The sequence below is a fragment of the Eumetopias jubatus genome, unplaced genomic scaffold (assembly GCF_037043125.1).
Source record: "Eumetopias jubatus isolate StellerSeaLion01/CBP00866 unplaced genomic scaffold, mEumJub1_p1.0 scaffold_8, whole genome shotgun sequence".
NCBI classification, from domain to species: Eukaryota; Metazoa; Chordata; class Mammalia; order Carnivora; family Otariidae; genus Eumetopias; species Eumetopias jubatus.
In genome coordinates this window covers 74,792,764-75,081,121 of record NW_028274814.1, presented here as the reverse complement: position 1 = coordinate 75,081,121, position 288,358 = coordinate 74,792,764, and the positions used below count along the sequence as shown (strand labels likewise).

The following is a 288,358-nucleotide window of genomic DNA, read 5'->3' as shown; positions in this document are numbered from 1 at the left end:
ATTATTTTAAATTTATTTTATTATTTATTTTATGTTTATTTAATACACTTAACCAATTTAATAGCAATTCATTTTATGTATTAAATATATTTAATGTTTAGAATTGGTTTACTAATACTTAGGATTTTTGAATCTACATGCATAGGTAAAGTAGGAGTATAATTTCCTTTTGGTATTCTCCTTACTGTCTCCCTTTTTAACTGTTACCATTTTTTTGTACTCACTTTCTCTCAACAAAGATACTTCCCCATCTTCCTGCTTCCTCAAGTCTAGAAGTCTCCCCTTTTGAAATTTTGGTGCAAACAGAAAATTTTTGTTAGTTTTTATGGTGAGCAATTTAGTTTCCTTGGCCTCAATAGTCTCATTCCAGGATAAACTCATTGTGTTGTCATTCATAGTCAAAATCCCATTAATGTGTTTCCCTGGGTTTCTTTTTTAAGCTCTACAAAGAACCAGCAGAAGCTTTGAAATAACAGTTTTTCTTTAATACTTCAAAATTCAAGATTACATTTTAGAAAGGGCTCAGGTCAGAGAACCTTTGCTTCTTGACCCAACCTATAGTCTCTGTAAATGGAAGGGAGCACCAGAGTTTTTGTCCATTTCCAGAGCAAGTCCTTGGAGGTATGCCCCCACCATTATATCACAAAGTAGTTAATCATTCAAGTGGAAAGGGGGTATAGATGAAAGCACTCAAAGGGCTGAGTTGAAGGTTTCATGTTTCCATTTCTTTAAAAGAAAAAACAAAAATACTAGTTTTTCTATTCCATGAAACTGGGAGTGCATTAATCCATTTTTCCATTCAGGAAATAGTTTAGGGCCTACTGTGTGTCTGCACTTTTCTAAGGGCTGAGGATATAAGGCTAAAAAGCAATGAACAAAATGATAAAGAAGCTGGCTTCATGGAGCTTATCTTGTAGTGAAAGAGACAGGCCCAAACACATAAACATATAATTTACTATCAGGTAAAGAAACAAAACAAAAAAAAATGGCATGGGATGCTATTATGAATTAGTCTAGAAAGAAAGGACTCTCTGAGGTTTCTTTTTCTGGGCTTATTCTGTTCTTTATTCTACATCTTTCCTTCATCTCTGAGGGGCTGACATTTGAGCAGAGACCTGAATGCAGCGAGGTAGCCAGCCATGCAGACTTCTGATTGAAGAGTCTTGCAGGCAGAAGGAAGGACAAATATCCTGATGCAAGTATATGCTTGGCTTGTGTGAGGAACAGCAATGTGGCAAGCATGGTGGAACCATGTGAGAGAGGAGAGAATGCAGGCTGATCGGGTCTGAAACACAGGCTGGGGCCAGATGGTGTAGGACCTTGCAGGCTGTGGTAAGAAGTTTCTGGAGTGCCTATTTTCCCTGAAATGCCATAAGGGAATTATTCTTGGACACACACACACGAACACAGTCAAATGTAGCTTCCAGTAGAATTTTTGGGTGGACATTGTTGTTTTTGGTGTGTGTGTGTGTGTGTGTGTGTGTGTGTGTGTGTGTGTGTGTGTTTTATTGTGAAAAGGACTCCTTTGCACTGGTATAAGGGGAAATTACGTGAGCTGGGTGAGTGCAGGAATCCATTGCTAGGCTAGCTCTGCAAATACCACAGGGAGGCTGATGAAGGCTGGGTCAATGGAAGGCCTGCTTCAGGGGGATTTAGATGAATATCACATGCCTTAGTTCTGGGTGCAGTAGTAATAATGGGGTCACTCCGGCTTTAAAAAAAACATTTTTTTTCCGTCCAGATTACTACTGGCTTCCCTCTTCTAGCAAAAGAGACATCTGCTTCTATGTATAGAATAGGCTTCAGGCCCTGAATTATAGTGTGGTAATTCATGCTTAACTGTTCAAATGGCTGCATAGCCCTCAGCCCTGCATCTCCTAATGCACAAGATACTAATTATTAGACTATAATTCACACTGTGTGAGTTCTTATTGCTTAGCTTTCTTGTAGGATACAGATAGCTAGGAACATATAGTGCCTGTGAATGACCAGTATGCTCACTCAAATAACATTAGGCAAGCAATTCTGCATAACACCGAAGAAGGTAGGAGTGTAAAGAGAAATAACAAAAGGGCCTTTGAGAGACAGGGATTGTTTTTCACAAAGTGCATTGACGAATTGCCAGTGGTACCAATGGCTCGCAGCCTGCTCATCTGAAAACTTTCTATCAAACCTTCGTCTCCCTTGTAAGACAAAGGTTCTATAAACTAAACATGCAGCCTTTTAAAGAGATTATAAAAAACACTGACACTTGCCTGTGCATTCACCTATAGGTCTGACGAACCCTTTGTGATGGATTTGGGAAACCTATTATTCTGTCATAGCTTAAGGAAAAAGCTGTGGTATCATTTGATGGTTCAAGAACTAGAACTTGTGAAACCATGGGAAAAATATAAATTGGTACAAAACAATAACATTCTCACAGCTGGACCATCTGGCGGGTTATTGAGACACAACTGTGTCTATCACTAAATGGCTGCCGTCAAACACCAGATGAAGATGAGAGCTGGCATCTACTTCTAATTTCCCAAGACTTAAATTGCCTTTAGTTCCTTAAGTTCTGGAAGTGAGGACTTGATTTGCAATGGTATCGGCATCTTCCAAAATGTGATCTTTTGAAACAAATTATGATGCTACTCGGTGGTAGGACAAAAAAATTATATTTTCATGGCCAGTTCTGGGCTAGCAACGCGTGTACCTCAAATAATTGTCATGGGCTCTACTAGACCCTGTCTGGTGTAAAGAATATCTTCGGCTTATTTCACTTATTTTTGAAAGCTCTCCTTTCTTTAGCATAGCAGAGTGGGTAGAAGAACAACTTTGATGCCACATTGCCGTCGTGGGAATCCTGGTGCCACGGACTGGCCATGTGTCAGGTTATGCATTTTTGGCCTCAGCTTCCTCAACTTAAAATTGGGACAATAATAACACTTAACCCATATGCTTGTTGAGAGGAATAAATGGGTGAAACGCTTAGAACACTCACATAAAAAGCATGATACAAATGTTAGTCATCATTGCAACAGTAGTAATAATCATTGTTTTCATTGCTAAGCTGAATTAGATAGTTTTACCCTCTGGTTCTTTCTTTTTTTTTTTAAGATTTTTATTTATTGAGAGAGAGAATGATAGCATGAGATGGGGGAGAGTCAGAGGGAGAAGCAGACTCCCTGCTGAGAAGGGAGCCCAATGTGGGACTCGATCCTGTGACTCCAGGATCATGACCTGAGCCGAAGGCAGTCGCTTAACCAACTGAGCCACCCAGGCAACCCCTCTGGTTCTTTCTTAATGGCCTATAAAATGGTTTATACATAAAGAGGTCTCAATAATTGTTAATTAATAAATCCACACCATAGTATATAAATATGAACAACTTAGCAATACTTAATGAAACAACTCATTTATTTTGCTATTATGTAGCAGGCACTGTTGTAGATGCTTTACATAGTCCAGAAATGTTAAGTGTCTCCAATGACTAAGATATTGGTGATGCAGCAGTGAACCAAAGAGACATGGCTCTGATCCTATTAAGTAAGCATTATTAGCATTATTTTGTAGGTGAAAAAAAAATGGAAGCTCTGTGTATTTTAAATAGCTTGCTTACTGCCACACTGTTAGTAAATGGCAACTTCCTGAAGAGCCATGTAACTTGAAAGCCCATGTTCCGCCCACTACATTTTGCTTTCTCCCTTGGTATAACACTAGAGTCTTTGAGATTCAATAATACAAGCCAAATTTGGGACATTTTGAGCGCCATAAAGCATAATATTTGTAATGGGTTGCAACACATTGAATTAAAATCAAAATCCATGAGTCATAAAGGGGGGGTGGGATGGAAGAAAAAGAAACTCCTCTTTAAAGGAGAATGCCAATTAATATGTAGATGAAATTAGAAAATCACCATTTCGCAACTCCTAATTTAATAATTAAAGCGAGATCCTATAGATAGAAAGATCCTAATAGATCCTAAAACCACTGGGTAAAAGTTTATTGGGGATCTGGTTATTCATACACTCTCAAAGTACCACCCCACAGACTACTTACTAGTTAAAAAGAGAAAAGATACCTTTACAATGGATCAAATTTAGCATCTCCAGTAATAAAATAAGCTTATCTTATGCAATGCAATGAAGAATATAAAGTATTAACAAAAAATATAGAGCATTGTTGGTAATATTTTTGCAATATTCTGACTAATCATGAGGAAACAACTAGAGAAATTCAGAATGTAGAATAGACAACCTACAAGACAACTAGCTTGGACTCTAAAAAAAAAAAAAGTCATGAAAAACAAAAATAAGAAGGCAGGTTATTCTATGTTAAAACAAACTAAAGAGACATAACAGCCAAATACGATGCTAAAACTTTGATTGGATTCTGGACCAGAAATTAAAAAACAGTTTTAAAAGACATTTTCACATCGAATGGGAAAATTTGAATATGGACTGCATATTAGATGATAACAAATCAAGTTTCTTGGTTGTGATAATTTTACCATGGGGTTATAAAGAAGAATACTCTTAAGATAAATATGCTGAAGTATTTAGGGATAATGTGCCATTATTGTGATATCTACAATTTAATTTCAAATGTTTCAGCTCAAAATGTGAGTATACATGCATGTATATATGCAGACATATATAACATACATATATATGTATGTATGGAGAGAGAAAGATTAAGCAAAGTGGCAAAACATTAATAATCCAGGGAAAGGGTATATAGGTGTTTGTTGTGTTATTGTTTTCAACTTTTTGTGTGTCTAAAATTTTTCACAATTAAAAATTGAGAGAAAAAATACAAACACTGAAGTTCTTTACAGTCTAAATAAAGCTCTTCACATAATGCCTCTAGGAGCAGAGCTAAGCAAAGATGAAACCCCTTCCTCTGGTTCTAGGAGGAAGGGACCTACCCCATAGATTCCAAGTTTATATGTCCTTGCTTCTATTGATAAACAGAGTTTCATTAGTGTCTCTAAGTGGTTCCAGTTCAAGTTAGTTCTGGATTAATCATGGGTAACCAAGGTGTTTGGAACTAACACAAATGTGTTGTGGAGCCTGTCCCTGTGAGTGGAGCGGCAACTGAAGGTACCTGCTGGCCAGAGTCCTTGGAAGGGATCCTCTATGACAGAGGGTGGCTCCTGAGCTACACAGACATAAAGGATGAATAGGAGTTTGCCAGGAAAAAAAGTGTGGCGAGGTTTCTGGAGGGGAGGAGGGTGGGGGGATGGGTTAGCCTGGTGATGCGTATTGAGGAGGGCACGTTCTGCATGGAGCACTGGGTGTTATGAACAAACAATGAATCATGGAACAGTACACCAAAACAAATTATGTAATATATGGTGATTAACATAACAATAAAAAAATTTAAAAAAAAAGTGTGGCGAGTAGCACACTCAGGTAGGACTAGACTCTGCTCAGGTATTATTCTCCAAGGCAGTAGTAGTCTGCATTAAAAAACAAACTCCGATATTTATGTATTAATAAATTTCACAATATTCTATTTCACTAATATTTTACACTATACATCCACATCCACAAAGATAGAAATTAACATATATGAGATAATATTAAATATAAATAGAAGTTTATATGGTTTTTTTTTCTCATTCCAATGTTTTATGGACTCCAATTTGCAATTTAATATTGGGTCTTGGGGCACTTGGGTGGCTCAGTCGGTTAAGCATCTGACTCTGGTTTTGGCTCAGGTCATGATCTCAGGGTCCTGAGATGGAGCCCTCATCGGGCTCCGTGCTCAGCGCAGAGTCTGCTTGTCTCTCTCCCTCAGCTCCCCCCTTATTTCTCTCTCTCTTGAATAAATAAATAAAATCTTTAAAAAAAATAATATTGGGACTCATTATGGGCAGCCATACATATATTTATTTATCAATACCTCAAGGTACTTTTAATTCAATTTTATAAACCAAAAAGAACAAAATATTTGAAATCTTAAATTCATGTACTTTAGAATAAATTATATATCATTTATATATTTTTATATAAATTATTATATAATATTTATAATTACTATAAATAATGTTTATCTTCCTTTGTCAATATCTTAAGCTTATCAACGTCTTTGTCTTTCCTCAAAATAAACACCTTAGTTTGTATTCCTTCCCATTAGTCTCCATTTCTATCTCCCACCTCCCCTCCATTTTGGTATACACTATAGTTTTCATTATGCACTTTTATGGATATACTATTCAGTCATTATTTAGACTCGTGAGCTACAAACTTTTTTTTTTAAAGATTTTATTTATTTATTTGACAGAGAGAGAGACACAGCAAGAAAGGGAACAGAAGCAGTGGGAGTAGGAGAGAGAGAAGCAGGCTTCCCGCTGAGCAGGGAACCCGATGTGGGGCTCGATCCCAGGACACTGGGATCATGACCTGAGCTGAAGGCAGACGCTTAACGACTGAGCCACCCAGGCGCCCCGTGATCTGCAAACTTTTTTGATCATGTGTCTGTATTAGTAAAAAAAAAAAAAAAAAAAAAAAAAAAAATGAAGCATATATACTTAATTTTAAATTATATGACATATACTATATTAATAGATATGCACATTATAAAAGTTTCACTATGATAATTTTTTTTAGAAAAGAGATTTAAAAATAAATATAAGTAGATGTTTTAATATCTTTCTGTAGCACATCACCTATATTAGTCAAAGTTTTCTAGAGAAACAGAGAGACAGAGAAAAAGAGATTTTTAAAGAATCGGTGTACGTAATTGTGGAGGCTGGCAGATCCACAGTCTGCAGGGAGGCTGATAGGCTGGAGACTCAGGGAAGAGTTCATTTTCCAGTGCAAGTACAAAGGAGTATTCCAGCACAATTTCTTCTTCCTCAGGGGAAGTCAGTCTTTTTCTTAAGGCCTTCAACTGATTAGATGAGTCCACCCCCATTATGGAGGGTAATCTGCTTTACTCTGTCTCCTTATGTAGATTTTAATATCACCTAAAAAAAATACCTTCACAGCAACATTCAGATACATTTGACTAAATATCTGGGTTCTATGGCCTGGCCAAGTTGACACATAACCATCACACCACCACCACCTCTTACATTGACCTGGTTTCATTTGTTGAACTTTGGAGTCCACTGGTTTAACAAACAATAATGTTTAAATTATCAATGCTATTTCTTGCCCTCTCTTGATGCTTGGCTTTGTTTTCTGAATTTATTTGTTTCTTATTGGATTATTTCTCCTAAGGGTGCTCTCAAAGGGGGTCTTCATGTGGTAAACTTCTTGATTATACTTGAGAATATAATTATTGTGCTCTCCCATTCAAACAAAATTAGCTAGATAATCCTAGCTTCAATAAATGTTTTCCAACATAATTCCCTTATCTTCCAATGTTGAATGTTGTTTTTGAAAAGTCTGATACCAATCTGATTCTGTTTGTATGCAAATGATTTGCTCTTCTCACTGGGAGGTCTTTCAAATGTTCCCTTTGTCTTTGATCTTCTCAAATTTCACTGGAATGAATTTAGTTGTAAGTTTCTTCTTCAGTTTTCTATGAGTCCAATTCTTTGTGAGTCCTTTATATTGAGGTCCTACATCTTTCTTCCATTCTTGGTCAATATTTCTTCCAGTATTTCCTGCCCTGCCCTCCTACCCCAATCTACTTCTATGCCCTTTTAGAGCTTCTATTATATAGATCTTGACATTTTTACTACTTTCCTCCATATCTTTTAAATTCATTTTTTATGCTTTCTCTCTTTAGCCCTTTCTGATATTTTCAACCTGGCTTTTCAGCTCACCAATTTGTTCTTTGGATCTGTTTATTCTGCCATTAGTTAATTGATTGAGTTGTTTATTTTAACAATATTTTTTATGTGCAGTGTCTCCAATTCGCTTTCCTTCCAGTTGCTTTTTCTGCTTCATGTTTTCTAAAGTTCTCCCTTGTATCTCTAAGGATTTTTATTTTATATATTTTAAGTTCTTGTTCAGTCTGACCAATTAATTCTGCTTTCTCTTATATAACTTGTTTAATTTGTTGTTTTTCTTTTACAGTGCTTGTGCTCCTCAGGTGTCTTATTTTATCCTTCTGGGCATTCATGTTCACTGTGGCCTACCAGATGGCTCAGCTGGTAACTATGTACATGGGGGAATGGACCCACAGAAAGTACAAGCCTTAGCTTGTGTCCACCTAAATGAATGAGGGAAGGGTATGAATTAGGATGTAAACCTCTGGTATTGTAGTCATTCCCTTTTATCTTCCCCTACACACACACACACACACACACACACACACCTGAGGCCCTACCCCTCAGGGAACCTCTCAGTAAAATCCTGTCTATGCTCTGTCCCAAGGCTACCTCCCTGTGTTGTAATTACCTGGTTTATAGTGGGGTGGGGAGAGAAGCTGCTCATGGGCCAGTTAGCCCACTTACACCTATTAACATCTACTTCTCATCCCAAGCAAGGTTCTAATACTGTCCTGACCTTACTCCATCCTCTGGCTTGGTATTGCTGTTTGTCTCTCTCATAGGGCCATAGGACAGGCCAAGGAAAATGTGGACCATATAAAAAAAAAAAGCACAAATAGAAAATGCTACTTCCAAACTATTCCTATTCCTGCTACCTGGCTCTATGTGCTAGGCTGTCATTTCCTTACCAAATTGGGATTCCACTATGTCTGTCTCCCCAAATATTCCTCACTGTCTGGAGACCCATTAACCAGTCTCTTGCTTTTGTGGGACATATCCAGAGTTGGGGGTCAGAGGGCGGAACCACTGCTTTTCTGCCATCTTGCTTCAGTGGCAGTCAATCATAAACAATCTACGTTTATAAGCGTGGCATAGGCCAGAAATACTATGGGCATGTCAATCTTGATGCCACTCAGATTCTTTTCCTTCTACTTTGCCCTGGCTCTGCCTCATTTTCTTCCTCCTATATTGTGCTGGCTGTTTGGCATTCCATGCTGGTCTACTCAAGGCTGATCACTTCCTTTCACAGTGAGCATTATCAGTCTCTGTAGCCACTGTTGTTCAAAATCTAGTCCTTAACTGGGAGCATTCATCAACTGTATTCACATTTGTCTGGTTTAAGGGTTTCTTTTGTAAGATTTATTTATTTATTTGACACGGGGCAGGGGAGAGGGAGAGGGAGAAGGAGAGAAAGAACCTCAAGCAGACTCCTTGCTGAGTGTGGAGCCCACCATGGGGCTTTATCCCATGACCTCAAGATTAGGACCTGGACTGAAACCAAGAGTTGGCTCCTCAACCAACTGAGCCACCCAGGTGCTCAGTTTAAGAATTTTTATACTGCTTTCTGGTTGGCCCATGAATCTCCTAAAGTTGTAGGTAAAATTTGTGACTATGTTGAGAGGATTTGTAGCTTTCATCAGATATTGAAAGGCATTTATATTTTGTGAAAAGGTAAGAGTTAATACTCCAATTATTTCCACTCTTATTTTGTAACTCACAAATGTATTAACTAAAATTCCTGGAGGCATGTATTTTCTCTATAAAATATGGGGACAGATTAGCCCTGGGAGTAGGCAAAGGAGAGGAAGGCAATGAACAGAGGGGCAGATAACCTAGTGATGAAGAGCATGAACTTGGGCACTAGCTTCTCTGGCTTTTGAACCCTGACTTGGCCGTTAATTAACTGTATAATCTTTGACCAATTACTTAACCTCAGTTTTGGTAAAATGGGAATTATAATGGTAATCCTTTATACATCATAGGGTTGTCTGAAAAATTAAAGACAATTTTAAAATAAAAAGCATATAGAATGATAGCTGGTAACAGTTCTATAATTGCAGTTATTTTTATTATTATTAAATCTCCAAGGTTTCTAACATAAGGGGATGGGTAATAATGATGCCATGAATATTCACCTTTAAATCCTGTTTAGGCCTACCCCAGCGCCTTGCATATCAGAGAAATTTCGTAAAGATTTGTTGAGTGTGATATAACTGAATCTCCATGTTGAAGTTCTGAAAGTCTGTTCCTATCCTCTGATTCAATTTGCCTACCCACTTCTGGTTCACTCTTTCTACTTTAGGGCACTTCACTGGATCTGGAAGAAACCAGAAAGTTTGGGCACCAAGCTGGTGCATTCTAGGAGAGGAGGAGAAAAACTGGGGATGTCCATGTCTATGCATTAGCAAAACCGCTTTTTTAGAAAACACCTATGGGGTGGGAGGGGAGTAGAAGTATTTATATGCAACAGTTAAGTCATGAAAGTCTCACGTAGTCTAAGAGAAAATGTATTTATTTGTAATATTTATAAAACACAAGCCTATGAACAAGCATTGTGAATACTTCTTGTGTTCAGAAATTGCTATGGGAACAAAGGATTAAAGCAGAGAATCTCAAAGACGTTCAGAATGTGGTTTCTGCCGTAGGAGGCAGGGCTTTCCAGAGAAATAGGACCAATAGGATCTGTTTATAATAGGACCAATACAGAGAGATTTATTTTAAGGAATTCACTCATGTGATTATAGAGGCTGGCAAGTCCAAAATCTGTGGGGCAGAGAAAGGCCAGTACTGTGGTTCAAGTCAAAAGGTCATCAGGCTGACCATAGGGTCAGTGTTACAGGAAAGTATTTTATACAGGAAAGTGTTAAAGGAAAAAGTCAGTGTTACAGTTCAAGTTCAATTCCCCCTTAATCAGAGGAAGTCCATCTTTTATTCTATTCAGGCTTTCAGCTGATTGGATGTGGCCCACATTATGGAGGGCAATTGGCTTTACTCAGAGTTCACTGATTTAAATATTGATCTCATCCAAAAACACTTACAGAAACATCCAGAATGGTATTTGACCACTATCTGGGTACCGCAGTCCAGTGAAGTTACACATAAAATTAACCATCACACTATTTTAAAGTGTATGAAGAGGAAACTTGGGGACACACACTAAGCAATAAAGAAGAGTGAACAAGGGCAGGTTTTAGATTCAGAAGACCTGAGTTCAAATTCTGCCTCTATCCGTTGGTAACTGTGTGGGGCCCTTGGGGAAAATACCACAGATACTCAAATTAGGCAAACCTGGAAATAAGGTGAGGTTTTACTTTTATAGTCAGAGGACCTCAAAAATATGTTTTTAGTAACTTAAATATGTAAACAGAAGAAAAAAGATTCAGTTGTAAGATATAATTTGTAATATTTATACATTTAGTTACATGCACATATCTAAAATTCTATAATATATGGAATAACTTATTAGTTTACAAGTATTGCTTTTTTTCAGTCTTATACTTCATGAAACACTTAGATTTTTCGAACTCTTCCCAAGCCCCTTTGACATCAGTGTCTGTTGTTTTTCAGCAGCTTTCTGAGTTGCTGCACACAATTTTTTGGGTTATACCTTCACATCCATCCAAATTACACAAGAATCCAAACTTTCTGAATCTGTTTCTTGATGTCACTGGAAATTTTATCCCACTCTACAAGTACACATTTGTATAACATTAGGAAAGGGGATTTTAAAATTCATTAGGTGAACAATCATTAGGTTTACAACATATTCTTAGAGTGATTTAAAAAGACTTGAGTCAGGAGCTTTATTAGTTGCCCCCAGGAGTAACAAGTCCTACCAACTTACTTTCAAAACTAGCACAAATTATGATCAGGTAAATATGTCTTCACATTAATATGTCTTTCTTATACTACCCTGATGTTAAAAATTTAGTAACTAAAACAATGTCTTTTAATATGAGAGGCATTGTTATAGAATTGCACATGAAGCAACTTTTTTCTGATGGATAATTTTGGGAAAAAATACAATGAACATATGTAGTATTTATTTTTCCTTTAGGAAGATAATGGCAGTAATTACCTCATTGGGTTGTAATGAAGATTAAATGGGATGATTTAAGTAAATCCATTTGGTACAATGCCAGTACATTGTAAGGGCTTTTAAAAGGTTAATAGCAATCAGATTATTATTATTGTTTTGTTGTTAGTGTTATTATTAAGCAACGTGAGAGTATGTTGTAGATGTGCCCTTCTTACTCCATAGTAAGTGAGAAACAAGAGAAAATGGGCTTGGAATTTCTTTTCTCCTTTCTCCAGTTGTGGATTAGATGCCTGGCTTGTTTTGACTCTGCGACCTTCCTCAAAACTGTCAGAAGATTTCACTGGGGTCCATAATGCATCGTGGATGTGACCACCAGTTGCATCCTTCTGCTTCTATCCCACTAAGACACTATAAAAACTGGTTATGTCCTTCCTTATTTTGCCATATTCAGGCAGCTATATTTCCTAAGCAACAGCTGCTGCTTGTAGGCAATTTAGTCTTCTCACATAATCCAACATCAGGATCCTGTGTGTATGATTACTTACCGTGAAATAGTCTTGCCTCCTTCTGAAAGAGTGTAGACTTCTTTCTTTCATTCAATTTAGCCCCTTAGGCAAAATTGAGCTAGATAACAACTTCAGAAGTCACTTTTGTTAAAACTTTCAAAACACAGAGAGAAAAAAACAGCCCTCAAACCTCCTTGGTAATAACAATAGTAGCAGAGTCATTATTTTAGCGCCTCTGTGGTCTGCATTTCAGGGGAGGGGGGAATATTTGTGTCACCCTATTGGTCTCCCTATTTTTATCCTGAGACCATGAAGAGACTGGCCAATTATAAGAATAACACCAAACTTGGAATTTTCCCCTTAACTGTTATCTTCTTCATCCCATAAATTTAAAGATCAATCTGAGAACAACTAGTGTTGCAGTGTGAATCAAGTAAGTGCAATTATGAGGGTGAATCAGGAGAACCTGACAATGTGATTTCTTGTCCCATTAGAAGAACTATCCTTATGGTTCATAGAATGAAGGGTACTTTAAGGCAATTTGGCTCAAGTTCAGAGAATATTTCACTATGAGAATGGAATTTAGTTTGACATGGACAGCAGGCAGACAGATGTGTATTAAATAGCATTTGCAGCATATGAAAATTAATTTTTCACAACCAGTAAGATATAAATATGGTAATGTTTCTCATTTTAAAGTGTCATTTACATCAACCATAAATGTGATACATTAGGGAAAAAATTCACAGTCTATAAATAGTACTGCCTTGGAGTTCTCATCTGTGGGTAGATGGACAAGGGTGGTAGGGATTCCTTTCTTTGGATGTGAGCTTCAATCCAACAGTCCATGCAACATTTACATTTGCTTGTCTCAAAGTCACATTTTACTCATCATTCTCCTTCTCAAACTTGGTCCTCTTCCTGGATTTCCCCTCTTTGTACATGACGCCATCATCCATTTAATTGAAAAAAGCATAAACCCAGAAATCATCCTAGACACCTCCCTCTTCTTCACCCCCTTGTGCAATCCATTTTGTTTCTTCTATAACTATCTGTTTTTCTTTCTCTCCACTGAGACCATCCTAGTCTAAACCACCATCAGAAGTCATGTGGCTTACCACCCTGGCCTTGTGTTTTAAAATGTACCTAGGATTTGTTTTAATCAGGTGTGGTAAGACCTGCAGACACAGAAATGACTATCATGAATGAAGAAGTTTATAGTCATAGATTTCAAGGAACAGGAGGCCTGGCATGCCACTGAAGGGCCCCACATGGAGAAGCCCTAGGATTGATCAGGAGACAGAGGGAGCAAGGGGACGATGGAGGCAAGAGCCTTTATTGTGGTTTCCATGGAAGGAAATGGCTGAAGCAGTGTAAGCAGACTTAGGATTGGCTAGTTGGAAAAATTTCTGTGGGCTTTGGGGCATATGGGCTGTCTTTATTGTCTGGTACTTGGTCATGGGGTGGTTAGGTCAGATGGATAGTGACCTGGAGTATAAGAGCTCAATAAAGGAAGTGGTTGGTTGCTTGGCCTTTGGATGGGTTGGTTTGCATGTGACAGGAACATTTACAGGCAAGTGCTTTTTCATCTCTAAAAATTGGCTACTTCTGGGAGGGGCAGCCTCTCCAGAATCAGCAAGGCTCCAAGTGTCAAAACATCAGAAACACATGGTTAATACTCCTATAACCGGTCTCTTTGAATCCACTCCCCACTACCAAAGTGAAAGATCCTTTAAAAAGACAAATATGAGATGTCCTCAGTTCAAATCCATCAATAGCTTCCCCTTGCTCCTCCTAGAAGGCTCTGAGTGATCTGGTCATTACCTACCTTTTGGGCCTGCCTCATTTTGCACCCTCTTCCCTTTATGAACTTCAGCCACATTAGCTTGCTTTTACCTTTTTAAATTGTCATGTTCCCTCCTTAGACCTTTACTTGTGTGGTTCTCTTGGACTGGAACCTTCCTCCCCACTCCTTCCCTGTGTTGGTACCACTGCATTGGAGCTATTAGCAACAGCAACGCTTCCTCAGGGAAGACTTCCCCTCTTTCCCTAGACCAGGTCATATTCCACTTTAGACTCCCATAGCATTTCATGATTCTCTAGTGTACTTACCAGAATTTGTGGTTATATGTTTATTTGTGTGATTAATTTCTGCTGCCTAGGATCCATAAAGGCAGGACTATGTCCTTTTGACTCACATTATGTTTTTAATTCCTAGCAGAGTGCCTCAATAAATATGGAGGGCTTTAATAACTGTGTTGAATAAGTGAATAAATGCCAGTCTTGGTTTAGAATAGAGACAATATTTTCAACTTAAAGACTGAGTTGGAAAAACAGAAATGGTTTTCCTGAGACTGCCTTTTAAAAAAAATCTGTTGGGGCTGATGCATAATTGCTCTGAGTGATATGTTATCAGAAGTGATGGGAGCCATACCAAACTGTCTCTACTGGGCATTGTGTGTCATGGCAATAAGACATCTGACATGATTTGAAACATGAAGGAAATAGATTGTGAAAAGTCGTAAATATATGGAAGTTTTTTCCCTTCTCATGAGGATCATCTGAAAATTGCTCTTAGTGGCCAATGGCAATTTTATGACTATCTTTTCAGAGAAGATGAGCAAAGGTGGTCTTCAGGAAAATCTTTTTAGATTATATATAGAAAGGGAAACTGATTTGTTTTTCTTTTAATCACTCTTTTAAAAAATGTAATTATAAAAACATGACACAATATTAAACATTCCCCAGATGTTTAATATGGGAAAAGAATCCTGAAAAACCAGGCATCTATTTGTTAAAATTAGACTTGAGCTCTGGGTACTCTGGAAAGAGTGATCAGATTTCAAATTTTTGAAAAGGTAGAGGATGTCAAATGAGTACCCTAACATAAGTGAAGTGCCACAGAACAGAGCAGACAATTCCCTGTCAAGAAGACGCTACTGTCCTAACAGGAAATGCCAAAGCTCTTTTCTTTATATAATTTCTGAAGGTATAGTGGATTTTAAAAACCTTTTTTCTAGTACAGCTCTCTACTTCCCCACTTCTCCACTTCTTCCTCTTGAGGGCTTATCTTCTCTATGCATAGAGGGAGCAATACAAAAATTTGATCAGTTGAAGCAGAGAATTGATGTAAAAAACTAGATCAGATGTTGCAACGGAATGGTCATGGTGACTATGGCATATATTTGATCAACAGAACACTTTTGTTTGTCTTGCAAAGGGATTAAAGTTTTATGAGTAGTTTGTAACTCTTAAAATTAAAGGACTGTACATTAATAACCTTATCTTTAATTGAAAAATGGGACACCCTGGGAGTCCTGAGCCTACATACCTCCATGGCCCTATTGCTCTTGCTGAGCAGAGCCCTTAAACAGAGCACGTGCTCTCCAGTGTACCAGCATCCCTACATGGCCCTTGTCACATTTTTATATTACCTGCCTGGGCCTGGCAGACATTTGACTTTGATTCTTAAAATATAAGATACAAGCAATTACATTGATTTCTCCGTTTGCTCCAACTATAAAGAGGGTATTTTTATAGTCCAGTCGACATAAAGAGCTCCTTTCTGGAATCCAGAAGTCTAGCACCATTTACAGTGAGCAGATTCTGACAACATATCTTGTGGATGACCTCTCTGTGAAGACTTAAATACGTAATTCCCTTAGACCTTATTTTCTCAAGGATTTAAAGAACTTCCTACAAAATTATCAGGTGTTTCTCTTCATTTTTTTGCCACAAGAAAAAAGGTTACTGAGCTATTTAATTCCTAATACCTAAAAGATGGTATGAAATGGCTATTTATAAATGTCAATGGGCCATTGCCCTTTTTTCTTTGAATACCCTAAATACCTTAGCTTAATACCCTAAGGTTGTCATAGGAAAAATCATAAATGGGCATGATGTTTACCTAGAACCTGGTTTGTTACTGTAGGCTTTACCTTTCACTTCAAGATATATGCTCAAATACTGGTATAAAATTAGAATAATTAGGCAACCTAGAACAACAAAGAAATGGAACCAAAATATGGATTAGGGAAAAAAATTATATAAATCAATCAAGAAACACACCATATCTATAGCATGGATTCTATGGGACAAAACTTTTCTCATGTTATTGTGTTCTTATTTATTTACATGGTGGTGAAAAGTTGAATTCACAAAATTGGAAATTAGATTGTTTTCCATTGTATCTTTAGCATGGAATATAGAAACTAGCACATAACAAGTACTCAACAGAGTAGAAAAATAAATTAAAAATGACTTTTTAGACACACAAATGTACAAAAATGAATTACAGTCAATTTTTTTTGAAGGACAGATCAAGGTTATACATATTTTAACAATGAGGTAACTTAGAATACTTTAAAACAGGGCGCCTGGGTGGCTCAGTTGGTTGACCGTTTGCCTTCGGCTTGGGTCATGATCCTGGGATCCTGGGATTGAGTCCCACATCGGGCTCCTTGCTCAGCGAGGAGCCTGCTTCTCCCTCTGCCTCTGCACCTGCTTGTGCTCTCTCTGTCTGTCTCTATCTTTCTCTCAAATAAATAAATAAATCTTAAAAAAAAAGAATACTTAAAAACAAAACAAAACAAAACCTCTGAATTTAATGATAGTGTAAATTGGCTTGGTTTGTGTCCCAAACTCTTAGGCTCCCCAAATGTGCATTTCTCTGCCTTCATCCATCGACCCATGACTCTATGGAAAACCAAAATATCTTTACTTTTTACCTTAGAACATTGCTCCACATTCAGTAGTATCTTTTATCTCAGTACCTATTGACTGGCAAACTGTTCCCAGCCTATTCCTATAGTACTGTCACCAAAAACAAAACAAAACAAAGCTTGCATTGGAAGGGCTACCGACTTGGTTGGGTTCTGCACAATGCAGCCACAAATGCCACAAGAGCATTTGAAATCTAGTATCTCAGTGGTTACAGAGAGCCTTACCATCAAATCCATCCCAACTGACCAACTTCCTCTACTCCTATTGTTATTTTTCTTGCACATTGACTAGCCTGGCTGCCTCAGTCTATTTCTATAACTTATTTGCTCAAGTCTCTACCATGGACTTGAACTTTCTTCTGTGTTTCTTGGTCAAGAACAGAAAAAAAGACTTCTGGTTTCTGGTTCCCCATATGAGGAGCTTGGAAATCACGACTCTTTTCTAATAACAAGTACAAAGCTTAATAGATTGAAAAATCAACAACTCTTCTAGAGTCTATAAAAAAGAGAGGACACAGGGAAAACTGCTGCTTCCAAGTTTGGAGATACAGACAGGTGAATGTCAGGAGATATGGCATCCTGGAGTAGAGACTCACAAGCAGAAACTGCCAGAGGAACCAGTGTTGGGGTAGGAAAACTTGAACAGTAATAGATAGATATTAATCTAACTATATCAATGATCACTTTGAACATCAGTGCTCTAAATGCATCAGTTAAAAGACAGTGACTGTCAGAGTGCATAAAAAAAAGATCTAACTATGTGTTATCTATAAGAAACTACCTTTAAATATAAAGACACATAAAGATTAAAAGTAAATTAATAGACAGATATGCCATGATAACACTAATTAAAAGGAAGCAAGAGTAGCTATATTAATTTCAAATAGCAGACTTTAGAGCAAGGAATGTTATCAGGGATAAAGGAGTTAGTTCTCTAAGAAGACATAATAATCCTTAACATGTATGCGCCTAATAACAGGATATCAAACTACATGAGAAAAAAACTGCTATTAACTTCCTTCTAATTACTGCTTTCACTACATCCTACAAATTTTAATAAGTTATTTTTTTATTTTCATTTTGCCCAATATATTTTTAAATTTCTCTTGAGATTTCTTCCTTTACTTGTGTGTTATTTAGAAGTGTGTTGTTTAATCTCTGCTTCTTTGGGGTTCTCCAGTTATCTTTCTAGGTTAATTCCATTGTAATCTGAGAGAAGACATTGCATAACTTTTATTCTTTTAAAATTTTTAAGGTGTATTTTATCTCCCAGAATGTGGTCTATCCTGGTGAAATGTTCCATGTGAGTTGAGAATAATATGTAGAATAATGTGCTGTTGGATGAAATAGTCTATAAATATCCAGTTGATTGATGGTATGGTTAAGTTCAACTATGTCCTCACTGATTTTCTGTCTGCTGTATCCATTCATTTCTAATATAGAAGTGTTGAAGACTCCAACTATGATAGTGGATTCATCTATTTCTCCTTGCAGTTCTATCATCTAAGTTTCCACTTTAGGAAACTAGAAAAAGACAAATAAATCCAAAAATAAGCAGAAGAAAGGAAATAATAATAATCCGAGGAGAAATCAAGGAAATTGAAAACAGGAAATCAATAGAGAAAATTGATACATATTGGGAAAGAGAAAGTAAAACTGTCTTTGCAGATGACATGGTTATCTATGCAGAAAATCTGAAAGAATCACCATAAAAACTCCTAGAACTACGAAGTGATTATCACAAGGCCTCAAGATATAAGATTACTATACAAAAGTTAATCACTTTTCTATATACCAACAATGAACAGGTGGAATTAGAAATTAAAAACACAACACAATCTACATTAGCACTAAAAATTGAAATACTTAGTTATAAATCTAAGAAAATATGTACAAAATTTATATGAGGCAAACTATAAAATTCTGATGAATAAAATTAAAAACTAGAAAAATGAAGAGATAGTCCATGTTCATGGATAGGAAGACTCAATATTGTCAAGATATGTTCTTCCCAACCTGATCTAAGATTCAATGTAGTCCAAATCAAAATCCCAGAAAGTTATTTTGTGGGTATCAACAAACTGATCCTAAAGTTTATATAGAAAGGCAAAGACCCAGAATAGTAACAACATAATTTTGAAGGAGAAAAATGAAGCTGGAGGAATGACATTACCCAACTTCAAGGATTACTATAAAGCTACAGTCATTAAGACAATGTGGTATTGGCAAAGGAATAGATAAATAGATCAATGGAACATAATAAAGATTCCAGGAATAGACCTACATACATATAGTCAACTGATTCTTTAACAAAGGAACAAGGCAATTCAATGGGGGGAAAGATAGTCTTTACAACAAATGGTAGTGGATAACTGGACATCCACATGTAAAAAGAAAAAAACTGACAACATTCCAGAGTTCCAGGGAAGATGGCAGAGTAGGAGGATCCCAGGCTCTTGTTGTCCCATGGCTATACCTAGATAACACTCATATCAGTGTAAGTAACCCAGAAAATGACCCAAAGTCTGGCAGAACAGATTCTTCACAGCTAAATGTAGAGAAGAGCCCATATTAAAGATGGTAAAAAGGGTGGAGATGCTGTCAGGAGGAACACTGACCTATGGGACCATCTCTAGGAGGGAGGAACACCATGGGCATGGAGAGGGGGGAGAAACCCCACATGAGGCACCCCAGACATGGGGGACCTGCATAGGGAAGATGAATTCCCATAAAATTTGCCTTTGAAAACCAGAGGGGCTTAACACCTGAAACTTTAAAAATCAGTGGGGTCAGCTCTGGGAGAGCCTAAGGACAATAGGAACTGGAGTCCCTCCTTAAAGAGATAGCATAACAAATAGCCACGCTGAAATACAGCATAGAAGCAACAGTTTGAAAAATGCCTTGGGTATACAGGAGGGAGATTTATTTACTAATCTCAGAGTGTGTGCTGGAGAGGCAGGATCTTTGGAGACTTCTCCAAGAACAAAAGAGCTGGCAGGAGTCATTTCCCTCCCCTGCCCCTCAGGCTAAATACGCAGACACCTGCGGGAACCAGCCCAGCAGGTGACTCTCCACCTAGCTTGGTAATAGCACACTCTGCTTGGTAATAGCACACCCTGCTCCCACACTCTTCTGTGGACCTGTTTCCACCAACCTAAGCTCAGTAGGAGTTTTCCAGAGTGGCTCCAGGTCTCCTCTCACAGCAGATGGTACAAACCTTGCAAACACCATGCGCCCTGCCCTTGCATTCTCCTATAGATACCCCTCCCCTCCAACCAGTCTCAGCAGGAGTCCACTCAAAGAAGTGTCATAAGTGTGGTAGTGTGGTAGCCCTGACAGGGGTCAGCACCACCCCAAAGTGACTCATGCCGTGGGACAGAAAAAAGAAAACCACACACACTAGTTTGACTGTGGCTCCAGCAGTGGGCTGTGGACAGACATCTGGTCTGACTGCAGGTCCTGCCCACTAATGGAAGGTTCTCAAGGGACAAAACAAGGAGACCTCCTTGCAGTTCAGTGTTGCTGCAGCTCTGGCAATGCCTGATCTGACTCAACTCAAGCAAAAAGTGGCCCCAGACTGATCTTCTAACAACATAGGACCCAAACCCAGCTCATAACAGGCAAACAGAGCCATTGCAGATGATTGGATTGAAGGCAAGTGAGGCTCAGCCACAATAGTAGGGCACATGCAACACACATAGGAGACACTTTTGAAGTGCCAGGTTCTGGTGAACAGGGACATTGCACTGCAGGGCACTATAGGACCTCTTCTTCATAAAGCCACTACTTTCAAAAGCAGGAGAACTGACTTTCCTAACACATAGAAACAGACACAGAAAGTTAGACAAAATGAGGAGACAGAGAAATATGTCCCAAATACAAGACCATAATAAAATCACAGCAAGAGAGCTAAACAAAAAGGAGATAAGTAATATGCCTGACAGAGAATTTAAAGCAATGGTCATAAAGATATTCACTGGACTTGAGAAAAGAATGGAGGACCTCAGTGAGATCCTCAACAAAGAGATAGAAAACATAAAAAAGAACCATTCAGAGATGAAGAATTCAATAACTAAAATTAAAAATACACTAGAGGGAATAAATAGTAGACTAGAGGATGCAGAAAAATGGATTAGCAACCTGGAGGACAGAGTAAAGTAAAGCAGTCAAGCTGAACAGGAGAGAGAGGAGAAAAGATAATGAATGAAATAGATTAAGAAACTCAGCAACACCATCAAGTGTAATAACATTCACATTATAGAGATCAAGAAGAAGAGAAAAGGGGGCAGAAATTTTATATGAAGAAACAGGGTGAAAAATTTCTGAATCTGGAGAAGGTAAGAAAAATCCAGATCCAGGAGGCACAGAGAGCCCCCAATAAAATTAACCCAAGGAGGTCCACATCAAGACACAGAAATTAGAATAGCAAAAAGTAGTGATAAAGAGAGAATTTTTAAAGCAGCAGGACAAGAGAAAACAGTTATATACAAGGTAAATCTCATAAGGTTATGAACAGATTTTTCAGTAGAAACTTTGCAGACCAGGAGGCAGTAGCATGTTATATTCAAACTGCTGAAAACAAAACCAAACCAAACCCTGCAGCCAAGAATACGCTATCCAGAAAGGCTATCACTCAGAATAGGAGAGATAAAAAGTTCCCAGACAAACAAAAGTTAGAGAAATTCATCACCACTAAACTTATAAGAAATGTTAAAGGGGACTCTTTGAGTGGAAGGGAAAGACTATAAGCAGAAGTAAGGAAAGTAGGAAGCACAAAAGCAGTAAAATTCAGTATATCTATAAAAATCAGTTAAGGATTCATAAACCAAAAGGATGGAAAGTATGACAGTATATACCTAAAATGTTGGGGGGAGAGAAGTAAAACTTTAGTGCTTTTAGAATAGGTTCAAACTTAAGTGATCATCAATTTAACATAGACTGCTATATGTATAAGATGTTATATATAATCTAATGGTAAACACAAAAAGTAGTAACAGATATGCAAAAAATAAATAGAAAGGAATCCAAGTATATCACTAAAGAAAGCTAGCAAACTAAGAGAGAAGAGCGCAAGAGAGGAAAGGCATAGAGAAGAATTACAAAACAACTATAAAACAAGTAACAAAATGGCAAGTGCATACCTATCGATAATTTGAATGTAAATGGACTAAATGCTCCAATTAAAGACAGGGTGATGGAATGGGTACAAAATCAAAACCCATCTATATGCTGCCTACAAGAAACTCTTTTCAGTCCTAAAGAGACATGCTGATTGAAAGTGAAGGGATGGAAAAGCATGTATCATGCAAATGGAAGTGTAAAGATAGCAATACTTATAACGGACAAAATAGACTTTAAAACAAAGACTGTAACAAGAGACAAGGACACTGCATAATAATAAAGGGAACAATCCAACAGGAAGATAGAGCAATTATAAATATTTATGCACCCAATATGTGAGCACCCAAATACATAAAGGAGCTAATAACAAACATGAAGGAAATAATCAATAGTAATAAAATCAAAGTAGGGGACTTTAACACGCCATTTACATAAATGGATAGTTCATTTAAACAGAAAATCAAGAAGGAAACATGGCTTTGAATGACATATTAGACCAGATTGGTCTAACATATATTCAGAACATTCCATCCTAAAATAGTGGAATACACATTCTTTTCAAGTGCACATGGAACATTCTCCAGAATAGATCACATTTCAGGCCACCAAACAAGTCTCACCAAATTCAAAAAGATCAAAGTCATATCATGCATCTTTCCCAACCACAACACTATGAAACTATAAATCAAGCACAAGAAAAAATCTGAAAAGGACGTGGAGGTTATATAACATGCTAATAAAGAATGAAAGTGTCAACCAAGAAATCAAAGGGGAAGTAAAAAAATACATGGAGACAAATGAAGATGATAACACAACAGTCCAAAATCTTTGAGATGTAGAAAAGCTCTTCTAAGAGGGGGATTTATAGCAATACAGGCCTACCTTAAGAAACAAGAAAAATCTCAAACAACCTAACTTTACACCTAAAGGTGCTAGAAAAAGAACAAACAAAATCTGAAACCTGAAGAAGGAAGGAAAAATAAGTATTAGAGCAGAAATAAATGAAATAGAAACTAAAAAAGAAATAGAACAGATCAGTGAAACCAGGAGCTGGTTTTTTTTAAAAGATCAACAAAATTGATACATCATTGCCAAACTTATCAAAAAAAAGAAAAAGAAAAAGAGAAAGAGCACTCAAATAAACAGGTTCAGAAATTAAAGGGGAGAAAAAACAACCAACACTACAGAAATATGAAACATTATAAAAAATACTATAAAAAATTGTATGCCAACAAATTGAACAACCTAGAAGAAATGAATGAATTCCTAGAAACATATAACCTCCCAAAACTGAATCAGGAAGAAATAGAAAATTTGAACAGACCAATTACCAGCAATGAGATTGAAGCAGTAATAAAAATCTCCTAAAAAACAAGTCCAGGACCAGATGGCTTCACAGGTGAAGTCTACCAATCATTTAAAGAACAGTTAATACCTATTCTTCTCAAACTATTCCAAAAAACAGAAGAGGATAGAGAGCTTCCAAATTCATTCTATGAGGCCAGCATTATTCTGAAAGCAAAACCAATTAAAGACACTACAAAAAAAAAGAACTACTGGCTAATATAGCTGATGAACATGGATGCAAAAATCCCCAACAAAGTTTTAGTAATCTGAAGCCAACAATACATTAAAAAAATCATTCACCACAATCAAATGGATTTTATTCCTGGGATGCAAGCATGGTTCAGGTTAACAAATCAATCAACACAATACATCACATCAACAAGAGAAAGGTGAAAAACCTTATGATCATCTAATAGATGCAGAAAAAGCATTTGACAAAGTACTACATCCATTCATGATAAAAATCCTGAACAGGGTAGGTTTAGAGGGAACAAACCTCAACATACTAAGGGCCAAATATGAAAAGCCCACAGCTAACATCATACTCAATGGTGAAAAACTGAGAGCTTTTCCCCTAAGATCGGGAACAGGACAAGGATGTCCACTCTCACCACTTTTATTCAACATGGTACTGGAAGTCCTAAGTGAAGCAATCAGACAAGAAAAAGAAAAAAAAAGCATCCAAATGGTAAGGAAGAAGTAAAACTATTACTATTTGCAGATGACATGATAATATATATATATAAAGACTCCACCAAAAAACTACTAGCACTGGTAAATGAATTCAGTAAGGTCACAGGCTACAAAATCAATATACAGAAATCTGTTGCATTTCTATACACTAATAAAGAAGTAGCAGAAAGAGAAATTAAGAAAACAATCCCCTTTAAAACTGCACCCAAAATAATAAAATACCTATGAATAAATTTAACCAAGGAGGTAAAAGATTGTACTCTGAAAACCATAAAACACTGATAAAAGAAATAGAGGATGACACAAACAAATGGAAAGATACTCCATGCTCATGGATTGGGAGAACAAATATTTTATTTTTTTAAAGATTTAATTAATTTATTTATTTGAGGGGGGAGGTACTGAAGGGGGAGAGAGAGGGAGAGAGAATCTTGAGCAGACTCTGTGCTGAGCATGAAGCCCAATGCACAGCTCAATCTCATGACCCTTAGATCATGACCTGAGCTGAAATTAAGAGTTGGAAACTTAACTGACTGAGCCACTCACGTGCTCCGGGAAAACAAATATTTTAAAATGCCAAACTACCTAAAGCAATCTACAAATTCAATCCATTCTCTATCAAAATTCAGATTCAATGCATTATCTATCAAAAACTCAATAGCATTTTTCATAGAAGTAGAACAAATAATCCTAAAATTTGTATGGAAACACACACACAAAACCAAATAGGCAAAGCCATCTTTATAAAGAACAAACCTGGAGGTATCACAATCACACATTTTTTTTCTTTTTTTTTTAAGATATACTACAAAGGTGCAGTAATCAAAACAGTATGGTGCTGGCACAAAAATAGACATGTAGATCAATAGAACAGAATAGACAATCCAGAAACAAACCCACAATTATATGGTCAATTAATCTTTGACAAAGGAAGGAAGAATATGCAATGGAAAAAAGACAGTGTCTTCAACCAATGGTGTTGGGAAAACTGGAAATCTACATGTGAAAGAATGAAACTGGAACATTTTATTGCATTATACACAAAAACAAACTCAAAATGGATTAAAGATCTATATGTGAGACCTGAAACCATAAAAATCCTAGAAGATAACACAGGAAGTAATTTATCTGACATAGACCATAGCAACATTTTTCTAATCAAGTCAAAAATCAAAAAGGTTTTTAATGAGATGCAATAAAAAATGGAGGCTCCAACTTCTAGGATAAATGAGGCAGATGAGAGAATTAATGATATAGAAGACAAAATTATGGAGAATAAAGCTGAGAAAAAGAGAGATAAACAATTGCTCAATCATGAGGGGACAATTCAAGAGGCAAGTGATACTATAAAGTGAAACAATATTAGAATAATTGCGATCCCAGAAGAAAGGAAAGCTGGGGCAGAAGGTATATTGGAGCAAGTTATAGCAGAGAACTTTCTTAATCTGGGGAAGGAAACAGACATCCAGGTCCAGGAGGTACCAAGAACCCCCTCAAATCAATAAAAAAAGTCAACACCTCAACATATAATAGTGAAACTTGAAAATCTCAGAGATAAAGAGAAAATCCTGAAAGCAGCTCAGGACAAGAGGTCCATAACCTACAAGAGTAGAAACATTAGACCGGTAGCAGACCTATCCATAGAGACTTGGCAGGTTAGAAAGGACTGGCATGATATATTCAGGGTGCTAAATGAGAAAAATATGCAGCCAAGAATACTTTATCCAGCAAGGCTGTCATTCAAAATAGAAGGAGAGATAAAAAGTTTCCAGGACAAACAGAAACAAAGAATTTGTGATCACTAAACCGACCCTGCAAGAAATATTAAAGGAGATCCTTTAAGCGAAGAGAGAGCCCAAAAGTAATATAGACCAGAAAGGAACAGAGACAATATACAGAAACAGTGTCTTTACAGGTAATACAATGGCACTAAATTCATATCTTTCAATAGTTACTCTGAATGTAAATGGGCTAAATGCCCCAATCAAAAGACACGGGGTATCAGATTGGATAAAAAAAGCAAGACCCATTGATATGCTGTGTACAAGAGACTTATTTTAGACCCAAGTCACCTCCAGATTGAAAGGGAGGGGGTGGAAAACCATTTATCATGCTAATGGACATCAAAAGAAAGCTTGGGTGGAAATCCTTATATCAGACTAATTAGATTTTAAACCAAAGGTTATATTAAAGGTGAGGAAGCACACTATATCATAATTAAAGGGTCTATCCAACAAGAAGACCTAACAGTTGTCAGTATTTATGCCCCTAACATTGGAGCAGCCAATTAAAAGTCAACTAATAACAAAATTAAAGAATCACATTGATAATAATACAATAATAGTAGGGGACTTCAACACCCCACTCACTACAATGGACAGATCATCTAAGCAGAAAATCAACAAGGAAACCATGGCTTTGAATGACACGCTGTCCAGATGGACTTAACAGATACATTCAGAACATTTCATCCTAAAGCAGCAGAATACACATTCTTCTTGAGTGCACATGGGACAGTCTCCAGAATAGATCATATTCTAGGTCATAAATCAGGCCTTAACAACTACAAAATGACTGAGATCAGACCATGCATATTTTCTGACCACAATGCTATGAAACTTGAAGTCAACCACACACACACACACACACACAAAAATTGGAAAGACCACAAATACATGGAGGTTAATCAACATGCTAATAAAGAATGAATGGGTCAACCAAGAAATCAAAGAAGAAATTTAAAAAAAAATACATGGAAACAAATGAAAATGAGAACAATGACAGTCCAAAACTTTTGGAATGCAGCAAAAGGGGTCCTAAAGAAGTGTATAGCTATATGGGCCTACCTCAAGAAGCAAGAAAAGTCTCAAACAACCTAGCCTTATACCTAAAGGAGCTAGAAAATGAACAACAAATGAAGCCTAAAGCCAGAAGAAGGGAATAATAAAGATTAGAGCAGAAGTAAAGGATATAGAAACTAAAAAACAACCCACCAACAACAACAATGACAAAAAAAAAAAAAAGTAAAACAGATCAACAAAACTAGGAGCTGGTTCTTTGAAAGAATTAACAAAATTGATAAAACCCTAGCCAGACTTATCAAAAAGAAAAGAGAAAGGACCCAAATAAGTAAAATCATGAATTAAAGAGGAGAGATTACAACCAACACTGCAGAAATACAAACAATTATAAGATAATATTATGAGCAAATACATACTAACAAATTGGGCAATATGGAAGAAATGATTAATTCCTAGAAAACACACAAACTACCAAAACTGAAACAGGAAGAAATAGAAAATTTGAACAGACCCATAACCAGCAAAGAAATTGAATCAGTAATCAAAAATCTCCCAACAAACAAGAGTTCAGGACTGGATGGCTTCCCAGAGGAATTCTACCAAATATAAAAGAAGAATTAATACCCATTCTTCTCAAGCTGTTCCAAAAAATAGAAATGGAAAGAAAACTTCCAAACTCATTCTATGAGGCCAGCATTACCTTGATTCCAAAACCAGACAGAGACCCACTAAAAAGAAGAATTACAGACAAATATCCCTGATGAATATGGGTCCAAAAATTCTCAACAAGATACTAGCAAATCAAATCCAACAGTACATTAAGAGAATTATTCACCACAATCAAGTGGGATTTACTCCTGGGCTGCAGGGTTGGTTCAATAGCAAATCAATCAACATGATACACCACATTAACAAAGTAGGGATAGAGGGAACGTACCTCAACATCATAAAGTCCAAATACGAAAAACCCACAGCTAATATCATCCTCAGTGGGGAAAAATGGAGAGCTTTCCTCTATGGTCAGGAACTAGGCAGGGATGTCCACTCTTATCACTGTTATTTAACAGTACTGGAAGTCCTAGCCTCAGCAATAAGACAACAAAAAGAAATAAAAAGCATACAAATCAGCAAGAAAGAAGTCAATCTTTCACTATTTGCAGATGACATGATACTCTATATGGAAAACCCGAAAGATTCCACCAAAAAATTCCTAGAACTGATAAACGAATTCAGTAAAGTCACAGGATACAAACTCAACATACAGAAATCTTTTGCATTTCTATATACCAATAATGAAGCAGCAGAAAGAGAAAATAAGGAATCAATCCCATTTACAATTGCACTGAAAACCCAAGAAGATACCTAGGAATAAACTTAACCAAAGAGGTAAAAGTTCTATACTCTAAAAACTATAAAACACTGATGAAAGAAATTGAAGAGGACACAAAGAAATGGGAAAAGCTTCCATGCTCACCGATTAGAAGAATAAACACATTGTTAAAATGTCTATACTACCCAAAGCAATCTCCACATTTAATGCAATCCCTATCAAAATACTACCAGCATTTTTCACAGAGCTAAAGCAAACAATCCTAATATTTGTATGGAACCACAAAAGACCCCGAACAGCCAAAGCAAGCTGAAAAAGAAAAGCAAAGCTGGAAGCATCACAATTTTGGACTTCAAGACTTCAAGTTATATTACAAAGCTATAGTGATCAAGACAGTTTGGTACTGGCACAAAAACAGACACATCAATCAATGGAACAGAACAGAAAACCCAGAAATGAACCCACAACTATATGGTTGATTAATCTTTGAAAAAACAAGAAAGGATATCCAGTGGAAAAAAAAGATAGTCTCTTTAACAAATGGTGTTGGGAAAACTGGACAGCTACATGCAAAAGAATGAAGCTGGACCACTTTCTTACACCATACACAAAAATAAACTCAAAATGGATGAAAGACATATATGTGAGACAGGAAACTATCAAAATCCTGGAGGAGAACACAGGCAACAACCTCTTTGACATTGGCTGCAGCAACTTCTTGCTAGACACATCTCCAGAGGCAAGGGAAACAAAAGCAAAAATAAACTATAACGGACTTCATCAAAATAAAAACTTCTGCACAGTGAAGGAAACAATCAACAAAACTAAAAGGCAGCCTTTGGAATGGGAGAAGATATTTGCAAATGACATATCCAATAAAAGGTTGGTATCCAAAATATATAAAGAACTTATAAAACTGAACGCCCAAAACCAAGTAATCCAGTTTAAAAAATGGGTAGAAGAGGTGCACCTGGGTGTCTCAGTTTAAGCATCTGACTTCAGCTCAGGTCACGATCTCAGGGTCCTGGGATTGAGCTATGCTCAATCAGTCTCCTTGTCCCTCTCACTCTCCCTCTGCCAAACAAAGAAAAAAGAGACAAAAACCATACTCTTAACTATAGAGAAGGATGGTTACCAGAGGGGAGGTTGGTGGGGGATGGGTGAAATAGGTGAAGGGGATTAAGAGTATACTTATCATGATGAGAATTGTTGAATACTAATTTGTGCACTTGAAAGTAATATACCACTGTATATTAATTTTACTGGAATTAAAATTAGAAAAGTCCAGAAAAAACATCTAGACACAGACCTACACCTTTCATAAAATGTAACTGAAAAAGGATCATAGAAGATAATATAGAAGGAAACCTAGATGACCTTGAGAACAGCCCTGATTTTTTAAATGTAATACCAAAGGCATAATCTATGAAAGGAATAATTGATAAGCTCAGTTCCTTAAAAATGAAAACCTTCTACTTTGTGAAGGACCACATCAAAATGAAAGAGAAAAGACAGACTGGTAGAAGTTATTTGCAAAAGACATCTGATAGAGGACTATTATTCAAAAAATATAAAGAACTCTTAAAATTCAGCTATAAGGAAACAACCTAATTAAAAAATGGGCCAAAGACTTTGACTCCAAAGAAGATAAACAGATGGAAAATAATCATATGAAAAGATGCCCCACATTAGGGGAATACAAATTAAAACAATCAGATACCACTAAACACCTATTAGAATGACCAAAATTGGAACACTGACGATGCCAAATGCTGGAGAGGATATGGACCAACAAGAACTCTCATTCACTGCTGGTGTGAATGCAAAATCACACAGCCACTTTGGAAGTCATTTTGGCAGTTTCTTATAAAAATAAACATGCTCTTAGCATATGATCCATCGATCATGCTCCTTGCCATTTGCCCAAAGTATTTGAAAATTTATGTCCACACAAAAACCTGTAGATGGATGTTTATAGTAGCTTTATTCATAATTGCCAAAACTTGGAAGCAACCAAGATGTTCTTCATTAGGTGAATGGATAAATAAACTGTGGTACATCCAGACAGTGGAATATTATTCAATGCTAAAAAAGAAAGAACTATTAAACCATGAAAAGCCATGGAGGAGCCTTATATGCATGTTACTGAAATAAGCCAATCTGAAAAGACTACACACTCTATGATTCCAACTATAAGACATATTGGAAAATGCAAAGCTGTGAAGACATTAAAAGAACAGTGTTTGCCAGGAGTCAGGATAGGGAGAAGTATGAATAGGCAGAACAGAGAGGATTTTTTTAGGGCAAGCAAAATACTCTATATGATATTATAATAGTTAATACATGTCATTACATGCTTATCAAAACCCACAGAATGTACAACACCAAGAATGAACCCTAAACTATGGACTTTGATTATGATGTATCAATGTAGATGTATCAATTGCAACAAATATACCACTCTCGTGTGGGACATTGATAACGGGGAGGTTATGCATGTGTGGGGGCAAAAGGTATGTGGAAAATCTCTGTACCTTCTTTTCAATTTTGCTGTGAAACTAAAATTGCTCTAAAAAATAAAATACTTAAAACAACAATAAAACAGAACTAAGGGATCTACTCAGCTCAGATTTCTCTGTGAACCCCTCTTTCTTTAGGTCAAGTGTTCATTTCTTACTCAATGAATTGTGATGGGAAGTCATGGAGCCCACTGCCCATTCAGCAGGAATTATGTGTAAAACAGGATATCATGATGTCTTAGTTTGTTTGGGCTATAATAAAATACCATAAACTTGGTAGCTTATAAACAACAGAAATGTGCTTCTTACAGTTCTGGAGTCTGGAAGTTGAAGATCAACATGGTTTTTGGGTGAGAGCCCTCTTCCTGGTCACAGATTTGTGTTCTATCCTCACATGGTGGAAGGTAGTAGGGAGCTCTGTGGGGTCTCTTTTATAAGAGCATTAATCCCATTTATGAAGGTTCTGTCTCATGATTGAATCACCTCCCAAAGGCCCCATCACCTACTACTATCACCTTGGGGATTATGTTCTATATGAATTTTGGGGGGACATAAGCATTTAGACCATAGTAGATGGTGCGGGTGGAAATTTGAGCAAGGTGATCCCTCTGAGTCTAGCTGCAGCTAAAGGACATATGTTCCTCCATTGATACAGTTGTTGGAGAACTCCACTAATCTAGCCCTGTATGAAGCTTGTGGAACAATGGAAATTCAGGTATATAACTATCAAGGCTTGGGTGAGGCTTCCATTCACTAGTGCAGATGGAGCTATAATATTCAAGTAGCGTGGTGAATAATGGCAGCATCATGGCAAATTAGACCATTAACACCCAGAAGAGGTGAGAATCGTTATGCATAGAGGAAAGGCTCCTCTGCTGTAGCAAAGTAAATGGTGACTGAGGGGATGGAAATTTGAAGCTCAGCAATTCCGATGCTATTGTGATTTAAAGCAGGTTACTCAAAATGTGATTTGTGAGCTTGATGGAAATGTATTCTCAGACCTAAAGCTGGACTTAATGAATCAGAATCTCTGTGGTGGCAAGGTCCTAATTTTCCAGGTGATTTGGAGCACACTGAAGTTTGAGAAACACTGGCTTGAGAGTCTTCCCTACCTGACTGAAGACTGCATAGAGGAGCGGGGAAAGAACAATCACGGGAGAGGTGTGAGTGGCTTAGCTCTGGGGTTGAAGAGTTCGAGATCTTTGGGGAAAATGGCAGTTTAACGGTGGCATCCCAGGATTGATAAGGGGAAGACCATTTACTGGATGGATGCTGATGTAAATAAGGAGCTGAGCTTCTAGAAAATGAGAAACTTCTGGAAACAGCAACTCCTGCCTTATACATCTGGAAAAGTGAATTGACCCATAAGGTCACAGATAATGATGTCCCGTAGTTATGCCCACCTATGTGTGGAATCAAGAACATGACTCAGGGTTCATGGATACCACATTTAGGATACCACATTAGAATCTAGATAATATTCTAGACAGTCCCCAAGCAGAATTTGCCAGATGTAGCAAATCCTTGAGTTTCCTTTCCAACATGATGCTTCTGAAAGGTGTAAAAAGTAAGGCTACGTTTTCTTTTATAGTGGATGATTATCATGAAGACCTTTCTAATTATCTCTGAAGGTCTGGGAATATGTGGGTAAATAATTGTTTCATGACCAGAGTAAATTTTTTTTATCTGCACTGGTTTATCAAGTAGAGTGTAATGATGTCTATGAACCAGGCTGGGCACCTTCCCATGAATGTAGGCTACTCGACAGTAAAAGCTGCGGGTTACTGCTATTCTCTATTTATATTTCCTGATCTACCTTACTTTTTAAAATAGAGACAAAGGACACCAGATAATGTCCAGTTACCCTTAATACCATGGAAATAGACAAGATGACCCAAAGGCTTCCTACGTTGTATAATTACATGAAGATTAAACTCAATCAGAGCTTTGCCATTTATTTCTACCAGTTATGGTTATTATAAATACCTTCATCAGTTCTTCAATAACATTCTATCCTGGCCTGGCTAATAAAATTGAGGACTTTGACATGTGATATTCACACATGCAAAAAAATCCTGTTATTATATCCATAGTTATGATAAATTACTTTTGAAGACATATTTTGGGCAGATGCTCGATTAGACTGTACTATAATTCCAGGTCCAGATCTGCCTGCAGCACGGCCTGAGAAAATATTGATTTTAAATTAAATATGACATTTCATCTTTTCTATCAAAACAGAAGGCCGTATGAAAACAAAAAAGAAGATAGAGATTGGACTTAAGAAATGTAAAAAGATGTGACAATAGCTCCTAGATAAAACGGGCAATATTTAAAAGGTAACTCATTCATGAATTAGTGAATTTAGATGGCATATGTTTTAGAATATTAGCTTATAAATCTAACTTTTTAATTTTGTGAACAGCCTTAGTTGATGAGACAGGTTGTGGAGAAAATCAAATTACATTTATAATTTATCATTTGTATTTTATTGTTCTTAAATAATGTTGTATATAAAAGGACATAGAATTCCACTATTTTCTCTCCAACACTATTTTCTCTCCTGTGGGATATCAGCCAGACATGGCTGAAGGCTGCCAGTCGGTCACAGTTATCTCCTCAAATCTGCTTGATAGAAACCTGACACAATAAGTTATTTTACACAAATAAAATCATCAAGAACCATATTATACTTTTTTTAACCAAATAAAACTTTTATTATTTCAGTCAGACAGATCCACCCAACTTGCCTTTGGAAATAATGACTACTTTTTCAAGTCCTAACAGTGGGCTAGAAGTGACTTCATGGGGCGCCTGGGTGGCTCAGTTGGTTAAGCGTCTGCCTTCGGCTCAGGTCATGATCCCCGGGTCCTAGGATCGAGTCCCCCACATCGAGCTCCCTCCTCAGCATGGAATCTGCTTCTCCCTCTGCCTGCCGTTCTCTCTCTCTCTGACAAATAAACAAAATCCTTAAAAAAATACTAGAAGTGACCTTCATTAATACTTTGATCTTTTAATGAAGTCATCTGCAACATATTTGAGCTGGCATTGGCATGACCCTGGTGTATCGTGTTTTAGGCTGGAATCTTTTGTATCAGACTGAGAGCATCAGGAGCTGACCATTTTCTCTTTCCAGATAAAGGACACATGAATATGAGTCAGTGAACCATGGTACCAATCTCTAATGATCAATTCATCAGCATTTGCCAAAAAATCTACCTGCTTTATTGCCATGTTGGTTGTACTTACTTAATTAAATTTGACTAAAAAAATTATTGCAAGGCAATAATTAAGTATAAGGTGTTGTAGAGGAATCAGATGTGATAAAATACGTAATTCAATATGGTCATATATATGATATGATATCATATAGACAAGTTATAGTTAGGCTTCATTGTTTCTGGCACATTTATTATTTCATTTGACCTTCTCAGCAACACTTAGCCCTTTTGGTTGAGGAAACTGAGGCCAGAGGGATGGAATGATTTGCAGTGCTCATGGGTGACTGGTCTTTGGTGACAGAACACAGACAAGAACTAACTCCCACACCTGATAGGAGTTCTCCCCATCACTCTTATCTCTGCCCAACTTGCAACACGGCCATTGATTTGTTGCCATCCACTCTTTATTGATGAACACCATGTGGTGGAAAACATCACTGTACACAGGATTTCCTGGTTGCTGAGCCACTCTTCACCCTGGATGTGAAAGATGCTGCCTGCCAAGTGAATCTGACCGAGAAGGTGAGAGGTTCGCAGCTTTAACAGGTGCACATCAAGTCGTCATCAATCTTTGTAATGGTGCTGCTCTCATTCTTTTTAACCTTTCTCTGAAGTGTGATGCCTTTGTTAAGACTCAGTTTTGGATGGAAGAAAAAGAGTAGTTCTTTCCCGAACAGCATGCTTACTTTATCAAATGCATTTTAGGACAAGACAAAACCTACTCTTACCTTGACTTTGTGTGAAATCCCCTCGCTAGAGCAGACTGGAGATTCTTACCCAGTTCCATCAAATGTCACCATTCGGCTTCTTAGTAACATTTAACCCCAGACCTAGGAGAACTCCATGGTACTCTCCTTTCTTTTCCTCCCTTATCTAATTCATCAGTAAATACTTATGACTCTATTTCCAAAAGCTATTCCCTCTGTCCAAATTGTCTCCTCCTCTCCCCTGCTTCTCCCTGAATCCAAGCTACCAGTGCTCCTGCCTGCCTTCCTCTGCTAGGAGCTACAGCTCTAACAAGTCCATTTCCTTTCACTCTTGCCCCTGTTACTGTCCAGCCTCCACAAAGTGACCAGAGAAACACTTTTATTTTTTTAAAGATTTTATTTACTTATTTAAGAGGGAGAGAGCAAAGAGAGGGGCAGAGGGAGAGAGAGAATCCCAAGCAGACTCTGTGCTGAGCACAGAGCCGGACGTGGCGCTCAGTCTTACGACCCTGAGATCATGACCCGAGCCGAAATCAAGAGTCCAACGCTTAACAGACTGAGCCACCCAGGCACCCCGAGAAACGCTTTTAAAAAGGTAAGTTTTGTCACTCTCTGTTTAAAACCTTTCACTGGCTGCCCATTGACATTAAACTAAAACCTGAATCCCTTACCTGGGCCCACAGGCCCTGTCTACCTCACAATCTTCATGCTTCCCTTCCCGCCTTGGTGCATGCTGCTTCAGCCGCACACACCGTTAGGACATGCGAAGCTCCTCCCACTGTGGTAGGCTGCACATTGCCCACCCCCGCCCCGCCCAACCTACAAAATACATCCATGTCCTGATCCCTGGAACCTGTGGATGTTACCTTATATGGCGAAAAAAGGGATATGATTGATCGACTGATTGATTGCAGATGTGATTAAATTAAATGTCATGAGATGGGGAGATTGATTATCCTGGGAGATGGGCCCTAAATGCCATCACAGGTGTCCTTATAAAAAAGAGGCAGAGGGATATTAGACACTCACACAGGAGAAGCTTTGAAGATGCTGGCCTTGACGACTGGAACGATTCTGACAAAAACCAAGAAATCCTGCAGCCACCAGAAGCTGGGAGGGACAGGGAGTGGATTCTCTCCTAGCGGCCTCCAGAGGGAGCGTGGCCCTGTGAACACCTTGTTTTCAGACTTCTGGCCTCTGGAACTGTAAGAAAATAGATTTCTGCTGTAAACCACGAAGTTTGTGGTGGTTTGTTACAGCATCCAGAGGAAATTAATAGATCCTGGTTCCTATATTTATGGTTCCTTCTGCTTATAGCTTATTTTTATGAAACCTTCTTATGTCTGCCTCTTTCTTGTTCCTTATGAATCTATTGAAATAGTACCTCTTCCAGGGGACTTCCCTGACTGTTGGAGCTAAGATAGCCAGCTCCACTCAGACATTCTTTATCACAACACCCATTTTATTTTCTTCATCATTTAAAAATATTATTTCTATTTATTTTTTCTTTGACTTGCCTATTTTCTTATTCCAGCACAAAAACAGTATCTGGCATGTAGTCAATGCTTACTAAAATCTTTGTTGAAGAAAGGAAAAAAGGAAAGAGTATTATTAGTTGCCTAACAGTAAAGAAAAAGATTTAATACACATCCAGGCTTTTAAAAGATCTTTGGCTTCTATGGGGAATGTCCTCTACTATAGCGAGGGTTGCCTCTTCATAATCCTATAAATAAAATACAGGGCACCCAGTTAAATACGAATTTCAGGTAAACACAAATAATTTTTAGTAGAAGTGTGTCCCACAGAGTAAGTACATGCCATCAAATATTGCATAGGACATACTTATACTGAATATAGTATTTGTGATTCAAATTCAAATTTAGCTGGGCATCTTGTTTTATTTTGTCTTTACTAAATGTGGCAACCCTAATTGTAGAACACTACAATTCTCTGTTATAAACAGATTATTACTCTGTCAGGAGATGAGGGGGTAAACGAAAAAACAAAAAACCAAACCAAACAAAAAACCTTCCTCTGAAAATCTTTTCTCATGGAACTATTCTTCAAAATCTTAAAAATATACACATATCAGTAAGTTTACCCTTCTCTCCAAGGGAAAACTAAAGAAGTACTTGTTTACTCACATCACCCAGGGAAAGAAAAGCACCTGCTCTGCTAAAGGCAAGCCTGGATGGTATCACTTGTGAATCTGTGTGGATAATGCCAGAACTGGGCATATTCTATATATTGGAACTATTTATATGTGTAAAGGCAATATGAGTTTCTAGGATACGTTTTGATTCCCTGTGTAAAGTGCTTTTGGAGGGTTTGTGATGAGATTTTGTGCATGCATCCTTTTACTCACCTCCCCCTGCCCCTTATTCCCTAGGAGACTGGCTGATAAACAGACAAAGGATGGACTGACCCAGGGAATGAAATTATTTAATGAAATTACTAAGACTTTCTGGTCAGGGACAGCCTGGAGATCAGGGTTTCTCACCACCCATCCCAATGGAAGACAGCAGACCTTCAGAGCACACCCCCACTCTTCATGCCGAGAGACTATAGAGAGAAACCTGGTGACCTTGGCAGGGGCGGCCCTGGTAGTTGTGCCCATGGACCAGATGAGCACCCTTGGGCCCTAAGAGTGAGAGAGAGCACATGTGTCACATGTACCCTGGCTTGTAGCAGGCCACTGAGTAGAGAGCATGGCCCGACAACTGTCCAGTCTGATCAGGCAGACCTCTTCCCTTTGGGAAGAGAGTCAGGGGTAAGTAGAGGTGGATGCTGCTTCTCTAGCACTTCCTTTTCACAGAGACAGTGTTTGCAGATGTTCCCTTCTCTGTAGGTCAGCTCAGGGATATGACAAGAGGAACATAATTACTTCTTCCTAAAATGCTGCTTCAGGGTATTTGCAGGACAAGGTTGTTAGTACTATTGATAGATGTGACCAACCTTTAAGCCCGTTAACATGACAGATTCACTGTGAGAAGCAAAAGGTTTCCACTGGGCAGCAGAACTGTTTGAAGACCCGGTAAAGCATACTCTAATAGTTGTGTTTACCTTGAAGTCCCTTGGAAATCTAAAAATATGAAGTGCTATGTTGAAACGCTGCCTATAAGTACAGAGATGACATCATGCGTCCAAATGCAGAGCCCCGAACCCATGCCTCAGTTTACCCACAGCCATACAATGGGAGGCTCAATTCTGCTCATTTCTGCTCAATGAGCTTGCCCATCACAATATAGGAAACACTCTTCAAGAAGAAATTCAAATAATGACTAAATATTTAGACCCATCTCCAGGGCAATATAGTTTTGTTTTTATTTATTTTTTATTTTTTTAAAGATTTTATTTATTCATCTGAGACACAGAGATCCAGAGAGAGAGAGAGGGAGGAGAGAGCCTAAGCAGGTAGAGAGACAGAGGGAGAAGGAGAAGCAGGCTCCTCGCTGAGCCAGGAGCCTGATGTGGGGCTCGATCCCACGACCCTGGGATCATAACCTGAGCCAAAGGCAGACGCTTAACCATCTGAGCCACCCAGGTGCCCCAATATAGTTTTATTTTTAATATACAAACAAAAGGGCGCCTGGGTGGCTCAGTCATTAAGCATCTGCCTTCGGCTCAGGTCGTGATTCCAGGGTCCTGTGATCGAGCCCCACATCGGGCTCCCTGCTCAGCGGGAGGCCCGCTTCTCCCTCTCCCACTCCCCCTGCTTGTGTTCCCGCTCTCACTGTGTCTCTCTCTGTCAAATAAATAAATAAAATCTTTAAAAAAAATTTTTTTTTAAAGTCTGCTTCTAAAAAAAAAAAAAACTATACAAACAAAATTCCTCTCAATCATCTCAGGAGAAAGGGAAATAAAAGAAGTGTCTTAATGAGGACCCACCCCCATCTTTCAAAATTTCCCTGGAATTTTAAGACCAGAGACTATCAGAAAGATAGTCTCTTTTCTATTCAGTATTAATTTAAATTAACTTTTGTGATTATTTTGTTTTCCAAAATGCATTAATTTCACATTTTAAAGAAGACACTGAGCCCTAGTGGTTATGAATAGAATAAGCGTATTTTTCTAAGACTCAAAATTTAAGAACTGAATCTGAGGTAAATTTACTCTTCTAGATTATTGTTTAATAATTTCCAGTAGGTAACTTGCCCTGTATTATTCTGATGCCTTAAAGAAATATAAATATAATAGATGAGACCATGCAATTGGGTTATTTTATTTGTTTTAAAAGCCATAAGATGTGTATCAAGTTATATATAAGAAGATTCTCAAGTTTAGCTTCACAACATTTTTTACATGCTTCTCCTTCTATACATTTCTAGCAATATTTAATTAAGTCTCCCTAAAATTGTATACATTTGAAAAATATCTATAATGTATAACCAACTAATTAAAAGAATTAAATGTAAAAAGCAATCTTATACATTTTAATTTTTTGTTATTTTTTCCTAATTAAAAATATGTATGTTCACTGTAAAAATCTTAAAGTGTGTAAAGTAAAAAACAGTAATTTCCCTTCCTTTCACTCCAATTCTCCACTCCAGAGGAGAACAGGGTTAATAGTTTGATATATATCATTTAAATTTTGTTTTCCTATGCACATAGAAATGTATATGTAAATATATTTTAATTTACTTTATCTTTATTATGAAAAATTTAAAACTTGAAGAAATAGAGTATTATATTGAACGAATATTTACCTATCACTCAAGTGTTTTTAACTCATAGTCAGTCTTGTTTCATCCATACTCCCACCCACTTCCTTCATTTCCTTGCTGGATTATTTGTAAGCAAATCCAAGATATAGTATTTCATTAGTAAATACTTTAGTATTTATTTCTACAAGATAAGGACTTTTAAAAATTGTTACCACACTTAAGATTTTTATTTATTTATTTATTTGTCAGAGAGAGAGAGAGCACAAGCAGGGGAAGCAGCAGGCAGAGGGAGAGGAAGAAGCAGGCTCCTCGCTGAGCAGGGAGCCCGATGTGGGACTTGATCCCAGGACCCTGGGACCATGACCTGAACCAAAGGCAGATGCCCAACCAACTAAGCCACTCAGGCATCCCATCACTTAAAATTTTTTAAATAAATAACTCTTAAATAACATCAAATAACCTAATGTTCAAATTTTCCCAATTATACACATATAATTCTTTTTTTATAAGAGTAGAACTATACTAGACATGGTGCTATATAACTTACCGAAAAATTTAAAGGAAGATATTATCAAACAATGTTGTTGGGATGCAAAGGGACTCTTGAGCTTATATTTTATGCCACTCTTACTTATAAGATCCTACTCATCTAAGGCCAGGCTGAAGGCTCACTTCTTCCATAAATGGCTAGTCATGTCAAACATCTTTTCGGGTGATTATTTTCTATCCATATATCCATGGACAGTGAAATGTTTCTTCACGTCTTTTGCCCATTTTATAATTGGGTTTTTTTTTAAATAGTTTTGAGAATTCCTTCTACATTATATTGTAAATCCTTTGTCACCTATGTGGTTTGCAAATATTTTCTCCCATGTTCTCTCTCGTCTCTTCATCTTCTTAACACGTGTTACTCTTTCGCATGGCAAAAGTTTTTTATTTTGATAAAGTTCAATTTATTGGTTTTTTTTTTTCCTTTATGGGTCATGCTTTTGGTGTCATGTCTAAAAAATAATCACTAAGCTGTAGGTCCCAAAAGTTTCTCCTATGATATTTTCTAAAAGATTTATAGTTTGTATTTTAAATTTAAGTCTATGATTAATTTTGAGTTGATTTTTGCATAAGGTATGAGATGGGCTGAGGCTCATTCTCTTCCGTGCAATTCCATTTGTCCCGATACCATTGATTAAAAAGACTGTCCTCTGTTGAATTGCTTTTTCACCTTTGTCAAAAATTTGTTGGGTGTCCTTGTGTGGGTTATTTCTGTGTTCTCTATTGTTTCACTGATACATGAATCTATTGATTAATATAAATTTTATGTAATGTTTCAAAATATTTCCTACCATACCAGGTAGTCACCTGTCCACTATGGTTCGTTACTGTGCTCAGCCAGGACCTCTTAGTCATTATGTTCCTGAAATAAGTTTTTTATGGTCTGTCAAGGAGATACAGAGAATCTTGAATATTATTCTCTTCTAATGGTATTGTGTGAATTTCCTTGTGAAAACATCTAGCTTCTTTATTCTTAAAGAATAAGAAATATTGATTTCTTATTGATGCAGATGACAGACCATAAAATATTTCATCAATATTTCATAATAAGAAAACATCTAGCTTCTTTATTCTTCTTAAAAAATTTTTGAAATTATCAAGAACAAGAAAATTTCAAGTTTATGTCATTTATTATTTGAAGTTTATGTAATCCAAATGTTCCACATTTCATTTCCCTTTAATGTCCAACTTTCAGCAATCTGAATCCCCTTCCTTATGGAAATTCTATTTCTTTCTTTCAGGTGTCTCTGAGAACACTCTCTCATGCTTACATGTTCCACCCATGTATTGGTTGGCTGTCACTTTAGCTGGCCATCTGGCCCTGACCTCTGCTTAGCTCCTGTTCAGGACTTTCTCACTGCTTTGGGATAGGTTTTCTTCTAGGCACTGCTGAAGTTCCCTCTATGCTACTTTGTTTCAGGCATCCCTAAGTTCCCCATCATAGTAGCTTGGACCAGGCTACCTGTTTAACAAGATTTAATTGAAGCCTTGAGTACAATTAGGACTGCAGCCTAGACCACTTGAAATTGCATATGAAAATGCTTTCAGTGACCTGCCACGAGGACATGAATTTTTAGATCTTTGCTCATAACTGCCATTGTCAACATGCAGTAAATAGAAGTAGTAGCCACAGAGAGGAGAATAGAATGAGATAACTAAAGAACCAATTACAAAGTGGGAGTATTGAAAATTATTAAGGAATTCTTCCAGATTATAAAGCAAAAGGGTAGAGTATGAGAGAAAAATAGAGAGACATGGAACATAATTCCAGAAACTCCAAAAGCATTATGATAGATGGTGCAGAACAGCAGGAGTTGCAGAAGAGGAGAACACAAAGAATCAAGGAAAGGAAATAATCAAAAGAATAATGGAAGGAAATTCCTCAGACGTAAATCTTCAGATTTATAGTGCCCAGCAGAAGCGAAATAAATGAAAAAAAGACCTACAGAGATGCATCATAGTAAAATTTTGCATATCAAAGATAAAGAGAAAAATCAAAAACATTTTCAGTGAATAGTGAAAACAAAACAAAACAAAATAACTGAGGCTATCTACAAAGGAATAAGAACCAGGATTTCATGCTAAGGAAAACCATACCTCTTCCAGAGAACTAATTTTCCCCCCTTTCAGTAAAAGAGTGATGGGTATTGAAGAGGGCACATTCTGCATGGATCACTGGGTGTTATGCGCAAACAATGAATCATGGAGCACTGCATCAAAAACTAATGATGTAATGTATGGTGATTAACATAACATAATAATAAAAAAAATTATGAAAGCAATCACATTTCCCTTTTTGCTCCAAATAACAGGAAGCTATGATGATTAAGCACTGTAGCATGCTAATGAACATGCTAGAATATCTGAACTTTTGTTCTTTTATGCTCGGTTGTCAATTACTTTATTTTATTAACTTTCTATGTAACTTAAAATTTTTTAATTGTAGCAAAATACATATAAATAAAAGTTACTACCGTAACCATTTTTAAGTATACAGTAATGTCAAGTACATTCACATTTTTCTGCAGCCAATCTAAAGAAATCTTTTCATCTTAAAAAACCACAACTGTATACCCATAAAAAACAATTCCCTATTTCCTCTTCCCTCAGTCCCTGGTTACCCCATTCTATTTTCAGTCTCTATGATTTTGATTATTCTGGGTACATATAAATGGATTCATACGTATTTGTACTTTTCTGACTGGCTTATTTTTCTTATAATATCTTCAAGTTTCATGCATGTTGTACAAGGTGTAAGAATTTCCTCCCTTTTTAAGGCTGAATACTATTCCATTGTATGCATATACCATATTTTGTTTATCCATTTATCTACTGATGGAAACAGGTTGCTTCAGCCTTCGGCTATTGTGAATAATGCTGCTGTGAACATGAGGGTACAAATATCTCTCCAAGACCCTGCTTTTAATTCTTTTGGGTATATACGGAGAAGGTGGATCATATGGAAATCTCTTTTTAAATTTTTGAGGCATTGCCATGTTGTTTTCCAGAGTGCTAAGCCATTTTAGATTCCCACCAACAGTGTACAAGGGTTCCAAATATCTCTACATCCTTGCCAACACTATTTATTTTTTTGTTTGTCAGTAACCATCTAACGGGTGTGAGGTGGTATCTTGTTGTGGTTTTGATTGACATTTCTCTAACAATAAGTGATGTTGAGCATGTTTTCATATTCTTGGCCATTTGGAAATCTTTGGAGAAATGTCTTTTGCCTGCTTGGTAAGTTTATTCCTAAGTATTTTATTCTTTTTAGTGCCATCATAAATGGAATTGTTTTCTTAATTTCTTTTTAAATTGTTCATTGGTGCATAGAAATGCAACTGGTTTTTGCATGTTGATCTTGTATACTGTGACTTTGCTCAATTAGTTTATTAGTTCTATCAGGTTTTGTGTGTGTGAGAGTGTGTGCAATTTTTAGGGTTTCTGCATATAAAATTATGTTGTCTGTGAACAGAGATAATTTCACTTCTTCCTTTCCAATTTGGATGTCTTTCATTTCTTTTTCTTGAATGATTGCTCTGGCTGAGATTTTCAGTACCATGTTGAATGGAAGGATGAAAACAAGTCCCTTGTCTAGTTCGTGATCTTAGAGGGATAGCTCTCAGTCTTTCACCACTGATGTTAGCTGTGGGCCCTTTACATATGGCCTTTATTATGTTGAAGCCATCCCCTTCTATTCTTACTTTGTTGAGTGTTTATATCATGAAAATGTGTTAAATTTTGTCAAATGCTTTTTCTGCATTAATTGAGATGATCATGGTTTGGGGGCCTTGGCTTTTTGTTTGTTTGTTTTTTGCCCCTTCATTCTGTTAATATGTTGTATTACATTGTTTGATATTTGAATGCTGAACCATCCTTGAATTCCAGGAATATATCCCACTTAATCATGATGTATAATCCTTTAAGGGTTGTTGAATTCTGTCTGCCGGTATTTTCTTGAGCAGCAAGATTCATCAGGGATATTGGTCGGCAGTTTTCTTGTCTTGCATTGTATTTGTTGGAATTTGGTAGTGGTGTAATGCTGGCACCATAAAATGAGTTTGGAAGTATTCCCTCCTCTTCGATTTTTTGGAAGAGTTTGAGGAGAATTGTTGTTAATTCTTCCTTAAATATTTGATGGACTTCACAAGTGAAGTATTCTGGTCCTTCGCTTTTCTTTATTGGAAGGTTTTTGATTATTGATTCAATCTCCTAAAGTTTTATGTCTGTTCAGATTTTCTATTTCTTTATGATTTAGTCTTGGTACATTTCATGTTTCTAGGAATTTGTCCATTTCATGTGGGATTTTCTTGGTGTACAATTGTTCATAGTACTCTATTATAATACTTTTTATTTCTGTAAAATCTATTGTAATATCCCTCCTTCATTTACAATTTTAGTTATTTGAGCCTTCTCTTTTTTTCATAGTCAATCTAGCTAAAGGCTTGTCAAATTTGTTTACATTTTCAATGAACCAACTGTTGGTTTCACTGATCTTTTTCTATAGGTTTTCTATTCTCTATTTTGTTTATCTCTCCTTGAATCTTTATTATTTTCTTCCTTCTGCTCTCTTTGTGTTTGGTTTGTTCTTCTTTTTCAGTTCCTTAAGGTGTAAGGTTAAGTTGTTGATTTGAGATCTTTCTTCTTTCTTTTTAAATTAGCATTTACAGCTACAAATTTCCCACTTAGCACTGCTTTTGCTGAATCCCTAAGTTTGATATATTTTCATTTTCATTTGTCTCAGTTTTCTAAATTCTTTTGTGACTTCTACTATGACCCAATGGTTGTTTGAAAGTGTGTTGTTTGGGGGCACTAGAGTGGCTCAGTCAGTTAAGTGTCCAACTCTTGATTTCAGCTCAGGTCATGATCTCAGGGTCATGAGATCAAGCCCTGTGTTGGGCTCTGTGCCGAGGATGAAGCCTCCTTAAGATTCTTTCTCTCCCTAACCCTCTCCCATCCCTACTCATGCTCTCTCTCCCTCTCTCTCTCTAAAAAAAGTGTGTTGTTTAATTTCAAAATATTCTTGCATTTTCCAGTTTTCTATCCGTTATTAATATATATTTTCATTGCATTTTAATTGGAAATATCATTTATATAATCAACTTTTAAAATGTATTAAGACATTTTTGTGGCCTAATATATAGTCTAATCTGGAGACTGTTCCATGTGCACTTGAGAAAAATGTGTATCTTGCTGTTGGGTGAAGTGTTCTGTATATGCCTGTTAGGTCCAATTGGTCTATAATGTTGTTCAAGTTCTCTATTTCCTTACTGATCTTCTGTGTGGTTGTTCTATCTATTATTCATAATGTGTTATTGGTCTCCTATTATTATAGAGCTTTCTATTTCACCCTTCAATTTTGTCAATGTGTGTTTCATATATTTAGGAGCTCTAATGTTTGGTGCATATATTTGTATAACTTATTCCTTCTTGGTAAAAAGACACTTTCATCATTATATAATGTCCATCTTTGTGTCTTAGAACAGGTTTTGACTTAAAGTCTTTGTCTGATATTAGTACATCCACTCCTGCCCAATTTTTGTTACCATTTATGTGGAATATCTTTTTATATCCTTTTACTTTCAACCTATGCATGTCCTAAATTTAAAGTGAGTCTCTTGTAAACAGCATATAGTTGAATCCTATTTTTTTAATCCTTTTCCTAATCTATGTCTTTTGATTTGGGGAGTTAAATCCATTTACATTTAGATTATTACTGATCTGGAAAGACTATTGGCACTTTGTTATTTGTTTTCTGTATATGTCTTATCACTTTATGGCCCTCATTTCCTCCATAACTGCTCTCCTTTTTTTTCCTAAGTGATATTATTTTATTATCATGATTATTTTTCTTTTTTTAATTGAAATATACTTGACATGCAATATTACATTAATTTCAGGTGTACAACATAGTGATTTGACAAGTCTATACGTTATGCTATACTGGTATATACACAAGTCTATATACATTATGCTATAGTTACCATCTGTCACAGTGCTATTCGAATACCATTGGCTAGTTCTCTATGCTGTGCCTTTTATCCCTGTGACTTATTCCTTCCATAACTGGAAGCCTGTACCTCCCACTCCCCTTCATCCATTTGCCCATCTCTTACACACCTCCTCTCTGACAACGTCTTTGTATATATGGGTCTGTTTTTGCTTTTTGTTTGTTTGTTCACTTGTTTTTATTTTTTAGATTCCACATATAAGAGAAATAATGTAGTATTTGTCTTTCTCTGTCTGACTTACGTTCCCTTTTATTTTGTTGGTTTTTTGTAGTGACACATTTTGATTCTGTTCTCTTTGTGTGTGTGTGTGTGTGTGTGTGTGTGCGTGTGTGTGTGTTCTATAGATATTTTTTCTGGTTGCCAAGGGATTACATAAAACATCCTAAAATTATAATAATTTATTTTAAACTCTTACTAACTCAAGTTCAATTAAATGCAAAAACTCTACTCCTTTATATCTCTGCACTTGACTTTGTTTTTGACTGATGTCACCAATTACATCTTTATATATTGTGTGCCCATTAACATAGATTTATAATATATTTTATGCTTTTGCCTTTAAATCCTATAATAGAATAAAAGTGGAGCTGTGAATCAAAAATACAATATACATGATTTATATTTATCCATGTATTTTTAACATTTTTAAAAAGATTTTATTTATTTGAAAGAGGGAGGGGGAGAGAGAGAGAGAGAAAAAGAGTGGAGGAAGGGGCAGAGGGAGAGGAGAGAAAGAATCTCAGTCAGACTCCATGCTAAGCATGGAGCCTGATGTGGGGCTCAGTCTCAGGAAGCTGAAATCATGACCTGAGCCAAATCAAGAGTCAGATGCTCAACCAGCTGAGCCCCCCCAGGCACCCCATGTCCATGTATTTATTTTTATCAAAAAACTTTATATTTTTGTATGGCTCTGAATAACTGTCTAGTGTCCATTCATTTCAACCTGAAGGACTCCCTTTAGTATTTCTTGTAGGGCAGGTCTGGTGGTACTGAACTACTTCAGTTTTTGTTTATCTGGCAATGTCTTAATTTCTCCCTCATTTTCAAAGGACAGTATTCTCAGTCAATAGTTTTTTTCTCTTAGCAGTAAATATATCATCTTACTGCCTTCTGGCCCGCAAGGTTTCTGCTGAGATATCCACTGATAATGTTATTGAGGATCCTTTGTACGTGATGAGTTGTTTTTCTTTTGATACTTTCAAAACTGACTTTCAACAGTTTGATTATAATGAGCCTTGGTGTGGTCTCTGGATTTTCCTATTTGGAGTTTGTTGAACTTTTTGTATTTGTGTGTCTATGTTATTCCTCAAATTTGGGGACTTCCTAATCATTATTTCTTTAGATAAGCTTTTTCTCTTGTTGTTCTGACTACTGTCTTAGTGTAGGTCCACCTGACAGTGTCCTTAAGCCCCTAGACTCTCTTTACTTTTCTCATTCTTTTTTCTTCTCAGACTTGATCATTTCAAATGACTTGTCTTCACAGTTGCTTATTCTTTCTTCTGTCTTTCCAAGTCTTCTGTTCAAACTTTCTATTGAATTTTTCAATTCTGTTATGTGTTTCAGCTGTAGAATTTCTGTTTGGCTCTTTTCAATAATTTCTATCTCTTTGTTGATATTCTCATTTTGTTCCTTTATCATTTTCCTGATGTTGTTCATCTGTCATGTTTTCCTTTAGCTCACTGGGCATTTTTAAGACATTTATTTTAAAATTTTTGTGGAGTAAGTCTGAGGCCTATGATAATTTTCCATTTCTGGAGTATTACTTTTCTTTTGAGTTGGCCATGTTTCCCTGTTTCTTTGTATGCCTTGTGATCTTTTGTTGAAAATTGAAAATGGGGCATTTGAAAAGAACAGTCCCTAGGTTTTTGTGGATTGGGTCTGTGCAGGGGTAAATCTTCATTAATTAGTTTAGTGTGAAGCCTCAAGATCCACTCAAGCCTTTTCTGAGGATGTGTCATTCCTAGTCCTGTGTGTGTGTGTGTGTGTGTGTGTGCTTTCTCCCCAATCTCCCTGTATACATGTTTGCTTTTAGATGTCTTAATTTCCTATGAGTCTCACCCCTGCTCTTCTTCTCAAGGACTTAGATTTCTGTTGTATTCCTCTGCCCATAATCTCTTGACCCAGGGGGCCACAGTTCTATAGCCTTCCTGCAGCTCTCATGTGTCATGGTGCCCACCATTGCTTCTGGAGGCTTCCAAACTGATATCCCAAACTATGCCACCATCCCATCTGTGTCCTAGAAAGGTGAGACAGAAATTAGTCCCCCAGACATCCCCCATACAAGCCAGAATGTCACAAGCAAGTTCCACTTGTTTCTTTCTGTTCCAAGGGAGGAACCAGCAAATGGGCATTTGCCAACCTCAGCGCACTGGGGAGGAAATGGAGCAAGCATTGGCAGAAACACCCTGAAATTTCATACACTTTTGGGTGTGACTTTCTTTCTTTAGTCATTCACTTGTTTGCTACAACTTTTTAACTGAGTTCTAGAATTCTCACAAAGCTACTTTTGTCTGTAAGTTGTTGTATTTTTGGTGTTTCTGTGGGAGAGTAGGTGTAGACTTTACTAGTCTGCCATCTGGCTGAAGTCACTCTTCTGTATAAGTCTTCTGAAGTAAGTAACCTTATATCTTTTTGGAAATATGTCATAAAAAATTTGAGTAAAATGAATCCACATTATTTAAGAGAGAAAAAATTATAGAATATTAATATATTTGTGCTTCAGAGAAGTGAGTAGAAGAAACTAAGATTTTTGAGACATTAGTGCTCAGAGTAAGTGCAAAGAAGTTAATGGAGCCGTGAATGGCCGTAGTTTAAATAGCTATAGACCTGGGGGACCAAAAGTTTAAAAAGGACCTCCAAACAACCTTTAGTTGAACAGAAAGTAATAAGATAATATTTAGTGACTGAGTTCTAACATATGGAGATTAAAATACTTAATTGGTGCTTAAGAGTTTTTATTTTGCAAAATAGGTTTTTTGTCAGTTAAGAGTATGCTCATTTGCAAGACAAAGATTACTGTCTTTCCATGGTTTAATATATTTAGTTACTTTTTCTCATATAGGAAATCCAGAGGTAGAAAGATTCAGGCGGTGGTTCAGCAGTTCAGTAATGCCAGAATGTGTGTGGACATTCTTCTGGCCTTACCCTCATGGTTGCAAATTGGTTCCTTTTGCCCCATATTCAAAGCAGAAAGAAGAGGAAAGTTGGTTCCGATTATCAGACTCTTTTTTCAGGAAAGCCCTGGGAGACTTCAAGTTACAACTCACTGGCCACAGTATGGTCACATGGCCTTCTTTGTTACAGAGGAGACCAAGAAATTGAGTCTTTACATTTCTCAGCCTGTGTGTAGAAGGTGGCAAGAGAGAAGCAGGGTGGGAATGGCTGTTGAGTAAGCAGATCCAGCAGTGTTTCCCCAGGGGTATTCAATGAGGAAAATTCTACTTGGTTCTCTGGTAAGTAAGCAAGAAATTCTATGCCTTTGTTTCATCACAGACTTCCATAGTCTCCAGAGTAGTATTCTGATAGAGTGGTGCATGCACAAAGTGTATTTCTCAGTGTCTATTTTAAGATAAGATTTTGTATTTTGGAACAAAAGCATACATTGCTTTTTTTCCCCCTGTTAACCATTTTAATAATATTTGTCCTTTTTATTAACTCATTCAGACAACATTTATTAGGCATCATCTATGTGATAGTAATTATAGTAGATATTGATAATTCAGAGATGAGTAAGATCCTTAGCCTTAAGCAGTTCATAGTCCAGAAGGTAAACACTTTGTGGTAAACAATTATATATATACAATTATAATTTAGTTATTTAAAAAAAGCATTGATGTGCATATATGGTGATATGTACATCCAGCTCTGATGATGTACATATTCTTAGTCTGCAGACAATCTTTTGAGTTTACAGGTTTTGCTAGGAGATCCAGGGAAATCAGTTTAGAGACGACTTGCTGTTCATTAAGCAAATGCCACTATAATGATACTACATTTTTTTAACCTTTACATTGTCCCTGAAGTCACTGAAGCCTATGTCTTTTCTATGAGGCTAGTTTACCCAACCTGATGATAATACAGTGGTTTGAATTTAGGTACCAGTGTTATGCTTGAAAATTAAGAACGTCATTGACATTTGACTTTATGTCTAAAAAGAACTGGTGAGTGACTATGTATGGTTCACTTGATGTATCTGGGTCCTGAATAAGAATAAGAGTATGAATCGGAACTGTACCTGGCAGCCTGAGGCATTCCATTTTCGGGCCACTGAGATCTGCTGTTCCCAAGGAGACAAGATGGAATGATTCCCCTTCACTTCTGCTTCAGGAGCTCACAACTGCTTGGAATCAGGAGAAACTAATTCCTCTTCTTGGCTAGGGATCTTCTCCCCTTTTCCTCACTGGATTACATGAGACCAGGACATGGCATGAAAGCTTGCTTTTCTTTACCTCTACTTTGTGATTCCATGTCTCTGGGCAAAAGTCCCTCATTTAGAAATCCACAAACTCCAGTCTATAGGCCAAATACCGTAGCTGTAAAGTCTGTGACCTAAGAATGGATTTTACATTTTTAATTGGTTGAAAAACTCAAAAGGAGGACTTTTTTGTGACATGTGAAAATTACATGAAATTCAAAATTTAGTGTCCACAGATATACGCTTTTATTGAAACACAGTGATGTTCATTTGTTTACACACTCTCTGTGGCTCCTTTTGAGTTACAATGCCCGAGTTAGATAGTTGCCACAGAGACCGGATCATCTACAAAGCCTAAAGCATTTACCGTCTGGCCCTTTACAGAAAAATTTTGCCAACCTCAGATTTAGAAGAAAAATGTCCACCTCTGGATATAGAAAAGAAATCCATAATCACATTAATATACTGCACTAACCAGATTGGGATTGTCAATCCCCTGCCAATATACCGAGGTGTAGGGGCATTGGACCATGGCACAGCAGTGGTGCTCAGGCATTTTTAGCAGCAGAACTGTTTTTTCAAGTAATTTTTATTAGTTTATTTGTTGAATGTGAATATATATATACATAATATATATAATATATATTATATACATATAAATATATATTACATATATATACAAAAATAATATCTATACACATATTCTGGATTGGTCTCTGGATTCATCTCTAAAGTCCCTCCAGTGGTCTCTAAAGTTCTGTGGCTCTAGGTTTGCCTGAAGTCTCAGCATCTATGCTCTTAGTTAGAAGGACTCTGTCATTGCTAGGAGGAGCTCTACATGACCAGGGGTTTCACTGTTCCCACCTTTAGTGAATGGTGCTGATAAGCTCTACAAACCAAAAATCTGCATGTCAACTGTGACAACCTTTCCTCTCCTTTATCTCCACATTCAATTTACCACTGAGCTCCCTCAGTGCTAGCTCCTAAATACCTTGCCTAAGGATCCTTGTTTCGCTTTCTACCACCACCTCCCTACCCAACGTTACTAGCACTTGGACTCTGGGAAGAGCCATCCAGTGATGTCATTATTCACTCTTGCTCCCCTGAAATTACTCTCCATAAAGCAGAGTAGGCTTTTAAAAACATAGATCCGGTGAGAGATACCCTAGTTTTGAACCCTTCAGTGCCTGCCTATGGACTGCCTCCTCAGTCCCATCTCTTACATCTGTCTACCTAGAACCCAAACATACTGGTCTTTCAGTTCCTTCACTGAGTAGTGGTCTGTTCAACCTCAGAGCCTCCACACCTGCTATTCCTTACCCTCTTACTCCCTCTGCCCAACTATTCCTTTTTATTCTTTAGTTCTTGGTTTTTGTTTACAAAATGAAATGCTGAGTATTTATCATATTCCAGACACTATGTTAACTGCTCAGAATACAAATAATGAAAAGAAATAATCCTGTCCGACAGACCTTATAATCTAAGAAGGGATACTGGCATTAAACAAATAATCCTCAAATAATTACTATTGTGATCAATGATAAGCTGAAATGCAGGAAGATTTCAGGGAGTAAAACGGGGGTATTGATTTCATCTTGGAAACACAGGGAAAATATTGTGGGAAGAATATTTAAGCTGACCCCCATAGGATGAACAATTATTCTTTAAGTAAGAGAGATAAGAAAATTCTAAGCTAAGGAAAAAAGCATGTACAAAGGTCCTGAGGCTAGAATTGAAAGGGATCTGGTTCCAGAACATGAAGAGGAAGAGAGACATTGACTTAGAACAAGCTGAAAATAAAAGGATGGCCCAGATCATGTAGAGTCTTGCAGGCCCTGTTAAGCATTTTGGCCTTGAGGAATTTAGGTTTAAGTAGGTTTTCCTCCAGGAAGGCTTCCTTCATTCCCCAGCCTGGGTGAGGCAACCAGCCTCCACTCCGTGCTCTGACATCACACACATATTGTTCCATAGTCTCTCTTCTCTGCTGACCTTCTTTATTGCCTTGTCTGTTTTCCCCGCTAGCCCAAGAGCTCCATGAGGGTAAGAACTTTGTCTTCTTCATCGCTGTTCCTCTGTGCCTAGCACAGTGCTTGGAATACAGGAAGAGTTCAATATATGTATGTTAAATAAATGAATGCCCCTCCTTTTCTGCCACTAGCTAATCACGGGCTCTTCTAGTGCTTCCCAGAAGTGTGGAGGTCACCAGATATTCTCGCAATGGCCCTATTTATGGGTCATTTTCCTTGATCATTGGGATAGCCTCTCCCCTGCTCCCGTGACTTCCATTCCCTTGCTTCTCCACACCATCCTTCTCACTGCTGCCTCAAATACCGTCCTAAAGTAAAATTTGGATCATGTCTTTAAAAAAATGTTTTTTGACCCTCCCATGTCCTCCATCACTTCTCAGCGCCCACGGAATAAACTTTAAGCTCTTTTGTTGCCGTCCTAGATCGTCCGTGACTTGGCCCTGACCTATCTTCCTAGTCTTATCTATCTTTCAGTTCATGTATTCTGACCTCCACTCATAGCCGGCTTCCCCAGCATGTCAGGTGCTCAGATATGCCCCACTCTGATTGTGGCACCTCTCTTTCTTCCCTGCCTGTCAACGTTTGGCTCATCCTTTGCTATCCAGAAGAATCCCAGCATTCTGTTCTTTTTACTCCGTTTTCCATAGCCCAGCGGTTCCCAAAGTATGGTCCCTGACCAGCAGCAAACTTGTTCGATAGGAAAATTATCAGGTCTTACCACAGACTTACTGAAAACCTGGAATGCTGGGGCGGTGGGGGAAGGGGGGACAATCTGTGGTTGAACAAACCTTCTAGGTGATTGTCATGCACATTAATGTTTGCCCAGCACAGTGCTGTACTTCTAGTTTAGGATTTTAGAGGGCATTAAGTTCTGGCTAATTATTTACTTGTCAGTATCCCTTATTAGAATGTAAGTAGCCTGAAGACAAGAACGAGATCATACCTATTTTATCACCACCACAGTGGAGGAAATAAAATGGCAATGAAATACAGGGTAGTTATGGAGAGTTGATGCGGCTCCTTTTATTCCTCACGCAATTTATGGTTTCCTCTGCAAATAAATTTATTTGGAAAGGAAGATAAATTATATTGTTACGTTGTACATGATATAACATTACACTAGACTATATTTCATTACACACACATACATATATGTGTGTCTATATCTATCTGTATCATTATAGTAATTAATTCACCTGCAACATTCTCAATGAATCCTGGACTTGAGTATTAGGAACCTGATTAGAAGAAAGTTTTCTAAGGGGAGACTGATTTGTCTTGCCTAGTTAGGGTTTAGGATTTTTAGCCCCGCTTCTCAGACTTTGACATAAATATGAATCACCTCGGATCTTTTTAAACTGAAGTTTCCTGATTCAGTTGGTCTGTGGAGAGGCCCACGAGTCTGCCTTTCTCACAGGCTCCCAGGTGATGCTGCTGGTCTGAGTGGGCCCCAGAGGAAATTTTACAAATGACCTACCTTCGTGCAAACTAGCTACGGAGCTTTTTCTCGCACAAAGAGATTTGGCATGAGTACAACTTCTTTGAGGTATTTTTATTCATGTACGGGTCAAAGCCCCTAGCCAATGGTTCTCAACCCTGGCTACACTTTCGAATCACCTGGAGGTGCTTTTAAAAAATACCAGTGCCCAGGATCTACTCTCTGAGAGTCGAATTTAATGAACCACAGCCCTACGCAATGAAGTAAAACAGGTGCAGAAATTGCTGTTATGTTCTACACAGCAGATCTATGACAAGTCTGCCCTTGAGAAGTTTGTCATCTAAATGGTGAGATGGTACAATGCATATTAACAAGAACTTAACATTAAAATTATCAAAAGGAAAAACAAAAGGCAAACTTTGTTCATGATATAAAATATGACAGACCACCTACTTTGTAGGATGGAAACCAAACAGTAGGCCTGCTAATATGTGTATTTCTCTGGAAATACTCCTAAGGAAATTGTTATTTGGAAGAATAGGAATCTCGCCTACTTGCTTGGATGATGAGGTTAGACCATCATTATTTGTATATATGGCACATGTGAAGATGTGAAAGCTGAAGTATATTGGATTATGTTCCAATTCTTTATCTCATACCTTGTTATAGAATTATGAGACATCTGTGCTCTTGTTGTGTTGACTTTGCTCCCACAAGAGCAGGAACAGCATATTTTCTTGTCTCACTGATGTTGGGCTGGACCAATGGAATGTCACAATACAAAGACTTTAAATATTCTTGAGTGATTTTCCTTGGCTTCTTGTACTGCTGCCATTCCACAATAAGACCACACCAAGGGGTTCACCTGGATGGCTCAGTTGGGTAAAAGTCTGCCTTGGGCTCAGGTCAATGTCTCAGAGTCCTGGGATCGAGTCCCAGGTTGGGCTCCCTGCCCAGTGGGGAAGTTTGCTTCTCCCTCTGCCTCTGCCCCTCCAGCGAGGAGTCTGCTTCTCCCTCTTCTCTCTCTGTTGCTCCCTCCCTCAAATGAATAAATAAAATCTTAAAAAAAAAAAAAATCACACCTAGGATAGCAGAGGTTCTGACTCACCTCCAAAAGACTGGGGTGCAGCTCAGACATTTTTAAATATTAAACACAGGTAATTAACTGACTTCTCCGTTTAAGGGACTAGAAAGTTAAACAGATAATGTAGATGCATTTTGTCCAATACATTTAAGTTCTCTTAATCAATGACACATCTGAAATATACCTTATTGGATGATTTCTGTGATGGAATCATCACTGTCTGATTGTAAAATAAGCACACAGTGGCTAGTGTTTTATAAAGTCAGAGTATTCAGTTTGGATACTTCTTTATTTTGAGGATGTGGTATTATCTCTTTTTTGTTTAAATTGTTTCTTTTTTCAAATGACATGATAGTTGGTTAGCTATGTTTTTTTTTCTTACTTAGTTGGAAATTGAAAGTTAGAAATCTTATCTATGTTCCTAATTTTGGTGGAGTGCAGGAGTTAAGTACAGAAGTTTCATGGCATATGAATCCAAAAGCTAGGAAACCACCTTTATAATCCATTAACTTCACCCAAGGTAGATAAATCAAATTTAGAAGAAGATGAATATTAGCTGAGGATTCAATGAACCTGTGGTCAAAGGTCCTTCCCAGTGGCTGACAGGACAAGTAAAACATGGCCTACAAGAAACCCATACTAATTAGGTGTTATACCAGAGCACCATTATTTTGCCATCAGTGTTTGTTTTGCTTGTTTGTTTTGTGAACTTATCTTAAATTGGTGAGGCTTCTCTGCAGAAATCAAGGATGGATAAAATAGACTTTAGCTAAGCAAATGCAGTGTTTACAACAAACCACACCTAATCATATAAAAATGTCAAAATCACTCTTCCTAATAGTGTTATGAGGTGTTCTAAAATGATAAGCTGTTAATATCTCTTTCTGGGATTTCTAGCTGACTGTCAAAATAATGGTAATATCACCTGATATAGTTTCAATATTAAAAAAAGATTGGCAATATCTTTATAAATATGCAGTACTGCAGAATTGAGACAAATTGTACCAGTTGGCTATGAATAGACTCCCCTGATTATTGTTTGGAGGGGCATTAACTCCTTCAAATCCATGAGGCAGCCGTGACGGGGCAGAAACACAGGAACAGGCAAGACCTGGCCACCCATGGGACCTTGGACAAATCGTTCAATCTCTCTGAACCTCAGTTTGTTTATCTACAAAAGGAAGGATTTAGATTAGGTGTCTTTTAAGGACTCTGCCAGATATGAAATTCTATATTATTTATATTCATATAATTACATTTCCAAATGAAGAGAAAAAAATGAGGTTAGTCCGGCCAAGTTACTCCTCAATACTTTTTTAGTAAGGCAGTGTTTTTGCAAATGAGGAAACAGAGCCACAGAAGGGTTAATTAACTTACCAAAATCACACAAAAACTTTATACTTGGTCTTTTGAATCCAATTTAAAATACATGTAGATCTATTTTTCCAAAAGAGCAGCTTCAAAAAAATTCCTATTATCTACATTTTACTTTAGCAGATATTAAAATTATTTTTACCCTTTTAAGGTGGATTGTTAAATCCAGGGACATTTTCTGATTTACAATTAAAAATAAACTATCTCTTAATACTAAGTGCCCTGACTTTAAGGAATCTTCACATTTTCCCTTTAAAAGATAAACAAAAACCAGGGCACCTGGGTGGCTCAGTCGGTTAAGTGGCTGCCTTCAGCTCAGGTCATGATCTTGGGATCCTGGGATCAAGTCCCAGGACAGCTCCCTGCTCGGTGGGGAGCCTGTTTAATCCCTCTCCCTCTGCCCCTCCCCCTGCTTGTGCAGGCGCTCTCTTTCTCTCTCTGTCAAATAAATAAATAAATAAATAAATAAATAATAGCTTTTTGAAAAAATAAAAGATAAACAAAAACCAATTCAATAAGCTAAAAAACTACTTGTTTCTTCCAATTATTATATGTGCTTGTCTGTATGTGTCTGCCCGTGTGTGTATATATATGTCACAGGGAGGAAGAGGCTATGTAATTTTGTTTTCTCGCATCACTTCTTACTCCCATTCATTATAAGAATTATCTGATTATCTATAAAATGTTGCCCAGATGAAACCCAGCTATCCTCAGTTTTCATAAGGATATTGAAGCACAGAGGCATTAATTGACTTTCTCAAGGTCACACAGAACTTTGCAGTCAAGGCTGGGATTAGAATCTAAATTTCTTGACCCAGGTGATTTCCTCCCATTAGGCTGTTTTTTCACAGAGGGCTTAGATTACCCCCTCCTTTGCAGGCAGGATTTGGGGGACTCTCGTGAAATGCTTCATTAAAAATCACAGCATCTTTGGACATGGCTACAGGTGACATCCCTAGGTAACAGATGATGGGTTTTGAGCAGGAAATCAGGGGATTTAGAGCATACATTCACAGGAAAATAAACTCAGGTGTGAGGACAGGCTAGACTTGTATTAACAGTCAAGCTAAGGCTTTCACGCTGGGATTCCATTCCCCCCACACCCCCACCCCCGCGCTCATCACCCCACCTCCACTGAGCATTTGGTTTTAATCTGATGCTGTCCCTGGGACTAATATTCAACAGCCTAAAATCTTGTCTTTTCTATTTGGATTTTTTTTTTTGCCTACTAAAGCAGATATCAGTATTTTATAAGAACTCCATCGATGGTACTGCATAAAAAGTATTCAAACAAGTGTCCTCAACCCTAATTGGAATATTGTTTTATTACGCCACACATTTCCTAAATCTCACCCTAATTAAACGTATATTGTCCTTCATTATTACCCACGAATAACTAGCCGTACTCAAGATTTATGGCTGTGTACGGTGGTGGTTGATGACTGTGTCAGGATTTCAACTTCCAATGTGTTTCAGAGGTTTGGAGTTTATCGGGAAAATTAATTGCAGCTGAAAACCCGGCGCGGTCTGTGCTTACACTGACTGGCCTGGGGTGCTCCCGCTCCCGGCTCCCTTTTCTGGAACAGCTGCCAGGGGAGTGGAGTGAGGCGTGGAAGAGGAGAGTGGATGGCGGGAGAGCAGGGTGCCACTCTTCTAGACCTTTCCACCAATCGCTGGAGTCTGTCTGGAGGGGAAATGAAAACTATACTCTGCTTAATGGACACAGTAAGTGGACGGAAGTCTGAGTTCCCCGCTCTCCATTAGCAAGCCAGCCAGCCAGATGTTGGCCGTTTTCAACACTGGCTGCTTTTTCCCTTTGTTTACATACGCGAAGATTTCAGGGTTTTGTGGGTTTGTTTTGTTTTTGTTTTTGTTTTTTAGTTGATCTCAGCTATGGGGTTTCAAGATATAGATGTGTTTGTTGGCTTAGAAGCAGATAGACAACCCCTGAAGGCAATTGGACTTTTTCCTGACAGCTTGTCCCTCAACTTTTCCAAAGGCAGCGTAGGGAACAATAAACAACAGGTACTCTGGCTAGTGGCCTTGCAACCCACGTATTCAGCATTCTGCTTTGTGACTTTTTTTTTTTAAGATTTTATTTATTTATTTGACAGAGAGAGAGCACAAGTAGGCAGAGCGGCAGGGAGAGGGAGAAGCACGCTCTCCACCGAGCAGGGAGCCCGATGCGGGTCTTGATCCCAGGATCCTGGGATCATGACCTGAGCCGAAGGCAGACGCTTAACGACTGAGCCACCCAGGCACCCCTGCTTTGTGACTTTAACTGGACTCTGCCTAGCAGCATGAAAGAGCAGTTCTCCAAGGGAAAAAACAGGAGAGTTTTGTTTTTGTTTTTGTTTTTGTTTTAACTAATGTAGCAGGAAGGTCCCGGTAATAAACTAGGAACTTTTAATTTATCATGAGTGCTAAAAAGCAAAAAACCCCTGTTGAATTCAAAGGGCCATTTGGTTGCAAAGAACAGCAACCAGCCAACACCAGGTTAAATAAATGGATTGTAAGAACTGGAAGTATAGCCGAATATTATGAGAGGTTGGAATTATAAGCTGGGAAGTCTTCAGGAACTAAGATTGCCATTCTTGGTCATCTCTCTCTTGCCCATGCTTAGCTTCTCTTTCTTTCCAGAATATTTCATTTTTACTTCTTTTGAGACATCAGCTTTACCCTCTGCTTTTTACTGTGATCTGGTTCTCTGTGTGTGCTCATCCACACAGTTCCCAAACTCCCAGCCTTGAGGGTCTACATGACTCTCCAGTTCCAGTGACTACCACTACTTATTGCAGTTCTGCTATCTCAGTTTAAATTAAGAGGCAGGCTCTAATTGACTCCACTTGGGTCAGCTGTCCAGCCCATGCCTCATCAGTTTTGATGGGTGTGATGGCACCATGACCACTAAATACATTACTTACTTTTGCAGAGTCTATGGATGCAGCATTGCCAAGAAAGAGGGCGTTGGCTGGGCACCTGGTGACCCATCCTAACTGTGATAGAGTAGGATCGATATACACACACACACCGGAAATGGCTTGATGGTAAGCAAGTGGTACCATATGGGAAAAACAGCTCATAAAAAATCGTTTAATTCACTGGCTTCTAAGCATTAGAGGGCATACATACCCTTGGAATGCCTATTAAAAATGCAGATGCCACAGCTTCCTTCAGAGATGATTGTGTGGGGGTAGCAAGCAGGAATCAATACTTTTTAATAAGCCCTTCAGGTGAGTCCAGTGAGAGTGGTCCATATACCTCATTTTGAGAAGCCCTGGTTTCTCAGCTGATTCTTAACACATATTCAGGTGTAACTAGTGACTAGTGGTGAAGAATGTACAAAGACCCCTGACTTCCCCATAGTGACTGGACCAGGTTAGGGAGTGAGAATGAATTGTGTCCCGCATCTAAGCTCTGACTGTGATTTAGTGAGGGGGTGTATAAACAGTTTGGGAGCCTATTCAGAGAAACTCCAAGTGCCTTCATTTTACAAGGTGCAGTTCCTGTCTGAAAAATAAAAGTAAGTTAATTATGAAATAACCTGGTCGTATTAATGCCATAGCAGTCAGCACCACAGTGAAAGTTGCCAGCTTGGATGACATTAGCTTGCCTGGGAGGATTGATGCTAAACTGTCAGGAGTGACGTAGAAGAACTTCTAGTGCCATTATTCTTACCCCACAGGGGTATCTCGAGAGGATAATTTAATTTCTTTCCTCCTTGTTTCCAGGAAACGCTCATTTTAAAGTGCACAGTTTTAAAATGTTTCACCCCCCTAAGTTAAAAATGTACCGTACAGTTGCAAGCTTGTCATTTTGTGGGTGTTTGAGAATGGTTTCAGGTTAGCTGGTGGGCCAAATATCTACCTTCCAACACTCAGGGCTCAGCCTGTTTTACTGGATGGAAAAAAAAAAAAAAAAACAAAGCAGTGGAGGAAGAACAAAATTAAAAAGAAATTAAGATATGAGCTTTGTACAGCCAAGAACATCATCTTCTTTCCACACAAAGCACAGAGGGTGGTTTTTCCAGGCGCACACCGGAGCGTGGCACCTGTGTTCGTTTAACTGATTACACATTCAACAAAATTTGTGTGATGTGCAATCATTTGAATCACTCATTATACATTAAAATAAACTGACACAAATACAACTCGTTCTCTGCTGCTTTTGAGAAACTAAGTAAATTAAAGAACGAAACGAAGGTGATGCTAGGCTGAAGACTTGACATACAATAGAGGCAGAAAATTCAGAATTCATGGTTTTTGACCGTGATCCGATAACTTTCAGTGCTGGCGTGCGATTAGAAAAGCAACAAGAGGAAGAACAGTGTCTGTTCCTTGTCTTGGACCACCACCCCTATGGCCCCCAGACCACTTCTCACTGGGCTTGGGACCCTAGCTAAGAGGACCACATAGCACAAAGGGAAACAGCAGGAAAAACCATTTAAAAAAAAAAAGTGAAAGAATGTAGGCCTCTAGCAAAGTGCAGGTGTTTTGCCCAGCTTCCCCCATTATAATTGTTTGGCTCTTCCTTTTTATAGCTAATATGATTTTTACACCCAACTTGAACGGGCTGACATTATCAATCCACTGAAACTGTGTTTTCAAGGTTTATCACTTTGACAAATCCAAATTTCCTCCTTTCTTACCTTTCTTGACCTGTCAGCATTTGAAATGGATGACCCCTGCCTCCTACCTGAAACATCTTCTCTTGCCTTCCCTAATAACACACAGTTGTGGTTTTCCCTTCTCATGATAGTTCCTTCTGAGCCTTCCCCACCAACCCCTCCTCCTTCCCCTCCTTCATATTAAAATCTGAAACTTAAACGTGTTGAAAACAGAACTCTTAATTTTACACCTACCTCTCCTCAACAATATCATCTCTATCCACCTAGTTGCTCAGGCAAAAAATGAGTTATTCTTAACTCCTGTCTTTCCCTCTCTTCATCACATGTTCAATTCATTAGCAAGTCCATTCAAGAAGACACCCCAATGTTCCCAATCCATTGGGTTCCATTATCCTTCACCCTGATGACTATTATAGCTAACTGGTTTCTCTCCTTCTAGCAGTAGTGTTCTTTCCCTCCAATTTTATCCATCTTTACTGATATCACCCTTGTCAATCACCATCATATTTTTCCTGGCTACTGTAATTACCTTTTAAATGACCTCCTAGCTGTACAACCAAAGATGTCTTCTAAAAAATACAAGTAAAAAAAAAAAATAAAAAATACAAGTAAGTTTTGACATTTCCTATAATAGCTTCCTACTATATTTAGAATAAAATTTGGGCTCATCATAGCATACAAGGCCTTAAGTGATCTATTTCTGAATTCCATGACCATGTTTTTCTACAGTTCTTAATTTCACAGAATGTTCTTTTAAAAACTTAAATCAGATTTTGTCATTCCTCAGATTAAAAACCTTCAAAGTTTAGTAATCCTTACCACATTGTACAATGTTTTGTCTGTTAAGAATATTTTTGGCTCTAAGTAATGGAAAAACTAATTGTGTCTTAAACAAAAAAGGATTAATTTTTCTCAAAGCATAAGCAATCCTGAGTAGACGGTTGGTGGTATTGGTGCAGTTGTTTAATGATTTCATGAAGTAATCAGTTTCTTTCTTTTTTTCTCTCCCATCCTTAGTATGTTGGTGTTTGATCTTATACCTATCACCTCATGGTCCCAAGATGGTTTTTAAAGTTCCAGACATCACATCTATATCATCCACGTTCAAGGTAAGAAAAAGGTAGAAGAGATAGAAGTTATAACAATAAGCTCACCCCTGCCCCAGGGCCTTTGCACTTATTTCTCCAGCTAGAAAGAGTTTTCCCCAGATTTTCATATGGTTTGCTCCTTATAACTATTGAGGTCACAATACAAATACCCCAGAGAAGAGTTACTAATCCAAAGTAGCACCTCTCATTTTACTATAACTGTCTTGTTTTTCTTACTGAAATCTATATTCACTTTCTACGGCTGCTGTAACTAAGGATCAAAATCAGGTGGCTTAATATCTTCCTTCAGGCTGCTATAACAAAAATACCATAGACTGGATGGCATGCATTACTGAAATTTATTTCTCACAACTTTGGTGGCTGGAAAATCCAATATTAAGATGCCTACTGGTTTGATTCCTGGTGAGAACCCTCTTCCTGGTTTGCAGATAGACACCTTCTTGTTGTGTCCTCACATGGGAGGGAGAGAGAAAGGAAGCAAATTCTTTTGCATCTCTTCTCATAAGGGCACTAATACCACCACAGAGGCTTTACTCTTAGGACCTAATTATCTCCCAAAGACCCCATCTCCAAATGCTATCACATTAGGGACAAGGGTTTCAGTATACAAATTTGGGGGGGTACCTATTCAGTCCACAGCACTCAAACAATAGAAATTTATTGTCTCATAGTTCTGAAAGCTAGAAGTCCAAGGTCAAAGTGTCAGCAGGGTTGGCTCCTTCCAAGGGTTATGAAAGAAAGAGCTGCTCCAGGCCTCTCTCCTTGGCTTGTAGATGGCCATTTTATCCTGTGTCTTTACATTGTCTTCCCATTTTGTCTGTATCTACGTATCTTCTTCTTGTAAGGACACCAGTCATATTAGATTAGGGTCCACCCTAATGACATCATTTTAATTTGATTACCATTGTAAAAAAATACCTATCTCGAAGGTCATGTTCTGAGGGATGGGGGTTAATAATTCAACACATGAATTTGGGGAGAGGACACAATTCAATCCATAACAAACTCAATAAATATGTGCTAAATGAATGGATGGATTTGATTCATAGCCACCACTTACTAAGTGTTTACAGTGTGTCAAGTGCTACATGGAGCGCTTCATCCCATCTCCTTTAATTCTCACAGTAATCCAGTGAAGAAGGTTCTACATGTATTCTCTCTTAGAAATGGGAAAACTATAGCTGAAGATATAGTGAGTAAAAGGGCAATATAGGGGAGGCCAGGAAAACAATAAAGGCTGGGATGTCTGTAGCAAAATACTGAGGAAACTTCTTTTGAGACATCTTCATTATGTTTGATGGGCCACATTGGATCATAACTAGGCAAGAAGACTGAAATCGTGAGTTTAAACAGGGGTCAGCAAACTGTTTTCTGTGAAATACATATTTTAGGCTTCCAAGTCACATGGTTTCTGTCATAACTTCTCTGTCATTATAGTGTGAAGCAGCCATAGATAATACATAAACAAATGACTGTGGTTGTGTCCCAATAAAACTATTTATAAAAGCCAGTGGCTAGCCAGATTTGGCCTATGACCCATAGTTTGCTGAAGCCTTGGTTAAAGAAATTTTTGCTTTGATTTTCTGTCCTTTCGTTTTCCTAAAAGCAAATTAATTTTATGAATTTAGAAAGCTATGCTGACCTGCCTCTCTGAGATGCCCAGCATTTGCTTCCCTCTTTTAGAGAGAGTTGTACTACATCATTCAAACTCTGAGAGAATACTCAGAAAGTCCACAACTGTCCTCCAAAATGCTCTCTCCTCTGGAAAGTTTTTTGTCACGTCTTGTTACAATGTGAACTTATTTTCCCTCAGTGATGGCAGAGGAGAGCTGTGGGGACAGAGGAGAAGTCAAAGGGACAGAGATGCAAAAGCTAGCAATCCCGAGTTTCATTCCCGGCTGAGGGATGGACAAACAACTGGCTTCGGTACCTATTACTTCAATTGTCCATGAGTTGTTTTCTTGCCTGAAGAGATCAGAAAACAAACATTTATCTAAGGATGTAGTCCATATTAAACCTTGGAGGTGACCTGGAAATATACTTGATAAATAGGCAAGATAAGAGTAACCTGATTAAGGGGTGCTAAAGAATTCTCCCCTGTTGCCTGAATATTTATGTATTTTCAACTTGTGAGTCCCTGTGCCCCTTGTCAGGGTACTTTGATGAGTATCTTGTATTTTCTCCTGATTATAAACCTTAAGGACTCAGCCTGTTTGTTTGTTTTGTTTGTTTTTTCTTCTCACAACTGCCCTACAGGATATAAGTAGATTTTAATAGGTCTTTTTGCCAGTACAACACTGGTTACTGTACCTTTAAAATCAAGAAGTATGAAACCTCTTTGTTCTTTTTCAAGGTTGTTTTGGCTATTGTGGTCCCTTGGGATTCCATATAAATTTTAGGATGGATTTTCCTAATTCTGTAAAAAAAAAAAAAAAAGTCACTGGGATTTTGATAGAAATTACGTGGATTGTTTTGAGTAGTATTGGCATTTTACCAATATTAAGTTTTGAATCCATGAGCACAGTAATATCTGATTTTCAGTGTACAAGTCTTTTACCCCTTAGATAAGCTGATTCCCAAGTATGTTATTTGTTTTGATGCTATTGCAAATGGAATTTTCTTAATTACCATTTCAGATTTTTCACTGTTAATGCATAAAACAACTGATTTTTGTGTGTTGATTTTGTATCCTTTAACATTGGTAAATGCACATATTCTAATATTTTTGTGTGTGAAATCTTTAGGGCTTTCTACAAAATCATATTGTTTGTGAACAGACATAATTTTACTACTTTCTTTCTAATTTGGATGCTCTTAATTTCTATTTTTTGCCTAATTGCTCTGGCTAGGATTTCTAGTATTATGTTGAATGAAAGTAATGAAAATAGACACAATTGTCTAATTCCTGATCTTAAAGGGAAAGCATTCAGTCTTTCACCATTAAATGTGTTAGCTCAGTTAAGCTTTTCAGAATATGGTCTTTATTATGTTGAGGTAGTTAGTGACCTAATAGTGCTAGTTTGTTGAGTGTTTATATCGTGAAAAGGTATTAAATTTCATCAAATGCCTTTTCTGTATCACTTGAGAAAATCATAGGCTCCTCTCTCCCCCATTCTATTATTGTGGTATATTACATTGATTAATATTTGTTTGTTGAACCACGCTTGCATTCCAGGAATAAATCTCACTGCGTCATGGTATATGATCCTTTTAATGTGCTGTTAAACTCTGCTAGTATTTTTCTTGAGGATTTTAGCAGCAATATTCATCATGGGTATTGGTCTGCACTTTTCTTGTAGTAGTCTTTGTAGATTTGGTATTGGTGTAATGCATAGAATGAGTTTAGAAGTACTCCCTCCTCTTCAATTTTTTGGAAGAGTTTGAGGAGAACTATTAATTGTTTTGTGTGTTTCTAGGAATTTGTCCACTTTATCTGAGATATCGAATTTGATGTACAATTGTTCATAGTATTCTCTTATAATCTGTTTTATTTCTGTAAAATCTGTAATATCTCCTTTGTCATTTCTGATATAGGTTTTGAGGCTTTTCTATTTTTAAGTCACTCTAGCTAAAGTTTTTCAATTTTGTTGGTCTTTTTGAACAACCAATTCTTTGTTTCATTGGTTTTTCTCCATTAGTTTTTCCACTCTATATTTTATCTCTATTCTAATCTTTATTATTTCTTTCCTTCAGCCAGCTATTGGTTTGCTATCTTTTTCTTTTATTCCTTCCAGTATAATTAACATATTATATTAGTTTTAAGTGTATAATATAGCAATTCAACAATTCCCGACATTACTCAGTGCTCATCATGGTAAATATATTCTTGATCCTCTTCAACAATTTCACCCATTCCCTCACTTACCTCCCCTCTGATAACAACCGGCTTGTTCTCTATATTTAAGAGTCTTTTTTTTTGTCTTTGTTTTATTTCTTAAATTTCACATATGAGTGAAATCATATGGTACTTGTCTTACTTGTCTTTTTCTGACTTATTTCACTTAGGATTATAAACCTCTAGGTCCATCCATGTTGTTGCAAATGGCAAGATTTCATTCTTTATTATGGCTGAGTAATATTCTGTTGTGTGTGTGTGTGTGTGTGTACACATCTTTTTTTTTATTTTATTTTGTTAATCACCATACATTACATCATTAGTTTTTGATGTAGTGTTCCATGATTTATTGTTTGCGTATAACACCCAGGGCTCCATTCAATATGTGACCTCTCTAATACCCATCAGCAGGCTACCCCATCCCACTCACCCCCCTCCTCTCTAGAACCCTCAGTTTGTTTCTCAGAGTCCATAATCTCTCATGGTTCATCTCCCCCTCCAATTCCCCCCGCTTCATTTTTCCCTTCCTACTATCTTCTTCTTCTTCTTTTTTTTTTTTTTTAGCATATAATGTATTATTTGTTTCAGAGGTACAGGTCTATAATTCAACAGTCTTAAACAATTCACAGCACTCACCATAACACATACCCTCCCCAATGTCTATCACCCAGCCACCCCATCCCTCCCACCCCCCACCACTCCAGCAACCCTCAGTTTGTTTCCTGAGATTAAGAATTCCTCATATCAGTGAGGTCATATGATATATGTCTTTCTCTGATTGACTTATTTCGCTTAGCATAATACCCTCCAGTTCCATCTACGTCGTTACAAATGGCAAGATGTCATTCCTTTTGATGGCTGCATAATATTCCATTGTATATATATACATATATATACCACACCTTCTTTATCCATTCATCTGTGGATGGATATCTTGGCTCTTTCCATAGTTTAGCTATTGTGGACATTGCTGCTATAAACATTGGGGTGCATGTACCCCTTCGGATCCCTACATTTGTATCTTTGGGGTAAATAGCCAGTAGTGCAATTCCTGGGTCATAGCGTAGCTCTGTTTTCAACTTTTTGAGGAACCTCCATACTGTTTTCCAGAGTGGCTGCACCAGCTTGCATTCCCACCAAGAGTGTAGGAGGGTTCCCCTCTCTCTGCATCCCCACCAACATCTGTCATTTCCTGACTTGTTAATTTTAGCCATTCTGACTGGTGTGAGGTGGTATTTCATTGAGGTTTTGATTTGGATTTCGCTGGTGCAGAATGATGTTGAGCACTTTTTCATGTGTCTGTTGGCCATTTGGATGTCTTCTTTGGAAAAATGTCTGTTCATGTCTTCTGCCCAATTCTTGATTAGATTATTTGTTCTTTGGGTGTTGAGTTTAAGAAGTTCTTTATAGATTTTGGATACTAGCCCTTTATCTGATATGTCATGTGCCAATATCTTTTATCATTCTGTCAGCTGTCTTTTGGTTTTGTTGACTGTTTCCTTTGCTGTGCAAAAGCTTTTTATCTTGATGAAGTCCCAATAGTTCATCTTTGCCCTTGCTTCCCTTGCCTTTGGTGTTGTTTCTAGGAAGAAGTTGCTGCGGCTCAGGTCGAAGAGGTTGCTGCCTGTGTTCTCCTTTAGGGTTTTGATGGACTCCTGTCTCACATTTAGGTCTTTCAACCATTTGGAGTCTATTTTTGTGTGTGGTGTAAGGAAATGGTCCAGTTTCATTCTTCTGCATGTGGCTGTCCAATTTTCCCAACACCATTTGTTGAAGAGACTGTCTTTTTGCCATTGGACATTCTTTCCTGTTTTGTCAAAAATGAGTTGACCATAGAGTTGAGGGTCCATTTCTGGGCTCTCTATTCTGTTCCTTTGCTCTATGTGTCTGTTTTTGTGTCAGTACCATACTGTCTTGATGATGACAGCTTTGTAATAGAGCTTGATGTCCGGAATTGTGATGCCACCAGCTTTGCTTTTCTTTTTCAACATTCCTCTGGCTATTCAGGGTCTTTTCTGGTTCCATATAAATTTTAGGATTATTTGTTCCATTTCTTTGAAAAAAGTGGATAGTATTGTGATAGGGATTGCATTAAATGTGTAGATTGCTCTAGGTAGCATTGACATCTTCACAATATTTGTTCTTCTAATCCATGAGCATGGAACGTTTTTCCATTTCTTTGTGTCTTCCTCAATTTCTCTCATGAGTATTTTATAGTTTTCTGAGTACAGATTCTTTGCCTCTTTGGTTAGATTTATTCCTAAGTATCTTATGGTTTTGGGTGCAATTGTAAATGAGATCGACTCCTTAATTTCTCTTTCTTCTGTTTTGTTGTTGGTGTACAGGAATGCCACTGATTTCCGTGCATTGATTTTATATTCTGCCACTTTACTGAATTCCTGTATGAGTTTTAGCAGTTTTGGGGTGGAGTCTTTTGGGTTTTCCACATAAAGTATCATATCATCAGCAAAGAGTGAGAGTTTGACTTCTTCTTTGCCATTCGGATGGCTTTTATTTCTTTTTGTTTGACTGCTGTGGCTAGGACTTCTAGTACTATGTTGAATAGCAGTGGTAATGGTGGACATCCCTGCCGTGTTCCTGACCTTAGGGGGAAAGCTTTCAGTTTTTCCTCATTGAGAATGATATTTGCTGTGGGTTTTTCATAGATGGCTTTTATGATATTGAGGTATGTACCCTCTATCCCCACACTCTGAAGTTTTAATCAAGAAAGGATGCTGTACTTTGTCAAATGCTTTTTCTGCATCTATTGAGAGGATCATATGGTTCTTGTTCTTTCTTTTATGAATGTATTGTATCACATTGATTGATTTGCAGATGTTGAACTAACCTTGCAGCCAAGGAATAAATCCTACTTGGTTGTGGTGAATAATCCTTTTAATGTACTGTTGGATCGTATTGGCTAGTATTTTGGTGAGAATTTTTGCATCCATGTTCATCAGGGATATTGGTCTGTAATTCTCCTTTTTGATGGGGTCTTTGGTTTGGGGATCAAGGTAATGGTGGCCTCATAAAACGAGTTTGGAAGTTTTCCTTCCATTTCTATTTTTTTGGAACAGTTTCAGGAGAATAGGTATCAATTCTTCTTTAAATAGTTGGTTCAATTCCCCTGGGAAGCCATCTGGCCCTGGCCTCTTGTTGGGAGATTTTTGATTACTGCTTCAATTTCCTTAGTAGTTATAGGTCTGTTCAGGTTTTTTATTTCTTCCTGGTTCACTTTTGGTAGTTGATACATCTCTAGGAATGCATCCATTTCTTTCAGATTATCTAATTTGCTGGCATAGAGTTGCTTATAATATGTTCTTATAATTGTTTGTATTTCTTTGGTGTTGGTTGTGATCTCTCCTCCTTCATTCATAATTTTGTTGATTTGGGTCATTTCTCTTTTCTTTTTGATAAGTCTGGCCAGGGGTTTATCAATCTTATTAATTCTTTCAAAGAACCAGCTCCTAGTTTCGTTGATCTGTTCTACCATTCTTTTGGTTTCTATTTCATTGATTTCTGCTCTGATCTTTATTATTTCTCTTTTCCTGCTGGGTTTGGGCTTTATTTGTTCTTTCTCCAGCTCCTTTAGGTGTAGGGTTAGGTTGTGTATTTGGACCTTTCTTATTTCTTGAGAAAGGCTTGTATTGCTATATACTTTCCTCTTAGGACTGCCTTTCCTGCATCTCAAAGATTTTGAACAGTTGTGTTTTCATTTTCATTTGTTTCCACGAATTTTTTTAATTCTTCCTTAATTTCCTGGTTGAGCCATTCATTCTTTAGTAGGATGCACTTTAGCCTCCATGTATTTGAGTTCTTTCTGATTTTCCTCTTGTGACTGAGTTCTAGTTTCAAAGCATTGTAGTCCGAAAATACACAGGGAATGATCCCAGTCTTTTGGTACCAGTTGAGACCTGATTTGTGACCTAGGATGTGATGTATTCTGGAGAATGTTCCATGGGCACTGGAGGAGAATGTGTATTCCGTTGCTTTGGGATGGAATGTTCTGAATATGTCTGTGAAGTCCATTTGGTCCCGTGTGTCATTTAAAGTCTTTATTTCCTTATTGATCTTTTGCTTAGTTGATCTGTCCATTGTAGTGAGGGGGGTGTTAAAGTCCCCCACTATTATTGTATTGTTGTCAATGTGTTTCTTTGATTTTGTTATTAATTGGCTTATGTAAGTGGCTGCTCCCATGTTAGGGGCATAGATATTTACAATTGTTAGATCTTCTTGTTGGATAGACCCTTTAAGTAGGATATAGTGTCCTTCCTCATCTCTTATCACAGATCTGTACTTCTGAAACAAATAATGCAACATATTTTAAGAAAAAAGAAAAAGAAGAAGATAGCAGGAGAGGAAGAATGAAGGGGAGTAAGTCAGAGGGGGAGACGAACCAGGAGAGATGATGGACTCTGAAAAACAAACTGAGGGTTCTAGAGGGAAGGAGGATAGGGGGATGGGTTAGCCTGGTGATGGGTATTCAAGAGGGCACATTCTGCATGGAGCAGTGGGTGTTATGAACAAACAATAAATCATGGAACAGTACACCAAAACAAATGATGTAATATATGGTGATTAACATAACAATAAAAAATTTTTTTAAAAAATCTAATTTGTCTGATATAAGGATTGCCACCCCAGTTTTCTTTTGGTGTCCCTTAGCATGGTAAATAGTTTTCCACTCCCTCACTTTCAATCTGGGCGTGTCTTTGGGTCTAAAATGAGCCTCTTGCAGACAGCATATTGATGGGTCTTGTTTTTTTATCCAATCTGATAGCCTGTGTCTTTTGATTGGGGCATTTAGCTCATTTACATTCAGGGTAACTATTGAAAGATATGAATTTAGTGCCATTGTACTGCTTGTAAGGTGACTGTAACTGTATATTGTCTGTGTTCCTTTCTGGTCTGTGTTGCTTTTAGGCTCTCTCTTTGCTTAGAGGACCCCATTCAATATTTCCTGTAGGGCTGGTTTTGTGTTTGCAAATTCCTTTAGTTTTTGTTTGTCCTGGAGGCTTTTTCTCTCTCCTTCTCTTTTCAGTGGCAGCCTAGCTGGATATAGTATTCTTGGCTGCATATTTTTCTCATTTAGTGCTCTGAATATATCATGCCAGTCCTTTCTGGCCTGCCAGGTCTCTGTGGATAGGTCTGTTGCCAATCTAATGTTTCTACCATTGTAGGTTACACACCTCTTGTCCCAAGCTGCTTTCAGGATTTTCTCTTTGTCTCTGAGACTTGTAAGTTTTACTATTAGATGTCAGGGTGTTGACCTATTTTTATTGATTTTGAGAGGGGTTCTCTGTGCCTCTTGGATTTTCATGCCTGTTTTCTTTCCCAAATTAGGGAAGTTCTCTGCTATAATTTGCTCCAATATACCTCTGTCCCTCTCTCTCTTCTTCTTCTGGGATCCCAATTATTCTAATATTGGTTCATCTTATGGTATCACTCTTCTCTCAAATTCTGCCCTCATGATCCAGTAGTTGTTTATCTCTCTTTTTCTCAGCTTCTTTATTTTCCATCATTTGGTCTTCTATATCGCTAATTCTCTCTTCTGCTTCATTTATCCTAGCATTTAGAGCCTCCATTTTTGATTGCACTCATTAATAGCCTTTTGGATTTCAACTTGGTTAGATTTTAGTTCTTTTATTTCTCCAGAAAGGGTTTTTTTTTTTTTTTTTTTTTTGCAAGCCCAGCTAGTATCTGTATAATCGTCATTCTGAACTCTAGTTCCAACATCTTACTAATGTCCATATTGATTAGGTCCCTGGCAGGCAGTACTGCCTCTTGTTCTTTTTTTGAGGTGATTTTTTTCCGTCTTGTCATTTTGTCCAGAGGAGAACAGATGAATGAGAGAACGAAATGCTAACAGGGTAACAATGACCCCAGAAAAATATACACTAAACAAATCAGAGGAGACCTGAAACCGGGGGGAAAGAAAGGGAAAGAAAGAAAAAAGAAAAAAAAAGAAAAAGAAAAAGATAAAAAAAAAAGAATATGATCAAATATAATCATGCTGGTGAATAGATCAGTGCCACACACTAGATTTTGGGTGTATTTTGGTCTGTTAGAAGAAACTGCCTCCCAAAATTTTAAGGAAGGAAAAACTTATATATGTACAAAAATAAGGGTAAATATGATGAAGGGATGGAATATGACTGTAAAGATGAAAATTATAAAATATTTTATAAAAGGAATTGATAAGAAGTTGGTTGAAAAAAGAAGAGAAATTTAAAAAAAAAGGGAGAGAATGTGATCAGGCAGGAGACTAGAACAAAGTCATACACTAGAGATTTAGTGTATATTTTGGTCTGTTAGAAGAAACTGTATCCCAAAATTTTAAAGAGAGAACAACTTATATATATATATATATATATATATATATATATATATATATATATATACCAAAAATAAGGGTAACTACTATGAAGGTATAGAATATGACTCTAAAAATGAAAAATAAAAAATATTTTTTGAAAAAGGGATTAATAAGATGTTGGTTGAAAAAGGGAAAAAGAAAACTAATAATGTAATGTATGGTGATTAACATAACAATAAAAAATTTAAAGAAAAATTTTAAAAAGGGAAAAAGAAAAATAAAAAAAAAGTTAAAAAAATTAACTTTGAAAGACTAAAGAATCATGGGGGAAAAAGCCATGAATTCTATGTGCAGTATTCCCCTAGTGCTGGAGTTCTGCCATTCTCATTGAACGGTAAACTTGGTCTTGGCTGGCTGTTCTTGCTGATCTTCTGGGGGAGGGGCCTGTTGCTGTGGTTCCCAAATGTCTTTGCCGGGCGGGCTAAGTAATCTGCTCGGGTTTGCTCTCCGGAGCTTTTGTTCCCTGCAAGCTTTCCGTACAGCTTTGAGGACGAGAGTGTAAATGGCGGCCTCCCAATCTCTGCTCCCGAGGAGCCGAGAACTCGAGCCCCACTCCTCAGTGCACCCCCAGAGAAACGCAATCACTCCCATCTCCCAGATCTCCGGCAGCACTCCAAGCTAACCTGGCCAGTGACCGAGCATTTCTATCCCTAGCTCACGACCCCGTGTCAGTAATAACTAATTTGATTACTATAGCTTTATAGTCTTGAAATCTGTGATTGTGATACCTCTAGTTTTGTTCTTTACAAAGATTGCTTTTGTTATTCGGGATCTTTTGTGGTTTGATAACATTTAAAGTATTTGTTCTAGTTCTGTGAAAAATGTTATTGGTATTTTGATAGGGATTGCATCAAATCTGTAGATTTCTTTGAGTAATATGGACATGTTAACAAAATTTGTTGTCTCAATCCCTCAGCATGAAATATCTTTCCATTTGTGATGTCTTCAATTTCTTTCATCAGTGTTTTATAGTTTTCAGAATACAGTTCTTTCACCTTGCTGGTTAAGTTTATGCCTAGATATTTTATTATTTTTTGTTGCAATTGTAAATGGGATTGTTTTCTTAATTTCTCTTTCTGCTGCTTTATTATTAGTGTATAGAAATGCAACAGATTTCTGTATATTGATTTTGTGTCCTTCAACTTTACTGAATTCATCAATACTGGTATTTTTCTTTTTTTTTTTTGGTGGAGTCTTTAGGGTTTTCTATATAGAGTATCACATCATCTGCAAATAGTGGATGTTTTACTTCTTTTTTACTGATTTGGATGCCTTTTTTAAAATTTTTGTTGTCTGATTGCCATGGCTAGAATTACCATTACTTTGTTGAATAAAAATGTGTTGAGAGTGGACATCCTTGTCTTACTCCTGATCTTAGGGGAAAAGCTATTATTTTTTGTTTTTCTGTTTTATCATTTAGTATGATGTTGGCTACAGGTTTTTCATACAAGGTCTTCGTTAAGATATGTTCCCTCTAGATCTACTTTGCATAGAGTTTTTATCATGAATTGATGTTGTACTTTGTCAAATGCTTTTTCTGTATCTATTGAAATGATCATGTGGTTTTATCCTTTCTTTTATCAATATGACCTATCATTTTACTTGATTTCAGTATTGAACTACCTTACATCCCTGGAATAAATCTCATGTGATTGTGGGATTTGTTGAATTTGAGTTACTAATATTCTGTTGAGGGTTTTTTTCCTCTATATTCATGAGAGAGATTGGCCTGCAGTTCTCCTTTTTTGTGATGTCTTTATCTGGTTTTGAAATCAGTGTGATATTGGCCTCATAGAATGAATTTGGAATCTTTCCTTCCTCTTCTGTTTTTTGGAATAATTTGAGAAGAATGGGTATTAATTTTTCTTTAAATGTTTTGTAGAATTTTCCTGTGAAGCCATCGGGTACTGGACTTTTGTTTTTTCAGAGTTTTTTAATTACTGATTCTATTTCATTACTAGTGATTGGTTTGTTCAAATTTCTATTTCTTCCTGGTTTAGTTTTTGTAGTTTATGTTTCTGGGAATTTATCCATTTCTTCTAAGGTGTCCAGTTTTTTGGCATATAGTTTTTCATAGTTTTCTCTTATAATTGTTTGTATTTCTGTGGTGTTGATTGTTATTTCTCCTCTTTCATTAATAATTTTGTTTATTTAGGTCCTCTCTCTCTCTCTCTCTCTCTCTCTCTAATGAGTCTTCCTAGAGGTTTATCAATTTTCTTGATCTTTTAAAAAACCAGCTCCTGGTTTCATTGATCTGTTCTATTGGTTTTTTGTTTGTTTGTTTGTTTCATTTCTATATCATTTATTTCTGCTCTAATCTTTATATTTCCTTCTTTTTGCTGGGTTTGGGTTTTGTTTGTTGTTCTTTTTCTAGCTCCCTTAGGTGTAAGGTTAAGTTGTTTGAGGTTTTTCTTGCTTCTTGAGGTAGGCTTGTATTGCTATAAAGTTCCCTTCTTAGAACCACTTTTGTTGCATCCCAAAGATCTTGGACCATTGTGTTTTCATTTTCATTTGTTTTCATATAATTTTTTTATTTCTTCTTTGATATCTTGGTTGACCCATTCATTGTTTAATAGCATGTTGTTTAACCTCCATGTGTTTGTTTTCTTTCCAGATTTTTTCCTGTGGTTGATTTCTGGTTTCATAATGTTGTGGTGAAAAAAGATGCATGGTATGATTTTGATCTTTTGAATCTGTAAAGAAATGCTTTGTGGCCTAACATGATCTACTTTGGAAAATGTTCCATGTGTACTTGAAAAGAATGTGTATTCTGCTGTTTTAGGATGGAAGGTTCCAAATATGTCTTTTAAATCCATCTAGTCCAGTGTTTCATTCAAAGCCACTGATTCCTTGTTGATTTTCTGTTTGGATGATCTGTCCATCAGTGTAAGTGGGGTATTGAAGTCCCCTACTATTGTTGTAATACTGTCAATGATTTTATGTTTGTTATTACCTGTTTTATATATTTGGGTGCTCCCAAGTTGGGTGTATAAATATTTACAATTATTATATTCTCTTGTTGTATTATGCCCTTCATATAGTGTCCTTCTTTGTCTCTTATTAGTCTTTATTTCAAAGTCTATTGTCTGATGTAAATATTGCTACTCTGGCTTTTTGGCATCCATTTGCCTGATAAATGTTGTTTCTCCATCCCTTCTCTTTCAATCTGCAGGTATCTTTAGGTCTAAAATTAGTCCCTTATAGGCAGCATATAGATGGGTCTTGTTTTTTATCCATTCTATCACTCTATGTCTTTTGATTGGAGCATTTAGTCCATTTACTTTCAGAGTAATTACTCATGGATATGTATTTGTAGCCATTTTGTTATTTGTTTTGTGGTTGTTTCTATAGATTTTTCTCTGATCCTTTCTTCTCTTGTTCTCTTTCATGGTTTGTTGGCTTTCTTTAGTGATATACTTGGATTCCTTTCTTTTTACTCTTTGAATATTTATTGCTGGTTTTTGGTTTGTGGTTACCATTAGGTTTGTATACAATATCTTCTGCATATAGCAGTTTATATAAAGTTGATGGTCACTTAAGTTTAAATCCGTTCTTTATTCCTTTTCATCCTACATTTTAGATATAGAGTGTCATATTTTACATCCTTTTATGTTATGAATACCTTGACTGATTTTTACAGAAATATTTATTTTTATTGCTTTTGTATTTTTTACTTTTCATACTCACTTACTCTCTTTTTTCACTCAAAGAGTTCTCTTTAATATTTCTGGTAGGACTGGTTTACTGGTCATGAACTCCTTTAGTTTTTGTTTATGTGAGAAACTCTTTATCTCTCCTTCTATTCTGAATGATAGCCTTGCTGAATAGGGTATTCTTGGCTACAGATTTTTCTGTTTCAGCACTTTGACTATATCATCCCACTCTCTTCGGGCCTATAAGGTTTCTCCTGAAAAATATGCTTATAGCCTTATGGGGGTTTCCCTTGTATGTAACTGTCTTCTTTTCTCTTGATGCTTTAAAAGTTTTTTCTTGGGGCACCTGGGTGGCTCAGTCATTAAGCGTCTGCCTTCAGCTCAGGTCATGATCCCAGAGTCCTGGGATCGAGCCCCACATCGGGCTCCCTGCTTGGCAGGAAGCCTGTTTCTCCCTCTCCCACTGCCCCTGCTTGTGTTCCCTCTCTCGCTGTCTTTCTCTGTCAAATAAATAAAATCTTTAAAAGTTTTCTCTTCATCACTATTTTTTGCCATTTTAATTACTATGTGTCTTGTTGTGGAATTCTTTGAGTTGAATTTCTGGGGTGGGGGGGAGCTCTCTGTGCCTCCTGGATTTGGTTATCTGTTTTCTTCTCCAGATTACAGAAGTTTTCAGCTATTATTTCTTCAAATAAATATTCTGTCCCCTTATCACTCTTTTCTTCTCAGATCTCTATAATACAGACGTTACACTTGATGGAATCACTGAGTTCCCTAAAACTATTCTCAATTTGCCCAATTTTCTTTCCTCTCCTTTGCTCAGCTTGGTTACTTTCCAAGTTACTCTGTCTTCTAGGTCATTAATTTGTCCCTCTGCTTCATCTAGCCTGCCATTTATTCTATCAAGTATATTTTTAATTTCATTTATTGTGTTATTGATCTCTGGTACTTTTTTTTTTTAAATCTCTGTGTTAAGGGTCTAGCTGAGTTCCTCCACTCTTTTCTTAAATCCAGTGTGTATCTTTATCCAGTGAGTATAATTATTTTACATTCTCTATCATGCAGATTACTTATATTCACTTTGCTTTGGTCTCTTGCTGTGGTTTGGTCCTTTTATTTCATTTGGGACATATTCCTCTGTCTCCTCATTTTGTCTGAATTTCTGTGTCTGTTTCTGTGTGTTAGGAAAGTTAGCTATTTCTCTTGTTTTTAATTAGAATAGCTTTATGAAGTAGAGGTCCTGTAGTGCCCTACAGTGCAGTGTCCCCTGTTCCCATAGGCCTAGTGTTTCAGGCAGTATTTCTTATGTGTGTTGTGTATGCTCTGCTCTTGAGTCTTGGCCTCTTTCCTTCATTCCAGTTGTCTGCAGAGGCTCTCTTTGCCTATTGTGGTCAGCAAGGTGTGCAGTGGTGTGATGGTAAAACAAGACCTGCCCCTGCCACTGCTGGAACTGAGGTCCCTCAAAATATGGGGGTCTTGGCAGGGTTTGCTCAGGTCTTTGGGGGAGGGGCCCACAGCACCAGGACTGAGGCAAGCATGACTGGGAAGCATGGGCGGAGGGAGGTGCAAGCAAATTACGTAAGGAGTGTTGGAGCTGTGCTGGTTCCCACAGGTGGCCATTGTTTTTGCTGGGGAAATGGGGGAGGGAAATGGCACCTGCTAGCTCCTTTGTTCCTGGAGGGGTCTCCCCATGATCCCTGTCTCTCCGGGCCATGCTCTAAGATGAGCAAATCACTCTCCCTCACATCTGCCCCCAGAGTTTTTTCAAACTGCTAGTTCTGTGCTGTATGTGCACAGTTTGTCGTGCTGTTTCTTTAAGGGTGGGGACTCCACTTCCTAATACCTCAGGGCTCTTCCAGAGCTGAGCCCACTGATTTTTTAAATTTCAGCCTTTAAGTCCCACTGGTTTTGAGAATTCATGAAATTTGGCCCCTCTCACTTTCAAAGGAAAATATTATGGAGATTCCTCCTCCCGTTCATGGTCTCCCCACTGTAAAAGTTTGTTTTCTGCCTTTCTCTGTGCCACAGGTTCCCTTCCCACTGCAGATGGACTGTGGCCACGTCTTGAAGAAGGTAGGAAGGCCATATTTGCCCTTCCTACCTTCTTCAATGTGGCCTCTTCCCTTCCTTTAGTTGGGAAGCTTGTTCCATCAGTGTTCAGGTCATTTTCTGGGTTATTTATGCTGGAATGGATGTTATCTAGTTGTATTTGTGGGAGAATGTGAGCTTAGGCTCCTCCTACTCTGCTGTCTTCCCAGCTGACCTCTAGAAACATCTTTTTTTCCAGCTGTATTGAGATATAATTGACATATAACATTTTGTAAGTTTAATGTATACCCAACGTGGTGATTTGATATGCTAATATATTGCAAAACAATTACTACCATAGCATTTGCTAACACCTCCAGCATGTTAACATAATTACCACTTCTTTTTTGTAGTGAGAGCATTTAAGATCTATTTTCTTAACAACTCTCAAGTATATAACACAGTATTTTTAACTATAATCACCATGCTGTACATTAGATCTCTAGAACTTATTCATCTTGTGTGTACTCTTTGACCAACATCTCCCCGTATCCCCCATCCTCAGCCCCTAATAACCACCATTTTACTCTGTTTCTGAGTGGTTTTTCAGGTTCCATAGATAAGTGATGTTATATAGTATTTGTCTTTCTCTGTCTGAATTACTTCACTTAACATAATGTCCTCAAGGTTCATCCAAGTTGTCACAAAGGACAGGATTTCTTTTCTCATGACTGAGTAATATTCCATTATATTTAGATAGCACATTCTCTTTATCCATTCATCTGTAGACAAACAAAGGTTGTTTCCATATCTTGGCTATTGTGAATAATGCTGCAACAAACATGGCAATGCAGATAGCTCTTTGAGATCCTGTTTTAATATTTTTTTGTATGTATGTATATCCAGAAGTTGGGTTGTTGGACCATATTGTAGTTCTATTTTTAATTTTGGAGAAACTTCTATACTGTTTTCCACAGTGATTGCAAGAATTTACATTCACAACAATAGTGCACAGGGGCTCCCTTTTCTCCAGATCCTAATCAAGACTTGTTAGTTCTGGCCTTTTTGATGATGGCCCTTCTAACAGGTGTGAGTTGATATCTCCTTTGGTTTTATTTTGCATTTCTATGATGATTAGTGAGGTTGAGCCCTATTCACATACCTATTGGACATTTGTATGTCTTCTTTGCAAAAATGTTTATTAGGATACTCTGTCAATTGTTATTATTTTTGATTTTTTTTTAAGATTTTATTTATTTATTCATAAGAGACAGAGAGAGAGAGAGAGAGAGAGAGAGAGAGGCAGAGGGAGAAGCAGGCTCCCCGCTGAGCAGGGAGCCTGATGCAGGACTCGATCCCAGGACCCTGGGATCATGACCTGAGCCGAAGGCAGATGCTTAACCATCTGAGCCACCCAGGCACCCACTCTGTCAATTTTTAAATTGCATTGTTTGTTTTCTATTGAGTATTTTGGATATTAACACTTATCAGATATGATTTCAAATATTTCTTCCCATTCCATAGGTTGATTTTTTATTTTGTTAATGGTTTCTTTTGCTTGCAGAAACTTTGTAGTTTGATGTAGTCCCACTTACTAATTTTTTGCTTTGGTTGCTTGTGCTTTTGGTTTCATATTCAAAAAATTGTCAAGACCAATATCAAGGAGCTTCTTCCCTCTTGTCTTCTAGGAATTTTCCTGTTTCAGTTGTTATGTTTATTTCTTTAATTTATTTGGAGTTATTTTTGTGACTGGTATAAAACAGGGGTCTAGTTTCATTCTTCAGAGCATGGTTATCCAGTTTTCCCAGGATCATTCATGAAGAAACTATTCTTTCCCCATTGAGTGTCTTGGCTCCCTTGTCAAATATTAGTTGACTATATATGCAAGGGTTTATTTCTGGGCTAATTCTCTTCCATTGGTCTATGTGTCTATTTTTATTCCAGGACCAAACTGTTTTGATTACTGTAGCTTTGTAGTATAGTTTGAAATTAGGAAGTGTGATGTCCCAAACTTTGTTCTTCTTTTTCAAGATTACTTTGGCTATTTGAGGTCTTTTGTAATTCCATACAAATTCAAGGATTGGTTTTTCTACTTCTGTGAAAATGCCATTGAAATTTTGATAGGAATTGCCTTGAATCTATAGGTGGCTTTGGGTAGCTTTTTTTGGGTAGTGTTTCTTTTTCTTTTCCTGCCTTTTTTGTTTTTAATTTTATTATTTAAATATAGTTGATATACAATGTTATATTTCAGATGTACAACATAGTGATTTGATAATTCTATACATATGCAGTATTCACAACGATAAATGGATTTACCATCTGTCACACAACATCAGTATTAATTGACTATATTCCCTATACTGTGCTTTTAATACCTGTGACTTATTTATTTTATAACTAAGCTTTAACCTCTTAATTCCCTTCACCTATTTCACCCATTCCCCCTACTCCCCTCCCCTCTAACAATCACATTTGTTCTCTGTATTTGAGTCTGTTTCTGTTTTTGTCTGTTTTGTTTTGTTTTGTTTTAGATTCCACATATACATGAAATCATATGGTATTTGTCTTTCTCTGACTTCTTTCACTTAGCTTAATACCTTCTAGGTTTATCCATGTTGTGGAAAATGGCAAGATCTCATTCTTTTTTATGACTGAATAATATTCAATTGTATACATATATAGCACATCTTCTTTATTCATTAACCTATATACACTTAGGTTGCTTCCATATCTTGGCTATTGTAAATAATGCTACAAAGAACAAAGAAAGGAGTGTATCTTTTTGCATTAGTGTTTGTGTTTTCTTTGGGTAAATACCTAGTAGTGGTTGTACTGAATCATACGGTAATTCTATTTTTAATTTTTTGAGGACCCTCCATATCGTTTTCCACAGTGGTTGCACCAATTTACATTCCCACCAACAGTGCACAATGGTTCTGGTTTGTCACATCCCTTTGCCAACACTTGCTATTTCTTGTCTTTTTGATTCTAGCCATTCTAACTAATGTGAGATGATATCTCACTGTGGTTTTGATTTGCGTTTCCCTGATGGTTAGTGATGTTGATCATCTTTTCATGTGTTTGTTGACCATCTGAATGTCCTCTTTGGAAAAATGTCTGTTCAGATCCTCTGCCCTTTTCTTAATGGGATCATTTGTTCTATGGTGTTCAATTGTATACATTCTTTATATATTTTGGGTATTAGCCTCTTATCAGACATATTAGTTGCAAATATCTTCTCCCATTCAGTAGGTTGCCAGGTTGTTTTATTGATGTTTCCTTAGCTGTGCAAGAGCTTTTTATTTTAGTGAAGTACCAATAGTTTATCTAGAAAAATGTATCTCAAAAAATGTTACTAAGCCTGATGTCTGAGATTACTGTGCGTATTTTCCTTTAGGAATTTTATGGCTCCAGGTCTGTCTCACATTAAGTTTTAAATCTATTTTGAATTTGTTTTTGTGTATGGAGTAAGAAAGTGGTCTAGTTTCATTCTTTTGCATGTTGCTGTCCTGTTTTCCCAGCACCATTTGTTGAAGTGATGATCTTTTTCCCATTGGATATTCTTGCCTCTTTTGTCAAAGATTAATTGACCTTATAATCATGGGTTTATTTCTGGGCCTTGTATTCTGTTTCATTGACCTATATGTCTATTTTTGTGTCAGCATATGCTAATTTGATTACTGTAGCTTTGTAGTATATCTTGAAATCTGTGACTGTGATACCTCCAGTTTTATTCTTTACAAAGGTTGCTCTTGTTATTCGGGATCTTTTGTGGTTTGATAACATTTAAAGTATTATTCTAGTTCTGTGAAAAATGCTATTGGCATTTTGGTAGGGATTGCATCAAATCTGTAGATTCCTTTGAGTAATATGGACATGTTAACAATATTTGTTGTCTCAATCCTTCAGCATGGAATATCTTCCCATTTGTGATGTCTTCAATTTCTTTCATCAGCGTTTTATAGTTTTCAGAGTACAGTCTTTTACCTGGTTGGTTAAATTTATGCCTAGGTATTTTATTATTTTTGGTGCAATTGTAAATGGGATTGTTTTCTTAATTTCTCTTTCTGCTGCTGAGTATTAGTGTATAGAAATGCAACAGATTTTTGGATTTGATTTTGTGTCCTGCAAATTTACTGAATTCATTGCTACCATTAATTGTTTTTTTGGTGGAGTCCTTAGGGTTTTCCATGTATAGTATCATGTCATCTGCAAAAAAGTGAAAGTTTTACTTCTTCCTTACCAATTTGGATGCCTTTTCTTTCTTGTCTCATTGCTGTGGCTAAGACTTACAGTACTATCTTGAATAAAGGTGGTGAAAGTAAACAACCTTGTGTTGGTCCTGATCTCAAAGAGAAAGCTGTTTTTCACCATCGAATATGATATTAGCTGTGTTTTTTTTCATATACAGCCTTTATTATGTCGAGGTACATTTCCTCTAAACCCACTTTGTTGAGAGTTTTATCACGAATGGATATTGGATTTTGTCAAATGCTTTTCTGTATCTATTGAGATCATCATATGAGTTCTGTCTTTCATTTTTTAGTGTGATGTATCACAGTGATTGATTTGCAGATATTGAACCATCCTTTCATCCCCAGAATAAAATACACTTGATTGTGGTAAATGATCCTTTTAATGTATTATTGAATTTGGTTTGCTGATATTTTGTTGAGGACTTTTGCATTTGCGTTTATCAAGAATACTGGCTTGTAGTTTCCTTTTTCTTTTTCTTTTTTCTTTTTCCTTTTTTCTTTTTGGTTTTGGCACCTGGGTAATGCTGGCTTCATAGAATGAATTTGGAAGTTTTCCTTCTTCTGTTTTGGGGAATAATTTGAGAAGAATAAGTATTAACTCTTTTTAAAATATTTGGTAGAATTCACCTATGAAGCCATCTGGTCCTAGACTTTTGTTCATTGGGATGTTTTTGATTATCAATTAAATTTTTTCCTAGTAATCTGTTTGTTCATATTTTCCATTTCTTTCTGATTCAGTTTTGGAAGATGGAATGTTTCTAGGAATTTTTCCATCTTTGTCTAGGTTGCTCAATTTCTTGGCATATAATTTTTTGTGGTAATCTTTTATAATTCTTTATATTTGTGTGGTTTTGGTTGTTCTCTCTCATTTCTGATTTTATTTAGAGTCCTCTCTTTTTCTTGATGAGTCTGGCTAAAGGTTTATCAGTTTTATTTATGTTTTCAAAGAACCAGCTCTTGGTTTCATTGTTTTTTGTTTGTTTGTTTGTTTTAGTCTCCATTTATTTGCAATCTGACCTTTATAATTTTCTACTAACATTGGGCTTTAGTTCTTCTTTTTCTGGTTCCTTTAAGGGTCAGATTAGATTGTTATTATTTGGGATTTTTCTTGTTTCTTGAGTAAATAGTGGCTTTGAATGACACATTAGACCAGATGGACTTAACAGATATATAGAGGGCATTCCATCCAAAAACAGCAGAATGCACATTCTTTTTTGTTTTGTTTTGTTTTTTTGTTTTTTTTTTGCTTGCTTTTTTTAAAATTTTTTTATTGTTATGTTAATCACCATATATTACCTAATTTGTTTTGGTGTACTGTTCCATGATTCATTGTTTGTTCATAACACCCAGTGCTCCATGCAGAATGTGCCCTCCTCAATACCCATCACCAGGCGAACCCATCCCCTCACCCTCCTCCCCTCTAGAACCCTCAGTTTGTTTTTCAGAGTCCATCATCTCTCCTGGTTCGTCTCCCCCTCTGACTTACTCCCCTTCATTCTTCCTCTCCTGCTATCTTCTTCTTTTTCTTTTTTCTTAAAATATGTTGCGTCATTCCAGAATGCACATTCTTTTTAAGTGCACATAGAAGATTCTCCAGGATAGATCACATGTCAGGTCACAAAAAAGCTTCAATAAATTTAAGAAGACTGAAATCATATCAAGCATGTTTTCTGACCACAAAAATATGAAACTAGAAATCAATTACAAGAAAAAAAATTGGAAAAAAACACAAACAACTGCAGGCTAAACAACATGCTACTAAACAACCAATGGATTAACAGAGAAATCAAAGAGGAAATTAAAAAAAAAAACCTGGAGGCAAATGAAAATGGAATATGATCATCCAAACTCTTTGGGATGTAGCAAAGGGAGTTTTAAAAGGGCATGTATAGTGATATATTGGGTCTCACTTATTCTTCTGCTTGGTCAAGTCTGTTGTTCAAGCTCTCAAATTGAATTCCTAAGTTATTATATTCTACAGTTCCAATTTCTGTTTGGTTCTTTTTTATGTCTTTTTGTTGTTGTTGTTATCTCTGTTAAACTTCTCATCTTGTTCTTGAATTGTTTATTTGATATTGTTAATTATTTACCTGTATTCTCTTGTAATTTTGTGAGGATCTTTAGGACGATTATCTAGTATTCTTTGTTGGGCAATTCCTGGATTCCCATTTATTTGGGGCCAGTTGCTGGAGGTTAACTGTATTCTTTAGGTTGTGTCACCTTTTTTTTTTTCCTGATTCTTTGTAATTCCTATAGCTTTGCATAGGTGCCTGCACATCTGAAGAAGCAGTCATCTCTTCCAGACTTTATGGACTGATTTGGGTAAGGGAAGACTTTCACTTGCATGTGAGGACACACTGGAGTGTGCTGTGATCCCAGGTTTAGTGGTGCAGGGTGTGAAATTCAGGGGGGTGTGGTAGCACTGGGTCTAGGGAGGTTTGGTGTGTTTTTTGTCTCAAGCCATTGGAGTCCATAGTTTTGACAACTGTTTGGTCCTTGGCAACTACTGTTGGTGGTCCGCGGTGGCTGCAAGGGCTGTTGGAATCCTCAGTGAAGTGCCTTTGTGTCCATGGCTAGAGACCGGGGCAGGCAGCAGCTGTGGCTGAAGCCAGTGGTATACACATACTCAGCTGTGGGGACCAGCTGCAGGTGTCCATAAAGTGTCAGGGGTAGGTTGCAGATACAAACATAGTGGTGGGGGCCAGACCAGGCAACAAGGGTCGGGGCCAAGTAGCAGCTCACTGGCCGCTGTGCTGCCCTGGCCATGGGTGCTCTCCCATGACTGTGTGGCCTCTCCTGGGGCAGGTGCGTTGCAGGGGAGGCCAGTGATGTGCGCCAGGTCAGCAGCGCGCAAGCGTACAGCTGGAGGGGCTAGCCTCAGGCGTGCTCTTGGTGGTGGGAGTCAGCCAAGGGGTTCTAGGCTGGTGTTCGGCATTCTGGTAGCCTGGGGCAGCTGCCCGTTCTGTTCTAGGGCAGGGAAAAGGAACAGGGAGGGACTCAGTTGACTGGCATCCATGGATCCAAATACCTGTGGGGTAAAAACTGGTGAAATCTGCAGCAGGCCCACAGCAGAAATGCTAGCCATTGGTCCCTTCTTCTATGCTGAAAGCTTCTGGGTTTATCCATAAAGCAAGTCACTGTGAACTGTGATCACTCCCTTTGTGTTACTGGTGCTGCTTTTCTTTCTTGCTCCTAGCTGTCCCTTTATAGCCCATTCTATACCCCCATCTCTGTGGGGGTAAAACTGAAGTGGGACCTTCCTGTGGTGCCTCAAAAGCACCTTCTGCCTTTCTTAGTGAGGAAAGCTCTTTCTAGTTGTGAAATTCCCTGTTGGCATCACGTAATGCTGCCATGGGGATGGGATGATATAGACAAAATGACACTGTCTTCCTTTACTTTTTGTGCAGTTATTCTCAGGATTTTTGTTCCACTGTGTGACTGAAGTTACTTGAATGGATTCTAAAGCTCTCCCGGTGCTGGTTTTGTCCATGGATAGCTGTCTAATTATTGATCTTTGTTGGGGGGAAGGAGCCTGGGGTCTCCTACATCATCACCATTTTGGTGATGTCACTTCCCTGTTTCTTTGTGTGTGGTGGGATTTTTGTTGAAAATTGGGCATTTTGAAAAAGAGCTACTTCTTCCAGTCTTTGCTGACTAGATCCATGAAGGGGAAGATATCCCCTAATCAGGCCGGAGAAACTTATGGTCTTAAATACCAGTATTAAAAAATTAGTGAGCTAAGCAACACTACTTTGTCTCCAGTATGTAAAACAATGCCTGCCATACAACAGACACAACAGTTTGTTGAATGAATTGTCAAATGAATTGAACTTAAGAAATTTAGAGAAAAACAAAGACTAAGCCCAAAGAAAATCACAATAAAAATGATACACTGAATATAAAATTAAGACATAATAGTCAGCAAAGTCAACAGCTGGTCCTTTGAAAAGTCTAATTTCATGGACAAACCTATGTCAAATATGGCAGTAAAATCATACTTACTGTATGGTACTTTTTCCAGTTGGGCTGAATGAAAATGAGAGCCAGCATTTGCCTTTGAGAGTTTATTTAAAAGCCCAAATTCAAATGCTCACGTGCCCAGAAAACTCTCCTTTACCATTTTCCTATGGATAGGGAATAACAGGTTGCTAATTATCATGATAGCCTTGTTCAAGCCACTTTCTGTTTGGATCTGTCTCCAATTGGAGGGACCAAGTGGGAATCAATCATGAGAATCACACAGCAGATGAGTTCAGAAGTTAGCTCAAGGCAGCGTTTGTATATGGGGATTGATAGCTTCCCAGATCTACTTCACTGGTCTTTTACATTGGCCTCTGTATGTCCTGTAAAAAAATCTTTGGTGTCACCTCACCTCAGAAGGCAGCTGTAGTTCTGTATGGGACTGACACATTTCAGTGGTGGGCTGGTGGTTGGTGGCCAGCAGAGAGCTGGCAGGTGGCTGGAGAAGTAGCAACATCTATAGTAACAATATTTTCGCTCAGTTCACAATCAGGGCTTCTACCCACTCAGCCATTGTACGAAGCCACCATCCCTAGCTCTACCCATCTTGATTTAATAACTTGCACAGTCAACTGTCATTTCCACTTTCACCTTATTTTACTTTCCTGGATATGCTTTCTAAATCTCTTGGCTGGAAGAATCTGATCTCAGGGAAGGTTAACATATTCATTCACTTATTTATTCATTCAGTCAACTGTTTATTGAACATCTACTCTCTGCCAGGTCTGCTACAGATACAGTAATGAATAAATACACTGTCTTCTTCATTTGAAGGAAATATCTTTAATGAGATTGCTTCCTGCATCTGGTGTACAGGTTCATTTGTACACCATGTTTTTACAGTGGGCCTCTAAAGAGCATCAGGATTTGTAGCTCTGACTACTTTCTGCATGCTAGTTCACTAATATTAATGGTCCTATTTCCTCCCTTGAGACTCCAGAATTTCTAAGTAAGACAGCCTAGAATCCAACATATATACACAAATATATGCTCGATATGGCAGGATACACAAAAGAGACTGCAGCAGTCCCATCAAACTGTGCAGCCCAGGACAGACAGCTGGGAAATAAAGATGAGGGCTTTGTCTGAGCAGAAGCACAGATGCAGCCCTTGTGCTGGATCCTGAGCTTCAGTGAAGGTCATTAACATCGACCAGAAGATGGATTTCACATGCACTGAGAATGGAAAGTTTGCATTGGTCTTTCTCCCCTCTCACACTTGGAGTCGTACTGTCCAAGTTAAATGTGAATGCTGGGGTTGGCTCTTGTTCAAATTTTTACTGTTATAAGGCAATGATTCTTATACTTTTTGGCCACCAAACCCCTTCATACTCTTAAAACAGTATTGAGAACCCTAAAAAACTTTTGTTTGTTTGAATCATATCTAGTAATATTTAGTGTATTAGAAACTAAAACTGAGAAATTAAAAAATTTTCTTAATTTTAAAAAAACAATGAACCCACTGCATGTTTTAATGAAACATAACTGTATTTTTCAAAATAATGTGAGAAGAGGACATTGTTTTATATTTTTAATGTCTGACTTAATAGAAAGCAGCTGGATACTCATAACTGCTTCTGTGTTCAATCTGCGGCCATATCGAATGTTGTGTAGCTTCTGGAAACCCCACTGCACACTGAATGAGAGTGAGAAGGCAAATAATGTCTTCGTATTATTATGAAAGTTGTTTTGCCTTTGTAGACTCTTGAAAAGGTCTCAAACTGTCCCAAGGGAACATAGACCACACTTTGAGAACCACTGTTCTAGAATCTCAAGGCTGATAAGGTGCTTTTAACATATGTCAACATTTCTCAGACTTTTCCACCCAAGTTCCAATGAAGAGAGAAAAGGAAAGGCATAACCCAGGGGTTGAGATGAAGCAGCTCAACATAAGTAGGCAATTCCTTTGAATTTTGTTATTTTACATTAAAAAATTCATTTACATTTTATATTTACTTCCAAAATATATCTGTGTTTAAGATGCCTGTATTCATCCTGTGGTTTCTTATATTGCCTGGCACACTGAATTTAGTGTGAGACATTAAGAACTTCAAAGTGTCACTGCCTGGTAGGAACAAATAGCCCCATTTAATGGATCAGGAAGCTAGAGGCTACAGAGGTTAAATAACTTAGTGAAAATAAAGATCAACCAAATGAAAGCAAGCAAAATCTCTTTATTCAGAGCCTGCTGTAGTAAAGGAGTCAGCCACTGTCCATTGCAATTTGGCTGAGACTCAATGGTAGAAACAGGAGTGAGGAAGCTTTATAGTGGAAAAATGGGAAGATTCCAGGTGTGATCTAGTTGGAGACTACTGGTATGGGGAAGCTGGAGGCGGGCTAACTAGAAGCGAGACATCCTATGTGATTGGTTAAGGTGCATGTTTGGCTTTCCCTGTTTGACCCTAAGTTGGACATAGAGGTAAAAATTAGAGAAGCTGTCAGTTATTAAGTCCCTGCCATGCGGGGCTGATTGTTTTAGGTGTTATTGTTTGGCTTCCTGGACTGTCACTAGAGATAAAACAGTCTAACTTCCTACAAGTCTGGCTGGCTTTCTGGTCTGATTATTGCAGATAAGGCGTTGGTTTCCTGGGCTGGTTGCTGCAGGTTGTGGGTCAGAGTTCTATTTCTGTATATGGTCTGGCCATTTTCCACTCTATATTCAGTCTCCAAGTAACAAGGGGTAACAAGAGAGGACATGGCCTAAATGTCTTTGTGGAAGTTATCCTCTGAAGAGAAGAGCAGGAAAGAATTTGCACCTCCCCCACTTATGGCCTCTTGGCCACAGTAGGTCAGAAAACTGGAGTACTTAAAAAGGAAATGGAATAAGCTAAATTTATAATTGCTCTTTCAGATATTTTAAAGCATTTCATTAAGTTCGCAAGTGAAAACAGACATTCAAAATTCCCTTAAAAGTGATAAAATTGGCTAAGTTTATGAAAAGAATAGGATTTGGGTTGAACTTAAAAGTGTAAGGAAAGAAGTAGCTTTTTCTGATCTATAACTTCAATACACTAGATATAATTATTAAAACCACAGCAAATCTCTGAAGTCTCTTTTGGGCAAAAAGATGACCCTGATGGCCTCAACTCACACTTTCTGAGACCTCTGGAGTGGGCTGGGCTGGGTGAGAGAACGACTTAGTTTTCCCACACAGCCTCCATGTATAGCTTCGGATATTTCAACATTTTGTGTTTCTTTTATAATCATATACTTCCTTTAGTATCATTTTTTAAAAGCTACTTAAAATTTACCCACAATAAAATAAATGTTGGCAGTGAGATGATATGTGAATAAACACCTGGCACAATGTGCGGTAGCTATCTGACTCCCACCAATTACAGCTGACCCTTGAATAGTATAGGACTTAGGGGTGCCCCGCCCCTGCACAGTTGAAGATCCCTATAGAACTTTTGATTCACCAAAACAATTAACTACTACTACCCTGCTATTGATCAGAAACCCTACCAAAAGCATAAAAACAATTAACACATTTTTTAAATGAAGCATAATTGGCACGCAATGTTATATTCATTTCGGGTGCACTACATAGTGATTTGAGAAGTCTATACATTAAGCTACGCTCCCCACAAGTGTAGCTGCCATCTGTCAGCATACAACACTACCGCATTATCATTGACTACATCTCCTGTGCTATGCCCTTTTTTCCTGTGACTTCTTCATTCTGTAACTGGAAGCTTGTATTTCCTGCTCCCCTTACCCATTTTACCCATTCCCCACCCCTCTCCCCTGGCAACCACCAGGTCTCTATTTTTGTGGGTCTGTTTCTGGTTTTTTTTTTTTTTTTTGCTTTGTTTTCTATATTCCACATATACATGAAATCATATGGTATTTATCTTTCTCTGTCTGACTTATTTCACTTAACATAATACCCTCTAGGTCCATCCATGTTGCTGAAAATGCAAGATTTCATTCCTTTTTATGGCTAATATTCTATTGTATATACACCACATCTTCTTCATCCATTCATCTAATGATGGGCACTAAGATTGCTTCCAAATATTGGCTATTATAAATAAGGCTGTAATAATAAGCATAGGGGTATGTATATCTTTTTGAATTAGTGTTTTTATATACCTAGGATTGGAATTGTTGGATCATATGGTATTTCTATTTTTCATTTTTTGAGGAACCTCCATACTGTTTTCTACAGTGGTTACACCAATTTACATTCCTACCAACAGTGTTCCCTTTGTCTACATCTTCACCAACACTTGTTATTTCTTGTCTTTTTTAAAAATTTATTTTATTTTTTTTTAAAGATTTTATTTATTTATTTGACAGAGAGAGACACAGTGAGAGAGGGAACACAAGCAGGGGGAGTGGGAGACGGAGAAGCAGGCTTCCCACTGAGCAGAGAGCCTGATGTGGGGCTCAATCCCAGGACCCTAGGATCATGACCTGAGCAGAAGGCAGATGCTTAACAACCGAGACACCCAGGTGCGCCTCCTGTCTTTTTTTTTTTTTAAGATTCATTTATTTGAGAGAGAGAGAGCGCACGCACATGCATTCATGGGGGAGGGGCAAAGGGAAAGAATCTTCAAGCAGACTCCCTGCTGAGCGTGGAGCACCATGTGGGGCTGAATCCCACAACCCGTGAGATCATGACCTGAGCTGAAACTAAGAGTTGGATGCTCAACCAACTGAGCCACCCAGGTGCCTCTATTTCTTGTGTTTTTCATTCTAGCCACTTTGACAGGTAGAAGTTGCTATCTTATTGTGGTGTTGATTTGCATTTCCTTGATAATGAACATCTTTTCATGCGTCTGTTGACCACCTGTATGTTTTCTTTGGAAAAACGTCTGTTCAGATCCTCTGCCCATTTCTTAGTGGGATTATTTGTTTTCTTGGTGTTCAGTTATATACATTCTTTATATACTTTGGGTATTAGCACCTTATCAGATACATTATTTGCAAATATCTTTTCTCATCTAGTAGGTTGCCATGTCATTTTGTTGATAGTTTCCTTAGCTATGCAAGAGCTTTTTATTTTGGTGAAGTCCCAATAGTTTAGTTTTGCTTTTGTTTCCCTTGCCCTAAGAGACGTATCTAGAAAAATGTTGCTAAAGTTTATGTCCAAGATTACAGTGTATGTTTTCTTTTAGGAGTTTTATGGCTCCAGGCCTGTCTCACATTTAGGTTTTTAATCCACTTTGAATTTATTTTTGGGTATAGAGTAAGAAAGTGGTCCAGTTTCATTCTTTTGAATGTAGCTGTCCAGTTTTCTGAGCACCATTTGTGGAAGAGACTCTCTTCCCCATTGCACATTCTTGCCTCCTTTGTTGTAGATTAATTAACCATATAATCATGGGTTTATTTCTGAGCTCCCTATAGTGTACCATTAATCTATGTGTGTATTTTCATGCCAATACCATAACTTTTTTTTTTAAAGATTTTATTTATTCATCTGACAGAGACACAGCTAGAGAGGGAACACAAGCAGGGGGAGTGGGAGAGGGAGAAGCAGGCTTCCCGCGGAGCAGGGAGCCCAATGCAGGGCTCCATCCCAGAACCCTGGGATCATGACCTGAGCCAAAGGCAGACACTTAATGACTGAGCCACCCAGGGGCCCCCATAATGTTTTTATTACTATAACTTGGTAGTATGTCTTGAAATCTGGGATTGTAATACATTCAGGTTTCAGTCTTCTTTCTCAAGATTGCCATAGCTAATCAGAGTCTTTGTGGTTCCATACATATATTAGTATTATTTGTTGTAGTTCTGTGAAAAATTATATTGGTGTTTTGATAGGAATTATATTAAATCTGTAGATTATTTTCATTAGTGTGGACATTTTAACGATATTCTTCCCATATATGAGCATGGAATATCTTTGTGACATCTTCAATTTCTTTCATCATTGTTTTTTAAATTTTTTTTTTAATTCTAGTATACTTAACATCTAGTGTTATATTGATTTCAGGTGTACAATATAGTGATTTAAGAATTCTACATGTTACTCAGTGCTCATCATAAATGTACTCTTAATCCCCATCACCTATTTCAACCATCCCTCCACCCACCTCCCCTCTGATAGCCGTCAGTTTGTTCTCTATAGGCAAGAGTCTGTTTCTTGGTTTCTCTTTCCTTTTCCTTTGCTCATTGTTTTGTTTCTTAAATTCTACATATGAGTGAAACAATATGGTATCTGTCTTTCTCTGACTGACTTATTTCTCTTAACATTATACTCTCTAGCTCCATCCATGTTGTTGCAAGTGACAAGATTTCATGCCTTTTTATGGCTGAATATTATTCCATGGCTATATATACCACATCTTCTTTATTTATCTATTGATGAACACTTGGACTGCTTTTCATATTTTGGCTATTGTATATAATGCAATAAACATAGGGAGGCATGTATTGCTTTGAATTACTGTTTTTGTACTTTTGGGGTGAAATACCCAGTAGTGGGATTCCTTGTAGGGTAGTTCTCTTTTTTAACTTTTTGAGGAAACTCCATACTGTTTTCCACAATGGCTGCACCAATTTGTATTCCCACCAACAGTGCATGAGGTCTCACATTTGGTCTTTTTTTCCTCCACCTTCTTGCCAACACATGTTTTTTCTTATGTTGTTGATTTTAACCATTTTGACAGGTGTGAGATCTCTCATTATAGTTTTGATTTGTATTTCCCTAATGATGAGTGATGTTGAGCATCTTTTCATATGTCTGTTGGCCATCTATATATCTTCTTTGGAAAAATGTCTATTCATGTCTTCTGCCCATTTTTTAATTAGGTTATTCATTTTTTGGGTGTTGAGTTTTAGAAGTTCTTTATATGCTTTGGATACTAACTCTTTATCAGATGTGTCATTTGCAAATATCTTCTCCCATTCCATAGGTTGCCTTTTAGTTTCATTGATTCCTTCACTGTGCAGAAGCATTTTGTTTTGATGTAATCCCAATAGTTTATTTTTGCTTTTGTTTCCATTGCCTCAGGAGACTTATCTAGGAAAAAGTTGCTATGGACAATGCTAGAGAAATTATTGCCTCTGCTTTCTTCAAGGACTTTTATAGTTCCAGGTCTCACATTAGGTTTTTAATCCATTTTGAGTTTATTTTTGTGTATGGTAAAATAAAGTGGTCCAGTTTCATTCTTTTGCATGTAGGTGTCCAGTTTTCCCAAAACCATTTGTTGAAGAGACTTTTTCCCATTAGATATTTATTCCTCCTTTGTTGAAGATTAGTTGACCATATATAATTGTGGGTTTGTTTCTGGGTTTTGTGTTCTGTTCCATTGACCTATGTATCTGTTTTTGTGCCAGTACCATAACGTTTTGATTGCTACAACTTTGTAATATAATTTAAAGTTTGGAATTGTGATACCTCTAGTTTTGTTTTCTTTTCTAAATTTATTTATTTTTATTTATTAAGTCGAGACACAGAGATACGGGGAGAGAGAGAGCGAGCATGAGCAGGGGTAGAAGCAGAGGGAGGGGGAGAAGCAGGCTTCCCGCTGGAGCAGGGAGCTCGACGCAGGGCTCGATCCCAGGACCCTGGGATCATGACCTGAGCCGAAGGCAGACGCTTAACCATCTGAGCCACCCAGGTGCCCCTAGTTTTGTTTTCTTTTTCAAGATTGCTTTGGCTATTTAAGCTCTTCTGTGGTTCCATACAAATGCCAGGATTGTTTGTTTTATCTTTCATCAGTGTTTTGTAATTTTTGGAGTATAGGCCTTTCACCTCCTTGCTTAAGTTTATTCTGGGGTATTTTATTCTTTTTGGTGCAATTGTAAATGGGATTGTTTTCTTAATTTCTCTTTCTGCTATTTTGTATTAGTGTATAGAAATGCAACAGATTTCTGTGTATTAATTTTGTATCCTGCAACTTTACTGAATTCATTGGTTTACTGCTAATTGTTTTTTGGTGGATTCTTGAGAGTTTTATATGTATATATGCCACCTGCAAATTGTGACAGTTTTACTTCTCCCTTACCAATTTGGATGCCTTTTATTTCCTTTTCTTGTCTGATTGCTGTGGTGAGGACTTCCAGTACTATTTTGAATAAAAGCAGTGAGAGTGGACATCCTTGTTTTTTGTTCCTAATCTTAGAGCAAAAGCTCTGTTTTTCACCATTGAGTATGACGTTAGCTGTGGGTTTTTCATAGACAGCCTTAATTATGTTGAGGTATGTTTCCTCTAAACCCACTGTGTTGAGAGTTTTTATCATGAATGGATGTTAAACTTTGTCAAATGATTTTTCTGTATCTATTGAGATGATTATATGATTTTTATCCTTCATTTTGTTGATGTGGTGTATCACGTTGATTAATTGGTGAATATTGAACCATTTTTGCATCTCCAGAATAAATGCCACTTATTTATGATAAATAGTCCTTTTAATGTATTGCTTAGTTTGGTTTGCTAAAATTTGTTGAGGATTTTTGTATCTGTGTTCATCAGGGATATTGGCTTTTAGTTTTCTTTTTTTTGTAGTGTCATTTCTGGTTTTGGTATTAGGGTAATGCTGGCCTTGTATTTAGAAACTTTCCTTCTGTTTCTGTGTTTTGGAATAGATTGAGAAGAATAGATATTAACTCTTCCTGAAAAGTTTGGTAGAATGCAATTCTGAATTCATCTGGTCCTGGACTTTTGTTTTTTGGAAATTTGATTACTGATTCAATTTTGTTACTTGTAAGCTGTTTTAGATTTTCTGTTTCTTCTTGATTCACTTTTGGGAAATTGTATGTTTCCAGGAATTTATCCATTTCTTCTAGGTTGTCCAGTTTGTTGGCATAGAGTAGCTTCTTATAATCCTTTGTATTTCTGTGGTATCAATTGTTACTTCTCTTTCATTTCTGATTTTATTTATTTGGGTCCTCTGTCTTTTTTTGCTGCTGAGTATGGTTAAAGGTTCATAAATTTTATTATCTGTTTAAAGAAACTGCTCTAGGTTTCATTGATCTTTTCATTTCTTTTTCTGTCTCTCTCTTTTTCTGTCTCTCTGTCTCTCTCTCCCTCTCCCTCCCTCCCTCCCTCCCTCCCTCCCTCCCTCCCTCCCTCCCTCCCTTCCTTCCTTCCTTCCTCCCTCCCTCCCTTCCTTCCTTCCTTCCTTCCTTCATTTATTTCTACTCTAATCTTCATTATTTCCTTTCTTCTACTAAATTTGAGTTTTATTTTTATTTTTTCCCTAGTTCCTTTAGTTGTAAGGTTAGATTGACTATTTGAAAATTTTCTTTGTGTGTGTGTATGTGTTTTCTGTTTTTTGTTTTGCTTTGTTTGAGGTACGCCTGTATCACTATAACCTTTCCTTTTGGAACTGCTTTTGCTCTGTCCCAAAGATTTTGGACAATTGTGTTTCGTTTTCATTTGTCTCCATGTATTTTTTGATTTCCTCTTTGCTTTCTTCAATGACCAATTGGTTGTTTAGTAGCATGTTGTTTAACCTTGGTGTGGTTGTGTTTTCTTTTCTTTTTTTTTTTTGTAATTGATTTCTAGTTTCATACTGTTGTGGTAGGAAAAGATGCTTGATATGACTTTAATCTTAAATTTATTGAACCTTACTTTGTGGCCTAACGTGATCTATCCTGGAGAATGTTTTATGTGTACTTGAAAAGAATGTTTATTCTGTTGTTTTAGGGTGGAATGTTCTGTATATAAGTGTTAAGTCCATCTAGTCTAAATGTGTCATTCAAAAACACTCTTTCCTTATTGATTCCTTTTGCCTGGGTGATCTAGCCGTTGATGTACAATGCTGTTTCTTTTAAAATTCTGTCTTTGTCTTTAATCCTTGACATTTTAATTTTGTGGTGTGGACTTGCTTGGGTTCATCTTGTTTGGAATTCGCTGTATTTCCTAAATGTGGATGTCTGTTTTCTTCAACAGGTTAAGGATGTTTTCAACTGTTATTTCTTCAAATAAATTTTCTGCCCCTTTCTCTCTCTCTTCTCCTTCTGGGAACCCTATCATGCAAACGTTTGTTCACTTGATGTTGTCCAAGAGATACCTTATGTTTAAAACTTCTTTTTTCTTAAAAAAAAAAAAATTCTTTTTTTCTTCATGCTGTTCAGCTTGGACACTTTTCATTACCCTATCCTACAGATTACTAATCTGTTTTTATGCATCTGATTCCTTCTGTGTATTTTTTATTTCAGTTACTATATTCTTCGATATTAATATTTTCTTCAAATATTTATATTTTCTCTTTGCTGAAGTTCTCACTGAGTTCATCCACTCTTCTCTCTAGTCCAGTGAGCATCTTTATGACCATTATTTCGAACTCATTATCAGGCACATTGCTTATCTCCATTTCATTTAGGTTTTGTCTTATTCTTTCATTTGGAGCATATTCCTCTATCTCCCCATTTTGCTTGACTTTCTGTATTTATTTCTATAAATTAGGTGGAATAGCTACTTCTCCTAAACTAGAAGGAATGATCTTGTACATGGTCATCCCTGTGTAGACTGTGTGCCTGGTGACTTTGGTGGGTTGGTTGGCTGGAGCTGTGGCTGTTATGGCCTGGGGTTGGGGGCCACCCTGGTGGAATGGCCAGAGATAAAGTGGGCATGAGTCAGGGCAGTCCTGGGGCTCTTGGCAGAGGGCAACCTGGCCAGACAGCTGAAGTGGGTGCAAGCTGGGGTTTCCTGGGGCTCTCTGTACAGAGGGTGCCCCCACAGAACAGCTGAAGCTGAAGTTGGTGTAAGCCAGGGTGTTTTGGGATGCTGCATGGCAGGTGCTATGGCAGGGCAGCTAGAGCCAGGATGGGTGTGGGTCGGGGTGTCCTGGGGTACAGGGGCACTCCAGCAGTGTGGCTAAAGCATGGTTGTGGAGGGGAGGTCCCAGGGCACTCCACACAAAGGGAACCTTGGTAAATTGTCTGGAGCCAAAGTGAGAGCTGGGGGTGGCCTGGCAAGTCATCTAGAGTCAAAGTGGTGTGAACTGGGATTGTTCTGGGGTGCTTTGCACCTGTATCACCTTGGTGAGGTGGCTGGAGCTATAGTGAGTGCTGAGCAGGGGTGTCCTGGTGTGCTTCAAGCAGGGGGCCACTTTGGTGGGACAGCTGGGGCTGGTGTGGGCTTGGGGCTCACTGAGGTGGTAGGCTTGCTAGTGTGCCCAGACCCCGCTCCTGTCCACATTGTATTGTCAGGTGAAGGAGAAGGAATGTAACCCAGCTCCTCCAACCTGGAGAGAGTTTCAGCAGCTCTTCTGCCATTTGGCAGAATTCTAGGGCTGAATCCTTTATATTCTAGTTGTTTAAGCCATGGCTCTTTTTTCTGTTCCCTGGGGCATTTGAGGCTGGTGTGGGCTAGGGGTCCAAGCGTTGCTGAGGCTGGCTTTGACACTCTGACCCTGCTTTTGTCTTTGCTACCCAGGTAGAGGGTGAATGCAAACTATGGGGCTCACCAGCCCCTGTGACCTGGAGAGAGTTCCAGCAGCTCCCCTCCAATTTGACAGGGTTCTAGGACTGGTTCCTGTATATTCTGGTTGCCTTTGTATTGTAAACAGTGGCCTTTTTCTACATTCAAGGGCAGGTGAAATCTGCTTATGGTCCCTCTGAACTATCCCTCCTCACTGCAGTTTGCAATGGGTGTGGGGGTTTGTGTCTCTGTGTCTCTTTGTGGTCTTTTGTTGTGCAGAAGCTGTTCGGTCAGTCCTTAGTTCTTCAGGAGGAATTGATCTATAGGTGTTGATTTAGTGTGTCTGTGGAAGACATGAGTTCAGGGTCTTCCTACATTGCCATCTTGGACAGAAGCCAAAGTCCAATTAACACATATTTTGTATATTATATACTCTATTCTTACAATAAAGTAAGCCAGAGAAAATGTTAAAATCATAAGGAAGTGAAAATATTTATAGTACTGTATTTATTAAAATTTTATCATAAAAAATCTGTGGAGGCACCTGGGTGGCTCAGTTGGTTTAGCGAACAGCTCTTGATTACGGCTCTGGTCATGATCTCAGAGTCCTGATATCAAGCCCTGTGTCAGGCGCTGTGCTCAGCGGGGAGTCTGCTTGTGCTCTCTCCGCTCCTCCCCCTGCTAGCATGAGCTCTCTCAAATAAAATCTTAAAAAAAAAAAAAAATCTGTGTATAAGTGGACCTGTGACGTTCAAACAGGTGTTACTGTAGGGTCAACTCTATTTATGATCTCATCATTCCCTGCAAATGAGAGGAGGTACTTACCTTAAGAAATGAAATTCTGATCAGTCCTTTGCTGGACTTAAAAGGCTTGAAAGTAAGAATAACATTAGTACTGGCCCCAAGGGTATCACATAAGGATCAGAAAAGGCTTCTTGCCGTTGGTCCAGTTATGGATTATATTCGATTTAGAGTTTTCTTGGAAGCCTAATGAGACTTAAGCTGGCAAAAAATAAAACAGAAAAAAAAAAAAAAAAACCCAAAAAACCACCCCTCGCCCAAAATCCCCAAAACAAAACAAAACAAAACAAAGAGTTAAAATCTGGATATGTTGTCCAGGATAAAAAGGTTGATTTTTATGAGATTTTGCTTTACCTTCTTCTCCATAATTTCCCTTTTCTGTACTCAGCGCCACAGCAGGTTCAAACAGAGCCTTTCTGGGATTATTACTGGCTTGCCCTCTCTGGGTGGCTGTGTCCCCTGCAATCACGGTTTAGCATGCAGAAGCCAACTTTATGCTGTTGTAGAAAAGTGCCTCTCCCTCCTCGCTGATGCAGCCTGACTCTGGCTCAGCGGGTGTGGTGAGCAGAGGTGGGCTGGTTTTCAGCTCCCACCTGCTCTCCAGGCTTGGTGCCCTTGGCAGGGCTTAATCCCAACAACTGGTTTTTAGCAGCCCTGGCTGAAACCCCACACCGAGTTTTTCCCAGAAAAATCATGTTTCAAAGTAAGTATAGGCCATGAAAAATCTAATTTTAGAGATCATCTACACAAAAGCACACAATTTGTTATCTGAATGATACATAATTGATAAATAGCATATATATATATGCGCTCTCCTTAAAAACATGAAGACAAATAGAGTACACCAGTGTTGTTTTGAAAAGTGAATTTATTAAAATGCTCATAATTATAAAAGAATATTAAAATGCACAGAAATTCACAAAACATTACAAACTTTACATCTTATGCCACAGTGTATGAAAGCATCGTGAATATTTCCATTCTATTTTAGTTAAGCTGCTCATACATTTTAACTTTTCAAACATCTTATAATATGCACAATGAGAAAATGGTACAAGAAGTGTTTCAATAGCAGAGCTCATTCTGCCCCCCCATGGTGAACGAGTTTTCTGAAATTCCAGATGCACGCACGGGTAATTAAAAGGGAAGGCATTTGGTGACAGTTTACAAGATGGCCTTGTTTAGTTTTCAAACAAAAATGATGGCATTCCCTTTCTATTGACACATCTGAAATATCTGAGGGATAGTTAAAGAAAAATCTCCTGAGTATTTTGGTCTAATGCTTCAATCTGCTAAAATTCACAGGCATTACAAAAGGATATAAAACTCAAAGTTCTCTAGTGGTTAACACCGGGCAGGCGGAGGGCCAGATTCTCCTCTCATGGGGGCACCGCCACACCCACCCTTTTCCCTGGGGTGCTGCTTCTGCACATATCCCGATCCGGCCTGTGCCTGCCTGCACATGCAGCCCGGCGTTTTTCATCGCCGCCGCCAAGTCGGCACTGGAGTTACGTGAATGCTGTCTGTGTCACAGGGGGGCCTGGCTCCCCACTCCTTTGCTGTTTGGGGAATATTGGCAGTGTCATACATGTGATTTTCTGCTTTATAAATGTAGAGCTTTCCCCCCTCCTGGCCACAAAAGCACACTGTAAACTATGAAGATGATTTGTGAAAGATGATTTATGAAGATGTAAATGCACAATTCTTTTAAAGTTGTATCGTATATACGAGAAGATAAGGCAAGAACATTTCCTTTTCTGGGCTCCCATAAACAGTGAGTACTCGCCAAATCCAACATGAGGAGATAGTCCGAGGCTTCAGAGAAGAGCAGAGGTGAGAGGAAAGGAAGTGACACCACTGCTAGGGGCAGTGTCACAGCTGAGCAGGGAAAGGACCAGACACACGCGGTCTGTGCTGTGCAGACTGAGCAGCTGCAAGAAACTCCTTTCTTACTCCCTGTGCAGTCAGAGCTCATGTGGCTTGTTGGGAGCACTCTGTTCCCACTGTTCGTGGGACCAAGACAGTTGGTGAAATGTTGTCCCTGATCCCCTGGGACAATTCAGAAGTCCAGAATACTGCTTTGATGGATCCTATGTAAATACTATTTTCGTTGTTTTTTAAACATTCACGGCATGCATGCAGAACTGTGACCTTGAGTTAAGCTGCTCTCTTACAACAAGCCTCTGAATCTGCTCATGAAACAGCTTTCCTCTCCCTTTGCTGCTGGGATTATGAGTGGCTTGGCTTCTATGATACCTGGGCATTTAGCAGCACGGCCGTGGGTGGTGGCCCACCTAGCAAGAACCCAGTGCCAGACCCCCGGTCCTGCACCTAGCGCTGCCCTGGTACCAGTCAAGGGTGAGTGGTGAGAGCCCACCAGAGGGTCTTGTGCCTGAAAGGCAGTCAAGCACAGCAAAGACTGCAGAGCGGAACAAACTGAAGGCAAGATATGCGTGGCACAGGCATTCAGCAGGAAGTTATGTCCCGCCAACCATGGCTTTAGGGAGGCTGGAAGCTCAAACCAAAACCAGCCTCTTTTCTGAATTGGGAGTGATCTGGGTCTGCTCCTGTCTCCCTCCACTTCCCCCACCACTACTCCCACCCACCCTTTGGTGCATGCAAGTTACAAAGTTACTGGGCTGGGAAAAGGGAATGGAGGATGTAGGGAACCACCTTGACCATGGCAGATGCTTTGGTATGTTGATCACTTGGATATGCAGGACCCCTGCTGGAAAGGCACCCCCCACACAGCCTCACAATGAGAGCACTTGCTGTTCTCTTAAGCGCGCACAGCACCGTCCTGCCACGCTGGCTAGACAGTGAGCCATTCCCAGTGGTGCTTGTGGGCTCTAATGCTCTCCCTCCTGGATCTGAGGAATCACGGACAACTGGTGGGAAATGGATGGACTTATCTTTCCAGACCATTACACTGATACAAATGTAACTTTAATCCCTTGATTTCATTTTTTTCCCAAGAAACTACATATCTTTAGAAGAGGTAAATTATCCTGATCAATTGGAGTTACGATTCTATTTGAATCTGTAACTTTCCCTGCTTTTGTCATCTTACTCCCTTGAGATTTGCAAAGCAGTCAACACTGATTAGGCACAGAAGATTCTAGGAGTGCTCCTGGAAGATAAAAGGTGTCACTGTGGATTAGTACAAATACACTTCAGGACCTTGCTATCTTTATTCCAATCCATTAAGAGTATTTCTCTGAGATCGAAAAGACAGGCCAAAATGAAGACTGAAACTATTTCCTCTTATTGAAGTTTCATTTTCTGTAGGGATGTGCTAATACACCTGAATATTGTGAATTCTTGGGTCTATCTGCCACTGAATATACCAATCAAACCGAATTCTGAGTTAGCTATTTTTAATCACACAAAAGCTAGCATGTCTAGTCTTTAGCGACAGTACTGTAAGGGAAAGCTAACTCTGGGACTGATCTGGAGAAGTGAAGAAATGAAACACTGCCTAAAAGGGGAGCATGTGCTTGAGAACAGAAAGGAATGAAAATAATCAAACGGAGGGACAAAAATCCATTCTGCTTTGGAAGGGGTGGTTTTTAAGCACACTACAAGACACTTTCTGTGTTAGAGAAATTCCAATTTATCAAAAAAAGGTAATATTTCTGGTTTTCCAGATGATTAGCTTTATGCACTTCTTGATCTAAGTTTTATATTTCCCAGGTCCTGCATGGCTGGCTGAAACGGAAAAAACATCTCTATGAAAATGGCAATAGCGAAGGCTCCCATTTGCCAAAGTGTTTTAATTTAAACATTCTCATTAGTGATTCATAATGTATTTTGACAGAGTTAAATTCTGTAAAGTGCTTCTCAGAACATAACGCTCTTATTCTGATTTTGGTCGTAAATTATTATCTACCACTTCCACCATCCTTTTAGCTATGACCCCCATATTTTTTGTCATATCTTTGAGGTGATTCTCACGAAGAAGCTTTTGGGTTAAGTATTTTTCTCTCCTGATCTTGCTCTTCGTGGTTTTTGATACATCTGGGATGGCATAGGATACAAAAAATTTCACAGAGTAGATGAGATGCTGTGGGAGAGAAGAAGAAAGATGTCAATCACAAAGAAATGGAGAGGAACACAGAGTTGGCTTTGTTTTTTTTTTTTTTTTTGCTAGTCATCCTAGCAATAGATCTGGACAAGGCAGTGGGCATTCTACATATACAACCAGTCTCTCCTACCACCATGTGGGTCTGCCAAGGAGCTACATTTTGTTACTTTGAAAATTTCAAGAATACTATTTGATATGTAGAAAAGAATGTATCTAATATCTATTAACACTCACCCTAACAATGCTGTAGTATTTTAGTGTGTATGTTCCTTTCCTATCTCATTTCCAGGCCTCTTCCCCCAAAGGTTAGCACTATATCCTATCTGTGTGAGTCTATCTGTATCATTTTATTTTTAGAAAACAAGTTTAACAAGATATGTATATAGTCCCAAATAATATATTGTTTAGGCTCGCTTGATTTGAGCTTTATAAAAAAGTATGATACTGTATATGGTCTTTCAAAAATTACTTAAAAAAAAGGCTTATTTACTGGAGAGAGAATCTCAAGCAGACTCTGCGCTGAGCATGGAGCCCAACATGGGGCTCAATCCCATGACCGTGAGAGATCATGAGCTGAGTTGGATGCTCAACCAACTGCGCCACCCAGGTGCCCCTGAAAATTACTTTTTTCATTCAAAACTAGTTTCTAATCCACCAATGTTATTGTGCATAACTGTAGTCCGTTCATTATCAATTCCGTCTGCATACACTGTAATTTATCCATTTCCCCATCAAAATGTACTGGGCTTGTTTCTAGTGTTTGTATTAGGAGCAATGATGTTGAGAGTGTTTTTGCACTTGGATTCTGGAGGACATTTGTGAGAGTTTCTCAAGGGGATGACCCAGAAGTGGAACTGCCAAGACTCTGTTAAATGAATATTCAAATTTCCAAGATGGTGCCAAAGTATTTTCCAAAGTAGTTAAACCAGCTTCCACGCCCACCAGCAGCATGTGATGGTTTCAGAGCCTCTGCGTTCTTGCCAGCACTTGTGGTCATCAATTCTTTTTTTTTCCACCAACATGGTGATTATGAAATGGATTTTCATTTTGGTCTTACATTTCTGATGACTAACGATGCTGAACACATTTTTATTCATTATTCAAAAGTCTCTGACCTACCAAGGAGATAGGTAATATACAATAAACATCGTTAAAAACCAATAAACTGTACACAGTGTTCATGTGATAAGAGCGTGGAGAAAGCTTATAAAGCAGAGCAGGAGTTTCTGTGTTAGGTGGGAGGCCAATTTCAGGTAGATTTTGTACAGATTAGCCTGGGTATGCCTCACTGAGCCAAGGCTTTATGCAGGTGAGGGAACTAGCTGTGCAGAAATCAGGAGGAAAGGCATACGAGGCAGAGGGAACAGCCAGTACAGAGGCTCAGTGGCAGAAGCCTGCCAGCTGTACATCAGGAGCGATAGAGCTGAAGGGACATGAGTGAGGAGGAGAGCAGGGACAAGAGAGAGGTAACAGAGCATGGCTAGAGCGTGTCAGACCTTGCCCGGCTCTGAGTGAGATGTGAAGACAACTGGGAGCCCAGTCAGGAGCCTGTGGCCCTAATTCAGGCAAGAAATGATGATGACTCCAACTCAACTCTAGCAACAGAGCTCTCGTAAGAAGGGTCAGATCTGCAATGTACTGTCAAAGGAAAGGTCAAGTAGGCAGTTGGATTCATCGTGGGGTGAGTTCTAGAGGTAAATATATTGTGAATCACTGGCATATAGATGGCATTTAAAGCCAATGGACCGCGTGAGATCACCAAAGCTGTGACGTACGAGAAAAGGGGGAAAATTTTTTTTTTCCCCCTGAGAGCCAAGTGAGGAGGAACTCCTAGACGGAGAGAGCGATGAGCTGTGTCAAATGCTTCTGGTAAGTTAGGTAATGTGAGGGTGGAGAATATTTGAGATGAGAGAGAGAGTGGGTCTGAATGATGGAAATTATAAAGAGGCAAAAGTTGATGATGCAGGAAAGAGAGGTTTGTTTTTCCCCATCTATATTTATAGATGTGGACCTTGTTATGCCACCCTTGCATTTCTGGGATAAACCAATGTGGTCTGATGTCATCTTTAAAAAATATATTGCTAGATTCAATCGGCACATTTTAGAAAGATCCCTACATCAATATAACGAAGGAGACTGGCTTACAATTTTCCTCTTTCTATTCCTGTGTGATTTTAGGATCTAAAAAGGAGTTGGAGAGCGTTTCCTTTTTCTGATCTCTGGAGGTAACTAAAATGATCTGTTCTAGAAAGTATGGCATCACTCTCCTACAAAACCATATGGGCTGGCATTTTCTTTATGGAAAGATTTTTCAATTACTCAAAATTTTGCTATAATTCTAGTTTTAGAGTTCCCTTCTTTAGCATTTTGTAAGCTATTTGACTACTCTCTTCCGGCTTCCATGCTGCTGTTAAAAGTCTACTCTCATTTCAGTTTTAATTTTCTTTATCAGTCATCTGTCCTTTTTCTCTGGTTGCTTTTAAGATCTTATCTTTGATGAGCTGCACTTTTGTCACAACCTATGTAAGCATGGATTTCTTTGTTCTGCCTGATGTTTGCTGTGCTTTCTGCTCTGTGAACAGAGCCCTTTCATTTCTTTGGGAAGAATTTTAGCCATTAACTCTTCAAATATTGCCTCTCCTCTGGTATCCTTTTTTTCCTTCTGTGAATTTTTTGACTTTTTTGTATTTTCCACTTTCTTCTCTCCCTGTGATGTGCTGGGAGTAAATTTTTTCAGACCTATCTCCCAATTCATTCATTCTTGCTTCAAACTTCTGTTTAATCCGTATGTTTTTTCATTTCAACTATGTATTTTTCAAAATTACCTTGTAATTTTTTAGTTGTTTGTTCATTTGTGAATCGCTCATTTTTGTTTAAACATTTTCATACACATTGAATTTATATTCCTAATATGATAATGCATACTCTTGAAGTTACTGAAGGTCCAAATTATTATTTTTTCCCCCTGAATCTCACCTGTGGTTTTTCTTATTTCCCCTTGTTATTGTTTATCTTTGGAAGCTCATATCTGATTATTTCAATCTGAGAAAAAAATGTGGTCTAAACTGAGGACACCTTTTCTCCAGGGAATATATGCATTTCCTTCTGCTCTGAGACAAATTTAGCTCTTTTGCGGGCCCCTGGCTGAATCCAAGAGTCTCAAGCTCAGCTGGTCCACCTCCCTGCTGACCCGCTGCTTGGCGCCCTTGAGCCTTTAGAGGGAGGTGCTGAAGAGCACACCCATCCTCAGAGTGCCCCTGCGCTTCAGGGGGTGCTTACTGCTCTAGTTTAGCCATCACCTTTCTGCCCCCTCTTTGTAGATTCTCCTCCCTTCCAGTGAGCTCAAAAATGAAAAGGAAATTTTATTTTAAGCTGATTCTGAATGGTGTATAGTGAAATGGCCCCTCAGAGTATTTGGTCAGTTACGATATCAGAAGCAGAAGTCGAAATACTTAGTGACCTTCGGTAAGCCCCTTCACAGTCTAGCATGCAGCCCGGCACCCCAAATTTTTCAAAAAGGCACTCAGTACCACAGTGAGAGGCACTGAATCGTCCCCATCACACAACACGCTTTCACCTTTTCAAGCAGATAACCCATTTCATTAATGAGAGCATTATGGGTATTCCCATGTTAAATGTGATTAACAGATGTCCTAAAATAATTACTAGCAAGAGAAAAGAATGTATTTTAAGTCAGAGCTGGCAACACTTATTGTTAATAAAAGGTCTGCAAATCTACTGCCTTATGAATTCTTTCACAGTATACTCCTACCTCCATGACAATGATGAAAGCCAGCTTGGCTGCGATCACGTGCCAGTAGTAGATGTTGTGTTTATACTGTTGTTCGTGTCCAGGTGGGTTCCGGAAATCACGGTACCTGGAAACAAACCAGAGGGGTATCAGGAGATTCTTTCTGATTAAGTACTGTAAGCAAGGGCCCCTTTCAAAAGACGTCATAATTAATGCAATGCTTTTTAAAACCGGACATCCTGTAAGTTTTCTCCAAGAGTTTAATTTGGCTACAAAATCCTGAAATAATGACTCCAGTAATACTTGACTGAACATAAAATAGGAAGATGATGGTAATGACATATTCCATATGTGTAAACACAAAAGTATTAAAAAAATTTTTTTGTCAGAGTTTTATTCCTGCTTTCTCAAAAGAGTATAACACTAAAACGTTGTAGCATATTTTCAGAAACAGGCTTATAAATTTATTTATATAGTGGTATCCTCAGGCTTCACTCAAGTTATGGGCTATCTCTCCCTGTAGAGAGTAATGCCCATCTGCTTGTTATAATATAATCAGAGTCCGGATTTCCTTATTAGATATCATGTGCTACTGCTGTTAGTATGTATCGCCCTCAGGTAGCACATCTCAGCCTGTAACCTATCAGGCCTGGAAGAGGTTAACTACTCTTTAGAATTATGGCAAGTAAGAGAAGACTCAATGTGGGATTCCAAAGAGGCTCTAGAAACATTTATTTGGGGCTTATTTCTGGTTTCTTGGTTGTGTTGCTGAGAATCTGAACCAGAGAAGGGTTTGAGGAGTTGAACTAAATGAGATTTAAATCCTCCTTTAGGGTTAAGACTCTGACTAAAAAAAACAAACTATGACCTGTAGTCAACAAACTTTATCAAGTAGTGATTTACTTGATGTTTATTGTCCACAGTTGAACTTACCAGCCATTACAATCAATGCAGAGAGTCCTTAAGGAATGCTTTTGAGAATACTGCTAGGTGAGCCTGAGGTCTTTACATTTCTCATCTTTGTATTTCTTGGGGAGGGAGTGCTACTTTATTGTCACTCAGTACATCAGGTTGTGCTCGAATTAACAGATTAGTCATTACAACTGAATTAACTTGTTTTTTTGGAACTCCTTGAGTTTCTTCATTTCTAAGATACAAACAAGACTTTTCTCCTGGATCAGTCTCCCTGCAATCATTTGAAACCCCCATCTTTAAATCATGCTTTATGGTTTGATTTGTAAATTCTGACCCCAGTCTGTATTAAGTTTGGCTAAAAAGAAACCTAGGGGAAGAAAAAATGTCTCCAGCAATTTTATTTAGAATTACATGACAATAAAAGTCCTTTAAAAGATGAAATGCATTTTCAAACATGTAAGCGGAACTTGCCTGCATGTGGTAGGGATAACAACCTTAGGGTCTGGATTTCCCTTGCTTTGATTTTTGAAGTCTGAGACCTTGAAAATGGAGAGAGTACTGTTGATGTATCCTTCCATGGTGTAATGGGTGTGGTTCCCATAGGGAGGGACGGAGAAGGACCAGTAATACACCAGGCGGGGGATCATGTCTGACGTGAAAGCAATGATCATGGCCTATATGGGGAGGAAAACAGGAAGGGGGCATTAATTTAAGCCTTTATAGCTATGGTTAACAAACACACCAGAATTATGTGTTCATCAGTTGATTTTTTTTTAATGAAAGATTCAGAAACATTTAATCCTTTCCTAACTGTCAAATAGATATAGATAGTGAATGTCCTAAAGTCTTTGAGCAGCTGCTTTAAAGAATAGTTACTTCCTCTTGATCTTCAGTTCACCTAAGGGCTGTCCAGAAGTCCATCTGCAGTTGAAAAGCAAAGGCTTGCAAGTTGCCTATTATGTTTCTTAGGTACAGTAGGAATAATTGTAGACCAGGGTATCCTGGATTAACTCAACTTGCTTGCATATATTGTTATATAAATTAGATTTTCAAAAATTAGAATATTATACAACTCAATCAACCTTGTAAATCTCCTTGATATAATTTATTGATTTGACAGAGAGCAAGAGAGGGAACACAAGCAGGGGGAGTGGGAGAGGGAGAAGCAAGTTTCCCGCGGAGCAGGGAGCCCCATGCGGGGCTCGATCCCAGAATCTCGGGATCATGACCTGAGCTGAAGGCAGATGCTTAATGACTGAGCCACCCAGGTGCCCTACTTGGTATAATTTTAATCTTTCTTTTATGATTTAGAAGGCCCTTTTGCATAAGTAATATTAGGGTCAATATTATGAAAATAATTTGGCCTTTTATAATTCCTTTGTAGAGTTTCCAATAGATATAAAACTGATTTTGAAATACTTGCCTCTTAAAAATAGAATATAAATAGCATAAAATAGATTTTCCTTAGTCTAACAGTAGCCTTCGAATTCATACTTCTTTTCCCTAGAGTATCCTGACTTACTTATACATGTCAACCCATAGTCTGTCTGACTTTAAGCTCTCAGTATATACTTGCATATGTTCCTTCATTAGAAAGCAAGAATTTATTAATTTTAAAATGTAGGCAGCAAGAAACTATATGGGGGTTGCTGCATTCACACAGTCAAGTGTATGCCTATTTTGTTAGATCTAGTGTCTAAGCCTCTAAACTTCAAAAAGACTAACTGAACAAAGTTCTGAACATTATACATGATCAAATAACAGATTTTAGTGTGATCCCAGATTAAAGGAATAAATTGAGATTAACTTTTAACCTGGGTCTGTGTCAGACCTCTATCAGGACATAAAGCTATTATGAATTACATGAATTTTCTCTAAAATTCTTTAATTTGGGTTTTAAACTCCCCAATATATGAAATTGGTTTGAAAGAGGGAGAAAGTAAGGAATATACTTTAACCTAAATTCTCTGCGAATAAACAAAGCTAAATGATTCATTTATTGAAGCAGAAAGGCATGTTTTTGGCACAACATGATTTTTAATAGTATTCATCTGAACATATGGTTTAGATGCAGTGTGACCGTAAGCCAACAAACAAGATCTCAGGCAGAGCAAGAAAAACAACTAAGGGGGCTTTTCTACTGCAAAATTACTCCCCTTAGTAGAACCAGCTTTGTCATTTCCTCTGAAGTGAGTGAGTGTGTGTGTGTGTGTTTGCCTGTTGGTGGGGGGGGATATAAGACAAGAATATTTTACTTTTCCCAGATTTCAGTAGTTTAACATTTCCTGTTATTTAACTATAGCTTTTTACAGAATCACCTGCAGATGTGCTCCAGGAAGCTATAAAAATTCCAACAAGGAAGAGAATTCTCTTGTCTTCTGACAAGATATTTATTCCTCCCGAATTGAGCTGCTTCGAGATGCACTGCAAGAGTGCAAGTAAATGCGGTGTGCTTTGCTTCCTATGCTGTTCTGAACACAATTTTCCATTTATATCAAATTAAAATCAGTCTTCAACGGCAGATACTGTGGCCTGAGACAACCATGTCAACTCAGCTCATGTATTGCACCAGCAGCTTTAAGATGAATGATTTCATACCAAACTCTTGCTTGATGTCCATTTTCATCCCTGGTGGCTATTCTTTTCTTCCCATAGTTGAAAGTTCTCCTATTATGGAAAGTTAGCCCTTTTTGTGCCCAGTAGATGGTAGAGGCATATATTAGGTATGTGAGGGAATGATATACACGTTTCATTCTTACAGACATGTACACAAACATGCACAGGATCTGCAGCTTGGAAGCTGTATTAAATCCTAATAATATGGAAAAAAAGATTGTCCGTAGTTCAATCAATGATCTAAAAAGTAGTTTTCCTAGGGTATAATAAAATGACGCCTAAGTTAGAAGAAAAAACTACTGGATAAGAACCAGTAGCACCAGTTAGTTAGCAGGCATGCATGTGCCTGTGTACACACCCACACCCACACCCCCCAGAGTAGCCTTAGAGACATGGCCAATACCCCCTTTGTGCCAATGGAGTGGAGTCATGCAGGGGATAGTAGAAGGTGCCTACCACATTCAAACCAGAGTGCTGAGGAATGGGGAGTAGGAGTCCTCTGAATTTTCTGGTTAGCTGAAGGTCAAACAAAAACCCTTTTAGTTTCAAACCTTGTTGCTCAAATGTTCCTAAAGCACACAAGTCCACGTTCCTGCCTTGCTTGGGGTTGTACAGCATATTGAATGTGACAGATTCATTCTTTTATGATTGCAGAACCTGAAAGGCCTCACTGTCCTATTTCTGCACGTCAGTCTTCATTCCGTAGCACAGGGGATGTTGAAGGTGTGGGCTACTTGGGTGAATGGAAAATGATATAAGCTAGCAGTTGTCTTTTGTGTGCAATTTGCAACTTTCTCCAAAAAGTAGGGATAGCATACAATTCAGATAAATTAAGGGTTCTTGGTCTGACAGTTGGGTTCCAGATAATTGGCTTTATTGTGTAAAACTGTAACCACGGCTCAGTGACACATCATAAAATTCTTGTGCCTTTAGTTTAGATACCTGTTAAAGTCTGATGGGTGATGAAGATAATAACACAGCAGCAGCTAACACTGCATGAGGACCAGGCTCTGTGCATTCCATGTATTAACTCCCTGAAGTCCCTGGCTACCCTTTATGGTATGTAATATTCTTAAAATATGCGGTAAGGAACTATTCAATTTACAAATGATAAACTGAAGCTCTGAAGTGTTAAGGCCTGGCCCAAGGTCATGTAGCTTGGAAGCTGCAGCACTGAGAGCTGGACCTTGGGTCTGACCTGTGTCTGCAGTGCCGAGCCGGACGAGGAGCCTGACCTGGAGCCTGACCCACAGGCACTGCTGAATTCTCTTCTGTTTCCACAAGTGCTCATGGAAAAAGGCTGCGGATTCAGGGAAAGTGTAGCTTGACAAAGAAATTAAAACTGGGATATCATCGTGTTGAGGATTGTGACCTGAGAGTAAAATGGGCAGTGAAATAAGCGAGGAAATAGCCCTAGTTGTAAGGATATTTCTAGGGAAGGTGGTCATTCCCCTACTGGGCTGGTATGGAACTTATTCTCCCTGAGAGCTCCTTGTTGGCCTGTGTTTATAAAGAGGGAGATGGAGGGAGAAAGGGGGAGGGAGGAAGGGGGAGGTAACTGTTCAGATTGGTCCAAAGTCTATACAGGTTGCAAAGGACTGTGTTCTGTTCCCTCAAGCTGGTACACATGCAGGGTCTGAGGCTGCTTAGCTAATGACCAGTGAGTGGCTAGCAAAGGCCAAGGGGTGGGGTGGAGAAGAGAGATGGAACCCACCCTAAAGCCCCCCTCCTTGAAGAACCTCTGCCCTAGGAGACAAGGAAGGTAACATGAATGGAACGCAAAGTGCTTATATGTACTTCATTATCAAATAGTTCATATTTTAAGTTGATAGTTTGGAATATATGGTAAAATATGGTAGAATGATAGTTCTTATTTTAGGGTCCTCCAACTATAAGTGGACAGATTTCTATCTCTGTTATAAAAGCACTACTGGATAACTCCTTTTATAGTCCTGTGAGGATTAAGAGAGTTGGTACTTACTGTTATTACTATTACCATGTTTCTATTGAATAAGAACTTTAGCAAATGAATAATAGTATAATGGTCACTATTAGCAACTGCTCCCATAAGAGGTCTTGACTTTGTAAGTTGTGAATAATAATGTAAACACTTAAGAACATTAAAAAAATAATCACAGTTACAACTGTTTTTATATGAAAAATAGTATTGGCATCTCCCTCCCATTTTAAAAAAAATAGCTAACATTTGATTCTTTAGGTAGCAAAACTAATGCATTTTTGGGTTTTTCAAGGTCTTTCCCCTGTGAAGCCTAGGTTTACTCACATTGGTCACCACAGCCAGAATTGCTATTCCTTGCATGATGGGCTGCCATGCTCCGATGTCTTGGGCTTTTTCTGGAACCATGCGTCTATACTGGGTAGTCATTTTCCATGCGTCCACTCTTATTTCCAATATATTGTTCACCAGAGCCAACAGAGGGGCCAGTGGAAAAGAGGCCACAAATAAGGTGACGAACCCAAACTGAATAACTGTCAATGGAATGGACACGCATCATGGAGTGGTGGGTGGATGGAAGGACAACATATTTTCCTTTACTCTTATAAAAAAAAGGCAAACAACAAACTAAATCCCAAAGAGAAAAGACACCCATGGTAATAACAATGTTCAACAGTGAAAGAACCCAAACAGAAGACAAATGTGAAGTCTCTGGAAAGAAGACTAGTTATAGCTGGTTTCTTTCATATGTATACACTTAGTAGGAATAATATATTTAAAATCTTTAATCAACTAAAGTTATTTGCTGGCAGTAAAGTTGGGGCACTTTGTATTATTCATTCTCTGTTGAAATAATAGAATGTTGGAAGATGATTCGTGATTTAGGGTTAAAAAAAAAAGAACAGGAATATTGTGGAAGCATCTAACAAGTTAAAAAGAAATAAGAAATGGACTTTTGGGAAGGCTATATTTAGAGAATGTTAGAGGAAATATGCTGGAAACAGGCAAATGAGCAAGCTCCCTTGAGTCTGCAAATGCAATGCAGTGCATTCAGAGAATCTGAATCACAGAAATGTATGTGATGAAAGTGGCCTAATAAGGCAAAATATACTTCTTTAGGAATTTTTATCTTGAAGTTGTTGCAGTCTATGTGGTCACAGTAAGTAAAAATTCAAGTGATGGCTTCTAAGTTCTTTTCTTCCTCGTCTGTAATTTATATGGCATCACTATAGACGGGACATCAGAGATTTGGGGCAAGCTGTACCATAGTGGGGGTAAAGGTTAGAAATGAGATGGCCAGAGATCTGAAAGAAACCTTTCAAGTAAATTAGTACAGATAGGGAACTAAGGCTGTGAATAAAAGGAAGCTTTACAGCCCCTTTATGCCTATAGCTCAGAAAAGGGGCAGGGACCAATCTGGCCAGGAAGGGCAAGACTATGGAGGGGTATGTGGGTAGAAGGAATTGCATGCGCTTCTGGTCTGAGAGGCCAGGGTGTGTTGTAGAAGAAGAGAGAGGGCTGGAAAGATCTGGCAGGTCCACAGGCCAGGCAGGAGCCATCGTCTTCAGGGAAGACAGGCAAGGACCAGAGCTGGTGATGTCATAGACACTGACACCAGTGCTTGGTGCTATGCTGCTGACTATGGGTATGCACCACCTACCCCTACAGGAACTCATCCGCCTGCAGGGGCCAGGCAAGAACAGAAATGTGTGGAGGGGGTGCAGTCAACTGTGGTATACTGGCAAGTGCGTAGCCTAATGAAAGGGACTACTCACAGTTGCCACATTGGAATGAGGGTCCAGTGTTGCCAGATCTCCTCGTTATTCAAGAGAAGCCAGAAATTAGGACTATACTGGCAATTAACCCAGTTAAATATCCCAAACAGAAAAGATGCCATTTAAAATAACAATAAAAGTTCAGACTATTTAGGAATAAATTAGTGAGAAATGTTAACACTGATATGATAACGGACTTAAAAAATAAAAACAAATAATGAAAAATGAATGGGTGGTAGGATGTACCATACTCTTAATTGGGCTGACTCAATTTGGGGGACTTATCAATTTTTTTCTCCAAAACAGAATTTCGAATTCTAATGCAAATTTAGTTAATAATCCCCAATAGATTTTTTTTTAACGCTGAAAAGTGATGCTAAAGTTTTTCAAGAAATCTACACAACTACACAAGTAAAATAACAAAGATGGATGCTTGAACTGACAGTATGAGAGACATTCTGAAAAAGGCTAAGATGGGCCAGTTCTAAGAGAAGCTAATGTATATTATTATGCAATGGCAACTCAAACAGTCTAGAGCTAGAGCATTCATTGTATGAATGGGATTTTACTATATTATAAAAAGAGATACTTAAAATCAGTGGATTCAGTATTAGAGCAATTAGCACATCACTGGAAAGACCGGTATGGAGTCCTCACTTCTGACACCAAAATAAATTACAGATGGATTAATTGTAGAAATAATGCACCAGAAAAACCAACATGGTATATAATCTGTTTCGATGTTCAAGGGAGAAGAACTTTCTAAACTTTTGAAATGAAGAACAATAACAAAAAAGACCTATGGATTCTGCAAGGCAAGAAACACACACTGTAAAAACACAAATAATCCTTGCCTAAAATGTTTTCATGACCCTGTATTGTTAACACTCTGCTTTCTTCACCTCACAGTCAAGTTTTCGAAGAAGTAGCTAAACTATTTTTCAACCACTCCTTCCTTCCTCCGAGCCCCACCTCCTGCCTCAGCCTTCACTGTGCTCACTTTGTGGTGACTGCCTATTCCTAAACCAGCATACATTTTCAGTCCTTATTTGCTGGATTACTAGGCTGCTTTTGATATGGCCAAACGTTTCCCTCTCAATGGAATGCTTTTCCCCCTTGATTTTTGTTTTACTGAAATATTTTAAAAGGCCAAGGTAGGGTTGTGTATGTGTGTGTGTGTACACACCTGTGCATGTGCACACAAATCTTTTTAAATGCTTCCTAGCTATGGAGTGCGGCTTCTACCTTTCCTCACTGTCCAGCAATGAAGTGTGGGCTTGGGCTCTTGCTTCCTCACCCTGCCTGCATATTTTGCATCATGCTCCTTTTAGTCAGTGTTCAAATCCCTCTTAAGCAACGTTATCGCCCTCTCAGATTCTATGTAGACACAACCCTCTGCTACATTTCTTCCAACTGTTCTGCTATTCTTCCTTCTCTTCATGGATCTCTTTCCCCATTTACCATTTTTTTTTTAAGATTTTATTTATTTGAGAGAGAGAGAATGAGAGACAGCATGAGAGGGAGGAGGGTCAGAGGGAGCAGACTCCCCGCTCAGCAGGAACCCCATGCAGGACTTGGTCCCGGGACTCCAAGATCATGACCTGAGCCGAAGGCAGTCGCTTAACCAACTGAGCCACCCAGGTGCCCCCACCCCATCCATTTACCCTTTAAATGCCCTTTCCTCAGGGCCTCATCAATTCTGTGCCTGGCATGCTGCATCACTCCCATGGCCTCACCTGCAGCTCCTCTGAGCTCCTGGTGGATCCAACTTTCTAATGGATGTTTCTATGGACAGGTCTCACAGACCCCCTCACACTCAAAAATATCCAATGCCTAACCATTTTCTTGAAACCAGCTCTTCTCATATTCAAGCTCCTGGAAATTATCTCAACAATTCTATTCCTCACCTGCTATACTAGTCCTCTCTTTAACACGTATCAAATCTGTCTCCCTGATCTCTATTCCTATGCCTGCTGCCTCTATTTAGGTGTGGGGATTACCAAGTAGTGTAGGTTACCTGGTGTAACCTCCCATAATATCCTTTTCCTTCCAAATATCTTCCATTCTGCAGCAGAATGATCTGATCTTTTTCAACATAAACATTATGTAATTCTCTTGCTTATAAATATTCCAGTGCGTAAGGATAAGTTCATTAAGGTTAGGTTCTAGGGACTCCTGGGTGGCTCAGTCGGTTAAGCGTCTGCCTTCAGCTCAGGTCATGATCCCAGGGTCCTGGGAACAAGTCCTGCATCGCTCCCCCTGCTTGTGTGTGTGCACGCTCTCTCTCTCTCTCTCTCTCTCTCTGTCACATAAATAAAATCTTAAAAAAAATAAGTTCTAATCCCCTGGCTAAGCACACAAGACCCGTTAGGACATAGCCCTTGCTTACCTGATATTCCCACCTTTGGATCCTTTGTTCTCACCATACTTTGTTTACTTGCCACTCTTTGAACTGGCCAAGCTGTTACATGCCCTGGTACTTTTAAATGGGTCTACCTCTCTGCATGAAATGTCTATTCTCCCTTTACCATGCTTTAGGTAGACAACTTCCATCCATCCTTCAAAATCCAGTTCAAATATCACCTGCTCTAGGAAGTCTGATCTTCATTCACCTTCTTAACAATCTGCCAGGTATTCACCACCCCTCCCTTGGCTCTCTGAGGGCAGGCACCCTGTCTTCCTTATGTTGATATCGCCACCAATCAATACAGTATTTGGCATTCCAGGTGCTCCAAAAATGTTTATTGGATGAATGAATGAATGAGTAAAAAGAGAGGAGGCCTGCAAAGATGAGGAAATATCAATGTAGGTGGTGGGCAGAAACAGTAGAGGTGAGGGAGTGGGGGAAGACAGGCCTGAGTCCTGGAGAGTGTAGGGGGTGTTTAGCTGGGGTTAGCACTGGAGAGACAGGAAAAGGGGCGGGCATGAGAAGATGCTGAAGAAGTATTGATATTAATTATAGTAAATTAAATGGAGAAAATAATAGATGAGGGTCATTGTTTTACTAGATCTTTTTAAAACTTAACTTGGAGATGGAGGACAGTGAGGTCAAGTTAGGAAGGGGAGAAGAGGCAAGGACAGAGAAAAACAGGGCCCGCTCCATCACTTTACTGCATTTAATTTGTGGCACCTGCCCCCTGGGAAGCCATCACTAAGTTCTCAAGAGACTGGTGTCTATGTTGTGTCATGCTAGAAGCACAAGGTATTTTATGGCTTCCAGATTTAGTCTGACAGGCTCTTTCTCTATAACCTGTGTCTGAATTCTCAGAAGTTAGGAACATACACCTGGGGAGGCAATTTTGGTTAACACACCAGGGTTACTTTAATAATCTCCAAGGATGGTGGACATAAATAAAGTAGAAATTTCACTCAAAAATAAAACCCAAAAAACGTGCCATAAAGAACTTCACTGGGATGGTGGGGACAATGTTAATGTAAACTCAACAAACAACTGTATGTGTGTGTTGAAACTCCAAGCTTAGGTCACTTAAATATTTATGAGTATGAGGTCCAGACAGTGGTGCTCCAGCTGAGGGCTTAAAGATGCAGAGGTCCTGGTAGCCTCCTTGGGGGGAATCCGTCTAGCCAGGGGGACAGGAATACATACAGTCAGATGCCATCAAGGCAGGAATTAAGTGCTGTTAATGCCTAGAGAAAAGAGCAGCGAATCTGTGTGAAAAGTTGAGGGTTACTGCTGAGGCTTGAAAGGAGTTCCTCAGGTAGAGAAGCAGGGAAGGGTGTTTCAGGCAGAGGGGAGTTCTATCCCCGCCACTGGGCAGAGGGGAACAGAGCTGGTGGCTGGGTACAAGACTCCAGGGTTTTCTGCCGGAAGATGGTTCCCTTCAGCAGCTAGGAGGCATAATTAAAACAGTAGATGGCGGTGCCATTCATGAATATGGGGGGAAAACCAGAAGGAGGGAGTTGTGGTGATGAGACCATCACTGGAGGCACTCTATATTTATTTTGGAGGAACAAAAATAATTCAAAAAGCACTTGGCAATTCTATCTCCCAAAAAGTAAAATAACAAAAAGTAGATTTCACTCTGGTGTTGAATACAGATCAGAAACAGATCAATTTTTCTAATTCATTAGGTATTAGTAGGAAAACAATGTAATAATCTAAAAAAATATCTGTAACAGTTGTTATTCCATCCTTTCTTGTAGGAATTACTTTGTTGGTAATTATTTTAATGAGACTATGAAATTCTAAAAGTCATGCCAACTTCTCCCCAAAGCACAACCTTTTCCTATAACTTCTCGCAACACTATTTATTTGACTAGTCAACTACAGAAAAATAACTTTTTCCAAGATATATTTTTGGTGCTAAAATAACAAATGATATTCTGCCCCAGAATGTTGTTGTTATTAATGCTGGTAATAGCTCCAATAAAAAATATTTACAGTAATGACTCATTTTGGAATCAGAGGTAATTGTCTTGCAGTCCTTTTGAAAATAAACAGAATAAATAAATAAATATAGCTTCTACATTATGTACTGAAGCTATACCCTTAATCGAACCTGGTCATGTAACATAACAAAAGCAAACATGAAATTCAAATCAAACTCCAGGCTGCAAAGTGTTGTTGACTGAAGAAGCTACAAGATGAACCTTTCACTCACTGAAGGAAGCAGATGTGTTTCCATGTATAATGTATATTTTTAAAAGCAATTATTTTATATATAGAACATGATTTAATAAAACCATCCTCTATCTGCAGACTTGTAAACAGGAACCACAAAGAGGTATCTTTGCAAACACACAAACTCCTCTGCATAAAAGCAAGGCCTGTCAACCAAAATGTGTGTTTTCTATTCTCCTAAGCTTAAAAAAATTGTAATTCAGTGCCATGGTTAGCTGAAAGGGCACAGATACAAAATGAGTAAATAGTAAGCCTTCTATTAGATACAAGTGTGTCATGCATAATAGAAAAGACAGTGTTTCCTCTGGAAATGTTTTTGAGAGGTGTCCATTTAAAGGCACCCAAGAGCTCCGAATCAAGTCCAACAGAAGAGAAACAGAGCCCAAGCAAATACTGCACAAACGGACAAAGGCATTCAAGAAAGAAGGGACCTGTCCTAAATCTTAATTCCAAACCAGCAAAATGTGAGTTCTAAATTCAAGCCAGTGATTAGCCATGAGGTCACTCAAGCAACCATGCAAAAATGATGGGCCAGGAGAAAGAGATACACTGTCAAAAGCAGGTGGGAGGTGTGAAAGGGGAAGCCTGTGATCTTTCCTGCCTCCAAACAGCATGCTCCTACAGGCTCTCGGTCCAGGCTGGATCAAATGACTCATTCAGAAGTGTATCCGCCAACAGCTGTGCCGGCGTGGACTCCAGCCCAAGCTGAATCACCTCTAATAATAGTTCTGAGTTCATTCTCAGACAGCATGGGTAGAGCGCACTGGGTAGAGTCACCTTATTTGAAAGCCTGATTGTGTCATTTTATCTAGTGGAGAAAAGCACGTCTTTCTTTGTTTCAATAAGCCAGGTAATTATTTGGGATCCAAAACATGTTCCAATATAATTTATGTCACCTAAAACTTCACTAAGGACTTACTCATTTCAAGATATTCATAAAACAATCCCAGTTTGCCCATGAGCTGCAGGTGGTAGTCTTGTTCCCATCGCGGGGTTATTTTTTCTGCTCTGGAAACTGTGCGACATCGTCCAATTAGGTTCTTGACCCAGCTGCCAAAAAGATCAAACTATAAATTAGAATATTATCAAATTATTTTGCAGATATCTCAAGCTAAACACACAATCTTCCCAAGAAATTAATTGCTTGTTTTCATGCTAAATTTCTCTTTATTTCTGCCTCCCTATCCCCAAATATTTTGAAAAACTATTATTACCAGGTTTTATTAAAATTGTAACTGCTACCGTTTTTTCACCCAGCTCCTTTTCATATGGCAGTTAGTTTTTAGAAATAGTTTCTCTCATTTGATTAACTTTAGTTCCCCTCCCGCCCCATTTGGCTGCTATTATCCAAAATGGTCTTTCCAGTACGAAATCACCAGAGAAAATGAAATACAGACAGACACGGTATGTGAGCTGGTGACCATGCCATGGAGAAGAATGAGGCAGAGCAAGGAATGGAGATGGTCTGCGTTTGTGGTACGGGGAGTGGGGCAGTGGCAGGGAAGGGCTCAGGAGGAGTGACATTTGAAAACAAATATGAAGGAGGTAGAGGGAGAGAGTGACTACGGAGCCCCAGGGGCAGGAGCACTGCAAGGAGCCTGGTGTGGTCCTGGGCTAGAAGGAAACCACTCTGGCAGTTCTGAGCAGTGGGGAGCCTAAGAGAGACCACTGTGATGATTCGGGCATTTTTTACTCCGGGGGAAGCAGCGAGCCATTAAAGGTTTCTGAGAGAATGGGGAAATGGGGATATATTTTTATTTTAGATGAAACAGGTCCAAGACCATATTTTAAGCTGAATAAGTCAAGAACCTGGGTAGTGAAAATGCCCAGTGCTCTGCTCTGTCGGACACCAGCCCCACAGAATCGTCTGTTGTCTCATGTTATTTTCTTTCTCAATGCCTCCAGATAAATGTGCCCCCCCCCACCTTTTATGGCAATTTTTCCTGAAAAGAAATTGAAGTTGGCAGTGAAATGAAGTGTGCACCTGTAGTCTAAAGAACCGTTGTCCCCTCAGGCAACAGCTAGCTTGTGGTTTCCTTGTGGAACTCACCATAAGGGGCACAACAGCAGCAAACAACTTCAAATACAAACATCTGGGCTAAGCTTTGGATGATTCAAGAACATGCTTGTACAGATTTTCAAATTTGGATAATGAGAAGCTTCACCCTCCTGTAAAGACAACTCTCGAGGTTGCACATGCACCCCCGCCCGGAGAGATGAATTACAAATAGCCTGTCATGCTAAGTGTCCTACTGGTCTCTGGGGTCCCTTTACTGACCACTCCCCAAGGTTCACGAGGGGGAGACTGCTCTACAACAGAACAAGCCCCTGGCTTCACGATCTTGCCCCACTTCTTTCTCTTCTGTGACATTAGGGACACAGCAGGAGGCTGTGGAAAGTGGAGGGGACACGGCCTCAGACACCCCTGAATCTGAATCCACACTTCATTGCTTACTATCTGACTTGCGTCAAATTCAAATAAAATCAGGTGATAAAGCCTATACTAACAAGGGTTTCTGTCAGGATTAAATGATTCAGAACAGATAAAGTATTTAGCACATTTTCTAACACATCAAAACCCCCTTCACAGGATTTTCTTTTGACCAATACAGGCTAACTGGCTGAGGCTGATGGTAAACATGGCCTCAGTGACTTGGAATCTTGGCCTGGGGACACCCAATGCTGTCTTGATGGGTGGATCTCACTTCAGCACTTAGAAGGACCCGCAATGCTTGTTGCTAGTGTTACTTCCTATGCCCCATCCCAAAGCTCTGTAATCAGTCAAGTCTAAGGCAAGGCTGGAACTTGATGGGGGCCTTGTGACACAGGTGGCATCATCCATCACCCTTCATGACAACCAAACTCGAGATTCCTGGTTTCTGTTGTTTTGTTTTGTATTTTTTTGCTCTGCCTCACACTTCCAGCCTCAGCCTCTGGACAGAATCCTCATGGCCCAGAGAAGCATTCTTTTACTATAGGGGCTCCAAATCCATTACAATTTGGACTGAGGATGAAACTTCTGTCCTGGCAACCACTTGCATGACCAACTCATCTCGCGCTTCCTTCTGGTACTGTTCTGCCTTCCTTCACCCATAATAGGTCATATTAGAAGTCTTTCTGACTAGCTTTCTTTTCTGAGCTACAGACTCTGAGCCTCTTGTTCAGTCTTCCTGAGTTGAACCACTTATCTGTAGTAGGAAATCTTGGGCTGTCATCCATTCATCACTGTCCTCAGTCTTTTGGGTTTTCTAGTGGGTTATGAATCTAGTGCAGAGATATCAATCTTGACTGCACATGAGAATCACCTAGAGAACTTTTTAAAAATTCAGATACCAGATACCCGTGGCCACGGTTGGAAGCTTCCTCCCTCTAGCAGGGGTTACAAAATAGTCTTCTTAGGAACTTACCATGCATACTAGCAATAAAAGTTGTAACTGTAACTGTAACTGTAAAAAGTTACCCTTCCCTAAGTCCTTATTATGTGTAAAGCATGGTATAAAACACTTTATACCTCATTTTCTCCTTGTTTCTTCATTATCATATGTAATCCACATGCTACAGATAATCACCATTTCTATTTAAGAATATTCCACAGTATTCCCACTTGCTAATTTTGAATACAAGCATCCTTCACTATCTGACTCTATTTTACTGTTCCTGAAAGTAAAGGGTCAGTGTGGATAGTGAGGGATAGCTGTATTTAGGGTTCTCTTATCGTATGTCTTTGGTTCATCCTCTAGCCAAATCAGATCTTGAGAAGGGTATTTTCTCTTATAATAGTTTACTGTAAGTAGTGCATACCCATTGTGAAAAATACAGAAAACATATAATGGATTAAAATTATAGCCATCCATTATCTAAATACCAAAGAACAATGCTATTGGTACTTTGGATATTTAACTATAATTATGTTCCTTAACATTTTATCATAAAAACTTCTCCAGAGTGAGTGGCTCCATGCAGCAATGGTATTAGCCTTTTGTCAAGCACAGAATAAAATTCCGGGGAATGCCTCAAATATCAAAATACTAAGTGAGGCTGGGATGGACAAAGGGCTCTGAGCTTGTTCTCTGGGTCCAACAAACAATTGTGTTACTTTGCTGATGTTATGTATTTGAAGCCTATGGCTCACTCATTCACTCGACTGGTGCTGGGGAGTGTCTGCTAAATCCTAGGTACTGATTTAGGTGCCAGGGGGACCCCAAAGGGAACCGGGGTCACAGTGCAAGAGGTGCTTCTTCATTCGCTCCAGGAATCGACACTGAGGATCTCAAGTGGGGTGGGGGTGGAAGGCGGCAAGTTTATGGTGACATTCATTTCATTATGTTCCTTCTGACATATTTAAATGGTGTGAAAACAGCTACTGACTTACATGGCTTTTCTCTCCCTTCCTGTGTATTTTTGGGGTGGGGGCAGTTTTGGGAAGCAAGAGTAACTGCTCTTTCACTTTGTGTGGAAATAGTAAGAAGGAAAGTGGCACCTAGCCCAATGAAGAGTGATTGAGAAGAGCCCGAGTCACTCTCTAAAGTGGCTAAAATTTCGCATTCCCAGTTTTCAGACAAGGGGAAGATAATTCACAATGTACTGCCCCTAAGTATTTTAGGCCAGGGGTAGAAATAGCTGAACAAAAAGCTTAGCTTACTAAAATTTTGCAACAATGGCCTCACTTGAAGTGCAAGTATAAACAGACCATGGATACTACATACATCCTTTATTTTTAAATATTTCATGTGAACAAGTTTCATTTCATACGAATTTCTCAGTACCAGTTTAAGAAATATATGCTCCCCCCCAACCAAGAGCCACTATTTTTTTAAAATCAGAAAATAGCTCACTGACAACCAATTAGTCCTCAAAATTTAGTTTAAATAACAGCCTACTTCCTTCAGAAAAATTCTTTTTACTAATCTGAGTTAAGCCTTTCCTCTATTTGATATATTTATTTTCATATCCAGTATTTGTGCATGACCTACTTCTACTCATTTGGAAAAATGTGAATATGAACTCAGTGAAGGTAAGGGTTGTTTACTGCCTAGTAAGGCCCCAAAGCATTAATTTTACAGCTAAGATCAGAATCCATTTTTTTATGAGGTGGGGAGAGGTGAGGAGAGAGCTGGTAGGGAGGAGGAGTGTCTGTTTAGAGATAGACCCTGACAGCTTACATTGAAGGTGGAGGATAAAGCCTGGTAAAGAAACATGGAAGGGCACATGGAAACCCAGAGGTCTCTGCTCTACAAAGACAGGGAAGAAAAAAAAGAGGTTAAATGCTCCGCAAAGAGAAGGAACAGGAACCTGGTAACAGGGAAGAGAGAGGAGAAGCCAGGGGAAGGAGGAGAAAAAAAGAGAGGGGGAAAGACAGGCAGCAGAGTCTGGAGCTTACAAAGAAGGGTGATAGGAAAAAAAAAAAAATCCAGTTATATATAGCGGGAGGAAAGACTTTTAAAAGATGGGGGGTTTTAATTTCAAAATTAAAGTTGTTTGGGTTTCTGGCTCCATGTCCCAAATGTCAGTAAAGGCTGCCTGTGTGAGTGCTTTTGGAGGACACTGAGGAGAGAGGCCACAACTGGCATTTGGGTTGGCATAAGCAGAAAGTATAGATGTGGGAGGCAACACAGGGGAGACATCAAAAGTTTTGTGAGAACAGAAACTCAGAGCCAGAAATTATCTTGACAAGGTATGTGGGGTAGTCAGAAAAATGGTCCCCCAACAGATATCCACATCCCACTCCCCAGAACATATGAATATGTTACGTTACATGGTTAAGGCAGAATTAAGTTGCAAATCAGCTGACATTAAGAGAGATTTTCCTGGATCATCCAGGTGGGCCGAATGTAGTCACCAGGGTCAATCAAAGGGGAAGAGAGAGGGAGGGACAGAGCTAGGGGGATGGGATGACAGAAGTCAGACACACAGCCACACTGCTGGCTTTGAGATGAGAAAAGAAGCCATAAACCATGGAATATGGACAGCTCCTAGAAGCTAGAAAAGGCAAAGAAACAGATTCATCTCAGAGGCTTCTGAAAGGGATCTGGCCCCTGCCAACACCTTGACTTTAGCCCACTGAAACCTGTGTCAGACTTGTGACTTCTAGAACTGTAAGATAATGAATCTGTGTTCTTTTGTGTTTTTTTTTTTCCATTGTCGTCCCATTACCATTAGGTTGGTGGTAATCTGTTCGGCAGCAATAAAAAAGGAATATAATAAGCCCCCTGAAAATGTGCAGAAATTGAGACAGCACTGGACTATTCACTTTGATATAGGATAGGGCTTAAGTGAAGATTTAAAAGGACAGTGTGACTTTGGCTAACATGTGACACTCTCATTTCTTAGGGAAAGAAGAGGAAGTCAAAACATTTGTGGTTATTATTTTAGACGATTATCTCTTAAAACATTATGTAATCTTGTGCCTTAGGACCTTTCTTGTTGAAAGCACATGGGTTTGGAGTCCTGGGATCTTGGATTTGAATCCCACAGTAGCCTCTTATGGATAATGAGAACATGGGTAAGTCATTTAACTGCTTTAAGCCACAGAATCTTCATTTGTATAAGGGAGATAAAAATAAGGATTGTCTGAAAGATTAAATGAGAGAGATCTATCAAGCACTTAATACGGTGACTGGCACATACTAGGAACTCAACAAATTACTACTCTTGATTTTTTAAAGCATACTATAAGGGAGGAGAAAGTCATGAGAAGTTGGAGAAATATTTAGTTCACAGCCCCAACAAAGGTCATCTCTCCAAGAACTAGGATCAGTCTGCTACCAACAATGGGCTAATAGGCATAAACTGTAGCAGATGGTGATTTAAGTTAAATATAAAATTTTTTTCTTTGTAACATAATTATTAAACACTGGATATATTTACACCGTTGGTTGGACCATCTTGTCTGGAGACCTTTAATAAATAGAGTTTACTCTATTTTAGAGGGGGGCATGCAGCTGTGTGAACACACAGGCAAATGATTTGGATGGGTGGGCTGTTCTCTCCCCAGTCATAGCCCCAAGATCATACAACTTCATACTCACGGAAGTAACACCTCTTGTATGTTATTCCAGATTGCTTTGCCTCCCATGATTATCGTCAGCTGTGTTGTCAGTTCAAGGAGACAGCCACCTGGGTCACACTGGAATATTACAAAGAAAATCCCATTTAAATTCTAGATGGGTCTAACATGAAATTGAGTCATTAATTTTACTTTTTGCTGATATTTATTCTGTTGAGGTGAAAATCTCAATATACAGTGAAGAAACTCTTCATTGGGCACCTGGGAGAAAACATGAAGCAGCTTAAATTGTCAAGAGAACCCAATTCTAAGTTCGTACCTCTTCATTTCTGTATTTTCCCAGCCAATAGACTGGGTCTCCTGGATAACCTACAAATTTGCCCTTAAAGAATGCGATGTAGAAGCATGAAGAATAGTAGTTGACAAACTGGAATAAGAACATCTTCATGGTCAGGCTGTTCTCATAATCAGTCTGGGTCCTTGGGAGTTCTGTAGTTAAATAAAGGTAAGATTTTAAAATTGTGAACAGCTTTGAGATCCTAATCAAAGACACTGATACATGAGTTAACATGTTTTAAAAAAATACAATTCACACTGTTTCCGTTTAAGCTGTTTTGAATTTCTTAATATAGCTACTGTGTTAACTCCAAGTTTACACATTGTTATGAGTCCCCCCTCCCCCTTCCGCCAAAAATACAATATCCCATATGGCAAAAATATTCAAGGATTCCTTAAAATTTACGAGCCCAGTGTTACCAAATGGACAAGGCTGTGCTCTCTCAGGTCTAAGTGGACAAAAAAATTATTTGTGAACAGCCTGCTAAATGATACTCTCTTGTCTTCCTGGATTGCAACAAGATAGGACTGTTGAAACAAACAAAACAAGGGGGAACTAGTTATAAGCATTTGGAGAAGACAAAACAGGTCATCCTTCTAGTTTAGAATTTAAATCAGTCTGATCATTTTCAGAAGATGACCACTGAGCAGACCATTCGGACAATGACCCAGGCATATGCAGCATGTGGGGAGCGCTTAACTCTGACCGCTAAGCAGCTGCCTGGGATACAAGCCAGGGAGAGAGAAACATTTATTACAAAAGCGGGAGCTGATGAGAACATAGCTATATTAATATGAACAGCATGGGGGGAAGCCACGCAACAGTGTGATTACTTGTCCTCTCAGCAAAAGAGGAGCATATTTGCCACTGGAACCATGACCCTATTCCACTTATTTGCAATAAGGAGACTATTTACTTTCAACAATAGGGTACGTGATCTAACGTAATTGAAAATATTATTCAGCGCTGATCTGTTTACACAGAGCTTGGACATTATAATGATTGTCTTTGCTTTGTCCCTTTTGCTAATGCAAAGCTGTAGATAATTCATTTCCCACACAGGTTAGATAAAATATGTTTACACTTGAAATTTTCTAAAATTTGTAACATACCGAAATTGAAATGCCTAAAAGAGACAGACTCTCTTTTTCACCAGGTTCTAAAAATGTCTTACAAATGACCTAAGCTATAATAGGACCTTACCAAAATTCGTAATCATGATGGCTACTTTTTCATATATGATGTTCAGAATCATGATGATGACAAAGCTGATGAGGGAAGCTGTGATAGACGTGGCTGTCTGTGGAGTCAGGTACTTCTGGATTGAGTCTGTCCCATTTAAGGTCTCGGGAAGTTTGGTAGAAAACACAATGAACACTGAGAGCCTGTAGACAATGATCCCAATAACGGAAGCAATGATCAACAGGATCTGGAAGCACAATAAACAGCAATATGAGCTTCACGAGTAGTATTTTTACATTTCAAAATGCACCCCTCTGTGTGAATGGACAAGGTGCATGTGTGAAGTGACGGGGACTCACAGAACTGCCACGAGAAAGGTGGAAATTGGTCATGTTAAATTTCAAAAAAGGGAAAGGAATGATGGAGGTCAGAAGAGAGTGTATCCACTGAGGGAAAATGTTAACAATGGGAGAAACTGCATAGGGAGGGAAGAATACATGGGAAGCCTGTACTTTCTGTGCAGTTTGGCTGCAAACCCCAACCTGCTCTAAAAAAGATTAAAAAAAAAAAAAGTATCTTCAAATGAAGAAAAAGCAGAATAGCAGAACCTGTGAAAACATCTCTCCTAGAGTTACGGCATCCTGTAGGGTATGCATTAAAGTTTTTGCTTAGTTATCATCCATTAAGGGGACATATTTCCTTCCAACAGAGAACCTAGCGCTGGTTCAAGGGTCAGTAGGTGCTAGCTTCTGTCTTAGTCACCTGCACGAGGTGAGATTCTGAACAGGAAGAGGGAGGCTACAGACGTGCCCGGAGGGAATTTGGAGAGGACAGCAGGTATCGGCTGATGAAAGCTTCACACACTTTTCACCCTTAGATCTTAAGATCTGAAATGGGCAGTGATTCATACCTGCATGTGCACAAGATTCATTTCACTAATCTGCTGTATTTTTGCCGGCACAGACCCATGTCAGTGGGGGGGCGGTGGGGGGGACGCGTCTGAAGCCCAGTTTGTATGTAGGTGGTAGGATGTCACTTCCTCGCTAGGCAGGTTTTCTCCCACCCCTGAGTAATGCACACCGAAGGGTACCCTTTTTAAACTGTTTTCCCTACATCTACTTTCTTGGACTTACTCCAAAGCATGCAGTCGATGTGCCCAACTGCTTGTGATGACTGCTACCAGAGAGAAAAGCTACGGACAATGTGCATTTCAGGGCCAAGCAAATCACGCTGTGTTGTTTACAGCAACAGAGGGAGGCTGGTTTCCACCTGTGGAGATTTCAGGTGGGGCCCCGGAGCCAGGTTCCTGCATTGGAAGCCCAGCTCTGCCTCGAGCTGTAGGACCTTGTGCAAATTATTTAACCTTTGGGGCTTCAATTTCTTTGCCCATATAGTGAGGGATCCTATTGGGAACTAACTTACAGAATTGTTGGGAGGATTTAATGAGTTACTCCAGGTAAAAACACTTAGAACGTTAAGCCCAGGCACATGAAAAGTACTATATAAATGGTAGCTGTGAATATGGTGACTGAAGTGTTAACAAGATGCTTTTCTTACTTTTAAAAGCCATCAGTGTGTAGAGAAGGCATGATATTTCCCCTTCTAATTTCTCTCATTATCTCCTTCCCTTCACAGTTAGGGCTTAATACTTGTGAAAGGAATGACATGTTTGTGTGCGTGAGTACATGTGAAAATTAGCCCAGGCAGAGAAAATATATTCGAGAAGGTATGTCCAGCCTTCCTCTCTGAGCACAACAAATATAGGCCATTTAAATCATACATATTTTTTTAAAAATCTCCATAATAATTTTTTAAATTACTAAGTAATTATAATAGTTGAGATTCTTTAAATGCTTACTCTTCACCTCAGCACACACATATTTTTAAAATCCTCAACATCAGCCCTATGAGATAGGTAGTATAGTATCTTTTACAGCGGAAAAAAGAGCCATGGAGATTAAGACTTGGACCCAAATTAAGAAACTAGTAACTGAAAGAACTGAGGTACTTGGGAGACTTCAGAGTCTACATGGCACTACCTCCTCCATGGGTCAGGAAATGATTTCTAACTCATTTCAGAGCTTTTACAAACTTAGTATGTTTCCATACTTCTTCGGGGCACTTGGTAGGTTCAATATTTCTTCCCGGGAGGAAGATTTTCATTCTCAACTTCCTTATGAATCTTTTCTGATTATAACTGTAATATATGATCATAGAACATTTGAAATTACTCCATAGTGGACACTAGTTACTTTTGCTGCCTTGGATCTGTTCCCAGTCTTAGAAGAAGACCCAGATTTTGCTTTGGGGGAATAACCTCTCCTTCATTTTCAGTCCTATGGTTTGAGCTGGATTGTCCCCCTGCTCACCCGGCTTTACAGGTATATCCTGATGGGTTTGAGAAAAACGGGTATCTCATCCTCTTGGCCTCAGCAACTGATTCAAGGACTGACAAATAACTTACTAAGAGCCAGTGGGATGTGAGGAGAGATCTGCTAGTGTCTATGGGAAAGAGAAGTTTGCTCTGTCAATAGAGAAAGCCGCTAACAGAAACCTCTCTTGGCTTGCATGTGATGTGAAATCTGGAATCCTGAGGCCATTTTGAGACCATAAGGTAGTGCCTACAACCACAAAGCCAGGAGATCACTGGACACAGAATGAAGGCAGAACAAAACACACAGCCCATGGTGTCATCTGGGCTGCAGTTATCTATCCTTCATGGAAGCCATACTTCAGACCTGGGATTTTTAGTTACAGGAACCAATAAATGCTACCCACCCTCACTTTGTTGTTGGAGATTTTCCATCACGTACAACTGAACGACTCCTAACTAATAAAAATAAAGAATAAAAAATAAAGAGAAAAAATCTATGTACTATCTATATGTGGGCATAATTCCTTCAGAATTATGCACTGTTTGCATATTAAAGATCATGTTACATATTTTATCCTTTCCTTAAGCCTATCATAACCATAACATTTTTACATGTCATAAAATATTTTCACGAACATACTTTCTCATTGCTATACCATATTCTACTGTATGAAGGATTAGAAGTAGGATATTTTGGCTGAGATGTTCTTATATATAATAATGCATACACATAAATAAATGTATATATTTGTAATAAATATATATGACTAAATCTTTACTGACTTTTCTTACCATTTTGAAATACTTCCTTATTAAAGGTTTTTAAAAGCTGAATTAGTAGATTAAAGCACATGAATATTTGTGACTCATGAGACTTACTACCAAACTGCTTTCTAAGAAGTCCACAGCAGCTTAAAATTCTCAAAGCCTAGGTAGGAGAGTAGCTGATCACTGCACTTCATCCTCACAAACACTAAGCCTTCTCACTTGAGAGGTGAAACACTGTATCTCATTTAAATGGGCGCTGATTTAATTAGTATTGAGCTCTGACATTTGCCAGGGTATTTTTTCTTTTATGAAAGGGTGTTCCTGTTCTCTGCCTCCTTAGCTCTTGAGATTTTTGGTGTTACCTTACAAGTGATCTGGACTTCTTACGTATTAAAGGTATTAACCCTTTGCCCTTGTTGTTAACAAAAATTTCTTCTGTTTTGTCTAAGCTTAGAATGCTACTGATGTGTAGAAATCTTTAAAGATTTTCCTCTGAAACTTCTTCCACTGCTGTTATGTTTAGAAAGTTTTTTTTTTTAATCTAGAGATTGCACATTCATCAATATTTGTTTCTAGTTTGCGGTGTTACCTTTTGAATATTTCTGGAATTATAATATGTATTCAAAGTATGGTTTTAATTTTTTTTTCCCAAAGAGCTAACAAATGTTCCACTGCCGTTTATTAAATAATCCCACTGAGTTATGATGCCTCCCTTCTCATATATTAAATTATTATTGATATGAGGGCCTATATCTGGGCTTTACGTCCTCTTTTCTAATTTGGCTATTCTTGAGCCAATAAAACTCTCAATATATTACTAATGATGATATTACTAACATGACTTTATTAATAATAAAACCCAAAATTAATTTTATAAGTCCTGCTATTTTAGAAATATTATCTTTTTATCTACAATCATTTGTTTCAGTCTTCCTTTATATCTTTCAGTAGTTTTTATGTTTTCTTTGATAGTTCCTATTATTTCTTAAGGCTATTCCTAGACATTGTATTTTAGTTGCTACTGTTGGAAAATCTTAGAATTCTTAATGCCTCCGATTTGGTTTCTTCACCAGAAACTGGAAAATCTGGACCCACTCGTCTGATTTAAACAGATGAGGTGAAAGGAACTGGAAGAGCCACCGTGAGTGGATAGATACCGAGAGCCGCTCCATGTGGTGGCTGAGTGCTTCTCTGGAAACAATTCTATGAGACACAGAGTTTCCAGCTTGCCTTGAGTTTCCTGGATATTTACAAGTAGATATTAAAAAGTCTGTGACAGACTTACCCAGAATAAGACAGCACTTGCACAGAGGGTTATACGGACACATTTTCCCCACGTAGTGAAGGGAACACGCTCTTGTTCCTTAAAAAAAAAAAAAAAAAAAGTGTGGTCAATCAAAGGAGTACTCTGGTGAAATGATTTTTTTTTTTTTCTCCTGATTGGTCTCTAAATCCTAGGCTTAATTTTTTTAAAAATTAGTTTTCCAACATAGCCCCCTTCCTCATAACTGCATTTTTTTTTTTGTTAATTTCAAACATACACACAACAAGGCATCTGCAATGCTCATTTTAATGTCTTCTGAAAATGCAAGCATGAATAATGAACTGTTTATGTGCCATGACCTTAGCTCAGGAGCCTGGGTATCTGACAATGCTAAGCTGTAGAGCTACATTCCTGAGCTTGTCTGAGATGTTAGACATGGCAGCAACTTGTAGGACAGGAAGTTCCACAGGTGTCTGCAAGTTCTAGGTATCCACTATGTGTTTCTTGGTTGAGCTTTATATATTAATTTGGTATAGCTATTTCCATGGCCCATAAGAATATATATTAAGTTTTAAGAGATCAATACTTCTCAAGATTTACCTGGATTATACCAGCAACTGTAGCATAATAATAGCTATAAACACTTACACATTTACTCTATGCCAGGTACTATTCTAAGTAGGTTCTACACATTAACTCAGTTTACCCTTACCACAACCATGTGAGGAAGCAACTCTATTATTCCCATTTTTATAGCTGAGGAAACTATGGCATACAGAAGTGAAATCGTTTGTCAAAGATCATTCAGCTAGTAAGTTGCTGTGTTTAGATCTGCAGGCAGTCTCATTCCCAACACTTCATTACCACACTACAGGCTCTCTAAACCAGTGGAGGATGCATTAGCAACAAAAGGAAAATGAGGAAAAAAGATAAAGAAAAATGACCCTTTATCTTCAATTTTTTAACAAGCAATGTTTCAAAGGAAATTTAACTTACTGGCAATTTTAAGTTACCAAATTGTCTTTTCTTCACTACTTTTTCTACGTTGCCAATATTATAAGCTTTTTTTTCAGTATTTAAAAGTTGTTTTCAACATTTAATTTTATCTAAGTTTCTGCTTTCATTTCTGAATGTATAGTCTTTCAACAACACATGGTTTGACTTCATCATCTCCCATAGTAAACAGTGAGAACGATTCATAATGGGAATTATTTGCAGCTTGTCACATGGTAAAAGACAAATGTCACCTTTTGTTGATAACTGAACCTCATTTTTTTCCATTTATAAAATGAGGAGGTTGAACTGCTCCCTCCAGTCCCTTTTAGTGTTGGCATTCTATAAATCTGTGATTCAATTGATAAAATCTATACTTCGGGACATTTTTCTGATGCTCTTGGTAAAAGCATTTTCTTTCCAAGAATTATTCATATTCAGAACTGACTGTCCTTATGCTGATGACTGCAAGTACAATCAGCTCTAAATTTTCTGTGTGGATGGAAAGGAGCAATAATGCAGATGATTCAAAAATTATCTTTCACTGGCTTTGGAATATATATATATATAAGAGACAGAGAAAGAAATAGTTTTATTTTTTTATTTTTGTAGCAGCAGTAGCAGAAGCAAATTTACCTTTCCAATTATATAAAATGCCTCGCACAGCCCTAAACAGTTGAATTTCAACGAATGTTTCCCTTCTTCCTCTACCCTTTCTCCAACTTTTGGATAAGAGCTGCACAATCTTGTGTGCATCCCAACCAGAAGGTGGGGCAGTCACCGAGGCTTAGAGCAACACAAAGGGCAGCTCCTCTAGGATGAAAAAGCGGTCGTAATAATGTGAGGCTTGTGAAAATTTGCGGATCAACTATAAAATCCAATGTGTCCTTCTTATACAGCTATGTCATAGAATCTAATTTTTCTATTTTGCATTTTTTATCAATATGAAAGAAAGGACACAGACCAATGCATCTTTTCTTCTACATTTTATGTTGGAGTCTAATTTTTTTTCCCAATTTTACTTTATTATGAAAGAAGGCGTCACATTTATCTCCTATGTCCACCATTCTAAGCAATACTTCTTCATCTTGGCTGCATATTAGAATCACCAGAGAAGCTTTACAAAATCCCTGTGCCCAGGATATACCCCGGGCCACGAAGTACCACCAGAGTATACAGTGATGGGACCCGGGCATCAAGACTTTCCAGGGTCCCCAGGTGATTACAATGTGCCACCAGGGTTGAGAACCACTATATAAACAGACTAAATTGTATCTACATAACATTCTCTTTACCTGAGTAATCTCATTGATCACCACGTGAGTACACTGTGCCTCATATTCTGGCCGGGGTTGCTCTTCCTGTTGTAACTCAACAGTGTCCCATTCGTACTCAAGTTCTGCCTGGCGCCGCTTCCAAAACTCCAAAAACAAGGTGACTAACAGAGAACAGAAGCATGTAGCTCATCAGTGATGACTGATGTTTCAGAAATCTGTACCAAGTTATTAATTGTTCTAACTATCCAAAACACTTTTATACAGTCACTAAAGTCTAACATACAGGTGATACTAATGTTTAAAAGAGAGAAGTTTTTTTTTTAAGATTTTATTTATTTATTTTGACAGAGAGAGAGAAAGAGAGCACAAGTAGGCAGAGAGGCAGGCAGAGGGAGAGGGAGAAGCAGACTCCCTGCGGAGCAGGGAGCCCAACGTGGGGCTCGATCCCAGGACCCTGGGATCATGACCTGAGCTGAAGGCAGACGCGCTCAACTGACTGAGCCACCCAGGCGCCCCGAGAGAAGTTAATTTTTTTCAAGATGACGTTGATAATTTATTCAACTTGTGAAAACAAACTACAGCCACGGGAAAGGTAATAACATGATGGGCAGAAGGCATGTGTGTGTGTCTAATGAATGCTAAGGCATCTGCTACCAGCACTTTACTGCCAACTAAGAAAGACAAATAACTACCATAATTCAAAAACAGTTTATGGTCCATCCATCTTTCAGCCTGTTCATCCCTACATCCCCCGCCCCCTCTTTCCTAAGGGCCTGAGGGGGGCACCTTAGTAGTCCCCAAATCTCTACTTACCACCACCAAGCCACCCTAAATTAATATTCTTAAATATGGAAAACTGATTTTTCAACCTTGTGTGAAGTATGAATAAAATAATTTTTAGAACTCTTTACTAGGAACTTAAAATACTAAATAGAAACAATATTAAATGTTGTTTGAAAATGTAGTTTCAGGGTAAATCCCTTAGATCCTCTTTTGATCAGACTGGTACCCCTGTGCCATTCCCATACAGAAATTCTGGATTTATTACTGTTCCACACACAAGTATTTCTATGTGCCAAAAAAGACAACAGGCCATGCTTCAAGGAGCTCCTAGGTGTGCAGAAATTATTGTGACGTGATAGTTACAGTATACTAGTGAGGGTTATGATCAACGTAAGCACAGCTGGCTCTGGGCGTGGAGCCAGAACATGTGACCAACGTGTGGCCGAGGTTCTCTCAGAGGAGGGGACCACTGCAGATGACTGAGTTAGAGTTGATCAGGTGAAGGTGGGACATTAAAGCCACCTCCCCTGAGGGAGCTGCACATGCATAGGCAAGGAAGCCAGAGAATCAGAATACTTTCTAGAAACGGCAAATATCCGGAAGTGAGTGCACACCGTCACGAGGAGCGTGGAGAAGCCAGTGGAGAGATGACAGGGGCACATCACAAAGGACTCTATGCCTTAAGTTACCCTTTTGTAACTTCAAGGTAGAGGGGACACTGCAGGGGTTCTAGAGAGACTAGAGGCAGGGAGACCTGCTGGCAGGTACATGATGAGGCCTGCTTGGGTGGGGAGGAGAGAGAAGACAGCATGTTTGGCAGGTAGGTTAGATGCAGGTTGTGTAAAGGGGAGGAAGAAATCTAGGATGCCAACCAGGTTTCTGGCTTAGGTGATGCCCTAAATTCTAGGGCCATTATCCATAATAAAAAGGGCAGTAAGAGGAGTGAAGCCAACAGGTTTGGTTCAAGCAGGTGCCTCTGGGCCACAGGAAAGATGGCCAGTAGGTAGGTAAACATCTAGAACTCGGGAGAAAGATCTAGGCTGAGTCGGAAACTTTTTAAAGCAGTAACTGAGGCCATGAGTGGATGAGATCACTAAATGAGGTGGAGAGGGGTAGCTCTCACCGTGGCTGCACATGAACAGCACTTGGGAGCTTTAAAAAAACAAAACAAAACACTGAGCCCAGGCACCACCGCTGAGTTTCTGACTTTACTGGACTAGAATGAGGCATGAGCACTGTGTTTTGTTTTTGCTTAAAAGGTCTACATCAGTCAGAGTTGAGAACTGCGGGAGGAGACAGCAGAGAGAGGCCAGCCTGACATCCTGCAGCCCATGGATGGCCTGAGATGCAGGAGGAAATCCTGGGATGTGGCCGTGAGTGGCAGGAACTCCGCAGTCCCCAACGGCGAAGGCAGCTGAAATGGGTAAAGCACTTGCTTCCAACAGTGTTTGTTTTGCGTTTACTAATTTTCCAGGAGTGATGAGTCAGAGTAGAAATAAACTGGATGCTGGAATCGAGGTCAAATCCTGGTTCTGACGATTATTAGATGCGTGACTACTGGTCACCATGTTCCAACTTTCTGAACCTCCCCCATTTCACGTTCTGTGAAACGGGGGCAGTAGGACCTACCTCACAGGGCTGTTGTGAGCTTAATGACATCATCTATGTAAAAGCCTTCCCCCCAACTCGGCGGCAACTGCTATTATTCTCCTCATTTTAGACACAGAGAGAGAGAGGCATGGAAAGGTTAAGATACCTGCCCAAGGTGACAGTGTTGGAGGCCAGGCATTCTTGGCTCCAGAGCCCAAGCTGTGCTTACTCACTATGTGGTACTTCCTCAAGCTGCCTACCGCCAGGCGGTAATGGGGTATTGGAAGGTGAAGTCTGCAAAACCTTTGGGTATTACTTTGCAGAGTCCAGGGAAGACACTGGTCATGTATTATAACCACCCACGGTGTTAGAGTGATCCTGGACGACTGCTGACTCACATTGCTCTGTGTCGCCCACTGAGGGCACCAGGACCTCGGGTGACTGTGTGCCATGTCAGACAGGAATTTCCTGCTCTGTGTCTTTTGATCTTTCTCCCTCTGGTGGGGAGCACTGTACTTAAGTTCTCTGGCAAACCACACACCAGGAGGCTCGTGTTGATTACAGAGACACAATTAGGACTCTTACAGTAACATGTCATGAGAGAAGAGGGAAAGCTGCCTAGGACTTTGGGAATCAAGAACAGTTTGTCCTCTCACTCATGGTATCATGACATCTACAGGAAGGATGCATCATCTGAAGACAGCCATAGACAGCGTTGGTGGTTATATCCGGCACCGTCCAAGGACAAGGGGCACACACTAGCACATGGTAGTGTGCCAGTTGCTGTAAGTTTGTTGCTGGAGAGCTGGGCCATTTTATCGGGCCTTGAAACTATTCAGACCTCTTTATTCACAAAGCTGAGTAAGTCAAGATGAATTTGCTCAGCCTTTATTCCAACTTCCCAACTAAAAGACTAGGTTAAAAAAAACAACAACATTTTTTTTCAGACTCTCTTGCAGCTCGGGTTCCTGGTGTGATTTTATAAAATGCCCATCAGGTGCATGTGTGTGTCACTTAAATGAGAAACTCAACTGAATGGAGGCAGAGGTGGTTGCAGGAGCTGCATTATTTTGCTGATGTGGATACAGCTGATGTGGATACAGCAGTACAGTTCTGGAACTAATTGGCAACAGCTGTTTCCCGATCTCCAAGTGTAGTTGGTTAGGGTACTGCCTTCCTGATTCCCCAGCTCCCCATAAACCAAGTGTCCAGTGTTTTTCCGGAAATCACTAGGCCCAGCCCAGAACTCAAAGGTAAAAATTAGAAATTCAGCGGAGAGCCTGGAGCCAGGGAGAACCCAGTAAGTAGGTACAAAGTAACAAGCAGTAAGGAGAAGTGGATATGTCAAGAACTGGCACTTTAGCCTCGGGTCGGGTCCGTGTTTAGGACTTGAGTCAGTATGAATATGTGGGCTGGCTGGGCCTGAAAGGGTGTACATTATTCAGATAAGTACATGATTTGTACTACGTTTATTACAAAAGGTTTTCAACCCTCAACTTTTATAATTCCTAGGGAGCAGAAACATAGTAAAAATATACTGATAGATCTGAGCACACAGGAGATGCTACAGGAATATGAATAGTGGTGATATAAAAGACTTCACATGGTCCTCCTGCCTCTTTGGTTCTGCAATTTCTGATTTTCTGTAACAAGGTTCACAGCAGTGGTTCTCATAAGGCAGATGTAGCAGGAAAGGCAATATAAGACACTAAAAATAAGACTTCATCATATGTACGTATCCTTAAAGATCACATATGATGCGACAAGCAATGCTGAAATGTTTCCTGCCTTCTAAAATCTGATGACATGAAATCAGCTCGATATGCTTAAGTCAGTTCTATAAACACAGTATAGTCAATAATCTCAGAAAGCAAGGTTAGCTAGGAAACGGGAGGTTTGTCTTTCCAGTGCAAAGTTAATTTGTATTTTTTGCTTTATTTAAAATGTATTTCGGGGCGCCTGGGTGGCGTCTGACTCCTGATTTCGGCTCAGGTCATGACCTCAGGGTCATGGGACTGGGCCTGCGTCGGGTTCCCTGCTCCGCGGGGAAGCCTGCTTCTCCCTCTCCTACTCCCCCTGCTCATGCTCTTTCTCTATCTCTACAGCAAAAAAATAAAATCTTAAAAAAAAATGTATTTCTAAATTAGGGCTGTCAACATCCATTAGTATATGGAGTTCAAGAGATGTGTTAGAATTTTATTCATTACAAATCAGGGCTGAGACAAAGGTTAGGATAATAAGTAAAAGTGAGCACCACCCATGTGTTCAGTACCCTGTGCTCTTACTGGGGGTGGAAATGACACAGTTTACAACAGAGGAGTACAGAGGATTTTAATCCACAAATGTGATCTTTCTTTTTCTGTGTGTCAAATATTAGCTAGTTTTGGTCTCTAGCCAGAACACAGCTAAATGTCTGAAGGACAGTAACTTTATAGATAAGTTTGGCCATCTTAAAGTTCGCTTTATCCAGGAGTGGCAACTAATCTCTAAAAAGTGTCCAGAACAGTTGGAACATCTGTTCTGTGATCTATCTGGTGACTTCTAATAGGCACAACCACTGCAGAAGAGAAACATCTCAAGGACACGTAAAAAGCACTGTGAGCTGCATGAGTTCATGTGCTGTCTTCTCAAGAAGACTTGAGTCACTTTCTTCCCCCAACTATCTATATAACCTGAGCTCTATTTCCCCCTTAACTTACACAGTAAAATTGGAAAGGATTTTTTTTTTGAAAATGAAATTTTTTTCTTCTTTGGTGGAACACTTACATTAATTGAACATTTAAATATCTGCATTTAGAGGAAATGATAATTGCCTCCTTACAATGATGGTATTCAAAGTAAATAATGTAACTATAGTGTTAAAGCATCTACACAAGAATTATATTCTTTAGGACTATATCTGTTCTACTTATTAAACAGAATTTATTATTTACTGTAAGAGTAACACATACTTAATAAATACTCGCTCATATAAAAGAATATAAAGAAGAAAGCTTACCTGTAATTCCTGTGTTGCTTCCTCTGAACCCCAAGCCCACGTAAGTTAGGTAGTGGATCACAGCTGTGGGGACTGTTACAATAATGGTTCCCAGTGAACCATGCCTCCCTGTATCCAAGCACCTGGGTAATCCTCCCACCTCCTCACATTGTTGTTGGCTTGGCCATGACCTGCTTTGGCTGATGGGACATTCATAAACTTGAGGCAAACGCAGGCTCAAAAAACGTCTGTGCATTGGGGCTTGCCCTCTCTTGCTTCTCTTTGGAAGCCTAAACCATGTGAAGAATCCTGGACTAGCTTACTGGAGGATGGGACATCAATGTAGAGCAAGACAAGCCAGCCCAGTGAGCCCCATAGACCAAACCAGACCAAACAAATACTAAATGTGTGTTTTAAGCAACCACATTTTGAAGTAGTTTTTTTATGCGGTAACTCGTACAATGGCCTTAAGGATTGTAAATGGAGTTATAGGGGAGCTGAAGTTTAGGCAATCCAAGGTCCTAAAAGTGGGTTACTTTGACAGCTCATATCAAACTGTGAAATGGTATTAAATTAGCTGCTTGTATGATCTCAGGGTTTTTTTTTTTTTTTTTAATGTTAAGACGTAAAAGTTAACTGAAAAAAGATAAAGGAAAGTAACTTACCCCATATTCCCATAAATACTGCAAACACTAGGGTTCCAAAACTATCAAAGATGCACAATTTCTGGAAAATACAATAATGACATATAACTGAATCATGTTTTCTCCTCACTAGCATTCAGCAAATATGCAGTGCTTTGTGTATTCTACAGTCCAAATTTCCTTTAAAGCTGATACCTAGTTTAACAATCACCATATCTATTACATACCTGCAGATGGGATTTCTTGTTGTTTTGAAAGCAAAGAGCCTTTGCTGTATTTACCACAGTGCATTTTCCATATCGTGATAAAGAAACTGGCATAGCCGCTAAGATTCCATTCAGTTTAAAGTATCAGACTTTTGAATGATGGCCTCTTCTTACAAGCTGTCTTAGTGAACTTGAAGTGTACAGCTCTACAAACACAAGGAACTCAGAGCAACTTTTGGATTTACAATTTGCATCTTATCATCATCTCATCCTGGTCGGATGATAGGTTACTGAGTTCTTGCTTTTCTTGCTAAGAAGAGCACAAGGCTGGGGTTTATTCTGAGATGGCTCTGCCCAAGGAGAGGTGTTTCCCCAAACCCAATGATGGCTTTTCTAGATCAATGACAGAGGCTTCCAGGAGATTAAGGAGGTACAGGAACTACTGCTGACATTACAATGGGTGCAACCATGAATGAATAGAGATACACCTGTACAAAGAAGGCTTTATTCACTAGTTCTGCTAAATTTCTTTTCTTTTTTTTTTGCTAGTATATAAATAACCTATCTCCTTTTCGGGAGTCCTGGAAAATCTTTCAATTAGTTACTAATTTTCCACTAGTGAGTATTTTTACATATCCTAAAAAACCTATAAAGTATAAAGGAACTGGAAAAGGTAGGCAAACATGTAGAATATCAACTTTATGATAGATCATACAGACCATATGAAGAGTAAAGAAGCTATAGGATTAAAAAAAAACAAACAAAAACCCAAACTTTTCAGTTGCTAAAGAAAATTCAAAGTTGCTTCTAAGGAAAACTCTTTAAGTAACTTTTTTGGTTGCCCTTTATATACTGATATAAAGTTGGTAAACTTTCATCTATGTGAAAATATGTTTTCATAAAAGAATATCCACTTAACCGTTGTCTTGTACGTGTGTTTTCCAAAGCATACAGATGTCCCTCAATCCTCTATCTGAACCTGATCAGAAAGCACAATCCCAAACTGTTACCCAACTATTCCTCTCAAAAAATCACTTAAGGAAGACAGAATTAAGGAGTGGCCACTCTGGGGAACACTGCACCTACCTATTCCTCTAGTCCTGGCATTCCATGGACTAATATTTCAAATCTTTCAGCTTTGACTCTTACGGAACCAAAGCTCTCATTTAATGTTATGCCTTATCCTTCAGTGAAAATTACTGTAAGAAAAGTCTTATGCAGAACTGTTCCATGCATTATAATGGTATTACTGAAGATTCTGTCCAACACTACTCCTAGGAATCACTGTAAACCTCTGATACCTCCCTACTTGCCCTGATACCTCTGAGTACCTACTCCAGAAAGAAAAAAACCCTACCCATGAATTCTTTGCCCTACCATGTTGAGAAAAAGCCAGTGGATGCTTATCTGTCAGTGTGAAAGAAAAAAAAAAAAAAAGGAGTAGCAAGAAAAAGCAGGTTTACCACTAATGCCAAGATCACCCCAGTTGCCTGGCTCAAGATAAGAGATGTGCTTTGCGCTCCTAAGAAATGGAGTTAGGTGACCTGGATGAAGTTATCATTTTTGCCACATTTGTGAGGATCGAGGACTCAGTGGAAAGAACAAGATGGCTGGCTTCCCTATGTACCCCATAAGCAGGAATCAGGGGAGAAGGTAAGCAAGGGGTGTTCTTGGTAAAAAGCTTAGCTTAGTTTGCTTGCCAGGAGGGCACAGATGGGGAAACACAGTTGTGTTAAGGACAGCCCCAGTCAGCATCCTGCTTTAATCACATAGAATAGGAAAGAAAAAAGATGGCTGCACATATATAAAGGGCATGATGTTTTAAAGCAGAGGAACCAATGAAAATCTAGAAAAGTGACCATTTGTTGTGTTTCTTCCTGCAAAGGAACAAAATCAAAATTTTATAACAATGTATTTCCGAGAACAAAATATTTTAAGTTACCACACTTTCCTTTTATCTTGCCGGCCAAAAAGCTAAGAACCTTATTTAATGTTCAATCACAAAAACAACATTAATCCTGATTATCTCCATAACTGTTCCCTCACTTCCTTGATCACAATTTTCTAATTTATTAACCCTTTTAGCACTCATGTCCATTACTGAATACTCTCTTTCCAAAAGAAAGCAGAAATGAATATATAAATGTATGAATAAAGAAATGATTGAATTAGCCAACAGAAAGACATGGAAAGCTGCTTTTTCTCCCCTTTAAAATTTTTAAAATGTAATTCTTTTACAAAGGGAAGGAGGCATATGAAAGAATAAATCACCCTAACAAGATTCAAAGGATTCTTTAGGAAATTAGGATAGAATAAAAGATTCATTTTTTCCAAAACAATGAAAAAAAAAATATACACACAGGGCCACGTGTTTGAAAGTCACGTGTTTAGGGATGGGTCGGTGGAAAAGAAGAACTGAGAGAAGAGATGGATGGGGGTGTGGTGTTTGAAAGAGAATTTCTTAAAGAAAATGAAATTTCCAATTGTACTTTGTGGAGTATAGTTTGCCTCTGGCATTATCACTGGCATTTGCCTTAGACCCAGTGTCCAGGGATATGCGCTAACTAGTGACCTTTATGAGTCAACATCGCTGGAAGGCAGCGTCCCTCCTGCTAACTTCAAGTCTTTTACTTTATGTGATTTATGACAGATTTTTATAGTCTAGAATTTGTGTTAGTTTCTGGGGGAGAGGCAAAGAAATCTACTTTAATTCATAAATTAAGAGTAAAATTCCATGTATCGACAATACCCTGCAATCATCTTAATTAAGTAGCGGAACGTTTTTCAGACACAGTGCTCAATTTGTGAGTGAAGTGGCTGCTACTATTGTCAGCTGGTGAGGAACACAGTAATGGCAAGAAAGGCAGATTTGCTGTCAATTTCTGGCTTTGTCAGTTACTAGGTGGGTGACCTTGAGCAAATTATTTAATCTCTCAGACCCTCAGTGTTTTAATCTGTAAAATGGAGGTAGTACCTGTTCCACCTACCTCACAGGGTTGTTGTGTCAAAAGGTCAAGAATCTTTCAAGATATACATTTTAAGTGACATTATAATAGGAATGTATTTGGTTTTAAATAATTCTCTGATGGAGTAAGCTGGAATATTCTGAAACCATTTAGGATTCCTAAGCTTTCATGGTGGAACAAGGGGATAGAGAAAAGATCACAACATGGGAGAACAGTAGGTCAAAGTTGTCAGGAAAATTCTCCAAAGCAAGACGACCATCTTTCTCTCCAGCTAGAGTTTGTGGCATGCCTTTCAGTAAGCTACCTCTAGTCTCAATACTTGTCCTAAATGTCCTGGATTTTAACAAGTCATATAGCTCAAGATCTTCAGCATGTTTAAGGGAACCAGATGTGTTTTGTGGGAATGTTTTGGGACAAAGTGAGTATCTATTATCATTTATATACAAAGACTTTCTTATGCATAGTCATAGACAGAGCCTAAATCTGATGATCAGGGTTTTTAAAAAAATGTAGCATAGTTTCAGCACACCTTGGAAGTGGAAAAATACAAATACAAATATCAGGTTTCTACTCACTTGAATTAAGGAAAATAAGTAAACCTATTAAACAGTATTCATGAAATAAGCTGGTTTTGAAATTCTGCTTTGATTACTTCAAATACTACAATAGTTCAATTCTGCAGTTCCTCACTGACCCACCCGAAGATTTTAGATAAGGCTTTTCATCTCAATTTCCTATTTGTAAAAGAGAAATAAACACATACATTCCATGTCTATCTTTCAGAATATCTGGAGGCTTATTTGAAAATTACCTTTTCTGAATTTCACAGAAAAAAAATAATTCCAGCCTGTGCTAAAATTATTAGAAGGAAAAAAAAAACTTCCATTATTTGCAAATATTTAGAGTAACAAAAATTACCTTTGAGGACTCGCAAGTAATATTGAGATTCCAGAATGAACAATGTTGATCACACTGAGGACACATGATGATCTTGCCACCAATATCAGGATGACAAACTTCTTTGCTAAAGGAAAGAGAAAAATAAAATTTAAAAAGTTTTAATGATTAGGACTTCCTTTCTAGCAGCATGATAAAATCAAACATCCATTTGTGATAAGAAAATAAGATTCTTATAAAACTAGGAAAGGAATTGAACTTCATGAACCTAACAAAGGCTTGCTACATAAAACCTATAAAAAAAAAACACAACATTATACTTAATGGTAAAATGCTGAAGTATTTCCTTTAGATCAGGGTAAAGCATCCCGTTATCACTACTTCTTTCCAGTTGGAGGGCCTTGCCAGCACAGTAAGTCAAGAAAAACAAATAGAGGATGCTGGACATAGAAGACATATACAAAATATACATAGGGTTCAGAAAAAGGAATTACACCCCTACAGATCTGCAACTTGTTGGCACAGTAAGTCAAGAAAAACAAATATAGGATGCTGGACACAGAATCCGTATACAAAATATACACAGCGTTCAGAGAAAGGAACTACACCCCTATAGATCTGCAACAATTAAAAATTAATTTTTTAAATATCATTTTTCCATAGCTTAAGAAATATAAAGAGCCTAGGAATAAATCAAATTCCAGACGTATAAGATTTAGAGAGGAAATGATAAAACTGTTCCGAAATAGTTAAGAAGATCTATATAAATGGATACATTATCATGTTCATAATTTGGAAGAATCAACATCTGAAGATGTTATTTCTCCTTCATTTGAACCATAAATTCAATAGAAGAGCAAAAGGCTCAGACCATTCAAGACATTCCTAAAGAACAAGGTATTACTGCCATAGGTTAAGAAGAACTGAGCAAGAAAAAACAGAGTTTATGAAGAGACCTCTGCATATACAAACACTGACTTAGGACAGGGCTGGTCCAGCAAACCAGTAAAGTGAGAAGTGACATTTGCTGCAATCGAATATCCATTATGGAAAAATGTGAAACTGAACTCCTAAAGCCTATCACATACAAATCAACTCCAGGTAGAAAATGGGAATGCAGCAGTAGGACCTTGTTAGGAAAAAAAACAAAAAAAAGCAGGATATCTAGATAACATTGGGGGTAAGGAAAAACTCCACTACTGAGAAAACAAAAAGTATAAATCATAAAGGAAAATACTGATAAATTCAAAATCTAATAAAAGTGAGAACTTCATTAAAAGACCATAAAGGGGGAGAAGAAGAAATAGCCACAAACAGGTAAAAGTTTTGCAACACATGAAAATGACAAAGGACTATTCACTAGAGTATTTAAAGAACTTCTACAAATTAATAAATTAATAAGGAAAAAGCAAACTTACAAGAGGGTGCAGACTGCTCCCTCTGGGGTAAGCTTCTCAGATGGACTCCTTATGTGAATGGCACTGGAGTTGTAGAATTCATTAGCCTTGCAAATAATTCAGTTAAAAACGAACTGGCAGGGAAAACACTTCTGGAATAACTGAGTAAAGATCTTGGAAAATCTACTCCTCCATAAAAGCAATGAGAACACTGGCAAAATTTGTAAAAAGTAACCTCTGCAGAACTCTGGAAATTAAACAAGGGCTTACAGCAGTCTGAGAAGTAAAAATAGCTAAATCTCCGTAAAGATAGTGAGCTTTGTGACATTTTACCTTGACCTATCCCCATCCCCATATCCTTCGCCTAATGGTGGGGTTAAAAGACAACAACCCCACAATCATGGTAGCATAGCAGCCACTGAAGGAGGCAGAAGTGATGTGAAGCTACCAAAAAACCCATCCCCAGAGAAACGTCACTATTTGACTAGTCTGGAAGCTCCCTGGAAAAGCTCCATTAACAGGATTTGTTATTTTTGACCCGTATCAGAGCTCATACATACTGTGCAAACAATACTACTCCCAGAGTGTCTGTTGAAAGTATTAGTAGGAATTATTAACATTACAACTGCCTGAGGTGGCAATACCAGGAGGGGCTAACAAGATGCTGATCAAAAAACTTAAAAGGAAACATTGGAGAATGAGATACCTATAGGGGGCTTTAAAAAGCTCCAATTAATTCCTAGGACTGTAGAAGGCCATGTACATGTGTAGGACAGTGCAGGTGGCCAGTAAGGGCCTGAGGAAACCTTAATCCCTCATCTCTGGCTGGCTTTGAGGTTCTGCATAAGTGGGGAGTAAAGGCGCAAGAAGACCTGCAAACTGCCTGCTAAAGTGCTGAAGGCATTCCCCATAGACACATACAGAGCAACTTGGCAAAGGCTCCAAGAATGATTGGTTCCCAGCACTTAAAGAAATCACTGTCCAATCATTAGCTGACAACTAAGCTTACTGAACACAGGCTTCATGGTCACATGCAACAGAAAGACTTTACAGAATTTGTTCAGAAAAGTAACTGAATGAACAGCAGCAGTGATGACAACAAAAGCCACATCTCTGAAGAGGGGAAGTAGGATTTCTAGATCTGCCACATTATAATATTTAAAATGCCCATTTCTCAACAGAAAATTACAAGATACACAAAGAAACAGAAAATTTGGGTCATAATGCAGGTGCAAAAAAGCAGTCAATAGAAACTGGTCCTTGAGGAAACCTAGATATTGGACTTACTAGACAAAAACTTAAATAAGCAATTAAACATAGGTTGAGGACCTGATAGGAACTCTGCCTAAAGAATTAAACTATGTGAACATCTCACCATGCAGAGAATAGCAATATAAAAAATTGTTAAAAGAACCAAGTAGAAATTCTAGAGATACAAAAGTATAATTAAAATGAAAAGTTCACTGAGAGGTTCCTCTGTAGATGACCAGCAAGGGGAAAAAAAAAAATCAGCTAATTTAAAACTAGGTCTACTGAGATTATTCAGTCTGAGGAGCAGAAAGAAAAAGTAATGAAGAAAAATGAACACAGCCTCAGAGAGAGGTGGGACACCATCAACAATACCAATATGCACATACTAGGAGTCCCAGGAGGAAGGGGAAAAAAAGAAGGGGGCAGAAAGAATATCTGAAGAAATAACAACTGAAAAGTTCCCAAATTTGATGAAAACATTAATTTGTACACCCAGGAAGCTCAACAAACTCCAAGTAGGATAAACTCAAAGATATCCAAACATAGGCACATCAGACTCGAAGTGTCCAAAGACAAGAACAAAGAGAATTTTGACGGCAGAAAGAGAAAAGTGATTCAGCATGTACGAAGACGCCTCAGTAAGATTATCAGTTGACTTCTTATCAGAAACCATAGAGACCAGAAGGCAATGGGATGATATACTCAAAGTGCTGAAAGAAAAAGATGGTCAATCAAGTATTCTATATCCAGCAAAACTATTCTTCAAAAAAAATGAAGGAGAAATTAAGACATTCCTAGATAAACAAAACCTGAAAGAACATGTTGCTAGCTGACCTGCTCCACAAGAACTACTAAGGAAAGTCCTCCAGGTTTAAATGAAAGGACACTAGACAGTAACTCAAACTCACCTGAAGAAATGAAGAGCACTTGGTAGAGGTAACTACATAGGTAAGTAACACGTTACAAATATATATTTGCATTTAATTATTTTCTTCTATCTGATGTAAAAGGTAACTGCATAAAACAGTAATTATAAAACTGTGTTGATGGGCTTATAATGCATAAAGATGTAATTTGTATGAGAATAATAGCACAAAAGGAAAAGATTTGTACTGAAGTAAACTTTCTGTATACCAATGAAATTAAGTTGGCATTAAAACTGAATGAAATTGCTTTACAACAAGATATTAATTACAATCTCCAGGGCAACCACTTAAGAAAATAACAACAAAAGAGTAAAAACCAACAAACGAATTAAAATGGTATAGTAGAAAACATCTATTTTACACAAAAAAGGTAGTAATAGAGGAATGGGGGAAAAAAAGACATAAAACAGATAGAAAATAAAAATGACATTAAATGTAAATTAATTAAACATTCAAATGAAAGGCAAAAGGCAAAAATAAATGAAATACAGAATAGACAAACAGAAAAATCAGCAAAAACAAAAGTTGGTTCTTTGAAAAGATCAACAAAATAGACAAATCTTTAGCTAGACTAATTGAGAAAAAGAAAAAAGTTTCAAATTATTAAATTCAGAAATGATAGGAGGGACATTGCTATTAACCTTAAAAAAATAAAAAGGATTATAAGGGAATACTATGAATGATTATATGCTAACAAATTAAGTAATCTAGATGAAATAAATTCCTAGAAAGAAGTAAATAACTGAAGCCAACTCAAGAAGAAATAGAAAATCTGAAGGGACCAATAGCAAGGAAAGAGATTGAATTAGTAATTTAAAAAAATTTTTTTTAAATTTTTAATTTAATTAACTTAATTTAATTTAATTTTTTTTAATTTAAATGAAGAAATGCCTACGCCCAGATGGCTTCACTGGTGAATTCTATCCACCATTTAAAGAACTGACACAAATGCTTCACAAACCCTTCTAAAAATAAAGAAGTGGGAACACTTCCCAATTCATTCTATGATACCAATGTTACACTGATACCAAAATCATACCAAGACGTCACAGGGAAACTATAGACAATTATCTCTTATGAATACAAATGCAAAAATCCTCAACAAAATACTAGCAAATCAAATCCAGTAACATATAGAAAGAATCATGATCCAGTGGGATGTATCCAGGAATGCAAGGATAGTTCAACATACAAAAATCAATTCATGTAATATGCCATTTTAACAGAGTAACAAATAAAAACTCAGAATAGAAGAGAACTTCTCAACTTGATAGAGAACAATTATGAAAAACCCACAGCAAATGTTATCCCTACTGATGAAGGACTGAATGTTTCCCTCTTTAGATTAATATTGTACTGGAGAGTCTAATCATGGGAACCACACAAGGAAAATAAATTAAAAGCCTCCAGACTGGAAAGGAGTAAGTAAAACTATTTTTATTCGAGATGACATGATAGTGTATATTAAAATTCTAAGAAATGTACCAAAGAACTATTAGAATTAATAAGCCAGCCCCTCAAGGTTATAAAACATAAAATCAATACACAAAAAGCAATTATATTTCTATACACTAGCAATGAATAATCCAAAAATGAAATGAAGGAAGCAATTTCATTTATAATAGCATCAAAAAGAATAAAATACTTAGAATAAATTTGAGAAAAGAAGTGCGAAACTTAAATACAAAATAGTAAGAACTACAAAATAGTTTATTAATAGAAATTAAAGACAACCTACATAAATGGAAAGACATTCTATGTTCATAGATCAGAAGTCTTAATATTGACCTGAGATTTAATGCAATTCTAGCTTTTTTGCAAAAATGGACACTAATCCTAAAATTAACATGGAATATAAGGAACCCAAAATGGCCAAAACAATCTTGAAAAAGTTTTGAAGTTTCCAATTTCAAAACTTACTAACAAAGCTACAGTAATCAATATAGTATGTATTTGCAAAAAGGGCAGACATAGAGATCAATGGAAAACAACTGAGAGTCCATAAACAAACTGTTACACCTCTAGCCAATTGGTTTTTGACAATGGTGCTAAGACAATCCAATGGGGAAAGAACAGTCTTTTCAAAAATGGTGCTGGGGGGGGTGCGGCGCCTGGGTGGCTCAGTTGTTAAGCATCTGCCTTCGGCTCAGGTTGATCCCAGGGTCTGGGATCGAGCCCAGGGTCTGGGATTTGTATGTTGAACTATCCTTGCATTGGGCGCCCTGCTCAGCGGGAAGCCTGCCTCTCCTTCTCCCACTCCCCCTGCTTGTGTTCCCTCTCTCACTGTGTCTCTCTGTCAAATAAAAAAATAAAATCTTAAAAAAAAAAATGGTGCTGGGGCCCCTGGATATATACCTGGTAAAGAAATGAATCACAGACCTAAATTTATAAAACTTTTAGATGATAAACACTGATAAAATCTTTATGACTCTGGATAAAAATGCTTTCTAAGATATAATACCAAAAGCACAAACAAAAGGAAAAAATTAGGTAAACTAGACTTCATTAAAATTAAAAACTGTTGTGCTTCAAAAGATACCATCAAGTAAGTGAAAAGGCAATCCATAGAATGGGAGAAAATATTTGCAATATATTTGATAAAGGATTTTATCCAGGATAAAGAACAGTTTAAAAAAGACAATAAAAAGACAACACAATTAAGAGAGGCAAAGGATTTGAATAGATGTTCTCCAAAGAAGATATACAAATGGCAAATAAGCACATGAAAAGATGCTCAATATCAGTAGGCATTAGGGAAATACAAACAAATCCACACTGACATACCACTTCATACCCACCAGGATGACTAATACATAGGTATTTGTAAAACCCAGCAATATCAAGTGTCGATGAAGATATGGAGAAATTGGAATCCTCATAAACTGCTACTATGGAAGTACAATGGTGCAGTCACTCTGAAAAATACTCTGGCAGCTCCTCAAAATGTTAAACATAGAGTTACCATGTATTCCAGCAATTCCGTTTTTTGGAGGATATATTCTCGAGTGAACTGAAAACATATGTTCACACAAAAACTTGTACATGAATGCCCATAGCAGAATAAGTAATAATAGCCAAAAAGTAGAAACAACCTAAATTGACATGGATGAACGGATAAACAATGTGGTATATCCATACAATGGCACTGTATTTGACGACAGAGGGAAATGATGTACCGATACATGCTACAACATGAATAAACCTTGAAAAGATTATGCTAAGTGAAAGAAGAGTCACAAAAGGCCACATACTGTACGGTTCCACTTATATGAAATGTCCAGAATAAGCAAATCCACAGAGACAGAGTAGATTTGTAGTTGCAAGGGCTAAGAGAAGGGAGGTTAGGGAGTGACTTATAATGGGGATGAAGTTTGTTTTTGGGGTGATGAAAATGTTTTAAAATTAGACAGTGGTGATGGTAGCACAACTCTGAATTGACTTAAAACCACTGAACTGTATACTTTGAAAGGGTGCATTTTATGATATGTGAATCATATCTCAATAAAGCTTTTATGTTTAAAGGGGGACATAAGCTTTAAACATAAGCTTTTATAGAAGAGGAAATACCTATAGTATCCTCCGCTTACACATGCATATTTTCAAAAGCACACAAAATGAAATATATTTTGTAGGGATACAAATATATCTGATAAAGAATATATAGTATATATGTAAAGGAATGATAAAAAAATCAAAATTTGGCGTAGTTCTGATTTCCAAAGTAGAAAGTGAGGGAATGCAACTGAGGGAAGCATTTCCCAGGTAACAGTAATGTTCTTTTTCTTAAACTGGTGAGGGATCATTATTCCTTATACCTTAAATACATTTTCTGTTCCTGTGAATCTACTCAGCATGTAATAAACTGAACTGAAAATATTTAAATGCATGTATTTAAATAGTAATTAAAGCCCCAATAGTTCTGAGCACAGGGAGTATATCCCCAAGACCCTCCCCCAGATTTCTGTAAACTAATCTTTGTGAAATAGTAGAAACATGTGCTGTGACTGTCCGGGTGTTTGTATAAAATGATCTGTAATGAGAATAGTCACAATGTAAGAACCTTATAAAAATGCTACTTTTGTACTTTGAAAGTGTATTTTTGAGATGTTGGTTTTTTTGGTTTTTGTTTCTTTGGTTTTGTTTTTTTGTTTTGTTTTTGGTTGGAACAGTATAGAAAACAATGGAGAAGCCAGAGACAAATTTAGACAAAAAGTATCAACACTCAGCCTTTGGCCCTGAACTCTTATTTTCAGTGAAGAGAGGAGAATACTTCAAAGACCATCTGCAGCTTTCTAGCTAAGAAGCCATAATGGGGACAAAACGCTCAGAATTCTCCGTTAAATAGAATGGATAATTATGCCTATACATCAGAGCTGCAATATAAGCTTCCTGCCTCAGGAGCCAGGCTGATATGCTTGGGGCTAGAAAAATCTGGTCACCAGCTAGCTCATTGCTGGTGCCCAGAAATTTTGATCTGGCTGTCACAGCTGGAGAGAGGCCAGGTGAACACAAGAAAATGCCTGCTTCAGTTGCATCCCTTCTAAAGGTTGAGACTACCAAAAGCAGAGGAATAATAACACAATTCAGAACAGTGATGGTGAAATTCAGTGTTCTGGCATACATGCTTTTTCCCTTTAGACAGTGCAGCTGGTATTTTAATTCTAACATCAAGCACAAACGAATTGTTTAGCACTTATTTTTTTTCCCATAACACTGTAAGGCCTAATTTTTTAAAAAGTAAAACAAAAACAAAAGTGTTGTTTACTTCAATTTTAAACATCTGTTTCCTAATATATATTAAAAAGTCATTTCTAAAAGCATAAAAACACCAATTTTATCAAGTTTTGCCTTTGAAACCTTGAAGAAATCAGAGCTGCTCTTGGCTCACATCTGTAGGGCTGAGTGAAGCATTCCTCTGGGGAGCAGAAGTTCAAGGAAAATCCTCCCTCCAGACCGCCTTTCTTTTTCAAAGTACTGTCTTTAAAAATTGGAGTGTTTCCTAAGGATAATATTCTTGTCAGAAACTGGGCCGCATTATCTAAAAAAATGTTTTTTTCCATTTAGTTATTATACTCAGGACAAAAGGGATATATCATCCAAAGCAGCAAGTGTTCTGTGATGAGTCTTCCTTTACTAAAACAGCCTAAGACCCTGAAAATAATTTTATGTCTAATCAACTTTTCATCACAGTAACAAGGAATAAGCAGAACTTACCTCCATGTACAGTTATCCTGATTAAAATATCCATAGAGAAAGCAAGCCACTCCTACCACCGCTGCTAGCAAGAGCATCTGAGTGTAGTAGCCCAGCCAAGCAAAGTAGATTCCAATCTTTTCTCCGTAATATTTCCTGAACAAAGATAGAAATCATCTTTAGAAGACACAATGAGGTTTATCTGAGGCGTGATTATTGCTAATTGAACCACTTTGCAGCTTCATCCTAACCTTAATTTCTGATTTTAAATACCAGAGGCTTTAAGCTTAAACCTCTTATCCAATTCATACTTAAAACATGTTCATTTTCATAAAGACCCCAAATTCCACTATAAAACAAGTATTTTACGTATCCTAGAAGTGCTGATCACTGGTGAGCCTGGTGAAGCAAAGTCAACTAGAACAGGGCGAAGGAAAGAAAAATGCTACATAGTAAGCAAATAGAGAACATCACCATCCTTCTTTGTAAATACGTTCTCCAAAAGATTGTTTGTAACATGCATGAGACAATGAACATGAACAATCTGCTCCCAGTTAACCTGCTTTTGCTTATCTAGGGAACTTCCTTGGAGCAAATGTAATGTAAATCACAAATACAAGAAAAGGACTGATAAGAAGTCACTGATAGTGACTGAGGAATCCACCGTCCTGTATTCCTTATATCTAGCACTTCTATTTTTTTTAAGTTTTGAAAACTCATCAGTGGAAGAGTCCAGGGAGGCAGAGTTGGAAGAAAGGAGGCAGGGCAGGAAGCAGCTCCAGACTATTCCTGAAAGGGAGACAGATACAGTTGGGCACTAAGAGTTGAAAGGCAAGGAGAACACATTGAGATGATGACTGTCGGCTGCTGTTGATTTTTCCTAGACTGACTCCTTCCTGGCTCAGTACTGGTCCCTGTACAGAAACTGTAGGTTTACTCAGCTCTTTGCTTCCTTAGAGGACCCTATGAGACGTCCAGCTCAGTATGGAGCTGGGCTGAGGTCCTTGGGCTTAGCCTGGCGGGGACTAAGCTCTGAGGAAGACCTGAAGCCCCAGGAGACTTCCTTCAGACACGAACATCCCTGGGCTGAACCAGTGGTCAGCTTCACAGGTCATAGGCCTGGATGTAGGCTGCATCCCTGGGGATAAAGAAGGGCTGACACAGACCTGGAATCAGGGGTCAGGAGGAACCAAGTGTTGCATTTTTAAGTGACTGGGGCTTTGCTGTCTGGCTCATAGATTGCAGGCCAAAGACAGGCTCAGGGTAGTGCCTGAGAAAGAAAATCCAGGCAATAGGTTTGCAACGTCTTGGCTGTTAGGCTTTCTGTGATATGTTTTTATCAACCATCCACACTGGAAATGCTACATTTTAAACTGGAAAGAATGTTAGAGGTTACTGGTCCAACTCCCCAATAGTAAAAATACTCTGCCTCATTTAGAGCTAGTCAGGTAGTCCCTGCTTGGATACTGACCATGACAGGGAGTTCATTATTTCCAAAGATATCTACATTATATTGGAGGCAAGAAGATCAGAAAGAATTTTTGAATCTCAGAAACCCGCCTCCAAGTTCTTGCTGAAAGACTGGGAATAATAATAATTCCTTCAAATATGATATTCTGATCATTCTTTCTGCCAAAAACATCCCAATTCTTAACACCAATTTCTAAAAATTCAGCTTTTTGATCAAAGTTTTAAGTATATACTCAGTAAGGGGTCAGACAGTTCTAGTAATTGTCACGGTGGTTCACTGCTTAGTTTTCTGTGTGCTTACCAATAATTTAACCCGAGACTTTTACCTAACATGTAATTTTCTCAGTACTTTCAAACACATGAGGTAGTCTCTTGCTTTCATCTCCTTGAATAAATCCCATCAGATCTTCTCCACCCCGATTAATGATTCTCTAGCCCTGCCAGGGTCATCACCTGGGATCTCTCCATTCCTCTGTCATGTTGGGAATCCCTGTTTACTGAAGTCATGTTTTTCTCTTCCTTCATGGAGCACCTCCTCCGTTACCTTGCACATTTAAATTGTGAAAATTCCTCACACTTATTTTAACGGTTTGACCATTTATGGAATTGGAAAGTGAGAAATCACCTCCCTTGAAAACTTGAAATTATTGCTCTCTTTTCTTCTACCTGCAGTGTTGTCACTGAGGAGTTCAGTGTTATTCTGAGTCTTGCTCCTTCAAATGAAGCCTGTTTCTCTTTCTGGAGGTTCTCAGGATCTTCTTTCTGTCTTCAGTGTCCTGAGGTGTCATGTTGTCGTGACTTGATGTCATGCTGAGGTGACTGGCTGGCTCTATTTTCATCCTCTGAGCTGAGCACTCAGTAAGCTCCTTCCACCTGGAGACCCAGCACACTCAGTTCGTGTCCCAAGCATGCTATAAAGGTGCATAGGCACAAGTTGTGTCTTTCCACAATGTCAGCTTTATTCACTCATAAAGCAAGATTTGCACAACTGTAACAGGTTCGGGACTCCAAACTCAATGACACCTCACTGCACACTTAATTTGGCTTCATACATACCACACAGGACAAGATACAATACAATGTCACATAAAAGACAAGATGCAATGAGGGTGAGAAATTAATGAACCAAACGCAGTCAGTCCATGAGCACGCAGGTGAAATGAGGACTCAGTCCAATCTGGGTCAACTCTTGGCACTTAGTGCTTATTATGTTCAAGCAGTGGAGGGTCTCTGTTATGTTCAGAGACTAATCAGGGGCCATTGCCTTTCAAATATGGTCAGACAAGGAAGAGTCTGAATCTGAAGAATCTGACAGTTTGCTACAGAAGTCCTCTTTTTAGAGGAGTTTAACCAGTCTTTAGCCTTTCCCGGCCTCTTCTGGTTCTAGTGATGGTCAGTTCTCGGTGTTTCCATCATCTCTTGGCTTTGCTCACTATCAGTTCTTGGTGCCACCTGCATGTTCTGGTGCTATCTATTCTCAGCTCATCACCTTTGGCTGTCTTTCTGATTCCTGACATCACTGCTTGACATGAGTGACCCCCTCATGCTCTCTACTGTTCTTCAATATGGTTCTTCAGACACTACTCTAATTTCCTCCCTAATGTTATCTCTGTTGTCGTACCTAGCACCCCTACTATTTGTTCATTGCATCTCCTGGACCGACCTTCTAATTTTTATTTCTCCCTGCCCTTTTTACTTTCCATCTCTTTATATTTTTGCTCTGTGTTCTGTACAATTTCTTCAACTTTATTTTCTAACACTATAGTTAGGGTTTTTCTGTTCTATTACATTTTTTATTTTAAGAGTTACATTTTATCCATGGAATGATTTTTTTTTTTTTAAATAAAACTCCTGTCCTTGTCTTATAGATATCATCATTTCTTTTCTCACTCTGAGGGTAAAGATGGGAGTTTGGGGCGTAGTTTTTCTTTCTTTTTTTTTTTTTTTTCCTGTGCAAAGTCTGTTTCTCCCAGGTTGCTTTTTCTGGTTTGTTTGGTTTGCTATTGGGGAAAGAACTCATTTTCCCTTCTGGTAATACCTGCGGACCACAGATGAAGGCTTAACAGCCCAAATGCTCAAGGGATTACTAGGGGGAAGCAAGGAAGGGAACATGTGGACCAGGGACAGGGAATAGTTAAAAAAATGCATTCTCCTTAGTGAAATATACTTAAAATAGTGGGGAAATTGTTCTCTTTACCAAAAAACCAAAACCAAAAACCACAACCTCATAAAGAATGATTAAGAACCCATCAAACCCATCACCCTGCCATCAGAGGCTATAGGTTTAACATAAAAGAAAATCTCACATGAATGTCAGCTTCAAATGTTTACATATGTACAAACATCCTCTTTTAAAATTTTATCCTGCAGGATACCCAGAGTTAATGAGAGAAAAATGCCTCTTATGATTGTAATCCAGTTAAAAAATGAAGAAATCAGAGTATGACCAAATGAAATAACAAAATAAAATCCTTGATGAAATGACTCTAAGCAACAATCATTAATGGTTGTTATCATCACACACAAAAGAAACAGAACATTATGTATCTTCTGGTAGAAGTATGAAACTCCACATATCAAGTATTCTTGTACAAAGCTGAACCTCAATGAGATCAAACTTTCAAATGAGGAACAAATTACTTAGCTAAAGCAAATACACAGGACGGAGCAACAAGTCCAACACCACCCCAAGGAAGAATGAAAGTAAAATAGAGAATGGAGAAACTCTGCCAGAGTTGCAAGGAAAGGAAGAAAGAAACGGGAAACTCTCAGATTACAAGACAACTGAGAAATACATTAATTGCGCCATTTGGACCTTGTTTAGATCCCTAATCTAAACTAAAAACTGTCAAAAAAAAAAGGTAGAAATGTGACAATCAGGAAAAACTGAACATGGCTTTTTGATGATTTTTTTTAAGTATTCAGGTTGCATTTAAAAGAGAATTAATGAATTATATGAAATATCAATGAAATATACTACTATTTGGGGTTTTCTTAAAAATGCTCCACTGGAAAGCGATGGGAAGGAGCTAGAAAAATGAAACTAGATTAGTGAGGAGTTCATAATTTTTGGAGCTGGGAGACAGATATAGGCAGTTTTGCGGTACTGTTCTCTCTCCTTTTGTGTATGTTTGACATTTCCCATAATAAATGTAAAACAAAGTAAACCAAAACTTTTCCGTGTTTTAATACTCTCACTTCCAAGGTCACGCGGTTTTCCCATTTCAGTGGGCACTGAAGTATGGCAGAAAGAACAGGCACTTGGCTCCAGGCCAACCTGGGGTACACCTGACTCTCCCCTCCTCACCCTCCACATCCCACCCATAAGCAAGTCCTGCTGACTCCCCGCCTACCCCCCATTCCAACTATGCAGCTACGAGTTCTCCTCTGGCCACTCTGATGGCCTCCTACCTATTCTCCCTGCTTCCTGGGGCCCCTGTCGTCCATTCCCCCACATTATCTTTGCAAAATGTGAATGAGATAAAATTATCTGATTACTTAAAAGTATCACAACTCCTTTTCACTGCACTTACAGTCTAAACTCTTTTCCATGTTCCCGCTACCCTGCTTCTAACCCGTGTCTCATCATTCTCTTCTCTCATTAGCATGGGTCTTCGATATTTCCTCACACTTGCCAGTGTCCCTGTGCATCGGGCCATTGTGCAAACTGCCCCTATTCCTAAAATGACTTCTTCCAAATCCACAAAATCCTGGCTCCTTTTCACCATCCAAGTCTTAGTTCATATGTTTCCGACTCAAACGTAACTTTCTTCACTTCTTTCCCCCACCCCATCTCATCACTGTGTTTCTTCATTTCAATCAGAAATTTTGCTTACTTCTTGGCTTAATTTTATTTGTTTGTTGGTTATTTTTGGTCTGTCTCTCTCCAGCAGCCTTGCCCAAACAATAAAAGTCTCTGGAGAGTAAGAAGGGCGGAGCAAGACGGCAGAGGAGTAGGAGACCGGGATTTCATCTGGTCCCAGGAATTCAGCTGGATAGGGATCAAACCATTCTGAACACCTATGAACTCAACAGGAGATCGAAGAAAAGAATAGCAACAACTCTCTGAACAGAAAAGTGACCACTTTCTGGAAGGTAGGACGTGGGGAGAAGTGAATCCGACGCAATATTCGGGAGGATAGATGGCGGGGGAGGGGGCCTCCATTGGCTGCTTCTGGCAAGTGATAGAGCCGCGGAGCACAAAACCGGACTTTTGGAAGTCGGCTCCGCTGAGGGACTTCGCTCCAGTGGCTCAGCGGGGGGTGGAACCCTCGCAGGACAGTGTGGTCTCAGGACCCTTGGGGTCACAGGAAGACCAGGGGTGCCTGAGTACAGCAGAGCTCCCAGGTATCGGAGTGGGGAAGCCAGCTGCAGAGACGGAGCCAAGGAGCAGGCTCTCAGCTCGGGGTTGCCATAAACTGTGATCGGTGACAGAGTCGGGCCACTGCTCCTCCAGCAGGGACGCAACAAGCGGCAGATCCCGGGAGACTCCCCTTCCTCCTCCTGGGGGGAGCGGCATGGGAGCTCACCAGAGGGATCTGCTGGGTTTGGAGACTCCACAGGGGGTTGTGTGCCAGAGACAGAAATGCTCGGTCACAGGCTGGGTGAGCACGGAGAGTGGCGGGAGACCAGGAAAACGGGAGTGATTGACGGCTTTTCTCTGGGGGCTCACTGAGGAGTGGGGCCCCGAGTTCTCGGCTCCTCCGGGGCGGAGACTGGGAGGCCGCCATTTTCACTCTCCTCCTCCAAAGCTGTAGGGAAAGCTTGTAGGGAACAAAAGCTCCCCAAACCCGAGCAGATCACTTAGCCGGGAGCCGGCAAGGGCGGGGCAATTCCAGCTCGAGCAAAGACATTTGGGAACCATGGCAACAGGCCCCTCCCCCAGAAGAAAAGCACGAACAGCCAGCCAAGACCAAGCTTACTGATCAATGAGAACAGCAGAACTCCAGCGCTAGGGGAATACGGCACATAGAATTCATGGCTTTTTCCCATGATTCTTTAGTCTTTCAAAGTTAATTTTTATTTTTTTTTTGAATTTTTCTTTTTCCCTTTTTCAACCAACATCTTATCAATCCCTTTTTTAAAAAATATTTTTTATTTTTCATTTTTAGAGTCATAGTCTATCCCTTCATAGTAGTTACCCTTATTTTTGGTGTATACACACACACACACACACACACACACACACACACACACATACATACATATATATATATATGTTGTTCTCTTTAAAATTTTGAGATACAGTTTCTTCTAACAGATGAAAATATACCCTAAATCTCTAGTGTATGGCTTTGTTCTAGTCTCCAGCATGATCACATTCTCTCCCCTTTTTTTTCTTAAATCCTCTTTCTTTTTTCAACCAACTTCTTATCAATTCCTTTTATAAAATCTTTTATAATTTTCATCTTTACAGTCATATTCCATCCCTTCATCGTATTAACCCTTATTTTTGTATATATATAAGTTTTTCTTTCTTTAAAATTTTGGGAGGCACTTTCTTCTAACAGACCATAATATGACCAAAATCTAGTGTGTGGCACTGATCTATGCACCAGTCTGATCATATTTGACCATATTGTTTTTTTTGTTTTGTTTAGTTTGTTTTTATCTTTCTCTTTTTTTTTTCTTTCCTTCCCTTTCTTTTCCCCTGGTTTCAGGTCTTTTCTGATTTGTTTAGTGTATATTTTCTGGGGACGTTGTTACCCTGTTAGCATTTTGTTCTCTCATTCCTCTGGACAAAACAAGACAGAAAAAATCACCTCAGAAAAAAGAACAAGAGGCAGTACCGACTGCCAGGGACCAAATCAATACAGACATTAGTACAATGTCGGAACTAGAGTTCAGAATGATGATTTTAAAGATACTAGCTGGGCTTGAAAAAAGCATGGAAGTTACTAGAGAAACCCTTTCTGGAGAAATAAAAGAACTAAAGTCCAATGAAGTCAAAATCAAAAAGGCTATTAATGAGGTACAATCAAAAATGGAAGCTCTAACTGCTAGGGTAAATGAGGCAGAAGAGAGAATCAGTGATATAGAAGACCAAATGATGGAAAATAAAGAAGCTGAGAAAAAGAGAGATAAACAACTACTGGATCATGAGGGCAGAATTCAAGAGATAAGTGATACCATAAGACGAAACATTAGAATAATTGGGATCCCAGAAGAAGAAAGAGAGAGAGGGGCAGAAGGTATCCTGGAGCAAGTTATAGCAGAGAACTTCCCTAATGTGGGGAAGGAAACAGGCATCGAAATCCAGGAGGCACAGAGAACCCCTCTCAAAATCAATAAAAATAGGTCAACACCCTGACATCTAATAGTAAAACTTACGGGTCGCAGAGACAAAGAGAAAATCCTGAAAGCAGCTCCGGAGAAGAGATATGGAACCTACAATGGTAGAAACATTAGATTGGCAACAGACCTATCCACAGAGACCTGGCAGGCCAGAAAGGACTGGCATGATATATTCAGAGCACTAAATGAGAAAAATATGCAGCCAAGAACACTATATCCAGCTCGGCTGTCACGGAAAGGAGAAGGAGAGAGAAAAAGCCTCCAGGACAAACAAAAACTAAAGGAATTTGCAAACACAAAACCAGCCCGACAAGAAATATTGAAAGGGGTCCTCTAAGCAAAGAGAGAGCCTAAAAGCAACACAGATCAGAAAGGAACACAGATAATATACAGTTAACAGTCACCTTACAGGCAATACAATGGCACTAAATTCATATCTTTCAATAGTTACCTTGAATGTAAATGGGCTAAATGCCCCAATCAAAAGACACAGGCTATCAGATCGGATAAAAAAAACAAGACCCATCGATATGCTGTCTGCAAGAGACTCATTTTAGACCCAAAGACACCCCCAGACTGAAAGTGAGGGGGTGGAAAACCATTTACCATGCTAATGGACACCAAAAGAAAGCTGGGGTGGCAATCCTTATATCAGACAAATTAGATTTTAAACCAAAGACTGTAATAAGAGATGAGGAAGGACACTATATCCTACTTAAAGGGTCTATCCAACAAGAAGATCTAACAGATGTAAATATCGATGCCCCTAACATGGGAGCAGCCACTTACATAAGCCAATTAATAACAAAATCAAAGAAACACATCGACAACAATACAATAATAGTGGGGGACTTTGACACCCCCCCTCACTACAATGGACAGATCATCTAAGCAAAAGATCAACAAGGAAATAAAGACTTTAAATGACACACTGTACCAAATGGACTTCACAGACATATTCAGAACATTCCATCCCAAAGCAACGGAATACACATTCTCCTCCAGTGCCCATGGAACATTCTCCAGAATACATCACATCCTAGGTCACAAATCAGGTCTCAACTGGTACCGAAAGACTGGGATCATTCCCTGTGTATCTTTGGACCACAATGCTTTGAAACTAGAGAACTCAATCACAAGAGGAAAGTCAGAAAGAACTCAAATACATGGAGGCTAAAGAGCATCCTGCTAAAGAATGAATGGGTCAACCAAGAAATTAAGGAAGAATTAAAAAAATTCATGGAAACAAATGAAAATGAAAACACAACTGTTCAAAATCTTTGGGATGCAGCAAAGGCAGTCCTGAGAGGAAAGTATACAGCAATACAAGCCTTTCTCAAGAGACAAGAAAGGTCTCAAATACACAACCTAACCCTACACCTAAAGGAGCTGGAGAAAGAACAGCAAATACAGCCTAAACCCAGAAGGAGAAGAGAAATAATAAAGATCAGAGCAGAAAGCAATGAAATAGAAACCAAAGGACAGTAGAACAGATCAATGAAACTAGGAGCTGGTTCTTTGAAAGAATTAACAAGATTGATAAACCCCTGGCCAGACTTATCAAAAAGAAAAATGACCCAAATCAACAAAATCATGAATGAAAGAGGAGAGATCACAACCAACACCAAAGAAATACAAACAATTATAAGAACATATTATGAGCAACTCTATGCCAGCAAATTAGATAATCCAGAAGAAATGGATGCATTCCTAGAGATGTATCAATTACCAAAACTGAACCAGGAAGAAATAGAAAACCTGAACAGACCCATAACAACTAAGGAAATTGAAGCAGTCATCAAAAATCTCCCAACAAACAAAAGCCCAGGGCCAGATGGCTTCCCAGGGGAATTCTACCAAACATTTAAAGAAGAATTAATACCTATTCTCCTGAAGCTGTTCCAGAAAATAGAAATGGAAGGAAAACTTCCAAACTCATTTTATGAGGCCACCATTACCTTGATCCCCAAACCAGACAATGACCCCATCAAAAAGGAGAATTATAGACCAATATCCTGGATGAACATGGATGCAAAAATTCTCACCAAAACACTAGCCAATAGGATCCAACAGTACATTAAAAGGATTATTCACCACGACCAAGTGGGATTTATCCCTGGGCTCCAAGGTTGGTTCAACATCCTCAAATCAATCAATGTGACACAATACATTAATAAAAGAAAGAACAAGAACCATATGCTCCTCTCAATAGATGCAGAAAAAGCATTTGACGAAGTACAGCATCCTTTCTTGATCAAAACTCTTCAGAGTATAGGGATAGAGGGTACATACCTCAATATCATAAAAGCCATCTATGAAAAACCTACAGCCAATATCATTCTCAATGGGGAGAAACTAAGAGCTTTCCCCCTGAGGTCAGGAACACGGCAAGGATGTCCACTATCACCACTGCTGTTCAACACAGTATTAGAAGTCCTAGCCACAGCAATCAGACAACAAAAAGAAATCAAAGGCATCCAAATCGGCAAAGAAGAACTCAAACTCTCACTGTTTGCTGATGATATGATACTTCATGTGGAAAACCCAAAAGACTCCACCCCAAAACTGCTAGAACTCATACAGGAATTCAGTCAAGTGGCAGAATATAAAATCAATGTACAGAAATCAGTGGCATTCCTATACACCAACAACAAGACAGAAGAGAGAGAAATTAAGGAGTCGATCCCATTTACAATTGCACCCAAAACCATAAGATACCTAGGAATAAATCTAACCAAAGAGGCAATGAATCTGTACTCAGAAAACTATAAAATACTCATGAGAGAAACTGAGGAAGACACAAAGAAATGAAAAACCGTTTCATGCTCATGGATTGGAAGAAGAAATATTGTGAGGATGTCAATGCTACCTAGAGCAATCTACACATTCAATGCAATCCCCATCAAAATACCACCCACTTTTTTCAAAGAAATGGAACAAATAATCCTAAAATTTGTATGGAACCAGAAAAGACCCCGAATAGCCAGAGGAATGCTGAAAAAGAAAAGCAAAGCTGGTGGCATCACAATTCCGGACTTCCAGCTCTATTACAAAGGTGTCATCATCAAGACAGTATGGTACTGGCACAAAAACAGACACACAGATCATTGTAACAGAATAGAGAGCCCAGAAATGGACCCTCAACTCTATGGTCAACTAAGAATTCCTCACTGATACAAAGAATTCTTAATCTCAGGAAACAAACTGAGGGTTGCTGGAGTGGGGAGTGGGGGGTGGGGGAGTGGGAGGGATGGGGTGGCTGGGTGATAGGCATTGGGGGGGGTATGTGCTATGGTGAACGCTGTGAATTGTGCAAGACTGTTGAATCACAGATCTGTACCTCTGGAACAAATAATACATTATATGTTAAAAAAAAGAAAGAAAGAAGAAGATAGCAGGAGGGGAAGAATGAAGGGGGAGAAATCGGAGGGGGAGACCAACCATGAGAGACTATGGACTCTGAGAAACAAACAGGGTTCTAGAGGGTAGGGGGGTGGGAGGATGGGTTAGCCTGGTGATGGGTATTAAAGAGGGTATGTTCTGCATGGGGCACTGGGTGTTACATGCAAATAATGAATCATGGAACACTACATCAAAAAGTAATGATGTAATGTATGGTGATTAACATAATGATAAATTTAAAAAAGTCTCTGAAGAGCAGCTGACCTTGGTGCTTTCAGAAAACAAATATTGCACTAGTCATCACATCTTGTTAGATATAGTAAAACAGTATCTAATAGCAGAGACAGGCAAGCAGTGAAAACTTCTTTTCTTACCATACAATTTAAGCTAAATCTAACATTTACTCCTGTGCAATGAAGAATATGGTAGGTCTTTATTCCCAATTCTTGGGAGCTAACCTCTAAACCCTTGAAATTTCCCAAGATAAGGGTATCTTTGTTACTCACAAAGAACCCCTGGGGCCCCACCTAAGAGTATATGCCAATGACATGACTCACGGAGGGCCCCTAGTTTGTGCTAATGGGATGATTCAGGATGGCGACTGGCCATGCCAGGAAGACCAACCATGTGACTAGAGTGTTGGGGCTTTGAGTCATAGGATACTGGGAAAGGAAGGGGTGGGAGATTGAGCCACATGGGCAATGATTCAGTGAGTCATGCCTACATAATGAAGCCTCAATAAAAAGCTCCAGGCAATGAAGCTCAGTGGTTTGGGTGAGCTTCCCTGGTTGGCAATACTCTTTAAATAGTGTCACTTCGATGCCATGAGAGCAACTCTAAGTCCTCCCACTGGCATGCTCTCTCCAACACCTCACCTGATAAGATCCAAGGGCTGCTTTTTGTATATACTTCGTGGATGAGCCCACTCCCTGTACAGAAGATACCGTTCACTTGGGCAGCTGAGATCCTCTGACTTATGGCTGAAGTTACACTGCGAAGCAGAAGCAAACAAGTGAGCATATAATCGCTAGGTGTTCACAAATCTGTTTATTCAATATAGTACTCATACTTCACAGGAATAAGGGGCCCTCATTTGCTGGAAGGGATGGATGGATCATCTAATTTTTAGTGATTCTCAACCAATGGTATTGGTATTATTAATCGCTTGCGGCCACTTGAAAATGTGGGTGGGGAGGAATGCTTGGTTGTTATAATCCTAGAGAACACCTCAGGTACCTGGTGGGAGCCCCAGAGATGCTTTACATCCTACAAGTGTGCCAATTCCTAAACAGTTAAAAATTGGGCTGTTCAAGTGCCAAAACTGCCACAGTGCAAGAACACCTGATAGTCCAGCGCCCTCCTGGGACACCTGGGGGAACCAGGGCCTTAACGGGTTAGTATCAAGGTCACTTCTAAAACCCAGGCATCTTTGTCCCCCAACTCAGCAGTTACTCTGTGACAACACATAAAATATAAACAACAACGAAGTTTGACGTATTATACACTTCGCTTACTCAAAACACAAAGCTTCCTGCCTCTACTTCAATTCAGTCACTCTTCCCATCTGACTCGTTTTCCTTCCTCCTATACTAGAACCAGATTATCACCAGGTAAGCCTTAACATGGGTCCTGACCTCCATTCACTTCCCTTCCAAATGCCACAGGAGATCAATCCTTAGCCTGGATGTGGGACGCTGCAAGTAAAAGAGGCTTTAGTGGGAAAGAACTGGGCATGGTCAGATGCCAACTGAATACTATTGAACTTTGGCCTCCCAGATTAATATTCATGACAGCTATTTGCAAGTGTCCCCAAAGTTTGTGTCATGCCATAATCACTAATTTTGCTGGGCACAGATATAAAACACATGGACTGTCAGGCCGGGCTGCCATATTGGGTCTCTTTACCAGAAAGTTCAGAACCTGCTTCTCCACCCAGCTCTCTGCTATTTACACATGTGCATCAAGTAGCTCTTTTGTGTCCTAGTTTATTAACATATACAGTACGTTTCAATAATGTCGTCACCCATAAGTACGTGTAATACCCAGTAGCAATGATCAATCTCAGTCTTGGCTTTCTTGGTCTTAGAGATTCAGATAAATCGAGAGTGAATGTAACAAAGCTACAGCACACTCTAATATGGTATCTAATTTATTTCAATGACAGAATTTATTTAAAGAGCTTAGATATAATATCCCTGCATTTATGGCATCATTAAGGGTCTGAAGCAGTCACATTTTAAAATTTTCATTTCATGAGAGATGTTATCCGCTAGAGAAGTGCTCTTGAATTTGAGGAGCTACTGTCATCTCAGAACGGAGTCCTCAAAAAATGTCAACACTCTGCAGTATTGCCATCGTGACAAGAACCCTGACAGATGCCTTTTTAAAAGCCTTGTGATATTCCAGGACACACTAAGAAAATGATATTTCAGGGGGAAAAAGCCCGTGTTCCAGAAAATGGTAAGTAAGAAGATCCAACACGTATTTTGCTTAAAAAGAACCAATAATTTTCTGGTTGATAATAACATCTGCCAGTAATTATGAGGATAGCTAACACTTACATTCTACCTCCTATATGCCAGGGATGGTTGTAACATTTGACAGGGATTAATTTAATTAATCCTCGTAACTCTACGGTATAACTCTATGAGGTAAGTATGATTATTATCCCAATTTTATTGATGAGGAAATTGAGCAACAGAGAGGCTAAATGACTTTTACAAGGTCATCCAGCTAGGAAGTGGGAGAGCGAGCCCCAGGGTCCATGCTCTTAACTGCTAATCTGCACTGCTTTACACATGCACTACACGGCGGCTACTGTTTCAATCATCCATTCATTGACTCATTCAAACTCATGGCCTTCTCTATGCCCGAGAGTCAACAGTGAACAAAACAACCTGGTTCCTGCCCTAAATGAGCTTGTAATCCTTGCAATAGACCATCTTCATTTTATGAAAGAAGAAACTCAAGGTTAAGAAGATTAGCCCTTCTCTATTCACACGAGAGTATACCTTGGGTATTTTATTTCATTTTTGCCATTTGACTTACATCATGGAGAGGGAAAGCTGCTTTGTAGATCCCAGAGCTGACAAGTTTGTTAATTCCAAACTTTTTAACATTGTCTCTTACTTGATACATGATCCGAGAGAGGATGAAGTAAACCTAAAAAAAAAAATTCCAAAATAATATGCGAGCACTAGACTGAGTAACTAACCAACCACTGTTTACTATTGTAACAGGAACCTGTTTTCTTTTTGCAGAGGGGGGTGGGGGTGCAGCTTTTAAAAATGAAACTAAACCAACCAAACCAGACCACTAATTATTCAAACAGCAGGTTCCAAATTACTCTAAGACAGCAACTAAATTTGGTTTAGACTCACAATGCGGCTTCTGGTGGCTGGATTGAAGAAAGTATCTCTATCCTGAATATAAAAATCATTCATCCGGTTCTTCTCAAATGGGGCAGTGAAAAACTCTTGCTCTGGCTTGATGATACTTTCATCCACTTGGAGGACTTTGGTAAACCAGCTGAAATTATCAAAGGCTGAGGACCGGGTTTTCAGATCATTGGGTTTCAGAGGCAATTTGATGTGCATTATCTCAGCATATGTACATAACACCTCCCATGGGGCATGTACTTTTACAAATACAAGCTTATCATCCAAAATCTACAAAGGAAGAATAAAAACACAAACCAGGACACTAAACCAATTGTTTTCATAATTTTAAAACACATATAGATTGTTCTCATGTTGCTGGTAGTTAAAACACAGGACACTGGTAAAAATGAAGATAAAATAAAAACAGACTTGTACTCCATCAGACATTTTTGCCTTAAAGATAATTTCTTGGTTCAAATTATTGAGCAAGTAATTAAACTCCTTGTCATATTCCTTTCATAAAATTACTATTATTTTAAACGAAGAAAAGCAAACTTGTTAATTTGCCCATCACTCCATCCAAATTGGTGACTAAAAATAAAAACACTAGAATATTCACCGCAGTGTTATTTTAATGATAATTTTAACATTTCTAACCCAGAACAGGACTCTTTATTGTATTATATATCTGTTAAATGTCATGTTACGTGTCCATTAGAAAAAAATGTCAATATAGAAATGCATCTACTACATATTAACGGAAAGAAAAGCAAATTATAAAACTGTGAAATAATAATCCCCCTTTTTGAAAGGGAAAAATGCATATATTTTGAGGAATAAAAAAGTTTAGAAGGACCACAAGGTTATTTACGCATAATGAGAACCTAGAGGATTTTTATTTTTGTTATTCTTATATTCTCTAATTTTTCATAAGCTATTGTCTATAAAATAAGAAATCTTTTTAAAAAGCTCTTAAAAGAAGAAAACAATCATTTATACACACATTCAGTATTACATTCTTTGGCTATTAAAAAAGGTAGGCTGACTTCGATCAGAAACAAACATACATTCTATAATGCAGATTTTGATGGACTCCCCTCCCAGCCTAAGGCATCACTAGAGTTGCATGCACGTTTCAAACGCCACTCCAGCATTCCAAATGACATGCCACTTCCCAAGAGTACCAGTCAGCCCAGGACTGGAAAGGATCCAACACTCACCGATCTTGTTGCTTCTAAATGCAGGCCATCACAGATGAGGTTAGATTCATACGCTCGTCTTTTTCTCTGTCAAAAGAAATTGGAAAATATGTTAGATCCTGTAGTTTTGCCAAGGACAGAAAAAGTCCTTTTTAAGAAAAACCAAACCAAACCAAACCAGTTTGAATCTGATGAAAAGATAGATCTGCTCAAAATGGCACATAAGCAATGAAGGTGCTCCAGCTGTTGGTGATTTGTTCACTTAGCACTCTCGAAGGCCTTGGCTGTCCCCATGGGTTTCTGGCCATTCAGGATGCATAAAAGTCTCTAGCTTTGGCACAATTCCAAAACCTTTTTTTTTTTTAACTCATAAGTGGTTTGGCATACAAATGGAGTTTTTTGAGCCCCATTCACTGATGTCATTTGCTAGAGTTAAAGCCCAGATCTGGCATTCTAGACATATCAGACATACAGATGGTTCAATTTTGGATATGTATATTTCATCTCTACATGCCTTGAACAAATTCAATAAACAACATAAACAATTTTGTTGCAAAATTCAACAGAATGTTTCTCTCTGCAAGATTAAAATGTCCATGAAGGAATAAACATCTAAAAATCTACAAAAATATGGAACTAATTAATTGATAATAGATATGTGTCACATGGCCATCTGAAAAGATGTGGAATGTACTGTATTTATTGGTATTAAATTCTATCTGGTTAGGCTTTTGTCAAGCTGTGTCCTCTAAGTTGTAAGGAAAGCATGTAAAAGTAGAGACTTACTTAACCTTTTAAAAGAACACTTTCGGTGTTCTTGATGAAACAGCTATACTGCTTCATGAAAGCAGAAAAATGAGTAAAGACAGGGGTTAAACATACAAACTCTAAAACCAGACTGCCTGTGTTCAAATTCTGGTGCCACCACTTATCAGCTCTTTGACCCTTGGCAGGAAACAAACTCTCTGTGCCTCACTTTCCTCCTCTATAGAATGGAGAAAGCCTCACTAATTTCCTTTTGAGGCTCTCATGAGGATTGTATGATTTAAACCACATAAAGCACATGAACTAGAATTTCCATTTCTAGTCATCACAGATTAACTGGACCAATTCTCCCACCAAAGACAACTGAAAAAGCTGGACCAAAAAAACCCAAAAACTTGTTTTAACTTGAGCAGTTAACAAGATAAAGGAATTAGTGGATCATGGCTTAGATAATCCAGGGGATCCGGCAGTCAAGACCACTTTGCCCAGGGAGCGCCATTCATGATTTGCCAATTGCCAAGGGGCAAAGGAGAGGCTGAGCTGCTACCAAAGTGCCTAGAACATGGAAAGCAGCTAATAAATAGAAAGCAGATGGCGGTTGTATGAAAAAAGCCCCAAGGCCAAAAGGTGAAAAAATACACCTAGTATTTGGCTAAATTTAAGTCCAAGTGTTATCCCTAACATATTTTGTGGAATTATCAGAAACAGAATATTGCTTTAATTTTTATTTATTTAATAAATGATGCGATACAGTACTTACAACATGCCAGAGCTTTACAAATGTAATACCTTTAATTGCTTGTTACAATTTGAGCACCCAATAGTCACTTAGAGAAAAATCAGCAAGTGCTACAACTACCCTAAACATGAACAAGCAACCAGACCTGCCATATCCCCAGCCTCAGCTTGGGAAGCTACTTCAGACTCATCCTGCTTCTATATAGGTAGTATTTCTTCATTCTAGATCCTAATCTGCATTTTGATTCTTGCATGGTAGTCCAGTTCTCATGCCTGATTGCTTCTTTCTTCACTACTGCTTAAAATAAGCATTTTTGAGAGGCACCTGGGTGACTCAGTAGGTTAAACGTCTGGCTCAGGTCATGATCTCCGGGCTCCGTACAGGGCATGGAGCCTGCTTAAGATTCTCTCTCTCTCTCTCTCTCCCTCTGCCTCCCCCCATAAATAAATAAACAAACAAACAAACAAACAAACAAAAGCATTTATGATCCTGCAAGTAATGTTCAACATGGTGCTTGGCACAGAGTAAATGCCCAATACATGCTTGTTGAAAGACTATACTCAACAAATGCTTATTAATTTCTTCTACAAACATTCCCAAGAACATCCTTCAAAGTACTGAAAATTCAAAGAACTTAAAATAGTTTGCTCTGGGGGGAACTACAGAGAAACTCAGCGTCCAGTGACCTAAGACCTTCTTCTGATACAGAAGGACTGAAACTTTTATGCATATGTTTCATGACAGTTTAACAGGCATTTGTTGTTCTTTATGGCCACCCAACATTTCAACTCTCCCCAGAGCCCATGCCCACTACAGCAGAGGAAAACACATTCACTGTCCTTCCTGGTTTCCTGTGAAGTTCAGGTATTTGCACATGAGCTGGGCCTTGTCAATCAGACCAACCACTCCAGACTCTCACTCAGAAGCTAGTGACACAAAGAAGCTGGGCCAAGCAGAAGTCATTCGAGGGTGGTTGGGAGAGTGAATGCCAGGTCCCGAGGTAGCAGAAGTAGAGGTTATGGCAGATTTGGGGCACCATTGCTGGTCAGTGGTACCAGCAGTGGCTCTGGGCAGCAACCATGCTTTCTCTCCCAGAATGGCTCTGCGGTGGGATTTGGGGCACTGCTCCTAGCTGCCTGGTTTCCAGGCTTATTCTTCCAACCCTTCAGAAGAACCTATGAGCTCCCTAACACTCTTCTGATAAATTCCTTGTCGGGGCTTAAGTTAGAGCTCATTTCTATTACTTGCCAGTAAGAATCTGGACTGGTTCAGTAACCACGAACTAGGGAAAAGTTGTTAGCCTCAAACCTACATCCCTGTACAGTGGAGGGAGTGGTGCTCTGAGTACACCAGACACTCTGCCTTCCTCTCCTTCAGAGAAGATGACTCATCCTGAGTCTGTACAAGAGGCAACCCAGACTGTCTTATTAGCAGGATCCATGACTGTGTCTTCTGTATCCTTTCAAAGTCAGTCAGGAATAATTTCAGTTAGAGTGTGAAGGCTCACTCTTGTAGACAAATGTCTTTCTAGTTAGAAGAGCAGGAGAATCAGTCAAAAGAGGAACTTCTCCAGTGGCTAAAAGGCTATTTTAATAATTAAGTGCTGGCAGAAAGAAATCACATAACTGTGTTAACTGGCCTTATTACAAATTCATGGTTACTACTACAGTTAGGTCCACTATGATACACAGCTGTCTCCTTTCTGGCCCCTACTCATCCACCAGGGAGCTGTTCCAAACTTTCAAGGAGCTCCTCACACCTCACACCCAACTCCAGACCAGCACACTCTGCAAGTGGCCTTGCTTCCTTCCTTGCAGGGAAAATGGCAGCCACTCATGTGAACTCCTGCAGGTGTTTTTCTATCTACCTATCCACAGCTAGATACCATCTCTCTTCTTGGGGTCAGAAGACTGCATCCTTTTCCTATCTCTTCTTGAGTTTGCTTCAGCAATACCTTCTCTTTATTCTTTCCTCTTCATTGCTCTTACTCCCAGCCAACAAACACTTAAAACGTTTCCCATCCTTAACAATATTAAATCCTTCCATGGCCCTACCTACTCTTCAATTACCATCCTTGCCTCTAGAGATGTCTTTTAATCTTGATATCCTCAGCACTTAGACCTATAATAGAATAAACATGCAATAAATGTCTGATGAATGAATGAATGAATGAATGGAGTGGATAGTGGATCAATGGTTGCCTGTTATGTAGGAATGGACTGAGGAATACAAATTGCTGAGTGTAGCAACTAAGCTCCCCTTTCCTGAGCCCCCTAAAATGTTCCATGAACTTTTACTTACAAGTATTACAGGATATGACAGAGAAGAAGAGATATGGTTTAATTCTGGAATGTCCTAGCACCAGATAGCTCGGGGCATCCAGGGTATGAGGTGATTTCCAGATACCCTGGAGTCTGAATTACTAGATGACAAAGGGGGAGGGTTTAGAGAGTTGGAAATGAACCAACCCAATAGGAGGGCAGTTCTGTTATCTAACATACAAAACACAAACTACTCCTGTCTTGGTTGTATCGGCTGCATCACCATGACTGCAACATCCTGAACAGTAGAAGTAAGACATGCCTCCTCCTCTATAGAATTCCTAAGTTGAGGCTACAACTCTTTACTGCCTTCATGGGACTCTCTCCTTTCAAATTTTAGTCTACCAAATAGCCCTTTAGCTCTTCCAGTTTTGGTTTCCTTTTGGAAAATAATGGCATAATAGTTAGGTTCAGAGTCAAAATTCAAATCCAGATTCTGTGACACTGGGCAAAAGAACTTAAATCGTACAAACATCAGTGGCTTTATTTCAAAAATAGGACAAGAAATCGCTTCATCTTGAGGTTTTCTTAGCGATTAAATGTGATCATGGGTATAAAAGTCCACAGTATCATGTTTTACACATAATAAGCCATACAGACATGTTAGCCATTACCATATCCTCTTTTTCTGCATTCAAACATGCTCAACTACCCTTATTCCTTAAAAACAAACAAAAAACAAAACAAAATAACAACAACACAAAACACATACACAAAACCCTCTCTCCCCTACAGGCCTTAGAGGCTCACCTCTTCTTTTTTAATGCCAAATATCTGAACAAGAATAAGCAACCCCAATCCACTTGGCCTCCGTACCTTCCACCCAATGATCCCCTAATCCTTCAGTGGGACACCAATGACACTGTTTTACTAGAACTCTAAGAAATGGATCTTAATGCTGAGTTACTCAGCTCTCCCACTTCTTCACTCTTCTATACCACTTGGTCATCCTGGTCCTTCTTTGATATCTGATATATGTGTATATCTGTGTGAGACAGAGTGAGTGTGAGTGTGTGTGTGTGTGTGTCCTCTTCACTCTCTGAAAGTTGTGAACACAGCTTTATATCTCCTCACTTTTCCCTCATTTCTGTGTATAATAAGGGAGGTCACTGACAAAAGTGTATAGCACATCTGAGTATCAAAGATGCAGAAAACCTTAGAAATACTTTTCTTCCATCTCATTTTAATGCTTGGTAATAGTCTCTCAGAGAAGTGTACTATAATTTATTTAACAAATCTCAAATTGTTGGATATTTAGGTTGCTCCTAATTTTCACTATCATAAAAATCCTTGTAGAATAGTCTTTGTGCATCCATTATTATTTCCTCAGGATAAAGTCCCAGAAGCAGAATTGTTAAATCAAAGAGCGTGTGCAATTTTAAGTTCCTTAATATGTACTGCCATACTGCCCTCCAGAAAGGTTGTACTAATTTATCCTATTTTAGTTCTTATCTAGTTCTTTATAAAGAACTCCTGAGATATTTACCTGATTTCTCTCAAGATAATTGGTAGACCTTGGAGGTGGTTTATAATGCCCTCTATTTTACCACTCATTATAAATACTTAAACAGTTGAATCAAGGATAGGACATTTTTATTTGCTTAAACATGTTAATATATCACCTTGGAGTTACTTTAATAAGACAGTTCTTGTTATTTTTCTTTGGCAAGGCAATTCACAAAGAACTAGTGGAATATTTTAAAAATTGATCAAACCAGTTTTCTTGGTTTGTCAGGTAGCTAAAGTAAATTAGCATATGTGTTGTATTTGTCAAACAAGCACATATCAGGAAAACACTGATTACTTAAGAAAAGATTGCTTCAATCTGTTTAATATGAAATCATTATCTTCACTTCCTTGTAGAATTTATACTTAGATAAGTAACAATGTTCTTGACATTTAAAAAAATTAGGGTAGAGCTGTCTTCCATGTTAAAAATGAAACAAAATTAATATTGCATATTGACTGACAGCCATTGTTCAATAAATACTTGTTGAAAAAATATGAGGTCACACTTTTTTTAACTAAAAATTCTCTATGTGCCTTATTGAAAAACTTTACATTTATGAACCTAAACTATGTTCTATAGTCTATGGTCTATATTTAGCAGCACAAAATAACCAGTTGAGGCTCTTTGGCTCTGAAAAATACCCAGTCATATTTTAGATTGTGCTGTAAATTCTTCTGTCTCTAGGGGAACAAATTTATTGGCATTGCAACCTGGATCATTTTTTTTTTTTAAACCTAATTCTAGTAAATCCAAAATGACTGTAATCATTGAGGACATGCGTACATCACGAAAAAGATGGATGTGATTCTATTAATGCTGGTGGAGAATGGTGCTGGGGGTTCAAAGTGAAAAAGGATAAGAGTACCTATCTCACCCCAGAAACTGGAATTTTATTCATATCTCTTTTGAGAGGTTAATACAGCTGTCAGAGAAATAAAGAATAAGAGTAATCAAAATCACAAAGGACAGACTGGCATAATTAAGGAAGCTTTCTGCCCCTAAGCACCTTAGATTACACATCTCATTTAGCTTAATAAAGTCATTGTGGGGAGGACTGGCTTGTGAATTATACAGCAATAATACTGATTGTAAACACCAATCTACCATTTTTTTTAATGTCACCCAGCTTTTGCAGGATAAAAAAACAAGGATTGTAATGCCTATGAAGTAAAATTACTGAACACACTGTAATGATAATAAAGCACAAATCAGTTGGGATTAATGAAATATATGCATAGATTAATTTCAAGTGTTTGTTAGGCACTTTGTTAGGCAAAGTACTGGTGGTACTGTCAGTGTATTTTTCAACTTGCCAATCTTTGTTAAGCCTACAAAGATGAATAAGGAATAAGTTAAAGATACTTAATTTGTACAAAAAATTACTAACTACTCTAAGTACTATTTATTAGTTATATATCATGTGCTCAAAAAGGTTCAGTAAGCGGAATAAATAATTTAATTGGGACTTAATTTAAATTCACATGTTGGTGATAAAACATTTAATGTTAGTAGACCGATCTGATGAGGAATTTACTCAAGTAGGTAATATGTGTTCTCTAGGGGACAGAAAAAAGATGAGCATTCTAAATAATAAGCATGGAATGGAAGTGACTATTAGTTGAACTTCACTTCTGAATTTCCTTTTTAAATTAACATTTTAGGTGTAATTACAAAAGAAATAAATGCTTTCCGTGGGTAACTTAGAAAACAAATTTTCTGAGAAGGCGAGAAAAAGCAACTTATAAAAACTCACTACTGAGATAACTACTATAAACATTTTAGTGCAATGCTTTCCAAACGTGCTTATACGAACAACTTGGAGCACTTGCTTAGTTTTCTTGGCCCCACTCCTGGAGATTCTGACTCAGATTCTGACTCAGTAGGTACAGGATGCTGCCTGAACAATCTACTTTCAATGAGTAAAGCAGATGCCTCTTATCAAAGTTAAGAAATACCGTTAGGACACACCCTCTCTCTGCATACAGCAGCTACTCTTTTGTGATTATTTATCCCTTTCAAGGCTATTCCTTATGAAAATTTAGTATAGTTGATTTTTCCTAATCTTGTGCCTTTTAAAAAGTGAGATACAGCTGACTGTTTGGGATCCCCAGGGCAAACGACAGCCTCTTCATTCAAACCTAAGGCCAGATCTCAGAAGGACCAATCAGAGAGAAAAGAAAGGATTTTCTTTTCTCCACATCTTTGTGAGATGAAATGGAATAATCAGGTTTTACTTTTTAGGATTTCACTGATCTTTTTGTCTGTTTTAAGGACTGGGCCCAAGGACACTTTCCACTTGAGGAATAAGAAGCAAGATCTGGATTCATTGCTCTTGTGCTGAGTACTCAAAAATAAAACCAAACATGCTTATACCAGCAACACACTTTGTAGCTGTAATTTGAAACTGCTGATTCTAATTTACTTTATTCCTTTTAACCTACAATCTTAGTATAAGCGAGTAGGGTGTAAAGAAAGGAGATAAAAATATAAAGAAGAGCTCTCTGCCTTAGTCTAAAATGCTAGAGAACTGAAGTTAGACTGGATTTTGCTCCCTAAAACAGAAGAGAGGACACCTACCAAAAGTTATCTGGGAAGGCAAAACCAGCCAACACTGGTTGCCATCATTTCTTCTTAACCTGTCTTAATATAAGCCTTAAGTTTCCAATTCATGGACTATCTGTGGCAAACGTCATTTCCAGGAAATATTTTATGCTGTTCTGATGCTTCCTAATCCCCTTCTGCCTTCCTTTTATTTCTTCAACTTGGAGGAGATATGCCAATGTTAAGTCTATTCAATCATGTCTTTTCCTTTATGAGGCTCCATGGAATACATTTCTTTCTGGGAGATCCTCAGAACATTATATTTCTTTTGGACAGTTTTGTTTTTATCGTGTTAAAACTTTAGAACATATTGCTATTAATAAATAACATCTCCCATTTTCTTTGGCTACTGGGAAACTCAGAAGCAAGTTTACAGCTGAACTCTAACTTCTGCAGTCAAATGCTCTACCCCTGAGCTATACCCCCTGAACTCTAACTTCTGAATAGGACCTATGGTTAATAAAAAATCATTTTGTTTATTAGTCTGACACATGGCTTCATTTTATTTTCCTGGACTTTACATTTGTCACTCTGTGTTTCTCATTTAACTACTTTTATTCTTGATGTTATTTCTGTGACTTCAAACACTTTTTAATGAATTATAATAAACTATGTTATCATAGTATTAGCATATATAGGGAGCTAATGACTAGGAAAATTATACATTTGCAAGCTGGAGTTAATAATAAATGATTTTTGAGTTATCCATACTGTTAATTATTGTCTATGAGCCACAAGTAACCATACATTCAATACACATAAGACTTAATGAGAAGTCAAGCCATGTGATTCCTCAACAGATTAAAAAAAAAGTATTCATAAAATTTAAAACTCGGTTATCATAAAAACTCTTAGCAATCCAGGACTAGAAGGGGACTCCTTAAGCTTTTTTAAAGAAAACCACCAAAATCTTATAGCAGGTGTGATATTTTGGGGAAATTTTAGAAACATTCCCAATAAAATCAAGAACACTATAATGGTGACTACTATGTATCACTGGTTTTATTCAAGAGGTCTTAGCCATTGCACTTCAACAAGAAAAGGAAAGAAGTATAAAAATGGCAAAGGTAGAGCAAAGCTCTCATCATTCACAGATAATTGGTCTTTTTCTGAGAAAACTTAAAAGATGCATTGGAAACTATTAGAACTAAAAAGAGTTTATCAAGATTTCTAGGTAGAACTTATGAAAATCAATGAAATTTTTAAATACACAATAAATCACAAACCACAATTTAAAATGCTTCTGAAAATATCAATAAAATTTTAAAATAATAGTTAATAAAAATGTACAAGATCAGAAAAAGACAAATACCATATGATTTCACTCATCTGTGGAGTTTAAGAAACAAAGCAATGATCATAGGGGAAAAAAAGAGAGACAAACCAAGAAAAAGACTCTCAACCATAGAGAACAAAGTGATGGTTACCAAAGGGGAGATGGGTGGAGGGATGGGTGAATGGGTGATGGGGATTAAGGAGTGCACCTGTGATGAGCACTGGGTACTGTAAGTCTTGAGTCTTACTAAACTGTACACCTAAAACAAAAAAAAAAGTACAAGATCTTCATGGACACTGATATACACGTTTACTAAAAAATGTAAGACCTCAGTAAATGGAGTGATGTAATATATTCACTGTACTAGAACTTTCTGATGAACTTTGAAACGTGTCCAAAGAGATCTCATCCAGCTTCTAGGCAAACATTTCCAGCCTCATGATAACGCATCTAAAAAAATGGACAACAGTTTTAAAAGCTCACAGGATCTGTAACCAATTAGTTAGTTGTCTCACATTATTTGAAGTTAAAGGATATAATTTAATTTGATTGCTCATTTCTTAAAAACCTCTTATGCTATGATCTCCACTGGCCAGATCCTTCTGCCACCTACTAAAGAATTCTTAGTCAGATATGAAATACAAATTTACATCTCCATATATGAAATTTACATCAGCTTCAAGGAAATAAGTTTTCCATTAACTTTTAGGAATGGACTGTGCAGACAGAAAGTTAAATAAACTTAACTCAGGATTGCTTATACTGTCTTTGTGCTACCTTGACCCCTCCACCCTCTTTACTATCACCTGAATTATACCTTTACTTGGTCATAAACTCATCTGTTTAAAGGGACACCAACTGTCATACAAAACAAAATTCTAAATAGATCCATTCTGCCACTTGTTTGCAGGTCTAGGAAAAGGAAGTGGAAGAAACATTACTAACAAAACTGAGCAGAAACAGTTGGAGAAAAATATAGACATTTGTTTCATTTAGAATCTTTGCTCTTCCCAATGTACATTGAACATATTTAGATACAATTAATCATGTGCTATGCCAGACGTGCCTGGCTACCTAGTAAACAGTCATTTCTCCCTTCGCTACTACTAAGAAAAGCCTGATGCTTTCTCAGGTATTGGGTGATCAGGCAATTTAAGAGATGAAAGACTCATCTTCATTTGTCTATGCTAATGATTCCATTCATTTTGCCAACAGTCATTTTTGGAACAGACCCGTGATAGACAATTAACTGTGAAGGGAAATCTGCTTAGGGCCCTTCTAGGGCATTCCCTATTCCCACCTCCAGGTGCCTTGAAGTAGAATGGCTATCTTGTAACAAGGTAAAGTCAGTTTAAGAAGAGCAACATTTTGAGGATGGCAGGGCAGAAGGATGTGATGAATTCCTGATGACCTCTTTAAATCAGTGAATTACCAAACCCAGAAATGATTTTATCTCTAGGCTACTTCTTAAGTGAGAAAATTATTTCCTTTAGCACTTAAGCCATTTTGAGTTTGGTTTTCCTGTTTCTTGCAGTAAAAAAACATTCAAAGTGATTCAGTGCCAAGGACAGCGGGCTAAATGGGCACATATTATTGAAACAACTTACAGTCATTCCCCATGCCTAATCTAAATGTAAACGATTTATACTTTTTAAAGGAAGGTGTGAAGTTCCTGAAGTAGTTTCACTAACATAGGAGGACAAGGTGACATGCTATTTGGAGATCTGGCTAGAAAAAATATTTTCTCTTTTGCTCATGGGAAGATGTAGCCTTTTACTCCTCTATGTTTACTCCTCTATGTTTTGTGGCCCTATCACTTCTCTTTCTCCATCTCTAGAAAGTACTTAACAATACTCTTTAGATTAGCCATTGGCAAAGTCTACCTTGGTGTTAACTTTAGGAAATCAATATGATTTAGACATAACTTTTTTTTTTCTCTCAAAGAAAACAGGATTTTAAAACTGCCTTTCTTTGGTGGAGTCCTAAATCCTGAATAAGTCCTGACAGAGGGCACGATGGAACTCACAAATATTTTTCTGATTAATAAATATGTGATTCCAAAGCTGAGCTTTAAATTCTGGTGGAATCTAAGTAATATGTACAAAAACAGACTCAAAGCACTTCAAGCACGGCTTACAAAAACCAACACCATGGTACATCTATCCGTTGAGTTCAGAGACTGACAAATTAATGACGATTTTTTTTCTCCTGATTTATGAGAGTTACCCTGGGACCTATGTTTCTGTGTAAAACAAATGCAGCACTTATTAATAATGTAAGCAGCTCTAGGGCCCTTTCACCATGGCAGTGAAGCTCTTGTCTAAAACCAGAACTGTTTCCTTTACACTTTAATGGATTAGATTTGTTTAACTTACTTATATAGTGCTCAATGCAGTTCCACCGGCATATGGATGCTTAATGAATATTTGATGGTGACTATGACTGCACATATCTTGGTGTCCACAGGAAAATGATAAAACATTCTAAGCTCTATTACTCTAGTAAATTTATATATACGTATATATCCATCCATACATACAAATTATATAGTAACAAAAGAGGAGTCATGCCTTTTCGTATTAGTACACTGTTTTAAGAAAACTGGAAATAAAAGGTAGAGGAATTAATATCTATTATCTAATATGTGCTAACAATTTATATAACATTTTACTTAATCCTAGCCACAATCCTATGGATTGAGTATTGGATCTCACTTCCTAAATCTAAGATGTCATCACTATATGATGAACAAATATTTCACGTATCAACAGGAAAAATTCAGCCAATGAAATTATGATGTCATTTGTAAGACATACCCTGATTTTAAAGAAGCCAAAATGTAACAATAACATGCATCTCAAAAATAGTAATAAAACAGGATAGCGATCAGAAAATCACTCAAGTCATATAGCCAGTTAACAGCTGTGGTCAAGAAGCCAGCTGTCCGCCAAAGATTCATGTTCTCCTTCCATAGTGTGGCGTTCCGGTGGAGAAATGGCTGTCCAGTCAGAAACGACATTTTCCACTTTCCTGAGTCCTGACCAACAGAATGTGGCATACTTGATGTTGTCACTTCCAGGCCAAAGTGGTAAAGAAGCACAAATACTTTCTCAGTCCTTGCTCTTAAACTATTATTTATGTTAATGCCCAGGATGATCTTAGAAACTACCTGTTGAATATGGCAAAGCTTCTGTGTCAGCCTGAGTCCCTGACTGACTGCAAAGGACAAAGGTCCCCCCCGCAACCCATCTTGCCATCTTGCCAAACAGGGATGCCACATCTGACATGAGCAATAAGTAAACTTTTATTGTGTTAAGCCACTATAGTTCAGTTTGTTTTATCAACTAGAATTACTCCAAATAATTGGAGTGGCAGAATTAGAATTTGAATGTCAAGTTCCAATGCCTGGGTTTACTCTGTGATACCATGCAAATACAGACCTCTAAACTTACCCCTTCCAAAATAAACAAACAAAACAAAACAGGCACGACTGCTTCATTTTATGCAGATTTCATCAGCTGGTTTGAAAGAATGGGCAGAAATCAATAGATTTAGGAATGATGTATTTCAGAGAAAAAGTCCAGAGAGGGACAATTAAAGTTGTGTGTATATAATAGCACAGAGGTGAGAACAAACAAACAAAACAAAGAATGAGGGAGTTATTTTCAAAGTGGGAAACAGTGACACATGTATGCTCTCTCCTTTTTGTCCTGTTTCAGCTTAATAACAGTTTCAGTTCAGGTAAAGAAGATTCAGGCATTTGTTATAACCCTAGCCTACTAAATGGTTTACTATCACAAGATAAAAATAGTCTTGTCACTTAGAAGAGCTTGAAGAAAAGGAAAGGGATGAAGGAGAAGCTTAACTGGTAATGGATAAAAAGGAAGGGAAGTGACAGAAAATGGGAGAGGTGACTAGCGTGGGTTCTTGATTCAAGACAAGAATCGCGAACCATGGCTTCACTATTTCTCATCCTAGAGTCGGTTACCTTGGACAATCAGTTAACCTCAGGGTCAGTTCTGTCATCTACAATGCAATGATAATAGAATGTACCTCACAGGTTATTACGAAAAGAAAGTGAGACAATGCATGCACGAGCCTCATACCATCCGTGAGAGCACCCTGAATGCCAGTTGTTACTCTACTTGCTGTCATTATTAATCATTAGTTTCCTCTCCCACCTTGTAGCAAATAGCCAAGTATGCTTTTAATGTAAATCTCTTCTACAGATAGAAAGTACAATTCCTTGGAAGAAAGTCTGCCTTCAGCTGTGAAACCCACAGAGGTTAAGCACCTGAGGAAGTTTCTGCTTCAAATTAAAAGAAAAAAAAAATTTGTTAACATGCCTTGAGGGAATGATGAGCAGAGAAAATATGAAGGCATGTTTGGTACATGGTATCGCAAACACCAGTTTCACTTTATTGCTTACATAAAAAGAGCACTTTGGTTTTTTTTTTCACTTCACAGTATAATAAGAAATGAAAAGGAGAATAGCACACACAAAATCTTACCCTTTGTTTTTCATTTGAACCCTTTTTATTGTTTTCTTTTCTACTTTCATCTTCATATACTAGAACAAAATCGATTCTTCGCTGACCATCATTAAAAAAGAGGGAGTCGAGTTTTCCATTAAATTCTTCCTGTGGGGAAAACAAATTTTAATGTAATTTTTAAGTGTCCATTTATAAGTGTTTATTTTCTAGTTTTAATAGGTACATCGGTGTGTTTATAAGAAAAAAAAATCCATTGCTAGTTACTTAACTAAGAGGTCACAGTCACCATGATCTTTGCAAGCATTGCATGTTCTTGGTGAAAGAAGTCCTTGAATTGAGCAGCTTAGGATTATTCTACAAATACATGGGAATATATCAGTATTTTGTATGTAAACACAATCATCTCAGAATTATTCCCTCCTTGAACAGCAAAGGAGTATCACTTTGTAAATAAACACGGTAACCAGAGGTGCCTATCTGAAGGAGTGAAGTTTAGTTTCTTCTTCATCTAGGAAGAAGAAAAATCGAAGATGAAGCACTGTTTATGAAAATCTCATCCTTCCTAAGTCATATTTTCTAACCTTTTCATCATTTTTCAAGACCTCTCTGGACCTCACCACTTTACAGAAGACACCACTTTAGAACATTAAACATATACCAGATGATGCTTCAATAAACACAAAAGCTACAATGGTTGTTGGTATCTGTTCCCAAATCCACAAAAGATAGCCCTTCACTTCTAGCAAATAAAACAATAAACAAATGACCCCAGCAACAACAATAAATGAGCCTTTAGAGCTTAAAAGCCTTATGGCTTAAAATAAAGAAATAATGTCACATCACAGACCTAAGAGAGTTTAAACAATCTTTATTACCATGTGGATTTGGAAAGAATTGTTTTAATTTGCTCTAAGCAAAGACAGGTTTGTGTTTCTTGCACAGCTTGTGGGGATGCTGATGTGAATTCTGTTGCTGTTTAAGAATCAGACTACTTTTTAACTGATAAGTAGTATTTTTAAATTTTTAACTTTTTTCATTAAAAACTCATGGGGATATTGCATTCTGTAGTCATTTGGTAGAACCACTTAATCACTAAATGCAATTAATTCTTCTCTGTACTTTAGCATCAATTCATACAAAAATCACCTAATTTTACCACCACCCCTTCTTCCTTTTCTTCACACTTTTGAAAAGATCGATCTTTTGGTGAATGTATACAACCTGATACTTGTCATTCCTTTCTTTTCCACCAGGGAACCGGTGAAGGTATATGTGCTGCCGAAGCGAGCACAGGGAACCGGTGAAGGTTTCTTGCTAGCAGTCAAACCGCCTCCCATTTAGCAGGTTACTTCACCTGTAGAGTGCATGCTGCCGGTGTAACCTAACTCAACACACCCTCATGCCAGTCGCACTTAACCAGGGATTCTAACCACAGACTGTGACTTCCCTAGCCGGAGCACCGAGAAGCCAGGACAACAGACACATCCGTGGCTTAGACTGGTGCACTACTCAGTTCTTTTATTTACAGTTTCAGCTACTGAACACCCCTCAGCTTTAAAAAGTGTTTAAAGCTATACAAAATTTCACACAAAGTACTTTGGGCTCCTTCCATTTCTCTTCCTTTCAATGAAGATGTTACTATTGGACAGCAAGGGTGGCTGCTAGAGGAAAATTCTGTGTAGAGGGGGAGAAAAAAAAAAGAGTAATTTCTTCAGAATGGCAAAGGGGAGGTGGGGTGGGGTGGAACAGAGTCACAAAAATCTGGTCATTACAGACGTCTGAAAAGCTTTGTACAAAAGCCACTTGTTCTCTGTAGCCCACGTTCTGTTGCCCTTGGTGGCATCCAGCCGGACTCAGTGAAGTGAAGGTCTGGAGAATGAGGCCTGGAACGAGCACCACATCTGCACATGGCTCCAGGCACTCTCCCGCGCACAGCCCTTGCTCGGCCGCATGGGCTGGCAGGCAGCTCCCACGTAATCTGGTCTGCACACACGTCTTTCATGTGTGACAGAAGACCATGGCCTCACTGGAGGAAAGCCTCACTGACTTGGCATCAACTGTCTGTATGAAATAACTAGGTCAGACTCTGGTATGGTATTATTGGAATGCAATGCCAGGGAACAGAAGGCCAGTTTTCTGCTGTTATGAAATCCAGGTTTCCCATCTCTTGGCAGAAGACTTCCTACTAGGCAATTGGGAAGAAGGGGGAAACTCAATGTGGGAAAAGAATAAGTAGTGCTCGCTTCGGCAGCACACATACTAAAATTGGAAAGAATAAGTAACAAGAAATCTGGCCTAAATTTAAAAAGACTGATGTATGAACTGTATTTTTTTTAAAGGCTGGATTTTTTCCAGTAATAATTCTACTACAGGCCTAACTAACCCAACAGGGCACTGAAGTAACAGAGAATTAAAAAGTAATTCCTCTCCTAAAGTTTTGCTTTAATGAAGTAAAATTTTAATAATCTCTCAGGATAAATATGGATGAACCTCTTTAAAAACAACTTGATTGTTCAGTGATGAATTATTCAAGTCCTGACCTTGACCTCTCTGCCTTTCTTGGTCCCTACTCAAAACCTGATCTTTACTCTTTTTGACCACGTCAAATGGCACCAAGATGAGACACAAAAACCCTGAAAGCAGACATTTTTCCAAAGAAGACAACCAGATGGCCAACAGACACACGAAAAGATGCTCGACGTCATTCATCATCAGGGAAATACAAATCAAAACCACAAGGAGATACCACTCACACCAGTCAGAATGGCCAAAATGAGTAACACAGGAAACAACAGATGTTGGCGGGGATGCGGGGAAAGGGGAACCCTCCTACGCTGTTGGTGGGAATGCAAGCTGGTGCAACCACTCTGGAAAACAGTATGGAGGTTCCTCAAAAAATCAAAAATAGAACTACCCTAGGATCCACCAACTGCACTACTAGGTATTTACCCAAAGGATACAAAAACACATCCAATGCCCTCACCGGTCCCAGGGATACTAGATCCCACCAATCTAACATTCATTTACGCATTTGTGGCCACCTGACCTAATGTGGTACTTTAAGTTAAAGGCTGCAGGGGTTAAAAAAAAAAAAAAAAAACCCATGCTCATTCGTCATTATATCAAAACCCGTGCTGCCAACCACTGTGGAATAGTGACTTGACCACCTCTGTCTTTGGCTGCTACCTCTGACATTTCACACTTGGAATACAGAGGAGACATGCTGGTCTGAGCAGTAAGAGCTTGGCTGAGGAGAACAAGGACAGGGAATAAGAAAGAAGGTCAGGTGTGAATCATGCAAATGATGTTATCCAGGCCTCCCTCCTCTCAGCTGGCTTCTTTCCCTCTTTTATTTGTGGGGTGGCTCCTTCAACAAAAAGCCCCAGAGGGCAGGATTCGCCTCAACCAAATCAGGATAAAAAATGCAAGCAGCAAAATACCGTGCCCAGTGCTTTTAAGCTAGAGTTGTGAATTTAAGAACTTGAAAATTTTTTGCTATTGGCTAAAGACATACGGGCGGGTACCAGTCCCATCCCTGGGTCCGGCTGAGACCTCTGTACTTACTATAGGACAAGAGACTGAGAAAGAATGTCCTAGTAGGTAGAAAGACAAGTCCCAAGATGAGCATTTTCCGGTAATTACTTGGTAGGAAAATTTCTCATAAGCAATCTCTGGCTGAAATAAGGCCATAGACTTTTTTAAGATTTTATTTATTTATTTGACAGAAAGAGAGAAACAGCGAGAGAGGGAACACAAGCAGGGGGAGTGGGAGAGGGAGAAGCAGGCCTCCCACTGAGCAGGGAGTCCAATGCGGGGCTCGATCCCAGGACCCTGGGATTATGACTTGAGCCGAAGGCAGACGCTTAACGACTGAACCACCCAGGCTCCCCTAAGGACTTCCACTTCTTGACTAGGATGCTTCAGGTATATGAAGGGTCATATGATGGTGAGGTCTGTCTTCTAGGTGGAGAAAGAAGGGCTGGGGTAAGAGAGGACCTGGGAAACCACTGTGTGAGTGGCCCCATCTTTACTAAGCAGCCTCCTAGAATCCCCAATATCAGCACTTGGCAAGATCATGAAATAACTTGCTGCTGAACATTTGTCCAATCTCATTCTTCTCAAGCATCCACAAATCGGGTCCTCAAATAACCCGGCAAAAACAAGATTGGAAGTCCCATTCCACAACAGAGGCATCTATTCCTAGAGCTTAAAATGCTGAATTTATTTGTCCAAGATCTGCATAAAAAAGCAGTCCAACTGGGATTTTTGCTCCAACTTTTATGTGTAGGGTGTTTAAAACTTGCCCTGGACAGCAAGTGATATCTGATTGTATCTCCAGAACTTTCAAATAGTCTATTCCTAATATGGCTGTCATTTACTATGATATCGGAGAGGGGTCCAAGCTTATTTGGGTAATGGTCTTGTCCTTTATACGAGGCAGGATGCAAGAAAGGTGTAATGCCTAACAGTAATAGTTGAGGAATTACATTATGAAAAATAAACAGAATCAAAACACACACACAATTAAAGAGCAACTGATATGTGAATGTGGGAAAAAATGTGACACTCTGCAGTCTTTCAGACCAGTAAAACAAAGCTAATTAATTCCAAGGACACAATAGAAAAAAAGCAAACTTTAATCATAGCAGAGAACTAAAGTGAAAATATTGGATCTTCTATTTTTCGTTAAACCCTGAATCCATGCACAGAGCAAGCTCTAGGGAAACCAAAGTTTAGAAGCAAAAGCCTTTATGTAAATATTTAGATCTCACAAAATACGGAGCACAATGAAATTTTATTTACATGCCATACAGTTATGAGATATATTCTGAAGTGTTTTCACTAACTGTAAGAGAATTCAGGGAGATTCAAAGCATAAGTAATAGTGGAATTTCTTTGCTTTACACAATTGTGTAGAGAGAAAAGTGACCAGGACAAATTCTTTCCTTCTATTAGGTCCCCTCCTCAGCCTGTAAAAACAAGTAATAGTGAGAAAATGCAAAGTAGAAAAATGCCAAGCACTGCCGGTATGGAAGGCTTGATGCTGAAGGTGGAAAGACTGGTATTGTGGAAAGCAGGGTAGAAGAAGAGGAAGTAACCTGTTAGTTAACAGGGATAAGGAGAAATATGGACACACAAGGGAGCCAAACAAGAAGTCAGCTCAGTAACTGGTGTCTTGGAGGGAATGAGCGAGCATGTTTTTGACTGGACTCAGGCATTCAGGAATGTTGATGGGAAGGAAGTCGGTGGAATGAAGGCCCGTTCCAGGAGGAAGGTGTATCCTGAAGCTAGGACTCTGGTTTGTTTTAGAGTCAAGCATGTCAGGATATTCCACAAAGATCCCTTGATGGTGATGCTATAATGATCAAGGTGTACTCAAGAGTGACCCAGAATATTTGTACAAATCAGTCTCCTTTCCCACTCTGTTAACCACACTATTAACTTCTGAAGGCCAGTGGCCATGTCTTGGTCACTCTGAGCTCTCTGCTGAGCCTTGCATGTAGCACGAGCTCTGTTTACTTTTTTCTTAGGAAAAAAAAAAAATCACCTTTTTCCCCCTGATGTTAAAAGTAATATATACTCGGGGCGCCTGGGTGGCTCAGTTGGTTAAGCGACTGCCTTCGGCTCAGGTCATGATCCTGGAGTCCCTGGATCGAGTCCCGCATCGGGCTCCCTCCTCGGCGGGGAGTCTGCTTCTCCCTCTGACCCTCTTCCCTCTCGTGCTCTCTATCTCTCATTCTCTCTCTCTCAAATAAATAAATAAAATCTTAAAAAAAAAAAAGTAATATATACTCAATACAAAAAAATTCTGAAGATACGGAAAAGTAAAAAGGAATAAATAAAAGTCATATGTAATCCCACATCCCAGAGCTGAGCTGAACTTAATATTTTGGAGTATATCCTTTCAGGTTTTCACACTAACCAAAATGGTACCATACCCTACATACTGTTTCATAAACATCTATCATAGACATTTTTCTAGCTTTATATAATGCTCTGTGTCATGTTTAATCACAATATAAACATTTCCTCTGCTGATGAACACATAAATTGTTTCCAATTTGCTGCTTTTATAAACATTGATGCAATGAGCATCCTTGTACATATGTATCTGTGCACATGTTCAATTACTATTTCCTTAGGCTAAATTCTAGAAGCAGATTTTAAGTGGCATAGCCTTTTCAGGAGCTTTTGACATGTAAGCTGCTAAACTGTCATCTGTAATATTTATAATAAATGAATACTTGCACCAGCAGTGTATGAAAATGCCTTTTCCCACCCTCACTAGATTTCAGTTATTTTCACTTTGCCCGTGATAGTCAAAATATCTTTTTTAATTTTTTATTGTTATGTTAATCACCAAAAAATATCTTTTTTTTATTTGTACTTTTTAATTAGAGAGTGCCAACATTTTTATGGGTACCGCCCAACTGAATTACTGCTTTTGTAAAATGCCAATTATTATTCTTGACCTAACTGAACTATATTATTATTTAATCCCCATTCAGTAGATTCTCTTGGGTTTTACTGATGAGATCCTAAAGACCATGCAGGCAAATGGGGCAAGCGGGTAAATGGCAATATAAAAGGCGCCCATAAAATTACCAGCTAAGTCCCAAAAAGAAAAGGAAGAAATATTTTAGGGTACCATCCATCAGTCCTGGATTCAACAATGTTGACATGTTTTCTGAAATTCAGACATTGAACTGGAATGTGCGATACAAGTTTTAGAGATCCTTGCCCCAAGCTGACATACCCTCCGTTATAGTTTATATGCCACCTGTGTATATAACTACCAAATATCATTTATATATTTTGACTCAAAAATTTCCGGAAAAAATTTAGAACTTAATACTTATTAGTTCATAAGTGATTTTGGGCTGCAGGTTAAAAATTGATGTACAAATTCCGAAAAAACAATCTTGCTATTTTATGTTGGTAAATGGCTATAACTAGTTCTCGCCAATAGCTGAACTGATGGGTTTTAGCCATTTCTCAACAGGGATAGATACAGTTGACTTATAAATTATCAGTAGATTAAAATGTTGCTCCTGCTACTGTTTTTTTGGTTTATACACACACGGGAACAAACATTCACATGCCAACAGCTTGCTGATTGGGTCTATGCATTTTGCCTTTGTTTCCTTTTGCTCAGATGGTTAAGCGTCTGCCTTCGGCTCAGGTCGTGATCCCAGGGTCCTGGGATCGAGTCCCGTGTGGGGCTCCCTGCTCCTTGGGAGCCTGCTTCTCCCTCTGCCTCTCTCTGTGTCTTTCATGAATAAATAAATAAATAAATAAAATCTTTTTAAAAAAATAAAATAAAATAATAAAATAAACTCTGGAGTTCTACTATTAGAACATCACATTTCAGATGCTGGGTGAGTATAAAGGCATAATGCCTTAAGCATAACTGCTGTTAAATATTCCCCTCCAGCCCATGCCAAGGAAACAGTAGTTTTATCAAATGAAGTTCTCACATGACTTCATATAGTCTTCAGATTTCTGAACCAAGCTTGAGGAAATATGAAAATAGAACTCTGAATGACCTTCTTAAAGTAAAACTTCCTTACAAGGAGTTCCGTCACTAGGGTAGATAACAGGCTTCCAGAAAAATTATAGGTTGACGCTCAGCTGGGAGGCTCCTCCTAAGGGCAGGGTCTCTGTTTGAACCATTTCCTTAACCCCATACAGAGAGCTAGGATTGGGATTTTCATTAGCAGGACTACACTTTTTTTTCCCCCCTCTCCTGTTTTTCCACAGACTTTCCAGCCATTTTAAAACCTCTGGTTGGCGTTCCTTAAAGGTGATCTGCAGAAAAGAAGAGGAACAAGAAAAGTCACAAATAAAAAGAAAAAAAGTGTGAAAATGCCTATAGCGATTTTTTTCATGCTTTTCTAGAAGCAGCCATCCACTGGCTGGCACAGTTCACATCCAATAATGGTAACACTGGTGAAATGTGGGTGAGATTAAGCTGTAAATATTCCCAATAAAGTTTGAGGAAAGATGAAGTGATAGATATGATAAAACAAGTCAAGTGGTATTGATTATCCTCCTGGAGGCTAGCCTCTTCAGGTTTCAATATCCTCCAAAGTGTCCTGCTTTTGCTTTCATATCACATTATGGAGTTAACATTCTTAAACATGTTTTGAATCTATTAGCATTTTCAGTTTGTACTACCGCTTAAGAAAAATGTTCTATAGGTTCCTCACCTAGCAAGATGGTTGTCCTAATTACACTTTTTGGAACTTTAAGAAATAACTCCCAATCTTATGTCCTGGAATCCGTTAGAACCAAAATAATATTGCTGCAACCAGATCCTTGATGATTTAATGGACTGTCACAATATTCCATCCACAACTTTAAGATCATCAGTCTTAAGGAACAACAGTTTTCACGTGACTTCACAACCACAGGGTTCCCCTCTACCTACCCTCCTGTTCCTCACAGTCAACCATATTTCAAGTGGCTTTCGCGTATCTAGTTTCAGTTCTTGGAAAACTAACTGGTTACGACTCAAAAATATTTACTGGCAGTTCTCATTTACCAAATCCATCGATGTGAACTATTCCCTTTCTTCAGTTACATGTGACCCAGATTACCAGTCCCTGAGATTTTACGCTTTTGAAAGAAAACCCTACCTCACAGAAGGTGATTATAATCTGAGAATGAACGGAAAACGGAGTTTCAAACTGGTTATTCAGACTGTCAAGCTGAAGACACTATGGAAGGTAGCACTGGGGTGTAACCAAGGCAACAAGTCAAGCTCTTTCCTAGGCTCCTGTCCAATTCCTCTTCGGCAGGCTCCCTTAAAGTTACAATCCGTCACTCCCAGAGGCTCTTCATCTCTCACAGGATGTTGACATTTCTCGTCTAAGAACTGCCCTGGGTTATTTTTCGCTTTCAGCTGCTCAGAGTTTGCAGCATAAGAGTCCTGTCATCAGCAGTCACTCCCTCATGGACTGTTAGGTCCCATGTATCCATGGGCCATAATCTTCTCGGACTACTTCTCTGAGAATTGGTGTTTACAAGCTCATTCAAAGCAAGAGGAAGAAAAGAAAATCAGAGCATCTAGTGCTCAGCAAAACAATGTGACAACACCTCTCAGTTAATGTTTTATATAAATATTACCTTCTTTCCTTTAATTCACAAACAGTTTACAGGAATGGCTGTTCTTTGTGGTATGAAAATGAGAATGCACAGATGTTTGCAAAACAAAATTAAAAAAAAAGCCCACAGGACTAATTTAGAACAATGGCACAAAAATGTTTGAAACAGACTGTAAATAATAAATAACACTTTACAAAATCCTTTTCCCACCAATTGTTGGGAATTTTCAAGAAGTAAAGTGCCAGTGTTTTTTTTTTTAGATAAACCTATACCAATTTTTATGCTCTAAATTTTCTCAAATACAGTACACAGTATTTTTTGATATCTTTTAAGAGGATATTGAACATAACTTAACTGCTATTATTATTATTAAGAAGGTCAAAATGAAGGAAGTCCCAAATGATGGAAGAATAACGAACATGGGCTTTGTTATCCAGCTGGGCCAATCTCAAAACACAACTCTGCCACATACAAAGAAGTGTGCCTTTATGTATGTATTTTATTTCTTTAGAACTATTTATTCATCTGTGAAAAGGGGGAAATCACAGAAAGAAATGCATGGTTATTGCGAAGATTAAGTATAATGATACATGAATAGCAAAAGCATAGAGCCTGGAACATGGTAAAAGCTCAAGAACTGTAAGTTGTTGGTTTTCTCTAACAAACCAGTAACAGTTCTTTATTAATTACTAGCTGTGTTGGGTGCATTCACATAATCCATAATCACTAGGAATTTGCACCTCCATCTTTCTCTGCCATTACTCAGATTATGAAGAGTCATCTCTTTTGGTATCACTTTACCTATTTTTAATACGTATTTCACTACCCTCTTATTTGCTGCTTCTCATCTGTTTTGAATTGGACAACCAGATTAACTGAATTTATCAAATTTCTTTGAAATTTAACCTTGGTGCTTTGGTTCTGTACGTCAGAGTTTTTAGCTTTCTTAAAGTTCTGAGTAAAATGTGACTAATGTAGAGTGCCCTATACTATGAGTGAACAAAATATGTGAAGGGTTAATATATTATCATGACTTTACTCTCCCTGTGATATAATGACTTATAAGAAATAAATATTTTGTTATTCAGAGAACCAAAATATCTTTCTCAGATGTATTTGGTCTTCATCCACGTGTCCTGAAAATGCTTCAGAGACATAAAGGTGAAATGGGTGTCTTCTTATCAATGATGACTTTTGGACCCCACCCAAGGGTGTGGGACTGACTCCAGGAGCACCAACTAGGTGATTAGAGGGTTGGAACTTTCAGTTCCCTCCATCACCTCTAGGGAGGGGAAAGGGGTTGGAGTTTGAATCAGCCAATGACTTAGCCAATCATGGCTATGCAGTGAAGCCTCCATAAAAACCAAAAGGGCTAGGTTTGGTGAGCTTCCAGGTGGGTGAACACGTGGAAACGCGGGGAGAGTGGCAGACCTGGAGAAGACAGGGAAGCCCCAAGCTCTTTCCCCATACCCTGCCCTACGTCTCTCTTTATCTGGCTGTTGATTCATATCCTTTAATAAACTGGTAAATATAAGTAAACGTTACCCTGAGTTCTGTGAGCTGCTCCAGCAAATTGAACCTAGAAAGGAGGTTGCTGGAACCTCCAATCTGTAGGCAGTTGGTCAGAAGCTCTGGTAACAGCCTGGGGCTTGCTCCTGTAGTCTCAAATGGGAGTGGAAGGGAATTTTGTAGGACTGAGTCCTTAACCTTTGGAATCTGATGCTATCTCCTGGTAGATAGTGTCAGAATTGACTTGAATTCTCTGACATCCAACTGGTGTCTGAGAATTGCTTAGTGTGGGGGGGGGAACACACCCCCTTCACATTGGAACTGGTACCAGGAATCCTAAAAGACTCTCCCACCACCGATCTCTTTCAAAAGAGGTCTTATGACATCTGGCATCAAACAGAGTGAAAATAATAAGATTAATGAATTGTAAATAGAGATAGAGAATCAGGGCCAGAGAAAGTAGAAGGAAGAAAATGTACTAACCACTGGGACAATTGTAACTGTTGTGATTTTAACATGACATTTGGCACAAAGCCTCCTGGCAGCAGGAGGAAAATGTGGAAATGTGTTCAATGATCCAGTTCTTGTTATCAGAAAAAAAGGGAAGCATTCTGATTTTGGGGAGAGGAAAAAGTCTTATGTGAGACCTTAACATAGAAACACCCAGTTTTTGTCCATTTCCCTAACAATGTCCTTGGCAAGGAATTGGGGTTATAAAATATAGTATGCTGGTAACCTTTGACTTTTTCTTCTTTAGTTCTCATACTGCTTCTATCTCTGAAGCAATTAGTCTACATTTCACCCTGTTCCATCTATTGCCATCTCTCCAGCCTGCATTCTGGACCCTTACAAACTAGATTACAATTAATATTCCAATCAGGCTCCTTGCATCCAGTTGTCCTGTTTGTCAAATTCACCTTATACACTTCTACCAAAACGATGGTCCTAAACCAACATGTTCAAGTCACAGGATTCAAAATCTTTCAGTTACTCCCAATGACCCCTGGAAAAAGTGTAAACATTTCCCATGGGTATTCAAGATCCCTCATAATCTCATTACATCCCATATTTTATTATCACTCCCCATTCCTAACCCTCCAACTCAACCATCCTTTGTCATCAGTGTTTGGGTTACGTCATGCTGCTTCCTGCCTCTACTCCTTTACTCACATGACTCCCCCTCCTAAAAATCCCTTTCCCTTCTCCTTCCCACCTATCCAAATCTTAGTTCTGCTTCAAGATCTAACTCAGTTCTTCTCTCATGAAGCCTTCCTCACAATTAAGTTCCCGTTTCTCTCTCCCTCACTATGCCAATGGATGTGTGTGTTCCGAGGACCCCTGGGAATTTCTGAGACCCTTTCAGGGGGACCATGGGGTCACAATCATTTTTATAATACTAAAATGTTATCTGTCTTCCTCACTGTGTTAACATCTGCAGTGACGGTGCAAAAGCAATGGTGGGTAGAACTGCCAGTGTCTTAGCACTACTCAGGAGCAGCACCAAACTGTACTAGTTGTCGTTACATTCTTCACCACCACTTACAGTAAAGAGTCACTTCCCTTAAACATGTTCTTGATGAAGCTGTAACAATGACTAACTTTATTAAATCCTGACCCTGGAGTACACGGCTTTTCACTATTCTGTGTGAAGAAATGGAAGTACCCATAAAGCACTTCTGATGCACACTAAAGTATGATGGTTATCTGGAGGAAAAGTGCTTGTATAATTTTTGAGTTGCCAAATTTTTTCCACAGATACCATTTTTACTTGACAGATGACTGACACAAAACTCAGTTATGTAGACTTGGGTATTTGGCAGATATTTTTCCGAAAATGAACAAAGTGAAACTGTCATTTCAGAAAAAACAACCGCCAATATTTATTGCTAATGATAAAATTCCAAGCAAGTATTAGAATTTAGGACAACTTGTATTCACCACTGTGAACTTGACAGCTTCCCAATATTCATTAGTGTTTCTGATGAGACTGGGTGTGTGTTAACAAATGTCATTTTTTTCATATTGTACAATGAAATGGGTCAACATTTGTGAGAGCTACTTAACTCAGTGAACCAATATTTTCATCTGCTCTATGCATAGTAAGAAAAATTATGCTTGGGTAAAGATTCATTCAAAATGCAAGACAGGTTTTCAACATACAACAAATCTGTTGATATGGTTTCACAATTCCATATTACAACCAACCTGTAAGATGCTTACTACCTGGCGAGTTATAATGTAGTATCAAAGAAAAATATCCACAATTACCTGAAAAGACTTTTAAAAACTCTTCTCTTTTCTGACTACCTATCTGTGTAAGGCTGGATCTACTTCATATACTTCAACCAAATCAACATACTGCAACTTTTAACTGCAGAAGCAGATATAAAAATCAAGCTGCCTTCTCTTAAAGAGATCTGTAAAATATATAAAATAATACTACCCTTCTTACTAATGTTTTTGTTTTAAGAAAATAGTTCCTTTTCATTAAGATATTTTATGTTAACGTATGTTGAGTTTATCATTGGTTATGTTTAAGTAAATTAATACATTTAAATTTTTTTCAGTTTTAAGTTCTACTATAGTAAGTACCAATATACCCACATAAAAAAAGCTCTTTGGGGTCCATTATTTTATTAAGAGTATAAAGTGTAGGAAATAAAACCTGTAGAATCACTGTTTTATACTATTCATTCTGGCTCTTAATTTTGCTTTATATAAATTATAATAATAGTATGATAAAATACCTATATAGTATGTCAAACTATTTTTATGTACTATCATTTTTATCGGATTATAACAATGAAGGAAAGAAACCCATTTTTTGTTTTAACCTACAACCCCTAGGAAAGATAAGCCATCAGATACTTGCTGAATTGACTTGAGATCACATTCAAGTCAGAAGTGTTTAACAGAACCATCCTACTCAAGTTTTATAAAGGTTCGGTCTTGTTGCTTTCCAAAAGCTGCTCCAGATGGCTTAGGAAATTTAAGACCACATTCCATCCCAATGCAGTTGTCAGGTTCTGTATTCCATTAATGTTTTTAATGGTTACATTGTATTCCACTGAAGTAAAGAATTTCCCTTCTCTCTTGGCACATGCGGCCCCACAACCTAGAATCCCTCCCTTTCCCCGGCTAACTCCTCCTTACCAAACCCTTCCCTGTCCTTCCCGGCTAGCTTAGGTCTCCTCCTTTTATACCCTCAGAGCACCTTATATTCCTCCTTAAATGTCACCTCTCACAATTTTAATTGGGTAGTTATTCACGTAATTATTTGATTAATGTCTGTTTCTCTCACTAGAATATATGCCCCAAGGGATAGTTCGGTGATATTTCCCAAAAGTACCTGCTTAATAGGGTTATAGAAATATTAAATGGATAAATATTATTAAATATATCAACTGAAATTAATTAACCCTTTATCCTGTGATATTTTGTAATGTTACAGATAAAGCAACACTGGTGGGGGGATTCCATTCCACATGGCGGAAGAAAGGAAATGACCTGATTTCTGCTTTTCAAGGAAGTGCTTAGAGAACAGACAGTGAGTGGCAGAGTGGTGACGGGAGACTGTGAGGGTCCAGGGAAGAAAGGTAGTAAGCGACCTAGTCTGAGGGGGAGCAACAGAAACGAAGACGAAGGGACAGACAAGCCGTGACTTCGGCTAGGACACAGCAGGTCAGAAACGGTGTCAGGAGGATTCCGAGGTCACTGGCCTGAGCCACCAAGGGGACGGTGAGGATATTTACCAAATGCACAAACCTGGAAAAGCAACACAGCCAGGAGGGGAAGACTCCTAAGAATCTGTGAGATTTCCGAGCGGAGATTATCAAGGTCTGAGGTTGAGGGGAAAAAGCTCAGACGGTGAGGAGGAACCTGGGCGCTGTTAACACAGAGCTCTGCGGTAACTGAAGAAGCTGAGGGAGGGAGCGTGAGGAGAGCCAGCGAGAAAAAGACGAGCTGGGGAAATCTGACCGACAGGAAGGGCTTAGGTGGCCGAGGAGGGGGAAGTAAGATCATCTTCGGTTCCTCTGTCCTTCACCTCCCAGCTGTCTTCCCTTCGTTTCCTCTTCCCGCACTGCCCGGCCGCCTGGCGCTGTCAGAGTGGTCCGCTGACTGGACTGCTTGCTTGCCTCCGCTCCTTCCGGTGCCTCCCGCACGCTCCGGCCAGACTGCCATGCTATCCACGCTCTGTAAGCTGCCCCGTCCAACACCGTAACTACGAGCCTGCGGAGCGACTGAATTTATGTCAATTAAAATTAAACAAAAATGCGGTTCCTCTGTGTCCCTAGTCACATGGTAGGGGAGGTCATCGAGAGGATGTGACCGCTGGTTGACCCTGGAGCTGGACCCCAGCAATTGGAGGCTCCTCACCCCCTCCTCTGTCCTTGGAATGCACATTCCACTCACCTTCCCTGCTCAGGGAAGCTGCCCCAAGGACATAGCCTTGAGACAGTGATGTGGAATTCAGGCCATCTGGCCGCTCTGTATGACTGAACACAGTTAAGGCCTCTATATAAACTTTTAAGATTCTGGCAGGTGGTGGGGGGCGGGGGGCAGTGGTGGAGATCTAACTGCCTTGAGGCTGCCCAAGATAAGCCTTCTAAGTTCCCTTGCTTATTAAACCTACCGCGTCCGGATCTGGAGTGGCCTCTCTCTTCAGTCTCTCCTTCCCTTCATGCATGGGGTCAGTTTCAGATTTTACCCAGGAAGGTCCCGAGGAGGTTTCTGAACCAGCACCACACTTCAAGTGTCTCCACAGCCAGATGTGGCGAAAGGGCTACGGTGTCGGACATCACAGAGACAGCACATTTCCATCATCACAGAAAATTCTGTTGGGCAGTGCTGCTATAGCATTGCTTTGTCTTCTCAGCTCAAAAGTCCAAACCCTTAGTTAGTCCAGTACTGCTACACTGGGCCTTAAACTATCTAACTTCATCTCCTCCCACTACCCTAGATCAACTCTACACTCAATACAAACTGGACACATCTTACTCTTTTCCACTTCCGTTCACTGGTTCATGCGGTTAGGATACTCTCCTGTACTACAGCCACTGGGATGGTTAGGTTTGTGCGTCAGCTTGGCTAGCCTCAGTACTGTTATGCAGTCGAACACTAATCTAGGTGTTGCTGTGAAGGTACGTACTTTGTAGATGTGGTTAACATGTACGGTCAGTTGACTTTAAAGGAAAGGTTATAATGACATATTTCTATTAGAAAATGTATGATACAGAGTGCGTGGGTGGCTCAGTTATTAAGCGTCTGCCTTCGGCTCAGGTCATGATCCCAGGGTCCTGGGATCGAGCCCCCCATCGGGCTCCCTGCTCAGCGGGGAGCCTGCTTCTCCCTCTGCCTCTGGCCTCTCCCCACTGCTTGTGTGCTCTCTCTCTGTCATGCTCTCTCTCTCTCAAATAAATAAAATCTTTAAAAACAATAAAAACAAAAATAAAATGTATGATACAAGCCATTTAAAAAAAGCACTCTTAATGACTTAAGTGATCTTAAATATTTACATCACAAACTGGTTATTAAAGTAGCAGCTGCACTGTAAAATATTCAGAGTCTGCCCAACTGTTCAGGTGGGACACTGGTCTTCTCCTGGCCTGAGACTGGGACTTACACCATCCGCCCTATGGTTTTCCAGCCTTGAGATTTGGTCCAGAACTCACACCGTTGGTTCTCCTGGTTTTCAGGCCTTTGGACTGAGACTGACACTATGTCACTGGCTTTTCCTGGGTTTCCAGCTTGCAGACAGCAGATCAGGGGACTTCTCAACATCCACAATCGTGCAAGCTAATTTTTTTTTTTTTTTAAGATTTTATTTATTTATTTGACAGAGAGAGAGAAAGAGAGACAGCATGAGAGGGAACACAAGCAGGGGGAGAGGGAGAGGGAGAAGCAGGCTTCTGACCGAGCAGGGAGCCTGAAGCGGGGCTCGATCCCAGGACCCTGGGATCATGACCTGAGCCGAAGGCAGTCACTTAACCAACTGAGCCACCCAGGTGCCCCCATGCAAGCTAATTTGTATAATAAATCTTTCTCTCTCTTGCTTTCTCTTTCTCTATATGTATATATGTATACATACAGGTATCTCTCTCTGTACGTGTGTGTGGAACAAAAAGTTTGGCAACTTTCTCACTAAATGCTCCTACAAAGATCGTTATTCTTACTCAAGATTAAAATATTTCCAATCATCGAACACTACATCAGAAACTAATGATGAACTACTATATGTTGACTAAGTAAATTTAAGTTTAAAAAAACAAAATTAAAATTAAATATTTCCTACTACAACAACAACAACAAAAGGAAAGGTTGTTATCCTCAGTGATCTAGGTGAGACTCACCTAATCAGTTGACTGGTCTTAAAAAAAAAAAAATCCTCAAGCTTCTCTGAGAAAAAGAAGTTCTTCCTTACGGAATGCAGGAGCCACCCCTGCCCCAGAGTTCCCAGCCTGCTCTTCTGGCCAGCATGCTCTATGAAATAGACTCCACACTGCATAAACCAATTCCTTCAGCTAGGTCTGTTTATTTTTTATTTATTTAAGATTTTATTTATTTATTTGACAGAGAGAGACACAGTGAAAGAGGGAACACAAGCACAGGGAGTGGGAGAGGGAGAAGAAGGCTTCCTGCGGAGCAGGGAGCCCAATGCGGGGCTCGATCCCAGGACCCTGGGATCATGACCTGAGACGAAGGCAGACGCTTAATGACTGAGCCACCCAGGCGCCCCTAGGTCTGTTTAATAAATTTGTGTGTGTGTATATATATAGATACAGATACATACATACATAATTGAATGTGTATGTACGTGTGTGTACGTATGTATATATCCTATTGTTTTCTGGATTAGAGCACCTTTTAGTACGGATTGCAGGACCTAGTGAAATGTACCCTTCAGGGCTGAGCCATATACCACCACAGCCTTCAAAATTACAAACGTGAATTCTCAAAGATAATGGTTCTTAAAAATGGCTGCACATGAGAGTCACCTTCGTAAACTTGATATAAACATATTCAGGTTCTAACCAAGAGCACAATCAGCACATGAAGGTCAGCTTGGACCTTCACTTTTTAAAAGAGCTCTCTAGGGAATGCTGAGGCACAATCAAGAGTTGAGAACTATGATCCTAACCAAGCTCCTCTAGACTTCTATTTAAGTGCCGCTGGAACTCATCAAACACTGCACATTGCCTCATAATCTTTCACTGAAACAACTAATCAGCATCAGTTGCAGGACTAACATTTGTCAATTAATAAGACAATGTGCAGGGGACAGAGGTAACAGTACCCCCACTATTGGCCTTGAGGGGAAACACTGAGATATACTGCTTGGTATTCCTTGAAGCACATTGATTAATAAATATTAAATGAATGAATAAATGAAAATTTTAAAGCAAAATTTAGTGAAGCTGATGGGAGTTTATTCAAAATAGTGCATAATTTAAACAGCTCTTATTTCTAGTTCAATTGAAAATCCTATTAGCAAGTGTTGGTAAGTGCCTGACATATTTATTTATTGATAGACTGTACCATTGATATTTTATAACATTGCTGAGTAGGATTAATTCTCACCCCACAGATAATCTGGTAGATACCCAATGCCTGTAACTACTTTCCTCAGAAGTGTAAGTCAAAAATGCCCCTCTGTATGGACTCTGAGCAACAAACTGAGGGTTCTAGAGGGGAGGGGGGTGGGGGGTTAGCCTGGTGATGGGTATTAAAGAGGGCATGTACTGCATGGAGCACTGGGTGTTATACGCAAACAATGAGTCATGGAACACTACATCAAAAACTAATGATGTAACATATGGTTATTAACATAATTAAGAAAATAATAAAAAATATGTGAGGAAAAAACAAAACAAAATGCCCCTCTGTGCTCTTCTAGGGAGAACAGAACCGATTCTTGATGCCAACACAGTGTGAGTTCATTCAAAGGGGAAGGGCTGGGGTATGGCTGGGCTGAGCAATGCTGGGCTGTGGTCACTTTGAGGCTGGCCATCCCCATACCTGCAATCTGTGTTGCCAACTATAAACATCCATAAATGTTAGATAAGACTTCTTACCGTATTATTATTTTATGAATAGGCTTTTAAGATAGCTAAAATGCTTTTCAATCACCGTGCAGTCATGGAACAACACCCCAGTGAGGAAATGGGCTGATTTTTCTGCTTTTTTACATGAGGAGACGGGGTCCTAAAAGAAAAAGCAACTTCCCACAGGGGACCAAGAGCAGAACTGCACAGGGACAGAAGGCTTCTAATTCCCTGGAATTCCATCTTGTACTCAGCTTCCTGGGGGCACTTTTAGAATGACTTTCTTTTACAAAAAAGAAAAAAAAATTTTTCTTTTAAGTAAAAACACTGAATCAAAGTCTCAAAAGTGCCTCCTCTCATTCACCTCTCTTCTTCAACCTTCTTATTTCACAAGACAGTATATTTACTTTTTAAAAACACTTACAACTACTGAAAAACCATGAAATGCTGATGATACCATTAGTATCCCTGAATGGTCTGTCAACATTTTCATTATGTGCTTTTATCTTAGGGGATTTGGACTTAGCAGTCAAATTTTACTCCAGCCACAAGTATGGTCTCAACTTGATCTATTCTAATTCATACTAACATTGTAAAGATCTATATTATTGGTTTGCTCCTTATAATTAATGAAAATGCTCTTTGGTAGTTATTACAATCTGTCAGGCCACATTAATCTACATTTCAAAAAGTGACTTGGGAGAAGGAACTGTAAATGCATTTTCCTTTTGAAGGAGCCATTAGAGTTTTCTGAGTAAAAGCATATCTTATAGTCTCTTTTCGTTTTTTTTTTTTTTAACCGAGACAGACTTAAGGAATACATTTGAGGCTTATAGTAAAGATGCACTTTTTATTATTATTTGTCAAAATAAGGAAAGCCAGGGTTAACTAGTAGGACTTCAGAAATAAAGGGATTTTAAATCATCTTTCCAAAGCCCTTAAGCCTTCCAAATTAATTACAAATTCAAAATGTGGGGGGGGGGGCAGCTACAGTTGAAATCCCACAGGTCTCTCCTTTTCAATTTTCCAGGAATCCTATGAATTCATTCTGCGTATACATTTCTGCCAAGTTCTGTGTTTCTCTTTAAATTTTTATTACAACTTCTTCCATTAATGCTGTTTTTTAGGTCATGGCACAGTCAGGTTTTTTACCAGCAGACTCTCAACTTTAACTCAAATTCTTTTGCTTCTGTGGGCTTTTCTGGCCATTACTGTGGCATGCTTCTAGATGACTTATAATCAAATGAGTTCCATGGTAAATACTGATATCACATCTTTGTTCAGAATGCCCAGGGCTCCCTGCTTTCCTCATGCCTGCTTTTGTCAAATTAATTTTGACATTTCCCCAGATAATGGATAGCTCACTGAATTTCAAATGGGATACTCTGTGGGGCAAGAATTCACAAGGCATTTCAGTCAAGGCTTTCTGAAAATAGGGGAATAAAAGCAGCAGAATGAACACTGTTACAAGGAGGAAATTTGGCTGATGATAATGATAGGTTACAGGAGGGGAAAAAAAATAAAACAAAAGCAACTCAGATACATCAGTGAGCCACATATAACTTACTAGGGTGGTATATTCCCAGAAACATCCTGTCTTTCTCTCATTCCCTGCTTGCCTTCCGCTACCAAGTCCTGCTACACATAAAACATGTATGCCCTTCCTTCCCATCCCCACTGACGTGTCCCGGTTCAAGCATACATCATCTGCCTAGATTGTTACCCAGTCTGTCTATATTCGAACTCCTCCAAGGAATTAAGGTACTCCAATTATGAGAAGGTCTTTCTACCGAAATGAACTGTCTGCCTGTATATACCTTCTATTCATGGGTCTTAATACTGTATTTTGCAACTCCATCCACCAATTACTATCATCAAATATTTAAATTTGATGTCATACTCTTGCCTAAGTGTCAGGATCCACTCCTATGTTGGTTTTCTCGAATCAACATGCCCCCTCCCCTTAAAATGGAGCACCCAGAATGGCGGGTGGCTTTACTGATACTGAACAGGAGAGGCCTAGTACTTTCTTTGTTCTGGACACATAGGTATGAATGCAACCTAGACTTGCATTAACTTTTTGACATTATTATTACAAGCTTGATTCATACTAAGTTTAATTAGGCAAATACCTAGCCTTTTCACATGATCAGTCATTTAGCCTCAGCTCTTACAATCTGTACTTAGGCAGCAGATATTTGTGAATTAGGGAGCAGGCGCTTACTTTAATTCATATTGATTCTTGTCTCCTCTAGGAATTGATTTCTACCATTGTTCCACAGTCTTGGTAAAATCAATTGCCCAGATAAGTATACTCTCACTAGGTCCACATTTCTTCATTCTGTATTTAAATGCAATCTTTTTCACATCATTTGCTAAAATCAAAACTTGCAAAAATGTGTCAACTATACTTCAATTAAAAAAACACAAAAATGTCTGTGGCTTTCTCCTGTTCTACCATTATAATCACTCCCATTAAAAAAAAAGAAGAAGAAGGTAATGTACTCAGTTTGACAGGACTTATTTTTATTGAACTCACATTGGTTCCTGATAACCTTTCCTTTTTTAATGTTCACAAACCATCTGCTTAAAAATCTCATTCTGTAATATTCCTGGAGATTAATACTCCAGGGTCAATGTCTCCATTTATCAGAATTCAGTCTATGTCCAACTTCTACTCTAACCCCACCCCTTCTGGAAAACTATTATATTGGTCCCTCTATGATTCTGGTATTTGTCCTGGCCCCCATATCACCTCCAGATTCCCAACTGTGGTTCCATGAGCAAATCCACGTTTTTTTTTTTTTTTTTTTTTTTTAATGTATTTGACAGAGAGAGAGAGAGAGCACAAGCAGGGGGAGCAGCAGGGAGAGGGAGAGGGAGAAGCAGGCTCCCCTCTGAGCAAGGAGCCTGATGCAAGCTCCATCCCAGGACCCTGGGATCATGACCTGAGCTGAAGGCAGACGCTTAAATGACTGAGCCACCCAGGCGCCCCCAACATGTTCTTTTAATACCTGGTTGATATGTAATCCTTCTAGCTAAAAAATTTAAACTCATTTGGAATAACGATATTTCCTTTCTACAACAGTCTCATGCAGCATGGGCTTCTATAGCTCTCTCCCAGGGCTTGAACCTTTCCAAACTAAAAAAAAAAAAAGTTCACCTTACTTAGTAGAAAAGACAAAAGGAATATAGAAGCTGATAAGCTCTTTTCCCTTTAAACTGTCTTCAAGTTTTAGAACACTGCTTCAAAATCTAACATAACTCAAAAATCAATCCTACTTTCATTCACTCACCATACTAAGCATTTTTTCCACAAGCTTCCACTCAACACACTCACTCTGGACTTTACATTTATTCTAAAATTTTAGTAATAATGGAAAAAATAAGATTGGAGTGTTCCAGAGGATTATTAGTACAGAATGATAATTTTGTTAACTCTCTGCGTTAAACTGGCCTTAGCTGGTCTGGCCTGGCTGGGCCTAGAAGCCCAATCACCATTTATGACTGTTTCTCTGGGAAAATACATTCTGCATTCCAAAGAAGTGATTATTCAGAAAGAAATTTCTGACTGAGACTTTGCATACTAGCCTATTTTTGCTCATACCCTCCAACCCTAACAAATCCACAAATGTAGCTTCTGAATCAACCACATAGAGCAAATGAGTAGGTCCCCTTCCCTCCATATTCAGGCAAAGTACACATTCCCTCACCTTTTGCTCTCGAATGCAAGAAATGCTCTCAAAGTTGAAATGCCATGTGAATTCCTACAATAGCAAATGGGCCAATTCAGCCGTTCTTACTCACCTATCTTTGGTCTCATTTCTTCTTCTGAGAGTTCTTTTGCTAAATCCATGTTCCTTTGTTTGGTTTCCTTTTGTTGGTGAGTTCCTTTTCTCTTTTAGTTTGGTGAACTTAGTGCCAAAAGCCACAAAGCAAAGCTGTCCTATTTCTTTGTAGGAGACCCAAGTACAAATCCAAGAAATGTTTGAGAAGAAGGGTCCTGCCTTATTCCCAGTCTTCCAGGTTCTGAAGATCCTAGGATCTTGAGGCAGACCTTTGGGACTTTGGTTGGGTTTCTGAAATTAGCCAGACAGACTCTGGACTGTCCATAAAATAAACCATAATCTCCTTCAATAGCCCCAGCACCAATTCATTTGCTTCAGGGCCAGTTAAGCCAGAAATCACCAAAATGAAGTCTGGATTTCTGGGGGAGGGGGAGATGGAGATTAAAACAGATCCTGGACACCACTCTGAAATAAAACTTGACTGACGACTTTGAAACAACGTCTGGAAACAAAACTATGCAGACCTACGGGCAGCTGGTTCTGATTATTCTTTCGTACCTTTCACGGTCGGGGCAAGGAAGTAAGGCTGACATTCACCTTATTCTAGAGGTCACGGCCAGACCGTTGGTCCCCAGTGTTGTTGGCCCCTTCGGTCCACGCAAGCAGCGTAAGCCCCTGAGCTTCCCAGAGCCGATTGTCTCCTACCTGGCAGCTCCTACTGCCCCTGTCTGTGGAAAATCCGGCCCCTGACTCACACTGCCCTCCCCATTCCAAGTTCTCCCTCATCCAGAACGATGTCTGCACCCACAGACATGACTGGGCCCCTGGGCCCCTTAGTAACTTGACACTAGTGATGTCCTCCCTTGCACGCACTAACTTCCATGGTCCCACCCTGGACCTTGTCATCACTTGAAAAATTCTCTTTCCAAACCCACTTCCTCAGAGATCCCCCTTTCTGACCACAACTAACATCTCCTCCTCATTTCCCAGTGACCTCAGAGGCCCCATGACTTTTTCTAGACAATCTGCAGATTCGTGTTTCCTTGCCTCCCTTCCTTCCGTAAGGTCACATTTCCCAAGCTTGCCAATATTCTGCACTTTCCATCAGGACCATCTAGTAAAGCCCCAACTGGGGGCCGAAGCCTGCGACCTGCTTTCTTGGGTGTCTGAGTGCTGCCAGAGAAACCAGAGCAGGGCAGGCTGGTATTGTTTGTAATTCAGGCTCACCGGCCCCCACGCAGGCCCTCACCACTGCCCAGACATCCTAGTACTTTTCCTCGGTTTTCCAAGCCAGATGGGTCTTCCATTCCTCCCACTCTCCACAACTGCTTCAAAGCACCAACTCCCTCCCCACTCCTCCGTCACCCCAGCACTCTGTTCTCTTCACTCTCAGCAGCTGAAAATGGACGTGGTTGGATGAGAACTCCCTCTGCTTCTCTCCAACAAAGCCATAAACCAGTAACACCCACCTGCTGTTCCTGTATCTTTGGAGACACTGCTCCTCCCATAGAACCTGGACTCCTCCACATCTACAAACCATTCCACAGCTCAGGTCAAAGCCACTCTTTCCTCTAGAGTCAGTTGTTCCCCTCACACAGATCCTTCTCATCAATATTTAAAGCTGCTCAGGGCTCCATCTGATGGAAGGATAGCATCTCTGGTTCTCAGTCTCCTCCACTTACTGCTCATCCTCCAGCCCTTCAAAGTCAAGCTCCTGGAAAGAGAAGTCAGGATTTCCTATTTTTTTCTCCTGCTTATTCCACAGTCCATTCCAAACTGGGTGAGAGTGGCATCCCCAGCACTCCCTAGAAACAGCTCTACATAAGGACACCAGTGACCCTAATGCTTTTTCAGTATTCATTTAACTCACTGGTTCTTAAATGAGGGCAATTTTGTTCCCAGGGAACATTTAACAATGTCTGGGCGTATGTGGTTGTCACTGCTGGGGAGAGGGACCTTTGCTGGGGAGATGGACCCCATGGGTAGGGGCCAGTGATGCTGCTAAACATCCCACAATGCACAGGGCAGCTCCCACAACAAAGAGAAACCCAGCCCAAAATGTTAGTGGTGCTGAGGCTGAGAAATCCTGCTATGACTGGATCCCTACACAACACCCAGAACTACTCACCATGTCATCTGCTTCTTAGCTTCTATCCTGCCATTCTTCAGATTTCTCTCCTACCTCTCTGGTCATCTCCTTTGGCAGCCATCTACTGATCCCTGAGTCACTCCCCCTCATTCCTTAGAGATTTAAGCCCTGCCTCACTGTCAACCCCTCCAAGACATTTCTTCTGACATCATTCTTGGGGATTTCCATCTCCACACCTTCCAACACCCTGTCCTTGCAACTCTACCCTGCCCCAGACCCTCATTCCAATGCACATATCCCAGACCTTGTCTGTACTGGTTACTGTGATTCCTCCCTTAGTTAGAAAGATCCTGACTCTCCAACTACCTCTTCCTATTTTTCCAGTCCACTCTCTCCAATACCCCAACTGCAAAAATTATCAAACCCCACTAAGGTCTAACTCTCCTGATCCTATTGCCTCATCCTACTCATGTCCCTGGTCCTTCATCTCTGGCAAAGACCCTAAAACTCTCTTAGCCTTGTCTTGCTTCACTGAACTGACTTAAAGAAACCCCCAAATTGGTTAAATCAAATTCACTGCCTATTGTACACCTGTTCTCCAAAGCTGTACTTGAATGGGGAAGGCACACACCCATCATGACCGTGAACCTCAAGTGGGCTCTTAGTGCTGCCAGGAAATCAAACTGCACTTCCCAGAGCTTTCACTCTCAGACACCTTCTCCTCCCCCTTTAGGTCTCTTCATCTCTTCTTCCTTCCTCAATCTTCGCTAATGTTTTGCTTCTCATTTCACTGGTAAATAAGAAGCAATCAAGAAAAAATTTCAACAAGCTCCTACTAGCATAAAGCCATAAACCAGTAACACCCACTGAATACCAGTAACTGAACTAATTCCACCTGGGTGGCCAATACACTGGTTTTCCTCCTACTTCTAAGAATGAACTACCTCTATAGCCATGGGGGGTGTCCAACCTCTCCACATAGGGACCAGATTCCATCCCTTTCTTGCCTTCTCAAGGATGTCATTCCAGAAATCCTTCTTTCTCACTCCCGCATCATCATATTTTCTCTCCCTATTGGATTAATTTCCATCACCTTACGAACAGAAATTCCTGCCATCTTTTCTTTTTTCCTGTACATAGCTGGTATAGGCTTGGGGGCTGACCACCACATTGAGAGAGAGACAGACGGTCCGCCCAGCAGGGCACACCAGGCAGCATCCCGGGGCCTATAACATTTGCTTGGTGGACACGCCGGTGGGGCAAGGAGTCTTGTCCTGCACTTGTCACGCCCAGCCATCCCCAAGGCTCCCTGGCCCGAGGTCCTGGGCAGCATGGGCAGCAGCAGCGGGCTCCGCTCACATCCCTCAGGGCCCGGGCAGCGCGCTCAGACAGGATGGGGCCCTGCTGGTACACATCAGAGTTGTAGTAGTTCAGCTGCATCTGTTCCACCTGCTTCCATGTCAGCTGCTTCAGGAGCTTCTGGAAGTTGGTGCTCAGATTTTTGCTGCACAGCATGAAGCCAATCAGGTCACTGGGGTAGCTGGGGATGGTGCAGTAAGTGGAAGTCACCAGAGGGAAGATGGTGCAGTAAGTGGAAGTCACCAGAGGGAAGAGCGACTTGCAAAACCGCCTCATCTCTTGATGAGGTCCGGGTGCAGCCACTGACACTCGCCCTGGCAGACGACACTCCTCATTCTTGAGGGCCACCTTCATGAGCTGGTAATAGGATTCCTTGAAGAGAGTCTTGGCAGAGTCCACGGGGTCTGAGGAGTCAGTGATGACAACATCGAAGGCGTCCTGGTTCTGTTTTGTGAACTCAAAACCATCACCCACGTGTAGGGTCAGCTTGGGGCTGCAGCCGCCCACAGCCATGCCTGGCAGGAACCTCTTAGAGACCTGAATGACATCCTTGTCAATTTCACACTGGACCACAGGCAGACTCCATGGAGGAACGCTTCACCACCTCCTGCAGGACACCCTCGTCCCCAGCCCCGATGACCAGCACCTTGCATGGGTTGGGATGGCTACAGAGGGGCAGGTTGGCTATCATCTCCCGGTAGAAGAACTCGTCCCTCTCTGTGCACTGGATGATGCCAGCCAACACTAGCATGTTGCCATAGCTCTTACTACAGAAGACAAGGATAATCCAGGCCAGGCTGCAAAGCTGAAGGGTGACGAGGGGACCTGGACTGAAGGCTGCACACAGCTGCAACAGGAAGGGACCAGCTCCGCCTACCGCCTGTGCTACAGCCTAACCTGGCCGGGGGTGGGAGCAACTCCTGTCATCTTCACACTAACTAAAAAAAAAAAAAAAAAAAAAAAACCTCCCTTCATCCTAACACATAATAACCCCTTGTTCTGCATTCATGTTCAGAAAAAAAAAAAAATTGAAAGTGTTATCTAAATGCTGTGTATCTGTCAACAAAACCAAAAGACAACCAAGAGAATGGGAAAAGATGTTTGCAAATGACATATCAGATAAAGGGCTAGTATCCAAAATCTATAAAGAACTTTTCAAACTCAACACCCAAAGAACAAATAATCCAATCAAGAAATGGGCAGAAGACATGAACAGACATTTTTCCAAAGAAGACATCCAAATGGCCAACAGACACATGAAAAAGTGCTCAACATCACTTGGCATCAGGGAAATCCAAATCAAAACCACAATGAGGTAATCACCTCACACCAGTCAGCATGGCTAAAATTAACAAGTCAGGAAGGAACAGATGTTGACAAGGCTGTGGAGAAAGGGGAACACTCCTACACTGTGGGAGTGGGAATGCAAGCTGGGGCAGCCACTCTGGAAAAAGTTGAAAATAGAGCTACCCTGTGACCCAGCAACTGCACTACCGGGTATTTATCCAAAGATACAAATGTAGTGATCTGAAGGGGCACATGCACCCCAATGTTTATAGCAGCAATGTCCATGGAAAGAGCCAAGATGTCCATTGACAGATGAATGGATAAAGAAGACACACACACACACACGCGCGTGCGCGCACACACACACACACACGCGCGCGCGCACACACACACACACACACACACACACACACACACACACACTGGAATATTACTCAGCCATCAAAAAGAATGAAATCTTGCCATTTGCAAGACGTGGATTGAACTAGAGGGTATTATGCTAAGCGAAGTAAGTCAATCAGAGAAAGACAAGTATCATATGATCTCACTGATATGAGGAATTTGAGAAACAAGACAGAGGATCATAGGGGAAGGGAGGAAAAAATGAAACAAGACGAAACCAGAGAGGGAGACAAACCATGAGAGACTCGTAATCTCAGGAAGCAAACTGAGGGTTGCTGGAGTGGTGGGGGGTCGGAGGGATGGGGTAGCTGGATGATGGACACTGAGGAGGGTGTGTGCTGTGCTGAGCGCTGTGAATTGTGTAAGACTGATGACTCACAGACCCATACCCCTGAAACAAATAATACATTATATGTTAATTAAAAAAAAATAAAGAAAAATAAATAAATAAATGAATGAATAAATAAATGCTGTGTATCTGATTCCTCTTCTCCCATACTGTATTCAATCCTCTCTAGTTTTGTACACCACGGTTCAGCTGAGATTTCTCTCGTCCAGATCTCTTCCACACTGCTAAATTCAATTTCCCATCCTCCTCAGCAGATTTGGTCGTTTCCTCCGACTTTATACTTTCTTCATGTGGCTCCCAGGACTCTCCTCATTTTCCTCCAACCGCACTCCTCCTTCCCTCTGCAGATTCTTCCTCAGACCCCTGACTTGTGAACACTGGAGTCCCCCCAGGGCTCAGTCCAGGGTCTCCTTATCTCACCCCTTGCTGGTCTCAGTCAGTGCCACAGACTCAAATACCACCTGTGTGCTGACAATCCCCGCATCTCTAGCTGGACCCCTCTCTTTAACTCCAGACCCGTATATTTTACTGCATACTGACATCTCCACTTGGATGTCTCAGATTTCACATGCTGAAAACAGAATTTTTATTTTCCTCTACATATCCTCCCCTCAAACTGCTCCTTCCACAGCCCCCCACGTCAAAAACCTTGGAGTCATCTTTGACTACTCTTTCTCTCACATCTCATGTCTAATCAGTCAACAAATCCTATTGGTTCTACCTTCAAAACATACTGAGAATTTGAGTATGTCTTGCTAACACCATAATTAACACTCAGGACCAAGCCACCATCACCTCTCACCTGGGTTCCTGAAAAGTCCAAGAGGTCTCCCTGTTTTGCTTATAGTCCTCTGTAATCTATTCTCAACACAGCCAAAGTATTCCTGTTAAAACACAGGGCAGGGCAGTCAAGTCATTTCTCTGCTCAAAACCCCCCAGGTTATCCTCCAAAGGCTTACCCTTAATTGCTTACCAACTCATTCAGAGTAAAACCAAAGTGTTTACAACGGCCTATGAAGCCCCCACTATCTACTATATCCACATTTCATTCTGCTCATCACACTGGCCTCCTTCCATTTCCGCAAACGTATCTCAAACTTCTACCTAAAGACCTTTGTCTATGTTATTCCTTCTGCCTGGAATGCCCTGCATCTAGATTTCCAAACAGTTTGCTGTAGTACCCCGGCTTTCAAGTCTTTTCACTTGTCACCTTGTGCATACCCTATTCCTGAGATATTCCCTGAACCACTCTATTTAAAACCATAGCCATCACCCACACCCCCAACACATACGTATAATCCTTCCTTCACTCTTCTCTAAAGGACTTACCAGGTCGTGTCATATTATGTATCTTATTTATTTTGTCTTTTATGTCTCCCCCACCAAAATGTAAGCTCCACAAGTACAGGGATATTTTTTCTATTATTCACTATAGTGCCTCAAATAGTTGATTAATATTTTAACTCTTGGGGATCACAATATATTATCATCTAGTTAAATGCAATCAAACTTGAATTTCAGAAAATCAACGGTATTTTCTGTAAAGTAGCATCTCCCCTCAGAAAGGGAGCCAGTTACAACAAAATCCCAAACAGGATAATGACTATTCAGACTTCCTTCTTTCTGCATAAGCACGACTGTGGAACAAAGGGGACACGTTTTTGCTCCACTTTGATCCTCATCTTCCTGAGTCTATACCCCAGCTTGGTCTTTCTAAATTCTGTAGTTTCTCATCATCTTCCCTGGCTTATTCTATTATAATCCTAATACTCTTTTGCGAGCCTAAACTCTTATTATTTACTGCAAATTTGGCAGAAGCAAAACCAAGGAAAACAGCATCAATCGGCATGAAAACAAGAGGTGGTTAGAATCTTCCTGCCTCTAAAAGCCAGGAGAGTTAGACATAAACCTCAAGTTCTGGAAAGGATGGAAAGGGGGATATAATTAGCAAGACTCGGATCATAAAATGTAATTCCTTAGCCTTTCCTTTCCTTCCATGTGTTTTTGTGTTGACCATAGCCTGGCTTCCATCCAGCTAGTTACAAGCAGATTCACTCCACTGGAGTTCCTCCCCACACCCCATTCCTCACCCCTGGTGCACCCAGGTTCCTGGGTCAGTACCAAAAGGGTCAGGGTTTCTAGAAAGAGCCCTGACCATTACTCAACCTTTCCTCTACTTTTTCCCTACTCCTTGGGGCTTGGAATGAACCTGGGGTCCTCTGGGCCCGCCATGACTGATAATAAGCCCCTGGACTAACCCCTCAGATCACCTTTGCTCTTAAGCAGACCTGAGAGTGAGAGCACCAGGGGAAGCCTAGGCTGCCCGGCATCTGCATGCTACCACACTGCAGAAAAACCTTTATCTGCTCCATTACCACATTGATAGCTCCCCATCCTGGGTTCTAGCCAGACTGCCTCATTCTGCAGCCTCTGCTTCAAAGTCTGAACTCTAAAAAAGTTATCTGGGTCTCAGATACTCAGTCCCCAGCCTCCCTTTGGCCAAATCCCTTCTCCAGAGTCTGGTACTTGTCCTCATGAACCTAGCCTATTTCCAGAGCCCATGTCCCTACATGACAGCCAGCAATCACAGGGTTCCAGAGCATCTGGCTATGTCACCGTTTCCTTGACTAGATCCCCCTTGAACTAATTGCTGTGAAAAGTTACAGCGTGCTTAATTATAGTTCATCAACACAAGGGAACAGAACTGAGAGATGATAACAATAATGTCAGAGGAAACAAATAGCATGGACCTGTACACCTTAAGCCTTCAGAGTGCTGCATGTCAATCATATCTCCATACACCTGGGAAAACAACAGTGTGGGACACTATTCAGGATGAAATATTAAGTTAATAAAGCAGATCACAAACAGATTTTCACCACGCTCAAACAAAAAACCAAACCGGGATCGAGCTGGTTTCCTACCACAATGAGATGACCCAGTTACTCTCTATAAAGCCAGCATTCCTCCAGGCCCCTTTCACCGTGAGCCCCATCCACACATCCGCCCCACCTCCAAGTGGGGCTGTGTCCAACACGTCCCCAGCTCCTTGCAAGCAAGAACACAGGCACCTTATGTCCGTCTTGGTTCGCCTCCCCCTTAACATTTCAGATAGTTGGGCAGCACAGCGTGCCCCCACCCCGCTCCCGCCCAGAGAACAAGCCGCACCTGGACTTTGCAACAGCATTTATGTAGCCGTGAGGTACGCAGACTCTGCAGCAGCCCCGGCTTTGCCTGACTAGTCACATCACAGACACCTGAGCTGTGAAGGAAAACTTTAATGTGTTTATCATGCTGGTAACCAAGGCTACTCGACCGGCACTGCTCGCCTGGGCCTTGTTTCAAACGAGAGCAAAACAGAAATCCTGAAGGAAACAAACTAACAACGATAAGCATTTTGTTCTCCCTGTTTGCCAAACTATATAAATACACTCTGTTGTATGAAAACACGAGGCTCTTGATCCTTCTAAAACCTGAACTATTTGAGAATAAGGCCGGAGCAAACCCAGTCTGCGCCTTGCTTTATTTCAGTTCACCTCAGCAAACGGCAGCTGCACCTTCCAAATGCCAGATGGAGAAAAACAGAGCGCTGATATCTCGGCTCCTTTTATTCTTCTCCATCTTCTTTCTGTTTTCGCTTTTGCTTTGTTCCAGGCTCCCTCTGCTCCTAGGTTTGTACTGGTGGCCCTGTTTCGGATTTAAATTTTTGGGTTGGATGCATGTACCTGGTTTTGTCCTGGCATCTGCCCAATCCACCTGCCTACACAGCGGAGCCACCCGTTTTCACGGATGCTGTCACTTTCTGCCTACAAAAAAAAGGCTTCGCTTACATGTCGTGCCTGATTCCCTCGAGGACTCTGTTCTCAAAGCACCTTATACGCCTCCTGTTTGTTTATCAGGGAGGCAGCAGTTTGGGAAATATCTGGGAACAAGGGAATTGCAGGGGGCCACAGTGACCTGGGGAGAAAACACAAGCAGCTATGGACGTGGTTCCTGCCAATGGGATGTGCAAACATCTAAAAAGCACAAGAACATCACAGACTCCTTCCTAAACATGGCATGAACACACAATTAGAGAAGAATAGTCAGACACAGAAATCTTGTATCAACCACACATATAAGGAAACCATGCTTCACAACTTCAACTCATGTGGCCTCAAGAAATAACTCTAGATATTCTTGAGGCATGACAGTGAAAAAGAAAAATATGGGGATTTAGCCTAAAAATCTCCTTTCAGCTTAGGTGTTCTCAGACCCATTGCTAAGAGAAATCTCTCAAAACAGAAGTGTATTCTGTGATCCTCAAGTTCTACTCCTCGTCATTCTTTTTTTTTTTAAGATTTTATTTATTTATTCATGAAGGACAGAGAGAGAGAGAGAGAGAGAGAGAGAGAGAGAGAGAGAGAGAGAGAGAGGCAGAGGGAGAAGCAGGCTCCCAAGGAGCAGGGAGCCCGACGCGGGACTCAATCCCAGAACCCTGGGATCATGACCTGAGCCGAAGGCAGACGCTTAACCATCTGAGCCACCCAGGCGCCCTACTCCTCGTCATTCTTAGACTCGCCAGTCTTCACCCCTTGAAAAGGAAAATGAGGTAGTCACGAAGTTAACACTGAAGGTAGAATAACATTACCAGTGTAATTACCAGTGTAGACTATCTGCTGCTACAAAAACCTCGCTGAGGCATGCCAATCTCAAACCTAGTACACTGAAATCTGTTCCTGGGAAAAATACTCGTATTTTCACACAGGGAATCAGTGTGAACTATACAGGTGTTTGCCAAGCACATCAGCACTTTATTGCACACGGCTCTTTTTGGATTAGAAATAGTGCTTAAAGAGTATCAACAAGCAGCAGTTAGAAAATACAACAAAAAAGGGCCAGCTCCATGAGTGTCTGTATCAAATTCAAATTCAAATGGGAAATACCTGTGTCAATTCTGCTTTGGGGCTCTAACGGTAGAAGTTAGAAAAAAACCACAAAACTGCTCTGCTACTTTAAGTAAGATACAGGATACACTGGTGGGCATTCACAATTTTCCTTCACTGAAAATCTCATTGAATGTAACAGGAAGTCACTGAATACGAGGTCTTTCTATTACATCCAAGTGATTTTCACAGTAGGCAATCTGCTAGTACGCCACAGGAGTCCCACACTGTGAAATAAAATGGCATTGTGGATATAGTTTCACGTGCGATCCCTTTCAGTCCAGAGCACTGCCTAGTTTCTTTACTCTTGGCTGAATTGAGTAAGTAATCCATAAAGAATGAGTGAGAAGAGGAAAAGCACATAATGAGTTTTGTTTTTTGTTTTTTTTGTCTCTATCAATAATACAATTGTGCTCTGCCAATTACTGGTGTGGCAACTGTATATCACACATTTGGGAAAATAAGCCAAAAAAAGACTTTTGCCTTGCTAAAGTGGTAGACAAGCCATTTGCAGCAAGGGGCAAAAATAAGTAAATCAAGGTGGATCTTGGCATGCTTTTCCTTCACATCTGGTGCAATAATATGGTACATGAGTTAGAGAAACACTTCTTCCCATCCCCCTCTTCAAATGAGCCTAAAATAAAATCTATTTAATAAGGACATTCTGCACATGGCATCCTATGTGCTTAATTTTCTTTAAACAAGGCATTAATAAAATCACAGTAGCATCTAATAAGATTTTTAATTCCTTGAGGGTGAGAACCATGGCTAATCTTTAATGAGTCTAATTTAGTGAGAGCATTTAGTTCCCCTCTTGGTAGGAACAACCAACAAAATAGTCCTAGCCCTACAAGATACATAGATATAGGTCGTATGACTAAAGGCTCCAGAGTGAAATGTACCTGTATGTGCTCAGCGAAGACTGGTTTCCAGAGTCACTAACAACAAAAACTGATAGCAAGGCTACCCATGAATGAAGGAGGAATTTTCGAAGTAATGATGCTACTTTACTGCAGGAAGAGTTCCCATTTGCTGGTACAAAGCAGTATAAAGAATAAGCCTACAGAGCATGACGCCAAGACACTGTAGTAGTTCAGTAACCTGTTCCCCAGACAACCCGAGCTTCAAATACACAGCCCTGCCACTGAGACCGATGCCACAACTAGAGGCACTGAGGGCAAGATTCCATAAAAAACCTTCTCCATTTTGTGAGAATTGAAGATGGAGTAGTAGTACTTACAAACTCTGGGGTTCGGAAATCAGGCTGACTTTCCAGTGCTCCAAAACTGGAGACAGCTGTCTGTTCGAGGTTGTCCAACACTAGAAATAAACAAATAAATAAAGCATGACTTTCATTGGCTCATACACCTTTTTGCGTTTAAATCACCAGCACTGGTTTACAACTGTATTTGGCATCCGTGGTACACCTCCAGTTTTACGTTATTTAGCACTCCAGCTATCAGGGACACTCAAAATCTTTAGCAGCTATCCCATCTATTGGACAATGCTATGCTTATAGGATATTAGGTCTTGAAACGCTCGAGGCTAGATCAACTCTGGAAAATCACTTAGCTTCTACGTGGAAGGACACTGCAACTAAATGTTGTAAAACTCCAGCTAAGGAACATGTTAGCCTATTAATGTTCTCTCTTCAACTACATCTCAGAGAACTGATGTGGAGTCATTTTGGGGCAGCAATTTTCTGTTTTAAGATCTGTTGAACAACAGCACTATCTGCTAGAAATATATTTGGGAGCCAAATAAAATTTTCTAGTAGGTACATTTCAAAAATGAAAAGAAACAGGTAAAGTTAATTTTAGTAATATGATTTATTTAACTTGATACACCCAGATTATCATTTGAACATGTATTCAATGTAAAAAATTAGTGAAATAGTTTACATTTTTTTATACTAAGTCTTAGAAAGCCAATGTGTACGTTATACTCAAAACACATCTCAATTTGGAATAGTCACATTTCAACAGCTTAATAACCACATGTGACTAGTGGTCACTGTGCTAGACAGCACAGTGTGGGAGGGAAAAAGGAACCAAATCCAGAAGTTGGGTTGTTCTGCAAGACACTAGTCTCATCGTGTCCACAAGTTCCTGATATGAATAAAAGGAACTGTTCCAGGGGTGCCTGGTGGCTCAGTTGGTTAAGTGACTACCTTCGGCTCAGGTCGTGATCTCGGGGTCCTGAGATGGAGCCCCGCATTGGGCTCCCTGCTCGGCGGGAAGCCTGCCTCTCCCTTTCCCACTCCCCCTGCTTGTGTTCCCTCTCTCGCTGTCTCTCTCTGTGTCAAATAAATAAAATCTTAAAAAAAAAAAAAAAGGAACTGTTCCAGATCAAAAGATGCAGAGAAAACAAAACAAAACAACCATTTGCAGTGTGTGCTTCTAGACTGGATCCTGGCTTAAACAAACCAGATGTAGAAGACTTAAAAACAAATTGGGAAAATCTGAATATTGATTAAGTGTTGGATTATATTAAGGAGTTATTAATATTGATAAGTTTAACAATGTAATTTGGGCTGTGTAGGGAAAATGTTCTTAATTAAATGAACTTAAATATGCTTAAATATTTAAATATGTTTAAATAAACATTTGAATAAATTTAAAATAAATGTTCTAATTTATCAACAGGTCTAGCCTCTTTAATAAATCGATGACATGAAAAAAGCAGATAGAGATTTAAAGAGCCTAAGAAACATATCTCCAGTGTGTGTTTTTTTCCCACACCACCAATCACCTGAATTCTGATACTATCTACCTGAAGATAGCATCCGACCACAGGTTAAGGGCTCAGTCCCACAAGACAGCTCCCAGCAAGCCCAGGTTGTCACCCATGCTTCTGACTGACTGGCTATAAAATCAGAGGTTTCCCACCACCCTCCCCTCGGGTTTGATTAATTTGCTAGAGTGGCTCACAGAACTCAGAGAAACATTTACTTACATTTACCAATTTATTATAAAGGGTATTATAAAAGATGCAGATGAATAGCCAGAAGGACAAAGGCAAGGTATACGAGAAGAGACACAGGACTTTGATGCCCTCTCTTCACGAAGGCGCCACTCTCCCCACACCGGCATGCGTTCACAGTAGCTGAAGCTCTCCGACCCTGCCCTCTGGGTTTTTACTTATGCTTCATTACTTAGCCATGATTGATTGATCACTGGCCATTGGCAATTGATTCAATCTTCCTTCTCCCACCGCCTTGGAAGTCGGAGGGTGGGACTGAAAGGTTCAACCCTCTAATCTCCTGATGGGTTCCCCTTACAACCAGTCCCCACCCTGGGGCTACCTAGGGGCTTTCCAAAAGTTGCCTCATCAACATAACAAAAGGCACCTTTATCTATCTCCTCACTTAGGAAGTTACCAGAGTTGTAGGAGCTCCTGCCAGGAACTGAGGAAGGCCAAACATATATTTCTTAATATAAAATCACAGTATCACAACAACCATTAGCAGTATATGGTACTCATCTGCATCCTAACTTGGACCAACCAGCTATAAAGGACGTGTATCAAAAATAGGAAGATTGAGTATGGCATAAGCATTAAATTGTGTTAAGAAATTACTTTTAATTTTATAAAGTGTAATGTTATCTTGGCTTTGTTGTGCCTTTTTAAAATGCATACTAATTTTTTTAAAAATCCCTTACAGGCTTTTGTGAAGGAAAAGGCTGAATCCCCATCAATCCAGAAAAAATTCACTTCAGTGGCCCAAAAGAAAGCTTATTGGGGAGACTGATTAAAAGATCTCTAAGTGGCTGTTCAACAAAACCAAAATGTCAGGCAACAATCCAACTATACCAGATACTTAGATTTGGCACATCACTAAGAAACATCCCAATATCTAGATTAGATTTCAGATTTACCCAGAATCCTGTCCACTAAATTCAGATCACTGGTTACACCTATGAACTGAAAGGAAATGCCAGTAGCAATGACAACACAAACAAGTGATTCTCACTCTCAGAACAACTGAGTTCATCACAAAGACCCCTAAATGGGAACCAAAGCAGAAACAAGAAACAGATTAGGCGGGCCAAAGCCTACAGAACTGCAACCAAAACCAAAATTACGGGGCTGGCCTCTGAGAACCCTAGAGGACTGTGGCAATTACTGCGCAGCTTGTTACACTTAGGGAATTGTAACATAATAAACTGGCTTACTCCAACATCAGAATAACGGTTGTCCAAGATAATTACGTTCTTGAAGGCTGCTTCTAGAACTTGCTAAAATGTGTTTACGGCTGGTGGCTACGACATTGTGCTTTAAATTGGTGTTCTGCAGCTTGGTTTACATTAGGAAGACATAACCTTTTTATAATATTTAGATATTAAAAATTATGTATTTATGTGGTATTTATGATACATTGGTTTTTTTTGGCAGAACCAGCAAGTCACTGAAACGTAATACTGCAGATATTTTTAAAAATGAGTACTGTAAACATCATGGAGCAATCTGACTTTTGCATCTTATCTGGATTACCTTACAATTAGATGCCCAATTTAACTATTAAGAATCTGAGGTCAAAAGACAGGACAGAGCTGCTTTCGAGTTTTGTTTTTTTTTTTTTTTAAGGAAAGGCTTAAAGTACGCATTTGCCGAAAGACAGAGAAAAAACAAAATGTATTACCCATATGTTTTATCAAATTAAAGGCATCTATGCATCTTGAGAGGACTTGTGAGAGAAAATAATAGAACTATTTATAGTTTTAGTTATTCTGCTGGTAACGGAAACTAATAGATTCACTGCTTAATGTCAACACAAAAGAGAAACTGTAAATTTGAGTGAATAAAAACAGAAATGGCTTTACTGAAACAGTAGAACAATGCTGCAGCTGTCGCTCTCATGACCTACTGTAGTACTTGGAAGCAATGATTTATGATGCTAATATGATAATTATACTTCCACTACTGAAGGGCTCCTGTTACTGTTTGATAGTCTCATTTCTGGTAATCTAACACAGCTGAAAAAGTTCATTTCTCAGCAAAAATAGTCAAAATCAAGGTGACACTTTGAGGGCTTTTTATGAAAAATAGGGCAGAATCGGGGGGGACCATTCTTATAAGGCAAAAATGTTAATTTTTTCCCTTATGTAAATCATTTTTCATGTACCATTTTGAAATATACTTTTAGTATTGTCAACATGCCTCACTGTACACAACAGAAGTACCACCTTGAATGGCTTCATGATTAGTTCATTTAATTTCAGCATTTGATATTTTGTGACCTCTGTGTTATCTGTTCATCAAAAGGCTGCCTAGAGACCTGAAAACTAGTTATTCTAATATGATGAAAAAACTTTGGCCTTGACCTGTCAGTGGAATTTTGTATGGATGTACAATGAAAGCACAGCTGAAAGTCAGGTTCAATGAACATTCCCTGCCTGGCTTGTATTTTACTCGGTCATTGTGTCGTTAGACCCTGGGGATACCCAGAAGAACCCCGCAAGCAAGTATCCCTCTTCTTGAGAAAAAGAAATTGAGACATGATGAATGTTAATTTTAAGCTCATTAGTGAGTGCCAGACTACATAGACTTAGGAATACTGAAGGAATACCCTGGAAAACACTATACACACATCTATCAATTGGTTTCTGTAGGTAAAAGTCAAACAATTGAGGGATTGGACCAAAAGAAACCCACTAAAATTCTACTTTTCCAAAATGTAGTAATTAATCACAAAACAATTAGTTAAAAGTGAAAGAACAGCATATTTTTTAAAAATTATCCATGTAGGTAAGTATAGTAAGATTAAAGCAATCCAGTCATTGGTGGTATTAGTTCTGACTTTTTTGGCAGAACAAAATGAAGGGCCCAATAGCCAGAGGTCTCATCACTTTAATGGGTTCATAATAACACAGTGGAAACCTCACCAGAGAGTTGCAATTCATGTGATTACTCGTCTGTCAATTAGAAGAAATGGAGTAACTAACACTTATCATCCCACTGCGAAAGAGATCACCTCTAGAGCAAGCAAAGCAAATTTGACTTATTTAAAGTGGGTGATAAAAGGAGCCATTATCTATAATTTTGTAACTTAGACAATCTATTATCCATCAGAAAAAACAAAAAGACCTTTCAGGAAATTCATGATTCAAAAACAAAGTGCCTGATAAGTAGTGCCCTCGCAATAAAAGTAACCAGAATTAGGCATTCACATTTTATCTAACAGCACCAGCGTGGAAGTGGGTGGGTCCAACTGATGTATTTATTACGGTGATCACTGAAATAATCAGACTCATAGTGAATATATGAGAGACAGCAGGTTAAAAATAGATGAACCTGGTGCAAAGGGCACTGGGCATGGATTAAAGGGATGGACTGAGTTCAAGTCCTGATTCTGCAACTTAAGCTGCACGATCCTAGGCAATAACTTAGTCTCAGTTTATCTGAAGCTGTTAGTAAAATTACTTTCCCTTGTTATCTCACAGGGCTGTGCAAAGGATACAAACGACAATTCAAAAGCATGTTGTAAAAAAAATACAGCACTATATAAATTAAGTTCATGTACACATACCCAGAGATATGAAAAAATGTAAACAGAAATTTCCTGAGTGTGTTATTTTATGCTTGGCACTTCTAAATTTCTGATCTTATTTAATCCTATTTTTATCTTTGTTTTCACAGATGATGAAAATTTGAGGTTATTAGTTGCCTGAAGTCAACCACCAAAAGTGACACAATGAGAATCTGACTCTGTCCAATTCCAGAATTGGACATGTATCTGAATATACTGATTTGTCTCCTCAGCTGTAAATAATTCCAAGGGGCTCCCCATTGCTAAATATAAGCTGATAAGGAATCAAGACAGCAGGGCGCCTGGGTGGCTTGGTTGCTGAGCATCTGCCTTCGGCTCAGGTCATGATCCCAGGGTCCTGGGATCCAGCCCCTGCATCAGGCTCCCTGCTCCGCGGGAAGCCTGCTTCTCCCTCTCCCACTCCCCCTGCTTGTGTTCCCTCTCTCACTTGTGTCTCTCTCTGTCAAATAAATAAAATCTTAAAAAAAAAAAAAAGGAATCGAGATAGCATTATATATATAAGTCAAATAAATATTAACCAACAACCTATCTTGAAAAACAAATGATAGAATAGTATAGTGAAATTCATTAATATAGCCAGGACAATTGGAAGAACTAATGGAACACCTCCACCAAATAAGTAAACAGATACAACATTCTGGCAAGTGGCTAAAGACATGCATGTGCCAAGGATGGAAGTAGGTGATGTGAGTACAAACATCGAGATGAAAAAAGTACAGAAACTATCTTCAGGAATGTCATGATCTAGTGAATGTACAAGTAAAGAAATATCAGAGGAATGGTCCATTCACGTTGGAAATGAGGATGTATTCATATATCCAGATTGGGCAGGATGTCTAATGATTTGCCAGGCAGTCCTGCACCTGAAACTCTTCTCCCATTTGACCAGAAGTCTCTGAAAACTGGTCTCAGCATACATCTGATCTTTGACCTGAGTGCTAGTACCCACCCATTGCAATTCTTAAAGTAACTACACACTTGGGCCACCATTTCCTAACGCTTCATACTTTCCAGATACTATGTGAGTCCACTTAGTCTCCCTATACTCACATCACTTACAACTGAGCTTCCCCAACAGGTCCCGCATCATCCTGGGGTAAGCATATCTGATCCTCAGGTTCCAGTATCTCTTTCTCTGGCCTCAGTTTAACAGGATCTATTGTATTTTGGTGACAATTAAGTAGGGGAAAATCTATTTCCCATATTATCCATAGGTTGTAAGCCTGCAGATTACAGATCCTGTCATATTAAATGAGATTCTAAAATGAGGCCAAAGAGTCACCATAAATGAAAAGAAAGTTAATAATGAAACATAAAACACAAAGACAGGAGAGTTTCTTTTTTTTTTTTTCAAAGATTTTATTTTATTATTTATTTGAGAGAGAATGAGAGATAGAGAGCACGAGAGGGAAGAGGGTCAGAGGGAGAAGCAGACTCCCTGCTCAGCAGGGAGCCCGATGTGGGACTCGATCCCGGGACTCCAGGATCATGACCTGAGCCTAAGGCAGTTGCTTAACCAACTGAGCCACCCAGGCGCTCAGACAGGAGAGTTTCTTTCAAGGCTGAGATGGCTGTAGTTCACCACCCAGGGCAGTGCACTTGAATTGTAAGACCTCTACACAGCATAACTCTGTGGCTTCAGGTACAGCATTTAACCCTAAATCTGTTTCCTCATCAATAAAGTACAGATTATAATACCTGCATCAGAAGGTCATTGTGGAGAACGAATTAAGTGACACACAGATAAAAGTGACTTGAAAAGTGTTAAGTACTATATAAATATTGGCTATTATTTTTTTTTTACTTCAATCTTCACATTCCTAACCTTGTTAGGCACCAAGTTTCCCCCCTGACTTTTCACCTTGACTATTCTTTTTCATAAAATAAATTCAAGTGTAAAAAAAAATAACATTAACTCAGCAGATATTTTTGAATGACCTCAATGTCCTAGGCACCACTGGCTACTACTCGCAACGAAAAGAGACGTGACTCAGGAAATGTCTCCTCATTTTTCTGAATCTGGATGGACAATTTTTTTTTTACCCCAGCTTGTTACTGGCACTTCAACTCAATGATGGTAATAGTCAAATGAAAAAAAAAAAGTGACATTATCCTCTAATCATTCCTGGAATGCAATTTCAAATTCAAGTTGATGGTTTCTATTAGAATTCTGTTTTTCCCATCTTAAGACAAAAGTGCACTCTCACTTTCTTGTATGTACTCTTTCTCTCTCTCAGATAATTCTGGAAATGGAAGAAATAGCTGAAGGGGAAAGAAAAAGGGACAAAGGGGAAAATGTCATTCATGAAGATGTCAAGTTTGTTAAGGTAAGGAAATTTTTGACTCATGTCTGAAACTCAGTACTATCATCAGGCAATTTAGAAAATTAATAAATATTCTCCCTATATTACGGTAAAAACTGCCCTGTTTCAAAGTTTCCCCCTGTTGTGCTTGCCATTTTTGATGAACAGACTGCAATCACATTGATTCAACTACCTAAGCCAGAGCTGGGGTCATCCTTCACTTTTGCCTTTCCTTACTTGATGTTTGGTCAGTCACCAAGTTTTATCCTTTTTAATTTTTTAAGACTTTATTTGAGAGAGAGAGAGAGAAAGCACACGTGAGTGGTGGAGTGCAGAGAGGGAGAAGCAGACTCCCCACTCAGCAGGGAACCCGATGCGGGGACTCAACCCCAGGACTCCAGGATCATGACCTGAGCCGAAGGCAGACACTTAACCAACGGAGCCACCCAGGCTCCCCTAACCTTTTTATTTTTAAACTCCTCCTAAGTACATTCTATCTGGAATGCACATCCCTTCATTGCCCCCCCACACACACACACATTTTACCCTTTCTTTAGATTTTTATTCCAATGTCACCATTTATGTGCCAAGTTACCTGCCTCAACTTCATGCTCCTATAGCACTTTGCATTGTTTAGTAAAACCTGTCAGATCACTATAGGTGCCCAAAAACTCAACTTGCATTATTAGTTATTAAAATACAGTATTTTTCAGTTGGTCTTCTAGAGTGTGGAAGAGAAATAAAGATGAGTGATTATTATACACAAATTTGCAGCTTTATACTGAACAGAGGCCCAAATAATCACATGGTAGTTGCTCTCTCACAACTGGCCACCACCACAGAAGATACAATCTGGGGAAAATAGAGGTTTCCGTCCCCCTTATCGTACTGTATGGTCCTGATTCATTCTTCTTCTCCACTGGTCCATGAGCTCTTGGGGGAAAAGTCATTGTCTTACTCTACTTTGTTTCCTCAAATTCCTCAAGAATTTGAAACAATACCTAATATAACACAGAGTCTCCATAAGTGAGTGAACCAAAGATAGGATGAATTATAAACTCTGTCATTCCAGAAAAGTTCCTAGCGCTCTTCAATTCCTCAGAATGTAGTCTGATTACTTACATAATAACAGTTTTTTTTATTTCCAGAAACATACTGCCTTGGGCCACAATGAGGTACGTTCACACTCAGGGCAGGCTAACAATACAGTGTTCCTCCAAGATAATATTCTCCAAATATTTTGACGGTATGTATGAAGAAGAGGCGCTCTGCCTTTCCTCCACACTGCCCACTGCTCCAGCAATGTATCAAACAGGAACACGTTCCTTCCCATAGCACAAGGGACTCCAGAGGGGAACAAAAGAGGGACACTTCAGTGAGTCGCTTGGGCATCTCACCCATCCAACCCTACCCTAGCGGCAACTCCAAGGACTTCTTCCCTCCCCAAATAACTATATTATCCCTGAGAAGAGCACTGATAAACACAATTTTCTTCATCTTGTTCTAGTTCTGTGATGTTTAGAGTTGTTTTAGCTCCTCTTACACACTGCCTCTCCCTCTTCCCACAACCCTCCCCCAATAATTCAGCTCCAAAAATACACCTGGAAGTTAAACATGCCTCCTTTTGAAGAGCTGGGAACAATTATCACATTATTCATTCTCACATCCCAACCAGGTTAGCTAATGCTTTTACAGAAAAGCCCAATGTATGTCACAAACTTCTCAGATTCCAACTGAATTCATGAGTTCCTTTTACCATCTTAAAAACTTTTTATTGTACTAACATACATAAAACATAAAAATTTCCATTTTAACAATTTTTTAAGTGTACAGTTTGGTGACATTAATTCTGTTCACAATATTGTGCAACCATCACAACTATTTCCAAAACTTTTTGTTAATCACATCAGAGACTCTGTAACCACTAAGCAGTAACTTCCAATTTCTCCCTCCCCACAGGCCATAATAACATCTCATCTACTTTCTGTCTCTATGAATTTGCCTATTCTAGAGATTTTCATGTGAGTGGAATCATACAATATTTGACCTTTTGTTTCTGGCTTATTTCTCTCAGCAGAATGATGTCAAGGTTCATCCATGTTGCAACATGTGTCAGAACTTTATCCCTTTCTATGACTGACTATTCTATAGTGTGTGTGTGTGTGTGTGTGTGTGTATGTGTGTGTGTAATAAGCCACATTTTATTTATCATTCATTCATCCTTGATGGACACTTGGGTTGCTTCTACCTTTTCGCTGCTGTGAATAATATTGCAAATGAACAACGGCATACAAGTATCTGTTTGAGTCTCTGTTTTCAGTTCCTCCGTGTGTATACCTGGTTGTGGAATTGCTGAGTTATTTAGTAATTTTATGTTTAGCTTTTTGAGGAACCACCAAACTGTTTTCCACAGTGGCTGCACCATTTCACGTTCCCATCAGCAAAGTATCTACTCTATTGTGGTTGCTGTGCATGCTTTTGTTGTCATATCTAAGAATCCATTGCTAAATCCAAGGCCAAAGATTTACCCGTTTTCTTCAAAGAGTTCTATGGCTTTAACTCTTATATTTAAGTTGTTGATCCCTTTTGAGTTAACTTTCTGTATATGATGCAAGGTTCAGTCCAACTTCATTCTTTTTGCATGTGGAAATCCAGTTGTCACAACATCATTTACTAAAAAGGTTCTTCTTTCTTCACTGAGCGTACTGGCACCCTTCTCAAAAATCCACTGGCCATAAATGTACAGATTTGTTTCTGGACTCTAGATTCTAACCTATTGGTCTATGATTATCCATATATGAGTACCACACTGTTTTGATTACTACAGCAGCTTTGTAGTTAAGTTTTGAAATCAGAAAATGTGAGTCCTCCGACTTTGTTCCTTTTCCAAAGCTATTTTGGCTCTTCAGGGCTCCTTACAATTCCACATGAATTTGAGTCAGCTTTTCCGTTTCCGCAACCGTTACCACTTTAATAAATACATTTCTAAAAATTTAAATTTAATAGCATTAATAATAATCGATCATATAACTGAAGAGTGATTTTATTTAATTTTGCCAATTTGGTGTTGTTTTTAAAAGCTTGGTTAAGACTGTTTATGTTCTGTAAAGGACAAGTGGTATTAATTATAGAAATATGTTGCAACAGTATCTTGGAAAACTATTACTATCACTTCACAGCTCAACTGGTCCAGGCCTCCCAGGACCCTCAGGTTCCCGAGTTTGCAGTTGGCTATTAGCTCAGCTGAAACCTAGTTCTAGTCACTGACCGGTCAGTCCCCAGATTATAATGATTATACAGTGTCCTGGGGATGAAAGAAGACACCACATTTAAATTTCTATTGTCTTTAAACTCAAAGCACATTGAGTTGTAACTCCATGCTCCCCCTACCGAGTAGGCCTGATTTCAAAAGTTTCTGAAGCCCAGAGGATGAGAACATAGAAATGCAAGAAAAAAAGTATAGGTCCATAGTCCCTTACCTGAAATCTTTGATACCAAAACCTTTGTGTTTCAGAATTTAAAAAGAAAATAACTCTTATATGTATATAGTATACGTTACTATGCACCCTCAGTGGGGTCTGGGACAGCACCCCTTAATCAAACGAAGTCAGTTTTGCAGCCAAAAATACGAACAGTCGCTCTAAGTGGGAGAAATAAGATATATAAAATAGCCTCATGCAGCTGAGGTCAGGTTTCTCCACCAAATGAGTTCAGATCTGTCAGGTGTTTTATGGTTTTTGTCTCTGAGTATAGCTGACATACAGTGTTATGATCTGTCAGGTTTCATAACCAAATGAATTGCCAAAAATATTCTTTTTAGCACTTTTAAGATTTTTTAATTCTAAGTAAGAAAGTGTGAAAGTTTAACTACTAAGAATGTATTCAGCACACAAAACAGAAGATCTCAAAACCCGATTACACAGCTTGTCATACAAACACAGAGCAAAAGGTTCACAATTGCCTTCAAATTTAAGACTAGGAAGGACCCCACAGATTGTCATCATTGCTCATCATCTCACATGTTGAGTGTTTACCAAATCAATAGTTTCCCCCGTAATCAGCTACAAATAAACCCAGACAGTGAACCCTAAATTTGCATAAAAGGAAAACGAGAATTAGCATACCATTTTTAATTATCAAATTGACAGAAAACAATTACTCATACCTAATATTACCAAAGGAGCAGAGAACACATACAGGTTTTGCTAGTGTCGGGTTGTATGAGTTTCTGGTTGGCAAGTTGGCAAACGTAGCAAAAGCTTTAAATCAGTCATATTCTTCCATCTTTTGATTCTATTTCTAGGAAACAATTCTTGTTTAAGTCACTGAGGACATGGCTATTTTATTATTTAAAATAATTTTGTTAGAAGAATGTTCATCACACAAAATTTTAACAATGTACTTCAATGTGAAAAACTAGATTATAAAACTGCATATAGTATAGGCCCCAAAGAACTGAGAGCAGGAACTCAAACAAATATTTGTATACCCCTGTTGATAGCAGCATTATTCACAACAGCTAACAGGTGGGAGCAAACCAAGTACCCAACTGCAGATGAACTGATAACACAAAATATACAATGCAATATTATTTAGCCTTTAAAAAAGCAAATTCTGACACATGCTCTAACATGGATGAATCCTAAGGACACATGCTAAGTGAAATAAAGCCAGTCATAAAGGGTAACTACTATATGATTCCACTTATCTGAGATCCCTAGAGTAGTCAAATTCAGAGACAGAAGGTACAACAGTGGTTGTCAGAGGCTGGAAGGAGGGAAGAATGGGCAATCATTGTTCAGTGGGTGTAGTTTCAGTTTTGTGAGATGAACAACTTCCCGAGGTGGATGGTGGGGACAGCTGCACAACAATGTAAATGTACTTAATGCCACTGAGCTGTACATCTAAAAAAGGGTTACAATGGTTAAGTTTTAGGTGACGTGTATTCTACCGCAGTGAAAACAAAGTGTTGTTCAGCTAACGACTGTGGACGAAGCTGCACCAGGTAGCAGGCACTGGCGGTCCTCAGACAGATGAGCATAAACAAGATCTACCATATGCATTACCTTCTGTAGCTGGAGATCCCTCTAAGGCTTGAGTCCATAACCACTCTCTGTGGTGGTGGGTGTAGAGGGCTTTCACGACGCTAGGGCTCTTATCACCTTGCCTAGACTTTAACTCTCCCCTTTGTCATGAGCCACTTTCCAATAAACTGAAGAGTATATAAAACTAGCAAACAAACAAACAAACCCTATATATACTATACGATCTAAATTTGTATGGGGTAAAAATAAATTTAACCCAAAGATAATGGGTGATGGAATGTTAAGTGTTTTTATTTTCTTCTTAGTATCTATGTTTCCCAATTTTCTACAGTGAACATGTACAAAATATGAACATGTTAAGAAGTGTCTCAATCTTGATTTCCACCCTCCACTATGCCTTCTCCCCCCCCAAAAAAAGACTTGCTATATGCCCCCCCCCCGTCTTCCCCACCATCTCAGTAAATGGCCCCCAAATCCACCAAATCAGACCAAAATTACTGGAGTCATCCCTGGCTCCTTCCCCTCATACCCCTGCATTTAACTCCTCAATAAATCCTATCAGCTGAATTTTCAAAGTCTACCCAGATTTTGATTTAAGTTACCAGTTAAATGACAGACCCAGAAAGTAGCTACTTCTCACCATTTCCATAGTGCCTAGAGAACACCAGCTAATACTTAAAGAGTTCTTATATTCCAATGCCTGTTTTATAGCTAAGTTCTTTTTATATGAGCCCATTTCATCCTCACAACAGCCCTATAGGGTAAAAAAAGGTATTATAGTTACCTTTACATCACTGATGAAGAGGCCCAGAGAAGTCAAGTATTTTGTCCAAGAACACACAGCTCATAATGAGCAGGAGAATCAGAATTTGAACTTAGGAGGCCACAGGCTAGGCTTGTAGCCACGATATTACACTGCCCCTTGGCCTTAAGTAGCTTGCTCTCTCCCATTATTCAAGTCTCTGTTCAAGATGCATGCCTCAGAGAGGCTGTCCCTGAAATCCTAACTTTAACAGCCCGAGAGTAGAGTCACTGTTCTCTGACACTTTGCCCTGCTGTACTTTCCTTTAGTACTTAATAATAGCTTCATTATTATATATTAAGTGAGTTTGTTTGCAGCTGAATCCCAAGCACCTAGAACAGTACTGGGACGTGTTAGGAACTCCATAATTATCTCTGACTTACTAAATGGATGCATAACTTCTGTAAGGCTGGCTGGGGGAGTCAGACAGACCTGAATTCAAATCCCAGACCTACCACTTCCTCACTATGTGACTTTGGGCAGTTTATTCAACCTTTCTATGCCTCGAAGTCTACACCTGAAAAATGGGAATGACAGTACTTTCTCATGGGGTTGTTTTAAAGATGAAAGGAGCTGTGGCATATGCAATGTTTAGCATGGTACCTGCACACAGTAAACACTAGAGGAGTATTAACTACAAGTATTATATAAGGAGAGGGAGAAAATGATATGTTTGAACCTTCACGAACTTCTTTTCATTTTTATGCATTCTCTACTGTATTATCTAAGTATTTCTAAATCATGCTCATAACTTAAATTTTGAATGTATACATATATTTTTTAAGCTACCAGTTAAATAACAGACCCAGAAGACAACAATTCCTTCCATGTGGCTTAGTTTAAATTCGTATGTGGCCACTGCCCCTCGTGCTGTCAGGGCTCAGCAGAAACACAACAGAGTCAAGTGCAACCCTAGCAGCAAAAACCTCCACGCTCTTCCTGTTCACCCTCTACAGCCCAGGGGGCTTGGGGCAAGTGGGACGCCCAGACCCAGCCGCAGGCATTCCCTTCTGCTGAAGCGATGGCCGGAGCCATGGCCACCCTAACTGCTGAGGATGCAGGGAGTGTGCTATGAATGGGTAGCTGTTTGAGGGAAACTCAGACCCTGGGGGGGGGGGGGCAGGAGTGGAGGCAAGAAGCATCCCTCAGGACAGACAAGCGCCTCTCCCGGTGGTCCCGAGGACTGAACCCAGGCCCTCTGCTCCACAGAAAAGGTAACCAAGTCTGGTGTTTCTTTCCTTCCTTACCCTTCGATTGTATAACTTGAGATACTAGCTCAGTTGCCCCTGGTAAGGACCTCCCACTACTCTCCTCAGGAGATGAGGCGGGCATGGTGATGGGGGTGGGGAGGCAGGCGGACCCACACAGGAACATTCCAATCCTAATTTGGGAGCTCTTTATGTAATGCATTGGAAGGCCATTTCTTTTAGAATCCCATCAGGGACTTCAGTCATGTGATTATCCTCTAGCTGGCCAGATGCAGCTAAAGAGGTTCAAGTATTTCTACTCCAGAAAATACCACAAAGTAGTTATTTGAGATTTTAAAAAAAGTAAACAGATTGTCTGAATATAGCTAAATCACCCTAGAGATGCAAGGTATTTAAATTTTCTCAAAATATGCATTTAACATGCTGATTACAGAAATACTAATACAAATGACACTTAAAGCAGATTGCCTTTCCCTAGGGAGTAATAATCCTGAGGCTTGTTCCAGGATCAAATATCTTAAATTACTGGTCCTTTGTGAGTTCATCCCATGCCTGCTTTTGTCTTTGTCCTCCCTTTCTGGGTGCCAAATTTATATAAGCATTGGGCTTTCACATAAAATATTATCAATCATTTAGGTAGCATGCAACATGAGCTAAGCACTACAGGTCTTAGAGATGTAAAAATGTCCATTAAGGTATTTATATATGAAGGTTTTAGGTAAGGAAAAAAAAAAACATACAAGTGACCATCCAGGAAGGACAGATGCTACACAGGGCTGGGAGCTGAAAGCACTCCTAAGCCAACCTGGCTGGGGGCTGGAGGAGGTGGTCCCTAAACCAAGTTCTGAGTGATGTACAAGGGGAGACAGGAGACCATCTAAGAGGCTGCTCTGAGAAGAAAATCCTGGCTGGGGAACTAACAGAATGATGGTGGTAGTGGGGATGAACAGAATTAGACGGAGTCCAGGGATATTAGGGCCTTAGAATCAACAGACCCTGTGGGTGACTGGAGGGAAAGTTGGGAGACGCCCTGTCTCGGAGTCCTGCCCGCCCTGGGCAACTGCGTTCGCGAAGCAAGAAGGGCTTTCAGATCTCCCAACTTCTCCTTTGCCAGTTTCAGTAAGAGATCTCAACCTTCTAGCTTGTAGAGGAAGTGGAAAAACTAGATGCTCTGAAAGAAACATCATGAAGCTCCATTGCCGAATCAAGTGAACTACATTTGTTTATTCATTCAAGCAACTTGTATTTGTTGGGGGCCTGCCATGTGGCGGCCCTGGTCAAGGCTCTGGGCTGCAGCAGTGATGGAGGACCCTGCTCCCCCATCCCCTCGTCCTTCTTGGCCTAAAGCCTCCTCCCATGCCTTGGTTCCCAGTCCCACTGGCTTCTTACTATAGGACACTGAGCACTTTTTCCTGTGACTTCGACCTACTCTTCATTTGCCCCTCGTTGGCATGTTTCATGCTCAAATTTCTTGTCTTAAAAAAAAAGAAAAAAGAAAAAGCCCCTCGCCTTGGGCACTGTCGCACTATCAAAATGTCAAATGCACATGCCCTTTGACCCCACAACTCCACTTTAGGAACTTGTTCCATAGAAATTCCAGTACACATAGATATGTAAGGACGCACAAGTAAACATGTGCAGGTGTGTTTGGTGTAGCATTGTGTGAGAAAGCAAAGATGTCTAAATTAAACTCAAATATCCAGAGAATCTACTACAACACAACAGAATACTATATATATCTGCTCCATGGGATGAGGTCTCTGAAATACACAGATAAAAATAGACGCTTTAGCAGACTCTATGGCAATAAATCCAATTTTTGTAAAGCAAATGCGTATCAATGTGTATATATGATAGCATACACACAGAAGAATCTGGAAGGTTGTACCTTAAACTATTAATGGTGGTCATATATGAGGGAATGCAATTATAGAGGTTATTCTCATATCTTTTAATGTTTAAAACTTTTACAATGAGTACATACTGCTCTGATAACCAAAATAAAACAATAAAGAGGCTCTCATAAGAAGGAAACAAAACAACTTTATCAGCCTTTTCCAATGCATCTGCTACATTGCAACATAGTCCAAAATCCTCAATACTACTGCCACGGCTCTAGGTGGGTGGGCGCCCCTCTTACACGGACCCAGCCTCTAGCCACCTGCCATTTGACTCTGGCTAAGGTCATCTATGACTTGCACACTGCTAAACCTAACATCCGTTTTACATTTTTGCCTTATTGGACCTCTCAACAATCTTTGACACAGCTGACCATGATCTTCTGAAGCCTCTCTCAGAAGTTCTTCCAACCTGCTGTGGGTGCCTCCTTCCTGATTGGAGCTTTACTTTTGAAAATATTCAGGCCTCCACCTATGGCTTGCTCCTCTGTAATTTGTCCATGGCATCTGTTAACTGCTTTAGAAGAAAGGCTCCAAATGCATCATTCTGTTTCAGGTGGTCTCTTTTGAATTCCAGATTCATACAACCAACTGCTTATGCGACAACTCCACTTGGAAACCTCCCAGGCATCTCAGACTCACAGAATGTTCATACAGGACGGACACACACACACACACACACACACACACACACACACACACACACACACACACACACACACACACACACACACACACACACACACACCCCTTTCTCCATGATTTCTTGTCTCAGGAAATGGCACGACCAGTGAAGCAACTGGTCAAGCCAGAGACCTGGGTGTCATCCTGGACTCCCCTCTCTTCTTCATCCTCATAGTCAAACGTTCATCACCCGTGGGTGGTCAATATACCTTAAGTCTTTCTTCCTCCTTCCATCTTACAATACCATCAACCCTGATCTGGGCTAGAGCAGAAAGTTCCTGACCAATCACCTGCCAGCAATTTCTACTCCCTCCCAATCCTCTCTCCCTTCAGCAGCCTAAGTGACTTTTGAAATGAAATTCTGACCCAGTACTCTTCTGCATTTAAACCTTTTAGTGGCTTCCCATTAGGAAGCTACTTCCAAATTTATGACCATGAGCATGTGTTATTTCTGTAATGGGGGAAAGGAAGAACAATAATTTTTAAAGGAGTCTGGTTACAAAGAGACCATAAGCATGACGAGAGCAGGGGTTAGGTCTGTGTGGTCTGACACTGAAGCTCAGTGCCCAGCCAGGTCTCTGCGCACAGCTGACTAATAAATGTGGACCGGCTGGTGGAATGACTGAATGAAAAGGGACGCAGGAGAACCTAGGCTGGCCACAGAGTTGAGGAAGGCATAGTTTTGTTTGCTGTGCCTTGTTTTGTAAGATGAAATACATACTCATATATATTACACATTCATACACACACACACAAATGGTGATGGAAAAGAGTGAAAGAAAAATACACAGGAGGGGGTCACTGATGGAGAGAGGCACAGGCAGAGGGGCTCATCAGGAAAGCAAAGTGAAGTGTAAACATAAGTGTATATGTGCATTACACATACACACAATTTTTTTTGAGGGAGGAAAAGAAGTTGAGGCATTGTCCCCGGAAGATTTCCACTGCCTCTGTGATTTAAGAAGCAAGATGACCTATGAAGAATGAGGGAAAAGGGTGTGAAATAGGGACATGAGGAAAGCAGTGGGAGTTTGAAATCCTTTCCAGGACAGATACGAGGCGTCCTCTGGCTAGGTGTGCAGGGTTCCGTTTCTGTTCTGTGGTTTTCTTCCTGAGCTCTGCAAATGCTCAAGAGTCTGATTTTCTTTTTGGCCTCCTGTCCCTACAGCAATAGGTCCCCGGAATCTAAGAATCAAGGGTATCCCAATAACCTGGGGGAACTCTGACAAAAGGATTCCTATGCCACGCCCCGTGAGGATTCTGCATTAGTAACTGGGGGTGAGGGTGGCTCTGGTGTGCCACTCAGTCTGGAAAGCCTTGCCCTAAAGAACCTCACCTTGGGTCTCCGGCTCACCAGGTCTGTGGCCTCACAGGTCACATTTTCTCCTTAGTCACTGTACTGACCACTGCTGGGCACACAGTGCTGGTGATCAAACCAGCCAGTCAAAACCACAGTGACATGCAATGTCCACTCGGTCTTTCGATCTAACAAGAAACCACAACGTGGAGGGGAGAGAAAATACAGATGTGGCTTTTATCTACTCACACACGGCTCCGACGGGAAGGACACACTTCCTGGTAGGGCGCTACCAAGAATGGCCATCCCTGCCAGAGGGTAAAAAGGAAACAAACCAGACCTCTTTCTCTTTTATCTTCCCTGTTTCTCTGGCTCAACACTAACATTTTATCTCCCTGTCAAGAACATGAATCCAAGTATGCTTTGCAGCTGAACTACTATCAGCTGAAAATAGCCCAAAGGAAAAAAATTCAGAATTTTTAACCATTTAACAGTTTCTTGTTCAGGAAATATAGGCTGCAATTCTACTTGAGACTTTAAGGATACCAGAGTTACAGAGACTGACGGACAAACACAAGGAAAAGCTTCACTTCTGCAATTTCTTCAGTTAGGGCTGCTACAACTCTGTTTCCTAATCTGGTATTCAGCTACACTTGATTACCTCAACTGCTTAGAAATAAAATCAATCTTTGGGTACAAAGAGATCTTAAAATCACCTACTTCAATCCCTTGGACTTACAGATGAGAAAATAATGGCGAGAGAGAATGCCCAGGATTAAGTATTAAATCTGGGAAGAGGACCCAAGCTTCCTAACCACTGGTCCAGGGAACTTTCCACTGTACTTGACCCCAACTGTTCCTAAGAGAAGAACTAAAGTCGGTGAAAATGGAGATTCACGATTTACACAGAAGTCCCATTTCACAAGTGTGAGCATATGCCTCATAAACAACAAAGAAAAACATGTAAAGTGAGGCTTTCATTTAAAGGTGGAGTACTAGGGGCCTCCTGGGTGGCTCAGTCGGTTAAGCGTCTGCCTTCGGCTCAGGTCACGATCCCGGGGTCCTGGGATGGAGCCGTGAGAAGCAGGGAGTCTGCTTCTCCCTCTGCTGCTGCCCCCTCCCCCTGCTCATGCTCGCTCTCTCCCCGCCCCCCCCCGCTGTCCCTCTCAAATAAATAAATAAAATCTTTAAAAAAATAAATAAAGATGGAGTACTAAGCCCCTGGACTGAGTCCTGCTCCCTCCTCAAACACCACTGGGACATAAACTAATATAAAGAGCACAGGAGAAAGTAACACAATTTTGGAAGATGGAAAGCAGACAGCTGAGCAGGCTGGAGAAAGCTCAATCCAAAACTAGTACTGACCTAGAAGCAATGTCATTTAAATGATAAACCCTCAAGAGGCTGGGGGACTGGCAGCGCCAGGTTGCTCTGGAAGTGAGGGTGAAGGTGGGGCAGAGAACTGGCTGAAAGTCTGTTTAAGTAGAGAGACCAGCAGATTCTCTCCCTCACTCCTTCAAGAAAGTAACTGCCTCCAAAGCCCGAGGCCCCACCTGGGAGGAGACGGAGAGTGTATTTCCTAGTGGGACCTTTGGACTAGAGGATTCCAGGCATAGGTGATGAGTGAGATTTCATACTGAGGGGAGATTACACAAATTCCTGCTGAATGCTGAGACACCCCATCCTCGTCCTTGGCTTTCTCACTGGTCATCTTTTCTCGGGAGAATCTGGTCAGCTCAAAAAACCTAAAAATACATCAGGATTTCCTAAACAAAACAAAAACAAACAGTCCAGCCTAGAATGAAGCTAAACCCAATCTGCTGTCAAAGAACCTCCAGGCATCTTTTTAGATAGCTAATCCAGAACAGGAGAGAATAAGACTTCTGGATAAGGAAAGCATTTAACAGAGAAACAGCAAAGCAACTTAGAGGAGAAAGAAAAATCACAGGAATGGGCGCCTGGGTGGCTCAGTTGGTTAAGCGACTGCCTTCAGCTCAGGTCATGATCCTGGAGTCCCGGGATCGCGACCGGGATCACGTCCCGCATTGGGCTCCCTGCTCGGCAGGGAGTCTGCTTCTCCCTCTGACCCTCCCCCCTCTCGTGCTCTCTCTTTCTATCTCATTCTCTCTCTCAAATAAATAAATAAAACCTTTAAAAAAAAAAAAGAAAAAAATCACAGGAAGAAATTAAAAAAAAAACAAAAATCAAAACTCTAGCATCTTCAGCTACTGAGAAAAATACATTCATGAAATAAGGACAAGATACTATCAAAGAGAGAGAGAGAGAAATAAAAATATTAACTCTTAGAAATTAAAATGGTGGCAGATTGAAAATTCAATAGAAGGCCTGAAAGATACAATTCAGCAAATATCCAAGAAAGCTGAACAAAAAGACAGAGATGGAAAACAGGAAAGATGGAAAGTTTGGGGGCCAATTCAAGATAGCCAATATCCTGATAATAGAGTGTTCATCACCAAAGAAAATGGAGGGGCGGTGATTATAAAGAAATTTCCCAGAACTGAAGGGAATTTTTTTCCAGAATTGAGGGACATCTTCCCCCAAACCTGAAGGACACCATTTTCCCTTTAAAGAAAAGTGGACAGAGGGAGGGGGATGGGGTTTCCATAGTGAAGAAGCTGAATTTCTAACATATTAAACGCAAATAGTCCTACACCAAGGTACATCATTATGGAATTTCCAGAAAGAGTTTTCAGACAAAGGGTTTTAAGTCCAAATGGCAGGAACTTCTGAAAAGCAACACTGGAAGGCAGAGGCTTAAAAATTCTGAGAAGAGATCATTTCTACTCAAGAAGTATACTTAGTCGAGCCATCAGGAAAAAGCCAGGGAGAGCAAAGGCGTTGTCAGACCTGCAAGTCTCAAAAAGTTCTCTCCTCTTACACCCTTTCTCCCTAAGGAACTGGACACTGTGTGCCACCAAAATGAAGCAGTAAACCAAGAAAGAATAAGTCATTCCGTTCCAGAGATCAGGGGCTCCAACACAAGAGTGGCAAAAAGAATTCTCAGGAGGGTGGTGAAGGGGGAAGCCTTAGTTGTTCTGGGGCCAAGAAAGCAACCTAGGCAGAGACAAGATCAGAAGGGTCTGAGAGGAATTTCCCCAAAAAGATGAACTTGGTACATTCTTGATGTGGTTGACTGGGAGGAGATTTACAACTGGGGTAGAGCCTGAGGTTGAATATTCGTAAGTACATCAAAAATGAAGAGATTTTAAAAAGTCGGTACCTGCTATGTAGGCTTGAGAGGAAAAGTAAACAAACTATATTACAGCACTCGTCTGTGGAAAGCATTAGTTATAAGAAGGTAAACACTGCATATTGATTTTACCAAAATTACAATACAATTACAGCTGGGAGGATAGGGGCTGGGAAATTTGTGTGAGAGGGGAGAGGAGCAGGGCTGCATGAACCTGAGCTAAATACTCACTTTTTCATCAACAGATAATCCTTAAAACTAAAAAAAAACAGATGAGTAACAATATGATTACATTAATTAAAGATACAGAAGTAATTACTAAAATAATCCACTAAAGTTGAAAATACTTGCCTCTGGGGACCATAAAATGGAAGGGGAGATGCTGCTCTTCATAACACATCTTGTATTACTCAATTTTCTACTTATGTAAATATTATAAAATAATTACACAACACTCTGGAAAAGCAAAAAAATTATTTTTCCCCTTTAAAAAAATGGAAGTAAGGACTCATGTCAAACATCTCATGACATGACACGTATAAACATTAAGAACCCCTATTCTGGAACCTATTCTGTGCCAGGCACCGTGCTCGATGCAGAAGATATAACAGACAACACCACAGAAAAAGTCCCTTTTCAGGGAACTTACGTTCCATGATAAAACTAAACGCAAGATCTAATAAGACAGGAGAGGAACGTATCTATTAGAAGCAGCAACACACAGAGCTTGAATGACCCTGAGAAATTTCACAAGAGTGATGGGAAAGGACAGCAAATTGTAGCAGAGGAAAGAAGAAATGGGTAGTGAAGAACTGAAGTACATCTAGATTAACATTTGAGAAATTCCACCTTAATTAAAGGACCAAGAAATGGGGTGAGAGAATGGAGAGGGGTATTAGGGTTTAGGAAGGTGTCTGGTTCTTTAATTTTTAATATAAGGGTACGTGAGCATTAATTCACTTATTCCTTCAGTCGTCCAAAAAACGCTTATTGAGCACCAGAATGCTGTTCTTATGCAGCTTAGGACCTACTGGGGGACAGAGGCAATAAACAAATACAGACTTAATTTCAGGTAGCGATAAATGCTTTGAAGTCAGCTAAAGCAGGTGAAGGGAACCGAGAGTGACAGTGATATTCTGGATAGGTGAGTCAGGGAGGCCAGCCAGCTCCAAAGGGTGGCGTCTGAGGGAGAAGTGAAATGCAAGACAAGAATCCTAGACAGAAAGGGGTTGGGAGGGGAGAGCAGATGGAGAGGGGGATGAGAGCAGCGTTCCAGGCAGGAGGGTGACATGTCAAGGGGCAGTGAGGGGCCCGTGTGGCTGGAGCACCTTGAGAGACGGGCAGAGCAAGAGACGGGGACAGGGAGGTGCCAGGGGCCTTATGGTACAGGGCTAAGAGTCAGGACTTGATACTGTTTGTAGAAAAACCACTGCAGGTAATATAAAAGTATAAAAGGAAGAATTTCCATGGCTGTTGTGTGAACTCAGACCACAGGGTAACGAGAAGGGGCAGGAAGAGGGCTGAAGAAGTGATTCCAAAGTCCCAGCAAGATATGGTGGTGGTGGTGGTGGTGGTGGTGGTGGTGGTGGTGGCGGCCTGACTCGGACTTAGGTGTGGGGTGGGAGATGAGGAGTACTTGGATTTGGGATAGATGCTAATGGGTCCAATATGAGGTGCGAAAGAAAGGCAGGCATCCAGAAGACTTCGGGGTTGGGCGCCTGAGCAACTGGACTGAGTCACTGCTGAGATGAGGCACAATGGAAGAAATGGAGGTTTAGAAAACAAATGAGAAGTTGGTTTTGCACATGCCATGTCTGCAACGTCCAGTAGACAACCAAGTGAGGCAGTAAAGCGGGCAGCTGAAAAGCCAGGGAGAGACAGGGGCTGGGGCTATGTATATGGAAATCATCGCTATATAGATGGTCTTCAAGGCTCTGGAAATGAGTATCACCTAAGTAGTGAGCTGAGATACGAAGCAGTCAGAGAATAAAGCCATGAGCACGCCAGTGTCAGAGGCCAGGCCTAGGAAGAGAAGGATCCGGCAGGGGAGACAGGAAAAACCAGTGAGTTGCAAGCCGAATCAAAATGGAGCAGCATCACAGAAACCAAGTAAAGAAAGAATTTCAGGAAGGAGGGAGTGGTCAGCTGGGCCCAGTCCTGCTAAGATAAGCAAGAGCTCCATGATAAAGGGCCAGGGCCTCCATGACTCGGGATGAATGAACAGTGTTCTGAGATAACATTCCCTACCCATAAATGCACTCAGACGACTGAGTAATCTGGAATAGTAAGCCTCAGTTCCTCTAGAACACCAATGCTCTGTTTCCATGAATGCCTCCTCACACAGCCGGCCCTCCCTCCTTCGGGATTCTCCCAGGAAGCGACCGAGGAGATCCCCATGCCTGGGAAATAAAGGCAGCTCTCATGGGTTGGCTTAAAAGAAATGGGGCAGCACACCAGTGCTCATGGCAGAGAATCAGATACGCTTGGGCAGGACAGAACTATTCCACAGGTTCCTCAAAGCCTGGGAGAGGAAAATTAATGAAATCATTCCACCCATCTTAGAGAGCCACTGCAGAGTATCTGCAGTTTCTGCTACTTCTGATTACTGTTCCTAACCCCCTTTTCTCTCCCTATTTGCTATGTTGTGGCACCAGACTTTTTTTTTTTTAATCTGGTTTACAGAGGTTTAATTTATATATAGTAAAAATTTCCCCCAAGGGGCGCCTGGGTGGCTCAGTCGTTAGGTGTCTGCCTTCAGCTCAGGTCATGATCCCAGGGTCCTGGGATCGAGCCCCGCATCGGGCTCCCTGCTCATCGGACAGCCTGCTTCTCCCTCTCCCTCTGCCTGCCACTCTGCCTACTTGTGCTCTCTCTCTATCTGTCAAATAAATAAATAAAATCTTTAAAAAAAAAAAAAAGAAAAAAAATTTCCCCCAAGTCTGGTACATTTTGACTAATGTATACAGTCATGTAGCTTCCTCTCACCCCTTCACAGTCAATCTTCTTCTCTCGCTTTTGGTCCTTGGCAAGCAATGAGCCGATTTCTCTCTACAGTTTTGCCTTTTCAGAATGTCATGTACATGGAATCAAATCGCATGCTGCCTTTTATATCTGGCTTCTTTCACTGAGCATAATGCTTCTGAAATTCATCCATGTTGATGCCTATATCAGTAATCGGTTCCTTTTTGCTACTCAACACTGTTCCACTGTGTGGGTGTACCACAGTTTACCCATTTGCCAGTTGATGGACATTTGGGTTGTTCCTAGGTTTTAGTTATTATGAATAAAACTTCCATAAACTTTCGCTAGAAGGTCTTTTGTGGACACGGGTTTTCATTTCTCAAGGGTTTTCATCTCTCCTAGGAGTGGAATTGCTGGGTCGTGTAGCATCTAGTTTTCATCCACTAAGAATAGCTAAACATCTACTGAGCACTTACTTTGTATCACACAATATTCTAAGCTCTTTATATGCTTTATGTTAATTTTTAAAACAGCAAGTTTTAATCAAGTTATGAATGCCCCTGCCTTACTGATGAAGAAACTAAGGCACAAAGGGGTTAGGTGACGTTCCCGAGATCACACAGCTAGCAGGCAATAGGGCGCCGCTTCTCAAACCCAGGAATCACATCACAAAGTGCACATCATCCACCAATTTGTTTTGCTGCCTCCCTCAAGTCAAATGTGTGATGGCTGAGAGACAGATTACCAAATTCTACCTGATGCTGTGTTTGGACCAAAAATGGCCATCACTGACTATTCCTTTCCCCTCTTTCAATCATGACAATGAACATGCTGGAAGTCTCGGAGTATCACTGCAACAATGACATGCCATTTTAAAGTCAGAACTTTATAGGACTTTATGAAGAAATGCTTTTAACTGTGTCACAGAAGCTTATAAATATTAACTTACAAATGTTAAATAACAACCGTAAGGAAAGCTGAAGTCAGCCGGCTTCTTAGAAAATTATAAGGACTCTGGAATCAGACAGACCTGGATTTAAATTTTGACTCTGCTCCCTGGCGGATAGGTGCATACACATACTTCCTCAAACGTGAACACTGGTGTGAATAAGTCCGAATTTGCAGGGTGGTCGTAATGATTTTGATGGCACAAAGTGGTTGAAACACTGAACACCGTCTTACATATTTAATAAACTCTCCTCTCCCACAATGTACTGCTGAGCCTCTGAAATTGGTATGACAGAGGCTGGTTACTTAGCAAAAATTTTGTCTATCTGTTCATTTTTCACCCAAATAGCAGCAAAGGAGAGACTGGACACAGGTGCTTCTTTAAAATTTCATGTTTCATCTTAAAAAGGAAATCAGGCAAACTCTGCACTTTATGTTCCACAGTATAATCAAAATTATTTTAATATTAAAATGTTTTACATTTACCTCCAGCTATTCGCTTTCTCCTGAAATTTCTCAGACTATTTAATAAAGGAAAATTCCCCCCGAATATACAGCGGCCTCACTTACACACCACCATACTGCCCCTTTCCTGATTATAAAGCAGGAAACTATGACATTTAAGACTTCAGCGTGAGTCCACACACTCTGGTCATTCTTCTCTCCTGGCTGCCACATCTCAACATCATCTTCACATTCACCCTACAGCTCTCAGCCCAGTTTACAGTCTTGGCTCCAAAAGCTTCGAATTCTCCCCACAAGAAAACAGCTACTTTCTGTGACCCCTGTGTGCCGCCTCCTGGCCACGGCAGCTCAAGAGATGCCGGCTGCAACCTGCTTTCTGAGACAAATCTCTGGTACAGCCCTAAGAGTCAACACAAATACTGCAAACCTGGAAATATTTTTCAAATAAAAATAAGGTACTGACCAAGAATGAACCTTAAGTCAAATGGGATGACAGAAGACTGGCAGTTGTGGGTTTTTTTCTTTTTAATCAATTGAATTGAGTTGAATCAATCAATATGAATTGAAGAGAATTTAACACATGAATCCAGAGAGGCCAAAGGATTTAATTCGGCTCTGGTAACAGAATGTGGCTTCTTGGAGTTATGTATGCAGTATAAAGAATTTAGTCCTTAGAACATACTTCCACGAAATAGCATTATTTTCTTGATACAACTTTCTGTCTTTAGGTAAAGGCCACATGCTCCCCTCCACTTCCACCATACACACCTGTAAGGATTCAAAAGTCCCTGGATGCTCTAAGTACCTTGAGCAACTTGGGAGGTTACTGAAATTTTGTTTTCATTTACATCAGAAGCCCCCTGTAATTTCTTACCCCCCACCCCCCAAAAACCTCTGTTCTGGAAGATAAGGATGGAAAGTCTCGGTGTATGAGATCTTACCCACAATACAGGGGGCCCTAGAAACATAAATAACTTTTGCTTTCAGAAGCTATTTTTGGAAGCTAACATATAGAAATAAATGCATTATTTTTAGCAATCCATGTGGACTAATGGAGGAATAAAAAAATCAGGGTACTTCAACTCAACAAGCGATCCGGAACCCTACAAGATGCCAGCAAGTTGCAGAAACGACAAGGAGGGTAAGGCTGCTGGAAAGGACCGTCCGAGAGGAGAGCTAGGGGTGCTGTTCAAATAGGGAGGAAGGGCATCTTACCCAGCCTGGATGGGTCAGGAGTCAGAAAAGGCCTCTTGGAGGCAGCAACATCACCTGAAGAATGAGGAAGCATCAATAAATACATCAAATGTAAGGGGGTGGCATCACGCCGCAGAGAGACCAGTCGGAGGGTCAGACCGGAGTCCCAGACCTGCTCCTGCAACAACTGGGATATGACCTTGAGCAAGCCACTTGCCCTTCTGAGTTTTCATTTTTTCTCATCGGTGATATGGGATGGTTAGATTATGTCAGTTTGCCCTAACCCTTGCTGTGCATCAGGATCCTCTGGGAGCTTTCTAAAAATACTGGCTCTGGGGCGCCTGGGTGGCTCAGTTGGTTAAGCGACTGCCTTCGGCTCAGGTCATGATCCTGGAGTCCCAGGATCGAGTCCCACATCGGGCTCCCTGCTCAGCGGGGAGTCTGCTTCTCCCTCTGACCCTCTTCCCTCTCGAGCTCTCTATCTCTCATTCTCTCTCTCTCAAATAATAAATAAAATCTTTAAAAAAATAAAAATAAAAATAAAAATACTGGCTCCCTCCCCCAGAAATGTGGTTTCAATTGATGGGACACCTGTGTTTCTTTCAGCAGCTTTCCAGGTGATGCTGGTGTGCAGTCAGGGCAGGGAACCACTGGATGAGAGATCTCTCAGGTCTGTGGTTCAAAACCCCTAGTGCTCAATAACACCCTCTGGGGAGCTTATAAAAATCCCAAGGCAGGCTGCATTAGCAACAATGAAACCAAAATCTCTGGGGGTAGGACCCAGGCATCCCTATCTTTCAAAGTTCCCAGGCTGATTCCAAGGCGCAGCCAAGGTTGAGAACCACTGTTCTAGGCGCTCTTAATACTTCCATTTCCTATGACAGCCACTGAAAGGTGGCAAAGAGAAAGGAAGAGAAGCTTTTAAGTTTCTCCCTCTCTTTTGTGTCCAATTGAAAGGAGAACTGCATGTCAAAGCCAGTGATGGGTTTTAAATGGGGTGGTAGCACACAGTAGGGTTGATTTTAGACATGTGCATAATTCATGCCAATGCAGGACAGGTAGAAAGACGCCTATTCCAAAATGCTCTCTGTTCTAAATTTAAAATTCAATGGAATACATATGAAATGACTCCATGGTGTGTTCTCTGCAATACTTAGTTAGGATTTGATTTGCATGGCTGACTATAATATGAACATTACATTCCCTACCCCCAAGGTTACTTAAATCCACTTATTAAGGCAATGGTGAGCTAAACAAACAGTAATTAGAAACACTCCAGACTACCTTTTAAATCTGTTGCTAAATTATATTTTTCCTGCACCAAAGCCCATACACACAGCATGTCCACAAGCATCACAAAACCCAAACCTCAGAAATATTTACATTAATAAGAGCATAAGTTCCTCTGGGTCTTCACATTGGGTTCTGCAGGGAAGGAAGGGCTGCTTTGGAAAAGGGCTGTTCATTACTGTTCTTTCTCACATCTGGGTAAATAAAGCACTGCCCACATGTGGCTAGAAATCCCAGGAGAAAATGAATTCTCCGTGGGTCTGAAAATGAAGAACACCTCTGATAGACCGCCTCATTTCCTGAAATGAGCCAGAAACGAAAGTAATTCCTCAGCAAAGAACATCTGCACCGCGGCACAGCTTATAAAATAATGCCAGATGATACCTGTGGCCAGAAGGCTGGGCCTGAGGAAGGAGGGCGGGCCTGGAGAACAGGACTGGGGGCTTGGCACTGCATTTAATTTCAGAGCTGCTGCTGCCACTAGCTTAAAGGGTCTGCAAATCCACCCAGTGGCGGACTATCCTGGTCGCCGCTGTAAATCTTGATTAGCAGTAAGACTGCTTATATTCTGTTAGGAACCTGGCCCCTGTCCAAAGGGTGGAAGCAGCCAGAAAGGATTCATGGGCCGTCGTGGGCACAGAAAGAGCAATTCTTAGAAGAAAAACTGTTTCACTTCACTAAAAATAGTTTCTGCCTGTTCGTGATTCAGCTAGACCTTTCTTCCTGAGGAGAAAGGACAGCTGTGCAAGGGGACCTGAGGATGCCGAGGGAAGCCCCTCCTTCCACATTATGCGGGAAGGAGGTACTGGCACATGGTCAGGGGCTGGAGGGTAAGACAGACTGAAATACCTTTCACAGCAACTAGTGAGGACCAATCAACAGGAAAGTGGAAAACAACGGCTGTCTTCACCAAAATCCAAGGCCAGTTGTTTTCATTAGGTGGCTCGTTACTGTTCCTTCCACAATGCATGTTTAGAAGGAATCCCACTCCACTGTTGGTACTGGAGGTGGAGAGGGTACATGGAAACAACCTAAATGCCCATGAATAGGTCACCAGTTCCATCCAGAACAGAGACAACAGAATACCATGTAGTCATTTAAAAGGCCAGTACAGACGGTGTGCAGATATGGAGACCTGTATGTTGTATGATATATTAAGACCCGAAAATAACGTACCTGGACTCCACAAACATTTGTGCAAACGTATTTAAAGAGGTGGCCTGAGTGTGGAAGGAAGGGGCTAGGAGAGTGTTAATTTTCCTTTTACAGCCTTGAATACAGTTTTGAATGATCTTTTCAGGTACTTACCCTCCCTCTTTAACAATAGGCATGAACTAGGGGGAAGGCTATTTTTGGTTTCCTCTTTATACTAGTCTCTCTCTATAAAACAAATGAAGGTTATTTTAAATAGATGTAATGTGCTCAATTGTGTCTCCTCAAAATTCACGCGTTGAAGCCTTAACTCCCAGTACACAGACCGTGACCCTATGAACCTTGATGCGGTGATGAGGTTAAAATGCAGCAGTGAGAGTGGGCCCTAATCCATTCTGACTGGTGTCCTTCTGAGAGGAAAAACGGGCAGAGACCACCCCCCCCACACACACACACAGAGGTGTGCACAACAGAGGAAGGACCAGAGAAGAAACCAAATGCGCCAACACCTCGACCTCAGACTTCCAGCCTCCAGAACCGTGAGAACATAAATTTCTGTTGTTTAGCCACCGGCCTATTGACCTATAAATAAACAGATGGATAAAGTTCTACTAACACAATAGGGGGAGAGGCACCCGTAAAAGTATTTGATGGGTTAAAAACCCACCATGTCTGCTATGACGCACCATTTGGCAGGCAAAGAAATTGGAGCTCACTGTGCTTCTGACTACACCAGAGTCACCCCCTTCAGTGACTTGAGCCAGGAGTAGAACGGGTCTCCTACCTTCTTAGTCAAGACTCAGTCTGCTCATGCTACTTACCTTTTATGGTATTTTTAACAAGTCCCATAACTTGAAGGACTAGCAACTGAGATGTTTTATTAGTGTCTTTTAAAGGCCTGGCTGATGTTCAAAAGGCTTTCTTCCTGTGCTGATATCTAATGAACAGGAAGGTGTCACAGTAAAATTATTAATTCAATTAAAAAAAAAAAAAACTTGGTGCCAGGATTTTAAAGAAATCCAGAAAAACAAACGACATGCCATATTTGTGTGCCAACCTAATTTTTTATACTTTAAAACATGTGGTCTCAGACCACATTGCAATATATTAAAAATATGGTAGTCCAACACTAAATTATTTAAAAGATTTATTTATTTTAGAGAAAGAGAGAGAGCGGGGGGGGAGGGGCAGAGGGAGAATCTCTAGTAGAATCCCCGCTGAGCATGGAGCCTTGATCTCGTGACCCTGAGATCATGACCTGAGCCAAAACCAAGAGTCAGACGCTCAACCGACTGAGCCACCAAGGCGCCCCAGCCAATGCTAAAATCTCTTTATGACATTTTATATATTTTTACAAATTAACCCTTCGTTTAAAAATAGAGTTTAGAAATCAAAGATATATTAAAGTCACAGACTTTGCCTATAAGAGTCTATAATCTAGAAGTGGGTTAAGGCCCAGGCACATGAAAATACAATCAAAACTTGAAGATAAATATTTGGTACAGTCAGTTCATGCTGCATTCAGAGTAAGGTGGAACCAGCTTTTGCCTTGAATGGTTAGGAAAATTTTCACCAAGCGCAAAAGCTCTAAACCAATCTGGAATTAGATACATAAAAGTTAAGGAGAAGTGATTTATGTCCACATCTATCTTGCTACTAGCCTAAAGTTTTAAAGGCAAGAGTTGTAGCTAAGATCCTAATAGAGTGCGTGGCAAATAAGAGGCATTTGCCAGTGCTGAGGCAGGAGAAACAGGTGGGGAAGCACACAGTACGTTCACCCTCATGTAGGCTTAATAGTGCAGGTTCTTGTAAGGAAGTTGTGGGGTAGAAGGTTAAAGAAGTCGGGATCAGCCCGACTTCCTTAGTTTGGGCTTTCGCCCTATGCATAATGGACTCTTAGAAGGTGTTTCTGAAGGAGAATGTTATAAAGAACATAGATGGGCCCAGCAGTGATGTACAGAATGCAAAGAGGTGGCAGGGAAATGACAGGAATCGATCAAGCGGTGTGAGGGGTTAATCAGGTGATCTGCTGGGGAGCCTCAGCTTCCCAATGTGTAAAATGGGCATCATACTGCCTATCTTCATAGGACTGATATGAATGCTATAAAGAAAACAGAATTGCCATTATCATAATTATTTTTCCACTCTGAAAGATACAGAAGAAAATGAGAGAACAACGGTGGGATACAGAGCCACAGTGTGTCACCTTAGGCTCTCCTCAAGTGCCTTAAACACAGGGTGATAATGGCCATCCTCTTTTTTGGAAGCTAAATATACTGTATTTATTCCCTAGTCCTCCAGAACTTGATACGTCAATCCAGCAGACCCAGGAGGAACAGATGTCTGAAAGTCTTTAAAATCAAGACACTCCAAAATCAATTTTTAAGTTGTTTTTTGTATAAAAGTAACTAACAGACTAATGCCAAACAGCTTTAAAACACTAAATTAATGGACTCAGCTATAAATCCAGGAAAACCATTTTCATAATGAAAATGCCAATGCCTTTTTAATTAAGGATGGAATTGCCAACATAAAAGTCTTAAGATAAATGAGGAATCGTTCCTTTCTCTCATAAATGAAAAACTCTGAAAACTGTGAATTATCCTGAGATACTGATTACCAGAAATTGTTTAGAATCTAAGCTACAGGATTTTCCAACTGCATAATAATCACTTCATACTGGGGCTGACAGCCTCAGACCAAATTTGAAGCCCTGGCTTTTTAAGTTCCTTTTTCTAATTATTATCAGGGGGCTGATGGCCCTATATTTAGAGTCATTATGTAACTATGAAGCTCTACTGAAGATAATGGCACTTTGTTGAACACAAAGCAATGCTAACTTTTTTGTAAATTTGACCTGAGAAGATTTGCTATACAGAAAAAAAGTATATGCGCATTTATATAAATATAGAGGTGTGTTCGTGGTAAAGCTTTACCAACTAATCATTAGCCATCAGTCATCATAAAATAAATACATCAGAGATCTGTGCTAATATTCCTATTCTCAACATTAATGATGTGTTTAAAAACTGTTTACTCGTTGGCCCCAGACCAGGTTTCCACATTTCCTACATCACTGGAGGCTGTATGACTTCTTAACATTAATAAAAAACCCAAACCCAATAAAATTACCCAAAAAGACTCACCCAAAGGGAATGAAATAAAACATAACTGGTTACTGTTGCCAGAGTCAACAGAGACTTTCCAATAAACAATGAGGCCAGGATGAAGACAGCAGTCAGCAGTCAAACAAGTTCGTAGGCTACGACTGACACAGAATAAGGAAGGCACACATACCAGCATAACATGACGACTGTGGAGAGACATTAGCCAGCACATATATGTATTCAATCTGAAAATGAATAGCATCTTAGAAGGACGCACCAGAAAACAAAATCAAGGGTTTACAAGAAAGAAGAAAAGAATTCCCACAAGGACAAGAACAAAGGCTAAGACAACATGGGGCAGGTTAGAGTAACCACAAGATAAGTTGAGAGAAATGAGTTTTAATCCCTCTTCTTTATCTCCCCAACTGGTTTCCTTCAGAATGTTCCTTAACTTTCTAAACCTCAGCATCTTTAGCTATAGTCTGAACAGGGAAGATTACATGATATCCCAAAGTCTCTTCCAGCTCTGATAATAGACCAGAAGTTTCTGTTTAGTTGACACACAGATACTTTGTCTTTTATAGGCTTCTCTTACTTCATAATGAGCTTCAAGTTTGCAAGCCTGGAATTTCAGAGAAGGGAGACAAATTCTGTCAGCACGCACACAGAGCACAGCCCTAAAGCCGGAATCCAACCAAGGCCTCTCTGACAGGAGTCCAACCAGCTGGCCAGTTCAAATGTTACCTGGGACATCAGGTCAACCTCAGTCACAGTCCCTTTGCCCCTGCCCTCCTGAGCTCTTCCCAGCTGGGTACACTCCTTTCTCAGCCTCAACTCTTCACACAATCCTACAAGTTACATAGACACTTATTTAGAAAGGTTAGGAGAGCTCACAAGATGTAACAGGCACTGGAAATGTTTCCAGCACTCTAAAAGAACACCTCTCACTGCCCTATTGCAACCAGTACTTTAATAATTCCACTTTTCAAAATCTTCATAAAATAATCTGAATGCAAACATTTATATCCATAAATACCTCACATTATTTATAATAGCAAAAAAAAATCTGCCACATGCTCAATCTACAATAATCAAGGAAAGATTATGTAAATTATACAGCATGTTAGGCTCTCTTCCTATTTGCACTCCTAGCCCCTGCGCTTACCCTCTGCAGGACCCCAACGGCCCACTTACATCCACTTCCTTCACCAGACTTAAGGTCCAAGAGACAAAAACCACATTTTGTTCACTACCTTAGCCATAAGGTCTACCTCATAGTGAGCACAAAATAAGTATCTGTTGAATGTTTGCTAGTAAATGCTCTCAAGTAAATTCTATATGGTTGGATACGATACAACTATCAAGTATGGTTTGTGAAGCATGTTTAAGTAGAGAGAACTTAAACACGCTTTTAAGGATGAAAAAAGTTCTGGACATGCACGGCAGTGACAGTTATACAACAGTGTGACCGTACATAATGCCCCTGAACTGTACATCTGAAAATGGATAAAATGGCCAATTTTACGTTATATGTATTTTACCACAACAAAGAAATAAAATAAATATTAGGGAATACTTATGAGGCAAGATAAGCGAAAAGGCAGCATACCACATGTCTAACCTCTATGAAATTACATCTGCGTCTCTGAAAGGCTAGAAAGCAGCATGCTAAGGTATTCATGTTTGGTTTATCTTAGGGTGGTCGCGCTAGGGGTGATTTATTTACAATTTTCTTTTTCCAAAATATCTACAATTGCCCACGTATAATGCACACCATGAGAAAAAGACGTGGCCCAGCAAGCGTCAGGGATAGGAAGGGTTGGTGACCAGCAGATTTCATTTAGATAGGGATCATCCACCTGGCCACGATCCCTGATGTACTTATATACCACATACCATCTGACATGTGCAAAGTACCTTCACTGTGAAGACAATCCAAAGGCATGCCATTGGAGTTCAATTTTTATATTTATTATATTGAAATGTATTGTTCGACTTGTTCCTATTGCTATGCCAGAAAGCATGTGTTACAGATTTGCTGCTCCGTAAGTACACTTTGCCCAGGCTGAGAAGAAGCGGGATAGACGGTGTTCTGGACGTATAAATGCCAAACTGGAACGAACGCACAGTTGTTCTGAGGGGAAGGTTTTCAGGACCTGGGACAGGCCAGTCTGGAACTCCTCACGGAGCATGAGGCATCCAGGCAGCCTCAGTAAACACTAGATTCGTTGCATTTCACAGATGAATTAGAAGCAAGGCCTTTGGAGTCACGGACTCAGGACTGAAATAACATAAAACATAGTCCTCGGATTGCCACCTACAGCTGTCATCTTGAGTGCTCCTGGCCTAGTTTCCCTACAAATAAATGGAGATGATAATAGCTACCTCTCAGGTATTAAACAGTATGACGTTTGTAAATCAGAGATGCAGGAAAACCCAGGGCCTGCTGTCAGAAGATGCTCAGTCAGTACCCCTAGTTTCTTTTCCTTTCCTTCTTTACAGTGAGTGTCTAATCTGGGAAAGCAACAGTGTAAACGACTTAATGTGTAAAATGACCCACTATCTATAACTAATAAAGTTAACATGATAGGGATATAAGAAGATATTTTCCATAATCTTCTAATGCACCCCATCAATTCAGAAGCCCTCATGATACAGTTCAAACCAGTTTTCCTGCTCTTTGTTCCTCAGTAGTTGGAAAATATTAATCACTATTCTCTGTGTACTTCCTATACCTGAGACCATGAAGCCACCCCTCAGTTTCTTCTTTAACATTCTAATTTTTAAATCTTCCATTCCTTTAAATGTATCTGTGACTCCCCTGAGCCCCCTGCAAGCTTCCCCCACATTCTGTTAGCTGAGGAGCCTCTGAATCCCTCTGAACACAGGGCATCCCTGTGAGCATCACGCAAGGCAGGAGCCTGCTTCATGAATCCCAGTGTGAGCTTTGAGAAATACAACTGCATGATCATTATGCTTCTGAAGGTTACTTGACTTTGGGCAACAGACAAAGGTGTGTGGGTACTCCTGACACAGATCCAAGTGTGGCCAACAGTGCCCTCTACGCCTGTTCCAGTTACCTTTGTCCTTTGCTTTGCCTGTGGTTACCAAAACTGTTCGGCAAGCTGATAGCATCTGATACTGCATCAGATTCGACACTGCACCAAACCCCTCCCTTCAAAAGCGCAGCCCCTGTCTTTGCAGAAGATCTGCTCCTTTCCTTGATTAGCTCTTTTACTTGAGTGCCTCCTTAGGCAAAGGATAATGGAAATCTTCAGCTGTTTGGGGGGTTTTCTGTGTGTGCAGGCTAAACCGTGAACTCCACTACCTTCAGGCTCGAAAGCTCAAGTTCATTCTTCCAAGAAACATGTACTGAGCCCAGCATTTAGCCCATTCAAAAATAAGCTAGTCATGCCTCATGAAAGAAAAGAATATCAACAATTATATCACAGTGCAGTATGTTCTAGAACAAAGGTACAGAGAGGGTATTATTACAGCTGCACACAGGGCAGAGGAGGACGACGCTGGCTCTGCCTAGGCAGGATTCTAAGTGTTGGATAATTCACACATCTCTTTACCGGCCGGCACTGAGGAATGAATGAGCTGACCTACAGTGTCTCTGGGGGGTTAATGCCATTGCAGTCTTTTAATGCAGTCTATTTAATACCATTGCCACCAAACTTCTTTGGTTACTGTATTTGCTTTCTTGTTCTGCTCACATATTCACCTCCTTAATTTATTTTCAGAATAAAACATATGGTGCTTCCATTCTCTCCCCAGTGTTTCAACCCCATAATGTGTCCTGCCCTGGAGAGTTGCTTTGACTCTCAGGGAAAGAACACTGTAATGGCTTAGCAGGAGCAAACAAAGAGACAGGAAGGAGCCTGCTTGGTGAAAGGAACTAGAAAAGAGTGCGTGGAACCCTTACCAGAAGCACCGCTGTGACCAGGCCCTCCGTGGCTCCAGCAAGTAAACGCCCTGGAGATGCCAGGGGCATGGCCATCCGCTGCCACTGGGGACAGCTTATCTGCAAATCATTTTCCAGCCTCCGCCCCTCACCTCACCTACTTCTAGTGGTATGGTATTTGTCAGGAGTGTTTTTAAACCTTTCAGAGGCCATGCAACTCTGGGAAATCTGGTGAAATTCCAGGATCCTCTCCCTAGAAAAATTCCCAGAAGCACATAAACATAAAATATTGTAAACAACTTCTGGGGACTCCTGAATCACATGGATACTAGGAGGGGGCACACTGTTCAGTTTGAGTATTTCTGAGCTTCTACCCTGTGCCAACCACCATGAAGACCCCCCTCAAACTCAAGTTGTCACCTTCTCCCACACACCCTGCCTAGAACAGTTGTCCCCATGTTATCTGCCCAGGAAAACACCTACTCAGCTGCTTAAGCATCACCTCTTGAAAGAAAACATGCATGAACCTTTTGCCCTAATCCACCATCCCCCCTCTCAAGAGGGACTAACTGCACCCTTCTTTCTGCCCTACTGAATCCTGCAGGTACTTGTATCAGAGATCCTACAATAGTTACCACCTTCATGTGTTTTCATGCCTTTCCCCTTCTGCTAATTAGAAGCAACCTGAAGGCACGGGCTATAACTTAGTCATCTTTTATTTCTAGCTTCTAGTAAAGTCCTCATTCAGGAAGAAAACATTCTACCGAGGAAAAGAGACACAAGAGCAAATACTTTCAACAGGGTGTTCCTAATGCTCAATCTGATGTGTGAGTTTAAGCTAAATCTTAAAAGAGAAGCTACGGTGAATAAGACAAAGTTAGGACTGGACGTTATAGGCAGAGGCGAGGGCAAGGCAGGCAGGAAACCGTGCATACAGGGAATAAGGTAATTCAGGATTCATGGTGACTACAAAGGTAGGCAGGAAGAAGTTGTAATCGATGAGAGAGAAGTAAAGCGGAACGAGGTTACGGAGGGCACTGAACAAAGTGTAAGGGAGTTTGGATTTATTGTGTAAAGGTGGGGGAGGGGAAGTCACTGAAAGATTTCTTTTCTATTTAAAAAGTAACAAGGGGGCCTGGGTGGCTCAGTCATTAAGCGTCTGCCTTCAGCTCGGGTCGTGATCCCAGGGTCCTGGGATTGAGCCCCGCATCGGGCCCCCTGCTCTGCAGGGAGCCTGCTTCTCCCTCTCCCACTTCCCCTGCTTGTGTTCCCTCTCTCGCTGTGTCGCTCTCTGTCAAACAAACAAATAAAAATCTTTAAAAAAAAAAAAGTAACAAATGATAGTTATAGAAAATGGAGAAAAAGCACAAACAAGAAAAATCTGTAACCCCACCATACTGAGACAACCACTATACTATTCTTTCATCTTCATATATTATGTAAACACGTATATATCTGTATGTGGCTATGGTTTTCATGTTCTCTTGATTCTGCTAATATTTATTAAGCATTTACTAGGTACCAGACATTGTGCTAAATACACTCCATGCTTTCTGTCACCACATCATTTAAAACTCACAAGAATTCTTAGAGGTAGTTCCTGTTGCCATGCCATTTTAAAGAGGAAGACATAGTGAAGGTCAGGGGGAAACGGCACAAGGCCACACAGCTAATCTGTACCAGAGCTGAGATTCAATGCCAAGTTTTCTTACCGCAAACGTGATCATCTTACACTATAATTTTTCTTATGTATCCTCACGCATTTATTTTGTAAGACAAGTGACTCACTTTATCCAATTGTCTCAGAAAACTCCCTTTGGGTTCTTGATTAGCACTGTGGAAAACTGAAAAAGCAAGCCTACGACGCACCAACACTTTTCTACTGTCGCCTCGTACAGAGAGCACAGAAAGCCCCTGGCCTTTATTTCAATCTTTTCGTAGTCTTGGTAAAGTTCGCAGTTTTCTTCAGATTAATCTGGCAACGGTGTGAAGAAGGATGGATTTGAGGGGGCACGATGGGAAAGCTGGAATACCAACACAGAGACAGAGCTGAGAAGTCCAGGTGAGAGACAGGAACGCCAAGGCCCGGGGTAGTGTTATTTCTGACTGAAGGGGCGGAGTAGACTCAGAAACACAGAAGACATCCATCCAGGACCGGATGTGCGGAAAAAGCAGCAACAGGGCAGTGTGAGGAGAGAGAGGACGGAGGGGAAATTGGAGGGTGGATGCCACTGACTGAGAGAACACAGGAAAAGATGTGTTTTCCAGTGTGTGGGTGTTGGACACAGAAGCACCAGGAGTTCAACTGTGAACATGAAATCACTGAGCACATCCTGAGTGCCTACTTCATGCCAGTGCCTTGCTGAGTGCTGCGGAGTCAGCAGTCACGCCACGGAGCAGGTCATAGGACAGGTGGAGTGGGGTTAAAAGAGTGGAGAAGGAAGGAAGCACAGAGGCAGGGGGCATCCAGGTGGAAATGTCCTGCCCGGGGGGAGAGGGGGGCGGGACTAGAGTCCGAGAACAGGCCAGCACTTGTAAACTGCAAGTGTGAATGAGCAAGCCTTGAGAAAACACGGGCAAGAATGGAAGTGGACTGAGGTGGGTACTTGAAGTAACACCAGTGTTTTAAGCGGAGCAGAGGAAGCAGGAGACCAACAAGGGACAGTCAGATGTAGGAGGCAGGCCAGGAGAGCCCAGACCACAGAAGCCAAAAGGCAAGGGGAAGGAATAACAACCCACCTTGAGACCATACTGCTCTTGGACTTCTCAGGAGGAATGACTTTTTTTTAATTCAAAGGTCACTCAGTCGATTTTAAACAAAATCAAATAAAAAGTCCATGATGAGGGTAAGAATTTACATCTCCTGGCTGGTGCCTCTCAAGAGTTTTATCCACCAGCCATATGGAGTTGATGATTAATATTCAGTAGGAAGTGAATTTATAATCATGTGCCTGCCATTCAAATGTGAAAAGAAATGTTTTCTGCTCAGTATACCCAATAATACATTAATATAACTCCAGTTTAAAATACATTTATGAATAATTTTATACATTTTAAAAATTTCCTGGCAAGAATGATAATAGAACAATCTATTTTCACTGCTACATGAAACAATAAAGAGGAATGAAAGGTTCAGTTAATCAAGAAATTTAATATGCTTTCTAATAAATATCAAACAGTCATTACTTGGGCTATACAAAGGGCGGCTGAGGTCAAAAGATGAGTATAATAGCAAGAGTTTGTGCCCATATTTATTCTCTGTCAGTTGCTTATATTTGCATAAGAAGTTTCCTCTATTCATGAATTTTTTTTAACCACATTAAAATGCTAGAAATCAAATTTGCTTTTCCTGATTTATATATGGGCAGTAATAACAAGATTTTGTAATGATTAACAGTAGTAACAAATAAATGGAAAACACCAGCCCTTCCAAACTACCGTGCAACGACAAACAGATAGGAAAATAAATTACCTTCACTCCCTTAGGTAAATGTGGTTCAGGAAGCCAGGAAAGCACCAGAATCTGAAATGAGTACTGTGGCAGAGTCTGATGAAGCCAGGAAAGGCAAAATACAGTGAGTTCTTCCTTTTCTGTCATCTCTGTCAACACTATGATGCGTGTGCACATGTGTACACACACACACAGACACTCAAATTGATGGCATCCTAATCGGAAGAGGAGATGCAATAACTTCAAGATTATAGTGGAGACACTGGGGCCAGAAGGAGATGCAAGATCTATCCATCTAAGAGGAAGTAATGGAGTCATAATTTCACTTCTTAACAATCACCCAGAACTGGGAGTCTCCACTAGTAGAGACTTTAATAAAATGGAAATGACTTGGGGGTGATTCTTTCTAAATTGAGGAGAATCCTATGGTTTCATGATGGTTTCTTTGGGAGTAATGTCCAACAAGTAATGTTCATTACAACCTTCTCCAGCAACATTCCTGCTTTTATTGGAGGAGAGAATTCCAAGTAAGAGAGAGGCTAATAGTGGTAAGTAATGTCTACGTTTTCAAAGATGGCAAAGATGAAGGACTTCCAATACATCAAACACTGAAATGCCAGAATAATAAAATCAGGAGGGAAAGGAGAGAGGAAAGGGATAAATGAATAAATGATAGAAAACAGATTCTATAAAATTAAGAACACTGTAGTAAACAGAAATAAAGTTTTATTGAGTTTGGTAATCTAGACATGCAAAAACTATGGTAACTTAAGTTTTTAGTGTTTACAATGTAAGAGATATCACAAGGCATGTTTAAAAAACTAGCTTATTCTCAATTCTAGAATATGTAAGGGAGTTAAAATTTTGATGTCTTAAATCTTAATCAGGATCACTTTAAAATGTGATTATTTTATGGCATGGCATTCAGATAAAAATATATAATTAAATAACAGAACCGGGAAACTTTGTTTTATGCATTTGAATATTCTGAGTTTATTTGTTTGTAGAAAAACTTGGTCATAATGCATATTTCTACTTCAACTGGTAACTAGGTTCCAAGCTTTTGTTTTTATGATTTTGGAAAATTTCCACAATTCATTTAATCATAAGTGTATCTGGTGAAAAAAGTTAAATATCACCATTTTATGTTCACTCCAAAGTGTGAGAAACACCTAACTAGCCAAATTAAAAACAAAACAAATTATCCAGACTAAACTGTACTTATTTTCCAAAAACAAACTTGAAATACGATGATAAAGAGCTGGTTCTGTAATACAAGTAGTTGTTAGTATCTATGATGCCTTCAACAAACTTGCCTAGTCCCATGTAGCCCTGTCTTCTAGGGGTCAGGGACATGGATTCTCAAGACAGATGGCCTCGGTTCAATTCCCAGCTCAGCCACTTGCTAATCATATGACCTTGGAAGTTACTTGGTCTTTCTGTGCCTCAGTTTCTTCACCTGTAAAAATGGGACCATAATAGTACCTACCAATCCAGATTGTTGTGAGGAGCATATGAATCAATGTGAAGCACTCAGGAGAGCCCTCGGCACACACTACATGTTCAATAAGGATTGGCTTGTTATTATCTGTTTATTATAATTATCATCATCATCATCATCATTATAGCTCTCATCTATTTCATGGGCTTTCCATTAAACAAAAATCAATTCAGGTCTGAGTGCTCAAGTCTAATAATCAGTTACTCGTATAATAACTTCTTTCAGCATACCATAATTAAAATTTAAGAACTGTGCATACTTTTGGTGGACTATAAAAGACAATTACCAGCCCAAGGCTAATGAGGGGTAGACATAGGACTGGACCAGGAAATGCTCACGCAGGAGTCTTCTGACACATGTTGATGTCCCTCCTCATGGCGGCCCTTAAACTTAGCAGGTTTTCAGTAAACTATAGCAACAGGTACAAAAATAAGCCAATAAATAAATAAATAACCCATCAAGGTAAATATTTCCCCATAGATCACAGTCAAAACAAAGAAGCTATATTCAAAACGTGCAATTATGCAGTGCTGTGGCCTAGATTCTTTGGCCACACATGACAGCGGTGTGAAAACATGGCAGGAAAAATAATCCTCACTGGGCCAAAGCCATGATCTAGCAGGTTCTGCTTCCCCAGGCAATAATCACCTGCAACATCTCCATCCTCCTCTCCCCCTTACTGACCCACCTTCAGGAGGTGCAGACAGCAGTGTTACCAATTTGGGTTTCCAGAATCCTGGAGTAACCTTTCCCTGGCTCTCCAAACTATAACTCCCAAGTCTTTCCCTACTGCCTTCTCCTTCCTGTACCATGCAGGATCCATCAACCTCCTCATTCATAAGATTGATGAAATTTCTGGAATTATTACATGGAGAGTTCTGAAGAGCTTTTGCAAATTTAAAGTGTGAATCAAACATTACTAGCTTCACTGTAAGGGTTATTAATATACAATTACAGAATGAGTAAGCCGGGAGGACTCTTGGATATAATCTAGTACAAACCTTTCATTCTATAGATAAGAGAACTATGATATTGATGATCACCTATAACTAAAATAACTGACTCGAAGTAATCTAGTGCATTCATATGGCTTGAAAAGAACACCTTAATTATATATTTTCATGTACTAATATAGCAAAAGGTTAACCATCAAGGTTGTTAATGATATTATATATCTTCTAACTTATAATCATGGGCAGATTTAGGGATAATATTCAAGCTTTTTAAATCGTGCTTCTTCCATGGACCTCGATTCCACATTTCATTGTTATTAATGGCATCAATAAGCCTTTCATAAATTAGCTCAATGAATAATTTCATATATTTAGAGATTTCTGAATTCTATTTTTTTCTTCCCTGCAACTAGATCAGTGGCAGGGGGCTTGGAGGGAGATGAGAAGCAAGATCTGGACTCCTACTGACTTCAAATGGGAAAGCCCAGTAGGAACGAGCAGGAAGAAGATAATCTGCAAGACTAAACTTCTTTTCCTAAAATGTGCTCTGTTTTTAAAAGGATGTACATGTCCTTTTACTAAATGGAAATCTTCCATTATTATATGTTTAACAAGAGAAGTCAAAAGGAAATTCACAAATAAGCAAATAATCTTATATTTCAATTCTATGGACTCAACTCCTATTTCTCATATACAGATTGAGTTGGTGGAATCATCCTGTGAAGCCTATTAACACTTTATGGGGGTAGGGGAGTCATGGTAATAAAGCTGATTGTTTAAAATACATATAGCATGTCTATCAACGGGAAAACACCCAGAGGGATACAACCCAAGACCAATTTTAACCAGACAGTATGTGTTATGTAAGGCCAGAGTTCATTCTGATTAGTTGGTGCCTGTATCATATTGGCTGTTAAAATATTTTTTATTTCACTCTCGATATAAACCAAAATGCTAACAGACATTATTAGGTGCTATAATTTTCTTTTTTCCTATATATATTCTCATTTTCTTCCAGTGACAATGTAATACTTATACAATTAAATAAATGTGATATTAAACACGTCAAATTATAGAATGTTCACTACTTCCTGTAAGGATCTTGACTTAGGTTATGCTGGTCTACAGAATACCTTGCTATCAATAAAGCAAAGAAATTTTTTTTTACAGAACAAGGAAAAGTTACTATTTTAAAAAGTAGACACAATAAGCCTTTAATAAGACAGTATTAATCATGTCAGCACCTGCAGAGAGTATACATGAATATAGTGGTAACTTTTTTCCCCAGAGGAAACCTCAAAAGAAAGACATCGATAGCTGAATGAGTCAAGAATCATAGTTCCCTGTTGTGTGAAGGTTTTCACAAGTCTCCAAAGTTAATTTAGAGGAAAAGATTAAAAGATCATATCCTTACTACTGTATCTTACCCCTCAGAGCCGAAATTTATATTTACATTGAAGTGTGTCGATGACCAAACCATTATATTTAAAACATAATGAAAGAATACAACACTTTAAAAATATCAAATAAAATAAATGCTGATTTCCCCCACCACCCCCTTATAAGTTAACTCTGAGCCACAAATAACTGTGAGAATTGTTTTGACTTAATAGAAGGGTAAATTACCTACTTTGAAGGCTGTTCCAACGTGTGTCCAAGTACACCACTTCTTTGTAACTATGTTCCAGCAACTCTAAGCTTAATGGGCCTGAGTAAAAATACTCCTTCACAGCAGTGAAATGAGTATTTAATGAGAACACCGATTATCAGCCAAATTTCAGCATGTGCCCCTAAGAAACAATGGAGAGATGTCATTTTTTTATAAACTGCAGCTATTAAAAACAGTAGTTTAAAAAATTCCCTAGACTTCTAAAAAATGATTAAGCATCTTTGGAGTTATGTTTATGTTTAGAACTTTCTGACCACTTTCCTGTAATATTTGCTTAGTAATTTCTTTAAATCCTTTACAACACCACCTGTCATAGTCAAGATAAATACAGGTCTCCAGGAGAGATTAATTCAAAGTATTTCACTTAACTTCAAAATTATGTAAAGAGGATACATCACATCAGGTAGTTTGGTTGTTTAAATCATAAATTATGGTTTTCCAACTACTAAAATTATTTTTTTTGTGATTGTCTGTGTGCTCTGCCAGGTGAAGCCAGCATTATTACCTTATTATCTATTCCTTATTTCAAGAAACCACTTATCAGAAATGAAAAGATTGGGAAATGTCCTGTGCACTTCACCCCAAGTCAGACCCATGGAAAATGCTCTTGACAAACTGGGGTAGCCAGTATTTCCTACTGTGCAAGGCAGTAGGGAGCTTCCCCCCAAAATTAAAAATATAATTATCATATGATTCAGTAATTGCACTACTATTTACCCAAAGAATACAAAAACACAAATTCCAAAGGACAGATGCACCCCTATGTTTACTGCAGCATTATTTACAGTAGCCAAACTATGGAAGCAGCCCAAGCGTCCACTGATAGACGAATAAAGATGTGGTGTGTGTGTGTATATATACATATATATATACACACACACACAATGGAATATTATTCAGCCATAAAAATGAATGAAATCTTGCCGTTTGCAACAACATGGATGGAGCTAGAGGGTTTTGTACTAAGTGAAATGTCAGTTAAAGAAAGACAAATACCATATGATTTCATTCATATGTGGAATTCAAGAAACAAAGGGTGGTGAAGACAAACCAAAAAACAGATTCTTAACTATAGAGAACAGATGGTTACCAAGGGGATGTGGGTGGGGAGATTGGGAAGACGGGGGATGGGAATTAAGAGTACACTTATCTTGAGGAGCACTGAGTAATATACAGAATTGTTGAATCACTATATCATATACCTGAAACTAATATAACATTGTATATTAACTATACTTGAATTAAAATTAAATTAAATAAAAAAAGAAAATGCTGTCAAACTCTACTTTTCAAGATGTCAGTATTCTTTAATTAAATAACAATTAAAAAAAAAGCTTAAGTGGTGACTGAGAGACCCTGAGCAGTAGGCTGAACAAATAAAATGCAAGTTTAAAATATTAATCAACAAAAACTATAGGAGAATGGGCAAGAAAGGAGGAATGGAAGAAAGGGTACTAATTTTAGTCATCAGCATGCAAGTCATGCCCTTGCATGACTTTTCCATCTTGTTAAGGGTGAGAGGGATAAATTTAAAACAGCAAGCTTTACCACAGTAGAACAAACTTTACCATACATGGTGAATGGGACTATAACAACTTTAAACTCTGGCCATTAATTCTTGGCAATGCCTCTCGTTAGGTGGTGGGGGCTCATATCCCCTCCCCTTGAGTCTGGGCAGGCCTATGACTGCTTCCTTCAATAGAGTAGGATGGAAATGGTGCTTGTGACACCAAAGGCTAAGCCATTAGGAGGCCATGCAGCTTCTGTCTTGTCTGCGGGATCCCTACTCTCTGCACCCTGAGTTGCCACGAAATAAACCCCACTACCCTGAGGCCGCCATGCTGAAGAGGCTGCATGTAGGTACTCCAATGACCAGCCCCAGCAAGCTCAGCCTTCCAGACACCCCCGCCAAGGTCAGAGAAACAGGACTGAAGCTTTTTTGGACCAGACCATCTGCCGGCTGAATGCTACTCAGCCAAGCCCTGGCTGAATCTCTGTGCAAAATCATGAGTATTGCTTTAAGTCACTAAGCCTTAAGATAGTTTGCCATGCAGCACAGAGAATCACAGAATTTGAAAGGGACTTTAAAGATCTGCTGGTGAAACTCTGCTTGCTTTGAGGAAACAGAGATCCAAGCTGGTTTAACATCCAAAGTCACTAGTTAGCAACCATGATAAAACTAGAAACCAGGTCTCCAGGCTCCCAGCTCTGTTCTTTCAAAGAGCCCATCTTGATTTCATCACAAACCACCTCCACCCTTTTATTCTGTTATGTGTGAACTCAAAAGTACTTGAGCATGTTCTTAGAAGTTGTTTCTTCTACCTATTTTTAAAAGTTAAGAAAAATTCTGACATATTTTCTCTTTCTTATGCCTTTATCTTGAACACTTTCCTTGGGTGAAATTGGGGAAGAATTACTGCTTGGAGAGTATGGAATAAAAGTTCTGACCAACATTTGCTGCAGTAATGTGGACAACAGCGTTAACTTCAAATAGTATGCATAAGATTTCACCTCTTTATTCCCATTTCACATGAAATGTCTTCAGGTAAACCTTGGTGTTACTTTCTCCATTATTTACACAATCAATGTTTTATTCCAACTTCTTAAGACAACCTATGACCTTTTATTAGATCCAGTTACACAATTCTTGAGTTTCATTTCCTTAGTTAGCTGAAATATATACTAAAAGGCAGCACTGAGCTTCCCAAGATTATCCTTTTGTGTGAACTGTTTATGGGAAATGTTTCAGGTGTTCGTTAGGCTTCATATGAACCTGAAATTGCAGATTAATGATCTGCTCAGTAAGGAGCTCTCTCATTAAGTACCTTAGTCTTTTGGATACCATCTTCATTAAACTGTTAATTAATAAAGAAGAGGACCCCAAAGATCAAGAAACAAGTTCTAGCAGCCATTTAAAAAGAAAAGTGGATAGAATAGAATACGGACATTCAGGCGATTGGCACACTGGAAGTATCTAAAGGTCAGATGACCACAAATGGCTGAATCATCAGTGTCCAGAAGCAGCTTTACTCTAAACTCACATGAAATATTATCAAGATTTTTGAAAACCAAGTTTATTACCTGATGGACATATACTCTTCCTTCAACAAACCTGTATCTTCCATATCCTATCCTCCACACAAAAAAGAGATCCCTGAAATGCCTTACAATTGGAATGTCTTGCCTTGCCAATGAATCTGTCTTCAGGGGAAAAAAAATTTTTTTTCAAATGCATGACTACACTCCTGAGAATGAAAAGAATTCTATTACGTTAAAAAGAATTTTCTGAATTTGTAGACCTTTATACACTTGCAGATATTTAATAAATCAAATTCAAAATGGCAGATTGTAATCCAAAGGAATAAACACCTCAGAAGAACTACCCAAGATGAAATGCTGATCACAACTTAAAAAAATAGTATTTGTGAATATCTCATGAACAGGATACAAATTAGGCAAATTTCCTGTATAATGTATTCTTTCCTACTGTCAGATAATAGTTTTTTAATCATGCATTTTCAAGTTTCTGCTTCTTTGATATGGAAATTGCAGCTTCAGAAACGAAGAAGTTATTGTATTTACAAGGCATGGCAGGACCAGGACATCACAGCATCTGGGACAATGCTCTCTGTCAGCCTGCAATTCAAAATCTTTGAAAACAGTTTAACATCTACTCTATCATTTCATTCTCACAAAAAGTCCTATGTGGTACCACTGATAGATATTATCATGATTTTAAGACAACTTTTAGACCAGAAAGGTTAAGCTACATCACTGGACAACAATCCTGACTCAGGGTAACAGCTTCCATTTCCACAGCAGACTTATCCGCAAAAAAAGGAGGTATTATAAATGGCAGGTCTTATTTTTGGCTAAGGCTGGATAAACGGGCCCAGACCAGATAGCCTTGAATTGGAATAGTATCTAAGACTCAGTGCAGTCCTACGTGTACTAGTTAGTGGCACAACCTTTTGTTTAAATGACTTTTGCCAGGGTCTTCCTCCATATTCCTTCAGGTCAACTCACTCTCAAATTCCTGGTTTTGTTTTTTCTAAAAAGTTTCATAATCATGAAATACATTTTCTTTACTACCTCATGTATATTCCCTGAAGACACAAAAGAAAATTCAGCCTTACTACTTGGTGGAAGGTTTGTTTTTTTTAAAGATGTATTTATTTGAGAGAGAGAAAGGAGGTGGAGGGGAAGAGGGAGAGAATCTTCAAGCAGACTCCCTGCTGAGCACGGAGCCTGATGGATCGCAGTATTTATCAAACGTTTTCCTTCCATTAACGCTAAGGACTACTGTCATATCTAGATCAGCTTTCCACCTAGGGAGGATTTTCGAGAGGATGAAACAAAATTAATGGCAATGAGATTCTATAGATTATGAAGTAAGATTCATAATCCCCCAGTACATTAATCAAATATTTACACTGTTCTTCACTGTTCTTACTTTTCATGTTTGTATCCGTAACTAGACCATCTAGGAATCAGCTTAATGTTTGAGCCAAAGTTTCAATCCTGCCTTCACCGTTCATTTGCTGTGTGGCTACAGCGAATTACTTAACTTTCCTGACCCTCGATTTTGTCATCCATATAGTGGTTATTATAATAATAGCACCTACTTAATTGCATCATTATAACTATTAAATGGGTTAATACATATGAAATATTTATAATTATACCTGCCACTTAATATAGGTTACTCTTTTTTAGGCACCTTCTTAGTTTTTAACACTGATAGGCACAGAGCAGACATTTAAATTCTAGGTTAATGGATTTCATTAGAAAGTAGGATAGAACGGACCCATGTGAAGTCATCTGCTCTACCCATTTGAAGCAGCACTATATCAAAGTCAGACCAATCACTGTCTTGTCTATTTTTAAACATTCTTAGGAAAAAGTCTATATTTGGACCCCATTAAGTGTTAACAATCTATATCATTAGGTTAATTATAAGAATGAATTCCCTAAATCCACTAAGATTCTCTCTATACCCATTTCCACAGCTGGACTCTTTGCATTATTAGAGCAGAGAGCAGCTTTCTTTTTCAAGGCCCAGCAACCTGGGTCCCATTACTTTTTCCTCACAGCAATGTTTATTTTGACTTGAATTCCCAAGTGTAGAAATATTTCAGACACTATATTGACCCAGGTTAAAAAAACCCTGAAGAACTCAGAAAGGATTACACTGGAAAGTGCAAGAAAACCAAAAACCACAAAGTAAACTTTCAATAGGTTTCAGTCTTGGCTCTAAAGAATGTCATTGATTCAACAATTCTGACTGGAACTATTTATTATAAAAGGTAAATGACTATATTCATTTTTATTCATTCATATTATAAAATTATGAAGACTGAGCCCCAGAATAAACTGAATAAAGTCACCTGAGGAATAAAATCAATTAAAGACGTACTGTGTACTTACACTTAGACAGACTTAGAAATTCAGTGCTTTAAGCTAATTTCCCTCTTGATATTTTCAGACCTAATTCAGTAACACAAGTAATGCTTATTAGTAATATTAATGCAGCTATGTCTGTCAACTTAATAATATTCTTGGTTTTCTTGACTAAAATGTCAATCTAACTTCTAGAATCCTACCCAAGAGAATCTATGCAAAATAGAATGAATGAACAGATTCATTCCATAGGCATAGTAATTAGCAATAGGCCCATTCATGAATGCCTGTAACTAAGTTCTTATACATATTATAATAATTTTATTTGAAATCATGAGACTTGCATAATTTGGCTAATATAGCTACTAATCCCAGGCACTGTACTAAGTCCTTTAAGTACCTTATCTCATTTTATCTTTATAATAAGAAAAAATGGCTGAGAGATTCAACAACTTACTGAAGGTTGCAAAAACAGTAAGTAGCAGAGTAAAGATTTCCATTTAGTCATGCTAACATCAGAAACCCTTGCCAAACCAGCCTTTTCTATTGCTTTATACTGGAGAAATATGTGAAAAACATTTGTGTTTAAAAAAAAAAAAAACAGGGTGAAAGCAGATTTAGCCATAACTTTTCTAGAAAGAGCCACTAACACCACCAACCTAATGAGGGCCCCCCCAAAAATCAGGGGTTTTTTTGTTGTTGTTAAGATACAGCAATAGAACATATCTGATGTCTCCAATCTTTATATTAAGAAAAGCAAACATAAAACTATTAGATTATATGAACATTAAAACATGACACTTCAGTACACTGAACTGACACAAATTTCACTGCCACTTTGGTTTTAGATGATAATAAGTTCAATGGAAGTGTGCATACTCCCCATTGTCATTTATGCGGCTAAAGTAACTTCCACAATCCCTGCAGTTTAGGTCTATAATGGCAATTTCAGGGATCAGTCTATAATCCCATGAGAGCTATCTGCTGAGATTTCTAGGGAGTAGAAATCACCAGAGCCCTTTCTTCCCCGGGACAGCATGGTGAAAAAGGATTAAAAGGTACGAAACCACCACTGCCACTTAGCAACGAGGAGAGCTTCCCTGAAACCCGAGGGCAAGGCTGGCTCCTGCAGCTCAAACGACCTCTGCACCTTTCAGTTATTACACTAATAAATTCCCTTTTTATTAAGCCCGTTCGATTTGGGTTTCTGTCTCCAATGACCAAAGATTCCCAATTAAAACAGGAAGTCACGGGCACCTGGGTGGCTCAGTTGGTTAAGAGACTGCCTTCGGCTCAGGTCATGATCCCGGAGTCCTGGGATCGAGTCCCACACCAGGCTTCCTGCTCAGCAGGGAGTCTGCTTCTCCCTCTGACCCTCTTCCCTCTCGTGCTCTCTATCTCTCATTCTCTCTCTCTCAAATAAATAAAAATCTTTAAAAAATAAAATAAAATAAAATAAAATAAATAAATAAAACAGGAAGTCACATGTCAAGAAATATAAAAAAAATCACAACATTCTCTATTCCTTTTCTGGTCTTCTTCCCAACACCACTACCTAAGGAAATCCACTGTAGTGCACACACTGCAAAGCAGGTGGACCTTAGGAATTATCAGTGTGGTTGCTGATGAGGCCAGTACAGGAAAAGAAAGGTTTTTAATTTCAAAGGCAGCAGTGTGGGTTAACAATTTTATACCACCGTGCAGTTGACAAACCTTAACTCGTGAAATCTGTATTGTAACTGCCTCAGTTTTTATGGAACCGGCAATTCAGTCCTTTTGGATCAAGGAGCCCCTTAAGAATGTGATGAAACTTATGGACTCTCTTCACCAGAGACCTGTAAATATGCAACTGAACACAGTTCCCATACAGTCCGGGGATTCAGAAACTCTCCTGCTCCCAAGGAAGCATGAAGACCTACAGACCCCAAGTTACGAACCCATGTAGTACCAGTGCTTGGACGATCCGGAAAACAGCTGTGGAATGACCAGCATATTTCTGGTCAGTTTCTCAAAAAGGACATCCTCTGTGCCTAAGGCACCCACAAGTCTCCTCAAAGATGCCTCCCAGATTTTCTCCTTTAAAAAGCCTTTCATCGGGCGCCTGGGTGGCTCAGTTGGTTAAGCGCCTGCCTTCAGCTCAGGTCATGATCCTGGAGTCCCAGGATCGAGTCCTGCATCGGGCTCCCTGCTCAGCAGAGTCTGCTTCTCCCTCTGACCCTCCCCCCTCTCATGTGCTCTCTCTCTCTCAAATGAACAAATAAAATCTTTTTTAAAAAAGCCTTTCATCTATTCACCTTCTAATGGTTATAATAAAAATAAGGCAGGAATCATGAAGAACATGAACAGAAACCTTTACTATTCTGTCATCAAAAATCAAATATGATTTTTATATTACTACCATATTTCCCGTTCCCATCAATGCTTAAGTTCCCAGGAAAGCTGTGTATAGCATTTCTATTATACTATATAAAGTATTTGTAGTTATTTCTATAAAACAAAGGACAAAGGGTAACTTGCTACAAATGAGAAGGCAATTGTACTGTCTGAGTCTCTCCCATTTAACCGGCAGTAATTAATCACAGTAATTAAAGACTTATCTACAAACATCTCAATAAGGCCAAAAAGCAGGTGAATTCAATCACTGCTTTAAACTCAGGAGAGAGATACATAAAAAAATTAAATGCTACGACACCTGGATGGCTCAGCTGGGTAAGCGTCTGCCTTGGGCTCAGGTCATGATCCCAGGGTCCTGGGATCGAGTCCCACATCGGGCTCCCTGCTCAGCGGGGAGCCTGCTTCTCCCTCTGCCTCTGCTCCTCCCCCTGCTTGTGCTCTCTCTCTCCGCCCCCTCTCCCTCTGTCTGACAAATAAATAAATAAAATCTTAAAAAAAAAAAAAATTAAATGCTTTATTCCAAGTAGTCCTGGCTGGGCAATGCTAAGAAAGTGGTTTTAAAAGTTCAGAATGCAAGGCCAGGGTGACTACTATGTACACTATGTTTATGTACTCCTATGTAGGCTATGTTTAAAGCCTACGTACAAAAGCACATAGGCTTTAAAATGTTACAAAGCAACTGATCACAAATAATTTATTATTTAAATTATTTCTCACTCCTAGTGGACAAATAAATTAACATGGTATACAGAAGTCACAGGTGATGGATTTTCTACATACATAGGTAAAATACTGATTCATATATACTTTTCTACATGAGCTGCAGATTAAAAGTCAGAAGTCACAATAGAGTTTTTTTGAAAGGCATGTGCAACACTGTAACCTTGCTTATTTTATAAAATAAAAAATTCAGAGGGAACCTTTCTCAATCCATTTTGAAGAGCTCATAAAGCTTAATAAAGCAAATGGCAGTGGCACATACCAGCTCTAACTGGACAAGAAGCCCTGTGGTTTACCTATTCACAGCATTTATCACTTTTTTAAAAATTTTTTTAAATTTAAACCGATGTGGGCGCCTGGGTGGCTCAGTTGGTTAAGCGACTGCCTTCGGCTCAGGTCATGATCCTGGAGTCCCGGGATCGAGTCCCACATCGGGCTCCCTGCTCGGCGAGGAGCCTGCTTCTCCCTCTGACCCTCTCCCCTCTCATGTACTCTCTCTCTCTCATTCTCACTCTCTCAAATAAATAAATCTTTAAAAAAAAAAAAAATTTTAAACCGATGTCTAGGTTGTGTCACAAGATTAGGCCTGTTTGGGCTGTGTGTTCACCTAGAACTAATTTCCCTCTCTGAAGGCAGATGAGATCCCTCTTCTCTTCATACACAGCCTTTCATTTCCAAAGACAGGATGACCTGGTAAGAGCCAGAATGGGACCTTCAGTAAAGATCTTCAGTCTGGAGCCTGCCTGCCTGGGCGGGATGAAGTTGGCCTCAAGTGCAGACCAAGTACTGGGGAATACACCCAGGACAGGGAGGAAGGCCACCTGAGAGAGGATGTGGTAACCAAGAAAGGTGGAGAGAGACAGGCAGGCTAGTTCAGGAACACCCTCAGCAGCAGCTAGAGAAGGGAAAAGGCAAGACGGGTGGTTCTCAACTTGTGAGATTCCCAGCACATTTTCAAATTGGAAATTTTGACTAGGGGAGTTTTTTAAGTATATGCACAAGATTAAGAAAATATCCATTTTCCACACTGAAGACTGGGGGGATTGGCTTACAGCTCCAGCCATCAGCACTCCTTGCTGAGTGCAAGCTTTGTTCAGACACCCTGCTGCTCAACTAGGTCACTCCCCAACATCCTGGAACTGCTTTTGAATAGAACTGTTCCATGTGAGGCACTGATTTCTACTGCTCGGGAGGTGGTTTCCCCACATTCCAGTAAACACCTGATCCTTCTCAGGTGTCAGGTTGAAGTGAAGTCTCCTATCTCTTCCTGCAGGAAACTGTATCCCACTCTTACGCACAGCCCTACTTGGAGCAGGCAGTGCGCCACGACTAAGTTAGCGGCCTGAAAATAAATACGGCACTTTGATCACAATTCAGGGTCCAAGACTGAAGGTGCCACTGGTATAACTGCTAAAGAAGAAACCAGAAGTAGAGCTTGTGTTACTAAATCTGGGGACATAGGCAGGCCATTATCAGGGTCGGCCACAAGCAGGGGCAGGGAGCGCCACCGGTGGGGGGTGGGGGTGGGGGGGACTTCACACCCAGGGCAAGAAGGCAATTAGAAGACATTGCTGAGTAAGACCGGACCTGAAGAATAAAGAGACTGGGGTTCTAAGCACGTTTCTGAGAAAGGAGTTTGGGCAACTGCGGGAAAAAAGGAAAAGGGCAGGCCAAATGATCAAAACTGAAACACAAACACAAGGTTATTGCTAGACTGCTACTAAATGCTAAAGTTTAAAATCCTTCTTGCCTGGAGCCAGAACTGGTTGCAAAGACTGCTGTGTGGCTGAGCCAGGAGATAGGAATCAAGGGAGGGTTGGGGGTGGAGGCTGGGGAGTGGGGTCTGTGAAGCCTGGAATCCAGGCAGAGTGAAAGCCTGCTTTAACCCAAGCCATGAAGATGACTAACCCCAGTGGAAACCAGACTCAAGAGATCATGAGTCATCCTTAAGGGAAATAACGTCAGCATCAGTAACTTCTCTGGGAACTTGGAACACATGTGCTTGAACAAATATTTTGGAACTTAATATCATGCACCAACACTGAATCACTCCTTCATTTTGGATAGGTTCCCCCTATCCAAAATGTTCTCAGAGCTCTTCAGTTACCAAATGAGGCTAATAATTTCTGTTTAGAATATTTTTACCAGTAAAAAACATCAATAAGAGCTGAGCTTTTGGAAAAAAAAAATGATTATGCTTGAACTGCTTGCATGGAAGGAAAGCCTCCACAAATGTCCACTTCGGGCAGGTACCATGCTCATCAGTAAAATCGTCAGTGGGCTAACGCTCAGAATGAACGGGCAGTCATGTTGCACAATCACAGCACGGTAATTAAAATCTGAATTTCTATAAAATGAGATAGGAGTTACTTTTCCTCACACATTCCCTTCCATCTTAAGAAAACATTTGCTGATTTCCTATTACAGGCAAGGCATTGTGTGAACTGCTAAAGGGGTTATAAAAATAACTGAGACCAAAAAAAATCTGACATTAAAGTAAAAATAAAATTAAAAGGTTAAGTATTACTAGGCTGCTACCTATGAGAGATGTACTATTTCATGATTGAATTCAAAATTTTTTCCAGATATTCTTATATATAAAATATACTGGATTACGACTGATACCCAAAACAACATGGATAAATCTCCAAAACTATGATGCTAAGAAGCCAGGCACACAAAAGACTACATTCTACAGGATTCCATTTACAGGCAGCTCAAGAACAGGCAAACCAATTTATCGTGTAATTCATTCACCATTCACCTGGACTGGGGGAGGAAGGCGTGACTTGAAAGAGCAATGCAAGTGTCCTCTATATATCTTGTTTTGGGTGATGATCATAAAATTTGTCAAAAGTTAACAAACTGAACAGCTTACTTTGTATTTTACTGTATGTAAAACATGACTTTTCAATGTTAAAAAACACCACAGAACTAAATAAACATTACTAAGAATAGAGGGTTCAGGTAAAAGCATGGCAAAGGGTTAATGGTAGTATCTCTTATACTTGATCTCAAAGGTATTCATAAAGAAAATATTCCCAATTTGGAAGGAATGAGATGCAATGACTAAAACAATAAGTTTAATATTACAATCACATTGCTTGCTGGATTTCAGTCATGTATGAAAGATCCCAACACAGAAAGGAAACAGGATTTTTTTAATAGTAAATGAAAACAGAACTTCCATCCATTTCTTTCTACCCTAGTAACTGAAAACAAAACAAATTTGTTTGTTTTTTTTTTAAGATTTTATTTATTTGACAGAGAGACACAGCGAGAGAGGGAACACAAGCAGGGGGAGTGGGAGAGGGAGAAGCAGGCTTCCCGTGAAGCAGGGAGCCCGATGTGGGGCTCGATCCCAGGACCCTGGGACCATGACCTGAGCAGAAGGCAGACGCTTAACGACTGAGCCACCCAGGCGCCCCCAAAACAAGTTTTAATTTGCATCTTCACCATTACTCTATTACCAAGGTACTTTGGCTATTAAGGACTTCTAGAGTTTGACTCTCTAGTATTGGGATTTCTCAAGAGGAAAGTCCTTGAGGGGGCACACCAGGTTTCCTGTGGTGTCAGTCACTTCCAATGAGCCATATGCCTCAGCAAAGCAGGGCAGGAAGAGTGAAGAACCAGTTCCTGGCTGAAAACCCAAAGTGCCCTTTGCTAGCTCCCTGCCCCATTCAAGTCAGCAGAGGAAAATGTGGACCAGGGGAACAAGATGCACCTGCTCCTTCTCTCTTTCCTCCTCCTCTGTCAACAGGGGGTAAATTGCACAGAATTGCCACAGCCCAACCTCTCAGCCCCATCATTAACTGAAGGAAGGTGGACTATAATACTACACTGGGCCACAAAGGAAGAATTTAGGGAGCTGGGGGTGACCTACCGGGTTCTGTGGCTTTCCAACTCAGTTAATGGTTTGACCAACCAACCAAGGAATACAGGGGCACAGCACTGTATAGACTGAGCTACTTGCTCACTTCGAAAGTGCATTAACAGCTGCAGAAATCCAAATAAACAAAGCTTCCTCGCGAAGGGCTGGCCCTGCACAGCACAACTGGAGTTGCGAGCCTGAAAACATTTGTGGCGCTTTACACATGAATCTAATGTACGTCTTGATCCTTCTCAACAGACCTACTTTTTAAAGATGACACTTTAAGGCCGTGTTATTTTTAGGATTACGAAAAGAACAGCTGCACTTGTCAGCCGTCCTCCAGCGAGGGCCACCCCCTTGAACTGGCTGTGGAAATACCCAAGTTCTATTCTCAGCTGTACTCTCCTGGCTCAGTTTCTCTTTTTTCCACAGTCTTTACATGTAATTTGCTACCGATCTGTCGGCATGTTTGTCCTCCCTCCTCGCTGAGGGCAGAGGCCACTTCCGCCTCGTGTATTGCTGAATTCCTCGCACAGAGCACAATGCCTGGCACGCAGAAGGTGCTGAACAGTCATTAGGTAAATGAACGGATTTCTGCACACGTTTTTGGTTTTTACTTTATCGCTTATTAGAAAACAAGCTTCACTAAAGCTGGAATTCTCTTTCTCCGGTTCTCTTATCCTCAGATTTTAAATAGTACATGACCCAAAAGAGGTCTTCAGTAAAGACCACGAAGACACTATTAATCCAGTGCTCTGAGCTCACTGAAACCTCTAGGCATTTTTTTTTTTTTTTGAGAGAGAGCTTGAGCAAGCACTGGAACAGGCTGGCGGGGGAGGGGGAGGGGAGAGGAAGAGGCAGAGAGAGAAGCCCAAGCGGACTCCACCCTCAGTGTGGAGCCTGACACAGGGCTCCATCTCACCATCCTGAGATTGTTACCTGAGCTGAAATCAAGAGTCAGACGCTTAACCAACTAAGCCACCCGGGAGTCCCTCTGCACATGTCTTTTTAAAAAGCAACGGTCCTGATTTATGAAGGCCACTAGTAGCAAATTCCACAATCAGCTTTAAATGGATTTTTGTGTGTGTGCCAAATAACTTAGTCAAGACTGTGGCTGAACTCTTCAAAATAAGTATCTTGGAGTATGAAACAAGCCACTAGCCACAGTTTAGGCAGCTGTAATTCTCAGGAAAACCATGATTACCCCATTGCTCAAAAGCCGTTTACTGTGTTGCTCACCCTTAGAGTAGATGACAAGGCCTGTTAGAAATGTTCACATCTCCTCTATGATTTGTAAGCTGCAATGTGCTTGTTATAGAAGCAAGTACCCCATATGTACTAAATGCTATTTAAATGGAGGAGGGAAATATGAAGACAGTCTGGCAATTTGGAATATAGGTTAAAATCCATGGACAACAAGAACTGCAGTAACCAAAAGATGAAATTTTCACTTCATTGCAGAGTCGCTTCTATGAACACTTAACTATAAAGCAAATAATTTTAACTCTAGTTAGGGATAAAAACAGCCTTCCTCCTTTCATTTTGCCTTGATCTACCCAAATGGAATGGGACATCTAACTTTTGTTAGGGCTGATGCTGCTGGAGGGGGCCCGGTGGTATTTAAGTTCTAACAATCGGGTATAGGCAAATCATTCCCAAACCTCAAACACACAAAATGAAAAATGCCATTTCATATACCTATTTTTGCAAATTAGGTAGACATTAATTTATTTATATCACTAAACTCAAAACAATTCAGACCATAAAGGTAACGATTTCTTTGTGTGCTCTTGTCTTCAGTTTTATCATTTCGCTCTATTCATCATATTCATGTCTTTTAACAGGTTAGAAAAATCTAACTTAAGTTACACCAGTCATTTATACTGTATTTCTCCATTTTTTGCTTGTTTCATAAATGACTCCATTATTTGTTGGCCTATTACGTGCCAGGAACTGCCCCTTGTCCTTTTATATATTAACATTATTAAACCTTATAACAATTCTATAAAGTATCACTACCCTTTCTATATTACCTCTATGACATTTTTCTGATATGGAAATTAAGGCTCCAAAGTTATAAAAACCTACCCAAGGGTTGGTCTATATACAAAGGCCTATCTTCCCAATCTACCACAGTCCTTCAATAATCAAAATCTCTCATCCATTTACTCGTTCAGTAAGAACGTACTGATCTCCTACCATGTGCCAAGCACTATGCTGCTCAATGAGGTGACGGTTCTCCTCAAGATACTCACAGTTTAATGAAAAAGACAAAGACTAACAATGAGCTATACACATGGAAGGAAGAAAGATAAAACCTCTAGTGAAAAACAGAAGAGGTAAATCTAGGCTGAGATACAGGTAAAAACTGCTACCCAGAATATTAACATTAGCTTCTAATTATGGAGAGCCTTCACTGTATCAGGTACCACAACCCTGCAAAGCAAGATTTTTTTTTTTAATTACATCACTTTGATACAGTCATCCTTGAAGTAGGTTCCAATATCAGCTCAATTTTAGAGAGGAGGGGAAAGTTCTGTTAATCACTCAAGGTCACATAGCTTGAATGTGTGGGCTAGAATTTGAATCACATCTGTCTAAAACTGAAGTGTAAACAGTGGTAGTCTCCACCTCCGGCAATTGTCTGAGGAGAACACGGGGACAGAGGTCAGATGAAGAACTCTGAGGAGAATGATGGGCAACTGAGGAGCCAATGAGGGATAAATAAAAAGGACCACAGGCCAACAGAGAGGCCCATTTCTTCCTGACACAGTACAGGATGCCCATCCACATCCCTGGCCAAGGTAAGGTGAGGTGAACTATGACAGAGGGTGGAGATAATCTTTCAACACAGGGAAAAGTCATCCTTTTCTTTAAATCTCTGGTATAAGTATCTCTCATCAAATTCGGGTTTTCCCCTGCAGATCCAAACCTCAAGAAAAGAGCACTTTTCACCTGATCCCTAAGACCTACACTCATCCAGGACTTTGAGGGGAGAGAGTGGATCTCTCCGACAGGGGAGCTCAGGCGCGGGTGTCTCCTCCTCCCCTTCAGACCCACATGGATGCAGATGCAAGAATGGAGTTTGGGTGCGCTCAAATAACAAGGTGGCCCAGGGGGGCCTGTCTCAGAGACACAAGGTCGTTGAGAGAATGAGGGGCCAAAACTGCCTGCCTGAACACACAATGGTCAAGAACTGGAATGGGGGTGATGGGAAGGATGTAAAGTCAAAGGGGTTCTTAGTGTCAGGTAAACAATCACGGCCACCACGCGCCACCCGACCGCCCCCCCTCCACTGAATGGCAAACATCTCTGAACCATCCTCCACATTCCCAGTCCCAGTAGTAATAGTGGAAGCATGGAGCACCATCTCAACATTGATCTTCCTCTCCTCTGTTCTCCTATGATATTCAATTGGTAATAAAAGCTATTGACCTCTTACTTAAATGTCTCCTTCCCCACGTCTTGTACATACAATTATCTGATGACACACGGGAGCACACATACTTTGGCAAGAATTGCCTGACAACAATTGAGAGAATGGGATAAGCCACAGGTAGTACTGATGGAAAAACAATCTCTACATTTATGAGCCATTGATTGGGAGCCCCACTAAGTGTCAGCCCTTAGGATCTTTTGCTAAGACTCCCTGAAAGAGTTTCCTCCTGTAGCAGGTTTCCTGGAATTTGGAAAACACTGTCAGTCTGTCTGAAGATCTGTTTGGTGGGCGGGGGGGAGGGGAGGAACACACAATAATTATCTCTTTGCAGAAACCACATGCTATTCTTCACCTCCTTTATCTTTAGACACACATGTCTGCAGCATAGCCCGTCACAGTCATCCTTAACCTGACACTTAGTGGGCAGCTCCTAAACACACGATGTGACACGAGCAACACAAAACACACAGCAGTGTTGAAGGGGAGAGGACTTAGAGACGGTGGAGGTGAAGAGTAGCCACTTCTTACACTGGAATTAAAATAAAATGAGGTGAGATCTTTAAAAAAAAAATGAAAGAAGTAGCATTTAAACACATGAATTCATTAGGATGGTGACATTGTAACTACCACTTGTGGAGTGTTCTGAAAGGCCCCACACTCAGCACTGTACAGACACCTGGCATCCTCCTAGCAACCCCACCGGGCTGAAGAAACAGGCTCAGAGAAGCCAATCAACTGGCCTCAGGTAACAGATTCTAGATGTCAAAGCCAACCGCAAACTCGGGTCTTCTGACAGCCGGCCGTTCCTCTCCCTTGGCCCTGCTCTGCATCAGCACCGCCTTCCCCTAGTCTTTCCTCCCCAGCCCCCTCATCAGGGATTCACTTCCCACCCTCTCTTTGAATCTCCTAGTTTTCCCAGGTAGCATCTATGATCAATGAATTTATACTGTTTCTTTATTACTTGTCTCACTTAGAAACAATGGTGGGTTTTGCCTGTTCGTTTTTCTTTTTTCTTTTTTTTTCTTTTTTTAGAAAAGGGATCTTATCTTTTACACAAACAAAGCATCCAGAGCTTGTTTATTTAATAAGTAACAGCAGAAAGAAATAAAATGATACAAAAATGAATGCAATGGTTTCAAATCATTATATAAACAAACTTTTAAAATAATGTTAAAGGTATGAGTTTTATATGTAAGAAGGGTGTATAATGTTTGCTTACAATTTAGTGGGGAATCATTTTTCTTAAAAACTAAGCACAAATCAGAAAAAAAAATGCTCAAGGCTGTGTCTATGCGATGCCACAAGAAAAATTTAGCCATCATTTTGTCTGTGACAAAGCCAAAGATTATCTTTTAAATATCTAGATAGAATGTCTGGAGAAATCATAAAAAACTCAATTATGTCAACACAATCTTAGTTTATATAAAACAAGCTTTATAAACAAGCCTATAATTTGCATAATTGTACTTTGTGAAAGAACATCTATTTGCATGACTGACCTATGGCTAAAGTTCTACCAAAGTTAAAATTACAATTATAAAAAAGATAATTTTAAAGATCAATATCCTTTTTCCCTCAATTTCAAGTATTTGTATTTTTAAATTATGTGGGAAGTAGTAGAGTTTCAATGTCCTAGATTAAAAGCATTAAATATAAAAGCAACATCTGGACTTCACAAAAGAATATATTTTCTTTCACTCATATTTTTAGCTACTGAATTAACTTATCGCAGCAAGTTCTTTCAGTGAGTATTCAGACATGTAGCCAGGGCAGTAATAAATACCACAGCAGAGAAAGTTGCCTATTAACCCTTCAACTTATCTTTCATGCAAATGTTCCATCTGATGTTCTGGCTAAGGAATATTTGAATTGCTCTTTGGTACATAGCCACACTATTCCATTGTTGACATTTTCATCTTGTATTTTTAAACTGGCTGCTTCTTGGGATGGATTCTAATTAATTTTAGTTGCAGTATTACAGAGCAAGGCAAAACTAAAGGAAAAGCAATAATAACAATGACGATAATGACTTAAGACAATCAGTTGATTGTATCAAATTCTCACAATCTCTATCTTTACATAGGAGTTATCAGTCAAGAAGTACATTTCCTTGGTTGAAGGTAATTGGAAATGATGTTTTTCTGTTCTAAACTGGTGACTTTCACACAGACCCAGCCCTGACTACATCACATCAAAAGCAGATCAAGCTTTAATCTTATGGCATACAAAGCTTCCATTAAAATCTAAAAAACTGTCCCTTAGCAAATGTTTGCTGAGTATCTACTATGTGAAAAGCATTTTGATATGCAGGCTGTGCAGTACAAAGGTGAGTACGATAGCACTTCTCTCTCAAAGGCTATATAAACTTTGCCTTAAGATGTCTTGTATCAGCTAGAATACAAAACACAAACTGATAAGTATGATAACAGACGAAAACCTGAAGTTAGAGGGGAAACTCTTATTAAAACGTAATCATCTTAATCTAACCGGCTACAAATACCACTTGGAAAGTTTAAGACCATCTTTCAACTGAAAGCTGGATTATGAGATTCTTAATAATGTATTATAACCTCCCTTCAAGAATGTCCGAATTTAAACAGTATCTCTGACAGAAACCTTCACGGGAGCTTTTGGTCTAAATTTACTGGTTTCCAAAAGGAAAAAAAAAATGTACTGCAATCAACATATGTGAATACTGCAACCACTTGAGAAAAAAGAAAGGGGTTATGTGGAACTCTTTTAGAGCTATGTCTGTGTCAGATTAAAAGAACAATGGGAATTATAAGAGGAGATGAGAAACACTTTAGAAAGCAATTTCTTTGACTTGAAAGTTAAAACACCGAAGATAAATTGTGACTGAGCATTTGAAATTGAAAATAACAGGTATATATATATATATATATATAAGGGGGGGCAAAACTATACTCAAAGAGAAAGACTTTAAGGATAGTTCACTTTGTTTTGTTTTTTAACTGTCAATTCTCCTGGTAGAGACTATCTCTCCCTTGCCACAGCAAATAAAGACAGCATCAAAGTTTATTTCTTGAGAAATCACATCTGGGAATACTCAAGACACATCGTTGTCCTAACCCCACCCACTTATCTATTTCTGATCCCTTCCAGGGCTGTTCAAGCACTGCAACTGAACAGTCCCCTTGGCAAGATTACGTGCTTTCTCCTTGATACCACCACCCTGGCACACATCTTGATTGCAGCATTAATCACAGACTACCACAATTGTCTATTCATGTATCTGCCTCCTCCCTAGATAGTGAGGTATGGGAGGTCAAGGACCCTGGAACCTAGGAGAGTACCTGATAAACTACGTACAATCAACAGATAACAGGGACTCTCAAGGTGCCACAGAAGAGAATTCTAGTAGGGCCATAAAACTACCTAAGCATAGCGTTAATCAAGCTATTTAAAAAGAGCAATTCACTTATTGAGTCTTTCAACAATGATCTGCTGGGCTTCTACTGAAGAGCAAGCACCACTCCAGGCATGAGGGGCATAGCGTGGAACACAAAGCATGCAAGACACCTGCCTTCAGGGAACTTATATGTTAGAGGATGAGGAAGAGAACATTTTTTTAATTATAGCAGTGAATGTCTACAATGTGTGGGATATTTTGCATGATCTATAGAAGATCCAAATGACCTAGTCCCGGTGCCCAAGAAATTTATACTCTAGTTGTGGGGATCAACATGATCAACAACAAAGACAAAATACAAAGTGAATGCTAATTGTGTAGAACAGAAAAATAAGGGGTGTGACAATTTATTGGTGGGCACTTTGGGCAATGAGGATCAGTAATAGCTTTCTAGGTTTGTGACAGGCTTGGAAGGAGAGTGAGCCACTGAAAAACAGAGGAGCTAAGTCTGGTATGAGCAAGGATTGGAAATGGTCTGAGCCAAAGCAGAGGAGAAAAGTGTAAGACTTCTTGGAACAATAGAAAAGTCTCCCCTCCTGCACACCTGCCACCACTTTCCACCTAATCACTCAGCTCAAGTCCAAGAGTGTTGCTGTTTGCTGGAAGCAAATGGGTCTCTGAGGCCTCGGAGATGTCACCTCTTTCCTAAACTTTCAGACCACTCCTCTCTATTCCCATGGCCACTGCAGGCATTTCCAAACCTGACTCCTAGAAAGGCTTACCTCTACCACCTTCCCTCTCCACCCCATTTCCCAACGTGCTGCCAGGGAGATCTATCCTAACTCAAATTGGATCCTATCACTCCTTTCCTGAGAATCTTTCAGGCGCTCCAAATCCCAAATCCTTAAAACATGCAGAGTCTTCTTCCCGGTGCAGCCCCTGCCTGCCTCCCTAGCCCTGGGGCTGCTCCCTTCCACCACAGCCAACTCCATGGGACTTCTGACTTTCCCTCCGCCCTCCCTGCCACCGCACCTGCCTGGGCCTCCAGCACCCAGCCCAGCCATCTCTGCTGGGAAGCTGCCTCCCACACCTCCTCCCATGGCTGTGTACATACCTCAAGAATGGCATTTACTGCAAAGGGCTGGTTCCACGGAACCCACTTCCCCATGCCCAAGAGATGCATTTCACTCATTTTTAGGCTCCCAACACCCAGCCCCACACCTAATCCTGCACCGAGCACAGAAGGTTTGCTCAGTTAATATGAATAAAGCAAAACTGGGGCTAGACTCAGATCTGCAGGTGATTAAACAAAGTTTGTAGGGAGAAATCTTGTGCAGGAAGTCTGTGTAAAAATGTGACATCAAAAAAGGAGCCAATAAAGGCACTTGAAAGATACAGCTGGACCGTCACAGCTCCGGGGTAATGGGCCTCTAGCCCACACTGTGCCCCCCACCCCCCCAACCAATGACATGACCATCAGCTGTGGGGATCAGAGAGTAAATTCTACCATAAACAGATTGGGAACCCAAAGCAACCAACCAAGCATCGAAACAAAACCTTTTTGCCTCTACCATCTGACTTGTTCCTGATAATTCCCTTCTTTATTGAGAATATTTTTCCTCTCTCAGCAAAGTTTGAACCATAGAAATGCAAAATAAATAAATAAATAAATAATCAGCACACTAAATATACTACCTACATCTTAGCTATAAAAGATGTTTCTATCATTTTCTACATGAACAGGAAGAAATGGTGGATTTTATTCACTGGTTAATGGGGGGGGTAGTCCTGGAGGCAGAGCAGCCAAGAACGCTTTTTTGCACACCAGGCCCACAGAACCTGCCTGGACGTGTGATCTCCACCAGCACCAGCACAGTGCATAAGGGCTAAAAGCCACCTATTTCCTGCCACTACTGCCTAAGTGTCACATCTGCATTTGGTTACTGGAGCTGATTTAGAAAATAAGGGGTGTTTTACAAAAATGCTCTCATGCCAACAAGGTGCCTCATTCACAAATGTTTGGGCACAATTTCTGGTGGCCCTGAGTAAAGCAAATATGGAAAAGATGCTCATAGTAAGATTTACCATCTTTGATTCTCTAGTCACGTTCATGTCAAACAAGGAGGCAATCCTTACAAGTAAAGCACCAAACAGTGCTTCAAAAGTAAGCAGAAACCCACTGGTAGGAAAAAAAAAAAAAAGAAGGGCCCTAAATCCCAGTCTACTACAGGGCACCCTTCCATACATGTACACAAAACATTTATATCTTATAACCGGGGACCACATCTAGTTTAAAAGTTTTTCTTTTTCTGTTTTGCAAATTAGCTGATGATAGATGTTTTACCCAGGAACTACGTCAAAAATGACTCTACTGTTCTGAAATATAAAGTTAATATTTATAGAGGAATTACACAGACATCTTCAGTACCTGAGTGGATTTTAAATTATACAACTATTAGTAATGACAATCCAGTACTAGGAGGAATATGTTAGCCAACAGCTTTAACATAGCTCTGCATTATAAAACCAGAGGCACAGGTTAAAATTACCATCTTCATTTCACCAGAACCTCCTCTCCCATAGTTGGAAATTATAATTATTTTGTTAAAGGCTATATACCATCAGCCTACTTCTGCTAACGTTTAAAAAGACTTACTACTGGGGCGCCTGGGTGGCTCAGTTGGTTAAGCAACTGCCTTCGGCTCAGGTCATGATCCTGGAGTCCCGGGATCGAGTCCCACATCGGACTCCCTGCTCGGCAGGGAGTCTGCTTCTCCCTCTGACCCTCTTCCCTCTCATGCTCTCTATCTCTCATTCTCTCTCTCTCTCAAATAAATAAATAAAATCTTTAAAAAAAAATAAATAAAAAGACTTACTACTTTACAATGACAAACTTTCTGTTGGCATGCTAAACATTTGCGCTTGTTATAAAATCAGTGCAACCCACACTGAATTTGTATAACAACCAAAAACTGCTATTAGTTGCCTGACATAAAATGTTGAATTGACCCCTATACACAGTAAAGTGTCAATATCAGTGGCCTGTGGAGGGAAGAGTGAAGGAGGAGTAGAGATATTTAACATTTTATTAAACATAGTTACAGTTTGACTCAATAGAACCAGTATAAATTACATCTGTAATTAAAAATAGGAAGAACGTATTGCCACACACTTAGATAAATTTTATGACGCCTTATCTGGTAAACATAGACTAGACCAAATTAGTTTTCTTTCTAAACTGAGATCTACTGATGGCACAGTGGAATAAACAAAGCTCAGAGTCTCTAGCTTACTTTGATTTCCATTTGGGTTTTATCCTTATTTATTTACAATACTCAATATAAACAGTAACACCTCACCATAACAAACAAGAGTATATTCCTATGAGGGGCGCCTGGGTGGCTCAGTCGCTTAAGTATCTGCCTTTGGCTCAGGTCATGATCCATGGGATCGAGCCCCACATCAGGGTCCCTGCTCAGTGGGGAGCCTGCTTCTCCCTCTGCCCTTCTCCCTCTGCCCCTCTCCCTGCTCCTTCTCTTTCCCTCACTCTCTCAAATAAATCAAATCTTTTTTTAAGTATATTCCTATGAAACAGACTGTGCTACTTTATTATAACTTTTTTAAAGTTTTCTATGATTTACATTTTTATATAATCATGATTTACCAGTAAAGCCTGATAAATAGCAGCATTATACATTATCTGACAGCTGAGTGACCAGGTGGAAAGTGGACTACTGCACACAGGTCTTGCAAGTCAGAAAGCCTGGGTTTGAATCTTAACTAGCTATACAAAAAGCTGGACAGATCAACCTGTGAGCTTCAGTTTTCTAACAAAAAAAAAAAAAAGAATACTATGGCTCCCTCCATCTAATAAATTGTTCTCAACTGAATGAAAGGTAAAGCTAAATCATGAAGTATAAGCCCCTCTATTCAATTTGTTCCTGGTCAACAAGGAAGTTATCAAGTTCTTTGGATATAAGTGAGCAGAGCCTATAATAGCCAAGATATGAAAACAACTTAATTGTCCAAGTATAGATGAATAAAGATGTGGTGGGGATGTGTGTGTGTGTGCATATATATAACCATCATCACCACCACCATACGCACCCCTGACCACGCTCCTCACCCTTGCATGTGGGCAATGGAATATTACTCAGCCATGAGAAAGAAGGAAATCCTGCCATTTGGTACAACACGGATGTAACCTGGAGGGCTGTTATGCCAAGTGAAATAAGTCTGACAAAAACAATTACTGTACATCACTTATAGGTGAAATCCACCAAAGCTGAACTCGCAGAAATAGTAGAATGGGGGGGGGGATGTTGGTCAAAAGGCACAAAAACTTCCATTATAAGACAAGTTCTGGGGATCTAAGGTACAGCATAGTGATTATAATCAATACTGTATCCTGTACTTGAAAGATGCCAAGAGAGTGTACTTCAGATGTTCTCACCACAAAAAGGAAATGGTAATTATGTGAGGTGATGGAGGTGTTGGTTAAAGCCATCGTGGTAATCATTTTGCAACATATAAGTATCAACTCAGTACTTTGTACGTCTTAAACTACACAACGTTATATGTAAACTGTGTCTCAATACAGCTGGGGGGGAAATGATAAAGTAAAAACCACACCTAGCTCCTAAAATTAAGTTACTTCTAAAGTTATTAGAGAAAAACAGGACTTTAGGACATGAGCAGGAACTGCTATGTTTTAAACTGATTTGGCGTGCAGGAAACAGACTCAGCGTCTCCGAACAGACCAGCACGGTAATTTAATTGCCAGTCTTCTGGAGGGACCCAGTATGTCATCATTCCCTAACAGTGATAGTCTCCCTTGTCCAATTGTTTTCCCCTTCCCCACCTCCTCCCACCCCTTTTGATTGTTGTGGTTGTTTTACTCTTAAACAGCTCTCCCTCCTTTCTGTCTGCAATTTTAAACTCTAACTAGAAATGATAACACCCAGGCTTGGCTTCCACCCCCCACCCCCAGACCCGGCCCGCCAAGCTCCAGGGGCCTTCTGGACTTGTAGAAATGTCCTGAGGGCCGCCCAGACTACGTCTTACTCCTCCAATCACTGCCCCCGCGGGCTCTGCGGCTGAAAAAACAGGATCCCGGGCCGCCACCCGCGGCCACAAATCGGTTCCCGGGGCGCCCCACCCACCCCCACCCTCCCTCCCGGAGCCGATCCTTTCTTTCACTTTACAACGGATGCAGGTGGGTCACACCCCTGCTCTCCGAACCGGGGTGGGCTCCCCGCCTGCGCCGCCCTCCGGAATCCCCAGTGCAGGTCCGAGGGGGAGGAAATGACCCAAAAGTTGCTGCTTCTGAGTCAAGACTTCGGCGCGCGGAGCCCTCCCTTGTATCTAGCATGACTGCTCAGAGCCTGCGGCCGGGGCCCGCCCAGACGCTGTTCTCGGGAGACCGTGCGCGCCCCGCGCCTCCCCGGCCTTCACGGGGGCGCCGGCCCGCCGGCAGCCGAGCCGCGAAGCGACCGCATTGCGGCCCCGGAACCGCGGCGCGGGCTCCCTCCTCCCCGTCCGCCGGCGCCCGCGCCCCTCCGAGCGGCCGAGGGTCCCCGCAAGCCGACCCCCGAGGAGGGTGCGGCGCCCACGCGCAGTCCCCAACTTCTTCCGGCGCCGGCCCACGCCGGGGAACCCCTCGCTCACCGATATCCCCGTCGTCGTCGTCTTCCTCCTCCTGGTCCATTTCTAGCAGGACGTCCCTGGTCGTCATTTGCATGGCTCCCCCAGAGGGCGGTTCCGAACTTGGCGCGAAGTTGGGGGGCCCGGGGTTCCGGAACGACGCGGCTCTGGCGGGGCCCTGCGTCCGGGCGGGGGCGGCGGGCGCGTCTGGCTCCCGGCTCGGGGGCTGCAGTAGCCAGCCCGCACTCCTGGAAGCCGAGCCCAAGCGGCCGCCGACCCGAGCCCTGCGCCCAAGACAGCCACTCACCACCCGACCGGGGCCCGGCCACTGAGCATGCCCAGTGAGAGAGCCAGGCTCGCTGCGGAATAATTAAACTTCCCCCAGGTTTATTAGGCTCCCAGAAGGAAGTCCGGACGAGAGCGGGAGTAGTCGGCGATCGCGTTCTGCACGCGAGTGACCTCGGGGAAGGGGGAGGAGGGAGCACGCGGGGGTGGGAGTGGACAGGGTTCCCCAAACGTTGCGTCCGAACGAGGCAGTTCTCTGTTCTAAAGTCATATATGGACACACACTGGGGCTTGCTTTCTTTGACATGTGTTACTGCAGAGGGGAAAAACGCCACTACAGCTCAGGCGGAGAACACTGAAGGCGAGCACGTTTGAACCGTATTTAAAAGCTACGCGGAGCCTATGGAGATCTTCAAGCACCCATTACTCTGACTCCAAAGTGAAGGAACGTGTATTCTATGGGGGAAAGGGGAGAGGGAGATTACAGAGAAAAAGAGGCGAAACTCGTAGATAATAAGCAATAGAAGAAAAAAGATAAAGAAGAGAGATCTAAAGAAACGCGTTCACAAAAGGCCGGAAGATTTCCGCAGAAAGAGAGGTGAGCGGGCAAGAGAAGCGCCCCCTACCCCCGCTCGCCTGAGCACACACAGGGAGCGGTCGCAAGATGTTCGCGAGTCCTTTTGGACCCTGAAAGCTTAGTCCTCCGTATCAAAAGCGCAAAAGAAGCCGAAGAACTCCACTGTGGTTAGAGGTAAACTCTAATGCAGTGTGAGAGACTATAATAACCAGAGGAAACAAAAAGAAAGTACTAAAATAAAATTGAGGCAGAGAGTAAAAGAATGCGTTCCCCGGGGACCAAAGGGAGCAATAGGACAAATACAAAGGAATTTCTACTTTTAAGACTCGTGGGGGTAGTTTGAACTGCAGGTTTCTAGGACTGTGTGTCTGCAGAGCTGTTTTCAAAGAAGCTGGTGTTGGGTTCATTTTGATTCCTCAAAGGGGCTTAGAAGGTATATTTGAAATCCTGGTTACATTCATTATCCTACACTTCCTATCGAAACTTTTTATATTTCTTCCACTGACGTACCAGAATTATCATGATAATTATGATGACACTAAACTTCCTGTGCACTTTTTTCTCCCATATACTTATTTTTTGAGTTTCCTTATGAAAGAAAGAAAACATTGAGACCAATCGGAAGTGGGAAAACAGCCGCGAATATGCATCACAAGACATGTGGAAATTACTTTTAAGAAACTATCCAATATCTTAAACAATAGAATTGTTGTTGTTGTTGTTGTTGTTTAAGTAGGGTCCACACCAAGCCTAGAACCCAACACGGGGCTTGAACTCATGACCCTGAGATCAAGACCTGAGCTGAGATCGAGTGGGAAGCTTAACTGACTGAGCCACTCAGATGCCCAGAGAGAATAGTTTTTTTTTTTAAAGATTTTATTTATTTATTTGAGAGAGAGAGAATGAGAGATAGAGAGCACGAGAGGGAAGAGGGTCAGAGGGAGAAGCAGACTCCCCACTGAGCAGGGAGCCCGATGCGGGACTCGATCCCGGGACTCCAGGATCACGACCTGAGCTGAAGGCAGTCGCCCAACCAGCTGAGCCACCCAGGCGCCCTTTTTTTTTTTTTTTTGAAAAGCACTTGTTAGCATTTAATGAACGCCCTCAAATGTGGCTTCAAGCTACTAGAACGCAGGCGCCCCCAACACCCTTAATCTTCTCCTCTGCTCTTCTACTGAAGAATTTGGCCTTCACATGACAGGCTGTTTTGGGAGTTTTCCCTTTCCCAAAACTTTGTAGTAGCCCGATCGCACCACATCAATGATAGGAGCAGCTCCAGTCTTGTTTTTGGCAGCATTTACCCGTGTCTGCTCACTGACCAAGGTCCACAGTTTATCAAGGTTGACAGTTGGGCAGAAGCTCTGGTTCCTCTTTAAGTGGTAATGTCTCATACCAACTTTTCCAAAGTATCCTGGGTGATATTTGTCGAAGTTGATCCTGTGGTGATGCATGCCACCAGCATTACCCTGGCCTCCTGGGTGCTTCCGGTGCTTGCCGATGCGGCCGTGGCCGTGGCTCACGTGGCTCCGAAGTTTCCGGGTCTTCCTCAGTCTGGATGGCATGTCGGCAGCTCAGACGGAAAGAGAGAACAGTTTTTAATATAAGGAGGAAACAATACATTACTCTGGGCAGGGGGTGGGGTTGGGGGGGTGGGGGATAGGAGAATAAAGAAGGAAAAAAAAAAGGGGAGGAAAAAAGGACTGTTTTCTCTCAGTGAATTCGCTCCCCAAAGCTTATGGGACCCACTGAATTAGAAATTCCAGAGGCATTTTAGTGACATGATCAGTTATCACAATTTTCATTTAACAAATGTGTACATAGTGCTTTTTATGTGCTAGGCACTATTCTTTAAATGTTTTACATTCAGTCACGTAATCCTCATAACAACCCTAGCAACTATTACCACTTGACACAGGATGATTAAATAACTAATCCAAAATCACGCACGGGAAGTAAGTGGCAGAGCTGGGGTTCAAACCCAAGCATCTAGAATCTGGTCTGTTGGCCATTTGATAAACCACCTCTAGAGACACTGCTGAATCCATTAAAAAAAATCACTTTTTCCCCCCACCAATTCTGAGCTCTCAAAATCTCATCAACTTTCTGCCACAGTTCTCTCACCAAATGGCCTGGTTTTTATGGCCTAAGATTTTGCTCAAAGTTAATTAGTAGTAGAAAACTCTTGTGGTTGATTTTGTAACAGGGTTCCATGAGTCATTTGAAATTCTTCATAGATTTTAGAGTTCACATTTTTGTTGCTTGATAAATGTTGCAGAGAGATGTTGTTGGCCTTATATGTAAACGTAACTGTTGCTGGAAGGGAAATGAATTATTTACTTGTTATCTGTGAGTAAATTCCATTCTTTTCATTCAATCTATTTTATTTTCTGTAGCTCCTCTCATGCAATGTTTTTTTTTTTTTTCCAACTGAGTCATAAATGCTTCAAACATAATCAAGGTAATAGGCTTATGGAAGAACCACATCATCCTTGACCCTGAAAAATTATCATCTATATCATGAATAGTTAGTGATATAAAATGTGCCTAATATCATGTGGCCAGGTTATTGGATTTGCAAAGCTTTTCCAAGTCAGGGTGGTAGAGCAAATATTTTCTCTTTTATTGGTCTTTTGATTAATTACAACCCTCGCCTGGCCACAGGATGCCCTTTCTCTGCCCGTC

At 39.6% G+C, this 288,358-nt stretch overlaps 1 protein-coding gene, 1 long non-coding RNA gene and 2 pseudogenes across 8 annotated transcripts; 1 reads left to right on the top strand and 3 right to left on the bottom strand.

Annotated features, from left to right (window-relative positions):
- The first annotated feature begins 48,415 nt into the window (after nt 1-48,415).
- Nucleotides 48,416-138,457, top strand: LOC114224097 (uncharacterized). Of its 3 annotated transcripts, XR_015768842.1 has the most exons (7): nt 48,416-48,551; nt 59,210-59,324; nt 61,922-62,013; nt 110,602-110,727; nt 124,455-124,544; nt 135,286-135,449; nt 136,296-138,457. It is a non-coding gene; the product is annotated as an uncharacterized LOC114224097 (long non-coding RNA). The 3 variants fall into 3 exon arrangements; XR_015768843.1 differs by lacking the exon at nt 59,210-59,324; XR_003612315.2 differs by lacking the exon at nt 110,602-110,727.
- Nucleotides 99,166-285,238, bottom strand: ANO6 (anoctamin 6). Of its 5 annotated transcripts, none has more exons than XM_088026014.1 (21): nt 284,839-285,238; nt 215,622-215,701; nt 181,542-181,670; nt 167,840-167,905; nt 166,620-166,907; nt 166,288-166,401; nt 164,115-164,230; nt 152,095-152,229; nt 143,328-143,433; nt 139,259-139,319; nt 133,262-133,404; nt 130,995-131,072; nt 126,589-126,814; nt 125,368-125,537; nt 125,071-125,168; nt 118,962-119,092; nt 111,953-112,158; nt 107,524-107,726; nt 106,159-106,264; nt 102,339-102,365; nt 99,166-99,538 (listed from the first exon to the last, which is right to left on the bottom strand). In XM_088026014.1, the coding sequence occupies exons 1-21, from the start codon at nt 284,909-284,911 to the stop codon at nt 99,518-99,520; spliced, it is 2,577 nt and encodes an 858-aa protein (XP_087882140.1). In that variant the 5' UTR covers nt 284,912-285,238; the 3' UTR covers nt 99,166-99,517. The 5 variants fall into 5 exon arrangements, with proteins under 5 accessions (XP_087882140.1, XP_087882138.1, XP_027978930.1 ...); XM_088026012.1 differs by lacking the exon at nt 99,166-99,538 and adding an exon at nt 259,939-260,098 and having other exon boundaries at nt 101,227-102,365; nt 284,839-285,237; XM_028123129.2 differs by lacking the exon at nt 99,166-99,538 and having other exon boundaries at nt 101,227-102,365; nt 284,839-285,237.
- Nucleotides 207,149-208,345, bottom strand: LOC148163735 (spermidine synthase pseudogene; annotated as a pseudogene).
- Nucleotides 285,239-286,777: 1,539 nt separating the features above from the next.
- On the bottom strand, nt 286,778-287,243 carry LOC114224096 (large ribosomal subunit protein uL15 pseudogene; annotated as a pseudogene).
- Between the last annotated feature and the right edge of the window lie 1,115 nt (nt 287,244-288,358).

Coding starts and splice junctions, on each gene's coding strand:
- ANO6 (XM_028123129.2), bottom strand. CDS start 284,911: ATGCAAATGACGACCAGGGACGTCCTGCTAGAAATGGACCAGGAGGAG. Junction 181,671..215,621: donor ATTTCCGAACCCCAGAGTTT/GTAAGTACTACT, acceptor TTTTCCCCACAG/GAAGAATTTAATGGAAAACT. Junction 125,169..125,367: donor GAAAATACAGAAATGAAGAG/GTACGAACTTAG, acceptor GTAATATTCCAG/TGTGACCCAGGTGGCTGTCT.